This window comes from Gobius niger (genome assembly GCF_951799975.1).
Source record: "Gobius niger genome assembly, chromosome: 18".
In the NCBI taxonomy this organism is placed as follows: Eukaryota; Metazoa; Chordata; class Actinopteri; order Gobiiformes; family Gobiidae; genus Gobius; species Gobius niger.
The window spans coordinates 19,042,237-19,302,522 of record NC_136869.1 but is presented as its reverse complement, the minus strand read 5'-3'; the positions used below and the strand labels follow the sequence as shown (position 1 = coordinate 19,302,522).

The 260,286-nt window shown below is 42.1% G+C and overlaps 16 protein-coding genes and 1 long non-coding RNA gene across 28 annotated transcripts; 10 read left to right on the top strand and 7 right to left on the bottom strand.

Annotated features, from left to right (window-relative positions):
• The first annotated feature begins 4,470 nt into the window (after positions 1-4,470).
• On the top strand, positions 4,471-22,309 carry LOC306977663. Its single transcript, XR_013793855.1, has 3 exons — positions 4,471-4,592; positions 16,923-17,040; positions 22,252-22,309. It is a non-coding gene; the product is annotated as an uncharacterized lncRNA (long non-coding RNA).
• Positions 22,310-30,295: 7,986 nt separating this feature from the next.
• adcyap1a (adenylate cyclase activating polypeptide 1a) lies at positions 30,296-34,588 on the bottom strand. 3 transcript variants are annotated; one of them, XM_079576612.1, is made up of 7 exons: positions 34,228-34,580; positions 33,947-34,051; positions 33,515-33,640; positions 32,987-33,091; positions 32,451-32,585; positions 31,892-32,012; positions 30,298-30,764 (listed from the first exon to the last, which is right to left on the bottom strand). In XM_079576612.1, exons 2-7 carry the CDS (start codon positions 34,042-34,044, stop codon positions 30,756-30,758), a joined length of 594 nt encoding a protein of 197 aa, XP_079432738.1. In that variant the 5' UTR covers positions 34,045-34,051; positions 34,228-34,580; the 3' UTR covers positions 30,298-30,755. The 3 variants fall into 3 exon arrangements, with proteins under 3 accessions (XP_079432737.1, XP_079432739.1, XP_079432738.1); XM_079576611.1 differs by having other exon boundaries at positions 30,296-32,012; positions 34,228-34,571; XM_079576613.1 differs by lacking the exon at positions 32,987-33,091 and having other exon boundaries at positions 30,296-32,012; positions 34,228-34,588.
• A 5,123-nt stretch (positions 34,589-39,711) lies between these two features.
• LOC306978031 (tyrosine-protein kinase yes-like) lies at positions 39,712-54,013 on the top strand. Its single transcript, XM_079576488.1, has 12 exons — positions 39,712-40,113; positions 46,032-46,329; positions 48,195-48,294; positions 48,692-48,790; positions 49,204-49,307; positions 49,409-49,558; positions 49,839-49,994; positions 50,846-51,025; positions 51,650-51,726; positions 51,853-52,006; positions 52,627-52,758; positions 53,438-54,013. The coding sequence occupies exons 2-12, from the start codon at positions 46,041-46,043 to the stop codon at positions 53,644-53,646; spliced, it is 1,650 nt and encodes a 549-aa protein (XP_079432614.1). The 5' UTR covers positions 39,712-40,113; positions 46,032-46,040; the 3' UTR covers positions 53,647-54,013.
• A 647-nt stretch (positions 54,014-54,660) lies between these two features.
• enosf1 (enolase superfamily member 1) lies at positions 54,661-57,433 on the top strand. Of its 3 annotated transcripts, XM_079576525.1 has the most exons (15): positions 54,667-54,765; positions 54,867-54,969; positions 55,238-55,353; positions 55,436-55,522; positions 55,603-55,629; positions 55,707-55,779; positions 55,863-55,901; positions 56,061-56,143; positions 56,212-56,334; positions 56,400-56,534; positions 56,599-56,640; positions 56,710-56,839; positions 56,914-57,013; positions 57,079-57,160; positions 57,226-57,433. In XM_079576525.1, exons 1-15 carry the CDS (start codon positions 54,685-54,687, stop codon positions 57,319-57,321), a joined length of 1,317 nt encoding a protein of 438 aa, XP_079432651.1. In that variant the 5' UTR covers positions 54,667-54,684; the 3' UTR covers positions 57,322-57,433. The 3 variants fall into 3 exon arrangements, with proteins under 3 accessions (XP_079432653.1, XP_079432652.1, XP_079432651.1); XM_079576527.1 differs by lacking the exon at positions 54,867-54,969 and having other exon boundaries at positions 54,661-54,765; positions 55,440-55,522; XM_079576526.1 differs by lacking the exon at positions 54,867-54,969 and having other exon boundaries at positions 54,661-54,765.
• Positions 57,322-59,150, bottom strand: tyms (thymidylate synthetase). The gene is made up of 7 exons (XM_079576528.1): positions 58,883-59,150; positions 58,554-58,627; positions 58,305-58,479; positions 58,074-58,175; positions 57,819-57,994; positions 57,674-57,745; positions 57,322-57,589 (listed from the first exon to the last, which is right to left on the bottom strand). Exons 1-7 carry the CDS (start codon positions 59,109-59,111, stop codon positions 57,452-57,454), a joined length of 966 nt encoding a protein of 321 aa, XP_079432654.1. The 5' UTR covers positions 59,112-59,150; the 3' UTR covers positions 57,322-57,451.
• A 1,225-nt stretch (positions 59,151-60,375) lies between these two features.
• Positions 60,376-82,356, top strand: LOC306978044 (collectin-12-like). The gene is made up of 10 exons (XM_079576503.1): positions 60,376-60,592; positions 61,393-61,443; positions 77,144-77,266; positions 79,159-79,245; positions 79,542-80,585; positions 80,673-81,170; positions 81,234-81,370; positions 81,439-81,548; positions 81,705-81,850; positions 81,927-82,356. Exons 1-10 carry the CDS (start codon positions 60,586-60,588, stop codon positions 81,947-81,949), a joined length of 2,226 nt encoding a protein of 741 aa, XP_079432629.1. The 5' UTR covers positions 60,376-60,585; the 3' UTR covers positions 81,950-82,356.
• Positions 82,357-82,689: 333 nt separating this feature from the next.
• hacd1 (3-hydroxyacyl-CoA dehydratase 1) lies at positions 82,690-88,552 on the bottom strand. The gene is made up of 7 exons (XM_079576479.1): positions 88,289-88,552; positions 86,962-87,079; positions 86,858-86,876; positions 86,698-86,786; positions 86,417-86,538; positions 85,110-85,288; positions 82,690-83,920 (listed from the first exon to the last, which is right to left on the bottom strand). Exons 1-7 carry the CDS (start codon positions 88,405-88,407, stop codon positions 83,838-83,840), a joined length of 729 nt encoding a protein of 242 aa, XP_079432605.1. The 5' UTR covers positions 88,408-88,552; the 3' UTR covers positions 82,690-83,837.
• Positions 88,553-89,299: 747 nt separating this feature from the next.
• Positions 89,300-103,201, top strand: LOC306977402 (macrophage mannose receptor 1-like; the record flags this gene model as incomplete). Its single annotated transcript, XM_079575703.1, is given in 34 exon segments — positions 89,300-89,571; positions 89,959-90,031; positions 90,503-90,626; positions 91,162-91,694; positions 94,763-94,765; positions 94,768-95,164; positions 95,628-95,801; positions 96,268-96,423; positions 96,510-96,623; positions 96,699-96,839; positions 96,913-97,095; positions 97,217-97,374; positions 97,452-97,568; positions 97,649-97,764; positions 97,871-98,019; positions 98,104-98,303; positions 98,374-98,489; positions 98,566-98,635; positions 98,719-98,863; positions 98,940-98,978; positions 99,062-99,225; positions 99,319-99,383; positions 99,450-99,550; positions 100,126-100,265; positions 100,348-100,456; positions 100,526-100,698; positions 100,768-100,870; positions 100,990-101,222; positions 101,365-101,530; positions 101,592-101,741; positions 101,812-101,928; positions 102,136-102,294; positions 102,667-102,699; positions 102,781-103,201. Coding segments are annotated over 34 exon segments (5,229 nt in total). The 3' UTR covers positions 103,017-103,201.
• A 628-nt stretch (positions 103,202-103,829) lies between these two features.
• On the top strand, positions 103,830-110,269 carry LOC306977745 (zinc transporter ZIP12-like). 2 transcript variants are annotated; one of them, XM_079576179.1, is made up of 13 exons: positions 103,830-104,079; positions 104,705-104,974; positions 106,160-106,465; positions 106,530-106,737; positions 106,950-107,101; positions 107,186-107,357; positions 108,129-108,301; positions 108,384-108,542; positions 108,640-108,714; positions 109,031-109,103; positions 109,367-109,525; positions 109,796-109,983; positions 110,059-110,269. In XM_079576179.1, the coding sequence occupies exons 1-13, from the start codon at positions 103,858-103,860 to the stop codon at positions 110,185-110,187; spliced, it is 2,286 nt and encodes a 761-aa protein (XP_079432305.1). In that variant the 5' UTR covers positions 103,830-103,857; the 3' UTR covers positions 110,188-110,269. The 2 variants fall into 2 exon arrangements, with proteins under 2 accessions (XP_079432305.1, XP_079432306.1); XM_079576180.1 differs by having other exon boundaries at positions 103,949-104,079; positions 104,506-104,974.
• A 1,627-nt stretch (positions 110,270-111,896) lies between these two features.
• On the top strand, positions 111,897-156,082 carry cacnb2a (calcium channel, voltage-dependent, beta 2a). 5 transcript variants are annotated; one of them, XM_079576197.1, is made up of 14 exons: positions 111,897-112,044; positions 112,913-113,005; positions 140,364-140,483; positions 146,932-147,054; positions 147,131-147,261; positions 147,360-147,436; positions 148,119-148,138; positions 149,703-149,783; positions 149,863-149,921; positions 150,939-151,048; positions 151,324-151,475; positions 151,860-151,955; positions 152,579-152,761; positions 153,448-156,082. In XM_079576197.1, the coding sequence occupies exons 1-14, from the start codon at positions 112,015-112,017 to the stop codon at positions 154,231-154,233; spliced, it is 2,061 nt and encodes a 686-aa protein (XP_079432323.1). In that variant the 5' UTR covers positions 111,897-112,014; the 3' UTR covers positions 154,234-156,082. The 5 variants fall into 5 exon arrangements, with proteins under 5 accessions (XP_079432323.1, XP_079432327.1, XP_079432325.1 ...); XM_079576201.1 differs by lacking the exons at positions 111,897-112,044; positions 112,913-113,005 and adding an exon at positions 118,449-118,642; XM_079576199.1 differs by lacking the exons at positions 111,897-112,044; positions 112,913-113,005 and adding an exon at positions 118,675-118,832.
• A 78-nt stretch (positions 156,083-156,160) lies between these two features.
• Positions 156,161-160,282, bottom strand: nsun6 (NOP2/Sun RNA methyltransferase 6). 2 transcript variants are annotated; one of them, XM_079576204.1, is made up of 11 exons: positions 160,188-160,282; positions 159,923-160,078; positions 159,742-159,836; positions 159,558-159,664; positions 159,338-159,491; positions 159,111-159,192; positions 158,592-158,711; positions 158,296-158,446; positions 157,425-157,570; positions 156,568-156,693; positions 156,161-156,490 (listed from the first exon to the last, which is right to left on the bottom strand). In XM_079576204.1, exons 1-11 carry the CDS (start codon positions 160,260-160,262, stop codon positions 156,311-156,313), a joined length of 1,392 nt encoding a protein of 463 aa, XP_079432330.1. In that variant the 5' UTR covers positions 160,263-160,282; the 3' UTR covers positions 156,161-156,310. The 2 variants fall into 2 exon arrangements, with proteins under 2 accessions (XP_079432330.1, XP_079432331.1); XM_079576205.1 differs by having other exon boundaries at positions 159,742-159,833.
• A 349-nt stretch (positions 160,283-160,631) lies between these two features.
• Positions 160,632-164,638, top strand: LOC306978087 (ADP-ribosylation factor-like protein 5B). Its single transcript, XM_079576549.1, has 6 exons — positions 160,632-161,049; positions 162,143-162,203; positions 162,288-162,435; positions 163,272-163,355; positions 163,538-163,689; positions 164,527-164,638. Exons 1-6 carry the CDS (start codon positions 161,004-161,006, stop codon positions 164,573-164,575), a joined length of 540 nt encoding a protein of 179 aa, XP_079432675.1. The 5' UTR covers positions 160,632-161,003; the 3' UTR covers positions 164,576-164,638.
• A 1,995-nt stretch (positions 164,639-166,633) lies between these two features.
• maf1b (MAF1 homolog, negative regulator of RNA polymerase III b) lies at positions 166,634-171,123 on the bottom strand. The gene is made up of 8 exons (XM_079575877.1): positions 170,611-171,123; positions 170,149-170,240; positions 168,426-168,557; positions 168,182-168,344; positions 167,987-168,108; positions 167,790-167,909; positions 167,614-167,706; positions 166,634-167,540 (listed from the first exon to the last, which is right to left on the bottom strand). Exons 2-8 carry the CDS (start codon positions 170,229-170,231, stop codon positions 167,516-167,518), a joined length of 738 nt encoding a protein of 245 aa, XP_079432003.1. The 5' UTR covers positions 170,232-170,240; positions 170,611-171,123; the 3' UTR covers positions 166,634-167,515.
• A 519-nt stretch (positions 171,124-171,642) lies between these two features.
• Positions 171,643-174,700, bottom strand: zfand1 (zinc finger, AN1-type domain 1). The gene is made up of 8 exons (XM_079576478.1): positions 174,566-174,700; positions 174,300-174,342; positions 173,783-173,822; positions 173,585-173,715; positions 173,413-173,504; positions 173,173-173,291; positions 172,934-173,089; positions 171,643-171,826 (listed from the first exon to the last, which is right to left on the bottom strand). Exons 1-8 carry the CDS (start codon positions 174,618-174,620, stop codon positions 171,650-171,652), a joined length of 813 nt encoding a protein of 270 aa, XP_079432604.1. The 5' UTR covers positions 174,621-174,700; the 3' UTR covers positions 171,643-171,649.
• Positions 174,701-175,101: 401 nt separating this feature from the next.
• chmp4c (charged multivesicular body protein 4C) lies at positions 175,102-176,714 on the top strand. The gene is made up of 5 exons (XM_079576417.1): positions 175,102-175,357; positions 175,721-175,898; positions 175,978-176,086; positions 176,179-176,296; positions 176,589-176,714. The coding sequence occupies exons 1-5, from the start codon at positions 175,129-175,131 to the stop codon at positions 176,648-176,650; spliced, it is 696 nt and encodes a 231-aa protein (XP_079432543.1). The 5' UTR covers positions 175,102-175,128; the 3' UTR covers positions 176,651-176,714.
• Positions 176,715-179,482: 2,768 nt separating this feature from the next.
• gimap4 (GTPase IMAP family member 4) lies at positions 179,483-180,734 on the top strand (the record flags this gene model as incomplete). The annotated part of the gene is made up of 2 exons (XM_079576394.1): positions 179,483-179,628; positions 179,947-180,734. Exons 1-2 carry the CDS (start codon positions 179,598-179,600, stop codon positions 180,732-180,734), a joined length of 819 nt encoding a protein of 272 aa, XP_079432520.1. The 5' UTR covers positions 179,483-179,597.
• A 3,667-nt stretch (positions 180,735-184,401) lies between these two features.
• Positions 184,402-256,749, bottom strand: plxdc2b (plexin domain containing 2b). Of its 2 annotated transcripts, none has more exons than XM_079576444.1 (14): positions 256,362-256,749; positions 223,095-223,318; positions 216,859-217,005; positions 214,446-214,515; positions 208,105-208,227; positions 202,519-202,637; positions 201,765-201,864; positions 196,115-196,210; positions 195,841-195,922; positions 192,847-192,907; positions 192,237-192,372; positions 188,954-188,992; positions 187,129-187,295; positions 184,402-185,586 (listed from the first exon to the last, which is right to left on the bottom strand). In XM_079576444.1, the coding sequence occupies exons 1-14, from the start codon at positions 256,453-256,455 to the stop codon at positions 185,467-185,469; spliced, it is 1,578 nt and encodes a 525-aa protein (XP_079432570.1). In that variant the 5' UTR covers positions 256,456-256,749; the 3' UTR covers positions 184,402-185,466. The 2 variants fall into 2 exon arrangements, with proteins under 2 accessions (XP_079432570.1, XP_079432571.1); XM_079576445.1 differs by having other exon boundaries at positions 187,129-187,292.
• Between the last annotated feature and the right edge of the window lie 3,537 nt (positions 256,750-260,286).

Here is a 260,286-nt window from a genome sequence, read left to right as displayed (position 1 = left end):
AGTCAAGTTTTCACCAAATGTTTAAGTCAAGACTCACAAGAAGATGAGGAAACTTTTGATTTAGTTTTTGATGTAATTTTACTCAAAAATGTAGTGACAACGGTTCTTACATTTTACACACAAGTACCGAAAACAGTTGATCTTCCGAGCACAACCAGACCTAGAACAAGATCAAATCAGGACTTAACGGGTCTAAAAAAGGTTATCGCCATAGATGAAGGTGTGCTCACTAAGTATTAATAAGGATCTTTTTAGGGTGAGGGAATGAATAAGCATATAATCATGGCCTATTAGCATGGTAGTTATTAACAATATAATTGTCAGTCTATTAATATCTTCATGAGCATATTATTAATGGCCTACTAGCATGTTAACCTCTTAACCCCCGCCTTAACCAAGAGCATTTTCCATATTTGAGCTTTACCCAAATCCATATGGTCACAGCCTATAGGCCAGAGTAACACCTCATTTGAGGCCAACAAAACTCATCTAAATGGATCATTTTCCTCGCATTATTCAATCACTTTATGGTTGGGCTTTCATCACATCTTTGCCACATTTTTATTGCTTTTCTGTCGCTGTTTGTCACTTTTCTGTTGCTCTTTTGTTGCATATTCATCCTTCTCATTTTTGACGCTATTTTGACACTTTTTTTCAAGAAGCTTTGAGATTTGGGCAAAGCCAAACTGGAGAAAATGTGTTTCGGTTCAGGTGGGGGTTAAGAGTTTAACAGATGAACGTATAATAAGCAGCTCATTAATAATTCACAAGCATATTATTAATGCTTATAAATACTTAACAAGCACACTTAAAACAAAACCAAAAAAATAATTGGAATAAATTGAGTCTAAACTAGGTGAAATCATGCCCAAAAACGTAAAACAATGTGATGCGTGACTGAATGATTGAAGACTTTTGTCTATGTTGTTCCTTGGATGTTGAATTTGCAGAGTCTGGGACATGAAAAGGAATACATCACATTTAAACAGTTTCATTGGGAGTCAGAATCTAGTCCTTTTCAGCTCACTCACATTTTAATTAAGTTTTTATTAGTAGATTTACTCATGGTTAGTCTCTTTATTACTTTCAATTTAGTTTTTTTTTTTTGTGTTGATGATGATGGAATATATTGGTCAACGGCGCTGGCTATCACAGGCTTGCTGACAATTAGTTTGATGTTTTATCTCCTGCTTGAGGTTTATTAAAACGCTCCGCCGTGACAGGCCAATAATCCAGACATAATAATTGAATTTTGACGGCTCACGGCGACTGCAGTGTGGTAAAGAGTAGAGGAGATGAAACGGCAGCTATTATACCTGTTTGCTTGGCAGTAAAACCCAATAAAGAGATAGGGATTCATTCACAATGTTTGTACCCGTGTTTACCGCCTTATTAAGTAATGGTACATGTCAATAAAGTCACTCTGAGATAGGACGTAATGTCGACTGCTGTCTGAAGTTCGTTGTGTAAGATTTTGACAACTTTTGATTTCGCTCCAGTCTCGGTCTCTGTGAAAACGTGTGGGTGTTTTGTTAGAATCTTTTGTTTGCCAACGAAAATATCTGTAGATTTATTCCGTTTTAGTCCACGTTAATTCCTTTTAGTGTTCATCTCTGTTCGTTTAATGTATTAGTCTATGGAATGCACAGTGCTGTAAGAGATAACATGCACCAGATAGACTGAACCGATAATATGCTGCATCTGTGTAGAAAGAGCAAACGCAATAAATGGAGGAATAGTGTGGGACTGATGACCTACTTCAGATGATTTAATGAACAATGGGTTTGAGCGTAATGTAAGAGAGCAGAAAACCTCTTGTGATCGTGTCCAATCAGGAACATGAGAACAATGACCTGAACAATGAACAAAATTATACATGTCTTCAATAATAAAATCAGCATGAAAGTATTTTTAGCTGGTGGAAACTGATAGGACCGATGTGAAGCTTTCCTCTTTCCCCAATACGTTATAATGAATAGTTTTCTTGAGCTATAAACTTTGTTCTGATGTTGTATCCTCTTCAAAAAAAACAAAAACCTGGTGCATATGCAAGCTAATGTTGTATCTCCACCATGTTTTTAAAGTACACCTTTGCCTGGCTCTTTTTGGTAACTTTTCTTAAAGCTGCTCCCCCCACTCCAAAACCAGTGCAGCCCTTGCGCCCTCTGCAGGCATTCTTATGTGAACCTTTCAGCGACTAAAGCCTGGAGGTGTTTCCTGGGCATGCATTGTTTTAATAAGTTGTGCATTTTGGAAAATACCCATGAATAATGCATTGTAAATGGAGATACGTGCACTTTTTTCCCCTCATATTCTTGTCAGTGAGATGAGGTGAGGAGTTCAGCTCTGTGAAAGGCGCGGGTCCTGCCATCTGCTGTGATTTCCACTCACACAGCATTAACAGCTCAGCAGCCATAACAAACTATGACAAGCTGATAAGACGGTCCCAGGACACCGTGCATCCTCCTGTGAGCCCCTGAGAAGGCGCAGTACTGAAAAATACATTGTAAAGAGCCAGGGGGAAAATGTCCATAATAAGCTTCTTGTGAAAATTGTAATTGTGCTGGTTGTTTGGGAAAACCCTCCCAGACACAGGACAACATGCGAGAGGCCAGTACACTACCCACACACTATGCATAGAATAGTCATCATTATGAGGATAAACTGCAATTCAATCTACATTTTTTACATTTACAATTCCCATTTTTGTAGCTCACCAATGGGCTCAGCCATCTTCATATATTTATTTAGTGACATTGTATTAGACGCTAGATTCTTCACAGCGACCCTCACTGCCTGAAGTGTGTCTTCTGTTTGACTAAGTTGTTAAAAGAATTTCTCACCAACAAATGCGCTCAGAGTGTAGACATTCCTATCGAAAGACCATTTACGTGTGTCCTTGATGTTGTAGAGAACATTACGCTTCTCTTCATAGAAACTAGATTGTGAAGACTACATGGTTTGCCAAACAGAATGTAAAGCTGTATTCAACGGTGCACAATCGGTTTTGAATGCTATTTCTATTATGTAAGAGAAAGGACAAATCCTTGAATCTCTGCTTGACTAAATATTGCTGATAATAACAGATCATTGCAGCAGGTCTTCGGTTGAAGGACGCAGCAAAGAAAGGCCCAGTTTCTTTCTATTCGAGTCTTGTTTGTGACAGCGTGTGGGTTTTGACATTGTATAACGGAAAGTAAGAAAAATGTTTTGTCTTGAATCAATAATATAGGTTTACAGAGGAAAAACATGACTCATCATACAGTGTATATAAGCAGTTTGAACAATGACGATGTTGAATAACTTTGCAAACTTAGTAAATGACTGCAAAATGTAATGTTAGCCCCAGTACCTGTCAAAAGTTTGGACACTTTTTTATGTCTTGGTTTTTCCTTTATGTCAAGACTGTTTATACGCTAGATTCTCATTCATTTATGAATGAACAGTATATGAAATTATGTTTAAACAAAAAAAGTTTTGCTTTGATTACTGCTTTGCACACTTTTGGCATTTTGAGTTATTTTACCTTTTTTTGTTTCCTCCATAATCCCATGTGTCCAAAAGCTGATACATTGAAAGTGTTTCCATCTTTCTGCACTGGTATTGTACGTTTTAGAAGAGCTCTTGATGCACATTCTGTTCAATGAAGGGCTGAAACAACTAATCGATTAAGTCAACAACTATTTTAGTAATCTATTAATTGTTTTCTAGTAAACACAGACTCAAATAGAGAAAATGACATGAAAACTGTGCATTTTTGTGAAAACCTATTTTTTTTTAAAGTTAGGGTCTGTAGTGTTTTGTACATTGAGAATTTCATAAATATCTGTCTGTGTCTCATCCAATCAGAAGCAGAATTTGTGGTTAGAGTCTCCAACAAACGTTCAAGTTTACACCATGAACATGTCCTAGAGCAATGCCACTTTAGTGTCATGTGTTAAAAAAGAATAAAAACTAAAATATTATTTTCATACACCACATTTACAGCCAAGAGATTAATTGATTAATCAATTAATCGTGAAAATAATTGTTAGATAAATCGATTACCAAATAATCATTTGTTGCAGCTCTAGTTCAATATCTTTGATAAATATATAGGTTGCCTAATCGATAGATTATCAATTAACTCTTAACCAGTGTCTGTATCTCATTGTACAATACATTTTACATAAATGAGAGCAAATGAGCCATAATCAAAAAGTAGAACGATTAAGTCAAGACAAATTTTAGACTTGTATATTTGAGGAAACCGATGCTTGATTTTATGTGTATTTGCCTTTACTTCTTAGATCTCAGATGGTACTTTATCTTCTTTCTTTGATTTAGTATTTTGCATACTTGTCCCTGGGAATGATTAGCAAACTCCATGGAGGCCTCTTAGTATGAAAATGAAGGGCGAGTCTTCTTACTTGTGCTTGTTTCTTTGTGGGGATGTTACTTACCTGCATTGACCTTTGTTTGTCCCGGCAGGTGTCCGGACGCAGAGCTGCAGGGCTGGGGAGTGATCAGACCGGGCGATGCCTCTGCTGTCATCCGCATCAAACAGGAGAGTGTAGGTAGACACAGCAGGACGCTAACAGCTAACAGAGCTGGTGAGTGGCATAAAACCGATCTCCTTCCCTCTTCTGCTTCTGTTCTTCCTCTGTTAAAAGTATAAAATCTTGAATGAAAAAGTAGCTTTGCCATTCATAGTTCAATCCACACTAAACACTGTTAGATCTTTTCCAAAATTGTGCTGAAATGTTAGAGACAAAAATACTCTATATTCTCACATTTTGAATATCTCTTCGCAAGTCAGTCATGGAGCATCTTGTAAATTCCAGCGACTTGCTTTGCTTTCGGTTAAAGAGACTCATATCCTGTTCTGAAATGAGTCCTAGCTCGGCGTGAACTGTATTAACGCTTCACTGACCCCAGTCCATTTTCTTTTCGAGTCATTCCACTGATGAAAGTCCGACCGGTGTCTCTTAAGGGTTGAGCATATCTGAAACAAACCTCTCAAATGCTAATAGAAACTCCACTGACGCTTTTCACCGTCATTTGCAAAGATATTGAAAAATTAGGCAAATAATATGTGTACAGTGCCTGGAGTGCAGTCGCCTTGTTTCCCTCCACACTCTCCAAAAGTCCTTCTGTATTTTTATTGCTTTCAGTCTCACATAAAGACCTATGGGCTCATTGTGTTCCGTGGGTGCGCTTGCAGACAGTGTCACAGTGTGAGACCAACAGATTATTTTGCATGGAGGTGTGAGCATCAGCTACCAGCAGCGAGTGTGAAGCCATCGGAACATCTGCTGTAGGACTTTGTGAAGGTTGAGGCACAAGGGAACAGTTCTTAAGTGCCGGACTGGGAGTTGTGACCTGTTTCCCAATTCCATTTCCTGTACTCGTGACTCAACTCGAACGTCAATGAGGACAAAGGACTCGACTGGGACGTGAGTTTCTGAAGGGCAAAGTTAGGTGTCTATATGATGAACAATAGTATTAGTAAAAGTGGTCTCCATGATTAGAAAAAAAAAAAGTGAGTAAGTTATTTTTATTGGACTGTAAGAAAACAAACACAATGCAAACCAATATGTATATTATTCCAAAGCAACTTTTTTCAATTTGAATTGTCCTGGACTGACTGATGAGGTATTTATGGGTAAAGGTAATGAATGACGTGGAGTGGGAGTGTCATTTGCCTCCCAATAACTCGTGCTCTGTTTACACAAAGGCCTGGCCGCCGCTCTCTCCGGGGAGAGACGGCACATTGATTCTCCATTACAAAGACAGAGAAGCCAGTGTGACATGATGCTGTGATTCATTGGCTCTAAACTACTCTCACTAACAATATCTAAATGAAATGTTTCACTTTCCATCAATATCAAAGTGGGTCATGTGTTGGAGAGAGTGGCTGTTTTTCACTTTGATTATGTGATTGTGGTCGGCTATTGAAACGTAGCATAAAAGTGAGACTTTTTTTTGCACATATGAATTGTGTATAATTCTGGAGAGATTCAAATTGAGAAAAAAGCCTTTCTGACAATCATTTTTCTGTCGTTGATTAGTTGACTCGAGCAATACAAGGCTGAGGTTTTAAAAGTTATTCTGTCAATGTTGCTCTGTCATTATCACATCTTTCTTTCCACCGAGTGTCATTTTTATATTGGGTGAAATACATCTCTGGACCATTTTCAGCTCATACCTCCAGTCCTGCCCCTCAGTCTTCTTCGCAGATCTACACTGTCTGTCTATCAAACCATAGAAAGAATTATTCAGTGCATGAATGGGAAATAAGTACTTGAGGACTTTTGTATGGAGCATGACTGATTCGTTCCATCAGCAGCATCCATGACCATGAGGCTCCTCTGATAGCTCTTATTGCAACACAAGCTGAGAACCCACACGTCCATGCCAACAAAGTACATGGCTCCTCCTACTGTTAAAATATCTGTGCAAATACATTTCATTTCAGGAACCAGAAACTAACCTGTGGAAATATTACATGAGATTTCTTATGGTATTTTTTGAGATTTTAAAGGGAGATTTTTTCCTCATTTCCTTGTTATCCAGAGTGTTGTTGATTTCTGGAGATATATATGTATATATATTTTTAATTCATGCAGTCCTTATATTTGAAGAGTTTAGTGGTGCTAGGCTTGTGCTAGGCTAGTGCATGTCTATGGTAACTAGTAGCCTGCATTAAAAACAGTCTGACCCAAGCACAGTGCACCTGAGGGAAATCACTTATAATACCAGACTACATATAAATGTCTGTGTTGACTGAATAATGTTTTGAATGTTTAAATGTCTCACATAAAAACCCATAGGAACTGTGTTCCGTGGGTGCGCTTGCAGACAGTGTCACAGTATGAGACCAACAGATTATTTTGCATGGAGGTGTGAGCATCAGTTACCAGCAGCGAGTGTGAAGCCATCGGAACATCTTATATTTGAAGAGTTTAGTGGTGCTAGGCTTGTGCTAGGCTAGTGCATGTCTATGGTAACTAGCAGCCTGCATTAAAAACAGTCTGACCAAAGCACAGTGCACCTGAGGGAAATCACTTATAACACCAGACTACCCATATAAATGTTTATATGGGTATAAATTTTGCATTGCATTTATTTTTGAGCAGCATCAGCTTCCTGGTTATAAGCTATGCAGTGGCGGAGTGATCTGTTGGTTACCAGATCTACAGTAGTTGGTTTTCCTGCGGCCGGCATTACTACACATGGAATTCACAAAGGAGCTTTCTACAAATCAGATTATGGCAAGGTTTGGAGGACTCCCCCGTGATTTTAAAGAGGTTTTTAATGCAGGCTACTAGTTACCATAGACATGTACAAGCCTAGCACCACTAAAGTCTCCAAATATAAAGACCCCATGAATTAAAAATATATATATATATCTCCAGAAATCAACAACATTCTGGATAACGAGGCCCTATGTCAAAAATCCTGAAACATACTTTTAACCATGTTTGTTGTAGCAGCATTGCTGCTGGGCAACACAGTGGCGCAGCGGTTATCGCCTGATCCCCAGGTCAGACGAGGCTCTTCATATCATTTCTACTACTGCCTGCTGAGGGTGCTCCTGGCCAATACATTATTTCATACATCGTTTTTTAATCGTGATATCTTTGAATATGTATTTATTTTTGTATTTGAGGTTTGAACACAGACGTCAGCGTGCGTGTTAAGGTCCTCTGTGGAATTCTTTGCAAAACTGGGATAAATAAGTCAGAACTTTCCCTAATGGTAGCAGTTGACTTGTTACACTGGGGCTGTCATTCATTTTATTAATAGTCCTACTCTTGTGAAAACACCCACCTGTCAATGCAGAGGATACCTGGCTCCTGTAGTCCAGACACTGGGGAGGTAATTAGATCTCTGGCACCTGCACGTCCTCCGTCCCGTCAAGACGAGCTTCATTAGAGAATTACTCTTGTTTGTGGGAAGAGACAAAAGTGAATTAATCGACAGTGGAAATGTGCCGCTAATTAGTATTTCTGGCTAAAATGTTTTAAAGGTCCGCTGAGACTGTTGAATCATTGAAAACATTTTAATTTGAGCTCGTTAGTTGCTTAAAACAGCAGCTTAACGGACCATGCGACTGCTGTTATTGCGTTAATCAGGCGATCTTAGGAGTGTGGTGCTCCAGGACAAGGTCTTTTTTGTGTACTGTTACCATTATTTGGCAGTGTGATACTCTCATGCAAGTAAATATATAAATTGTACATTTATTAAAGCTGACGGTTTTTCATGATGATCCACATACTGTTGATGTGGTAGCTCAAAGATGAGATGGGAATTCTATGGCATTTCAGTACAGCATTGAAATCAGCACTTTTAACTTTTCTATGGTTGACCTTTTTGAACTATGGAATGCAGTACAATAGACTAAAGAATCTGAAATAGCTTTAATGAATAGATGAGATGACTGTGGGTGATGCCTGCGCTCTATTGAAGTACATGACATGCTGACTGACACAAAGAAAGTTAATTTTCCTCCACGTACTGTATATACGAATACTTTCTTTAGCTCGCACTACGTTTGATCACGTCCATAAAACAACACAAACGTCTTTCCCATTATTTTAGTTTCTTTAGTTTCTTTCTTCTTTTTCCACCTTGCTGGAAACATATGCACTATCACTGTAAATTACACAATTGCACAGTTGCACCGCAAGATGCACAATTGGAGAGAGAAACGGAACAGGATTTTTTACATATCGAGAAAATGCATGTACTGTACATCTAATTCCTCTGTTCCTGGAGCACTTTGGTTGAAGTTAGTGTTCATAGGATTTTTTACAACATTTTATCAACATGTCCTATAGCTGTGTCTCCAGATGTGAGGTCAACATGTTCAGATCAAATATTGGTTTGACTGACAGCAATTTATCCTGAAAAGTTTTATTGAACGTGAATCATGATTTGGGCCCGGACCCCGGCGGAAGATTGCGGTAATGATATGGAATACATGTTTTTGATGGACGATCGTCAGAATCTTACCTGGAGCCCGGACACTGGTGGTGGTAGGACGAAACTCGGGATGGCCAGTTTACGATGGCAAGCAGAGCCGAGCAGAGGCCAGGCAGGGGCGGAGGAGGGTCGCAGCACGGCTGGGAAACGACTGATTGATTGACCGGGGAGCTTAAGAAGGGGATCCTGGGCAATGAGTGGCTGAAGCAGCGATGATTGGCTGACGCAAAGGAGCGGCTTGAGCTGGGGCCATGATTATGTTTGGTAAAGGTTGCTGTCGATTAGGCGATGAATGAACGCTGTAGGTAATTTTGATTTATTCACCATTCCAAAATATTTTTTACAAGAAAGTTATGTTTGTGTTTAGTTAGGTTTTTGTTTAGTTTTGAGGTTTTTTTTGTTCTTAATCGGATTATTCTATTATAAAGCAGAATGAATGTGTTGCCAGATCCTAAGGTTAATCCCATCCATGCTGTAAACCTGTAAGGACTCTCTTTGTTTGCTACCACAATCCTTGAACCTGTCCCTAATCAAGTCCATATTAGTTGTTCAGGCCTCCATCGTGACTTAATTTTCGAGATTCTGTGATCAACAATCTCTTTTTGAGGAATCCTGGCCCTGTTGTTTATATCTTTAATGGTAGGAGAAACTGCTGTGTGGCATGAGTGCTAAACGCTGCCCCACCGTGCTGCCCAAAGAGGAGAGGACCACAGTGTATGAATGCAGGTGGAAGCAGAGGGAGGGAGAGCTGGACCTGACCTGTAGACTCAGAAGTCTCCTCCCTGAAGGCAATACACTGCCTTTAAATTACAAAAATAATAATACAAATGTAATGGTGTGAAAATTCAACCACAGTCATCAATAGCGGTCACTTGACCCTCAGTCGGGAGCTCCAGAATTGGCAAATAGCATGGCTGACAATCCACTGCTGACAGACGACAACAAGAGTCTTGTGGTTTTGCCAGATTTGTCATGTGCATCACAGGCTCCCAATAAATCCACTGTTTGTTTGTTCATAAGCCCAGAGTGCAGCAGAAACAGATGCTGTGGACGCGTACACAGACTCGAGACATGCTCCTGGAAATTGTTTGAAAGTTCTGATATTAGATTGTTTGGACAACTTTAAAGCCTTTAATATCATAGGTTCAGTCATCATGTCTGTCATTTTAAAGTAAATAGAGTTGAACAATACATATAGTCATTGCTGTTTATCTAATTGGCCATATGTCACCGATTGTGTTGGTCCATATGGAGTTTACTTACTGTTCATTGAATTTTAATTGGTTGCGATTTATCTTTCCACATACGTACATTCCAAAATGGTTACACTTCTTGAATATACTGCCTGAATTGAAACTTGCACTTTTGTGTAAACAGTCTCGGGTGCTAGAGTACAGATGGCTGAGGTTTGCGCTCGCCAAACTATAATCAACCAATACAACACTTAGCCAACGATAATGAAGCTTCTGACTTGAAACTTTTCCAGTCAATAAGACAAACTGTTTCATGGATATCCATTGAAAACATTGTAATCTTTCATTTTAAATGCATCGCAGGTTTTAGGAAAAGCACCAACATTCAAACTCAATTCAGATGAGAAAGTGCCGTATTCATTATTACTGTAAATTTAAACATAAGCTGTTGTCACTGATAGCTACTAAGTAATGCACAAAGATCACAAAGTCAGTGAGAGTGAGGGTAATAGTTTAAGTGGTGATGCAATAATGTGATAAGAGCTACTCAACCTCTCAAGCACTAAACCAGCTGTCTCCCTCCTTTCATCTTCAACTTCAGGTGGGAAGCAAAAGAAGACACTTAGAATGCCAACAAAATGAGAAAGGAGCCCTGTCTCCTTTCTCATTTTGTGAAACTATATAGAATAATAGAATAAGATAGAAAATCCTTGGGTGCTTGTTTTTAGTATCAACACTGAATTACAATTACTGAGATAAATTTGTGCATTGCAATTGCTAAGGAGGGTTGAAAATATCCATAAATGAAATATACAAAAAAAGTTGTTTATTATATTTGGATTTCATTTCCTGTTAAAGGGGCTAGATGCAAGTTGGCCATTTTATACTCACTACTGCCACCTCAGGTCATATGTGTAGCTGCACCTTCTATATTAAGCTCGTGCATGACGGCACTTCGGACCCGAAGCAACAACTTTTGCAGGATTTTAGAGGCAGTTGTGGTGAATAGGTCTTGGCTCATTCTACACATTAGGACATGGCTGGAACATGCATGGGGAGGAAAATACACAATTTTAACATTTTTAAACTCTGTATAGTCCCTTTAAAGGGACTAGATGGAAGTTTTATTACTCGTCACTGCCACCTCAGGTCTTACGCGTAACTGCAGTCTCTATGTTAAAGACAGAATTAGAGAAGATTTTTCCCAGACTAAGCCCACTATACGAAGTCGATTGACTACTAGTTTGTCAATCAAACATTTTGGCAAGGCTTCTTGTGTTTGTTCGAAGTTGAGCAGCAAAGGTGGAAAAAAACCTGTACAACCTAGCTGTAAAAGGAAGGTTTTTGAGGTAGCTGAACGAAAGTGAGAAAGTGGAAGAGAACGGAGCCTATCCACATTGTTTAATTTTGTGTAACTATACTTTATCATGTGACACTTCACGTAGCCATATTTAAATAGGGAAAACGTGGTAGCTTCTATGTATCTTCGCCTTGTTGGGAGCTACAGTGAAGAGGAGGAGAGGCTAAATGCTAACGCCGTCTGTGCTGTGTTTATGTGACTGAAAGCACACGTGAAGACCAGACAGGTACAAAAGAACTCGTCTAACCTAAGAATCTCAGGCCGGACGGGGCCTTTCTGAGTGGAATTTGTGATGATGCTGCGGTTTCCCCTTCCTCCACACACGCTGGTCAGGTTGGCCCGAAGTCACAGCTGCTCAGGGCTAACCCTTCACCTGATCAACACAGTTTTGTTGTACAGTTGTACAATGACAAATACATTTAATTAGATCATCTAGAAACCATCTAGATTCCCACCAGGACGGGGCCTTTTGCATGTTCTCCCCATGTCTGTGTAGGTTTCCTCCGGGCACTCTGGTTTCCCCTACCACTAAAAACATGTGCAATAGGTGACTCCTCCAGCCAGGTGATTCTGACCATCAGCCTGGCTCCACATCATGGAGATGGGTCCCTGGGCGCGGCACTGCCATTGACCACTGCTCCTTACGGGTTGCCCCAGTGGCATCGAAGGATGGGTTAAATGCAGAGGACAAATTTCCCTACCTATGAGGATATTAACGTATAAAAACAAATATACAAACAAGCAAACCATAAAAATAAGTCGAATAGCAAATGTTACTCTCACTCACAGTCCACCAGCTTGTACCGGACACAATCATCCATCTCTGCTGGAGCTGCCATGTTTGTAACGAGATATGAGGCAAGAAATACAACAGACCTAATTGTTGTCATGCAGCTATAGGAAATTGTTAGATATTGTGTTAGGACTGGGGTTCTCTAACTTTTAGGGACCGGCGACCCCCGACTGATCCGCAAAAGACCCCCAACCATTCTCTGCACTCAAATCAAAATGACAAAACAGTCACTTTGTGCAGAGTGATCTTACATAGATGTTTCCATCAACAGGTTTAAGATCAGATCATTACAAAATCTGTGATCTGTGAATCTCAGCTGCCTGTTTGAGAACATAATAAAGTATGTTCCATATAGCAAACCAGGGACAGTTGTTGACTCGTATTGTAGACCAAAAAAACAAAACCAAGACCAATGACACTTGGTAATTAATGGCATTTTTCCCTTACATTTTTAGCACAGTGTTTCCTCTATAAATTAAAAATTATGAGAATCCCCTTTCCAGATACAACTAAAGTACAATGTGTTCTTCATATTATATTCCCACTGATCTTGTTAGCACACGGCCATTATGAATCACTGTTGTCTATTACAAATGATGCCCACTACAAATTAACTATTCATTCCTTTTAATAACAAAGTCCCCTCTCTATCTGGCATCCTTTTAGTTCTTGTCATCACAAAGGAAATTGCTTTTTCCTGGAGAGACCCATGTGGACAATGGAGTGGCGTGCTCCCACATACAAACTGTGGGATTATAACATTTTGCCGTATTTGTGGAGAGGCTGTGAGGGGTATGACATGTCCTCCGCACGCGTCTCCTGAGCTCGCGTGAATGGACACTCGTGAATGGGTGCGTTTCATTGTGAAGCTGTCTGACAAGGAGCTCCCATTGCAACAGTGCCGTGGAGTGCAGCACAAGGGGACCTCCCTATTCCCACAGTGTCTTGCACAGCCATATGTTCAGGAGGCCACCGTGTGCTTGCGCTTGCAGATGGAATGGACGGCTATAGGGTTTGTTTAATGGGCTTTGAGCTTCTGGCACTTGTACCTCAAACACACACCTGGAGTTGGAGTAGATTTTTTTTTTTTTCAACCTTGCTTCTTCCCTTTCTTTTTCCATTTCCATCTTTCTTTTTCTTCTTCCTGGTCTGCTTTCAACTTACTGGCTAGATCTTTTGTTAGATAGATATTTCTTCTAATACAGCGCCTTTCCCATAGAGTTGCAATGGCCAGATGTTTTCCAAGACTTTTTTCTGATCATGGCAGTGCTCAACTTACCTAAGCTATGACTTAAGTTAGTACAAAGTTCTCAACCACCTTCCACCTCAACATAAATTGATTAATTGACTTCAAATCATAACAATGCCGCCCAAGAAGTGACTTCCTGTTTCGATCCAGCACACCAAAATAAAAGCACATTGATTAGTTCAGCATGTCCTTACAAGAATATAATTAAATACACACATTTGAAGTGTTTTGTCTGTTAATAGTTAGGCAGAAAGAAAGTTGAACTAATGAAGTGCTGAACTAATGAATAAGATGATGCTTTTATTTTGTTGTGCTGGATCGAAACAGGAAGTCACTTCGTGGGCGGCGTTGTAATGATTTAAAGTTATGCACAGAGTTAATTTCTAGACTCATTAGAATGCTATATCTCCAGAATGCACATTGAAAACTTTATTTGGTCACTTTCGCCTTCAATGTTTTTTGTTATCGTAATTTTTATATGCTATCAACATCGAAACTTTGTCCTCGAGGTATTTCCTATATCACACAATGAGAATTGCCAAGTATGATATTACAATCACTCCCCAGACAGTGCCCTGTGCTCGGGAGTGAGTAGGTCTCCCTGGTGTAAGGTCACTTTGCTCTGTGACAGCCTGTGCTCAGACTAGAGCTCGCCTTCTTATCCTTTGGCCCCGATGTGTCTCTGGCTTCAGCAACACGTCACTAATCAATGGCAGGACTGACACATCAGACACACACCAGCAAACAGCGAGTCTCATAGAGGACGAACACCAAGGTAAATGTGTGCTGTGGGACTCAACCTAAAGCTTTAAACTTCGTCACACACATCTGACCTTAAGATACAGTAGGTGTGAAGGCAGTTTTGCAATAAATTGTGCAAGTTATAGGCTATTTTATGGGCGTGGGTGGGTGGATAGACTTGGATAGTCTTTGTCATCTACAAGGGGAGGCTGTTTGGTTCACAGTAGCTCAAACGTACAGAATATGAAAATAATGAAGGGAGGGCAGTTAATGAATAAACAAAACAATTGCTGATGGTAAGCAAATGTGTTAAAAATGCTTAAAAGTATGTTACCCTGGCATTTACCTAAAGTTCACCCATTGATAAACGAGTGGAAAAATGAAATATGTGTTAGTAGAGTTGTGCATGAGCGTTTGAATAGAAATAGACATGTCACTCTGGATGACAGATGAATTACTGTTTATGTCGTCACGTCTTACTCTACCTTTTCATTTGCAACCCCGTGCAGGTCCCGATCCCACGAATCAATGATGGCTTTTGAAATGGAAATGAGATTGCTAATTTGGTTGTATGTTTTACTCCAGAGAGAGAGAGAGACGATACCCTCTACATGACTACCGGGTGGTCACGGAGAGGGAGATGAAATATTCAGTAAACATTGACATTTCTCCCCGTACAGCTCTTTCATCTGTCTGAAATACCAGAGGCAAAAACTGACAGGACAGACTTCTGTTTTTATATTTGGTGCAAGCTATATTTGGACTCATCATGTGCCAGAGGTTGAGATAAACATTTCTGAAAAGTGACTTTCAACTGAGCTGTTTGATTGACGCCAAGAGCCTAATCTCCTCACATGCTTCCTGCCATTCCACTTTCACAAGAGACATTTGTAAAAAGTCCGCTTCCACTGCCTCCAGGTCTTCATGAAGAGGAATAACTATGTGCAAATACTCATCTAAGTCAATACTATCAAAGTAGGGCTGCACATTAAACTTATGAATTGAAATTTGAGTTGGATGTGGACGCACAACCATGACAAAGCTATTCACTGAAAAGACTGTATGAAGCCGTTAATGGAAATGTTTTTTTCTTTTTCAAGGCACACTGGCCTGTTCAGCAGCAGTTATAAACACATGCGTAATCACAAAAGATAATGTATTAACCATGAATGTCCTGTCCTCGTGAATGCCCATGGTACAAGTGTGTATAGTTAAATTGCTACAGCATCCTCGTATCCGTACTGACAAGCTGAACATCTTTTTATTCACACGCTGCCTGTCTGATTACTGTAGGTCACTGTGGGTTCAATGACACGTATTCACTTAAGTCTTTTGCAAACAGCGACTGCGCCTCCATGGTGTAGTGCAGCCCGACAACAATCGATAGTATCGCCCTACACTTCCTGCGGCGGTTAGACACTGACCACTGCATCAAGCTGCTGATCGACTGATGAGTGTCTTTAGGCGTGAGATTACCGGCTGCCAACTCCGCAAAGTGCCCCTAAGAGACGGGGTCGTAGTAGTCCAAACATGTACTTTTTGTTGATGTCATGCAACTAATGTCTGACATGAAATATTCAGAGCCATTTAGCCGAGTTGTGGGCAACAAAGGATGCAGCTTATGATCGTGCCCTGTGGCAAAAAACAATAGGGTCGTCAGCCAGAGAGCGTTAGGTCTTATAAGCGACTAATATTATACTGTACTGACAACTCAGTATCTTGACACACATGGGCAATGGGTTGGGAAAGTTCATACTATATACCAGGGGTAGGCAACGTCGGGCCAAATCCGGCCCTTCAGCACAGCACCTCTGGCCCTTAAGATGATTTTGAGAAATATTAGAGTAGAATGGGAGGAAAAAAAGGTAGAAATACTGTCAATATACCTAATTAGGTCATATATTATGTACAACACTGGCATTTGAAGGAACTGGAAAAAGCATAATCGTTTTAAGGAAGAAATGACATAAATCTACTTGAATTAAGAGATTAAATCTAAGGTTTCAGTAGATTTGTTTTGGTCTTAGATGAGATAAAACCTTTAGTAGTAGTTATTCTCTTAATTCAGACAATTTTGTGTCATTTCAACTGAAAAACAATTATTTGTCTGATTTCAAGTGGGTTTTATTCTCATTGGCGCTAGCATTTGTGTCTTAGTTCAAACCAACATTCAACATAGAAGAACTTTTATTCAAGCAATTTTAAGTCATTTATCTCATTTAAGATGGTCATGTTTCCAGTGTTGTGCTTTACTTTGGGCTAATAATCATCGGCTTTGGCCCTCTGTCTCTTTACAATAAAGAAAATCGTCCCTCCACCAAGAAAACTTGCCTACTCCTGCTATATACTATATACTGATACTGAAAATATACTATTCTAGGGTAATTATTGCACATTTTTACCGATGGAAAAGAATTGCAGGGCTATTTCATTTTTATATCAGAAGACTCAAAGTGAAAGTAAATGAAAGAAGTCGTATTACATTCAAAACCCAGTGTAATTAGGAGCAAAGAGCTATAAAATACCACACAATGACTTTTCTCTGTGTTAGAAGAAAACACCACAAAAGCAAAGTGCCACAGAAAGCAATGAAAGGTCCATTACATCTTGTTCCCACAGATGCCTATTAGAAAAGTGGGGGATCTCGCTCGAGAAGGACACGGCCGACTCCTACTGCCTCTGAGTGGGGTCTGCAAATCCTCCCTGTGCTTCAGCGGACACCTTTTTTCATTAGCAGGTGAGCTACTGTAAGGAATTTGAGTGTAAACGCTCAAAATTTAGCATCGAAAGAAAAACCTACTCTGCCCCTTCTGAAGAAACTTTTCCCCAAATGATTAGTGTGTGCTGCAGCCGTCGGGCCCCGGTTTTCCCTCTCCGCGACAGGTGTGACAGTCAAAGTTCAGGGTGTAGCCGACAGTGACGCGAGCTTTGACGCGGGAGAACGTGCTGCGGAGCGCCGAGATTAAACCAGCAGTCGAATCGATAGGGAGCTCCTCTCATGAATAATGCAACCTGGACCCACTCCCAGCCACGAGTCTTCAAAGCCGCTACAAGGAGGCTCTAATAGGCTTCACTTATTCCGTCTGAGGTCAGATCTCAGCGCTTTGGTCAGCGTTTGCAGGAAGTCACAGATTAACACGGGGCGGAGATTAGGCACACTGTTCAAATGATGTTTGAATAATTAATAATGTCTAATTAGTTCTGAAGGTCGCGCTGTTTGCTAAACATTCTTTAAACATGTTACACTGCTGTTCCCTCGTGCAGAATGAAGTCAGAAATCCTGCTGCGTTAGGCCAGGGATGTGTGGTGAAAAACAAAAAACAAAAGAGATAGAACATGTGAGCTCTAGCTAATGAGTAAGAAGGTTTTTCTGATCTGCCAAAAGCCAAAAGACACCTAATCTAAGCGTTATGTTTTCCATAATGAATAATAATGATAATAATAATAACAGGTCCTTTGATATTCATTTCCATAAAAGCAGAATTTGTACTTAATAAGAACAGAAACATTTGTCTAATATCGCGCTGAATATCGGATCAACAAAGCCAGATAACCATAGCAATTTTTTTCAAAAAGTAGTCACCTGACAGTGTCCGGGCAGCATGGCAGCACAGTGGTTAGTGTGCTTCACAGCTAGAAGGTCCCGGGTTCGATTCCCAGAAGGGATGGGGCCTTTCTGTGTGGAGTTTGCATGTTTTCCCCATGTCTGCATAGATTTCCTCCAGATATCCGGTTTCCACTACCACTAAAAACATATACAATAGGCCAGGAGAGTGCACATGTTAGCACAAGGCTGCAATCTGTGTTTCATAGTTTTGCTGCTTTTATATGTTTGCTTTTATGATTCTTGGGCAATCCTTTGAAATGACCCAACTAATGATATAGGATCATTGCACTTTGTTTTGATACTGAGCTGTAACAGTTCGGAATTAACTAATGACCAGAGGAATATCCAAATACACTTTGTTTTTAGTTTAGAAAAGTTTCCAAATTGGAAACGTTTTACACTTCATATAAAAGCAATACTAGATAGCTTCAACAGTCCTATTTAAAATAATAAAAAGAGCTATACTTTAAAAAATAAATAATAACAATTTAAGTGATCATAACAAAATTCATAAAAGCAATAAGAAAAGACAACATGGACAACGGTACAGCTTGTGCTCAAACTTTGTAAGGATTCCTGCGGATCTGGTGCTGTTAAATGATAAACAACTTATTCTCTTGAGAACTTGAGCCTCGTTTGTTCATCTAAATGGATATAGTTTGCTATTGTATGGTATTTGTGTACGATAAAGGGCACAGGCAGGTCAGAGTTACTATAGAAACTTGTCACTATAGTTGCTGATGATGACGCGTGGGGATAATTCTCTCTGTGTAAATTAACACCTTCCTCAATTATGACACTTTGACACTGCTTTATTTGTGTCAATGGCGTGGGTAGATTCACGCATATACTGTAGCTGTTTGTTGTCCATTACTGAAGTTAGTTAATTCACTTATTTCTAGCACCAGTTATTGCATATGCTGTGCTAAGCTAAGACAATTCAATGTATTTTACTAAGGATATTGTCTGTACCAGAGCAACATGTTTCCCCAATTTTGTTTAGCCTCCTGACCATTGCTGTGAACTTTATGGCAATGAGTCTATAGTCTATTTGCTGCTTTCTTAAAATAAAATAATTTCTTCTAATCATAGTTTACTAATGCATTAATTTGATAGTGTATAGAGCTCAACGGTCGCCAGTGCTGGATGTAAAAATCCCATTCACACTATAGATTATAGACGAAAAAGTCAAATGTTAAGTTTAAATGCACAACAGAGAAGAAGAAGAAGATTTTTATATTTTACAGCACCTTTCACAGACATAGTCACAAAACGCCTATCATAGATCAGACGTTTCATTGCGCAGCGATGAATTCTTGTGTCTACATTTTCTCTTGAACATACCACAATGTACAACACAGTCAAGACCACAATGCTGTTCGGTCACAAGGACAAACAAAGCCTGATAGAAATCATCAAAGACTGCGTGGAAAAGCACTCTGGAGGTGAGTCCATGGTGGAGGCGCTGCTGAGGCCACGACCTTGTGTCCTTCAGAGACACTTGCAGCTGACACCGTGGAGCTAAAGCTTGTGTAGTGAAAGGTATTGTCTGGCCGTCTTTGTACGGAACACAGTGGACACAATAAGCTTTTTGTAACTGACCACCAGAGACCATGAAGAAGGTAAAATAACCTCAAATACTGGACAAAGCATTTATGTTGAAGTCTGAATGTGTATTGATAACATTTCCAGACAGATTTGTAGATACCCAAATAATAATTTTCTCACTTATCTCAGCATCACCTCAGGAAAGGAAAATTTGGGCTTCTCGCTTAACTGAAATTTGTCATATAATGAAACTGCACTGCTTTTAATCTCACAAGTTGCTCATAGTTGTGTGTGAATGGGAAACATCCAGCACTGAACCTCTGTGCCCTGTTTGCTGTGACGGATGAGAACAGCCCGACCTCCTGCATTCACTCGGTCCATTGTATTGGCCTTGTTTCTTCTTTAGTTTGTCGAAGCTGCGATTGTGATGAATAGTGGAGTCATAAAGCTCCGATCGATGCCGTGGCTGAATGCTGTGCGTGGGTTTGGCCATTAGCCACAACTTCATTGACAGTGGTGCGTCTTCTGATGGAAATCATTGTTCTTCATTTCAGCTAATTGTTTGTTCTATTCTCTCTTCTCAGACCAAGATTATAGACTCAATATTATCAGGATTATGCAGTGTGCAGCCCTCTTTGGTCAGAGTTATTAGAATTAGAATGGACAGGTTGTAGCTTGTCTCTTAACACTAACCAAAAAGCAATGAATAATATCCACTGTGGGACTATTTTGCTCTTTCCATCTCTGAAAATGTAGACGTCAATATCGCAGAGACTCGAGGCTTGATGAAATTGTGCGAGTGATGCAACCTCTCTCAAGTAAAAAGCACTTTCTCAGTTTTATTGGTGCGTTCTGTGATGAAATCAGGCTACGTTGAATGAAATGATATGTTTTTCAGGTTAGAGGCTTACAATTTGATGAATAAAATATATACAGTAACGCACATTGGCCTGCTCAGCGTCGCCACTTTCTCTTTGTCATGACTATATTGTTGCTGTAAATGTTATGCGCTGTTTCCCCCGTGCGATGGAGAAAGAGAGCGTTTAGCGAGATGAAGGTCGTCGCACACACGACTCAGCGAGAGGCTTGTTGCTCTGTGGGACGTCCGGCTGCCACTGTGTCTCCGTAAATGTCAGCAAGTCACAGCACAACTCAACAGAACTCTCATCTGAGTACTTATTTATCTTTTTATTATGTTTATTATGACCTTTTCTTTTACACAACAGTGGTAGTAACACAAAAAACTTATCATATTTCAAAAACAGCTTAAATTTAATATAATATTTTAATATAGCTACTCACCCAGATGTGCCACAGTTTACCACATACAGTACAAGGCAAAACAAACAAATGAAGTAAGTCAGAAAGAGTCCCTGAATGCATGGGTTTCCACAAATGAACGTGTTCTGAGGCAATAACCTGCAGTCAAAGCTCAGGGTTAAATGTGTGAGGCCAGTTAAAGACACAATATGCTAAATGCCAAAGAGCAATTAGCCTCCTGCATCAGGCCCTGCGGGATGTCCCACCAGCAGCGCCTTTATTCTAATCAAGCTCTCTGGTCTTCAGCATGACAGTCCAATGGCTCACTTGGATGAAGCAGACACCAGCATACTAGAGCAAAGACGGCGTATGAAACTTTAGACTTTTCTGATATGAAATATTAGTGTCTTGTCATTCCACTTTATATTTCAAATCTTATCAAATCTTTACAATTCTACTTTATCTTATTACCATCCATCCATCCATTTTCTTCTGCTTTATCCGGGGCCGGGTCGTGGAGGCAACAGTCTCAGCAGAGATGCCCAGACTTCCCGATCCACGCACACCTCCTCCAGCTGTTCTGGGGGGACCCCGAGGCGACACCAGGCCACCTCGGAGACATAGTCCCACCAGTGTGTCCTGGGCCTTCCACGAGGCCGCCTCGTCCCAGAGGACATGCCTGGAACACCTCCTTAGAGAGGCGGCCAGGAGGCATCCAGAACAGAGGCCCGAGCCACCTCAGCTGCTCCTTTCGACGTGAAGGAGCAGCGACTCTACTTCGAGCTCCTCCCGGGTAACTGAGCTCTTCACCCGATCTCAAAGGGTGCGCCCAGCCACCCTGCAAAGGAAACTCATTTTGGCCACTCACGATCACATCCTTTCGGTTTTATCATAATACTCTCTTACAAAATGAAAAAAAGATTAAGTCTTCCATTTAACCCCATGACAAATCCATGCCGTAGTTGTTTTTGTGCTTCGTGTGCCTCTAATTGTCAGTAATAGATGAATGAGATTCAGTGTACGATGCTGATGAGCCCTCATATACATCACTAGGTGCATAGACAGAGTGTGATGGAGCATTCTCTCTTTACAAGGCTCGCTCACAAAGCTGCCATGATGTGGGCTCTGATTGGGGCCCCATCATTGACATGATTGACAGAATAAACCAGAGAGCAGCTCTTCGCCGCTGCTCAAACTTAAATGATGGTAATGAATGGACATGAGCAAATTACCCGGCGGCAGCGCTCACTGTCATGGTCCTCGTCACATCAGGCCGATCCGCCTGCTCCACAGCGGCTGAGGGAAATTTAGCGTGACTGTCTAACACGCTCTGGACACCTGATCCTCCAGATATAGTTACATCGTCATGTACAATGTTTATTTAGACATTAACACTACTTTAGTGTAATATTGCATGACTCTTGCTTGTAATTGCATAAAACAATTGATTTATTTCATTGGATTTAATCTGTTGTACAAGAGAATCATGACCCCAGCGACAACCACATTGTAAATATTTTTTTGTGGTAGTAGAAATTGGAGCCCTCTGCGGAAACCTGCCAACACAAGGAGGACACACAAACTCCTTATGAAACTTGTCCCGGAGTCAAACCCAGGACCTTCTGTGAGGTTGGTGGGTTGTCCATTGTACCACTGCCACATTTTAGGTGGTAAATACTACTGTATATTGTGTCCCTGAAGTCACAAGAGACAGGCTAATGAGCTTTTTACTAAATGTGTTCTGTGTGTGTTCTGTCCATCACAATTACAAATGACAACGATACAAACACACTCAAAATTAAGCATCAAAAAATCTTGCAAACCATAGCAAATTGGATAAAGGTCGATCGATTACAAATACAGGAGCCATTTTAAGTCAGTGATAGTTAAAAATGGAGAGTCAAGCACATTTTCCTCCCATTGGGACCACAGTTCCAAACACCACCTGGACCCTGTAAACAACATTACAGGGTTTACTTTTGCTTTCATTTTTTCATTATTTTTTTTTGCTGTTTTTCAGATCCTGCCTGAGTTTTGTTTTTTCCGGATATGCATCTGTTTAATTATTTTAACAAAGCAGCAAGTATAAATTGCATATACTAAATTAAAGTGGCTGTATTAAAGCACTGAAATACTAAAAGTGGCTTGCATTGTGTTTGCAGCATATTGTTCTTTTTATATCATAAAATGATGAATGTTACTGGGTCACTCTGCTCCCTGAAAACATATTTCTCTCTAATGTGGTACAACACATTAGAGAGAAATATGTATGGTTCATATGTTCATCAAATATTCACAGCCAAACAGCCTGTACATTCAGATAAGCAGACATGCACTGTTCAAACATATGAGAGTCGTGCTTTATTGTGACCCGAGCTGCAGGGGATCGACACTCATGCAGCTAACAGTGAACCGAGACAGCTGCAATTATTCCCCATAAAGCCACGCAGCCTGGGCTCACTGTAAATTACACAGAGTGCTTCCACCAATTACTTGTTGTAATGGGGAGACAAATCTCATTTGACACTATAACACCCATGCATTGAATGGACCAATAATGAGTAAGTCCTTGTTGAGAGTGGAGCTAAGGAGAAAGGAGCCTCTCAGTTAGAGCACACATAGTTTCTTCAATGTTTTTTAGTTTTTTTTATCAGTTTTATCATTTTGCAGTCTGATACAAAAAAGTGATGAATTCTGCATTGATAACCTGTAATACATTTAAGTATGAAAAACCATAATAAAGAAAAGTATAGCCTCTATATAAGCCTAAGTGTAAATTTAAAAATCCTTCAGTATCACACTTTAACATAATAACACAGGGGTCTGAATACTTCCTGAACCTGGTGCTACAAGGCCTTTCAGAAACTGCCAGGCTTTTAATGCGATTTCCCTCCAAACTTTTCACAATGCGTCATCAGTTACACTCGAGGTCAAAGTGACAGCCTGTGGCAAATGCATCCTCTCTGCCCCGGTAGAATCATTTTGACCCCATACCGCTGGGACGAAAGGAAAAACGGGGTTTTCCTGGGATTCACTGTCAAGACAGGGCCTCGCTCAGCACAAAACCAACACTATTAATAACACATGAGCGCTTCAGATCATGTGACTTCACCTGCGGGTCACATCCATCTGAGAGAGGCACCTATATGTGATAATTATTTGTTCAAATGTAGAAATTACAGTTCAGCTGCCCTTAATGGAGCCAACCTCAATGTTTAATTGGATTGACACTGTCAGTTAACCTCCCCTCGCAAATCTTTTATTCAGGCCAAATGTATTTTTTATCATGTTCCCGATGCCAAAGGAGCAGAGACAGAGCCAATGATGTGGGACGCTTTCTGCCTTGACACCACAGAAATATCACCATGTCCTTTTCATTTGTAAGTTACGTTTCTAATGCATTACCTTAAGACCAAACATCAACCATTCACGTTTAGTTAAAACTATGAATTGGTGCTTTTATGTGCATGAATTGTTTTATAATAGGTATATTGTGCAATTCTCCGTCCAACTTTGCAAACAGAAATTACTGTCCTCATTTGCACCTGTATATGAAAGGGCCTATACCATTTTTTTCATACTCGTAGTAGTGTGAACTCCACTTTACCCCCTTGCAGTACGATTTCACAGACTTTCATGGAAAATAGGACTGCTGCACAGCATCTGCAGCCTTTTATCAGTAAGTTGCACCAATGCTTTCAATGAATTAGCAGGAGGAGCCTAACAGTGGCTACATTTACACAGAGACCAAAAATGTGATCATAATCTGATTTCTGGAGTTCTCAGATTATTGAAGAGACATGTTAACAGCATAATCTGATAAACAGTATCTGATATGCAGATAATCTTATATAGCACACATGCTTAAACTAACCAGGAAAGAACAGCAAAAAGGCCAAAATCATGGCCTGATTGAAGAGAGGAGTGGCAACACTCCAGTTGCTCTAAAATCCAAATCTGCACTGGCTCATGTAGAACCTGGAGTTTTGGATTCTCCAATTTCTGAAGAGAATGTAAACGCATCAGATCTGATTATTGGGTAATCTGATTATCCAGTAATCGGATGTTTCGAACCATGTAAATGTAGCCAGTGTTAACATTATCGGGTCACTGCTCCCTGAATGGAGTGAAAGGGAGCAAAAAATCTGGATGTTATAGTTTAGAAATCTTGAGAATACGTTTGAAACTATTTAAAATGAACTTCCACTTTTTTAGGTTGAAAACGGGAGTCACAGGACCTTTAATATGGTTCTGTAACTGTTGTGTAATTATAATCTTATAGTGCTCTGTTGCCAAGACTCCATTAGCAATAGCTCATTGACTGTTTGTTACCTTGAACATTGTATGCCGATGATAAGCTTCATCTTGCCTGCCTCGTGGTTATAAGCAGATATTTGCAGAACTAATTAAGTCTGCTCAACATTGGCACATCCTTCTATTTTAACAAGCTCTATTGCATTCAAGAGAAAATGTTTATGAAAAATTTAAATGAGACCTCTCCAAATCTACAAGGTTGCAATAAGCATCAAGTTAATGGGAAATACATACAGTGCTGCCAACCACTTTGTCTTTTTGATAAGAGCTACCTGGTCTTTACGGCAAACCTCAAAAGCGCTGACACTAAAGTGATTCACTGCGACCACATGCACAAGCGGAAATGCTCGTTGTTGTCTATTTTTAGCCTTTGAGCGCCATTTATATTTCAAAGAATGAAAGAAAGAAAAGTGTGTGATGTCACTCGTTTGAACAGTGGATTTCAAGTTCATCAACACTTGCACCGATGGGATTCTGAAGGGACTTTTATTTCTGGAGCAGTCACTGTCTGAGAAGATGAAGTGTGACCGGCTAAAGATAGGCGCTCTATTTTGGTCACGGGGATATTAAAGAAACATAAGAAACAGTCAGTGATGAATGAAGACGCACTCATTCAGATCTTCCAAAGGTTCTGTGCAGCCAGAGCGCAGCTGTGATCGAGCTTCTGTAATGGACAAATAAGCCTAGCATGGGCCAACCTGCAACTTCCACCTCACTCACGTAATCCACACATGCATGGCACATCTTACTGACATTAAAACATTCATGTCCTCTACTATAGAGGCCCAAAAAGTTTCAATTAGGGATGCATACTGTGCTACAAAGGCCCAATTTGATTAAATATTTAAACAAAAAGCAAAACAACATTGAGACTAAAGCATTTTGTTAGGTCCTCAGTGTTTTGCTAACTATAACTATTGATTCACCAAATGAACCCAATATTAAATCTAATATTCCACTCATTATAGTATAATATAGCAGAATTTATGTAAGAGGTTTACATCAACACCGCTGTCAGTCGATAAATAATATTTTAAGCCCTCGAAGGGATTCATTTCCCTAACCAGATCATAGCCAGAACAAGCTGTCTAATCATGTATGACAGCAAATTAATTCCTCATATTGTAATGGTCCTGACCCAGCCTGAGTCATAACTCATTAGGGGGCTTATTCATCACCTGTTTATGTGTATGTCATTACAGCGAGCCGTCTCACAGGGGTTAAAAGAATCCATGAAACCTCTCCGAGGCTGACGCTCATGCTGAAGCTCCGCAGGATGGATGAGAGCGCCAGAGACACTATAAAGACAAATTTTCGCATCCTTTTCTCAAATGCCAAACAGACAGAGGTGAATTAATGGGGGTTTTGGAGAGGCCGAGCCCCCAAAAAGTTAAAGTTAAACTTTTTCATCTACAATGCAAAGCTACTGTGTCTATTCCATGAAGGCAATGTTATGAAGAATGTAACTATAATTAAGCTTTTGCTTTATAGACTGTATGCTTAAAAGTTACAGAATGACAGCAGGCATGCTCGTTTGAGATGATGACTTTTTACATCAGAAAGTTTAGAGGGGCTACAACAAACCATTCTTATCATCCAGAGTGTTTTATCGAGCATCTTCCGCGGGGCTACAATAAAAATAATTCACACAATTTGAAAGAATGTAATCATTTTCATGTAATTGTGCATAATATAATTATAAAGACTGAAGGCTGAATACCAAGTTAAAGTTGTGAAAATGCAAACGCTCAAACTTAGACCCAGACAATTCCTCCCAGGGGGTCCCGAAGCTGCTTCGGACACCACTGAGCTAATCGATTATATTATTTACCTGTTGAACTTTAACTGGATGGTAATTTGAGATCTTCTCTCAGCAAATGTCATGTTTTAGAGCAGGAGAAGGCAACGTCAGGCCCAGGGGCCAAATTCGGCCCTCCAGCACAGAACCTCTGCCCCTCAAGATGAATTTGAGAAATATTGTTTTGCAAATCAGAGATCAAACACCTGTTAAAGTACAAATGCAGGAATAGTATAAATGATATTATTGACGTCAACTCTCAGGCAAAACAATGGCAGTAAACCTTTGTTCTAAAAGTGCATCATCACATCCTAAAATACCACACAAGCTGCAATAAACATAATAAACTAATGTAACTCAATTTGCTTCAGTTAAAAATATATGTTTTACAAAGAAAAAATAGAGGGGAAATGCTAATAAATGTACAGACGATAAATATTGAGCCCAAAAAATATCTTTTATCTGTTATTTATTGAATGATAATTCGATATAGTAATTATCGTGACAGCCCTAGAAACAGCATAAAACACACTGGAGTCTGTTAAGATTAATGTTATTGGGTTGTTTTGGTCTCTAAAAACTTGTGTGGGAAAATACAATATTCTATAAGATATGACAAATGGCAAGTGTTTTATTTGGGTCATCCGAGAGTAATGGTGGGTCCCCGAAACCAAACCACTTGAGAACCACTAATGTAAAACATTGGCATTTGCAGAAAAAAGTTCTTTACTTAAGGCCACAATGGTGAGGTTCAGCCCTTGGTGTTTTGGCCATGATGAAAATTGTCCCTTCATGATGCAAAAACTTGCCTCCCCATGTGTTAGAGTCTGGCTTCTGTCTCTGTAATAATCCCTGATTCTGTCTCTGACACAGTTATCCCAAAATGACCCAAAGGCCCGACGCACATGAGTAACAGCCAGTGGTTTTAATAAGTGAAAGGCCTGTTCTGGTAACATACTGTATGATTTATCTGCTGTGGTGGCTGCGTGGCTGCAGCAACAACAGCTGACAGGTGTATCCACATAAGCAAAAGTGAGATAAATTAAGGCTGGCGCCGTTTTGATCACGACTTAGATCTGATTTATAACTGCCATTTCTCTGTTGTCATATGAATAATGGACCCAAACAACTTATTTTTGTTTTGTTTTACGTAAAAGGAACTAATGCAGTCATTTTCCCGTCCTTGCTTTGGCAAAGTGGCGTTCCAAATTAATTATTTCAACATGGATGGATCGGAATAGTGTGATGTCAGCAGATGCAGGGGCGTGTCCAGAGTTTTATGACTGGGGTGGCTCAATGGGGAGCACTCGGTTGATGCTGAGATGGCACCAAAAACAAAGGCTGATGCTACGTAAAAATCAGTGCAATGCCAATTTTACAAAGATGTTTTCATAAAAGGTTGGAATTCCTATATTGTGAAACATTTGTAACATTGGAATTCCAACCATGAGGATAGAACTAGGACTTTTATGTTCAGTATAGTTGTACAGCAGCCATTACATACTCCTTCAACAACAAAGTGTAATTTTTTTTTCTTTTCTAATCGAAACCAAAATCTATAAATTGGTTAAATATGTTGATGTTCACTAACCTGGCTCTAGCATTAGCTTGCTCTTGTTTTCAAAAGAAAGTTTCCTCCTTTCAAAAGCCTTTATTATTAGTACTGGTGTCATGCTGTGCACACCTTCTGCCTTGATGTCTTCTAACTTTCTGAGCTAATGTTCAAAGTGAAAAATAGCCCTCGTTCACAGTATGTCCAGCCAGATCACAAATCCCTGTTCGGATAAAACTGGCCTGGCATTATCGAAAGGACACACCTGACCGTTATAGATGCGTCCTTCATTGTTGGGTAACGACTGAACTTTTGCTCTGTGTCGCAGTGAGTCGAGAGGGACCCAGGGGGCGCTGTGATGAAAGGACTTCCTGTGGATTCCCCCTCCAGTAAGCTGCCAGTCACATGGACCCCAGAGGAGCTGCTGTGTTGGGTTCAAGATGTGTAAACCACCTTTTGTCGTCAGCTTTCACATCGTTTATACATTACAGAACAACTTTAAATAGACCGTTATGATGCTTAATTATGTTCATCTCTTGTGTAACCTGAAACTTCTGACCATTCGAAGTATTATAACACATTTTTTTTTTTTTTGGTTCAATTGATGACATCACCAAATCCCACTAGCTGCTTTTGACAGTAGTGAAATACCTCCATCGCGATCCTTTGGGTGCCCTGCGAGGCCACGGCCACCCCGCCCACTCGTGACACATCCTGCTGGGAGCTGTTGCTTGGTAACTCTCGCTGATTGGGTTAGCAGGGTTAAGAAAGGGTCTAGCCCGGGCCGGAGCAATCAGATCACTCCCATTGATCATGTTCCGTGTGCGGCTCCTCCAAGAGCTAAGGCCACAGCCACCAAATCAAGCCTGTCTGAGAGGGGCCCATTACGCACACAGGGGAGGCAGAGAATAAGTACGGCAGCAGCTTTGTGTGCACCCCTGACAGAGCACCCCTCTCACAGCTATAAATGACGTCACTGTAACGCAGCTGCAGGAGTTTTTCAAAGGAGGAAAGTTGCAGGGATTGGGTTCAGTCATTGATTAAAGGGGTCTTGTGTGTCTCATGTTGATGAAGAAATCAATTTTGTTATTTTTACACGGATAATTAACAACAAGATACACCACCTTTTTCAGTATAAACGAATATTTTGCACCCTCTTAATATTATGATGTTCAAGTCATGTAAAAGCACATGCCTCTGTCTTCCTCCATGCTTGCTTTTTGATCACGTGGCTGTCAATATAATGTAGGAGCTGAGAGTGTCTGTGATCTTATGTGAGGGCCCTCTTCACTGTAATGTAGTTTAAAAGCTAGCATGCGTGCCCACTTTCATGAGAAAACCCACATTGTCTCTGGCATGAGACGAGTACAGCAGTGTTGAGAGGGGCCAACTGTTCTCCCAGTCTCCGGGCCGTCAGTCCCGTCGAGGTGTAAAGTGCAGAGAGGCAGTGTGGCGCAGGATGGGTGATCCCTCCCACGGCCCTGTACTCATGCTGTCCCACGGGGAGGTAGACACTGAGCCAAATGGTGCCACTGTTCCCTCGCCAACACTGAGTCACAAACTTCAAGCACAGGCGAGGCATTTGTCTGATCCTGCTACTCGGTCTAAGCATTTTATTGTTTTATATTCACATTGCAGAATCATTGTCAAATGTGTCAGCGCTCACCAAACATGTGGCTTTATGCTGTGGTGATACAAAGCTAGGTTCAACAGTTATTTGCCTTTCTAATGCCCGTAAATCTGTTGACTTTCTGTCCGTGCGTATAGTCTATTAGAGTTGATGAATGTGGCCTGTGTTCACCCAGGAAAAGCAATTAATTAAATGTCTCATTTGCATGTGTTTCCATCCTTGTATGTGTTTTATTACTTATAATCACATTGGCTTCAAAGAGTACACGAATGTGTGAGTTGTTTACAAAAATTTATTCATACAAATCTTACAGCACTCTTTTCAAACATTTATCTAGTGAACCCTTGCAGATTGCCATTGGTGTTAAACTAAGACTTTCAACACTGAAACCATATGTATATATATATATCTTTATGGATTAGTCGGACTTGTAAGGCTATTGGCATCTTAAACACAGAGGTCACTCTGAATCTGATCCTCAGATCTCTGTTTTTTTCCACATGGATCTATCTTTAAAACAAGGTGCAAATGAAAGCATGCAACACAGACGCTTCGGGTCAAAGCTTGGTGGCACTAGAGATTCTACCAGACATCTGTGCGACACAAAAAGCAAAGTGAACAACAACAAAAAGTGAAATGTAAGCTGATGATGTGCAGCATTGTAGGGCCACTAAATAGCCATCTGTGATTCAGGGCGATTAAGAGTCGATGCAAGGCACCACAGCCGCAAACTGCTTCCTGCGTCACAAAGCCTAGAGGAGAATGCAAAACGAAAAGATTGATACAAACACAAACTCAAAATGCAGCTCGCTTTATGGCAAAGCAGAGCCTGGTGTACAAGAACAGTCCACACCAGGAGTCTACTGAAACATCAAAGCAGTTACTTTTTTCAGCGCAACTCGCTTGGAAAAAAACAGTTTTGCCTTTCCAAATTTGTGCGTGAATGTTTTTAATTTTTTGTCACTTGCATCATCTGAATCGCAGTGTCAAGTACATATAAGTTACATGTAAAATTAAATCCAACGACAGGTTTTCTTCCCAAAGCAACGAGTTGTAAACAGACATTCAGGTTTCAACAATTCATGTCCATCTTAAATGGCAATGTAACAAATCATGAACAGAAGCAATGACATGTTTGTTGGCAGTAGTCAGAACATCAACAGAACCACCTCGTTGGCAGGACATGAAGCGGTGGCTAGTGCAAATACTTGAATCATGCAGTCTAGTAATGATTTTACATCTGTTCACATGACAGGAGGAAGCACAGTAAAGGTTGAAACACATGTTCAAACTACTCACTGCGTCAGAATGAAAGAGCAGATGGATATATCGCCATGTAACAAGTATCAGAGTTTGTCATTTGCTCAATGTTTGTGATACTTATTAAATGGCCGTGAGAAAATCAACATGTTCTGAAGAAAAGGATTCACTAAGACCAAAACACCATCAGTTGATAGGACTACAATGATTGGCACTTTACAGAAATCAAAGCTGTAAGAAGTGCACAAACAAAAGTATGAAAAACCTCAGAGGTTCTCTGGTCTCCGGTGTATTTCACATTTTAATAGTACTGTATGGACAGCACTTCTAACAAGATAATAAGATAATAAGTTCAAATGTTCAAAACTTACTGAGATTTTTGAGTCATCCCTGAACACAGAAATGGGAAATACTGTTGACCACATTGTGCCAGAACACAGTGTAACAGGTGGAAAATGTGAGACTTGAGACGAGAGCACGCCTGAGGTGGAAGAGGACTGGTTCAGTGTTTGTAGGAAGATCACGAGGTTGAGATTTAAAGGCGAGGGGGGAAAGAGAGGAGCTGACACCCCTTTTGCAGGACACAAGGTGAAGGAGAGAGGCGCCCAGCGGGACTCACCGGAAACATGGGAGAAAACTGTTTGAGCCAGTCTCCCAAAATAGCCTCAAACTCTTCCCCGTCCGGGAGGGCATCAAAGTTAATGTCTTGTAGGAAATGGTGAAAACCTATGTCGTCAAGGCTGTTGTGAATAGAGACAACTGTACTCTTAATGTCACATTACATAAAGCAGCATTCAAAACATTGATTGTCTTTTAAACTATTTATTTTGCTCAAGTGTTTGACTAAACGTTTAAAAGACAGGCAAACAATAATATCCCCTCAGCGCTATTTCAATCAATACATAAATAAAGCCTATTTTGAAACAAAAACTGGTCCACAAAGTAGATATGAGCCACCCTTAAGTGCTTACATACAAAATAAAAAACATATTATTATCAAAATATTCTTTTTAATAGCTTGCTTCATACATAAATACATGTTGGAGTTGGAAAACACAAAGCAATCCAGCGATTGGTTTCAGAATGATTGGATGTGGGGCGTCACACTCTGTGGATATTTGGGGGGATGCTACAAATAAGCCAGTCTGCGTCCTTTGTTTCTAATTCTCTGTCTGTACCTTTTCCCGAGGACAGCGGCCAGGTATTTCTTGACGGCCATTTGTTTTCTGTAGCGGCTGTAACTGTCTGTGAAGATGCCGTCCGAGTGGCGCTTAGACAGAGGCTCCACGCTGTCTTCGAATGTTTTACCCCCACTGTGTGAGAGAGAGAGGGAGAGACATATAGAGGGCAGGCTGCAGCACTTCGCACATTATCACATGTTACTACCACTGATAGTAATCCATCTCACACACTGACTCAATCTGATCATTTTGTGGTCATTGTTTTAACTTTGCACGCCCAAAATTGTGCCATCACCAAATCCTCAATTTTGCTGTGAAGGATTTTGGCTTAAACACTTTTGATTTTAGAAGGGAAAAAAATGGCAAATTGAGTCTTCCCTGCGCCTGGACTGAAACTGCTATGAGTGATGGGACAGACTTGCACAGTACAACATGGACACAGTATGAAAATTGTTTAAACTAAAAGTTATATAATGAAAAATAAAATAAATGGCACACAAGACAGAAAAGATCATCATCAGAGGTGCTCTTACCCTACACGTTTTGCCACCAGAGAATGTAGATATTTCCTTGCTGATAACTGACCCAGCGCTTTCCTGTAGGCTTTATTAAACATGCCGTCTGCATGCCTTTCCGTTCTGCATGACAGACAGCCACACAGTAAGACCACATCACCACACAGTCTGCGCAAGAGGCTGCAGAAACTATCTAAGAAAATCATTTTAGGACAATCCATGTCATAAATCATGTTGTGATTAAATAAATTTGCTCTCAGATTTCTGGAGTTTGTTCTCATAAAGATCCTCCAAACGCTCAGTTCCCAAAAAAGCTCATTTAAACAGGCTACGCCTTCCTTTGGGAAAGCACTTACAGAACACAGAACGGCTCTCTTATGAACACATGATTCAAAAAACAAAAGAAGCAACTCAAATCACATATTTTCAGACTGGAAGTTTTAACTAAATACATTTATATTGAACAAAAAAACACGGTTTACAAGGACAGAATATAGTAATGAAGATGTTCATGTGCACACACTATAAATGGAGTGTCTGTCTTACCTTTCCTCTGGATAAAACATAGAGAACATGTCGTCTACTGGAGCGCTCCTCACGTCCACCTCCTCTCGCTCAAACTCCACCGGAGATAAGGGATTCCCATCTTCATCATAAAGCTCACTGTCAAATCTAACACACAAACACAGTCTTTTTCAAACATATTTGCACTATTTTTTTTTTTTTTTTTACTGTCAAATGCGTAATATGAACCTTAATCTATGAGATGATTGGCATTGATAAATTAGGAAACTAACTAGAATGCAGCCTAAATGTCATTATGGTCCCTGCCCAATAGTCAATAATCCCTGTCAGCACAATAGATTCACTGTCTACCTTGTTATCCACTCAGGTTTTGTGTTTTATGCCCTTGCAATCGTGGCCACACGCTTTTAAGAGCTCATAATACAAAATTCTTTCTCTATAAAGAAATATTACCTAAAGCTGGGAAAGCTGAGCCCCACAGGTGAGCAGTAAACGCTGTAATGCATTAAGATTCCATAGATAAGTAAAGCCAAAGTCGCCTTTCTAGACATTGTCCTGCTGCAAAGAAGAAGAAAAAACATTTTATTTACTGCTCCATTGCTTTCGTTTCCAAAACTTCTCAAAAGCTCATCATACAAACACATTTCTTTTTTCTCTTTTCTTTTTAAATACTACATTAAGCAAAGTTGAGGAAGACGAGATCCCACAAGTGCTCGTTCCTCCTGTGCACTTACCGATTGCCAGACGCTTGGCGCGCTCCGGTGTGCAGCCTGAAGAGAGTGAGATAGAAAGTCTATCTCAGTCCCTCTCTCACTTTTCCGATGCTTCTGAACAGATTTGTATCTTTTTCTTGAATTTCAGTCAGTGAGTGCTCCCCTCTTGCGCCCCGCGGCTCACTTTTTCCCCTTTCACTTTTCGCTCTAAGGGACTCGCTTCACTCCTTGTCCCTCTCTGTCATGAAACCCAAGTACAGCGCCAAACATTTGCTTTTTTATCGGCCAACCCCGAAGCCGTGTCTCATTCACTTGTCACGTAGGTGGTGGTCGGGGAGGGTGGGGAGATGGGTGTGTGCGTGAGGGGTGCTGCTGGCGTCATCACCCCACCTCCACCCCATCCCATTAGAGCGCACCCATCTCCCGCGTCAATGAAAGACCCAGGGACTCAAGTTATGTATTAAAGAGAGTATAGGCGTCAGGCGCAATCATTAATTAAACACTGGCTGCCACGGTGTCAGGGTTTCGACGTCGTGACGTAGCGGCTGAAGACCTTGAGGGAGCTGTCCTGTCCTGAACGCGGCGCAGGAGCTGTCCAGTGCTGAACCTGGGCCGGCGTGCGCGCTCACGGTTACAACTTATTTAGGTTCAAATCTTTCAAAAAAAAAAGAGAAAAGGATAATAATTTAGTCCAACCTTTTTAAGTTAAATTAACTTTCAAGGATATGTTTCTTTACCAGCTTGAGTCACGACGATAGAAAGCACCCTATAGAAAACAAGGCAACATCCATCAACAACCAATGTGTGATGTGTAGGCCTATAACTACAAGTTTCACAAAGTCTTCGTCACGCTGAGACAACGCAGGCGGACAGGTGAAGGCCATGAGCGGAATGATTAATGGGTGATTCACGTCGGTCGATGCTCAACCGGCCTCGACGTCACACTACAGCTTACTTCACGCAAAGAAAAGAGGGGGGAAAACCGCAGAAGCACACTTTTCTTAGATGTTAAGGGGAAGAAATGGTAAAGTTTCATCCAGTTGGTCCGTTGGCCTACTGCACCCAAGTGGCCACAGGGAAAAATGCAATGATTAAATACATCTATGGCCTGTTTCTTTTTTGGGGGACAGGTTTTTATCTTTTTATAAATATGATTTAGTTTGATGATGTTTGTGGAAGTAGCTAGTTTAGCATGGCCATGTTCTTGTGAGAATGTTGTCTGATGTGGCATGTGCTTTAATATCAATAAATGCAGCCCTAATGAAAAAAAAGAAAGAAAGAAAAGAAAATACTGAAAGTATAGTCTGATTGGCCTGTGTGGATAATATGGATAAGAGAGGGGAATGAAAAATTTGCGTCATGTCATTTGGTGATCATATTGACAATAAATATTGACACAGATTTGCTCATATGTCAAACACAGCTGTGCCGAGATAATGCAATATGTTCTTGCGGAGGACATAAAATAGATTAAATTATTACAACCCAAAGCACCTGATGCCCTGCCGCAGTTTCCCCTTCCTGTCACAGTCACAGTGGAATATCCCCACAGCCAATAACGCGAATCATATCAGCTTCTGGAAGTCGTACATTTTGCGGCGTTCACTGAGATAAGTTGGGACAGAAATAGGCCTGACCCATGAGAGCGGGCAGATGGTGGTTTTGGACTCTCCTTACAGTAGATCACCAGAACTGGCACAATACACAGGGAAAAAAATGGAACATGTTTCAACTTGGACTCATGACTCTGCCCTAAATATTCTTCCCTGCCTTGTACCTGTGTGTGCTATGTTTGGCTTGTAGCACAACCGACCGCACAGGAAAACCAACATACGGCTGGAGCTAATTTTAGTGCTCTTATCTTTTTATAGCTCTCCAAGTCACGTTCACGAGGGCTTATTGAAGTTTCCAAGTGGTTTTAATTTTGTCTGTTGGGTGTGGGCCTGAAAGTTGATGGTAAAAAGTCATTCATATTTCATTTACAACAATTCATGTCATACAAATTACAGAATAGAGCAACTTAATGTTTAATCTAAACACTTAACGTTTGCATTCATCATTTACAGTGGTAAGAAAAAGTACGTACACCGTTTGGAATTTGTCACATTTCTGCCTAAACTGGTCATAAAATGATCTGATCTTTTTTTTAAATCATAAGAATGAGTAAACAGTGTCTGCTTAAACTAATACCACCCAAACATTTACATTTTATCATATTTTTGTTGGCCATAACATGTTAACATTCACAGGAGAGAAAGGAATAAGTAATTACACCCTCTGTATCTTGCTGAACTGCAGCAGTTTTGTAAATAATAATAATAATAATAATAATAATAATATAATAATAATAATAATAATAATAATAATAATAATAATAATAATAATAATAATAATAATAATTATTATTATTATTATTATTATTATATTATTATTATTATTATTATCGGTTTTATATAGCACTTTTCTGGACACTCAAAGACGCTTTAAATTGCATTATTCATTCACTCCATACTTGGTGATGATAAGCTACTATTGTAGCCACAGCTGCCCTGGGGTAGACTGACGGAAGCGAAGAAACCTTAGCCAGGCTTCCAGGTGTTTCCAAACGGTCTCCCATCCAAGTACCGACCAGGCCCTTCCCTGCTTAGTTCCAAGGACGGGATCAGGCAGAGCAAAGGTGGTACGGCCTAAAGAGGAATGGTCCAAGATTTATCCTTTCTTTTTCTTCCCACTGTCACAAGCACCAAGCATCTTTTCACTCATTTACTCATTATTCACACATGCAAAATCTGAAGAAAATGTATAGTAAGTTTCTGATATCTGACGCAAAGCACACTCATAACACTCATATAGGTAATTATGTGTATTTATCTCAATGAAATAAACTTCAAATGAATTTAAAGCAAATGACTAAACATATTGAGTGATGCAGTATATACATAGTATTAGTATTCATACTGAAGTGTGAAGTTCCAGTGCAGCAGTCATTGATGAAGGAGTTGGCGCTTGTTGTAAATTACATCGTGTATAGCAGTAAATGCTTCAGATGACTTGCTGTAATTGCACTGAGCACACATAGAGACGATGTGATCCTGTAACTTACTGTCACACACCAGAACACACTCATCCGGCGTTCGGTGTGACAACATTTACGAGCAACCCGTAAAACAAGTTAATGAAGCGAGGACAAGCAACATTTCCTCCTCCATGTCTTTGCAGGTACAAAACTTACCCCACAAAACACATTGTCTCTGCAGTCAGAGTATATGGCAGGTTGCAGGAGGGGCATTTCCTGTAGCTGCTCTTTGGTGATTAAATCAAACAGATGATTTACTGAAACAGCAATAACCAGTTACAGTATGTACATTGGAGGTGAGCAGTTACATGATATAAAATTTAATGATATTTAATTTTTTACTTTAAATTTGGACTGTTATGTCATTACTCAGCCCACACTGAAATTCAGACACACGCTATTTGTAAACTTTTCCCCACCAGCTTCTTCTGTTGATTATCTCTGAGTGTGGGACAGTTGGATTTAACCAGTCCAAATGCAATGTGAACTGTCAGAAGAAGCAGAAAGTTTTAATTACCTGACAAAGGCTATGAAAAACTACAAAAACACTAACTCTGTATGAGACTCATGAACGTGATAAACTGTTTCAGACATTTGCACTGCTCTATTGCACTAAGTGGTTTGTCCACACTTAGATCTTAGATCACTTAATGCACCTGCACCTCTGTAAACACACTCACGCTGATGCTCTGTGTCAAACTGTTGTTGTCTTTATCATATTTTAAATTTAATCTTCTTATGCATTCCCTTATAGTCTTATGGTTCTAAGTTTTTATAGTTTGTTATTTATCTAACACTTTATTTTATTGTAGCCAACTATTTAATACAATGTAATGTGCTATGTAACAATGAGTAATAACGTGTACCTATGCAGTACATACATAATGGCATAATGTGTTTTAGGTACATAATGTAATAAGACGTAAGACCCTTAGGGCTTACGGTTACAGTTTGGGTTTTATGTCTTATTATATTATGTACCTCCAAAGTATTAATACACATTATTCCATTGTGTATGTTACCTATAGGTACAAGTTATTATAGCACATTACATTGTACTTAATGTGGCAGGTACAATGTATCAAGGGTAGTGTAAAAAAAAGTGTTACCTTAGTTATATGTTGTATGTTCTTTTTTCGTGATGCACGATTGAACTGAAAAAAAAAAAGAATCCTAGTTGTGAACCTGTTCTCTAACAATGGCCAATAAAACAATTATGATTATGTGCAAGAATCGTCCCTCCTGGAACCGCCACCTTAACGTGGTGGAGGGGTTTGAGAACCTGAATGATCCTGGGAGCTCTGTTGTCTGGTCTTCGTGTCCCTGGTAGGGTCTCCCATGGCAAACAGGTCCTAGGTGACGGGTCAGACAAAGAACAGTTCAGAAGCTCCATATGAGAGACCAACAGGCCCGGTCAATTGTGAGGCTGTCCTTCCGTGGACCCACCACCTGCAGGAGGAGCCATAAAGGGCTGGTGCAAAGTGATTTGGGCAGCTCCAACAGCTGCCCCCACGACCCGGCAACGGACAACTGGAAGAGGATGGATGGATGGATGGATGGATGCAAGAATCGTAAAAATATAGCCTCTAACAAAATTCATTATTCTGGGTTCATAAATTGACATAAATTGACTCCAAAATGTAGACATGTCATAGCCAATTGGTTTTGAAAGCTCAGAATCTCTAGAACTCAGTCACCAAGCATTAACTGCCAGACACTTGCACAAGCTTTGGTCATTACTTGGTTGGTGAGGGGTTTTGGGATTTGGGAAGCAAGAGAAACAATTCTTTTAGGTTTAGCGTGAATTTGTTCTAGCCAAAGCACTAGCTCTATCTGGCAACCTAGAGAGAGCATTTTAATGTATTTGCAGTTGTCACTAAATCAACAAAAGAAATTCGTAAACTTACTATTTTCTTGGACATGCATAATGTTCTCAGGACAGACTAGCAGTAACATAGTAAGGCCACTAGATGGAGGCAGACATCCATGTTAGGACTGGAACACGTTGGAAATCGCTTGACCTGTATCCCTCTGTCTGGGGGACACATACAGGGAACGTCTGGGACTGCAATAGACCTACTTTACATTTTCTCCACTCATTTTACCTTCCCCGTCTCATCTCCTCGGCGCGCACGGGTCTGGATGCCCCGGCCTGGACCCGAATCTCACTCCAGCTGTGTCCAGTAGTTGGTACAGTCCCACAGGCAGGAGCGGCCGCGAAAAATATCTTTCCTAGGATAGTTGGTATATGAACCAATCACAAGTAATGAGAGTGAACCATATCGACCAATCAGCTTAACCCTGACCCTGCCCTGGCCACTAACCTTCAGGATAGTGGGGCGGGTGCCTAATCTTTATACAGCTCTGATTGGATGATGAATGCGCACTGTGTACCAACTATCCTAGGAAAAATATGTTCGTGGAGCGACCATGTTGGCGGTGTGGGGGTAGGTGCAAGTAGTAGTAGTGGTGGGAGGAAGTAGCGGCACAAAAGACATGGGATACTTTGGGCCGTCACTGATCGCAGCGTTCATCATGTCACGTCTGGACTATCGTTGCCTTTGAGTAACAAAATGTCTGCCTCGTTTGTCGCCTTTTGCATCCCTTAGGACGGAAACACGAGGCTGCGATTGAACTTGGGCTAAAAAAAATCTGTGCACACTTGCCCTGCTCCTGGATGGATCAGATGGGGATGGAGGCGGATCGGTCCCGCTTGGAAATATAACTCGTGATTTCTTTGGCTTCTTGGGCCTGGTTTGGCAAAAGGGGGGAAAAAAAACAAACAAACAAACAAACAGGCATCACGTAAAACGGGACGCAGAATTATACAGGTAAATGTCTTTCTGTTGCACGAACGCCTTTATTTACGCACTTGAAATGTGGAGCAGATTAAAATGGGCCGATACGCTGCTGCTGCTGCTGCTGCTGCTGCTGCTCGTCTGCCTGGCTCTGACCTGTCACCAACAAAGGAATGATTAAAATCCACGTGAATTCTACCCCAGGCCACCGCTGCCTGCAATTTTCTCCTTGAAATAGCACCGTACTCCTCTCATAAATGCTTAATACTGTAGTGAGTACGCAGGCATGCTGTGGCAATCCCCAGAGGAGTATTAGAGCCTCCCTATCTGCAATCAGATCCAAAAAAAAAAAAAAAAGTAGGGCAAGGTCAGCAGCCATAATTTGGATTAAATACAACAAGATTTTACCAACAGAATTGGGCATTGTAAGAAGATATGAGGTGATATTGCATTGAGCGTGCGTTCTGCCATGGGAAATGTCATTTGGTTCTTCTACTGTGGGTTCAGGGAGTCCACAGACCGGATTTAATTATGTCTATTACATTATGTAGTAGGCTGATACCATTATCATTGCATGTGTTTACTATTGATGACAAATATGCACTGATTGTCCAGGAACTACAAAAGAAATATATATATATATAGAACTGTTTGAAAATAATGAATTACAGAAAGCATTCAGACAACAACTGTGTCTCTCTCAACCATTATTGTGCTGTTTTCAGAAGGCTGTGACAAAGTTATTATTATCCAGTTATTGCCTTTGATACAGAAAGATACAGAGTGTGTGTTTTGTAGCTAAATTTGTGAAATGTTCAGTATGAGACAGTATACAAAGGAATATCCATTGGGGCTATATGACTCACTGCTGATTCAGATGGTGATAACTCTTAAAAGCAGGAAGTCACGTTTCTGCTCTGAAACCCTTACTAACTAGTCAAAGGCTGAGTCAGACCTTTTTCCTTGGCTCTGTTGCTTTCCTCGTCTCCTTGTGCTTCCCTTCGGTGTGTGTGGATGACTGTGGAGTTATGGCTGCTACACGTGGACTGTGTGCCAGGCAGTGTTTGAAGTCTCCCTGCTCCCACCACGGGCTGAATGTGATAAATGAACGGTGCGGTGACAGAGGGGAGCTCCACAGAGATACACTGCACTACACAACCCATCCCTATTTTAGGTTCTTTAGTTTAGCCATGTTTCGACACGTATATGTTTTTTATAGCTTCATGAACGGTTCATAGCTCTGGACAAAATGAATGGAGCCCGGATACTGGTTATAAAGAATTGACTCATTATTCATCCAAGCAGTTAATTACAATGTGGACATTAACATTAATATCTTATTCATTTACTTGCCTGTGCCATGTGCAGTTGCATGTTACTCAAAATACTACTGAAACCTGGAACGGTAAACTTGCTTTGATACAGTTTTATTCCATCCTTTTCTGCAGCCCTGTCTGGAGTCTTTTTTTTTAATGTCAGACAGTTCATTCTAGTAACACTTCTCAAAATAACATCACCACACAGACAGAGCTTTCAGGTATTCCCAGGAGACAGCGCTCTTCCCGAAACTACGTCTATTCTCTGACAGCACCAAACCGCCCCCCAGCAAAATTGCCCTCAGTGTAGTAGTAATGCGATTGTGTCAAGTTCAAAAGTACACCCTTGTCACAGCGCTCACAAATCTCCCACAGATTTTTGTCTCGGATCATCTTACTGTCGACCACAATGGCATAAATCACGTCTTGAGATTTTTATTGACGCCTAGTGTCCCGGCTCTGCGGCTTCACATCAGTGCGATCTTGTGACATTTCCGCGGGTCCCACTTTTAACCCCCTTTGGCATGGCAGGAATGTGTAGCAGGAGGAGATGGCGCGCCGGCAGCATCTGTGGGCGGGTTCTGGGGCCAGTCAAAAGCCGCGGGGTCCGGGGGCTCTCATCGCGCGGCAGCTGACGGGGAGGGTTTCACTCGCTGACTCCTGATTGATGGAGAGAGTCCACCAGCTCAACAGCTCAGCCACACAACTGCCAACTTCATCACAGGGAAGTCTAAGGGAGGGCTGAATGAGAGAGAGATGCGGCGGATAAATACAGGATTGATTGCAGGTGTTATGTGAAGAAATCGTTAGAGTTGTCACAATACTATTTTAAATACTACGTACTTTGCAGGATTAGCCTATCATGCATGCTATAGGACGAGGGAAGTCAAAGCACCTTGTTGAAACTTTCAGAATCCACTCTTGAAGATCCCTCTGACACCCACCTCAATGCTTCGTTTTCACAAACTATTCACATTTGAAATAGGCTATAATGGAAAGACTGGCCCACCCAGCAAGTCATTTTGTGTGAATCTGGCCTGAAGCTTTGAACCACTTCCACTGTGTTAGCTGAGCAGTTTGGCCTTGGCAGAAGTCGTTTATATTCTGCCCTATAGCCTTCCTCAGCACCTTCATGTAAAGCTGAAGCACTTTTGGAGTTATGACGGAGCGGAAACAGAGTCAGTCTTATCAGCAGTTTTGTGAAGCCTGTGTGGATTTCTCAGTCTGTGGTCAGGACCCACAGATGGGAAGTGTGGGCTCTGCGAGGTGATAAGAAAACACATTTGTGACTTAATTAGGTGATTCGAGAAAGCTTGGCAAGCCGTCTAAACTGCTTCAGGTTCTGTGGCTGCGATTGAGCTTAGTGCAAACTCGGTAAACTAGAACAAGAGGTCAGGGGTCAGCCATATATACAGGTTGTCTCTCAACATGTCTCATCTACAGCCTCATACACCATATTTAAGAGTATTTACAATTCATTCACCCTGTTTCTGTTTAACAAGATAATTCTAAAAAGCTGAGGAAAACACTAACCTTTACTATCCTCTTAAGTGTAAGTCTTAAATATAAGATTTTGAAGACAATGCTTTTTGGTGTCAACTGTCACCACTGCAACATAAAGTAACACACAAGTGATGCTACGTTTAGTATGTTGCTGTTGAAGTTTAGTAGAGTCAATCCTGTATTTATTTATACCATAGCAATTGTAATCTCGACCTGTGATGGTGATGAGTGTTTTCCCCTGAGCTCCAGGTGCTCCAGTGAGAAGTTCAGACAGGTGTTAGTAAGTGCCTGGCCTAGACTGTAGACTCCTCCTTGTGCAGCTCATCTCTGGTTAGTTCTGCTGTAGCTACCAGGGCACGCTCCCGTTGTACTCACACTATAGCAGGGAAGTAAGCCTTTGGTGAGGCTTGAATTATTCACTGAAAAGAAAAGCAGTTTTCTGTGATGTAAAGTTGTGCACTTAGAAGTAAAGCACCTAAAACAACGTGCACAGTTTTTTGTTTAATAGAGAGGCCCCGTTTGTAAATGTCATACAGAGACAATAGTGCCACTCCCCTCTCATCAGACAGAAGAACAGAGCCACTGGCTGATGTACGTTGTTATACGCACCTGTAAATGCCATATCAACCCTCTCACATTGTTTACTTGCTCTCATGTCTAGTGTACCCATTGACCAGGAGAGCTCTCATGTTTGCATGCTAAGTTGTAGGTCACGGTTTCTTCCCAGAGGCTCTGGGATGTTGTCAGCAATTACTTGCTATAATTAGCATCAAAGCAGATTTTCCTGTGTGGCTTCAGTGGCTCTGCTTTTCAGGAACGAGCCCGTGTTGAAACGCACTTCATTGAATCCCTTGATAACAGGAAGTCACGACTGATGCCTGTTCTTCGAATTTCTTTCTTTCTAAGCATTCGATTTTACATTAGCAAACATTGTGGCAGTGCATACAGTTCAGACAGAACAGAACATATGAACGTTATTTCTTATGTCCTGTTAGGGCTGTGAGCTTATAGGGTGATCACAGTCTTATTGTCATCATTTATTATTATTATCATCCTCTTTGGCAAAACCATGGACACTAATCCTTCAATTGGTCCAAGATGTTGACATTAGACTAATCATGCTCATCAAGTATTTAGGATTTAGAAAATTTAGGATTAATTATCTGCTTTATAAATATATTCTGACCTACTGGTCTTTTCTGTCTTCTTGCGCTTTTGTAATTGTAAAGCATGCAATTATATGAAATGAAAATGACTTTATTTCTCATCATGAATATCAAAAATAGATTTATCCTTGTGATCTAGTCATATTGTCACACAGACACAATGCAAACCAATTAGTGCCTGTTTTGCGCAGCGGCAACATCCTAAACAGCACAACAGGTGAAAAAAGAAGATTATTGAACTATATTATTCACATGTCAGAGGTACAAATCTGGAGAGAGTTTTAATAAAAAGCCAGAAGATTTTGACAGTGAAAAATGTAAATCTCACTCCTTCCAAGCTAAAAACTGTCTAAGAAAAGAAAGGCATCAGTGTATTTGTTGGGTCAGCAGTAAACTTTCCACTTTTTTTCCCCAGCTGTCTGTGGAATAGTGTGGTTTGGTAATTTATACAGGAACAGATTTTAAGTGTAGATAATATACAATATATACAACCACTGTTGAAAAATCGTCACATCACATTTTGATACTATTTATTCCAGCCACACAGCTAAATTTTGTGATCCATTAGTCATAATACCACACTAAGCCTCCAGTAGGTCCATAAACCTTAAAGAACCCCTTAATGCTGTATAATCTAAGATGACACATTACAGTAAGGCCTGGTCAATTCACAAATTCTCATAATTTCAAAAACAATAAACAGAAAAATCATAGCTGCGTTAGCCCTGTGAGATCTCTTTGATTTAGTCTGCTGCTGCCCACTCTTGAAGTCCTTGTGCAGAACTTGTAACTTGTAATTACCAGTTTCATTGCAGACGTGCGTTCTGAATCTTTGGTCTCTCCGCCGGCCCGTTTTGCTGATTTCTTTGGCAGAGATTCTGTCAAGAACCCGATGACCTTTGCATGACAGCTCTGCCTCCACCTCTCCTCCATATCACACGGCTCCACAATCACAGAAACATTTCTTACTTCTGCACCACTTTTATTAAGCATCACGTGATTGCTGCTCCGTAATCTAGTCAAGCCCCCTATAAAGCTGCTTCGTTCAAATCATTTTCATGCTGTAAGCTTCTCAACTAACCCCCTATTTCATCTTTGTAAAGCATATAATGTGGCCTATCTCCGTCCATTTAACACAGACAGTCTCCTCGCAGTGACGTTTTGGCAAAATGAAACACTTCTAACTCAGCGGAGCGCCCGGGTCTTTACGAGCGTGTCTGATTGAGCCCACATTTTCCGGTGCTTTGCTTCACTAAAGAGTCCCTCACTGTGACGAGAGCCGAATGATGTTTGGAGGAGGAATGACAGTCACGCCAAACGGGAGACGGGATTGTTTTTTAGGCAGACCTCGAAAGACAGTTGCTTTACCACAAAAGTTAAACATTGTGGTATAATTGGATAGAAGCAATTAGACAGCAGCACAAGTTTTCCAATGAAAGTTTATTTTGTGTTATGTAAGCCAATGGACGATTATTAAAAAATGTCAAACCTTATTTCATGTTTTCCTAATTCAGTGCAGTCATGATTCAGAGCAGATTTGGAACTGATCCACATGTCCTCATTATTACAAGGCTTATGGTGTTAGCATGTGCGCAACATTTTTCATTTCATAGCCTGCATTCCTGGCCATGTGTTGCAATCTGTGTCCCGAACTCCAGCGGGAAAATACATCATTTCATACTTACAGCGGCTGCAGAAAGTTTTCAGACTCCTTTTACATTTTTTATATTGATCACCCTACAATTATACATGGACATTGATGCTATGAACACATAGAAACTAAAAGGTCATAGTAACATTCATAAGTGTTCAGGCACACAACAACAACTGCAGATCCATTGTGGTGTTACAGGAAGGTACAGCCTCCATATGAGCTCAAGTGTAGATTTCATAATTATAACAACATAGGAGTAAGTGGAGTACTGTGGATGCCTCCTGGACTCAGTGTGAATCCTACTGTCTTCAGGACGAGACTATGGGCTGTGTAAAGAGCAAAGAGGACAAAGGCCCCGCCATGAAGTACCGTCCAGAGAACTCCACTGGTCCCGACCCGAACCCGGCAGCGCCTCCTCACACGGGCCACTATGGACCGGACCCCACCCAGCAGCAGCAGCAGGGCCAGCCCCCCTCCTCGTCCAGCACAGCGCCGGTCAACTTCAACCACAACATCACTCCTTTCGGCGGCTCCTCGGCGGCCATCACTCCCTTCGGCGGGGCGTCCTTCTCCGGGCCCGTGTCCAACTCGTTCTCAGGAGCTGTATCAGGTGAACTAACTCAGCTTTGTTTGTAAATTAGTTTAATTGCGCTGGGCTTGAAGAAAAATGAATCTTCACTGTTGTACATGGTCAGTGCTCAGCAATAATGTATATCATTTTGACCTTTAGGAATTTTTTTGCGATGTTGCTTTTTTGGTGTGGTAGTTTCTTTATGCCACAACAAGACTTTATAATATGTCAAATGTTGCATAAAAACAAATTAACTTTGGCTTGGACACAAGTCATAGTTTTCAAAATAAATCGGGGCTGAACTTATGTTGATTTCATATCTGCACTGCAAAAAGCCATGAAGAAATATTTGCAGTTTTCTTGAAATATGAAATCTAGAAATCTGACCATGGGTCAAGTTTTTACTCTTAAATTAGAAAAAATATCTAATTGCTCTCAAAATGTGTCTTTATTTACTTGAAATAAGATGTTGTTGGTGCTTTGAGAATAAAAATGTCTCTCACAGATTTCTTGAAATAAGCTCCTCAAACCAAAGATACAGAGTTTTTTAGTGTAGTTTATTTACATTCATTTTCTACAGAAATCACATCATCACACAGTAATGAAAGGGCAAAAGGACTAGGCTGAAGCTAAAAAGCTTTTGTGTGCCTATGCCATATTCAATACTTTCCATACAAGTGCATTTCACATATGTACAGTATTCCCATTGGGAACACAACTGAAAACAGCTGCATCTCACAATTTACATGACAGTGAAATAGATTATTCCTGAGTTTACCAGTTTCAATGAAAATATACAAAGCTCAAGTATTCCATTTTCATATCCAGTCATAAGCGTGTACCTGTTTATAAGTTAAATATTCCTACTACAATAACATTACATACACCATATAATCAGTAACAAAGACCTTACAATTTGCAGCATTTGACATGGGAAGAGTGACAGAAAACAAACTTGACCGATGCACGTTTTTCCAACAGTGTCATAATGGTTTGGCATAAAAGATTAGGAATTATTACTGCAAGGATTCTGTATCATCTGCTATAAGCTTATTAGAAAAGAAGTATTACTGTAATTCGTACACAGTATATTGTTTTTGGCTTGAAGATCTAACATGAGTTCGTGGTGAAAGAATGATGAGACACCGCATTGACAAAGGCCATTATGGTCAAAGCACTACCTTCACTTCCTCATCAAACACAGCAGGAGGTTTTTTTTCAAATCCACTGTATTAGATCCACTTGTTTTCCGTCTTACGGCTCAGGTGTGATCGCTGATATGTTTCATCAGCTTAGGGTGATAGGCCCAGCGACAAGGTGCAAGCCTGCTGTTTAGGCGGGATTAAGTTTGTAATCTGCAGTGCGTGGGATTATCTGCTCATAAAGGGGTGGCGGTGGTATCATCTCGCCTCTGCATTTGCTTTATGGCAGAGATAATGGGATTAGTCTTCTTGACACAATTGCTGTCAGCGGTGGGCACACATGAATGTCATCTGTCTGCATTGTTGACTTACCCGACGCAGGATCCGACGAGTATTTAATTTGTGATCATGTAATTAAATTGGCTTGATGGGATTTCCATTATGGCTTTTATCAGTCTGATTTATTGACTTTCCCCTCAGCGCTGTTGTGTCTGGGTGTTTCTTGTATACAGAATAATTGGCGTCATATTTTCTGCGCACACAAGCAGAACAAATCAATGGAGAGTGAGCGTCCAGATCTCCGGCTAATAAATGAGCATATTGAGCGGGATCTCTAGCTCTTTTCGGCTGTCATGAAGCCAAAACATGCACAATAGGCCAGGGAGGCACAATGAATCGCCATTGACTGTAATTATTTAGGTACTACAATATATCCTTCCTAACTGTATGTAACTATGGGATTTCCCCATGTTTTTTTTTAAGGTGGTGTTACGTTCTTTGTGGCCTTGTACGACTATGAAGCCAGAACCTCTGATGATCTGTCATTTAAGAAAGGAGACCGGTTTCAGATCATCAACAATACGTGAGTATGACCAACTTGTTAGAGCAGGCTTTGAATACAAGTTCTCGCATTGTTTTTCATTTTTCTCACACAATTTAAAATCTCCACTCAATCTCTCAAGCTGTGCAAGACAATGGGACAATTCTACTATTATCTGCCATGGCCACTTTATATTTGCGGAAAAGATTATAAAAGCAGTCAAGCGTTGTTATAAGGATTATTAATTAATGTTGAAAAGTAATACTATGAGCAAATGCATTCACTTAAGGTCTGTCATCTCCAAGACATTAACTTATCCGGCAAATTCTGTCCCACTGAACCAGGTCTGCCAGTGTAAGCAATAGCCCTCCCTGCATCAGTCTTCCCAAGGTGACTGTTAAACGCTCTAAGTCCTCTCTCCCTCCCGTGTCCCCCACAGAGAAGGAGACTGGTGGGAGGCGCGCTCCATCAACTCCGGGAAGAAAGGCTACATCCCCAGCAATTACGTGGCCCCCGCTGACTCCATCCAGGCCGAAGAGTAAGGCTTTGTACCCGGCTTTCATAACCAATATAGTTCCCCTCTAGACCCGCAGCACAAGGAGAGGAGTGACACTAGTATGAGACTGCAGATTGCATCAAGACATAATCTGGCTATAAATGAATAGGCTGGGCTCAAGATGATCGACAATTTTTCATGATATCAGATGGAGAGCCTGATATTTCTTTGGGTGATTTACTTTTTTTTGAAAGAAATAGCTGAAAAGAAAGCAGAAAAGCCTAATGATGTTGAATCTGATCATGTTTGCTACAGTTTGGGTCAAGTAGTTTTGCAATTAACCCATAAAGTCCTTAAACTTGTGAATGCAACCCATACGAGGGCTTCATATGATTGGATTTCGAATTGAAATGACCTCTGACCTGAGTCTGAACTGGTAATCTGTCTGTGCACAGGTGGTACTTTGGTAAAATGGGACGGAAAGACGCGGAGAGGTTGCTTTTGCTCCCCGGGAATCACAGAGGAACTTTTCTGGTGCGAGAAAGTGAAACCACTAAAGGTGATTTCTCTCCAAGACACACATTTTTGTCTCGTAGTTAATCAACAATCATGTTTTTTATGTAATGTTTGGTTACTGACTTTTTCTTTATGCTCTACCAGGCGCTTACTCTCTCTCCATACGAGACTGGGATGAAGCCAAAGGAGATAACGTGAAGCACTACAAGATCCGTAAGCTGGACAGCGGCGGATACTACATCACCACTCGGGCGCAGTTCGACACGTTACAGAAGCTCGTCAAGCATTACTCAGGTCCGTACACGGAACAGCCCCAGCGCTCGCGTACTCTCTGTGTCATCATCTCTCTCTCTCTTTTCATCTGACTTTGACACAACTACCACTTTACGACCACTTCTCCTCATTCATTTTTCATCACAGTCACTAAGAGAGTATCTAAATGCGACCGCACCAAATTGCGATGAAACAGAGCTTGAAAGAGCGTCTGCCTTCGGAGACTGTGGCGGCGCAGCTGGGGTTTGTTAGTGTGTCGCCTTTTCATCTTGGTTGTTTTTTCTTTTTTCTTTTTTTACAGAGCATGCGGACGGGCTGTGCCACAAGCTGACCACAGTTTGCCCCACGGTGAAGCCTCAGACGCAGGGACTGGCCAAGGACGCCTGGGAGATTCCCCGCGAGTCCTTACGGCTGGAGCTCAAACTGGGGCAAGGCTGCTTCGGAGAGGTCTGGATGGGTAAGGGACGAGCCACTTTATAGACTCAACACAAGAAATGCGAGACAACTGCCATATTTTCTGGACTATAAGTCGCACTTTTTTCATAGTTTGGCTGGGGGTGCGACTTATGCTAAGGTGCGACTTATATATCACAATATATAATATAACATCTTGGTTATTTTCACACTGACAGCCGCTAGAGGGCGCTCTCTCACCAGCATCTGCTAATCCTGTACCACTGAAATTTGAAAAAACAGTTTAAAAGAAAAAGTTTGGAGTGAGCGAGACACTTGTGAGGGACTGGCGAAAAGCGGAGGTCACTCATGCTGCAATGAAGGAAAAAAAAAGAAAGAATCAGGGGCTAAAAGCTAGATGGCCACAGCTAGAGGAACAAGTTCGCAAATACTGCTTGAACAACGTGATGCCGGGAGAGGCTTGTCAACGGTATAGTTGTGCCTTCATGTCAAGGTAGTTGCCAAGGCTGGTGCGACTTATACCCCGGGGCGACTTATAGTCCGGAAAATACGGTAGCTCCATTGAACTATATTCAGTCTATTTTAGTCCGCGTTTGGGAATGCTCCACTTCCTGCAGTTGCTTCCTCTGTTTATCAGCAAAGATCATATCACTCAATGGGACATCTCTCGCCAAATATCTTTCCAAAAATAATACCCCACTTTTCTTCCGCTCATCCTCACCCCAGCTCCACATTTCTTAATAAGGGGATATTTTGCGACGCGCATGACGGCACTTGCCTCCAATTACAAGCCCTAATTAAATATATCGTCCTTTTCTCCCAGGTCATTAACGGCGCTGATTACCCCGGCCGCCTATGGGCATTCACTCACTCTCAGCCTTGTCTTCTTAACAGGGACGTGGAACGGCACCACAAAGGTAGCCATAAAGACGCTGAAACCGGGAACGATGTCTCCGGAGGCCTTCCTCCAGGAAGCGCAGATCATGAAGAAACTACGACACGACAAACTCGTACCTCTTTACGCAGTGGTGTCGGAGGAGCCCATCTACATAGTCACGGAGTACATGGCTAAAGGTACAGTGACAGCACGCTCCAATACTGAAGCTTCAGACTTACAGTATACTATAGAGGCTGTATCTGTCTGTTTATTAGCAATGATGTTGACTGAGCGAGCAGTAAACTAATTTCCTTAACCAGTTTATAAGGATCAGATGTTGCTTGTTAACACAGAGAAGAGGTTTATTTTTAAAGAAAACTCTGCGCTTGAGGCAGGACTCTTTGTGGTAGAAGTATCGCAATGAAGTTGATGGCCTTGGCTTTTTAGCGTTGTCAGACATGCACACATGGATTTCCTGCTGTAAAAAACCTCAGCAAATCCCCAGTTAGTGCATTGCTAAACCACCGGTGACTTTAAAGTGTAAAATACTTGACTTAGCGTTTACACTGAAGTATTCTGTTGCTACTGTGTGTTACCGACCACAGTTCCTTTCACTGGCCATCTTCTCCGACCAGAATCCTTGTCATAAAATCATGTTTCGCGGTGAAGCTTGTATTAATATTCATTTCTCATAACCAGATCTAGGAAAAGCTTAGTTTAAATATTTACAGAGCAGAGGTCATTGGTATGCAGCTGCTCCGTTAGCCTCACCTACAGTATATCATATCCGTGTGGCATTTACAGTCTTGTTGCTTTTATAGGGAGCTTACTGGACTTCCTGAAAGAGGGTGATGGAAAGTTCCTCAAACTCCCTTTACTGGTGGACATGGCCGCGCAGGTGAGACACCGTTTGTGAGCTGATGAGTTGCTAAGAATATATATAAGTGTAGCCTCCTTTCCTCTGACTTGCTTTCGTGCTTTCTTTGCTCATATTGCTGTGCCCGGTATTGTCATTTGTGCTCAGATTGCAGACGGCATGGCTTTTATCGAGAGGATGAACTACATTCACAGGGACCTACGCGCCGCCAACATCCTCGTGGGTGAAAATCTGGTGTGCAAGATCGCAGACTTCGGCCTGGCCAGGTTGATAGAGGACAATGAGTACACAGCCAGGCAGGGTAAGCATACAAATGCACTAATGACTGCTGCGGGGATAAGTGAGCCAGCAAACGGAGGACTCTGTAGCCTCCTTTCATGGTGCGCTGAATTATTAGTGGAAAGCCAGATGCCATTGATTTTACAGATTTCCTACGGTGCATACGCTCTGGAAACAGTCTTTAAGTGTGACCTTACTCAGAGTCTGTGTACTACTGCTTATATTGTAACAGCACTGAAGTAAAAGTAAGAAATATTGAAGCAGAACTGATTGTAGTGTAAGGCTCACAATTTATCACAATCAAATCAAAGTTGCAGTTTGAATGGTTGCCATCTGCAAATCGTAAACGGCTGTAATAACAGTACAACGGTCATATAAATGTATTTATTTATTTATAGGGATTTATTGTGTTTAAAACCTGCTAACCCTTTACTTACCACCTCTACAGATGCGTTCAGAAAAGCACATGATTCTTGTATGTGACGGTTCATTGTTAAGTGTGCACTCTAAACAAAAAGGTTTGCAAATATAATCACAAGCCCAATCAGGCCATCCTGCAGGACATGGAGTTCTACACAAAAGCAGACACGTGCCCTCTAGTGGATCCTTTTATACATACATCCTTTTCTCTTCTCTCTCCAGGGGCTAAATTCCCCATTAAATGGACGGCTCCGGAGGCCGCCCTGTACGGCCGCTTCACCATTAAATCTGACGGCTGGTCCTTCGGCATCTTACTCACCGAGCTCGTCACAAAAGGCAGAGTGCCCTACCCAGGTAAGAGACGGGCGCCCAACACTGGAGCTGAATGAAGCGTCGTCCGAGGGGGTGATTTATGGACGGTCTTATCAGTTCTTGGCCGGCCATTAGACGTCCCGCTGGCGTGCTTGTTAATGTCGGAGGATGAAGTGGAGCGGTCCCGCGCGGCCTGCACTGGTTGTTGATGCCTCTGCAGGGGTGAGGGGCGCACACATGAGCCCCTCCCTCACACGCACGGGAGAGAGATTAGATTGGACCATCTGTCGGGGCACGATCGGGAGATTGAGCACCACCGTTGTTTATTGCCATCTGCCCGACTGATACCGTCTCGGGAATGGGACGCACGCCTCGAGCTCAGCTGCCACCACAAATATTTTGACTTTTAATAAATCGGCTATGCACTCATTAGGGATGTAATTAGAAGTGGTGTTTTTCTTCTTAAATTAAATATCCTCTTTCGAACTTCAATTGAATTAAGGCTGTGTTTATGCTTGCATTTTATTACCACTAGCAATAATCGTTTTCCCTATACTTGTTTTTAGTAGCAGGGTCCGTAAATTTTCAATTACATCCAAAGACGCCGATTAATGGCTTTTGTCTCTGTGGATAATTTAAAAAAAAATCCCTTTACGTTGTTTGTGTTCCTTGGAAATGAAAAGGATTTGCCTGTGACACTCGTGTATGTGATGCGCTTCAGGCATGGTGAATCGGGAGGTGCTGGAGCAGGTGGAGAGGGGCTACCGCATGCCGTGTCCCCAGGGCTGTCCGGAGTCTCTGCATGAGTTGATGAAGCTCTGCTGGAAGAAAGAGCCAGACGAAAGGCCAACCTTCGAGTACATCCAGTCCTTCCTGGAGGACTACTTCACAGCCACGGAGCCCCAGTACCAGCCCGGGGAGAACCTATAGCCCACCAACTCTGAACTTGTACTGTCTATTACACTTTACATATGACTGAAAATAGCATAGAGTTAACGACCACTACCTGATGTATCTCCTGTGTCCAGTGTCCGCAGACATTTCATTTTTGTATGTTCGCTTTATTTATGGTACGACGTCACAAATCATATCTAAGCGTGTTTGAGCAAGACTTGTTTTGAATGTTGTTGGCTTTTTATGGTCGGGATTTGCAGTATGTGAACTAAGCTGTGACAGTGTCTTGACTACAATTATAATTAGTAAATTATACAATAGATCAAACATAGAACCGACAAAAAGTTAAATTATTGGCAAAACATTTATATCACCGCTCATATTTAATGGTCTATGATTATTTAATGGCTAATCTCACATATTGTGCACAAATATGTTATATGTTCTAGTGCAATTTTTCTAAGGAAGTCCACATTTTAAGTGTCTTCCTCATGTTCTTTGATCAGGTTTATTCCTCATCTTTTTTTGTTTTTGTTTTTGCTGTCCTTACGGTCATCACTGCCCAGACTGATGGATACGTAAAACTGAAGTGGATAATGTTGGAGAGAGACTGTGTGATGGTGAAAAAACCTTCTGGGCTGAAGTCATGACCAACTATTTAAGAGTTTTCTCCTTTTTACAAACCTTAATGTGTCGACCGACTCATGGGACCTATTCGTGTATTCCATGTTAGACATACATTTCCAATCTCTCCTTTCTAGACTGCAGTATTATGTTCATATTTAAATGAATGGGTGATCGTGTGGCTTTGTATATTACAAAGTCCCCTTTTTATAGCAACATCACATCATAGCCAACTTCATTTGAGGGGAACACTGGGAACGTGTTGGGGGAATCGCTTTGGCAGTTTTTCAAATAAAAAAAGTCATTTTACTATTTTCCTGTGGTGGTTTTGTCTCTTTAAATGTGACTGTTTTGTGAACCAATGGCAGCCGGAGATGGGCGGGACTAAAACTAGGAGCAACAACAGTAGCCTTGCTCCGTAATTGTTACTCCAGCGCTTTGAATGACAAAATGTTGCACAAAATAATCACTTTGACAGTCAGAGATGTGCGATTCCCCACGTCTTCGGAGCAACATGGCTCAGATGCAATGGTGAGCCATTTTCAGCGCGTCATGTGACTGACAGTGAGCCAAGCATTTGTTGTAAAAGCTTAATACGCGTATTAACTCATTCCATTGTTTTTCCTTTACAGCACACTGATCCGGATTACTCCGCTGCATATGTTGTTATTGACACGGATACTAATATGAAGGGATTTGGCCTCACATTCACTTTGGGCAAAGGCACAGACATTGGTAGGACTTTGGACTGATCCTGAATGCTGCACTAAATCCTGATTTTCTAATGAACTTAAACTCCACTTACTCACAAGCCTTAAGGGGTTCATAGAAAATAGTTCCCAGAAAGAGAAAAATCAACTGCATGTTTTAAGTCAAGTGTTAAGAAGTGAATATTTGTAGCTTACTGCCACCTGCTGGTGACACAGGGGAGTAGCCTTGGAGTAATTACTGTGTCACTACCACAGATTTCAGCACAACATTTTGATGTGGCTTTCTTGTGCAGTGGTTTGTGCTGTGAAGGCTCTGTCAGACCTGGTCGTTGGAAAATCCTTGCAAGAAATTGTAGGAGACTTTCGAGGGTTTTACCGCCTCCTCAGCAGTGACAGCCAGATGAGATGGGTAACGTCACATTTCTGTATTATAACTTTTTTTTAAAAACAAAAGAAAGTATGGCTTGATGTGCACATCTTTATGAAAACAGTTAGGCCCTGAGAAAGGGGTCATTCATCTGGCAACAGCAGCCATCCTCAATGCTGTGTGGGACTTGTGGGCACGAGCTGAAGGAAAGGTATAAACCGCTATGGTAAAGAAATTAATAAACTGTATATTTTACGCAGATCAGTTTATTATCTCTATTTTCCACTATAGCCTCTATGGAAGCTACTTGTTGACATGGTGAGTAACAGGAGATTAACTGTACATATGAGCTGGATTTTACTCTAAAGAATAACCTTTCGTTTTTGTTCATTCAGGACCCAAAGCAGATTGTGTCATGCATCGACTTCAGATACATCACTGATGCGCTGACGGAGGACGAGGCTTTAGGTGAGGCTGATTTGTAACTCCCGAGACGTTACTAAAAAGAGCTGCTCTCTCATTTTCTTTTGCCTTTTGGCTTTCACATTCAGACATCCTGATGAAAGCTCAAGAGGGCAAACGGCAGAGAGGTGAGCCGTCTTTAAAGGCCACTTTGCAGAATTTAAAAGCCTCTTTAGCACTAACTCGAGTGCTTAACCCTTCATAATGGATTCCCGTGCTCCATGGCCACTCTATTAAGACACACTAATCATTCTCATCACCTGTGTGCACCTCATTTTGCCTTCCAGAGGAGCAGATGCTAAAAGATGGCTATCCAGCTTACACCACGTCCTGTGCCTGGCTCGGATACCCAGACGAGCAGCTCAGGCAGGTTTGTTTCTAAGATGTTTCAGGCCATACACCACTTGCCTTTCACTGAATCATGTCAATGCTCTTAAGCTTTGCACAGATGCTCTACAAAGTGGCTGGACCAAGTTTAAAGTGAAGGTGGGTGCTGATCTGGAGGATGATCTCCGCCGCTGCCGTCTCATCAGGAACATGATTGGACCAAAAAACACATTGGTAAGACGCTGTAAAAAGCAAATTAGGAGGATATTTTTCCTGTTAATGTCTGTTTTGTCTTGTAGATGATCGATGCCAACCAGAGGTGGGATGTGTCTGAGGCTATCAGCTGGGTGTCCAAACTGGCCGAGTTTAGACCTTTGTGGATTGAGGAGCCCACATCACCAGACGACATCTTGGGACATGCTGCCATCTCTAAAGTAAGATCTGTTCATTTTTTGTTTTAATACTATGGTTTAAACTGAATTTGATTTGTTGTTACAGGCTTTGGCTCCATTGGGAATCGGAGTGGCCACAGGGGAGCAGGTCAGATTGAAAACTATACAAATACCTAATGCAGCCATACACCTCACTAACACATTCGTTTCTCTCAAGTGTCAAAACAGAGTCATGTTTAAGCAGTTCCTTCAAGCCTCAGCTTTGCAGTTTGTCCAAATAGACAGCTGTCGACTGGGCAGCGTCAATGAAAACCTCGCGGTGATGCTGATGGCGCACAAATTTAAGGGTACAACACTTGCACTGCATTTTCAAACAGGTTTTCAACAGGGCTACAGCTAAACAATGAACATGATTTCCCAGTGCCCGTTTGCCCACACGCCGGAGGAGTTGGTCTGTGTGAACTTGTCCAGCACCTAATTCTGTTCGACTACATCAGTGTGTCTGCAGATCTCAACAACAGGTACAGTATAAAGCCAGACATACTCTCACATATGAACACTTGTTTTAATCATTTACTTCTCAAAGGATGTGTGAATATGTGGACCACCTTCATGAACACTTCACATCCCCAGTAATTATTCAGGAAGCACACTACATGCCACCAAAGGTAACGTAAAACACATTATGATTAAGAACCATTTAGCATTTATATTTTGTAAATTCTATTTTCAGAATCCGGGTTATTCTTGTGAAATGGTGGAGTCATCAGTACTGAAACATCAATACCCAGAAGGAGAGGTGTGGAAGACAAAATCTTTATTTGTATAAAATCTGAACACAACAGTTTAACACTAAGTACGCCTTTAAGAATTTACAAAATGATAAATAAAACCAACATTAATCTGTAAAATATTTATAAAAATTAATTACACAATGCTTTTAAAATTAGTCCTAGTTTTTAAACAGCCATCTGCATTTTGATGATAGGATGAGGGTTGTAGTCACAGATTTCAAAGTCTTCAGCACGGAAATCATCTATACTCTCCACCTTTCGAAGAATCTTTAGTTTGGGGAAGGGGCGGATTTCTCTCTGGAGCTGCAAATGGGTGTATTTAAAGTTGTTAATAGGCAAAAGAGAAATAAAATTGATTGAAATATATTTTTCTCTTCCAAAACTCACCTGTATTTTCAGAGGCTCGATGTGATTGACATAAACGTGAGCATCTCCCAAAGTGTGCACAAAATCCCCAGGCTGAAGGGATAAACAATATGTGAACGTAATACACTGCATTCATAAATATGAGACATACTAGAATTGCCCTTACCTTTAGTCCTGTGATGTGGGCGATCATGTATGTTAGAAGTGCGTAGCTAGCTATATTGAAAGGCACTCCCAGGCCCATGTCACCTGAACGCTGGTAAAGCTGACACGACAGCTCCCCATCGCACACGTAGAACTGACAAAGGGCGTGGCAGGGAGGCAGAGCCATGTGCGGCAAATCTGCAACAACAGAACGGTGTCATATTGATAAACAACCTTGTATAAAATTAACACATTTCCTACTTAGTTTGGTTTGTACCTTTCGGGTTCCAGGCGCACATGATGATCCGTCTGTCCTCTGGATTACTTTTGATGGTGTCAATTACTTTCTGCAACTGGTCAACGCCTTGTCCTGTGTAATCTGGGTAATTTAAAACACAATTTCATCCACACGTAGCTTTAAATGAAGTCTCAAAGGCAAATCAACAGCTCCAGACATTTGACAGACATGACTGTGTTAGCGGTTACGCGAGTAGGAAGCATAGCATACCTGCATGCATGTTTGTGTACTCCGCCCCAAAGTGTCTCCACTGGAAGCCATAAACAGGCCCTAGATCTCCCTCTTCTCGGTCAGTGAACCCGCTCTTGTCCAGGAAGTCTCGAGAACCATTAGCGTCCCAAATCTTAACTCCTTTCATTGACAGCTCTTTGGCATTGGTTGATCCCTGTAAACATGACCAACGTTCAGATATAAAAAGGAACAATAACAAATCAATAAAGATAGCAGTCCAAACCTCACTTTAATGAACCAAAGGAGCTCTTCAAGGATGCCTTTCCAAAACACTTTCTTGGTGGTCAACAAGGGAAATTGATCTGTAAGAATAGTAGAAGTGAGTTTGTATTCAGTGCATTAACAGCTGCAATACAGAGACGCCAACAGGGGGCAGTATATCAATATCTATTTCACCAAATTAGTTCACCAAATACTACATCCAATAATCAAGCATTTTACATTTTAATAGTTTTGGTCAGAAATTAAAATAAACTAGAAAAGTGTTACGATTCAGAATCCTGCAAGGAAACATTAAATATGTAAATACCACTGTAGGCTTATACTGTTACACTCACCTCTGAGGCTGTATCTCGCCTGTGCACCGAACATGGAGATGACCCCAGTCCCAGTTCTGTCGCCCTTTGTGCGTCCCTGTTGCAGAATGTACCGAATGAGATCCAGATATCCTCGTTCATCACAAAACACGCCGAAACTGCTCTTTGTTTCCGCAGCTTGAGTCGCCTCTTCTTCCACCTGGCCCTCTTTGAAGCGCTGCTGTGTGTGGATGTCTGCCGTAGCGGGCATTTTGGCGCAATATCAATGAAATGCAATGCAAACTAGTGCTACACTGAAGTGTGCGCTGCAAAATAAACTTTCCCGGGTAATTTCATTGCTTTGTACTGCAGAGAAGACCCACCTCTCAGTCTGGAGCAGCCAATAAGAGGACCGAGCCGTATCAATGAGCCAATGAGCCACGGCGCTTTACGTTCTCCGCCACCTCTTCCGTCCCTGTTTCACGCGGCTCGCGGCAAAACTAAAAAAGAAGCGCGTCTTGTTGTCATCGGTCTGAGAAGTATTTCCTAAAGACTTTCTGAGTTATGGCAGCTCGCAGTGGGTTGTAGAAGTGAAGCCTTTGGATGGTGGTTAGATACTGAGATACTGCGGCTGACCTGCGTAGTCTGCAGTCTGGTCTGGTCTCACGGTTCACGGAGATCTACTTATATGTTGCTGTTGAATCTGCAGCGGTAATCGACCGCCCATATGTTCAGTTTTCATCACATGTGGGGGTTGAAGGGAATGAGGTACCTGACAAGCTGGCAAAAAGTGCCCTTGCAGGGGATATTTCGATTTCTGTCAGTTTAGGGAAATAGAAGCTAATCATTCATCATAGTATAAAGGCACCCAGTGGTGGGAAAATGAACTGGAACAGTTAAAAAAAACTGTCCGGAGAGCTTTTTTTTTTTTTTATGTGAATCTGGATTGATATCCATAATAGATTAACATTCTCAAACGCATAGAGTAACACGATTTGTGGCGGCATGCGCCTTACTTTGTCTAGCAGTCTGCCATTAAGCCGAAAGAAGAAGACAGAGTCTGAGCTGTTTTCATTCATTCAACAGGTTTAATGTTCAATACTTGATCTGTACCATTGACAGTCCATTGAACTGCAGTAGCAATGATTTGACTCGTCCTACCCTGGCCTGGCTCACTTAAATGGATGTGTGTCCTAAAGACACAGAGCAAATCAACGAAGAACCTTTTTGTTGTGTGGGTTACAATAGAAACAATATGTAAAGTTACATTATATTGATCTAGGCTACAAATTAAAGACCTGCTAAAAATGAGGGAGAAGTTATTGATGCCTGGAGGAGGATCATTTAAGTGTATTTCAAAGATCCTCGGTATGAGTTGCATAGGCCAGACCAAAGTAAAGCAGTGTTCCACATCAGTTCATTTTCCCACCACTGGGTGGAGCTACCACCCCTTCCCACGCCTCTACGTTTGGCCCTCATACAGCTGTGAGCAGCCAGCCCTCCTCCTTCAGTTCAACACCGCTGGACAAGGCTCCAGTCCGATCACATCCTCAGAACCCTCCACAGACCCACGGCCACCGGAGAACTCACACGGTAGGATTTAAGGACGAAAGATTAGGAGGACATAGTGAAATGCTTGCAATTTTCACTTGGGACATAAGTTTACAACTTTCTTTCAATGCTGAGATGTGCAGAAAGTGACAGTGGTCATCTTTGCTCATACTACCCACAAGTTATACAACGCCATGAAAGGTAAGTGGTATATGAGATGTTGATGCACACTCAGTTAACCACTGCTTCTAATAATCTGACCCTGGATTCTGTCTCTACAAGTGCCATAAGTATTTCAAGTAGCCTGTTTTCTTCTGTGGCATTAATTTCAGTTATAGTAGACACCTGTCTTTTGGATCTCGATTCTGGCAGCATTTTAAATAACTTATTCTTCTGCTCTGCAGTCTCTGCACAAATAACTTTTGAAATGCATGGCTTCATTCACGTTAGTCATGGCATGGACTATCACTAACCCTCCATTTAGACAAGCTCATCCCTCCTTGTCTCATCCCTCTTATCTGTTCTCCTACTGTCCCGGCCCCACCACTCTCCATGCCCCATCTGTTCACTATTACCCCGATGTTCTCCTTGTCCTGCTCTCTAGTCCACAGTATAGCCTAGTGTGTGTAGCAGAGGGTAATTAGGGTTTACTGTCAACAACCCAGAGGAACCGCAGCCTGTAGCCCTCCAATCTCCACACACAGACTGGAGCTCACATTCACTCTGATCCTCTTGTGAAACCCTGCTTTCTAGACAAATTACCCTTGTGAATTTGTTATGTTGTGCATGTTATGATAGAGGAAGAACCACAAGCCGGTAATTGAGAAAAGTTCTGTTCAACAAACGTAAATGAACAAAACACAAAAATTATATAACGCCTGATTGTCCACTACTGTATAACACACTATTATTATTATAATTCACATCTCTGTTTCTCTCCATAAACTTGGTTAATTTGCAGACCTATGTTAATATCATATGCCTCTGATTATGTCATACAGACGACTTTGCAGACGAGGAGGAAGTACAATCCTTTGGTTACAAGAGATTCGGTGAGTAAAAGACACAATTTAACACATATAGCACAGTTGTGACATAGTCTATACTTGAATGTTACACTCAGCTTATTCCCCTATGTCCGAATATTCCCCGTGTGCAGGATAAAACTGAGGTGAACTTGAATATGGTTGGCGTTTTGTGGGGTCCAGCGCACTTCTCATTCTACTTACCCACTTGAATCGTGTTAGTTCAACATACTGACTCACAAAAGCGTACCCTGGACCTCAAAAATGTGTCTTGACCCGAGTTGTAATCTCAGAGAAATGTGCGTTTGTGTTGTGGTGTGGGAGTAGCGTGCTGTAGATGACACATGGCTGTTTACAGTTGAATGTATGGGTATCTGCTTGTGTGGTATGAGACGTGTTTAGATATTTTTCCTGTAGACTTGCACCGCAGTGAACCGGGCAAGACCAAATGATAAGGAAAATTGCAAAATGGAAAGATCTGGAGGTGCTTTTGGGAATGCCTCGCCTTGGCTAGGGGAGATATCAGTGTGGTTTGGCTTTACACGCACTGTAATGCCCATCGCCACCTTTTACATGGTGCCATAAAATCAGCTCAATTTGATGGCTGTCTGAGGAAGAGCATCAAATTGCATTTTAAGTGTTTTCTACTTTGGCAACTTGCAAAACATTCAGCTGACAATAATTCAACACAGTTCTACAAAGTATGAGAATGTTTAAGCCAACGGTCCTATTAGTTTAGGTTGTTTTGCAATTTTCTTTACAACAAGGAAAAGGCATTTTTGTGTGTGGCTTCTGTCCTGTCAAGAAGAATACGGCCAATCCATATCACAGATGGTTGGAGCTCTTTCCAAAGCAGGATTTGACTTCAATGGATGAGCCCCGTGTCGGAGGAGGGTTGTTTACAAAGCCGTGGTGGGTAGCATGTCCTTTATATACAGATCCACAATGCCTGAATTACTAAGAACTTTTTGCTTACCAGGGGAATTATGAAAGGATGGACAATTCATAAACCAAATCTATATCAGAAGGCATATGATTTGCAGTTTTCTCATAATAACTTGATTGATCGCAAATCTAATCACTGTTGCAATTAATACAGAAAGTCATGCAGCCCTATCGGTTTATCCGTAAGGCAAAAGCTATAGAGAAAAAGAACATGTGGTCATGGAGTTTGGCAATGAGTCTCATTTGGCTTGAATTTAAAAATAGCTCCGAATGGCATCAGCTAGTTACACCCTCAAACACTTTATTATTATTATTTTTAGTGCTCTCCTAGGAGACGGCCGCTCGCTGTTACTCTACATTGATCTGGGACTGTGCGCTGTGTTGGCCCGTGGCTGCAGAATGACTCTCTGGCTCACAGTCGGGTTCGGTCCGTGGAGGTGGATGAGACGCACTCACACTGTGTCAGGAAACAGTCTCTTTCATGCGGGTCATCCGAGAGGGGCCATCCTGTTTGTCTTACTCCGCGGGCGCGTGCAAAAACTCTTCATAAAACACAGGGACGACAGCCCGGTCCAATGCACTTTTAACTCCGCACAGATGAACTTTTGACATTTTGATTTTGTTGGGGGAGGTAAAAGAACTGACTCATGCACTGCAGTTGTTTACAGGGACCACTTCTTTTACTATACACAGAGTTTTTTCACGATTAGCCCCGTAATGTTTTGGCTCAGGGGACACAAACAATTATGTCCTCTGTGTGTTTTGCTTTCTTTCTTTCTTTCTTTTTCAGTTGTCCCATGTGACACGTGGGTAGTTCTTAGCGGTGATGGGGAAATCTGTGAACAATTTCGGGCATCAGTCACAGAGCTTAATAAAGACGCTAAGCTTTAAAGTGAATACACTCGGGCATAAACACAGCAATAGTCGTAAAATTGAACACTGCTATCGGCTGCAGGCTATAAAGGCGTTAACATGGCATAAAACAAATGCTTTAAACACCCAACAGTAATCAGGTGGAATATCACTGGACTAGAATGTGCCAAAACATCTCAACACAGCGCCACCCTTTTGCCTGCTCTCTATATTGTAAAAGTGTCCAATACAGCTGCATGCATGTGCTGAGCTGGTTCATATGGTAATCCCATCTCGGTCCTCGCCAAGTTGAAACCAAGCCGGAATGACTTCCACAGCGTTCAAGGTTAACATATTTATTTTTCTGGGGGGGTTGAAATATCTGATTCAAAAATAAATCTACCTTTGCTTTGGCCCGGCTCTTTGACAGCCGTTAAACACTATTGTCAAAACAGGCAGAAAGAGCCGAAGTTGGACAAAATACTACAAGCACATCAAGCCCTTTGTTAGTTCAGTGAAATACTTTTAGAGCTTAAACTCCTTAGATGTTGTGAACTCGGGGCCACACTCTAAGCCAACAGCAACAAAGCTAATACATTCGCTGTAAGATATGAGCACATATTTGTGGAAATGCTGTTCTGCGTTTCACAATGCTGCAGCATCCATGAAACAGCACCAAATCTTATGGTTCAGGCACTAGGTCACGGTCGTCCAAATGTTTAGCTTTTCTCAAGTAATAGCAAGGGCTTCAGTGGGTCATTAAATCTACAAACAATAACATTTAAACATGTTTTCGTCTACTCTAAACTGTCAGGAGTGTACACCTTATAAGAAACTGGATTTGTCTTTCCTTCCAAGCTATTATGTGTTGCATAGTCTTATGTTAAAATTGGGCAATCAACTAGTGGCTACACGGGGCGCTTATTGATTTGACAAAATGAGAATGCGTGGTGGTGGTAGAAGTGTCGAAGTGTGTCTGTGTTTCAGATTTCTCATGAGCATCTGCACATTTTGATGTTGAACAGTGTTAATTTTGACAACATATTTTAATTTAGTTTTAGTCTTAGTCTTTTGACGAAAATGTAATTCGATTTTAGTCTAGTTTTAGTCAGAAAAAAATCTTCAATTTTAGTCTAGTTTTAGTCGACTAAAATTGCAAGTAAATTTAGTCGACTAAATTTAAGACGAATTTAGTCGACTTTGCTTTGATAATATTCATTATAATCATATTTAATCGTGTTCCTCTGCTTCATGGAGCTGCTCCACATGAACAAAGCTCAGAGCTGATCCTTTGGCAGAGAATTTACATGATCTGAGGCTCTTTCAGACGGACAATAGAAGTTTGGATGATTTTAGTCTCTCCCTTTCATTTTTATTTAGTCTTATTTTAGTCGACAAAAATATCTGGACATTTAAGTCATAGTTTTAGTCTCATGAAAAACCTTTAATTTATTAATTTTAGTCGTCAAAAATATCACTTTGACTAAAATTAAGACTAAATATTTTAGTCAACGAAATGAACACTGATGTTGAAATGTTTGAAGAGTTACAGTGACAGTTTGTGGATGAATCCTGTGAGACTTGTATGTGCACATGTGGGTCGTTAGAATTAAAAATATAACAATATTGTGAGCACCATACGGAGCTAATAAGAGCTTGGTCGGTAAGAAGAGTTTGCATGGGAGGATTTCCAGTCCGATCTTTTGTGGGGGGAGCTGTGTGGGACTCTGGGATCCTTTGAAATGGAAGTAATTCACGTTGGTTCCAGGTTGGAGACAGGGCCAGCCATGAAATAACAGGCCCTGATTGCAGCGGAGAGTGGGATGTTTTGGGGCCAGTCCTGGTGTCTGGAGTGGCCCTCCGGTTCCCACATGTGGATCAGAGACTTGTGGCTGCGGAGGAACCAGAGTGCGCTAATATATTTCCTGCACTTGTTATGCTTTCTCCATCGCAGCCGAGAACATTCCTGGATCAGAGCTCACTGTTGGAGCGTACGGAGCCAGCTGTGTCAGCAGGGCGGCTCGGCTCGGTTTGGTCCAGGAGTCTCTGAAAGAGCTGCAGCAGCACCTTCTGCTCCAAGTGTAATGAGACATCAGCTCGCACTTCATCCATCCTCATTACCGGCAATACTGCGAACATGAGCACCGTCATGTGAGATTAGTCAGGGCAGTTGACTTGTACTTTGAGGATTTGTTGCTTTTTTTTCTTAGCATTTTTATAAATCTCATTGTATAAGGTCAGTACTCATGTGAATAGATTGTACATGATCTAATAAGTGCTTTGAGGGAGCTTGGAAATGTAATATTATGACGTGTACCTTGATCAAACAAGAAAAACAAAACAAAACTACCATCATAGCCACATCCGATGAGCTTGATACAATTTGTACCAATGTACTCAATGTGATGTTTTAAATGGTTTAGCTGGAATCCTTTCAGCAGAAAACCTGTCTTGGGAGAAAGTTGAAAAAACGCTGATCAAATAGCATTTGATATCTGAGCATGTTCTGCTCATCATTGGCAAACTACTTTATTATGCTTTTGGCTTTAAAGGAATATTTCCCTGCATTGGGCTTTCCAATTCAGTCCTTATTAATGTTTGCTAGTTTCAAACCCTTGATGCTAAATGTTCAAATGAAACCAGCTGGGGGCTTCTGATGTCAGGACTAAAAAGGCCCAGGCCGGTGCATTTAAGTTCTGGAAGCGGTTGCTGCATTGCACACAGGGATCTGCAGCGTAAACCTGACCTGAATGTGCAGTAGGTCACACACCTGTTGGTCGGAGCAGACAGAGATGGGAAAGCACTTAGGAAGTCACCTGTTTTATGGAAGCACCCAGCTGTAGCGCACTGCCCCCCGCCCCTCACTCCTAAGTCCAAAACGCTCCACTTTGTTTCATTCATTTATTTAACAGCTGTCTTTGATCCCCGTATTTTGACAATTTTACAAGAGAAACCTGAAAATGCTTTTTGACTGTTTTATGAGTGACTGGGAAAGGTTCACTGGAGGTGTTTGAATGGGATTGATATTTTGTTCCATCTATCATCACTTTTAAGTTAGATTGTTTTCACTATATTCCTCTAAGACATCGTTTCTTGCTTGCTCAGCGGTTTCCTTACGACTAGCAACCTGACCAACCCTGTGTAGACAGTCTTGCACTGCTTCATGGGCGTTGGATTTCTCATTTGGCTAGACCAGTTGCTCTGCGGAGGAAAGACGCGCATCAAATCCAGTGACTGAATTATATAAACAAAAAAATGAAATTAGTGGCCATTGCAAATTGCTTTTTGTGACTTGGCTTTTGAACTAGCAATTGGCTGCCCTTGAAAATTGTCTTCTTCCTCCATAGCTGCTGGATTTGGAAGCACTGTGCTGTCTCCTCAAGAAAATGAACAGATACACAAACTCTAGTCTGCGCCTGTCAATCCCACCTTGATTTTGTGCTCAGTGGGAGCTGTGTCAGACTCTGGATACATGGAGTAAGTCGGGCGGTCAGCCAAGATAGCTTAAGGGAGTCTTAGAAATCACCCCCCGAACGCATGTTTGACAGTAGGGAAGAAATTAATGTGCCTGAGGGAATGGGGAGTACAGTATGAATGGAGAATTTATACTGTATAGTAAATAACAGAGCCATGTTTGTGTTATAGTATTTTGTTTTTTAGCACAATTATTCATGTTCTGGGGCTTCTTTGAGTTAGTTCACCTAAAGATGACAAGTTTAGCTAAATGTATTCCTGTTTATGTCCAGTTTTAACCCTTAGTTAGTCTTGAAAATTCTTTATCATGATCCTGAGAGCACTTTCAAAGGCGAAAGTATTTTCTGAGGCATTTGCACTTGTTAGGAAGCATGCTTACTACAGTTTTTTTTATGTTAACACTGCTGTTTGGAACAGGTCGTCTTATCTGGTTAGGGAGACTCTTACACTCATAGACAGACAGACAGGAGACAGATAACACTGAAAAGATGGCTGAGTGATGGGAGCAAAAGGCTGTGGTTTCCCTGGAGACGAGAGGGGAGTGTGTGGAGGAAGTGAAACAAGGTGTAAGGGAAAAATATGAAAGCATTGGAAAAGCATCCATCTGGTACTATTTACACTCAAATCAACTATACCTTTGCGCCGCTATTCATCACTGTAAAGGCGCATTAGTCCTGCTATTTGTCAAAAGTTCTCATTTCTCTTATTGTCACACATGTGCTGAGGTTTTAATTTGAAAATGCTGTTAAAATGAAGACCTTGTCTGTAGGAGAAATATCATCAAGTTATGCTTCTACCATAAAGTTGAAACTCAAATCTTTTGTTTGTTTTACCTAGAACAGTTTTAATCTGAATGAATTGTTGCAATGACGCGCATAGATGTTGGACAGCACCTCCCTCCTGTTTGAATTCTATTATATTAAAGATTATTTGCATCTCGAGGCCAGGTCAGTACATCATGATCAGCAGTGGATCTTAAGTTATACGTTGAGGTTACTGTTAGAGGTACCATGCCATTAAAAACACTTCTTTGTCACTTTATTTATAGACATCTCGGTCTATGTATGAGGTACTCAAACACGTGCACAGCTAGCTATTGTCAGTTGTTTTGTTTTTTTATTTGATTTGATTTTTGAAAAGCTTTTGCAAGTGTAACTCCTGCCTTCTCCTCTACTGTATGTCTGCGCTACACCTTCATTAAAAGCATAATAGAATGAAGAATGTGCCTCATAATGTAAAAAGCAGACATCTTTTTTTTATTTGAGGAAAGCCAGAAAAACACATGTGGCGGTAGTGAGCATTAGTCTGTCAGGGTTTGTGAAAGGAAACGCATCAAAGCCCGTTTTCCACTCGTCAGTGTTATAAGTCATGTTTTTCTTGTGACCTACAAGTCCATGACAAATCATAGTCTTATTCTGAAAAAATCTCTCAATCTAGACTTCACAATTGTGTTGTTGTCACTTGTCAGGGGCCTTTTTTATGCCTAAGTCACTCTCAAGTATTCGGGAACGAGTCCAAGTCAAGTCATCAGTTCATACAGAGGAAGCCTTGAGTCCAAGTCTTCAATATCTTTAAAGCAGAACTAAGTAACTTGTTTACCATAATAAATCCTTTGCGTAGTCCCTCTGGGGATAATACAAGTGTTGATGGGATGATTGGGGGGGTCTTTCATCTCCCCCTGGTGTCTCTGGCCAGAAAAACACCCTTTTAACTTTCCCTGCTCCGGGTCGGAGGCGCAGTACACACTAATGATATCACAAAGAAGAAGCTAACAGCGGGCTAGCGCCACTTTAGCAGTATTTACAGCCAAGTTTGAGTGAAAAAAATGAACTCCATTGTGTAATTGGGTTGTGGCACAATATACAATATCCCTGTTTCCCTTTATCTTTTCTGTCGGCGTTGTATTTACTCAATTAAATTAGTGAGTAAAAAAAAAAACGATACATGCTACGAAACCTGCAGTGGCCTCTACGAGATACTTAGTTCTGCTTTAAGAACTATTTACTCTTTTCATGTGTCAATGTTTGCTCAAGTTGGGGGTTTGTTGGTTGGGTTAAAGAAAATACCATAGAAAGAAATTCTTTAACTTTACCCACAAGATATTGGATTTAATGGTAGAAATGACATTTGCGTTTTAGCACTGTATATCTTTCACACAAATGGCTCCTGTATTGCCATAGCGGTTTGCAGCCTTGACAGCTCTCATTCGTGGAACACTCAATTCTACCACTGTAATGGCCGGAGTAGCCTCCACCATAGCTGTGGGTGCAAACGCAACAATCCGAGGTCTAGGCACACACACACTCTGCATTTAGTAATCGGATCATAAACCTCACAAGGCAAAGCCGAGCTGTTCCAAAACACCTGCGTGCTTTTCACATAACACGCACTACATCACAAGTCTCCAGCGGACACACACTTCGAACTTAATCCAACACAACCTCCGCAAGTCGGACACACAAGCTCCTTTTAACAACCGAAGTGGGGATTCTAAGTTACTCCGCTTTACGGTCTGCAATATAACTTTAAAAAAACTGCTATTCATGCTTTGGAAGATGTTAATGAAAAAGTTGGAGGGAAAAAAAAAAAACATTCAAGCACATTGCCAAGATCAACCCACTGCTTCCTGGTTTCGCGAAATAGTGGGAGTCTAGGCATAGCAGGTCCAAAGGCCTGTCAGTTGCGTAATGGCCAGCACATTTTCCGTGTGTGGTTAGGAGAGCAGACAGAGGGAATTCGCTCTTCTTTGGGTTCTCTCTGGCACCTTTTGAAGCCCGTCATGCTCGCACTGTCGTCAATTAGACATGTTGTGGAGAAGGATCATTCGAGTTCATGTGTGTTGTCGTTCCAAAAGATCCCACAGTTGATTGGGTTTCAGACATGCATAGCTGACTTTTCTTTCCAGGGACGCCATATGTTCACTGTTTCCGCGCTCGAGTGGTAACAAACTGTTTGGCAAAAAAGAGTTCGAAACGGGGCAATAGTTCGGCTTCGTTGTGCGCGTGACCTTTGCTTTGTGAAAGTTTGCAACAAAAGAGTGGAAGATCCAGACCCTTCCAGGGATTTCTCCAACAAAAACAAACCCAATACAGTTTCAGTAGTCCTGCATATTTAGTCCCTGTCCCTCTCACTCTTCTCTCAAAACACCTGCCCAGACTCTGTTATACGTCATACTGACTCATCCATGAGGTATTTTATAGACACATGCAATATTGTAAGTTATAAATTCCAAGGTTAAAGTGAAAAGGAAGTGCGTTCAGTCATATTTACCCTATAGGTGTCTGTCACTTAACATTATCCAGAAATCATTAAGAAAAATGACCGTCTTCTCTACTGACCTTCCAAAGCAGATTAGAAAATGGCAGTGTTCGTGTTCCTCATTAAAAGCAACAGTGTTAATTACGGTTGTGAGTAAGTGTTTACTGTCTCCCGGCCCACGTGTCTGTCTGGTTTTAGAGATGCTTCCTGTGGCGCACACGCACGCAGAGCCGCCTCTGTAGCCAACGCGCCACCCAGGAGGAAGCCCGGCCGCCGTGCTTCATTTGTGTTTCCATTGTCAGAGCCCAAAAATCAGCCCATCACTCACTGCTCAGCTCTCAACTGGCTTGACGGATCAACACTACCATGACACGGATGTTTCCACAGTAGATTCTTGTGCACCTGAACTTTAATCAAGAGGAGGAGAGCTTTTTCATTCTGGACTGAAAAGGTTCACTCTGTCACCGAGTCTGCACCTTTGCACATTGTGTACTTCACATAGCCACGCACGTAACTCTGCCCTTTGGTTTTTCACCACCTGACTCCTCAGACCACGGGCAAACTTCCAGGCACTGCATGTTCTCCCAAAGCTACTGTTAATGATAATGCTGGGAACCCGAAGATCACAGAGCGGCTCGCTGAGGATCACCATAATGTTTTAGGAACGTTACCCACACGTCAACCACCTGAGCACAGAAGCCATCAAGTCTGACTGACCATCACATCTTTCTGTACTGCTGTAATTTACAGTACTGACTGTGGCCGATATATGTTCAATTCAGGATTATTTTTTTCATCTCTTAACCTGATGCAAGATTTAAGAAATAATCTAACTTTTAAATATTCATTTTTAAGATGGCATGTATACATTTTAAAGAACCCGGGGGCCTGATTCACAACAATGAACACGTGTCTATATCTCTTTCCCATTTTTATTGTGTTTTGCCCTCCATCTGAGATCACATCCCCTGCAGTGGGGCCCAGAGCATTTCTGGCTGGAGGGTCAGGTCATATAAGATATACAGTATTATTTGGGCAAATTAAATGGCAAAAAACATCACACATGACTGGAAAGGACTTAAACACTCAAACAACATATACGCAGGTATAAGGGGGGGCCTGTAGCAAAGCATGTTGGAACCACAGATTCATAGTACAGTTTATTGTTGCAGCTGCTCCTAAAAGGGAACATGCACATCTTTATTTGAGGTGATTTCTGAGCAGTGACGTTCGGATGTTTGCTTTTGTTTGAAGAACAGGCCAGTCCTGTGATGCTGGGGGTCAGTGCGTTTATGCTTATGCAGCACCTGAAGCAGACTGTGGGTCTTTGTGCTCTGTCTGCTGGGACCATTCTAATGATCTAACTAAATCATTGACGAATAATAAGCTATGGGATGTATTGACATTTTTGTGATAGAAAAAAAAAAGTACTTTCTTCATTTTTGCTTCACTAAATCAGAGCAAATGGTCATGGTTTTTAATTTGCAGGAGCTTACAGACATATTGGAAATTATATTTGTTAGATTTAGCTTGTAAACTGAACTCTTAAGTTAGTAAATGGCAGTCAAAAATATCAAACGAATCAGGCTTAACACTAAATTAGTGATATACATTTTTTTCATCCTTGTTTCCAAAGTTTTTCTCTTGACCTAGTCCAGCACTTTGATCCTTTTTGCTTTGGGTGTAGACTTACCTCATAGCCTATCGAGTTCTGGATGCTAATGTGCCTGTCATTCGCAATAGCAGGCCACACACTGTAATGGAGGTCTGATGTTTTGCTTTGTAACTAGACCCAAAGTAGTTTTGTGGGCCCCCGAATCCCATCCCCGCACTATTGTTGATGTAGTTTTCTGGAAAGACGAGCTGTTTGTGTAAGTACAGCCAGTGGTGAGGCTGAGCAGAGCCGCCCTGGGCCTCACTGTGGGCTCCGGGGGAGGGGTGAGATGGGGCGGTGGGGCATTGGCCGGGATGGGACTGTGTTACCCACAATTCTGCATTTATTATCATTTCACTGTGTTCTCTGTTTTAGTCTGGAGTAGCGAAACATTACTTCATCTTTCACCAATAACCTTGAAACTTAGTGTTGTTGGGCTCCGCCTAGATCAATATTGCCTTTGGTTTATCCAGAAAGTATCAGACGACTGGATCCGGCAAAACTCTCACCGCTAATTTCACTGGACCATATCACTCTGTCATCTTGTTGGTGTTGCAGTATTTCATGGCTCGTTTGACAGCTCTCACTTCATCCATGTTTTTCCTCTTCCTGGCGTGTTGTCACTCCTTCTCTCACTTGTACCTCGTTTAGTCCGACCGCAGCCATTGTGCCCACGTACGTCATGCAAAGCAGACATGTGTTTCCAATCTGCTGTAATAATAAAAATCTATGTAAATCCGACCACACACTGTGCAGGATCTCAGCTCCTCAACTCGTACTTTCCCCCATGACTTTATTAATTGGCAAATGTTTACTTAAATACAGCTACACAGTCGTGAGCAAAGTACTTAATTTCACTACTTGAGCAAATGTACAGATGTCCTGATCAGCTATTGATCCAATTCAAGTAAAAGTCGATGGGCTAAGTAGTGACGTCAAAGCAGCTATTTACGTACAGTGTTAAAGTAAATTGAATTACTACAATTTTGCCACACCATATACAGTATCTTGTACTTGAGTAAACTTACTTCTTCTCCTCCTCCTCTTCCCTCTTCTCCCCCTCCTTCTCCCTCTTTTCCTCCACCCTCTACCTTCTTCTCCTCCTTCTTCTTCTCCTTCTTCTCCTTCTCCTCCTTCTTCTCCTCCTTCTCCTCCTTCTTCTTCTCCTTCTTCTCCTTCTTCTTCTTTTCCTCCTTCTCCTCTTTCCTCTTCTCCCCCTCCTTCTCCCTCTTTTCCTCCACCCTCTACCTTCTCCTCCTTCTTCTCCTTCTCCTTCTTCTCCCTCTTTTCCTCCACCCTCTACCTACTTCTCCTTCATCTTCTCCTTCTTCTCCTTACTTACTCCAGCGCATTTTTCTGGGTCAACTCCATGATTTTATAATAACTTCACTGGCTTGTGTAATGCGACAAAGCATTACAGAGTTTCCCACCAAAATCTGGCACATAGTTGTCTTCTGTCCTGGGATAATCACGCCTGGAGCTGAGAGTGAGCCAAACCATTGAGAAAGGCCAATCTGAGTCATTCATTCAGTTATTATTATCCTCCTCCTGACTGTAAACATGTATGCCCACCATATTACACTGTCGCAGGGTTTTATAAAATCCCATTTTGTTTGAGTAATGAAAGACAGATGGCACCACGGTAAATATGCCCAAACTTTTAAATTGTTGTTTCAAAATGATTAAGTTCTAAGATTAAATAAGATTGCTTACTTCTCAAGAACAAGGAGGAGGGGTTTTTATTAAAGCAACTACCACAATACTCATCAGAATTTTAACTCTGAACTCTTTCTCCAACTGTCCATTAGTTTCTATCATTTTAGGCAGTAAGATAAACCTTTGAGAGCCCTGAGATCTTCGGGTGCCAGTTTTTACATTAGCCTGTCTTTGCCGTCGGCTGTAATTCACTCCGTTTGTGACACAAATCTGCACTTCCTGGAAAAGTGTGCAGTGATTTCAAAGCACGGTCCAGGTCCAGATCCAGATCCAAATTACCATGACCTCAACCAAAGCAACAGTGTTTTTCATGTTACTATGGCTATCCAAGCACTATTTACTACAAACTAACATTGTATTAATTGAGCTGAGATTTCAGATGAGCTGCTGTATTGAGAACAAGAGGAGGATGTAGTCAGGTTTTGGCAAAGATCGCTGCAACAGTATAAGTATCACTGTCCGGCTAAAACAACGCTCTTTTCTTTTGGACGGACTCCTTGTTTGCTTTGGATCATTTTGGTTTTGCTAAGGGCAGTAAAAGTGTTATTGTCTGCGTGTGGTGGCTAAATCTGTTTTTGGATGAATCAGTAACAATTTTAATCTGAGTGGTGCTGTTGTGGAAAAAAAACATGTTTTAACGGCCAACAGCTTCAGCGTTTGCCATCCCAAACCAGTGGCTTGTTCAAACCTCAGTGAAATTCTTCTCTTGAAATAATAAAATGAGGCTTATCAGTACGGGTTTGGGGAGTAGGGTTAGTTCAGACACCTCCGCAACAACTCTATAGAAGCTTTCAATTTTATATTTATCTTAAGTTCATTTCATGATCTTCACCAACAACAGCAGCTAAGTCCCTGAATAATGAATGGGGAAAGCAGTGGTGATTGACACAAATATAACATACGCTTATTTTCCCAGAGGTTCCCCCAGCAGCCCCTGTCCAGCCCCTGTCTCTTCTCTGTGCGTGTGCCGCTCATGCGGGACGTCCCGGTGAGAGGTGAAGAGCCGGAGGTCACGGCCCCTGGCGCTCTGCCCAGTGGTGTGTCGACACTCAGCCCGACACATTACAGCTGCTCTTGGCCAGTCTGTCTGATGGAGACACAGGACTCAGGTTGCTGTCGTGACGCTCTAGGATTTGATGTCATAATTTCAGATGAAGCGCAGGGGGCGATATAACTCCACGGATTATTTTGTCAATAAATCCACATGTTGAACCTTATTATTATTTGCCTTCATGGCAAGGTGAGAGTCCTAACCATTGCTCCTTGATGCTTTGTGCTGAAAAAGAAGACAGGTCTGTAATTGCACAGACAATATTAGCCTGGCCAAGTGTCTGTAAGTCAGAGTTAAATTAAGGGCTTTTTAAATATGATTATGTCACATGAGCACAAACTACTGCTTTATACCTCACCATGTCTGACTATGACTGTGTTGAAATGGAAAATCCCTCTGTCTGCCCCGGCTTCACTTTGGAGCTGCATACTGTATTTACAAACACGTGTCAGTTTGTTTGTGTTGGAGCCGCACTTTCAGATGAACTAGCTGCTGTCGAGGCGCATGAGCTGACACTTCAAACACTCACTGGTTATGAATGATTTGCAAACGAAGTCATTTACTGTGGCCGGCTTCCCACAATCCTCTTCTTCTTCTCTGCCTCTGCACATAGAGAGGAGAGACTTGAGTACCTTGCACAGCTGTGATACCCCTCCGTCCTCTGATGTTTTATTTGTGGTGAGCGTGTATAGCACCACATGCAGAGTTTTTAATGGCATGTATATCTTGCGGGCATGGGCACTTGTAAAGTCAATATATATTTTGGCGGGAGAAAGAGACTCATTTGAGAATGCCAAACATATGTAATTAAGAGTAAAGTCATCCGTTTTGGAACGATGTAGCTGCTGGTGTTTTCCTCCCTCTGCTGTTGGGCAGCCAAGGGATGAAGGCTGCCAAACATCTACGTAGGACCAGTGATAAGTTAGGACAGATTCACACAGTTTTTTATCACTTTGACTTTTTGAAAATGTGAATTTTTGCAGGAATATGAATCTTAGGTATACTGGAAAAGATCCATCCAACTGTATTTATATCCCCCAAAATACTACTTTTTGTAACTTTGGTGCCGTAATAATCGGAAAAACGATATATTCCCAAAAATATTTAAAGTTTGATTTTTCTAAACAATTTCAACACTTAATTGCCCCTCCTGTTGTCATGTTGGTTGTCTCTCTTACTAATGAGACCACCTTTCCTGCTGAATACATCACAAATCATTAAAAATTCCCTTTGTCTAAGTCAGACAATTAACGCTTGCATCTAAACCTCCCCTCGACTTTTCTTATTCATTTATACCAGCCTTACATCATCACCGCCGTCCATCTGAACTATGAGTGGGGCAACACTTGGCACCCGAGGCATCCTGTGTTATCCTTTTAATACAATTTCCCTCAGATCTCCCATCCAGACGTGTTTTATTCCAGGTGCGTGAAAAAAGTAGGCCCACCCCCCTCAAAAAAACACAACCCCTCGAACCTTTCCATACGCACACTTCCTGAATCTCAAATGAAACGCAGCTGTGTTCCCGTCAGCTCTGCCCAACGCCGCTCATCTGTCAGCGATGATATGGAAAATATTGGCGAAAAAGACAAATGTCCCACCAGTGGACGGAATAATAACTTGATAGTGATTACGTTTAGAAGAGAAACGCACCGTAGATTTAGTGTGTGTTTCCATGATTCCTGTTGCTTCCACAGCTTGCTCGGATTGGTCAGGTATATTATAGCCCAGGGGTTGGGGCTCCAGCACACATGTTGGACACTTTGCACAGGTTGGGGCCCTTTGTGAGCCTTTATAAGCCTAAATATCACTTACTCACTTATTACTTACTGTTATGGCCTATATTTTATTGGTGAGCTTTCAAACTCTGGGGCCCCAAATCAAAACTTGTTTCATATTCAAGGTTTTTTCTTTAATCCTTTCAAAACTTAGCTGCTTGTATCATCACTGTTATCCTTTCTCGTACCTCCACTCTTTATTAATTTAGTGTGAAAGTAACAATTATCACTTGATTTCTGTATTTTGTTGCATTAGTAGGTCGATGAAGTACGCTCCTCTGTGTATTTGTTGCACCTTAAAAACTATACTTGCATTAAAAATCCGTCTTGTGTGTGTGCTCGTGACAGTAACCAGACACCGAGTGAGGAGTGAGTCGGGGAAATCAGCCTGTCGCTAAGTGTAAACAAACCAGCGGGGGGCTTGTTTTCGTGTCCCCTGGCCCTTCATCGCCCGGGCCTGGGGGGGGGGATCCGCTGAACCCTTTCATGTCCACTCGGGGACTGTTTATCCAGATGTGGGACACCAAAATGCTGCCTGCGCATTACACCCCCGGAATCTTCTAAGACAAATAGTGTGCTGTGACTTGCGCTATGTGCCTTACTTGCATAATGTCAAGATGTCAACATGCGGCGAGACCTACACAGGCATGTACAAGTGAGGGGCAAGGACGTTCATTGGGGGGCTCCAACCTCAGCATCATGGGTTCAATTGTTGTTGTTCAGTTGTTTTTGTTTTGCATGGGGCAGTGACAAGTAAAAAAAAAAGCCTTCAGTGGAGTTTCTCAATAGGTAAAGTAGTAGTAAAACAGGTAAAGTATTCCACTCTGTGATTAAGGGAGAGAAATAGTCAGATTTGCTGCTGCGGTGGGAATAGATGTCCTGCTTCTTTATGGTTTCAACTAACCAAAATGAAATACCAAATGCAAATTGTTGTTGTTTTTTCCCCCCATTCTCTCCATATAAATCTATCTGAAATGTGTGTTTGTTTGTTTTTTGTAGGGATCCAGGAGGGCTCCCAGTGCACAAAGTGTAAGAATGAATGGGCACTGAAGACCTCCATTGCGCTGCTCTACGTTCTCTGCCTGCTCCTCACTATTGCTGTGGCTGTGCTCGGATACAAAGGTAAGACTCCTTTTGTACACCTCCAATATTTTTTCTGTGTAAATTAGAGATTCTCAAATGTTAAATAGATTTAGAAAGAAAGTAGGGAGCACATAGGTCAGGGAATCATATTAGCTGAGGTCAAATGGCTAACCACGCTGCCACCTGTAGGCATCTCTCGTCATTTTAATAATGATTCATGGAAAATGTCGATTGTATGATTCCACCTGCATATCTAGAATCTCTAAGAGAAGTCATGAATCAAATATAAAGGGTATGGTTTTGTCACTCGCGGTAAAGTCCACATTGCTGCGTAATTGAGATGTATTGCCCTTTTAGTTCTAACATCTGTCAATCCCCCCCATTTTCTGTAAATGAGCTGATCTGGGGCTTCCTTTAACCTCGCCGTGGGTTTATTTTAGCAACACATCCGCAGCTCACACCTGTGGCTAAAGCCCCCATCCTCCGTGAACTTCCTGGTCAGGCAAATTGACTTGAATTGAACTCCGAATGGTCCCTCCACCATCTCACTAACCACTGCCACATGCCGCCGGCCTGTGTCCTTTTCGGATTTTCTTTTGTGGAAATGGCATGAAGTGAACATATCCAGGGGTTATCCGTGATCCCAGAGTGTATTAGCGGAGACGTCTGCTTTCTCTCTTTGTCCAGTACACTTCCATGCAGGCCTAATGGGTTTCAGATGGGGTGAAGTCAAAGCAGCTGTGGCCATTGCAGTTTGTTGTAAACCTGCTTGGTGCTAATACAGTACAGAAGCATTGATTTGTGTGGATGCAGCTGGTGCAAGAGAGTTACACATTGTATGAAGTCATTCTGGGGAGCCATAAACATCTCCAGTCAGGAATGGTGACTCGACAAATTCAGCTATGACTAACTAGTGAAGCAAGTTTGGATAGAAATTAATGTTTACAACAATTCATTCATGTTTTGTTTAGCAACATATTACATTGGTTTATGTTAGTGCATCTGTCTGAACTGCAGCTGAAAATGAACTCTAGACCTTTGCATCTCGGGAACGCCTGATCTGACTATGGTTTGCCTCCACACGTGTAAAAAATGCCGATTGTATGAAGTAACGACTAACAATTGCACGAAAAATGTAATGTTTCACTCATTCTCCTGTTAGATGTGTGAATGTCTCCAAAATCTTTTCAAATTATGTTTTTTTTCAGCTCGCTTCCTTTTACCATAAGTTTGGTTTGTATGTGCAGGTGTGGTATATTTTTAATGCATGGTGAAGACTCTCTGCATAATGATACAAGGTCGTATTTTAGACAGGTGAGGGGGATGAGAATGTGAGTTTTGTTCGTAATGTATTTGCCTGTTTAGGGGGGCTAGTGAATGATGTATGAGTAGGAGCACCAAACACAGCCTCCCAACATGATGCCCATATGGGCTCACTCGTGGATCGTGTCCCCTAGCCAGCCTGCTGGTACTGTGGGCTGAGTCCCTGGAATCCCAGACACATTCCAGAGGAAATGAACCCCAGTGTCGCCTTTGGGGGCGTGAAGAGCCTCCCTGCCACACTGTCTGTCTCCTGATGGGCTCCTCTTTTGATGGGGCAGTTTACTAAAGACCCCCCAGTCTCTTCCTGTCCCCCAGGGCCACACTGACCACACAGCCCCTCTTCTGCTCCACTGCTGCTCTTTTTTTCATAACTTTCTCAATGACAAAATGAAAATGAAGCAAATATCCAGGTGATCCAGGTGATTACATCGAGCTGCTCCAACATTATTGGACATTATTGGCATGCCACATGCAGACCCATCTATTAGTATTTCCACTGCTTATCCCTGTGATATACCATGTCTGTGGTTGCAGGCAGTGCTCACTCACTTATTAAAGAATTGAGCCTGAGATGACACTAACCTTTGTCCTACTTGTTTTGGTTGCAGTGGTTCAGAGAGTGGACAGTGTGTCTGAGGGCATTGAAAACTATGAAGGGAAGATTATTGCTGTTGAGACTGACCTAAAGAAGTTGGGTAAGTTTGTCCTGGTTTACAGTCGTTCATTATACCAGAGTTGCCCCTGTTTCTAAATAAACATGAGGCAAGTCAAGATTTATAGTCAAACTTTAACACCAAAATTATACCATTATAATTTTGGTGATTAACAAAACACAACTAACTAGAATGACTCAATATCCATCAAAAGGTTTGTCTTCTTCTTTGATTAGTTAATTGGCCTTCACAAAAACACTTGTCATGATTTATTTTTTACACATGCACTAGGATTATGGTATGAAGTTATATCCATGTTGGTATGTGTCTGTTTTTAGATGATCAAACGGGGGAAAAGTCAGACAATACCTCAACTGAGATCCAGGCTTTTAAGAGCAGTGTGTGGAGTGTGCAGAGGCAGCTGTCTGTGGTGCAGGAGCACCTTCACAGTGAGCAGGCCCAGCTGAGGCTGCTGCAGAGCGTTAGTGAGGAGCTGCGGAGCAGCCAGGGCTCTCTGCAGGGGGCTGTGGACAGGAACAGTGCCAGTGTGCGCTGGGTCAATGGCACTCTGCAGTCATACAGCAGCCTGATGGAAGGACTTCAGGGAGACACGGCCCAGCTGCAGACTGAGCTGCAGCTACGGGTCAGGCAGCAGAACGAGGACGTGCTGCGCATCAGCACTCTCAACATCACCCAGGCCCAGCAGAGGGCGCTGATTTCTGCTCTGCAGCGCTCCGTGGACGACACCAGCCAGGCCATTCACAAAATGCGCAGTGATTTCCAGATACTGGAGCAGATTGCACGACAGACGCGCTCTGATGCAGAGTGGCTGCGCAGCAAAGTAGAAAACCTGCAGGTGGTTGCCAATAATGCTTCGACTCAGTCGAAAGCCAATCAGGACGGCCTGGAGGAGCTGGGCTCCACAATCACATACATGAGCAACCAGCTGCAGAACACCAGCTCTCAAGCTGAGGCTCATGACCAGTCTCTGAGAGAGCTCTTAGACCAGCACAGAGACTTTGGAAACTTTTCTTCTCAGAAATTTGACCGACTGGAGGCCAGGCTGGACCAGTCTGAGCAGAGCATGGACAGAGTTACTGGAAACATCAGCTTCACCACACAGCTGCTGGGCTCCATTAACCTCAACCTGAATGATCTGCGCACATGCTCTGAGACTGTGAACCGCCACACAGACTTCCTTCTCAACCTCAACAGCAGTGTGACAGACATGAGGACAGACAGCACCGGCCTGAAGTCACAGCAGGAGGAGCTGGCAGCACGTTTGGACAAAGAGGTCACCAGTCTGTCAATTGTCATGGAGGAGATGAAACTAGTGGACAGCAAGCACTCACAGCTCATCACTAACTTCACCATTCTACAGGGTGAGAAATGCCAGCCTACTCTTTCTAAGTCTATGAATCTACCAAAAAAAAGATACTATTTCCTGTTGTCTACTTGTTTTCCACTAGGCCCCCCTGGTCCGAGAGGGTCTAGGGGCGACAAAGGAGCCACAGGACCTGCTGGTCAGCCGGGGCAGAAAGGCGAACGAGGTGAAAAGGGTGTTGCAGGATTACGAGGCCCCAGAGGAGAGCAGGGTATTCCAGGTCCTCCAGGTCTGCCGGGGCCAAAGGGACTTCTGGGTGTTCCAGGCAGTCCAGGATCTAAGGGGTCACGGGGGTCTGGGGGTAGAGCAGGTCCCCCTGGCTCAAAAGGAGAACCAGGATCGGCTGGTCTACCGGGGAGAGATGGGCAGCCTGGTCCTCAGGGCGCTCAAGGCCCACCTGGGATCAGAGGTGCTACTGGGCCCCCTGGAGAGCAAGGCTCTCGGGGCTTACCTGGACCTGTGGGACCTCCGGGACCAGTGGGACCACCTGGACCTCCAGGACTCCCTTTCAGAGGTCCAGTTGTATCTACAGGCCCAGTGTCACAACAGGATGAGGCTGTAGCTCCTTCACTGTCGGCTCCAGGTAAACTACAATGATTATGGGATTTACATCATTACATCTCACTCATATGGATGTACTTTGCAGGATGTCCAGACGAGTGGGTGAACCACAAGAACAAGTGTTACTTTTTCTCTAAAGACCTGCACACTTTTGATGATGCAAAGTCCAGCTGTGAATTCAAGTCTGCATCCTTGTTAATGATCCGAGACACTGAAGAACAGGTCAGTAACAATATAATATCTTTGATACATTAAAAAAACAGAGTCTGAAAAATGTTGTGTGTCTTTAGAAATGGCTAAAGGACCAGATACTTGGAAAGGGCTATTTCTGGATGGGCTTCACTGACAGAGAAGTGGAGGGCGTCTGGCAGTGGCTGGATGGGACTGAGCCATCATTCAGGTCAGTAATAAAACAAACATGCGTTCAACAACTGTTTTTTAATTGTTTCTCTACATAAGAATGTCAAACCTAAGATGTTTTAAAGTTACTCAACTATCAGTGTTGATTCTTGGCTGTGACCATGGTGAATGACCGCCCCCTACTGTTTTCCTACAGGTCATGGAAGCCCGGGCAGCCTGACAACTGGGGCCATGGACATGAAATGGGTGAAGACTGTGCTGGCCTCATACATGATGCACTGTGGAATGATTTCTTCTGTGAAGACCTCATAAGCTATATTTGTGAGAAAGAAATGGAAGTCTGTAAGTGTCTAACACCGCCTCCAATGTTTGTGTTGTTTTTGTTTGACAATAATCTTATTGACTGCATTTCTTTCAGCAGCTAGTTCCTCTGGAAGATAGTGCTGAGGTGCTGCTGCTTACAGGAAGCAGATGAACTTCCCACATGTGGCACTGGACCACAGGCACAGCGCAGGGACAGTCCGTATGGAGAGAGAAGAGGGACACATTTAACAAGAGCCTTATTGCTGCAGCAGCGAGTGTCCCTCAAGTCTGAGACAAGTCTCATGCCTTATTTCCTCCAAGGTGCAAGTCCATGCAAATCCTTCTCCAGAGGGTCAACAAAGGACAGATGAGATTCTGTCATTCTATTAAGACAGTTGATTTTATAAAGTCTTTACACATTTTATATCTGTATTTTACATAGGTCTCAATATTTGAATGTATTTTTTTGTTTTTAAATCTTTTGGAGAATCAATATTTCATCCAACAAACACATTGCTGTGTATTACATTTCTGTGTAAATTTAGTAAAAATAGGTGCTAAAAAAAAACAGTTAGTGATAATGACTTCATAAAAGAAAATGATATATCTAAATGATCTATTTACAACAAAATTACAAACTGTCTACAAATACAAACCATTTTACAAACATTATGTTTGTCTTTGATTCACTGATGAGATTTGTGCCTGGATAAACATTTGGGGTATTATTTTGCATTTCTGGTCAGGTTTGAACAAAATACTTAAGTAACTTTAAGCTACCATTAGAAATAAGCATTCATTTCACATTCATATGAGCCACGTGATATTTCCACATGACACATCAGAATGAAGTTCATCACAAACTCAGTATTGTAGAATTTTGTTTATTGACTTTTAACAGTTTTTTTTCACATTTCTGCTGAAATTATCCAGTGATATTTTAAACTTGAACTTGCTTTTTGTGCTCTTAAAGTCACGTTTTCTGGTGGTGATCTCAGATGACCATGGGCTATGCAACAGAGTGGTAAAAACTTGCTTAGGTCAGAGCATTTCCCCTCAATCTTTTCACGTGCTGTTTCCCTGCATCAGGTCAACTCCAATCACAGTCACTCATTCAGCTGCACAGATGAGATGATCTTAAAATAGCACCTTTAATAGAAGTGAATCTAACTAGCATAACATCCAGACTAAAGACAAACAAAAAGTCACTGAAGACCGTCAGTGCTGACTCTTCTAAAGACAAAGATATTGGGTGTTGTCAGGACTCTGGCCTTTTTAAGATGCACTCTTGCAAAATAATTTGACATCGTAAACATCGAAGCAAAATCAACAAATGCAAGAGCTGAGCCATGCAGACACAATGTTAAGTTGTGACAGTGTGTGAATAAATAAATCTTTAAGTAATCTAATACTTAACCGCTCACTTCACATAACATTTACACTTAACAAACATACACGAAAGAAGCAGCATATTGTCTAGATGTAGATTTATTTTTGAGGTATGATGGATCTATTAGATAAAATTTCTTGTTTTGTACAACCACACAATTTTAGTATAAAATTACTGTGGTGGATTTCATTATAAACAATAAAAGTGCCAATTGTGTTCGGGACAACGTATAATATTAACTTACAATAACCACTTTTCCTCAAAGCCTTTTGTTTTCCTCACTCATTGGTGGGTGCAGCTTTGTCGCTGCAATGATATACGTTTTCATCATGAGAATGTTATGCGTCAGTGCAACAAAGTGGTGAGATCAGAGAAGCCATGCTGTAAAACTCCAGGCTTCTGTCTCAAGCTCCAGTAAAACTTGGATTGTAAACATGATTCCAATATGATTCAAACAGGAAGTATTCCCAAAACCCAACACTGATAAATCCCATGGTGGTCACTGGATACTGGTGTCTTGCTCTCTGGTCGCGTGTACATCTCCCTGTCCCGGGTGGCGAGATTCAGCTGAAATTGGTAGGAGGCCAATGTGATGTGGAGGCATGCGGCTCAAACAAGGGCACAGGAGGGGCTTCTCTAGTCGTCCTTTTCCACAATGACCTCCCCATGAAGCACCCTCCTTCTCTGCCGCAGCATGTGGAAGTAGAGCTGAGGAAACACTGTGAGGGACAAAAAAAAAGAATTTATACAGTATATCTAATAATGTAACGTCTTTTCACAACCAGCCACCAGCTTTTTACAAAACTGTCAACATGGAAGAGTGACCAATGTTTTACTGCCCCCTTGTGACTGAAGTACGTTTTTCTTGGCAACAATGTGCTCAATCCTTGGAAATGTATACAATATGAAAACATTTTTTTTGTTATAACTGCCTTGAATATTTCAACAATGGTATTACTGTGATATTTTCAGATGTCATTTAATCACAAACAAAAACACAACAAACACTGTATCTTAATATGCAGTGATTTTTCATCAAATTGTGCTGAAACAAAACATGGGTAAACTTGAAACGAATTAGAAGAATCATGACTAAAACTGCACATCATTTTCAAATGACCAATCATTTCTTTTAAAGCTGCGTTTGCAAATATGTGTAAACAATAATAATAATAATAATAATAATAATAATAATAATAATGATGATGATGATAATGCATTCATCTTATTAAGCACTTTCCAGATGCTCAACGTTGGTTTACAATTTTGTGAATTATTCATTCACACCATACTCGGTGATAGTAAGTTACATATGTAGCCACAGCTGCCTTAGGGTAGACTTGGCATCTTGCAATATAGGCCATATATTGTACAGTGTTTCTCTACTGTAAATCCACAGCGTTTTGACTGATTGATGATTATAAGTTTCCATGAGGCCATAATCCCTTTGCTCTGCCCGATCCTGTCAGATCTCAGAAGCTAAGCAGGGTGGAGCCTGGTTGGTGCTTGAATGTGAGTCCGTTTGGGAACACCAGGAAGCCTGTGTTAATGTAGTGCGTGAATTATTGGTGGTGGCGCAGATTGGCGTCTCGCTTCAGTCAGTCTACCCCAGGGCAGCTGTGGCTACAATAGTAGTTCACCACCACCAAGTATGGAGTGAATGAGTAATGTTCTTTTGAGTGTCCAGCAAAGCGCTATATATAAAACCAATACATTATTATTATTTATTTTTTGAGGCAGATATTGGGGGATCTAATAGAAATACTAACATTTTGGGTTTAGTGTCTGATGAAAAATCTGATGCACATTGTAAATTCCTTCACTGACAGACTTTCTTGAGTATACGCTCAATGTTAAGTGTATTGTAGCACCTGTTGCTTTAAGATGCTACAGGTTAGTGCTTCTTACGTGGGATGTAGGACAGCATGACGATGATGAGGCAGTAGTAGTAGTCGAAGGACACATTGTACTTGTTGGGAAGTCTCATGGAGAACATGCCAGTTCTACGCACAACTGGCAGCGCTGCATAAATGGTGAGCAGCTCACCGATGACTCCCAGTGGGTACAGGATGATGAAGAGGTTGTACCTAGGAAGTCAGAATATCGCATTAGAGACATTCTGCAAACAGGCCTTCACTATTCTTAGTGATGCATGCAATACAATAGTGACACTTTTTTTGCGCAAATTTGTAATGTAAACAAAGATTGTGGTGCTTTTTCTTTTCTCACGTTTGTGTATCATTATGTGTATGAACAATTATAATTATCCTCTTCTTCTTTCAGTCAGTCACTGTGTCTGTGACACAGTAGGCCTCTTTCTGTGGAGCCAGTCGCTCTTTCTAGTACAATGGAAGTGGTGACTCAGGGCTATGGGGTCCTGTTGAAGCGCAGGCTCAAGGGAGCGTCTCAGCGGATGTGAGGGAAATGTTGGAGAACATTCCATGACCAAAACAGATGGGTCTTAAAAACAGGAGCAGCTGAACATGAGCCCTCCTTAGGGGCCTGGCGTCTCCACTGTTGCTTAAAGAAATACGTTGAGTGGGCTGGAGGCTTGGCCCTATGCACTGCCGTACAGTCAAAGACCATTTGCATTAAGCAAGTAGAGCCTGTGAAGTAAAAATATGTGGCATTTTACAGTTTTCTAACTAAATGATGCAATGTATTTCTTTTACATTAAAGCGTTTTACAGGTGTGAACAAGGTGATGTAATATGCAAATGTGAATAATCTGACAGTGAGTTCTCTCTGTGCAGTTGGACAGCAATCGTAGAGTACAGCTGACGACTCCAATTTCATATGGGCCACTGTAGCAGAGATATGCAAGGACAGACTGCTACGTCATAGGCACTAAGTACATGGTCAAAGAATGGTGTCATAGTGACGTGTAAGAACTATAATTATAATTAAAAAATAATGTTTACTATTGTTTTCATTAAAACGCACAAAATAAACCACATATTAAAAATGCATCATCGAGTTAATATATTTGGTTAATGCAAACGTGATAAAACAAGCAGCATACCCTGATAATAGCTAAGAGGTGCTAATCTAAACAAGCACATGCTGCTCCTCTGGACTCAGCTATAACAGCTCCTGGTTTAACATCAACTTTAGGCACAAAAATATTGATATGTCAAAACAACAAGCTCAAACAATTAGTCCAAACACAAAAAAGTCCATTCTTTCTCAGAGCAGCCACACTTAAGGTTGCTCCACCTGGCCCATTTGACGAAGTACGGCAGGTGGTGCAGCAGCTTGAATGTGTAGTATGAATATCTGGTAATCTCTGTCAATGTCCACACAACCAAGAAAAGGATTACGCTCTCTTCGTTCTGGATCTTCATTCAGGTCACAGGAAAAGCAGACATAGTTTACACAGGACACATTCTTAAGATAAGTTTGACCAAATATGTTGATAAATTACAAAACTGTTGCAAATGTGGAGGTAAAAATGCTAATTCAGATTCATATAAAATGGTTTAGATAAAAGCGATCACCTGTCTGATGCTGTTGGTTATAAACCAAACCATGAAAATCCTTGAGCACACTTGAACTCCAGTTACAATCACAGAAGTCCTGACAATTCCTACAAACACAGTATTACAATAAATATCTCTGCTTTGATAAGCAAACCAGTTATAAATAACCTGTACTTACCAATTGCACAGTGACCGACCTGTGATAAAAGGTGACACAAATCACACTCTATTACATCCCATCTTTATCAGCAGTGAAATGAGTCAAGAGAGACAAAATCTTACCTCAACTAATGCAAAGGTCTGGAAAAACTTGATTGTCCTTGCTATACTTCTGTAGAGCCCCTTGTGTGTACCTTTCTGGATGTAAAAGCGAGCCATTGCCATTGCCAGAACAAGCCAACTGTAGACACACATTTCATAAATGATGAAGATTATACAATGTTAACAGTATTTCCCATGAAAAGTAAGGACTACGGTGGCCCCAAATAGTTCAATGATGAACAGTAAAATGGCTCACCAAATTCAAATTCTTGCTTCATGTAACATATAAATGTGTCTATGAAATTAAACAGAAGAGGATCTTAGGGATTACTTAGAGCGACATTTGCTCAAAATGTATTAAATAAAAATGGCCTCAGTCATTATATCAGAAATCTGATTCAAGCCTTGGTTTATTATTCAGTATCATATGGCCCTATAGAGTAACAGGCTGAGAATTCACCCTAACAGCAATTTGTTCACACACAGTGTGTTAAAATCATTTTTAATAGTCTATATTTACTCCCAAATGACTAGCACTGTTTTCCAGTTGATGTATTTTACACTGAACTGCATGCACAGGTCACTGATCGGCTCTGAACAGGCTGCACGTGAGTACATTCATTTTATCCTCATTATTCTGTCTTTTCATAGCCACACTATGTTCAAGTGGTCATAATGTTAAAAGTGTCTCCGTTTTAAACCTGTGTAATTAATGAGTAATGATGTAATGTTTTGAAAGCCAATTATAAACACAAACTTTTGGCTCGTGCTCGGCTACTTTGAGCCTCCTGATTTGCGGCGCTCATGATAATCACTGCGCTCAGACATAAACTTATTAATGACTTTCCTCGGGTCCTGAACTCTCACTGTAATCCGTAAAAGCAGCGGAGGCGCGCCTTATTTTCATGCTGAAGTTTAAAGAAAGTGCCTACTGAGCATTTCACAGCTGAACACTGGGCTCTTGTGGCTCTAGTGTCAGCGGTGTCTGTCTAAACTTATCACTGCGCTTGTGAGGAGCGCACTGGGCCTTGACGCGAACACCACGCTGTCAGCCCTATTTGGCCACAGCGACAGCGCGAGCCTGCTACTTTATCCTCATGCCAGTCATTCATTATCCAGCCTGCTAATGAAAACCGCCAAATCCCTCGATTGAAACGTGTACAAACTCATCTGCCAAGGAGGCTATCCAACTCGGACAGTGCGTCGCTAAAGCGCGCTAGCTGAGCGCGCACTCCGAGCTCGTCATGCACTCCGTACTATAAACAGCACACGCTCACAGTTTTTGAGAGCGGCTAACTTATGGACATTTGTATTAATAGTCGAGGCAGGGGCGGATTATGGCACGTACCCGGCGGTCATGGCGATGTTGTAGAAGGTGAGCCATGCTGTAACGATGGCGCTTTTAGTTTTCTTCTTGTTGTTGTTTTCCTTCTCGTCTACCGCGCCGTCCTCCTCGCCGGACGCCATGGTACGCCAGGGTGGGGAAGTCAGGAAAGGAGCAGACAGCTGGAACTGCTTGGGAGGGGAGCAGCAGGGTCATCCATCCATCTATCCGCCCCCGAGTTGCTCTCTCTCGCGGGACCAATGCTGCAGCAAGTGTGTGGCCTGCTGGTGCTGCCCTGTAAAAAAGACATCAAACAATAAGCATCACTTCGCAAAACATCTCACATAGTGCCCTTTTTCTGTATGGCCACGCACTTCAACTTTCTTTTATTTCTATGAGAAGGAGATAGATCATCAAAGAAGCATGCTGGCAGCAACTACACTACTGCTTGTGAGAATCAATGCCCAAAAGTAATTAAAAAAAAAAAAAGTCTGTAACCGACTGCAGACACTGCAGAAGAGTCAACTTCAGACAGAGGTGCAGCTACTTCATAAAGAAACATAAAAGGAATTTGTTTGAACAATGGGTTGAAGATGCAAGATATAGTTGCATGATTCAATAAGTGAAGTGAATGATCACTGTTAAATTAGACAGGTGAAATAGGCTACTTGACTTGCTTTCATTATTCCACTAGATGGCGCTAGTGAGACATGGCCCTTAATATGAGAGAACTACAAGGGCTCAACTTCTTCTCAGCACTGAGGACATTACTATGGATCTATGGATCTGTAATTACCAACTTTTGCATTGAAGAAGCTTTCTTTTCAAACTTCCGGCTGGTTACCACAGCGTTAGGCGGCAAAGACAACTACAGTATGTTTGTGCCCTGAATCCTGACCTACACAAAGGCTCCTGCTGTGTAAGCAGTAGAGAGTGCAGGCAGGTGTGTGGTGTGTGGAAAGTGCTGGTGGAATCCAGGCACAGAGCTCCACAGCAGAGGCACAGAGCTGGGCCTGTCCCGGACAGTGGCACAGGATGAGGATGGGGAAGATGCTAAAGTTTGCTGTGTGTGAGGTGCTTCAGTTTGTGGGGTTGTGTGTGCCGCTCTTCATTGTTATGCAGAGGTTTGCAGTCATCGTGGCCAAAGTCAAAGACCTGGCACAGCCTCCCGGTGACAGCCGCACAGCCTACTGGTTAATAGTGGCAGTCTCTGTGGCCTATGTCACCTCCATAGCACTTCTCATCTGGCTCCCTCTCAAGTACATGGTCTTTCAGAAGAAGACGTTTCTCATTGGGAGGAAGAAGTGGTGAGTGTGTTTTGGAGCCATAGCTTTGATCAAAGCCATACTGCCTTTGCTCTGCCCGATCCTGTCAGATTTCGAAAGATAAGCAGCGAAAGACCTGGTTGGTACTTGGATGGGAGACCGTTTGGGAACACCAGGAAGTCTGGGTGAATGTAGTGTGTGTGTGCGTGAGTGGTTCTTGGTTGGCGGAGGGGGTGATGGCGCAGACTGGTAGCCTTGCTTCCGTCAGACTACCCCAGGGCTGCTGTGGCTACATACGTAGCTTACCATCACCGAGTATGGAGTGAATGAATAATGCAATGGATGAATGGAAAAGCGTTATATTTATTATTATTATTCGCTCCACATTAAGTTCACTCTAACCGTTCACTCTGTGTGTCTTTGTGTCAGGAGGCCTGTGGCACTCGTCTATGTGATCCTCTCCACATTACCATGCTTCGCCTTTCTCATTGCCAGCTCAGAGGTATTTATTGTTGCATCACAATATATTTCCGGACCCAACAAAAATGTTCAAATCATATGGTTGACTGTGTAAGCAGAAGATTGAAGGCTGTAGCTCTCAAGGGATTGATATCTAAAGCATGAATAAGGAGCTCCTGATAAGCAGCTGAGTTCCTGTTCCTGTCCAAACTGGCCTTGTCAAATCATCTGTCCATGAGGCACTTTTCACTTCCTGCTGCACTCTGGGCTGCACCTCTGTTGTTTTCTGTGGTCATTTCTAAAGAGCACACTGACCCTGAGACCTCGGTGTCTTTTACGTGAAAGCTTACTTTGCTTTGTTGTGTCCTGTTGGATAGATGTAACTTAGGACTATCATAATTTAGTGACTGCTTCACTTTAGTGAAGCTTAAAGATTTTCAAGTATGAACAGGCTGATATCATTTGTGGTAACGTGATCAGCATTTGACGATTAACACGTGTGTTTCATCTATAGGTTCAAATTAATAACAACATCAAACATGACATGTTCATGGAGGTGCCTGTGTCTCTGGTCCTCTTCTCGCTCATCTGCATGGATATGGTGGAGCGGATAAGGTACTGCAGACTGACAGGACGGGGTAAGCACTGCTGTCCTCTGGTCACACTTACCACACACTCTCAATGTTTGTGGGTCACTTGGAAAATGGGCAGGAAATTCAGTTGCAGAGCACATTTCTCATCACAGTGCTGAATTGCCAGAAGTCTGTTTTTTTTTCTGAGAAAAACAATGTCCATGGCTTAACTAAATTGCAGGTTACTTGGAGGCATACAGTTTTGATTATTTTTTGTGGATATTCTTCATATGATATTTTGCTGAGCAGAGCAGACATGAGATCTAAACTAAAATCTGCGGCTCTGTGGTTAGAGATGCCTAAGCCTTCATTGGAATCTTAATCTCAAATCAAATCAATATTGTGGAAAAGAACCCTTATTTACGTCCTTCCAATTCAATCTGATTCAAATCTGATTGTATATTTCAGGGATGAATCTATAACTTAAAAACACATATATAGAGAATTATCTCACCTGTCCACAATCATCCAAACTGTATGTGAACCTGACTGAAAAGTACTGTTATTCGCTGTCAGTAAAAACCTCTCTTTATTTTTGTAGCTCATGACCGGGATAGAGAGTCAGAGATCCCCTCTACCATCCTCACGCACATGGAGCCAGTCACTCCTATGTCACCTCTGAATCCACTTGTTCCAGGAGCAGCAGTGCCCGGGGCTGCAGTGCCTACATCTGTCCCATCTGCGGCTGGTCAACACAACATCCGCACCCCAAACGGAGTGGGTGTCAGGCAGGAGCCCAACGGGACAGTCCCGCTGGTCTCTGGTCTTCCAGGGAACTCTCAGAGGCCTTTCAGTATCTCTGCACTCAGCTCCCATTCTGACAGCATTGCGGCCTACCACATGCCGCCTTACACGTACACGGGGCCGCTGCGCTTTCTGTGCGCCACTGATGCCAGAGCCGACGTGCTGGTGGACAGTTTCATGTTTTGGATGGACACAGTCGAGATGGTGCGATGCGCGGGGCACCCTCTGGTTTTCTACTCTGGCTGGGTGTTCCCCATCTACATTTTCAGCTACCTGTCCTGCCTGAGAGTGGTGGTCATGCCCCACAGCCCACTGCTCTCTTCGCTAGGGGTGGCCCTGCAGGACTTGCCGTTCTTCTTTGTGCGTGCAGGACTTATTGCATTCTTTGGTTTTGTTTCCCCTGTTCTTTACATGATGAAAAACTTGTTAATCTGCTTGGCATTTATTTATTTTAACTTCATGACCAAGTTGAGGATCTTTAACACAGAGAGAATGGTCCTTTGAAAAGCTGACCTTTGGTATCACTGGAACCAAATAAGAATTAGTAGCTACTAATTTAAAGTAGGTCACACTTTCAGACCAAATCAAGACATTTAGTCAAAGACAATTTTAAAAAGAGGAAGGGTAAAGACTGTCTCCCCCAAAGGACTTTGAGGCCATGCCTTTTTGCAAAGAACATTCCTATGTATAACCTGAATGTTTAATACTCTTCTTTGATTTTGAACAACTAAGCAATGCACTTTAGACCTTTACATGTCATATGTTGTTTTCTACCCTTTTTACCTTTTACAGTAATACTACTCAACTGTGCGATACGTTACGTTCATGCGCCTATGTGTGGGAGTGAAACTATGTATATATTTTGCTAAACTCTGTGAAAACAGTATTGTACTTACTGTAATGCTGAGTTGGTTAAATTGTGAACTACAGTTATTTCACTAAAATGTAGAACATTTTGTAACAATCTTCCCTCAAGAGAATGAGTTTCCTGGCATTATTCTACAAAACAGGCTCATCGTTGTTCCCGACAGTCTCCACTTGACATGGTACATGCTGTAACTGGACAAATGAGGCTAGTTTTACTGCATCTGTACAGTGGTATCAGCAAAATTAAAGTTCAGCATTTAAACTCTATTACACTCGACTTCATGACCAGACAAGTCTCCACAAATGTATTCATTTTCGTATTTTCTAAATTCTTTTAGCCAACAACATTCCTATAACATATATTTTTACATTTATAATATAATATAATTATTCACAAGTAGTGACAAGAGTTGTTAAGTATTGTTAAGTATATGTCAAGTGTCCAGTGAAGAGGAAACAGGATTTCCCTGTCCACTTTCTTGTCTCATGCTCCTATGGACTTTATTCCCATCGACACATGGCCACACTAGCCTCTATTTCTTTAACCCAGATTATTGCTCTGCATGGTCAGTTACTACAAAAGACTGGGTTTTTTAAAGGTTGCTTCATAAGGAATGTATTGAATATTTTCAAACAACTTTACCACATAACATCTAAACTAAACTTCACTTCACCTCCAGATAGTTAAAAAAACATTTTAAACGACTCTTCCCATCCGTCACATCACCTGTTTCAGCTCCTGCCATCGAGAAGACGTTATCGGAGTATATTAGTGTTTATATTGTAAAGCTATACAGCTACTGAATCATTTGTTTATTCTTTTTTGTGCAGTAGTATACACAGTTTTTAGTGCTTTATTATTAATGCGTCTAGTTTTCTCTTCTAACCGTTATTATCTTTTTTTTGGTTTTTTTTGTTTCTAATTTCAAAAATATACATTTCTTTATTAATTACGCAAAAATACAATAAAGCAAACAAGTGTTAAAATACAAATTTGGATTCCGTGGCCATAAGACCGTTGGAAGAGTTAAAAAATTAAAAATCCTAGCAAAATGGAAAATTCACAAACTGTTCGTTTCTGAAATTGCTTATCAGGTACCCCTTAAATTCCCCCATAGACCCATGCTGAGTGACATAGCCATAGTCCAGGATGTTAAGCATTTGTACAGCCAGAACAAAACACGACCTCCGCACTGCCCCCGCCTCAGGCAGTGTCCCATCAGGCAACACATAGTTTGGTCTGCGTACATTGTAAGGTAGAACCTTTTGTGCGGGACGGTATTGGTCCAAAGCTTTGGGTGAAAGCCCATGATACATTTTATATGCAAAACATGACAGTGCAAAGTTACGTCTTGTTTGCAGTGTGATCAGACCTAGCCTTCTGTAATGCTCAGGTGCTATTTCTGCACGGTATGGCAGCTGGAGAATTACGTATGCGCATACATCTCCGCTGTAGGCTTTCTAGACAGTTCACCAATGTTTTTCCAATACCACATAGCAGCACTGAGCAGTCCTCCAATCGAGATCTGATGTAGGCCTTGTATATGCGCAGCAGTAGTTCAGTACTTCTCGGTGGCAGCTTTGTCTTAAGAAGTCTCAGAACAAAAATTTCCTTACAAGCTGCTTTGCAAGTCTCCTCGATGTGACGCTTAAATTTGAGGTCACTCGTAAGGATGATCCCCAGATGTTTTGTCTCATTTGAGAAAGGAATGGTGTGACCCTCAAACACAACCAGGTTGTGTTTGAGGGTCACACCATTACGAGTCTGTGCCTTTGTTGCATTTTTAATGGCAATAAATGAAACTAACTAACTCGTCAAAAACATCGACCTCCACTAAGGCACTATCTTGCAACTATTAGATCCAGTGCCCAGAACTTGACATAAAAGCAATGTTACCAACAAGTAAAATCCTGCACCCACACAATAGTACTAACCTTAAACATTACCTTAACATGACCTTAAGCATTTATATGGAATAAATTAGCTGAGACTGGCTTGTAGAACAGCTTGTGCAAAGTAGTGAAAGCAGCCAAAAAAGCAAAATAAAGTCCGAGGCACTCGAGTCATGTAGCAATAATATAAAGTCCTTTATTAACAAATGGACCAGCCTACGCGTTTATACTTTAAACATCATCCATTACTGCTTATGAGCAACTTTCATGAACAAAATCAGAAAAAAAAGCTTTCCTAGCACAATCTTACCCCTTTCCTTGGAAATTGCTGCGGTGTGTCGCCCCCCATGTGACAGGATATCCATTTGAGTGATTAGAGGAGAAAGCACTATGTCCGTGTGTCACTGCTGCTCCACACCTAGGCACAGTCCACATGCCTTCACTGCTCCAAACCTCTGGCTGACTCCAGGATAATGCTCACCAAAGCCACTGCAGTGCTTTGTCTGCTGCAAGTCCTCTGCATCACCGCCGACATAGGTAAGAACTGGGCTCTACTTTGATCCTCGCGCCATAATATTTAAATTATCTCAAATATATTAATCTCACAGCACTGACATTCATGGTCTATTCTTTTGCAGACAGCGGCTCCTTTCTGATCTATAATGAGAACCACAACAAGTGCATTCGAGTGGAGAGTGCTACCTCCATCACGGTCGGCCAGTGCAACCCTCACGCCAAAGAGCAGCAGTTCCGCTGGGCCTCGGAGTCCCGCGTCCTCAGCCTGTCCCTCAAGCTCTGCCTGGCAGCCACCGAAATCAAAGACTGGGTGAAGGTGGTTCTGTTTGAGTGCGATGAGAAGAACGACCTGCAGCACTGGGAGTGCAAGAACGACACTCTGTTCGGCCTCAAGGACCAGGACCTGCACTTGAACTGGGGCAACCGCCAGGAGAGGAACATGATGGTGTACAAGGGCGCGGGCCTGTGGAGCCGCTGGAGGATCTACGGCACGCGGGGCGACCTCTGCTCAAAGGGCTTCCAGGGTAGGGTTAAGAAATATACGTGCCTGTTTATCTGTGCCTATTGCCCCTTTGTCCACCACCAAAGACTAATTCACTCACCACATACCACTATACACAGCCGTTAGGCAATTTGGGTGTAGTGTATTGCCATAGCACAACAGTAGGCTGATTATGAAGCCGATCTTTGCACTTGTGTCTCTTGTCAACATAACTGGTCACCAACTAGCAGCTTATCTTACCTCAGTTCAAGAGGCTTATGTATTTTGGAAATCTTGGGACTATATACCCTAAAAAGCAAGCCCAAAAAAACAACAACAGCGTAATAAAGTCAATTTTTCAAATCTCCACTCAAAATCTATACATTCACTGAGGGCGGCTTTTCCATTAATACTGTATACACTGCGGACCCCAGCAGTTTTTGTATTCAGTCTCTTCAATTCTTGTTATACACTATGTCTGATTATGCCCTCTTTGTTCTCCTCAGAGATCTTCACTCTAGGGGGCAATGCGTTTGGAGTGCCATGTCAGTTCCCATTCAAGTTTAGATCGCAGTGGTATGCCGAGTGCACCAAGGAGGGCCGCAATGACGGACATCTGTGGTGTTCAACGGAGAGGGACTATGACAAGGATCAAAAGTGGGGCTTTTGTCCAACCAAAGGTAAACACTCCAAGTTTTATATTGTGATAATAATAATACAAGTTCACCAAATAGACTGTGTGGAAGCAGTGATTATGATGATGTAGGTCATCTCTGTAGGTCAGTTGTTCGAGATTGGCTTTTATTGAGGAGGTCAGTGCTGACTGGTCTGCTCCCTGACCCCGCAGATGCCCCCAACAGAACAACACTGCTGCTTCCTCCCATGAGTAGGCTTCCCACAAATGTGCACATTTCCCTCCTTCTCACATCGCTATGCCCTGACACTGCTCAATTCACCAGGACAGGAAAAGGACGAAGATAAAAAGAGCATTCACTTTTACAGCTTTCTGTTGACACACGCTGCACTCCGGACCAAGGCGGAATGGTCTGGAGTATATTTTAGTATGGACTGTACTGAACTGTATAGACAGTTTGATGTGTTTTGCGAAGCATGTTGTGCGCGGTGATTAATTGTGATGTTGTGCAGCCTCATCGGGCTGGGACACTGACCCAGTGACCGGAGTGCAGTATCAGAGGAATACTCAGGCCGTGCTGACCTGGCACCAGGCCAGGAAGAGCTGCCAACAGCAGGGGGCCGAGCTGCTCAGCATCGTGGAGCTGCACGAGCAGTCCTTCATCTCCGGTACTACATAAGTTACATAAGTGATAACTAGAGTTTCAACTGTATAACTAATGCTGACAATGGTCGTGTTGTGTCTGTCGAGGCAGGGTTGTCAACTATTTTAGGAACATCTCTGTGGATTGGACTTCACAGCTTGGATTTTGACAGCGGCTGGCAGTGGAGCAATGGGAACCCATTCAGATACTTAAACTGGGCACCAGGTAAGTAATACTTAGTAGTATAATATATGATATGTAAGACCAAATCTAATGCTATTTTTACAATGTGTCCAACAGGCCACCCCTCATCAGAACCAGGGAATAACTGCGCTGCCCTGAATGCAGGAAAAGCCTCCAGGTGGGAGAGCAGCTCCTGCAACAAGAAACTTGGTTACATTTGCCGAAAAGGAAACTCCACTGCTCTCCCACTACCTCTAAGTAAGATGACAATGAATGGTTTTAAGAAGTCATATTGTTTGAGTGAAGCAACTTATGACTTTGACTGCAACAGGCAAGGACCAGCCGAGCTTCTGCCCAAACCACTGGGTCCCATACGCGGGGAACTGTTACTCCCTCGAAAGGAGTAAAACGATGTGGAAGGATGCTTTGAGTGCCTGTCACAAAGAGGGAGCAGATCTGGCCAGCATAGCAAACGTAGAAGAGCAGAGCTTCATCATCTCTCAAATGGGATATGGTAAGTGTTTGATGTATTCTGAACAGGACATTTTGTGGCAAAAATCTTTATGTTCATGCTGGGGTTGCTGAGAAAATCAGTCTCATTCTAGACAATTATAATGACATGTTTGACCTCTCAGTACCAACAGATGTGATGTGGATTGGCTTGAATGACCAGAGAAATCAGATGCTGTTCGAATGGTCAGATCGCTCCCCTGTCACCTACACAAACTGGCTGAGTGACGAGCCCTCGCATGCCACAAACCTACAAGAAGACTGTGTGCTCATCAAAGGGAAGGTACCAGTCAAAACAGAACAACTAAATTAATCAACTAAATCAAAACAAACAGAAAACGTTTGCTTTTGTCTGAATAGGATGGAAAATGGGGCGACCACATGTGTGAGAAATTGTTTGGATATATCTGTAAGAAGAAAGCATCCACTAAACCAGCCGAGGGCACGCATGAAGAGACTAACCCAGGATGCCCGCTTGTGAGTGTCTTGATAATAGATCCATGAAACACAGTATTTCTAGTATGTTCTGTTCTAGTAATTCACATATCGTATCTCAGGGATCTTTTAGGTATGGTCCGTACTGTTACAAGATCGGAGCAGAGGCCAAGACGTTTGAAGATGCAAAAACAACATGTCTGCACGAAAGATCCAATCTGGTGGATGTGCCTGACAGGTAAGGTTGTGCAGATTTTAATAATGAAATGTCTCTAATTATTACTTTCCATATCTTAGAACAGAATAGAGGCAATACAACAATACATAATTATTTGTACTTGCAGGTATGAGAGTGCCTTCTTGGTCAGTTTGGTGGGTTTAAGACCAGAGAAGTATTTCTGGACAGGGCTTTCCAATATGGAGGATAAACACATTTTCAAGTGGACCACTGGACGGAGGGTGACATTCAGTAACTTCAACGTCGGCATGCCAGGTACTCCCCCCCCCCCGACAGACCCATTAACGACAGCGATGATGCGCCGTATTCTTCCTCTAAGCTTTTTGTGCTCAACAAAAGACAGAAAACAGGGATGCGTTGCTATGACGACCGGAGTGTTTGCCGGATTATGGGATGTCGTCAGCTGTGACAACAAGGAGAAGTACATCTGTAAAAAGAAAGCGGAGGGCGTGCCACCGACCACTGTGCCACCCACCACTCCCTCTCTGACCTGCGCCTCCGGGTGGGAGCCCATCCCCAAAAGAAACTTCTGCTTCAAAGTGAGACAGTCGGACTCACAGTTTTCGTACGTTTGTTTCACATGTGAACTAAAATGCCTTCTTTTTACAGGTGTTTAAGAAGGAAAAGGAAAAGAGAAAGACTTGGCAAGAAGCGCATGATTTTTGTAAAGCCATTGGTGGCAGTTTGATGAGCGTTCACACTGACGACGATCTTGACAGTGCTGGGTAACAGACATAATCCATGCAGCAATTTCATTCATATTTCTATATACACAATTACTATAGTAGAATGTCTGAACAGATTCACAAAGCCGGTTTGGATAGGCCTCCGTCTGCAAGGAACTACTTTTAAATGGGCAGATGAATCTCCGGTGAGTCACACAAGCTTCATAATTTACCCATTGCGGACAAAAAAAGCTTCTCTTAACATTTCCCTTCCAAACCGGTGCTTTAGTTTGAATATGAAAATTGGGGTTACGGAGAGCCAAACAACCACAATGACGCCGAGCACTGCACTGAGGTCCGGGCCAGCTACAGCCGCCCCTGGAACGACATGCACTGTGATACCTACAATGACTGGATCTGCCAAATGCGCAAAGGTACAGCACTATTAAAAAATGATCCACAAAATACTTATTTGGAAGAACGCTTTTAACGCCTTCCTGAATATTCAAGGGCTACTGCCGAAACCAGAGCCTGCGGATATCGTTCTAGGTAACGTCAACTGTCTCCTAAAACCTTAAATTTGATGTATCTGAATCTACATGTAACAAAGTGCTAAAGTCTCCTCTGTACAGTTTACAACAAAACCGAAGATGGCTGGTTCATATACAACGACACGCAGTATTTCATCAACAAAGAGCTGAAGCCGATGGAATTTGCAAGGGCTTTCTGCAAAAAGAACTTCGCTGATCTTGCCGTGATCACAGGAGAGAGTGAGAGAAAGTTCCTCTGGAAACTGGTGCGACGCTTAAGACAGTAATATGCGCTAAAGCAGCAAAATCAAGGCAGTGTATTAAAAGTATGACTCCCCTCTGCTCAACGTTATGCTCAGGTTGCGAAGGGCTCGGAGTCACAGTACTACATCGGCATGACAGTGAATTTGGACAAGTCCTTTAGGTAAGTCAAGCCTCAATCTGAATGGTAAAGTTTCACATAAACACTCCTAATGTGATGATGTTGCAGCTGGGTGGATGATTCTCCTGTAACTTACACCGCATGGGAAAAGAACGAGCCCAACTTTGCAAACAATGATGAAAATTGTGTGACTTTATACAAAAGTATGGGTGAGTACAGTCAATGAAAGTACAATCACTTTTCCTGGTCTTTAATGCAACAATCTGGATGAACACATTTCAAATCGTGCTATAATAAAGTGTCCTACATAGTTTCTGTAAGAGATAGCAGGACTTTCTGGCAGGTTTTAGCCTCTTAACCCCCACCTAAACAGAGCACATTTTCTCCAGTTTGGCAATACCCAAATTTAGAAGCTTCTTAATAAAACATGCATCTAAATAACAAAAAAAGTGAAGAAAAAATGACAAAAAAGTGATGAAAAAATGACAATAATGTGATGAGAAAAGCAACAAAAAAGCGCTGCATATTTTTTTGATAAGTGATAGCAACAATGACGAAAAAGATTTGTTTAGCTCAGTTTTGTAGGTCTTAGCTTTCAAATGAGTCGTTACACTGGTCTGTAGGCTCCAGTCGAGAAAATGTGCTTGGTTAGAGATTAAAAATATACTTCTCAACTGAAACATCACCAGTTCGTAATCGTACACTGTTGTAAGATGGGAGAAGTGTCTTATAATTGTAATACTCAACAGAGAATAGCTATTATACAAATAGTCCCATCTTACAGGATACTGGAATGATATAAACTGTGGCTTGGAGCTTCCATCTATCTGCAAAAGAAGTGCTACCTTCACAAATACAACAGTCGCTCCCACTGAAATTCCCAAAGGAGGCTGTGCTCCAGAGTGGACAGCGTTTCAGGGGAAGGTAACTAAACTATACACTTGCTGTTATACTTATTCTACTTTCAGCACATCCCTCCCTGCATGTGACTTTTCCTTTATTTTAGTGCTACAAATTCATAACGGGAACTGACAAAAAGGACTGGCAAGAATCAAGGGACTACTGCAAGAGCCAGGGTGGTAATCTTGTGTCTATCCTCAACAATAAAGAGCAAGGTCAGCAACACAAGCGCTATTAAACATACTGGTAAAACCAAACACTGATGTTTTTGCAATCCTTACTAGCGTTCCTAATAACCCAGATGACCAAATACACTGAAGACCTCTGGATCGGCATGAACGATGTCAACTGGGAGATGCACTTTGTTTGGACGGATGGAAAAGGCATTGGGTACACGAACTGGGCTAAAGGACACCCCGCCTCGGTCCCGGATGGACGCTACTCATTCTCCACCGAGGTTATTTTTATTTGGGGATAAATATTGCAGTTGTAAAAAGTGACTGAACAAATGTTTTCTTTCATGTAGTATGACTGTGTGGTGATGTTGGGCAGGTCTGTGAAACAAACTGGTTTATGGAAAGTGGACGATTGCGAGTCAAAAAAGGGCTTCATCTGTAAACGAAACGTTGGTGAGTCGACAGTCGAAACAACAGTCTCGAAACCTGTGTGCCATAGTGTTAAAAGTCTAAAAGAATGGTGGAAGTCTTATCTTGTTCTTCACCGGGTTTCTATTCCATACGTCGCACAGATTCACAGATTGCAGTCGGGCCCACTACTGTCCAACCAAAGTCTTTTTACAAACTTGGCAACGACTCGTTCAAACTTGTTACTCAGAAGATGAAATGGGATGAGGCGCGGAGGCAGTGCCAGGCCGATGATGCGGACTTGGCTAGTATTTTGAACCCCATGACCCAAGCGTACCTCACCCTGCAGATGTCCATGCACAACGAGCCGGTGTGGATCGGCCTCAACAAAAATATGGTACACTTTCTCGCTTGCACGCAAAACATTTCACCATAGCTCATTTTGCTGAGAGAGAAGATGCTGAGCTTTGTGATTTTGACAGTTCCACCACAGCCTTCTTGCCAACTTACAGTCCATAATGTTGTTGTTTCTTACACAGACTGGTGGACGGTTCAAGTGGATTGATGGTTGGTTCATGTCTTACACTAAGTGGGGCGTGGATGAACCCAAACGCAACTATGGCTGCGTGTACATGGATATCGACAAGACATGGAAGACCGCACCATGCACCAACTCTTACCAGTCTCTCTGCAAGAGGTCTACAGGTAAGAAGACACCGCTACTCATCCTAAATTTTCCTAATCTTATTTATGTGTTTTCTAATAGATGTAGTTCCAACACAACCCCCACAACTTGTGGGAAACTGCCCTGAACCAAAAAGGAGACAGACTTGGCTTCCCTTCAGGGGCCACTGCTACTTGTTCAGCTTAGTGGTCGACAACTGGGCTCAAGCCTCGGTTGCGTGTCTGAAGTCAGGTATGTAGCAGCGCTCTGGTACTCACCGAAGGCCAACAGGGGTGTGACGGGATGCTGCTGTGCCTCTCAGGTGGAGCTCTCATCAGTATTGAAGACCCACAGGAGAATCTGTTCATCCAGCAAAACCTGGAGCTTCTGCATGACGAAGCCAAGTCGTTCTGGACGGGTCTCTACAAGAGTCATGAGGGTAAAAAGCTAAACATTACAGAATAATCTATACACATCGCTGACCGGATTAATTTAAAGACAGGACTTCATGATTACAAAAATATTGTTATACTAATCAAGAAAGAAAGAACATTTCAAAAACTTTTACCTAACCCTATATCCTTAGTTCTTGGGAGCAGTTCAAGGACCCTCTGTAGAGTTTTTAAACATACCTGTGTCTGTGCAGGTAAGTGGATGTGGATAGACAGCAGTGTGATGGACTACACAAACTGGAAGCCTGGGATGCCTGAAAAGGAGTCGTGTGTGTCAATCACCTCGGAAACTGGGCAGTGGAGCACAAGCAGCTGCGGCCGATACAAGTCCTACATCTGCAAAACACCCAAAAGTAAGAAAAGAGATTTTCTGACACTAGACATTTACTTTACAGCACAATAATAGCATGGGGATAGGATGAACATGGCATGGCAGCTAAAGGTTTTACATTATGGTGTGGTAATTACTAATGGAAAGGGGCCCATGTCATTTAATTAATGTGTAACATGATGAAAGCATCCCTAACCATGTATGAATGCTGTAAATGATCAATTACTGTTGTCTAATGTTAATATAACTAATGTCACTTTTTTCTTGGTGATGATATGGAAAACAGCTGCAAATTGCTTTTTCCCCTTTATCTTAGTAATGCCTTTTCCAATGTTTTAATATGTCATTACTAGACTGTTACTCTGTAACTAATGCTACTTTTGTGCTTTTACAGCTATCGCTCCTACAGAGAAACCTCCAGCTGTCGGTAAGTCCTGCCATGTGATGTCACTTGTATGTTCATGTACGTCATCAGTCAATGTGCTAATACTTTGGTTGTTCTTCTTAGCTCATGTGGTAAAAGAACCGGCAAAGAGCTCAGCTGGCGTCACGGTGGCCGTGGTCCTGGTTGTGTTGGCCGTGGCGGGGCTTGGAGCCTTTCTTCTCTTCCGGAGGAAAATACCCATGCCGGCCATTCTGACAGAGAGCAACTTCGACAACAAGTTGTACTTCAACAATCCCATTCGCGCTCCAGTGGACACTAAGGGCCTGGTGGCTAATATAGAGCACAATGAGAATGCATAGTTAAACAGCAAAACCCTTGTTTGGTTGTTGCAGCCAGAGAATATTTAATGTAAATCCAGCAGCTTAAGATGAAGTGAATTCATGAAGTAATCGTCACAAAGAATAATTTGATGTGCTAATCATGAGTGTGATTGGTTAAATGTGTACAGCCTATTTTTCATGACTTCAACATTTTACAAATCAAGAACCACAGAAATACATCTATTTTTGCCTTTTTGTAAATAATAGTTTAATAAAAGTGTTTTTCAAACAATAATTGTGTGTGAAAATGACATGAAAAAAAGGACAGAATAGGGTTTGAGAAAATCAGTGTTACTATGGAGATCCGCCATGTTTGTAGCAAACATTTTCCATAGACTAACATTAGCTAAAAACAATATTAAAAGTGGATTTAAAAGCCGTGGAACAACTTTGCAAGCTGTTGAGTCACTGCTGGTAAATGCATGTGACTTACTGTAGTCCAAATGTCTTAAGGGGACTATGCAGCATTTAAAAATGTTAAAATTAAGTATTTTCCTCCCACCTACATGTTCCAGCCATGTCCTAATGTGTAGAATGGGCTCAGACCTGTTCACCACAACTGCCTCTAAAATCCTGCACTGTCACTCAAAAAGTTGTTAATTCGGGTCCGAAGTGCCGTCATGCACAAGCTCTCCATTAGTTTATTATAGCTGCAAATCCCATGATGCTTAGCGATATGACATCACGATCCTGAACTCTAACTGTAAATGCTGTCTATACTAAAAGCATTAGTCATTCCCCATAAACTTTGAATGAATCCTATAAAGATTAGAACTTGCATAACATTTTCACAGTAAGAACAAGTCACCTCCACCAGTGGATGCCCCCCGCCTCTCATCCGCTCATTTCTGAAAATGAGGCAGAATTCTCCATGGTAACGCAGCCCTCTGAGGCTGTCGCTGCTAATCCTCCACGAGCTTACTCAGTTCTAACTTCCCAGGAGAGGGTTTTAACCAATAGCATAGAATTCTGCCCAAAACAACTCCTACACCTGTCCGTGTGTCCAGCCGGAGCGGAGCGACCACAGGAGACAATAGAGCAGGTAGATATGATTCTATAGACACATAGGCCCACTCTCAGGCATGAGCACAGTGCTGAGCATTTAAACATGTTTGTGCAGCTATGATGTATCGGCTGCTTTGACCTGCAGAGGCTAACTATTGTATGTGGGCGGATGAGAGGAATTTGCTTTGTGCATCTGATCTTTGATGACTCACTATTAAAAACATGTTTTAGCCACAAATGTCTATGGATGTATATACAAGTCTGAGGCTGTGGAAATATGAAGCTTGTTGTTTCATTTTCTTTTTGAAAATGGTTCATATGTGCCATATACGGTATAATATCAATCCACTGTAGCACGTCTGGTTCTATTGTAGTTACAGTACAGCATAGTTCAATTATAATTATTTTCATTCCCCATCATGCCCTCATCTCCCTGCACACCCCTACCCTCTCCACTTTGCAGCACTAATCCTTTTGTTGTGGACTGAGGGGCCCAGGCTTGGGCTGACCATTCGGCACGTTAAGGGTTGTTTGAGCTGAAGGGCGCCTGCTGAGCCCCTGGTCCTGCTCCGAACCAGGCCAGACCAATTCCTGCCTCCTTCATCAAGAGAGCACATCTGTGCTGTTGCCTCCTTCATTTCTTTTTCTTTTTTCATCTCAAGCTAGCCTCAAGGAGTAAAAGGGCATTGATAAAAAACATGGACTGGAGGTACAGCTCTCCCCTGTTGCTGCTGCTGCTTCTAATGAGAGCCTTGGAGACACGAGGGCATGAGCAGAAGCATCTTCAGGATGTGCTGAGGGCTTTGGATATACAGGGCACTGACGACCAGCCCAAACTCCAGCGACACCACATCGGAGTCCTGATTGACAGAGTCCTCCAGGCGGTGCACTGTGCAGAGCAGTTTGACTCTGCACAAGGTATCTGTGAAAAGGTGAGGACCAGCTATAATGTTTTGTTCACTGCTTTGTTTTAAATTTCAACGTAGCATAATATGATATCACAATATAGCATTTACAACGCTAGGTGCCCAAACATACAGGGACAAACACCATAGGCACAATATCAACAATATAAAAATAGAGAGTAATTTGTATTTGAATCAAACGGCAGTGCAATCAAATGCGTTTTGAGAGCAGCTTTAAAAGTTTCTAATGTTGGAGCATCTCTATTGTTTTGGGTGAGGCTGTTTCAGAGTTTGGGAGCCGCCACACTAAAAGCACTCCTCACGTCTTTGAATGGGATCTGGGCAAGTTCAAGAGCAGCTGATCAGCCAACCTCCTGATCTGACTGATGCATAAACAGACCAGACCTCAGAGAGATACTCAGGGGCAAGTGCATTAAGGCATTTGAATACAAGCATCAAAATCTTAAAATCACTCCTGTAGCTGACAGGGAGCCAATGGAGGGAGGCCAGCGCAGGGGTGATATACTGCCGCTGCCTTGTCCCTGTCAGTAAGCGCACAGCAGCGTTCTGTACTTGTTGTAGGCGGTTGAGTGTGGATTTGTCCAGCCCACAATAGAGCGAGTTACAATAGTCAATGCGAGAGGATATGAACATAACTCATTGTGCGGAAGATAAGCTTTCACTTCACTTAGAATTCTAAGCTGAAAGAAACTAGCTTCAATCACAGAATTTATTGAAATGAAAACACAACAACAACATTTATGTGTCATGAACCTTGTACGCCATGGTCTGCTTATTCCAGAAATCGTGCTTGTTATGGCAGGAATGTGAGCAAACGTGAAGGCTTAAGTTCTTGACCTCCATGGAGCATTCATGCTGAGTAGCTTTAGGCATCTACCCTGCACACTGGAGTTTAGCTCTACTCTCCAGAACAGCGTGGCGTAGGCGCAGGTGGTGGAACAATGGGATTACTCTGTTTATTTACAGCAAAACTTTCCACTTATTGTCCAGGCTCTCTATACATCAACATGGAGGAGTGCCCTCTGGATTACAGTGTGTGGGTCTAGTCAGTGACGCAACTAGGCCTCTCTCTGATATCCAATGTCCAGGAACTAAATGTACCTATTATTAGTTATAAAATAAATGCTTGATTTTGATTGTATTTGCTGAGTGATATCTTGATGTCTTTTCCTTTGCATTCTTTGATTGTAGTGCCTGACTCCAGACACAGCCCTCTCAGTGTTAGACAACAACAGAAGCCCTCACCTGACTGAAGGGGACTACCAGAAGATCTCCACTGTGCTGCTTTACTACATCATCAACTTGCAGGACTTATGCGTTCCAAACTCAGCCTCTTCGCTCAAATCCTCCTCTTCCTCATCCTCTGGGAATTACCAGTTTTACCTCTTGGCCCTGACCAACCTGCACCCAGCGGAGGACAGCCTCTTTTTATCCTCCAATGAAACCAGGAGCATACTGCAGCTAATCAACAAACACTACCATCCCTCCCAGCATGAGGTAAGTCTACACAGCACGTTGGAACAAAATGCTGCCTGTTGCTTACCCGTGTGTGTTTCTGTAGTGCGTTGATGCAGCTCATCTTCTCAGGGAAGTTGAAGTTCAGGAAAGTCCAGGAGCTGACATGTCCGCGGTGCCGAAGCTGTCTGCGGCCATCGTCACTCACTTATTGCTGGGACACTGTTTCAAACAAAGGAATCTCCCGGCTCCAGCTTTCTTCACCGACTACATCTTTCAGTCCTTAAACTGCACGAGCGATTTGCAGATAGTCGGTGAGTTTGACAGCCTGCAACAGCAAAAGGGATTACATATGTACAATTGGAAAATATCTTTCATTTTTACCCACACTGGTCCCCAATATTGGTTGAGCTTATTGTCACAAACTACACTACTTGATTCTACAGTACATTGATATTAGTGTGAAATTATTTTTTTTTATTTTGTTTGCTACATGTTTCCTTACTGTTTTGTTTGTTGTGTTAAGATTTAGAAGAGTTGCTTCACCAGTTGGGAGTTGGACGTGAGGACACAGTGCACCACCACAGCAGAAAGAGGCGAAGCATCACTACAAAAGAAAAAGAGCAGAAATTAGAAGGCGGCGCTCTTAACCAGGAAATGAGCAGTGACTGGGCCCAAGTGAGAGCCTTCAGCCTAATATCTTTAAACTTTATGTTACTGCATCCCCGACAACCTATGACTTCTTTTGTTGTTCTTTCTCAGGTTTGTTACTCTGCCAATCAGTTAGTGGATATTTTTGCTCTGGAGCCTCATTCGCCAATTTCCAAGGACCACTTCAGACAAATCTGTCCTGCCATCATTCAGCAGTTGCTAGGCAATGCTTGTGAGACCGCAGAGTTGAACACGAGAGGACCGCAGCCCACGGCTTTTGAGAGTGAGACAATTTAATTCATTGTGATGCTCCGAAACTTTATCCATGTAGTTGTTTACCCAATATTCTATAATTCAACAATTTCACACCAACACAAACTCAGTATTTCAAAAAGACACCATTAAACATAAATGCAGTCCCTGCATGTGTTGTATAATACTACGTAACACAGATGGAAATTAAGGCAGGTTTACATGTCAACCTCCAGTAAATTAATGAGCACGGTTAGGATATAAGATATTTTTCCAAGATCTGGAGTTGGGTTCCACTGCTCTTGACTGATGGCCCCAGTAGCACTGAGCGGGGGATCAAATGCAGGGGACAACAAGGTACAACAACCACTTTTACTTTAAAGGGACACTGCATAACATTTTGGACTACACTGTTGCCATTAGTGCAAAAAAAAACGCTCATATTGACCAGCTCGACACAGAAAAATACTATTACTGCATGGAATAATCAAAGAATGGATTTGTATGAGGACCTAACCTATTCTCCTAAAAGGTCCAGTTGAAATATTTAATTTTTGAAGGACCTAACCTATTTTAATCTGAAATTATACTGACAATAGTCATATCTCCATGGAGACGAGCTGGAGACGTACCCACTCCTGGTAAAGATACAGTTATGTCTTAGGAGATCTGAGCCACTCACAGTAATAACACATGTTTGTTTGTACATTTCTGGGGTATTTTCCCAATGATGAAATTATCTATGATAAAATAAATGCTTGTATTTCAATTTGATTATTTTATGGGATTTCCTCCTGTGCAGAGTACGGCTACAGCACAGTCGCGGTCCTGCTCATCACCCTGGGCTCTATGCTTGGCACATGCCTCATCTTCTTCCACTCGTGCCAGGAGACGTACACCCTGATCCTGCAGCTGTTTGTGGGCCTGGCAGTGGGCACACTGTCTGGCGACGCGCTACTCCACCTCATCCCGCAGGTGATTGCCATCAGGAGTCTTTGTGTTCATGAAGCTTCTAAAAAAGCTGTAATGGATGTTCAACTGTAATGCTACTGTCCAGATCCTGGGTCTTCACGATGCGACCCACGTTCATGGTGACGACGAGCACTTTGCTGAAGGAAAGGATCATCTCTGGAAGATTCTGGGCATAATAGCTGGGATCTATGCTTTTTTTCTACTTGAAAAGATATTTACATTTGTGGTGCCCTCACATCCACATGTAAGTTAACACTTTCATTTGAATTACAACCCGTTATTATGTGGAAATGCTTTGTCTTGATTTCCTCCCATTTCATGTGTGTCCTTTATGGATGCAGAGCCACGGACTTCCTCTGGAGCTCAGCTGCAATGGTCAGTCTCAAAGGGGAAAGTCCATCTCCACTATACAGTTGGTGAGCCTCCCCAAGATGTTACCCAAGAACACAAAATACAACTAAACAGTATGATACAAGATATACTTACTTAAGAGTGAAATAAGGTTGCATTAATTTCTTATATAACAGAAATGATCAATGGTGTAGGAGGCAGCACAGAACAGGGTATGTAGGATGTTGGAAAAGTACTGCATCATTCAGAAAGAGCTCTTTGCTCGCAGCTAACTATGCTGGCACTTGAACATGTTTTGTACGTAATCGCAAAGGTGAGACCGTACATATTATGTTGTTTTGTATGACACAGACAGTGTATGCTCATGATTTTGTTTTGCAGGGCCCTGTGGATGAAGTAGAGTGTGCAGAAATGTCTCCAGAACACACAAACGCAAGGAGAAATTCAAAACAGAGTGAGTTGAGTGGTTCTCAAAATGTGATGTTGTGGTCAGACTCAATCGTGGTACAATCTACTTCTGGTAGAACTTTTACATTTCAAGATTGGATTCATTGAATTTATTCCCTAAAGTGATGTTGACTGACACATAGAAGAACTGTAGTATCCGACCCTACACCAGTACTTTTGATCGCCTGTGGGTCTTACTAATTAGTGGCGGGCATAACAGAACTCTGGCCACAGTCTGGGCTCAAACACAGCCTCCCTTTGTGTTCCCAGGACAAGGCGTTCCTCTGCTGGCTGTGATGGTAATTGTGGGAGACAGTCTTCATAACTTTGCTGACGGGCTCGCGATTGGTGCAGCCTTCTCTTTGTCGTCCGAGACAGGCGTGGCGACCACAGTGGCTATCCTGTGCCATGAGATACCACACGAGATGGGTGAGAAGTCGTTATCAAGGACAGGTGGAAGTGAAACTCCAAAATATTAATCATTATGTTGGAAAATCCACACTGTCTGCTAACTATGGCTGCATAAGAAATCTCTTTTGTACCAACAAGTTATATTTGGGTCAAATGATGAAATGCCAACAACTTGTGAAAAACTATCAGTGACGCATCCTTGAAAATGAACCTTTTGGTACCTTTATCTCACCGCTTATTGGACACAGAACAAGTCTGGGGTTTATTCTGTGTGTTTTATATTTCCAGGAGACTTTGCGGTGCTGCTGAACTCAGGCCTCCAAGTAAAGACTGCTGTGCTCATGAACTTCCTGAGTGCTCTCACTGCCTTCATGGGCCTCTACATCGGGCTGTTTGTGTCCGCAGAGACAGAGGTGCAGCAGTGGATCTTCAGTGCGACAGCTGGGATCTTCCTTTACCTCTCGCTGGTCGAAATGGTAAGTAAGGTCTATATATATACTGTTATTTGCATGGTGCAGGTCATGGTGATTTGTATCCTGGGTTTTGTCCAGCTCCCGGAGATGAGTCGTGTGAAGACCACTCGGCCGTGCCTCCTGTTTGTTCTGCAGAACCTTGGACTCCTGATGGGCTGGGCCTGCCTTTTACTACTGGCCCTCTTTGAGCATAAACTCACTCTGTAAACCATACATTCTTATTTATCACAGAGCTGCAAGTCAATGTATGTAAGAGTGTAAACATTATTTTTTAAATACTCATATTTTAGAAATCACATTGTGTGCATCTTTTCTTTTTATATATTGTATTTTTTATATGCCCGATATTAAGGTGAAACATTCTTACATAAGATTTATGTAAGAATATGTAATATGAAAGACAATCACTGAGTAGTGTTCTCTAAAATTATATTAGTAGTAAAAACGATTATAATATTTGTTAACGTGGAAAAAAGACAAATATGTTTTTACAAAATGGACACAAATCACGATGAATGAAGTTTGTAATTTAAGCCATGGAATAATTGGAAGCTCTCTTGGATGCAGAAAACACTGCTTTGTTAAGAATAAGCTGCTTACAATGTTTTTGTTAAATGCTACTTACTTCTTTTGCAGTTTCTCACCTCTGAGCCATTGTTATTTGTTTTGGCGCTCTGTGTGATCTAATAAGAGAGCACTTCCACCCACCTGGGCTACTTGTTGTGTTCATCCACCAACCTGGATGACTAATGCTCGCTGTTACTGAACCTCAGGAGCCCCAGCCTACACAGCGCACACGCTCTCTGCTGGCCAGAGCGGCCCACTGACGGAAAGAGAACACAAGCAACAATGAACACGGACCGTTTCTCCATTTATTCCATTGCTGTCATTAAATGAAATGAAAAACATAATTTACTGTAACTGAGCTAAGTAAGAACACTCGCATGTTATCTGTATCAAAACAGGGGATTTTTGCAATCATATCTAAAAGCTGACACATTTATTTCAACCTCTAGGGAAATGTTCAGACAATAGCAGGAAGTCCCTGCGTTTTCTCTTATTCCAGCACATTTGCCTGTCATTGTCACAATGCCTGACAATGACAGGCATTTGAAAATTAGCTCTGATTTGCCTGTATCTACTTTTTCACACCTGACATTTTATATCAAATACATGTTGGCATGTGTACAACTTCTAAAGTTTCCTTCAGAGCTGAGGAAGAAAGAGCATCGTATTTGACCAGGGCTGCATGTGTGGAAAAAGCCCAGGGTAGTCAAAAATTACGTATACTTTGTATTTATTTTTGATTTAAAAACTAATTTGAAGTGTTTTTTTCCTTAAGAGTGCAAAACTTAAAATGCAGATATTTGTGCTTATTTGGTGATCTCCAACACCATGTAATTTTAAAAGCAACCACACGATGGCAGTCATGCAACAACATAAAATGTGCTTGGAAAGAATCTGAGGATGAAGTTCGCAAAAGTTATATTTTCACCTTTAAACCAAATAATACAGAGCCACAAATGTCTATGTCCATAAGACTTCTTGAACACTATATATATCACTCAAAGTTAGTAGTGAAAGCTTTAGGCCTAATAGATCTTTAATAGGAAGATCACTACATCCAACTTTACTTAACTAATATTGTGTAACAGTGCAGAAACTGTACCTAGTTAATAGTTGAGTGAGCGCGTGTTGGCGTTTGCTGAGGGCGCGCTGCAGCGTGGGCAGGAGGGCAGAGCCTGGCTACTGATGCTCTGCCTGATATTATAGTCTGCACTTCAGTTTTCATACCTCAACTCACCAGAGAAGAGAGAGATCCCTTTACGCGCAGGCTCCTCCTCGTCTCCAAAGTCCCACACTGGAAGAAGTTTGGCGCGATCAGCTGAGAGGACGGTCCCCTGTCGCTGACCGCACAGATTTTCACTTTAATGAGAGCAGGTGATGAGGATGAGGATACACGTGTTCGCTTCCATCAGACGGTGTAATGGTCGTGCTTAACACTTGGGCCGCACATCTGGACAAAAACACACCATGGACTCTCTGGACCAGGCGCTGCTCCACGTAAGTCCGCTTTAACTTATATAAACTTTAATGACATGCAAAGGCAGCAGACTTTACTCACATCTGTCAAAGTTAGCTTGGAGCATCTCAATGAGCATGCTAGCCCACCTGCTCCATGCTGCCTGCTGATTGGCTGAACCAGGTTTTAGCCCAATTAATGCAAACTTTAATCAACTAAAGGTAGAAATTAGCATTTTTCGATGTTTCACTATATTTTGTGTAATTGAGTGTCACCATTATTATTACACATTTAAAGCTGCATTGTGCAACTTTTTATAAGATTTTTTTTTGTGTGTGTGTGTGTGTGTGTGTGTGTGTGTGTGTGATTTTTTGTGTGTGTATTTGACCTTGTAGTGACCAAGTGGCTGTATGACTGGTTAGTATAGTGCCTCTACTTTCGATCACAGTGGTCTCTCCAACGCTCCAAGATCAATTGTTTTGTAGGTTTTCCTGCGAGAGGGTCCGTCAGTTGGGAAAACCTTCCAAACAATTCATCCTGGAGCGTCCTAGAGACCACTGTGATGCAAAGTAAAGGCACCGTGCGAACCAGCCATACTGCCACTTGATCACTGCAAGGTCAAATACACACTAATGTCAACTTTTTGTTTCACTTAAAAAGTTGTATAGTGCCCCTTTAATAAGCATTTGATACACATACTTTTTACTGTATTGTCATAGATCTTAAAGTTTTCTACGTGTGCTTCCATCAATCAACAAAGATGCTAAGATTTCACCATAGCCAACATACAGAAATTGGCTCCAGTCTAAACCCACCCTTGCCCATACAGTGAAATCACATTATTCATATTTTTCACATCACATTAAACCGTTTGCACGTTTTCACTTTTTATCACACTTTCCATTACAGACTCAAGGCAACCGAGCTCGAAGAAAGGGACGATTTAAAGGTTCAGATGGCAGCACTTCCTCAGACACAACCACCAACAGTCTTGTTCGACAGGTAAGGACTTCTTTCAAACCCCGAGCTAAAGGAAAGACAGAAACCCTTCCTTGGCTGCGCACTCAGGCTGGACCATATGGCTAGAAATGCATTCACAAATAATGATCGATCTCCACGTCTGATTTAATTGTTCTTACTAAAACTAAAATGATGGCTATTGTTCAAATCATTCTTGAGCGCAGGGATTAAAACAGACCCTCACCAGCAAAAAATCAACTGCCCACCAGCTACTGCACATTTAGGTGTGTGACGCTGCGTTTGTATATTACCGTCGCTAAAAGCAAACTGGCATACGAGTTGCGCCGTAGTCATCATCATCCATCAGGGAGGAGATTGTAAACAGCGGCGGGGACAGAATGTGAAAGCCTTTCGGTCGGAGCGGAGGCTAGACTTGCGGCGTCTGGTCTTTGTTAAACCAACCTGCGGAAGGATCCTCAACCTTTGCGAAATGTTTCTGCCTTTTTAGGAGGAGGCACACGGCGCGTCTTTGGCACAGGGGAGCTTGTGCTGGAGTAGATCAGAGCATCTCCTGATCTGCTGTGTGTCCTCTCAAGGCCATATCGCTAACTTTTTTTGCCTGTTAAGATCGTTCAAAACAGCATGAATTTACTGCTGCGTGCCGAGAGCTGCCGGGGCCAGACTGCCTTCCCACAGCCCGGCCCGGCAACGTTAAGTTTCTAACTAAACGCTGGAGCTTTGAGTACAAATTGCATGTTTAAACAGCTTCAGAAGCATTTACACTTGAGAAAAGCCTGAAATTTGAGCTGCTCACAAGTCAAAACTACAGGGTTAGTAAGTTTACTCATAATAACTCTTGGCCAGGGAAAAGAAAAAACAGTCTTAGTGATGCCTTGAGAGCAGATGTGTGTTTCTTTCCAGTAACTTCTCTGTTTGTATAATATTATTAATACTGTTTACACTTGTATTATCACATTTATTTAGGCTGCCGTTTCCCAATATGCTAGTCATAGACCCTGTAATCTCCCGTAAGCGCAGGGTTTTTAAATAGCTGAGGTGAAAGAAAGCCGGGAAACTATGATGCAGGACTGACCTCTCACTGCCTGCCCATTAGTTTTAATCTCATTCGTCACGATGTGACTTCTGCCGGACACTTTTAAGATGCAGTAAAATACACGTATGCTTGCATCCCTTTTTGCGTGTCCTCCATGTACTGACCTTTGTTTCATGCGCCCGCTCTCAGCTCCCCCAAAAGTTTTAGATCCAACGCTTCTTTTATAGGCATGAATATCTTTCTATCTAACTGCCGGAAGATGAGTGTGGCTCTGAGGAGGAGAAGGCAAAGGGCAGACTGTGTGTAGGCTGGCATGTTACTGGGAGCTGTGGCCAGAGGTCTGAGAAAATATGGGGGAGGATTAACTGTTCTGCTTAGCCATGGGAGCGCTGCAGCTTGTTTTACTGTTAGAAGTGAAAAACAGGTGAATCATTTGCTTGTTACATCATTTTTTTTTTACTTTTACTTGTCGTTTGTGCCCGAGTGCCTCGACATAATCATAACTTAGGCCCCTCAGTGTCTCACCCAGGAATACAATGACAGAATATGATCACGCTTTGATCTTGCTGCTGACCTTTACATTTTCAGATGAGCAAGTGCTGCTGCAATGATATCACATTTTGAATATTTTTTGTACAATTAGAATACGTTTGTCTGGGTAAATTTGTCTCTACTTATCTCAACTGAACAGTACAGAGAAAAAAAGTATTGCAATTTATGAAAGCAAATAAGGAAAATGCCAAATATCTTATCTACATTTTTACAACGGATCCACATAATTGCAATATGAGACATTATTATTTTTTACTTTGCTTTAGAAGACATTGAATTCTTCAGAAATGATCGATCCTTATGCCATTAGCTAAGTGTAAGTATTTCTCCATTAAATTACCTCCTGCCCATATCTCAGCTGTCTGTGTTTTTTAGACTAAAACTGTGACATTTTAAACCTTCCCTTGACCAACAGCTGTAGCCTCCTGCTTTGGTTTTGAATGCATTGATGATACGCCTCTTCCCGCGTGTGTAAAAATGAGTGATAGTCCGTCCTTTTTAGACTCCAGGCTGCGCCCCGGAGTCTGTCTTCTGTCTGGTGCATCCTGGGAAACCATCCAAGCCCCCATTGCCTTGTATAATAATAAACTTCTTAATATAGTGCTTTGCTATAAACGGAATTAACAAAGCGAGTTATAGTGAGTGAGTGGAACAGAGGGCAAACATATGAGGAGAGCGAGTCTTTTAAGGCCTGTTTCAAACAAGAACAATTCGCCATTCTTCTTAGGAGGTAAACTTGATTATAAAAACAATCCTACCTACACTTCTGAATTTGGGCCAAAGCAACACTTAGAAATACAAAACCAGAATATAGTATCATTTTTACCACATCTTTCTTAGCTAGTAATAATATAGTTTTAAGTCATATAGGAAAGTTTTTTTCTACTTTCCTGATGATTACTTCATCTGCAGAAAACTTGTAGGTTAGTTGTTTTATCTCTGAATACATAGGAGAATTATTTTGACTTGATGATAATTCTTATGACCACACTTTGGCCCTTGTTCTTTACTGCCTCCTACATTGGTATTTTAAATGTAAATGATTGCAACAGGCCTCCCACGTGTTCGCTGCATTGTCTCCTTCTCCCTGTTTAAATTATCCTCTATCTGGCCTTTGTTTTATGTAACAAGTCTAGCTCTTATCCTGCATTGACTTGATAAAAATGGCCGCTCTGATTGAAGTCCAGGAGGGCGTGGTGAATGGAAGGAAACTGAGTCTAATTTCCACTTGATTGCGGGCATTTTTCCTCCCTCTCATGATCCCTGCGATTATTTTTTTTTCTCTTTGGTTAACGGACGCACGGAGCTCATTACGGTTATCAGATCTGGCCACGTATCTGATGTAACTCGGACCAGTCAGTGACTTGCTGAGGGCTGCCACTGGGTTCAGGCCCCAGTAAATCTGAAGCATTTACCCATAAGACCTCTGTGTGAACTCCCAGAAATGTATGCCATGATTTTCCAGTGGGACATAATTCAGGTTTGAGCAGACAACAAAGTCTGTAAAACTGTACACTGCATATGAGGTTTCAATAGGCTCCACAGGCTTTCCAGGCAACACGACTCTGCCATCTAGTGGCTCATTTTACACACTCATAACTGTGGGTTATGGTTTTTATTTGTTTCCTACAATGAGATAAGTATTCAAAAGATACAGTTAGGGCTGGCTGCTATTGACAAAAAACAAAAAAAATCATATAGTGATATTTTTGCAAGCCATCAGAAATATGCAAAAATGTGGAAATATCTATATTCAGATTGCGCTTTGTCTTGAACAAATGACAAAAGTGCAGGAAAAACAGTTAACAAAAACATGAAGTACATTTCATTTTTATTTTTGCAGCAGTTTGTTTAACTTTTTTTGTTGGTTTCTTGACATTGAGATACAGTTAACTTGATTTTGTACATCGTGTGTCTTCCAAACAGCAATTTTAACGATATATTGCCTCTCTAACTACAGTCCAGTAATGTACAAGATGACAAGTTGCTACATAAAAAGTCAAACAAATGTCCTGTGCTGTAATGTTATGGAAGCAATATCAGCCTATGACAGTGCTGCATTACAGGATAGTGCTCCATCACTGATTACGATCCTGACCCCTTGGTTTTTGACTCTGAGAGGAGTGAGAAGTCTTCTGTCCCATAGATGTTTGAGTGAGCTGTTTCAGATGCTGCTGAAGGCTGGTCTGACAGTCAGTGAGCGGCTGGCGTCCTTCCTGCAGTGTTCCTTATGAGGCTGAGTAATGGTTAATCCTGAAGGGGCTTGTGATGGATAGAAGCAGATATAGCTGTATAATAGGACTGTTCTCTGTAAGGTGCACAGCTCTGTGCTTCTAATGATGTCGTTCCATCAATAGGGGCGCATGTCTGCCTGCCTCAGGACAGGAAGCTTTAGCACTGACAAAGTGTAGCTCTGCAGTTTTGTGTGCTTCTGTCAGAACTAGAAAAATCACATAGATAGATGGGAAAAGCCAGGAGCTGGCCACACAGACTAGCGAGTTGTTGATAGACACTGTTGTGCAGAGGTTGTGTGCAGATGCTCACCCTGAATGTTTTGCGTTGTTTTTTTTTTATGTACAGAGCAACATTGAACATTGTATTAGATCATGTCAACATCCTATTTAATTGAAACAGTATTTAGAGGTTAATATATGGTTTACGAATAACCAATAAAGAGGAGAAGATGGCAGAGTGCTCACTGGGTTGCCACAGTAGCAAAGTGATTGCTAGTGAGGTAGCAAGTGAACTTACAGACCAGCTCTTCAGACTCGTGGGCCAGGTAACTTTTAGAAGAGGAAGAGAGGGAGCCGAGGCACTCTGGATTAAACAGCATGTTCTATTACAGCGTCACCACCAACACGTTTCACTTTCCCTGATGAAGACTCCTACGAGTCGAAATACGTTGGTGGTGACTCTGTAATAAAATATGCTGTTTTGCCTCAGCTCCCTCTCTTCCTCTAACCAATAAAGAGTTTGCTCTTTTACACTGCCTGCCCCCTAAAAAGTCACCACAGAATATTTTTTGGACCACAAATAGCTTTGATTACAGCACCATGCGCTGTGGCATTGTTTCAATAAGCTGCTGCAATGTCCAGATCCAGTACTGCATTTTTCACCAAGATTTTGTAAAGATGATGGGAGAGTGTGACCACTGTGCAAAGTCTTCTCCAGCACATCCCAAAGATTCTCAATGGGGTTAGGATCAGGACTCTGTGGCGGCCAATCCATGTGTGAAAATGCTCCCTGAACCACTCTTTCACAATGTGATCTTGGAATATCAGGGAAGAACAAATCCATTGATTGAATAACCTGGTCATTCAGGAAGTTCAGGTCGTCAGATGATTTCATTCTTTGTGTACATATTGTTGCTGAGTCTAGACCTGACCAACTTCAGCAACCTCAGGTCATAAGGCTGACAGTTTATATTTAGATATGGTGGTATACTATTTATTTACCATGATATTTTTGTCACACTTGAAATTGCCTACACACTATCACTTGTGCACATTTTGGGATGGTGAAAAGAGCACTCTGTGTGACTGAACTGAGATACTGTATGCCCCCTCTGCACCAAATGCACACATTAAGTACAGCGCGGTCTCATCTATAACCATTAGAGTGTTGAAAATGGGGGGAAAGCATGAATAAATAAAAAGCAAAAGAAAGAAGGAAGAAGCCCACAGAGAGGACATCCAAGCTAAATAAAGAAAAAAGTCCAGGAGAGAGCCTCTCATCCGGACGAGGAGAGGGGACGCCTGAAGCCGTGGCACTCTTCATTAGGGAGTCATGGACAGCGGTCAATAAAGGACACTCCACTCCACATCCCCCCCCACACACACACCCCTCCCACCACCATGCAGAGGAACAACTTCTGTGTACGAGTGACTATAGCCCAGACAGTGAGGCTGTGGCTGGACCCTCCCGAAAAGCAGCACTGCAGAGGATTTGGCAGCCCCACGCCAATGAGGGCTGCCTCAGATTACTGCAAAAGGAGGGAGAACCAGCCAGCAAAGACTCCTGCTACATCCATTTTCTTTTAACAGCACCGGCATGGGCAGAAGACGCAGAGCAAAGTACGTATATGTGTCAGGAGAGTGATTTTTCTTTTGGAATTGGTGACCAAGTTGGTGCATTTTTGGGGGAGAGATTGAAGAGTGGGCAGGTATGGATAGAGGCTGAGTGGATGCAACCGCTGCTGCCTCCCGGGTCCCCTTCATGCCGTGCTGTGGGCTGGGCCATCGCCGAAGAGCACAGCTTCCATATGTGAGTACTGCTTCTCCACAGAGCCAAAGGTGCAAGATGTCACCAGTAATTATCTATCTAATGGGATCTGTTTATATCAAGCCTTTACCCATTCATGTCTTTTTGCCCATAACTACACTCAATTTGTCACTAAAGCTTTTAGACTAGACTTCTTCTTCTCCCCCTCGTCTGAGAGATATTTCACTTGTGCCGCCCTGTCAGTTTTCTGCACGCCGCTAGACACAATAAATCTTTGATGGCATATTCATTCCGCACTTTGGACACACACAGAGAGAGAGAAAGAGAGAATAGAGAGAGAGAGTACAGTTAGTGTATTAACCTTGTAGCCAGATGTGTAGCTGCATTTTACATACATGTTGGATATATTTTGTATACATGATATATTTGTGATTTGGCTGAAACTTGATGAAGGTAGATAGTGTAAAATCAAGCGATGCTGAAACTAATGCTGAAACTAAGCTGAAAAAAGTGTGCTAGGCCATTGCAGTGGGCTCTTTAAATTGCTGATGTTACCACTAGATGGCCACCTAGACTTGGCTTGTGTTCAGGCCAGTTACTATATGTCCCTGCACTGTCACTTTATGATTATTCTCACATGGAGAGAAAAGCAGAAGCAAAATCTTTACCTGGAAGTTAAATGATCTTGGGCATCATCATTAATTTGGCCCTGAGCTGAAAAAGTTATTATGAGATAGATGCTGTTTAGGGATGCAGTGTTGGAATTATAATGCAAGACAGGTACTGTATGTAAAGGAAGCTGACGTTTGGAATCTCTAAATTGCAGTTCTCTAATGGTGTTATTACAATATGCAACACTACTAATGTGTTGTTTGTGTCCCACCTCTGAAAATGTGGGGATCACAGAGCCCAGTGCCACAGCTGGGACTCCACCTTTGTCCTTGAGGCTCAGGAGTCACTTCTGCTCCTCACACTCAGGGTGCCAGATCACTATTCAGTTTACAAGCAAGTAAGCTTTAATTTAACTGATGAGTGGATTAGTGCAGGACCAGCTGTTGGTACCACAGACTGGACTATACATAAGCCCTTTTGCATAAGGTGTTTTGATAAGAACCGGACCAGCTCAGGTTACACAGGCAGATTTTAATTGCAGTGAGATGAATGTTTTAAGCCACTCAGCACCACAGACCTCCAGAGGACCCCTACTGCCGTGCCATGCCACTCTTTATGTCACTCTGATCTCACATGTTTCCAATACAGAGCTCAAACCACTGTTTTACGTCTGAAATGGGCCAGAACACAACTGGGCTTTGGATGGTATGTGGAGCACGGCAACTCTTCCGGACGGGAGTCTGTGTGACAAACTCGAGTAGTCAGGCCAAGACACTCCTCATGGAAATGTTCTAATTGGACACAGAAGGTCCTGCCGTGGTCCCGCTCTGGTCGTCTGGCTCACCATTTGGCAGTGCCATGACACAGCAGCAGCCAGCGCTGACACTGGAATCTGAAGAAGCTCATTAGTACTGAATCTTCTAGACACAAATCTGATGCATGTGTGGACTAGAGCGTGTTTACCAACCAGGTACCCCCGGGGGTACTTGAGCACTTAGTGTGGGTTAAGGTACAATGAAATTTATCCCCTGTGGGTACTTGAAAGAAACAAAACAAAAAAGTGAAAGTAGAATTTCTTCTTTCTGTCAAAGAGAAGTTTGTATTTGGGAGTATTTTAGTTTTGCTTTGATTATAACACTCTAATAAATACTGAATTATGTGAGTTTAGTTGATGACTTTGTTAAAATAATGACAGGATCCTTGAAAAAGGGTGTACTGGGGTGTAATGAACGACTTCTCCACTACTGGTGCTTCTAAAACCAAGACCTTTCTGCAGTTGATGGAAATGTGCCAACTTGGCCACTGTCTGGAAATATCGCAGCAGAAAGCCTACGTTAATATCTTTATTTTCCTTTCTCCTATTCTCAATTTCCACAAAGCAAAAAAATGAAATAATGGCTCAGACCAAATAGCATAATGATTCCCAGAAATCACTCGGTTTTGTGTGAGCTCATCTGACTTAAGTGACTCCTTGGAATTCCCAGTTTTCCAGGCTTTGGGAATCCCGCCCAGGGAGGAATGTCTGGCCCGGGCAGCGCACACAGGAGCTGGGTTTCCTTTGGCAGCGTGTCCCCCTGTCTGGTCCTGAGAGGATAGAAATGTCCGGAAAGCAAGGAGCTAATTGGCCTCTGGGGAACGTCTTGGATATTTCGCTGGATTTTTACAGCTTTTTACATAATCTATCATCTTCGCGGTGAGCCTGGAAAGTGTGATGTATATGTGTGGGGGTCCGGCCAGAGTATAGCCTGGAAACATTGATGTCAGAGATGCTGCGGTCGGTCGGCTGATCCTGGTTCAGTTTTGGACGAAGAGAAAGAAGAGAGAAGGTGTGATCACGATATCTATTGCGATGACGAGCATCAGCTCCTCTTCGGCCTGTCAGTGCTGAGAAATGCAGAGAAATGCTAATTGTAAAGTTCTTTCATCGAGTCCATACTTTTTACACACACTATATACATTTATACTATTCATAATCACACCACAGAGGCCATTATACCAGCTCTCCACAAAGGGCCAAGTGGGGCATCTCTTAAAACAGGAGCAGATGTTTTTTGAGGCCAATTAACGGAGGAGTCAGACAACCTTGCACGCCAGAGGAGGGCCGCCTGCCCATATGGATACAGCACACAATTAATTATGACAAGTTAAAAATGGAGCAGCACGGAAACAGATATAGAGTAAAAGACAAGGATGCTTGACTTGTTTTTTTATAGTCTGTACCCAACCTTCAATATTTTATCTACCTCATTACATCTATAAATAAATGCTTTCAAGCTGTATTTTCACCAAACACTTTTTTACTCTCACCTAGTATTGTGTATGTCTACTTCTTGAGTAAATGAGTAAAACATGAGTTCTCGTATCTGCTATGGGGGAAACATTGATAATGAAGTTACTCAGCTGAGCATTTCGTAGCCCCAGCTGTTATTTGGAGCATCCCTTCTCTGTTAGTGAAGTGGTGCCATGACGACAGGTGGAGGCGCGCTGATGACCCCAGAGACAAACACAGGGTGAGGCTGCTGCTGCTGCCAAGTTTAAAGCCAGAAAGTCCAAACAGATTTGTTTTTTGTTTTTTTTTAGTTCAGGCTAAAATCACTCAAAGCATTATTTTCCAGGACGTGCCTCCTCCTCTCCCCCAGAGCCTCCGTATGTTCAGGCCGTCCTGCCGCTATAAGCTCACCCACGGGAGCAGCCGGCCACCAGGATCCTGCGCCGTGATTGGGCGCCCGGTGCGGCTCATCAAGGCGGGGTTAAACCTGCTTGGATGCTTCATATTCATAACACATAATCACTCTTGCAGGTCAGTGTCTGTTGGAGGAGAAGGACTTTGAGATTTTAAAGATTTTTTTAAAGAAACTTGGATTTTTTTTAAAATTTAATTTAATTTTTTTGATTTCGGGGCAACTTTTTAACTCTACCCCACGCCGCTTCTTATTATTATGACGCTCCGGTCCGATTGACAGATGCGGGGTTGCGTAAGAGCAGTTTGGCGGCAGGTTCGGAGCCAACATGCCCTATGGATGATGAGCTCGCCCCTCGCCGCGGACACACATGCAACAGGCAGAGCGCGTAGGAACGACTGAGGACAGGGCTCTCTGCCCATGCCACAGGCTCCAGCGCCGCCATGAACAGACAGTCCAAGAATAAAAATGTCTCCTGGGTAAGTTCAGTGATGCGCAAGTGTGACAAGTGTCAACAATTTCACGGCAATCTGGGAACGCTAACTATCTGCAGTCCTAAGCCTCGATAAATGGAGAGGAGAGTTCATATTAAGAAAGGCAATGATTCAAATGAAGGGCTTGGGAAAATGTGCAGGTGCGATTTTCTGGCAAATGTTTTGTAGACATGTTTGCAGAGGTCTAAACTACCACAGCAACTGAGTTTATGCAGAGTAGTATCTCATAAAAATGTTTTGTTTTTAAAAACAAAATAAAAAGAGTTTGTTTAAAGACCTCAATAAATGCAGCCTTTGCGATTTGCTAATTAAGACGTGAAGACAGATTCTTTGCAAGGTAAATGCCAATTGTTTCTTTCAATACAGCAATACCTCCTAACTTTGGTGGCAGCAAGCCATTAGTACAGTCTAATATCTGTTGCTCTTGTGCCCAGTGGCTACTCTAAAAAAGAGATTAGCATTATATAACCATAGCGACTACAAACCCACTTTTTATGGAAATCAAACTTGAATCAGGCAGTAAACTATGAGCACATCGGGGAAACAGTGGCCAGATGTTGATTTATAAATTTTAAGAGTTAAGTGGAGCGGAAATAGAAAGTCCAGCAGCAGCTCCCATATGTCGGTTTTGAATGTGTATGGTTTTGATATGTGATTCTTTGCCAGTGCAGACGGATCAGGGGGATTAGAGCGAGAGTGGCTTTGCGAGGATGAAATCAGCTACTTGGGAAAATGGGGGTGGGGCTGGAGTTGCAGGTTACTACAAAAGTCTTGTTTTCCTGCTGTCTTTATGGCGACTGTTAAACATGCTTGTTTCCTATAGCGAGGCAATCTCGGCCAGGGCAAACTTGGATAAGCAATGTAGCGGGTCATAGATTACTTTTGGTCAGTGTAATACATGCAAAGCAAATTCATGAAGTCAAACTATGGATTAAAGTTCAGATATTAAAATGGTCCAGATTAAAAGCTTGAGCCATTGGACTTGAATTTCTTCCTTTTCAATCAAAGAGGCCCACACTGCCAAACTTAACATCCCAGGAACAAGTCTGGTCCTTCGTATATTTGCCAAAACTTTGCTCGGAGCTGGAGCACTGAACCTTTTTTGCATGTTTTGGGTTGATGGGGGGATAATGGGGCATCTGGAGTGAGTAACCCACCCAGACATGAGGGGAACATGCAAACTCCACTTAGAAAGAAAGACCCACACAGTGTTGGAATCAAACCTACTCAGCTGAACCATACAGATTTAGTTGTAAAACTGTAAAACTAAAATAAAGTCCAATAGACAAAGCGTATATTTAAATACGAATTTGTTGTACATTGACCTCTTACTCCCCGCCTTAACCGAATGCATTTTCTCAGTTTGGCTTTACCCAAATCTAAAAGCTTCTCGACTGGAGAGCAACAGTGTAACACTTCATTTGAAAGCTAAGACCTACAAAGGTGATTGTAACTTTTTTTCTCTTTGTTGCATTTTTAGCACGTTTTTGCGTCACTTTTTCATTGCCACGTTTTTGTGTAACTTTATTGTTTGCTTTTGGTGCATTTTCTACACATTTTTGTTGCTTTTCTACACGTTTTTCGTCACTATTTTTCAACAACCTTATATATTTGGATAAAGCCAAGCTGGAGAAAATGTGCCCGGTTCAGGTGGAGGTTTAGAGGTTAACAACTTAGCACCGATTCTGTCAAAACTTTGGATATGGGTAAAGTCAGAGAAAGTCATTCTCTGCCTTTGTCCACTGACACTGCAACTTTGGCCCTTTGTCCGATGTAGTTGGACGTGTGTGCAGAAGGAGAGCTCTTCCTCACTGCACCTGCCTCCAGAAGGAAGTACTGCTCTACTTTCACCCATTCCAACCATATGGTGCATATTTGATCTTTGCTCCACATGGCAAGAGTTGAGTTACACACTTACTTAAAGCTGATTCTTATTTGTGTAATGTCAAATAAGGTGATGCTGCTTAACATTTCAGCAAATTAATAGAAAAAAATACAAGCATTTGTAGTAATATATCATCTGGAATGTCAGTGTGGCTTTAAATTGCAGTTTTTTTTATGACCATTCAAATTATAATCTGATTTTTATTGTGATGACTATGCGTCTCTAGTCCGAACCCTGTGACGCGTGCCTTCTCCCAGGTAAGCGCTCCGCTCATCTGTCCAATAAGCCTAATGACAGCGCAGTGGTAATGATGGTTGTGGGCAGCGGCAGAGGCAGGAGGATTAGGACTCCAGATGGTGCTGTTCCTGCCCGCGCTGTCTCTGTCTGCCTGTGTGGATGTAAAGCCGCCCGAGGTCACATGTTTAATATAGCGGTCAACTCTGTCTCTTTTGCTATACCATTGTCGCGCAACAGATGTCACACGATCAAATTAAAGCCTAAGAAAGCGGAAGAGAGCTAACCATGACACCACGGGGCTTAACCACTGTGCATCGTAGTGTCTACTCCACCAGATAGTTGATACTTTATAGCGTTTTCTCTAATCGTCATGCGTTTGTGCTGAGCGTACTCAACGTCACTCACTCTTGTCATGACTTAGACGTCCACTAATGCTGCCTCTGCGCCCGGCGTCAGCTGCTTGCACCCCTGGGTCACTGCACTCTGAACAGAAACCTGGGGATTTGCATAATTCATTACAGTCGCTGCGAAACGGAGAGGCGGCACAGGTGTCTCAGGCAGTTTCGGCAGCACGAGCATGTCCAAGAAGGCCAAGGTAAAACTCGCACTGTTGTTCCTGCCCGCTCTGCCTGTCAAATTCTCTATTTGGTGCTTGTACATAGTTTTTGGATTAATGGATTGTTCTGTGTAAGCTTCTCCCAATCCATCTTTGCGCAGCTAGCGGGAGTACGGCTGCCTTTGACCTCTCCGTGTTTGGCCTTGTGTATTGTCCATTGAACTTCTGATCTATTTTGTGATTGTTTGTGGCTTTATAGGTGACAATCGACAGGGTTATCGTTCGCATTAATGGTTAAAGCACACAACGCGCTTGCAATGTAATCCCTTGTTGACATACATTTGCTATTATGATTTTTATTACTCTCTTTTATCCTTCTTTGTTCATGAGTCTTGCGCGGCTTGGTCCACCTGCTCCATTGGTCTAAATGCTCCCAAAGTGTTTATAGCCTCTGTAATCTCTTGACTTTATGGGACGGTTGCGATAAAGGTTACATTTGACAGCCGCCCCCCCCCATGTCAATTTAAATGACTTACAATAAAATATTTTTGCAACTATATAAATCCTGGATTGTGAAAGGCTAAAGCTCGTTTAAATCTCCTTACACAGAGAAGCAATCATTACAAAGTGAGAGTGGGGATCAGCTGTCCCTATGGCCGTTATTGTGTCCAGTGTGCCGCGCAGTCAGTGTATAGAAGGGAAGATGACACGTAGCTGGATCACACTCAGAGTAACTTAAATGCAAATGCAGTTGGAAAAGACCTTTGGTGCATAATATATAGGTTTTGGCAGACTTTGATTTGTATCTAAACTAACAAATCATGAAGTGGATGTTTATATTAAGTTTATATTAAGTTTATGTTTTGTTCTTGATCCGCTCTAGGTTTCTTTCTTGGTCTATGACAGGTCTTTCATTTTGAATAATCTCCTATAACCTCGTGTCCAGTCAGCAGTGGCTCAAACACGTCATCGGCAGTGGCGTGTGCGTTACCCAAAACCTCATCAGTAAATGACCACATCACATGGCCGCAGCGTCCTGATCTCCCGCTGGAACCTGATACTCCTGATAGTTTGATCTCTGTTGTAACTTACGTGCTCGCACATGTGGGCACAGATATTGAACTGGCAGAATGAATGGCGACTTGCTGGTACGTCCTTCTATGACGCCGGGCGGGACAGCTGATGTAGTGATTTGTCCAGTGAGCGTGAAGTGCTCATGTCTATGTCAGAGCTGCTCCACTCACGCCGTACCCAGGAGCTGCCTGCTACTACCGCATTCATGATTTTTATTCCTTTAGGCGTGCTTGACAAGCATCCTTTATCTCCAAGGGCTTTACACCTCGCAGTATGGGTAAGCTGTGTCCGACTTTGAGTGTGTCATCCTTAACCTGCATGCTAATAGCCAAATCGGCCACATGGTACTGTCAACATTTGCTGCTTTGTTATTGTGGTTTGACTAGTTCTGAACAAAAAGACTAATTTGGGCTTTTTGTCAATCAATGTTTCAAAAAAGTCAGATTAAAGTTGACCATGAATCAAGTCGAACACAAAATGACTGACCTGAATCTAATGAATACATGTTGAAAACTGTATTGTTTTTTTTTGGGTGGAGATTTGCGCTCTCCAAGTTCCTCTCTTGACACGTTCATACAAACTCTTTGGTTCGGATAATATTATTCTTTTGATAGCCTCATTGCCATGTTTTAGATATTGTTCCATTAGATCCTATGTGAGATCGTAGTAGTTATTGCTGTATTGAAGCCCTGGAGCTGGGTAAAGCCAATCAGCTGTGTTCCATGTCACCTACTGTACATCCATCTTTCATCCCTCCTCCTCTTCCTCACTCGCTCCCTCGCTCTGGTCCGGGTCGGTGTAATTAGAGCTGGTCCCGGGGCATGTAGCTGTAGCTAGGTAACCTCCGTCAGATGCTGGCTCGGGCCCCCGGGCTTTCATTAGGTGAGAATCAGAGCCACAAGGGCCCAGTGTGGATCCTCCAGATCCGTCTGCACTCCTTGGATTTACCGTACCTCTCAGGACCTGCAAAGTCCCTCTTCAGGCGGAATTATTCACTCATAGTCTCATAGCCAATACGTAAAGTGCGCCTATTTTCCAGGGAATTAAGAGATTTATCCAGTAGAAGTTGAAGTCTTGTTGGAGAGTTTCATTTGGTTAATGGCATTCTTGGCAAAGCGAAAGGCCTTGAGAGGTACCTTTTCGTCAGACCTCCACTGATCTAATTGTGCTCTGTTCTGAACCATTACTGGCCTTCTTAAGTTGACTAACCACTCATAACAATTTTTTATGTTGTGATAACAACTACTGACAGAAATAAAACATGGCGTCGTTATCCAATCATGAGGCCATCTATGGACACATATTTGTCCAGCGAGTTTGTATTATGTCCTCACACCGTTCAAACTCGATACTGCTCTGACGACGGTAAACCCCTCAGAGAATGTTAAAGATTGTATGTTTAATAAAAAGCCATTTGCTTCACTACCAGTCACTTCCCTCTGCACAAGGTGACTTTATGGTTTCTATCTAATGAAAGATCTAGTGTTGCCAATGTCATCCCCTCTGTAACACACACAGTGTCGTATTGATCCCTGCAATTACTGTATGCTGGTTTTGTAAGCCGTGCCTGTTGGCCTTTGTGCGTCTGTCAGTGTGAATGGCCGCTGACGTCACTGTGTGCACGGACTGATCGATAAGCCAAAGGCAATACAGCCACCCGTTTCCCAGAGCTGGCAGAAACTAGACACTCTGATCTGTCAAATCTGAGTCCAAGTCCTTTCATTGTGGTCAGCACTTTTCACCATTACATTAAGACTCATCTGCTCCAAACACTTTCATTCCACATATTGTGTTGTGTGGCTCAACACATTTCATAATGAAGTTTTATGTCAGAAAGATTTTCTTAATCAACTAACATATATATCCACAAATTAATTATCTGAGGAGGTTCATCATCAACCATATGCTCTGTCCATTTTTTATATTTTTACATTTTTTCCATATCACCCTCGTGTGAGATTTACACTGTTGATTTGTTAATGCACAAAAGGTGGCTTGATCTGATCTAATTGGGATAATATATTCACCACCAGTAGGTCCCAGTGTTAAACTTGAGTTAACAGGATGTAACTTTTTCCTTACACACTGCTTGTTGGTGTAAAATAGTCATTCGCTGTGGTACACACTTGATGAGCTTGTGACTGCGCTGCTGCACATTAGCTTTACTGTCACCCGTGACGCAACAGGAACATCACACGAGGCACATTGCAGCTTGTTTCTAATAAAGTGATGCTCATGTCTTTGATTTAACCACTTCTTTCTCCAGACAGTGCAGCTGGGGACCACTTGCATTGCTTTGACAAGTCTGAGACATCTGTCAGTTGATTACTTTTATATGGCTTTAATTTTACAGCTGTGTAGTGTTTTTGTGCTACTTCCTTTTGCCTGTGCCTGATGTGCATCGTTGTGTTTGGTTTGTCCAGTAGATCATCAAAGCAAATATGTCTTCAAGCTGACGTTTTGCAGCTGATTGCTTCCTGCCGTCTGGCGCTCAAAAGCATGTGTGCAGTAGAGTAGGTTAAGTCGTATAGCCTCGCTGCAGAAACACATGTAAAGTGGCACATCACACACTGCACAGGCATTAAAAACCTCTGCATCTGCTTTTGGTGCTTTCTGGAATTTTTAGGCCTGCCCTGTTGGCCAGGAACTCTACTTCCTTCAGGAGTGTGTGAGAGCGGAGTGTACATGTGTGTGTGTGGGAGGGGAGAGGGCCAGGGGCAGGGGGGCAGGGGGGCTTGTTTTTGGAGCTAGAGGACGGTTGCGCGTTGTGAGTCTTCTCCCAGCGTGGGAAAGACGTCCGCCTTTTCTCTGCCTCTCAGACTACAGCGGGCCACAGGCGACTGAGGAACTTCTCTCTAACTTTGAGCGCTGGGACACGGTCTGAGACAGAGTCCGGGACAGCGTGTGAGACACAGGCGGACACAGGGATTTGTAAGGGGAAGTGTTGCGGCTGGAGGGAGTTCCTGTGCTGCTGTAGAGATGGGCAGCAGCTGAGGAGGGTCTGAGCCGGCCTCGACACGGCACAATGTACCACTCCGCCAGTGAGGACTCCGATCTGGTGAGTCCTGCACACATTTCCTCATCTGCGCGAACAAAGAGGAAGTCTGCAGGAGACTGGAGCTTATTACTGCAGATTATAAAGGGGCATGTACACACACACTTCTACTTTTGTTTTACTTTGTCGTAGTCTGCACTTTTGCACTTCACGTGAGGGTGAGGGAAAGCTTAAGGGGTTGGTAAAGTCAGTCTGGCAACGACCACTACAAGTTACGCTAACTCTGGAGCTCAGACCGCTTAGACAGTACCCATATGACTTGCACACTGTTAAATGTTTGGCTTCGCGCACAAGCAAAGCACCGCAGTTAATCTTAGTCATAAAACCAAACAAAGGGGCCCACTTAAATGCATTTAACTCCACACTCATTTTTAGAGCAGAAGTGTTCAGCAGTACATGACTCATTTATTGGTGTGGAGCTGTGTTTGTCGGAGATCTATAGCCCATTTTTGCATCTTTCAAATCACCAATTCCTGATCTCTGACCATTGCCTCCTTTGTACCCAGTGTTGCACACTCACAGGAACACTTGTTTGATGACATAAGCAGCTTGTAACTGAGAGTATGTGAGTGTCTTCAGCCAACACCTACTGTATCTGCTGTGACGGCCTGAAGTGTGCCTTTGACATTTGTGGAGTGGACTACGGAGAACAGCAGGAGACATGATCAGGCCTAGTTTGGACAAGTTACAATCTAGCGACCGCTTTATATGCAGTGTACTAGACACTTCACATAGTAAGTCCATAGATACGTCTTGTGTTAGAAGAACAGTCACATCCACGGCCGTTTTACTTTTATTTAGCATTTCTCCTTCTTGTCATCAATACACAGTTCACAGATTTGACTTTGACCTTTATATGAAGGAGAAAGTGGTTTATTTATGTATTTTGTTTACAGTTCTGGTCAAAGGTTAGCTAAGAGTTTCTTACAGTGCCGTGTGTTGCTCCATATTGTAAGTTATTAAATCAGAATACCATTTAATATTAGTATTATGTAGTTTCTAATAAAACATTGTATCATGGGTCAGGCGATGGTGTTAATAACTTTAGTAACCTGTATTGATGATGTTATTTCCCCAAAACTGTGCTGAAAGTTGATTTATTCTTTTAAAGTGGCAGGCAGCTACTAATATTGTGCTTCTGTGCCGAACTCATCGTTGACCACATGCTCTCCATGAGATAAAACAAATGCTTCTGGTTCAGCCCAATCCCATTTGTAAGAGGCGATGTCTTGCTTCAGTGGAGCTGGTTAGTGGCTCACTCTCCCCTCTTGGCCAATCGTCATCAATCATCCACATTCTGCTCCATACGCTGCAAACTGCCACAGATTTTGATGACGCAAGCAGAACCCAGGAGGGAGCAAGCAGCCTCTATTACTGTATCCACATGACGAGCCATCATCCCGTACGCAGCGCAGGGACGCCTGAGGAGGAGCAGAGCAAGTCAAGTCCCCCGATTCTGCCTTTTCCACATACATATAGTTCATGGTTCGCCCTCAGTTTCGGTATTTGTTCCTACAGATGCATTGTGGGATATGGACATGTGATTGACAGCCGGGGAAAGTTCCCCCCTTCTTTGAGATGATGCATTTGTCTAATGCACTGGCACATGGAATGCTGGGTAAACACTTTTTTCACTGGCCTGTCAGTGTCACCTTGACGACGATGCGGCCAATCTCTCTGCTGTGCCCCGCCCCCCGTTATCCCACCCCCTGCGCTCTACACGCTCTTAGTTCTGTAGTTTGTTTTCTCAATAAGGTCAATATCTGCTGCTGCTCTTACGGCTCAGTCCTGGCTGTCACGTCCTCCTCCACCGTCTCCACTTGATGAAAGAGACACTTTGCAGAGCGCTGATTTAATTGACTTTATGTTGCGCAAATGATGTGGCAGTGACGGGCAGATGGCTGCAAAACTAGAGGCTGCGGGTTGAGCCAAGAGTGAATCACCAAAGCCAAAATGTGGAACCTGGGCCTATTATCAGCTGCTACAGTCAGCTCTCATGGATCACACTGGATATTAGCATTCGCTCTTTCTTCATTTTCACTCGTGTGTGTGTGAGCTGACCACACTGTCACACCACTCTCAGCACAGACTTTCGTACCTTTTATTTTTGTTTACGTGTGGGCAGTGACTAAAACCAAAAAAACACACGTGTATTTGTCGCCTGTATCAATCAGTTTTACTCATAACCTAAAACAAAATGGCTAAACTATTAGACATAAGATTAAAATCCAAGTTACAAAGCTCTGAAATGAAGTGAAGGAATCGCAGGGTACTTCACGATTCAATACGAAACACCAGGCTGGCGCTGGCGGTAGGCACTTCATTGTTATTTGTGTTGACATGTCAAATAAGAGACATGAATTAAGCTCATACTCCAATTAAATACGTTATCAGAACTGCACTGTGCTGAAATGAACTCACACAATAAACTAAATGAATTAGTATCTGTTGTCATATAGTGATGGCCAGTGGCGTCCCGTGGGGTTTCAGTCAAGGCCTTCTTTAGCATCCTGGGTTAACTCACTCAAACGTGTATAAATGGAACAACAACACATTAGAAAGGCCTATGAAAAAATGCTTAAAGGATGTTTTAACAACACAAAACAAGGCAGTGGTGTTTTCGCCCCCAAACCAAACCTTTCGGGAACACTTGTAATTTACGGAAACACAAGACAATTGACATGCGGAGACGAGCACATTATAACATGGAAACCGCCGGCTATTTTTTTATGAGATGTTTTGTTCAGTGAGCAAGGCAACCAAACGGCAACCCGAGCACAAAATCCAAAGCAAAATAATAAAAAGATACTACTTACAATTTGGTGCTGTGTGAGATGCCTCTTTGCGCTCGTAGTCGTGTACCTGTTCCAATCTCTGGCCGAGTCCCAGCACAGCTGACACAGGCAATTTACAATCTGTTACAGTGCAAGAGAAGCAATGCCCTGTTTGTAAACACAGTTTTATCCTATAACAGAACTATTATTTAAAACATAAAATCGCTGGTATGGGGAAAACCCTTCTCCTGTCCGGGGCAAACCCTGCTCCTGTCCGGGGCAAACCCTTCTCCTGTCCGGGGGAGCCAAGCGTCTACGCCCCGGTGTCATTTTTGCTGCTTTTTTATCAAAACTCTTCTTGAGAAAGGGGAGCTGAATATCTGTGATTAATAAATGTGCTTAATTTCGCCTCGTTCGGACCTTTCATAAGAGAAATAAAGTGTATATTTGGTTCTACGGTTTAGTTTAGGCTGCACTTCTGATTGGCTGAAAATTTGCCCATGCGCTATTATATTAGCAGTTTTCCCTGGCGAGTGAAGACAGAAGGTGTAGCTGCTGATACACTGAAAGGCCTGGGGGATGCACTACCATTGTACGTTAAATTTTGATTTTGATTTAAAAAAAAAAAACAGTACAGTAGAACTGTGAATAAGTTTCTTTTCATACAGGAATCCACAATATCTATATGATATGGATATTGATATACTAGATTATCAATTTCTTTCCACACATACTTTCCACAATGTTTTGCTTCGCTGATTAAATATAGTCATATTATGCTGCTTTGGTCCAACTAGCTCCCATTCATTCTTGGTTGATAATTTTATCTGGATAAAGTAAGTAAGTTTTGACCATTAGCAGCACCAATCTACAAACGGGTTCAAAAGGGTTCAGTGGGAGCTGTATGTGACAGACAGCACAGACTGAATATAAACTGCAGGGCTGCTGAGATGTTGATGAAACTAGCTGAGGGCTACACCTTTGCCCTGTTATTTTGTCCCCTATAAAACTCATTTAGCATGTCCTCTCAGTACCAACATGGCTACTGAAACCACTGTCTGCACTAACGACTCCTTCTTATAATCAGTAATCATTCTACAGTTGAAAATAAAAGTGCAATTCTCTGCCAAGCAAAAGCGTCCAGGTACAAAAAAGGCCACTCCCCGCAGAGAAGGTGTAAGGTTTGGTCAGCGGCTAAGGTTGATAACTGTCAAAGTGTGATTCAAGCTACCTCAAACAGAACAAATCAAGAGGATGCACAAGTTTTTACTCATCTCTACCTCACTGTGGCAGCTAAAACAGCCAATAAAACCATGTTCGTCACATTCCCACTGATAGCAGTGGTGTCCTTTATGACAGAAGTAATGTCCGTAGTCATTTGTAATGTCTTAATGTAATGACTCCTGAGGGAGGTCACCGCGGAGACCCCTGTCCACAATATTCAATGAATCAATGGTAGAAGCAGAGAGTGCAAATGCCTCACTGATGTCTTCCTCTGGCTGGTCAAAGCCTTATATAAAGCAGATTATTTGTAAAATACTTTGGAAAATGTGTATATGCTAATTTTGTACAGGCATGAGTTGCTCCACTTTGCTCAAAGTCCAATACCATTTTGCTGGAGGAGAGGCTTGAGGAACAGCAAATTGATCATCACTATTGTGTTTTATGTTGCTGTTGTTATGCTCCTGTCAGCCGCGAAATACCCTGTCAAAGAGGTTTTGAGGGGGCTTGTCTATACTTGTAGACAGGATGCATTTAGCTTGTCAGGTTCTTTGCAAAGTCTGAAGTAACATAAAAAGAAAAAGCTGCGGTTTTTTGTATTATTATAATCTGTTATTGTAAGACAGTTACTAAGCCTTTCTACAGTACTTTTTGTCAGGGTTTAACGCTAAGACAAACTAAGGGGTGGGGCAAGAAAGGGCAATGAGATAAGCTGAGGATTAGGATGAAACACAATGACATAACATCCAAAATCTCAGAGTAAATATTCCTAGTTCACGTGTGCTGTGGTGTCATATTTGCGTAGTCTTCTGGGTAGTGCAGTGACAGGAACGTGAGTCGGAGGTGGTGCGTGGCGCCATTGGCTCGGGGGCCTGCTCTGTCTCTCTGTCAGTGTCGCTTCTCCTCACTGCTCCACTGGGCTCCACCCGCCTCCCCGTTTCGAGCATCTGTGCCCTGCCCTGCGAACACCGTGGGCCATGGTCAGACCGCGCCGTACAACCATATGTGACCCATACGTGTGAGGCTAAAAACAGCCAGTGCGAGAAAAAAAAAAAAAAAAACGCTCCAAAGATAAGACTAGTGACCTGACAATGGATTCAGAATGGAGAGTAGTTTTTTTCTGTCACAATGTTTTGCACTATAGCCACGTTTCTAAAACCAAACAACAGTTGAAATTGTATTTATTTACTTCATTATGTGCTTTTCTCCGTTGGACCTGTGCCGCCGCAGCAGTCACCAAGCACCAATTTACTTGAGTCAAATTGATACAGCAATCTCATCTCAGTCTTGTATTATTAGTATTGATTCTGGCTCTTGTTCATCAATATCTGTATAAATGATACACTGGCGTGGCTTGCATCTCACTGCTCGAAAATTTGCGGACAGCCTGAGATTATAAGATAACATGTTCCTCTTCCTCTGCCTGCAACATCATCAGCTGAACGAGCAGACTCTCCATTGTCCATCTGTGCACAGAGCATAATCAAGCTCAGGTAATCACTGTGCGCTCCGTGGGCTAATTGATCTTAATGAGCCGAAATCACATTATAGTGCAGCCGTCCTTCCTTTTATGTAGGATGTGTCATTTTTAGTCGCACGCTCCTTGGACTGAGAGGGGGCGTGTCATCGATTGGATTTGATAACTAGCGCTGATTAAAGGTGCAGTGCCTTGATGTACAGTTAGTGCTCCTCTGGGAGTGACCGTTGGCTGTTTGTAACCACCCGCCCCACTTTCCCGCTGCCCTTTGACCCACCGCAGCCGCAGGATGGGCAAGACTGGCCGTCATGCGTCAGCAAAGCACTGTGCAGTATGTACGCTCCTGACCAAAAAAAAACAAAAGTCGCCACCTGGATTTAACTGTTCTGATCTGCAGCTCTGCATGGCAACACTGTGCGCCCAAAGAATGAGATCAGCTGACGACCTGACCAACCTGAATGACCATTTTTCCATCAATGGATTTCTTCTTCCCTGATGGCACGGGCATATTCCAAGATGACAGTGCCAGGATTCATCAGGCTCACATTGTGAAAGAGTGGTTCAGGGAGCATGAGATATAATTTTTGGTCTTACATCTAAAGGTCAGCACACACTACACGATTTTTTATTATTATAGATTCTCAGTCGCGTGGCTAGTTGGAGTCATGTCTGGTGTAGTGGGGGGGTCACGACTGGGCTGGCGTTCGAATCGCGTAGTGTTGGCGGCAGAAAGACACGACTAGACTCTAGTTGCAGGATTTTTAGGCCTGATTTTAGATGCACAGGAGAAGTGTGAGTGATTATAGTGTCCCCAAAGCGAACACACAGAATGCAGCGGCCAATGAGTGAAATACAGACAGAAAAGCACTTTTTCTGTCATAACAGCAGCACAAACGGGGAACTGCACAACATTATATCACCAAAAGTTCACGAGAAACACCGTTTCTAGCTACATTTAGACCGGAAACAGAGTTTAGAGGCGGCACTTGCTGACTTTGGAGGCAGACTATTCAGCTACTTCTGTCCACGAGCCTCTCTCCACTATCTCTACTGTCTCCTCTGGCTCTGGGCTGATGCTCATCTCCTTCTCTTATTAAATCCACTGAAATTTGTGCCGCTTCTTCATGTCGCTGATTTTTATTTCCATTTCACAGAACTATAGACATGTTGAAGGCTCGTACCTGCAGCACTGAACAGTGTGTTGTTGTGACCACATGACACTGTTGACCAATCCAGACACACATGTGTTTTCCACCCTCACAAACAGAGGCCTATGTTTGCTGATCTGTGGTCAGTTTTTGAATCCGGAGGAGAAATGAAGCCGGAGAGAGGACACGGACGCACCGCTGTGTTATAATGCCGCAGCATCAGCTGTTTGACAGACTTGTGTGGTGTGTCCACTCTTACGGTTCGTTAGTGTGAACCCCCAGTTATTCTATAATCGCACTAAATCCAGTGTAGTGTGGACCCCCCATTCTTTATAAAATCTTTTAAGACTGAAAAATCGTGTAGTCAGTGCTGAGCTTTAACCCCATTGAGAATCTTTCTCACAGTGGTCACACTCCCATCATTCATACAAGATCTTGGTAGAAAATTAATGCAACACTGGATCTTTTGGAGAAGCTTATTGAAACAATGCCACAGCTATGTGCTGTCATCAAAGATAAAGGCAGTCCAACAAAATATTAGAGCGTGTGACATTTTTGTGCCAACTCTTTTTTTTAGGTCAGGCAGTGTATTTTATAGATATGGTACATTATTATATCATGCTGCTTCAGATGTGTGTTGAATTTTGTGTGAGTGGCATTGTTTTTGATGAAAATGGGTGGGAAAACTGTCTTGAACCGTCTGAATATTGTATATTAACAACATAATTGCAATATTTAACCTTACGATTTCAACACTGCAAGTTTATTGATTTGAAACAAAAAATTCAAATGACAAATTACAGCAAAACAAGACTTAAAAATGCTAAACCAGCCGCTAAACATGGCTAAAATTATCATAAAATAATCATTCAATCATAAAATGAAACATATGCACATTTTGCCAATTTGCCATGTGTTTTGTTGCACGCTGCTGGGCAAAGAAATATGTAAATCTCAGTCAGATGGAAGACCTCAGTGATGTTTCGATGTATTGTGGCTTCCAGCAATATGCATAATTTGTCATTTGATATGGTGATAACTATCATTTTGCAATATGTTGTGCAGCCCTAAACTCGACCAGCTCTTGTTTTGACGCATGCCTGCTCTTTATGCATGAATGAAAGAGCACACAGGCTCTGCCACTGTCCAATAGTGATCACTGCAAAGGCGCAATAAGCAGATGGAGAGTGTGTGAGGAACAACATTGAAACAGCGAGGGAGCGACGGGAGGAGGAGGGGGAGAGGGGTGGACAGAGAGGCAGCGGAGACTGAAGCAGCGCCTGCATCAGAGGAGCACACACGCTCATCCGGACGGGAGCGTACAACTGTTGGAGCACGTCGCTGCTGAAGAGAGAGAGACATGAGAGGGATGGGGGACCGCACCACCATCTGACTCTCAGAGAGGAGAAACCTGCAGGGGGACAAGACGCAGAGGGGCTGTGTACGGGAGACTGGCTGAGATTATGCGCGGGGCAGAGAGCTCATGTGGAGTCCCCATCTTTCGCAGTAGCAGCAGCAGGAGCAGAAGCGGGAGGGTCGGCAGCAGTAGCAGAGGAGCTAGCTGTAACTGCAAAACAAGGAGCCCAAACTCCGGCGTCGGCGTGGGAGCAGTGACGCGCCGCAGCCGTGGACGTAGCAGCTCTGTCGGATGCACCTGTAGCTGGAGCGCAGCCTGGAGCCCCCCCAGCGAGGGCGCCCACAGTGTCCGCAGGTGATTGACCAGTGTGGCTGATGAAGGCCACCTGGATCCGCCTGCTGAAACGAGCCAAGGGAGGTCACGTCAAGAACTCCGATGCCTGTGTAAGCCGCGCTCTCTCTGCTTCCGCCCGCTCAAAGTTACTGCGTTCTGTGCTTGCGTGTGTGTGTGTGTGTGTGTGTGTGTGTGTGTGGGCATCCGTCAGGCGCAGGTGGGGTCGGGCTGGTTATTGGACAGTTATTACGAGACACCGGCCGTTGTTATCAGCGATCTGTCACATTCTCGGCGCCGCTCCACATCACCTCCTCCTGACCTGTGTGCTCCTCCTCACACCTCAGCTTTTGCAACAAACACACCGGCATAATCTCTTCACCCGCACTTTTACGCGGCTTTGGTCATTCACTCCCGCTCCGAGGCGCCTCACCACTTTGCTCCACACAGCCTCACGTCGAACACAAAACCCACAATGACATCTCCAGCCTGTTTACAAACTACAAACCAGAATTCTCAACAGGGCGAAATGAGTTATTCATGCAAAGGCAGAGAGTAGGGAGACTGGGATGCAGGCACGTGATGATTGATCTGCTGCATGTTCGTATTGACACTAACAGGAATAACCTTGCATTATGCAACATTACTGTATGGGGGACATTTGTGTACATCGGCGGAGGGGAGGCAGAGGTACCATCCGTCTTTGCGCGCGACGCTTTGGTAATTCTAATCAGGAGCGAGTGAAGGAGGCTATTTTTAACTCAGACGCCACTGTTATGGTGCAGTGAGATGAATGGAAGCGCTTGTGTGGGTGGCGTAGTAGCGTGCAGGTGAGGATAGACAGCATGGTGTAACTCCGCTGGGTTAACAAAAGATTTGGATGGGTGCTGTTTTGATCTAACGTTGTCATCATGCATCTTTAAATAGCCCCCCCACCACCACGCATCCACAAGCTTTACTTTGTGCTGTGCAATTATTTATGATGTATCTTTATATGGCAGAATGCATGATAAGGGCAAAGGACTTTTTCTAGCTTGTATGTGAGTTTCCATTTATAAGCATGCATATTTGGACACGGTGTTCTTGAACGTGTCCTCCACTAGGCTGTTTGTCATAAAAGGATCAAAACAGATCTGCAGGCTCATAGATACACTAAGGATAGACAAGGAGCTGACGGTAATTCCAGCAAGGACACTTTATGTTCTTTGGCGCGCTTCTCCACACAGAGGAAGTGTCCACAACTTTAGTGGTAACAAGCTCCAATATGAAATACAACACAGAGGACGGGAGGGCTTCACTGCATCAAAAAGTGTAGGAGGGATCTGTAATGTGTGTGGAGGATTCAAAGATATAAATACTCCCCTTGCTAAAGAGATGGGCTATTGACAAAAACGTTGAGGCACACTTACAAGAAGTTGTGAAAGGTCGTAACCTGGTAACCCCTTCCTTAACCGAGCAGACTTTCTCCTGTTTGGCTCTACCCAAATTGAAAAGCCTCTTGACAAAAAAGACACAAAAGAGGAACAAAAATGTGACAAAAACGCAAACAGAAACACAATGAAAAAAAATGGCAAAGAAGTGACAACAATGCCAGGAAAAATGTTTGTTTAGATGAGTTTTGTAGGTCAAGTGAGGCGTTGCAGTGGCCTATAGGCTGTGACCTTATGGATTTGGGTAAAGCTGAATTGGAGAACATGCACTCGGTTAAAGCGGGGGTTAAGAGGTTAATATACTTTTGCCAAAGCATTTCAACCAGTGCGTTTTTTTCTCGGGGCTTTCATCATAATTTAACACGAGTAAAACCCATGAATAGTATCCTGTATCTGTACCTGTATCCAGACAATCCATCTCCTCACTGACCCTTTGCTCCTCGAAGGTGTGCACTTACATCACTTTGATTCTAAAGCCTCCACATAATGTCAAACTATCATCTCTCAGTGTTGACCCTCAACTCTATATAGATACAGAGATACTTATCAACAACCTGACTGAAACCAACCAGTGCCGGGGACGTCATACTGTACCTTCCTTGACAAGGGTTTTTTGTGACTTATTGTTTGTATTGTCTTCTCACCATTGACTTTCCACCTATTCCTGTTGTTGTGAAAATAAGTCTGATTATTCTGGCACTTAACCCTATCAGTGAATTGCTTTGATCAGAGCCCAGCACTTTCAGAGCGTTTGTTTTCTCCACACAGCTAAAAAAAAATAAGGCTAATGAACTAATTACTACTCATTTGCATTCGGCAGATAAGAGACCACTGTTATCAGTTGTTGTAGTTTTGTGCCTTACATTTGTTGTTGAATGGGATTAGACTTAAGCCTATAGAAGATATGCAAAAATGAGAAGTTGTTGTTTGTGTTTTTAGTAACATTTAATAATTGAATTTTCACTGCCAATTGCTCTGTCTGTTAAAATGTCTAAACACTATAGGCTTGGTTACAGTTTGTAAAGAAGCTCTGACATTACTCACGTGAACATTCATAGTTGACTAATGCAATCTCCTCCTCTGAAAATGCATTTGGGTTCATGTTTGCTCCAGGACCTACCTTTAGAATCCAGATGTCCTGTTTAAAAACACCGGAAGAGTCTGGGGGAACGATCAATAACTAAAGTGAAAAACTATTGAATATGGATATGTCACTGAAGTGGTTGTGAATGTGTGTTGCAGGGTTCGGCCGACTCGTACACCAGCCGTCCCTCCGACTCCGATGTGTCCCTGGAAGAGGATAAGGAGGCAGTGCGCAGAGAGGCAGAGCGGCAGGCCCAGGCACAGCTCGACAAGGCCAAGGTTTGTACCGACTCCCCGCAGAGCTCAGGACGCTTCCAAACACAGCAGGCTGTCAGTGAGGCTGCGAGCGAGAGGCGTGACTCATGAGGTCGGGCTTTGAGAGAGAGAGACTGATCAGGAATAACTATTAACTCACTTACAGCAATTCTTCCTTATTGTATTTAAGTTCTGTTATTGTATCCAGCCCAAATGTTGTCCTAGCCTTAGAAAAAAAATATTGTTGATCCATTGATTCTCTGATCTAAAGCTCTTGACATTTTGACATGGACATCCAGGAACTGTGGTTAAAGTTTGTTGATGTGAGAGGTTAGGGGCCACTGGGGGCTCCTCTTTGTTTAACGGAGCTAAGCCTGGCCCGTGCTGCTTCGCTCTGGGCCACAATTAGCATCACATAAACAAGATACACACACACACACATACACAACAAGACCAGAATAGCAATTAATGCTTTCCAACCAAATCCCAGTTCAGATTTATGCCTTTGATGTGCGAGTCGATGCTCTGGTTTGAATGCACTGCGCTCCTTCCCGCCTCAATAGGCAGCTCGTGAAGCTCTCTCTAAGAAAGTGTCTCAGATTGGTTTACTGGGTGTTTAGTGTCTGTAACACCTAGTTCGCTGACTCCACTCTCAGCTCAAAGGCAGTCGTTCTTTCTTTCTTTTTTTTATTCTGTGCGGTATGTCTTATAAAGCTCAAGCGACGTTTTGCCCTCAAGAAAAACATGCCAAGACTTTCGGTTTGTGTCATTCATGCACGCTGTTGGATCTTTTCACTCCCCTCGTACTATACAGACTATTTCACCTTGTTTCCTATACATTTGTTTTCAAAAACATGCTGTACCAGTGCTAAGGAGTTTAAAATGTGAATCTCTAAAACTTATTGATATAACATGAGGACAGAGGATACCTGACAATGTGTCCATGGCAATTGTAGAGTAGAGTGAGACAAAATTATTCTGGCACTTACAGTATGCTAGTGCTATGCTGCTGATGTTGGGATTTGTGACTTTGGTGTCGGGTTGGAATGTCCCCTCCGGACCGGGACATGACAGATGACTGGTTAAGTGTTGCCTTGCTGTGTGGTCACAGGAGAGAGCATCCCGAGGTCAAAGGAAGTGCAGTCTTTTTACGAGCACTGTTTCTATACGACTTCAACAGCAGCGTGCCGCTCATATTTGTAACTCCCAGGCCCTAATAAGTCCTGTCCCTCTTAATCCCTATTCCAAATCGACATTCCATCACCCACGGCTTGTAACGTCAGCGCTGTGGTAATAAAGACGATAGGAGAGTCACTGTTTGGGGGTGTTCTGTTTTGAATTCAATTAGCAAGTTTGTAACTGCAATTAGATCTGCGATTTATTTGTTAAAATCAAGATTCCTTTCACATTGAACATTTTAAACACATTCAGGAGCTCTGATATTTGAGAGGAGACTGAAATATAAACTGCTGAACACATTTGTAGGTCTAAACTGTTGGGAAAGCCAAACGTAGACTTAGATGTTGTCGAGAAAATGAATACCCAAACAATTGCAGCCATTGCTTCAATGAGTATTGTGGTCTACTTCTGTCAGTAAGAGTTGGTAATTTAGTAGGACGTATCAGACAGCTTTCGTTTGCTGACAAATGGGTTTGTGAGCTCCCGCTAAGGGGTCTACGGCTGAACATCAGCATGTGATGGACGGCTTCTCTTAGAAATCACATTAGTATGAATGGAAAACTAATCGCATTTTTCACATTGATTTATTCATCTTGACATATATACAGTATATCTGGAGAATATTGTCCAACAGTGTTCTTGCCTTGACAAAATATAGATCTGGTCAAATGTAACACTATGAGAATTAAAGGGGGGATTCTATGTAAAAAATGTTTGTGAATATTTCATAAACAGGCTCCTCTGTAATCGCAGGTGTGAGGAAAGCTCAAATCAAATATTGGTTTTACTGATAACAATTGTAATATTTGACTTGACATTTTTTTGTTTTGTTTTTTGAGCCAATTATCCAATTAGGAAGAGAAACGAGCCCCACTTTCAGCTTCCTATAAAGCGCTGTTATTGTGACATTTATGATGAATGCTCCTCTGTTTTCCTGATATCAGCCGGGCCCCGCCGTACACAAATATAATGGCATAAATAAACATGTGCACTGAGCGCTGGTTGAGGTAATGAAGTGCTACATCTGTAATTGATGCGGCGTGTGCTTTCTCTGAAACACTGGCTCTCACGTTTCAGTCTGTCACCTCAGCGCCTCACACGGTCGCACACACCGACACAAACTACTGCTCTAATTAACACCCCATACAGCGGTGGGTTACATGTACACACGAGGGTTTCAGAACTCTTTTACTTATTTCTGTTTTGTTATGTCCTGAACTGATATGGAAATCTGCACGATGAAAAACTAGCAATAGAGTTGTGCGATAATGATATTATTGTGATATTTTACTGAAGCATTTCAACACAGCAGATTCCATTAAATTTAAACTAAAATCTTTAGCAATTAGTTTTTCTTTCTTTGTCTCTAAAATTGTCTCAAAAGCAATCCTATATCATGGCCAAAACAAGGCTAAAATCATGACTAAAACTGAACTTTTGCTTGTTATATTTAGATTATCATTAACCTATAATTACACATGAATAAATAAAAAAGGTTAGAAAAATTATGATAAAACTTTATGTTGACATAAGATTCTGCACACCAGTGACGGTGGACACACTACCATCAATAATAATAGAATTAATCTCATAATAAATTAATAAAGCAAAGCTATGGCTGTATTCTCACCACATTAAATGAATTTGACATGCTTCCCTCCCTCCGCAGCTCGCGGCGCACACAAACCGCTGCACAGAATTCATTTCCGATCGATCTCCAGCATCCAAGGAGAAACAATGTGGGAATGTTGATTTATAGCGCGAGTGCTGCTAATGGAGGGGCAGAGGCATGTAAGGTGGCAAATCAACAGCCGCAAGGCCACCATATCAGTCAGAGCCTGCACAAAGAGGGCACCGATGTATTGACCAATAAAATATTCATCGAGAGATGTGATATGGCTGCGCCGTGTTAATTGGCCGTGGTCCATCGCTCTGTGTCCTGGGGGTCCCAGTAACAGATAAGGCTTCTCCAGGGCACACTCTTCTCTTCCACTTTTTACATGTTTTCATTCTCCTGCCATGATTATACTTCAAAGGCTAAAAAATCGAACTGCCAGTTTGATTGCAATAGAGCTTCAGAATGAGTGGTTAAGTAGGCCTACAAGAATGGGACACAATCCATAAACTAAATTTATCTACGCTATTTATCTGCACCGTTTTATATTATTTATGTGCTTGTGACTAGATTTTACTAGATCACAGAGCACATTTTAAACACAGGAGCAATAACATTTAAACTGTTAAACCAACTCATGAACCACATTCATTTCAGAACATAAATGTCTAAACTACAGGGATAGCAGGTTTTATGCACAAGACCCCATATCTGTTGGGTGCACAGGAACCTTTATACCCCAATTACATCAGCTTTTGTAGCCACCCTAACTTCATATTCAACCTCTATGTTCCCTGCATCCTGCCTCCAATGTCTCTTTCCCCTTCGGTACAGCCCTTATGGCATCCATAATGAAGGCAGATGTTACATAAGAAGCCACCTAGAACCAAGGTGGTTTTTACATATTCATCTTCCTTTATGTAAACTCTGACCGCAGCTGGGTGGGACTGCCTTAAAAAAAAAAATCGCAATTAGGCCATGTATGCGATGTGACAGGACACAGGGGTGAGAATTACATTGACTACACGCACTAATGGTCTCCTGTAGTACCTTCTGCACCCGTGTGACTCGCAGCAGGCAGCACCAAGGTCGCCCCGTCCTCTGCGCCTCTGTCTTGAGAGATGTCACTAACAAGCAGCTTACGCCAGGCACTGAATATTTACTCGCCGGGGGAGGGCTTTCTCTCATAAATTACGGCCATAATCCCAGCTAGTTTATCTCACCTGTTGTAATTCAGCCAGCTGCGGCGGACAGCGAAGGCCGTGAAAGGCAGACACTTGTCCCCTGTAAAGGCGAACCTGATTAATGACTGTGTGTGCACATTTCCCCTCAGCCCCGCAGCTTGCTCTTAAAACCCGCAAGAGATCGATCCTAACAAATCTAGTCACTGCCTATATCTGCGGAGGAGAAGTACATGGAAAATATCTGTAGTAATGCTGGGGGTTACTTAGTGCAGTGGGTCGTCTTCTTCAGTGGTTCCCAACCTTTTGCATCTGCCGGACCCCTTCTATTGATCCTGTGGCTACCCCTTACCTCAAGGTGTTGCTGATTTACAAATCAATCGTGAGGTTGAGTGGGTCGTCCTATAGCCGAGAGGTTGGCAGTTTGGATCACGGCTCCCGCAGGTGCACGCTGTCGTCATGTCCTTGGGTAAGACACTTTGCCTCCAGTGTCTTCTTAAATTGGCGTAAGAATGCGACTGTGAAGGGGTGAGTGGTTCCTTCATATACAGCACTTTAAGTACCTTACGCAGGTGGAAAAGTGCTATATAAATGTAGGACCTGAAAAGAGTCACAGAAACAGAGTGGCGTTAGGAGAGTTTTAGTGGACATGAATCGTGATTGGGGCTCAGACCCCAGCGGAAGATTGAATTAACGATATGAAATACAGACCCCCCCCTCGGAGTCTGGGTACTGGTGGTGGTAGAGGATGAGACCTGGGGCGGCCAAGGAGAGGGAAACGGGGATCAATGGATGGGAAAGCTTAATAAGGGGATCCTGAATGGCGGTGAATGGCTGAAGCAGGAATGTGCGGCTGATGTGATTGGTTGTCGCGAAGTTGCGGCCTGAGATGGGGCTATAATTGGATGATTGGCTGATTGGTGAGGCGATGCTGGCGATGAGGCAATAAATGAGTGCTGCAGGTGGGTTTTCTAGTTTGAAGCTTCATTTAACTCCAAATCCTATCCTCAAGTAAAATATGATTTCGAAAAAACTTGCTTAAACTGATAATCAAAAGTATCCTTTACGATGTGCATATATATCCCCAGGGGTTGGGAGACATTTTTGTACTTTCACACTTAAAAAACTCAAGTGATTAAAATTCTAAATTGTAATCCAATCTCTCTGTAAGCCTCATTCAACATAGCATGGCTAGAAATAAAATGGCTCTAGCCAGTGCAATATAAAAACCCCAACATTAAGGCAATTTCCTTTATGTATGTGTTTTAGTTTAGACATGGTTTACACCCTGTTTGGATCTGCTTTAGTCCCATTTTACACCTAGTTCAGTCCTTATTTGACCTTGATATAGGCCTGGTGGTACTTGGTATGAAAAGTGTGAGAACCACAATGTCACTCCATGCTGTAGCCTGTTTTTTGTAACACACAGCTTTGTAAGTGATATTTTCAACATTGTAGATCTCCTGAATAGTATTTGTCTGTTTTTTGACTTGGTGTTTGCTGCAGCATCAAAGCACAGATGCCAATGCCAGTTTAGCACCACACCAAACATCGCACCTCCTCCTATAAAGGTCTCTCTCTCCTGCGCCTCTGTCATGTGCAGGTAAATATTGAGCGTGCAAATCTATGGCGGGAGATTACTTTGTGTATTGGTTTTGGCTCTCGGTCGCCTCCTGTCAGCCTCCGCGCGCTCTCAAAGGCCCACCGAATGTAATCTGGTTGTGGGCATGTCCAAGCATCGCTGCCAGCGCTGCCAGGCTGCCTCCACGATTATGTCCCAAAGCATTTTATGTAATTCTGAAGGCATGTGTGTCTTACAGGGGTAAAACATTCAGTCTTGTAAAACCTGCCCAGATAGATTTGAGGGTTTAAACGCGAATGACATTACAACTGATCTGTCTGTTCTAAATCGATTTGTGTGTATTTTTGTCCCAAATAAATTGCATTGCAGAGATTTACTCATAAATATATCTCTGTAAAAACGTGTGATTATAATAAAAGCCCTGAGAGCATTAGGGGTTTTTGGCTTTTTACTGGGATCTCAATCTTTTGGAATCTGTTTATTGTAGAGCCATTCAGATATGAATTTCAAAGGGTACCACTGAAATAGTAAAGTAAATAAAAAAGGTTTGTGGCCTAAAGACTAAACGGCTATATACAAAATCATTTTAGTGCAAAAACAATTCACCTATGTGCCTGCTCTGCTCTACTCTTTTTTCAATAAATTAGATCTTTTCAAACCGTTCATGTTAAAAGATTGGTCTCAGTCAGATATGAGGAGTGTGGCAGAAGCAGCACAGGAAACACTTTACTGCCTCAATAAGCCTCCAGAGGAAGGTTGCAAAATGACTTAGCTGCTGATTTATCCACCTTTCACACCATTGCGGTAGGGCTTTGCTATAAGAGGTAAACAGACCAGGACTGAAGCGAGGATTTGTCAATAGTATGAATGTAAGACTTCTTGGTTAATGCAACCTCCTTGTCCCATATCTTTCAGACCAAACCAGTTGCTTTCGCCGTCCGCACAAATGTCAGCTACAGCCCCAGTCTGGATGATGATGTCCCGGTTCCAGGCATGGCCGTCTCCTTTGAGGCTAAAGACTTCCTGCATGTCAAAGAGGTGCACTTTGATCTAACATCGTCATATTCAAACCTATTCTACGCGTTTGCTCACCGCCCTTAATTCTCCCGCGCAGAAATTCAACAACGACTGGTGGATCGGGCGTCTGGTAAAGGAAGGCTGCGAAATCGGTTTCATCCCCAGTCCAGTGAAGCTTGAAAACACCCGTCTCCTCCAGGAGCAGCGAGCCAAGCAGGGCAAGTTCAGGTACAAACGCCGACTACTATCACCCACTTGGCAGCCGCATAAAGATTTCATCATCCTCTGACTCTCGCTCTCTCTCGACACGTTTCTTTCCGTTTCAGTAAATTGGGAGCAAATTCCTCCTCTAGTTTAGGTGAAGTGGTTTCAAACTCAAGAAAATCTACTCCTCCGTCGTCTGGTAAGTCAGTGAAAAAGGATGTTTGATTACACTTGTATCCAGGTAAGATAGCGCTTGTATATCTTAGTTTAAAAGCTTTTATCATCCTTTGCAGTGGGTTCAGCAAGTATAGAGCACATATCTCAATGCATTGCTATGTTAATATGTTTGTGGAGGCCCTCAGCAGAAGAACCCATTTGAACCCACTGTGCACACTTGATTGAAAGCCTTTATAGCCATGTTTAAAGTGAAATCTCTGAGATGTAATGAAAGATGTGGCGAAACAAAAGCTTCACTGTCATTGATTTTCATGTGTGTAGTGTTTGTAAATCCAAGTGTCCGGACGTGTCGTATTCCTGCCCGGTGTAACGGCGCTCTTGTGTGTCTGTGTGCGTAGCCATTGACATAGACGCCACAGGCTTAGACCCAGAGGACAATGAGCTCCCAGCCAACCTGCGCTCTCCCAAAGCCAGTCCAAACACTGTCACGCCCCTAGCAAAAGAGAAACGAATGCCTTTCTTTAAGAAGGTAAACGCGACAGCCCTGCGCCCCTGTCTGTCGTTCCGCACGGCTCTCGCTGAAACGCCCATGGCTGCCCTCTCTCTCTCTCTCTCTCACTCTCTCTGTTCTGCCCGTAACACCGTCCTCTGCCGTTAACGTGCATGCCTGTTCTTAACCTCTCTCTCTTTCCTCTGCACCGCAGCTAAGCAGAAGCAGAAGTCGGTAAGTCGTAGGGAACACTGCGCACTCAGCAGGGTCACTCACTCTGTAGCATCCCTCTGTCCTGACCTCTCTTACCCCTGACCTTTTCACTGACCCTGAGAACTGTGCTGTGATTGTGTTGTACCTGTGTCGGTGAGACATCAGTTTACGGAACCAAAAATAAATATATACAGCCAAATATATAGCCATTACAGAGAAAATGCATGAATTAAAAAAGAGTATGAGAGATTTTTTATGAACATGGGCCATGTCCACAGTGCCTATAATTATGCCCGTAGCAAATACGCAGACATTTAAAGTTAATTACAAATAAAGAGCAATGCAAGTATAAAAATAGGTAATACTGCAAACTGAAAACCTATTGCATGCTTTAGGTTCTAAATCAACACTATAAAGGGGATGCGAGCGGGTCACAGCATAGCAACACAATTAGTCGAAAGTCTACATTGTTATTGATTGGTTTGTCACTCAGTCTGGGATGTTGAAGGTTCTATTTCGGATGAAAATTATGTTAGCCTCTGAAAAGAACAACAGAAAAGTGATGAGAAAGTGACAAAAATGTGTGATGAAAACGCATCAAAAAAGCCAATAAAGAGCAACAGAAAAGTGACAAAATGTGACAAAAGAGCAAAAAAAAGTGACGACAATGCAAGGAAAAAGATCCATTTCGATTACTTTTGTAAGTCTTAGCTTCCAAATGAAGCATTACTCTGGCCTATAGGTGATGACCTTAAGGGTTTGGGTAAAGCTGAACTGTAGAAAATGCATTCGGTTAGGGTGTGGGTTAAGAGGTGTAAGCCAGGTTTTGTTTTAGTTTTGGTACTGAAAAAAACTCATACATCCAACTCATACATCCAACCCTAGCGGTCACAGAGTTTCCCATGCGCAGACACGTATTGAACCACGCTATGATCAGTCGTCTTTCTCAACAGCTGTCCATGTAGGCTTTCGTGCTAGTCAGCCAGAGTGCGCATCAGTTCCCACAACCTCCCTGGAGGAGGCCTGATGACGGCAGCAAACATGAGACAAAAACAAATACAACTGAAGAAAGAGACTAGGAAGTGCAATCGCGTTTAATGTCTGAAGCTGCGTGAACTGCCAAAGAGTTTAAAAAGTTGCATTTTAAAATTTCTTTTATCCTACAATTAAAACTGATGTCTCGCTGTTTCCCTTAAGCTAAAGACCTTCCTTTATGTCCCGTAGTTGTCCAGCTAACACTTTCCCATTATGGATCTCCCTCCTACTCACTTCTGAACCATGACATGGCACTTACTTTACTCCTTGCAGTTTTTTTTGCAGGACTTTTCATAGTTTACTGCAACCTAATTTCAACAATACTGTGTTGACATTGCGAGAAAACATCCAAGTCTGTCCTAAATCAAATCTGGCCCCGGTGTTTGTGGACGGGCCTAGAGCAACATGCCATGGTTCAGCGTGTTTTTCTAAGCGTCTCGTCTGTGTCTAGTTGTTGCCCTAACCCCTCTGGTGATTTGTGATGGCGGCGGCGCACTCCGTCTCCGTAAGTGTGTTCCAATGTTTCTCCTCTTCTCCATCGTGTCTTCAGACGGAGCACATTCCTCCCTACGACGTCGTGCCTTCCATGCGGCCCGTGGTTCTGGTTGGACCATCACTGAAGGGCTACGAGGTGCTTTCACAGCTTATCTGGATCAGGTTTTTTTTTTTCCATCATGCGTCTCCTAATCTGTTTCTTTTTGCGTTTGCAGGTGACAGACATGATGCAAAAAGCGCTATTCGACTTTTTAAAACACAGATTCGAGGGAAGGTGAGTTCGGTTTGACCTTGTAAACTCGTGCTTCCTTCCTCATTCCTCGACTCCTTCCAGCTCTATAGGCTGGTATTTATGTGTCCCTGGAGGTTCGCCGAGGGAGTGTGTAACAAGTTTGTTTGGCCCAGAGATGTGCACTGCTGCTTTAAATAGGCCCTCTACATGTCCTTAATAGGCCATAATGGGCTCTAGAGCAGATTCTCCTTCAACAATGTTGGGTCCTTTACTTTGTCGTCCTGCTGTCTGACCAGAACAGGAGAGACATAAAGTTACACAACTCTCTGAAAGTGCCCCTACAGTATAATCAACTGCAAAGGGACAGACTACTGCAGACAGAACTATGAATGATTTTTCTTCTACTTCTGAAATCTTGACCATTTTTGTAATAGATAGTTAAAGCTGCACTACCCGTTTTGATTGAGTAGTTGAGCGTAGACTGTTAGCCGCTTCCCACGCATGCATGCCGGCCTGTCGTTGATGCAAATGCGCATTTTGGAGCGTGTGTAAAGTTTAGTCACGGGAGGTCGATGTGGAAATAAATTGCACATAAATTTGCTATACTAATGTTTTTTTCCCCCACAAATTGCCGTGGGTACTTCTATGGTGGCACAAGAACTCTGCCCATCTTTAACTAATTAATATGTCAGACCCAAAGCCAAAAGCTGCAAATAATCGTAAAATGTCTTTGTTTAAAGTGTGAATTACAGCCTAGTTTTCACTGGTTTGGCTTTTTTGTGTTGTTTGTTATCTGTCCTATACTTGGAATGTGAAACCTTCCTTTGTTCTCTGTCACTTTTGTATTTAAAATTGCCACTTGACTGGTGCAAGACCTGCCATATGCCCATTGAAGTCATAATGATGTGTTATTTATGTAGCAGTTCATTCGGTGTCCCGGCTATTTTGGAAGTGGAATTGTATATACTGTAGCTCGCTCGTAGCTACACACAGCACTGTCCCACTAAACAAAGTGCGTGTTTCTGTTAACGTGCTATTTTCTCCCGTCTCTTGTGGCAGAATATCAATCACCCGTGTCACCGCAGACATTTCTCTTGCCAAACGCTCGGTCCTCAACAACCCCAGCAAGCACGCCATCATCGAACGCTCCAACACGCGCTCCAACCTGGGTATGTTTGCCTTGAAATTACTGCGATGCCTGGGAACATCTGGTGTTTTGATTTGGTAATGTTTTCAAGGAGACCCGGCTCATGTGGAAAAGGAAGGAAGCGATTAAAGAAACTTTTGACGATGCTAACGATAAGTTCACGACTTGCCTTGAGAAGCATTGGCCTGTTTGTTTGGTTGGGTTGGGAATGAAAGATAGTTTATATGCACGAAAAAGCAGTTACAGTTCGTCTTAATCACTATTTTGATTCACTGACACGACTTTCTTTCCTCGCAGCCGAAGTCCAGAGTGAGATCGAGCGCATTTTCGAACTGGCACGGACGTTACAGCTCGTGGTTCTAGACGCCGATACCATCAACCACCCGTCACAACTGGGGAAGACCTCTCTAGCCCCCATTATAGTCTATGTGAAGATCACTTCCCCCAAGGTAAAACTTTACCAGGATGCAAAAAGGGCATGTGAGGATTCGGGAGAGAGAAAAAGATAAAAGTTAAAAAAAGAGACGGGGCTAAGAGAAGGTGACATAAAAAGTGAGATCTAAATCAAAGAGGTGTCAGTGTGAATCTCACTTGGCCGAGAATAAATGACTATACCACCTGTTCTATCTCCCTGCTTCTGCCTCTTCCACAAGAAGTCTCATGAGCTGGATTTAACACACAGCTCATTTGGCTGTTGTAAACGTCAAGCCAATGCACATAAGTTACAAACCTGCACTCTGACATTACGCACTTTGCATTGACGGAGACTGTGAAATATGCATGTATAATCAGGCATTTCTCTCACGCTTTTATGCACGGTTGTATACTTTTAGGTGCTGCAGCGTCTCATCAAATCCAGAGGCAAGTCCCAGGCCAAGCACCTAAACGTGCAGATGGTGGCGGCCGACAAGCTGGCCCAGTGCCCTCCTGTGAGTCCTCAGCCCAAATAGTCTCTGACTTCAACTCGGTTTTGACCTCAGGAGCCTTGAGCTTAGTGCATATCTGATAAGTCACATTTTTAGAAGCTTTGTCAGTCCTGCCAGTTCAATTTCACTTCCATTTCTGTAAGCTGCTTAGTGATATTTTTCAAACACAAGAATGAGGGTGAATGAGGGAAAGTACCCCTGGGCGGACGACTTATGTGATTCAAATTTTGGTTTTAAGCTTTGCTAGTAAATCATCTCCTTGTATAGTGTCCAGAGTACCATTTTGTTTGCATCGTGAAATTTAAACAATGGGGGTCAAGGGAACAATGATACCTTTTGAGGTTAACGGTAATGTGTAGATTTACACTCTCTAAATGCTATTTCAATACATTCCAATTACTATAATAGGTTGCGATTGGCTGTGTGTGTCACATATACATCCATTAACCTGATTCATAATGTTGACTTTTGCTGCATTTCCTGGTATGAATGTTGGTGTACTTGTGCTCTATTCCCTCAGCTTGAATATAAATGAAATGCTTCCAAACGAGAGCAGTTCAGTCTTTTTTCCCCCTGACCCGGTTTCCTCTTTTCTGAGACTCTGACTGGCTGTTTCTGTATCTCAGGAAATGTTTGACATCATTCTGGATGAAAACCAGCTGGAGGATGCTTGTGAGCACATGGCTGATTACCTGGAGGCCTACTGGAAAAGCACTCACCCCAGTAGCTTTAGCCCTCCTGACCCCCTTCTGACGGAGGTGACCACAGCCCCCCTGCCGTCCAGCCCAGCCCCTCTCCCGGCTCTACAGGTACTAGACAGAGGATAGATGGTAGATAGCAAGTTCAAGACAAAACGATACTGTGTGTTTTACATCAGATAACGTATGAGAGCCTTTGTTATGGATAAACGTTTGATCATAGACACCAAAACTATTGAAGATACAACATATTCTTTCACAGCCACATTGATAGTTCTGTTTGCTACATTGTACATTCTCCATTCAATGCTAACTCAAATGGAATTGTAAGGCTTTCACTGAAGCAATTGCAGCGCTATCAGAAGAGGAGGATTGATCTTAACTTGCAACACTCATTTATGTGGTGAGTGTGTGATATTGTGTGAAGTGAAATGTAAAGGCTGAAGTGTTTTAATAGTGTTTATGTACGCCTTCTGGTACAGTAGGATTTTTTGGGAGCATGTGTTTTTGTTTGTGTGAGCTTGTGCTTTTGTAATTTAGACTTGCCGTGGTGTGGTTCTCTACTCATATCTGAAAGCATTTAATCTGAACCCCGCGTGAGCCATTTTTGGTAACATTTAGGAAATGCCAGAGGTTTATGAATACAAAATAAAAATATATTTTACATAACTAAACGCAGCAGTTACATTTTTAAAAATGTCATTGCCTTTGCCTCCAGCGCCTGCCTCTCTCCTGTTTGCGATTGCAGTGAGTGCACTACCTTTTCACTGTACTAACTGATCTTTTCCTGGCCACAGGGGGGCGTCACTGAGCAGAGGAGTGACAAAGCCGTGGTGGAGAGAAAGGGCTCCAGAGAAGACAACCAGCACCACCACCATCATCACCACCACCATCACCAGAGCCAGGACCATCCCAACAACAACGCTGATGCGGAGGACGAACCCGAGGAGGAGCGCCCCCTACGGACCGAGCCCTCGTCCCGCAGGCCTCAGCACGTTCACCACAGGTCTTCCACCAGGACTGAGCACCACAATCACCATCACCACCACCATCACAGCGGCCGTGCCAGGGGACTGTCCCGGCAGGAGACGCTGGACTCAGAGACGCCCGAGAGCAGGGAGAGCCGAGAGAGCAAAGAGTCTGCTTATATGGAGCAGCGGACACAGCTCCTCCGCCGGGAAGAGGAGGAGGAGGAGGAGGAGGAGGACGAGGAAGAGGAGGAAGAAGAAGAGGAGGAGGATTATGGAGAGGGGCATCCTCAGCAGCAACAGCGATACGAGCCAGTGCCGCACCGGGACCACAACCACCATCATCACCATCACCATCACCGAGGGCCGGAGGAGCCAGGGCACGCTCCAGGACACACAGGACACCACAGGTCCAAAGAGCGCGAGCAGGACCATAATGAACGCAACAAACAGCGCTCGCACCATCACCACCGGCCCGCCCGGGACCACCACCACCACTACTATGACCGCGACAGAGACAGGGACCGAGAGGGGGAGGTGGCCCCTAAAAAGAGGGGGGATGCAGGGGAATGGGCCAGAGACTCCTACATCCACCCTAACAGACAAAAACCCTGAGTCAACACCACACACACTAAGGATGGGCTCCTCAGAGGGACCATTTTGTCGTCCAATTGTGCTGCTACACCCTGAAACCACAGCATCCTATTTATGTACACCTTTGTAAATGCAGTTTTCATGACAGGAGTTTTGAGTACATAGATACAAATATAAATATAAATATATGTATGTGTATCTATGCATAGACAATGTTTATGTGTGGATATGCATGAATCCTCCCAAATATGCATCTTAAACCTGTGTTTGAAGGCATGACACAAAGGCACTAGCTGTGCAGTCTGTGATTAGCATTGTTTTGCTTGCTTCCACTTGAATCATTTGTTCCTCCAGACTACTAGGGGCTGTTTCATTTGACGCAGTATTTTCGGGATCATTTTACTGCAAGTGCAGTTACATGTTATTTTAAATTTATATTGTGCATCAACAGACAGATATCTGCCTCCTTTGAGGTGCACCTTAGTCTTTCCTACAAGACAATACAAGCTCAACAATAATGTCCTTTTTACATGTGCTGTTTTGGGGCCTGGGACTCTTTATAAAGTTGATTCTGCACTTTTACTTATTCCCAGTGTCAACAGGCACGATTTGATACAAAGTCACAGGTTACTGCTGATCCACTCCAAAATCTGGTTAATCTTTTATTAAGTCTCATCCTGTTTCTAATAAATGTTGTTCAAGTCCCATTCTCTTTTAATCCCAAGTGATTCAGTGAACAATATTCATTTCTTGGAATCCTCCTCAGTACTTTCTCCCAAAAACTTGAAGATGCATTTGAAACGGTAATTCAAAAGTCTTGACTTCAAAAAGGTTTCTAATTGAATTGAGAAGGTTAGGTTAAGACTAGTCTTGACAGGTCTGAATAATCACAGGTTTGGCTGCACTTGGTTCATCTGTTTACATTACAAATCACTAACAAAATTTGTTTTTGTTTTATCAGACATTTGCACTTAGAATCCTGACCTATGTCTATGCTATATTGGTAGCATTACAGATTTTGAACATTGTACATGTACATTAGTATGTACATAAAATGTCACATAAATAAAGTTGGCAGCAATACAATGGAGACAATGTGATGTGTCAGAAGTCTCATCCTCAGAACAACCGTGTCTATAAATAGTACTTTTAAACTCGGCTGAAAATATTAGGTACTTCACCGGTCTTCCTCTTGGTTGTCATGACAACATTGACATGAACTGAGGAGAAGAGTCTAAAACAGGAAGCAGTTTCTTCTGCTTCTGTACACATGAATGTTTCCAAGTAAATCCACAGAGGAGTTCCAGTAGATTCCTCCAACAAGAAACACCCAGTTCCATCTGATTCATTCTTGAGCTCTACAAAGAGGAGCTATTTCAATATAAGGTGCACAGCTGCCAAGAGCTGCTTTTTCTCAGATATGCAGTCATTAAAAACTAATGTTACTTTCAGTAAACGCACAACATTTATGAGTCAGTGGAATTAACCAAATGTTTTAATAGTGTGAATGTAAAAATCACAAAATTTAAAATTTCCGTTCTATTACAGCAAGTAAACCACCATTATGATACAATATTTGTATTTATAAAATAAGTTAAAAGTTTACAGGAATTTAGTTTTGAAAAACAGATGTACTGTGGCATTATTCTATTTGATACATCAGCTGAAGTGTCAATTAGAGATCCCACTTGTCCCACAACTAAAAGGCATTAAATGTTTAATACGTCTGGCGCATCACTTCCTCATCTCACATATCCACCGAATCTTCCGTCGTCATGGCAGCCGTGTCGTCACTGTTGTTATGGCGACGCTGGCCTTGCTGCATTTGCCAATGAGCTTGTAGTCGGCTGCGTCCCCACGTGTCTGCCCCTCCCTCCCTCCCGTCCCATCAGCCCCTCTCTGCTGCTCTGACTGTTTAGAAAGCTTATCCCTATATGTCCCGCAGTCTCTCAGAGCAGCTGTTCACAAGCAGATGCTGCAAACTCTGCTGCAAGCATCTTTGTCAACACTATCCTCAAAGCTGTGTTTTTATTAAAACACCATTGTTTGTGTCAGCAGTCTGTGTGAGGGCCCCACTCCAGTTGCACCACCTCACTTATCAGGATTTCAGGAACTTTGCAATAAAAAATCCAATGGTGTCTGTGCTGGCCCTGTCAGGGAGCGGAGTATTAGCTTGAGTTTGCTCCCAGCTCAACTCGGGACTGAACCTCTGGAGAAGCCGCAGCTGCTCCGGCGACAAACCCGCTCCCGGCATGCCCTCTGCGCCAATGTGGGGCTCCTGAGAACGAGCACTGCGGTAAGACATCTTCACAACTGAATGCATACACTTTCTAAATAGTTGTTTTGATCATTTACCTGAGGTTGAAGTGTTAGGCATGGGAAGGTTTTGAGCGCCCAGGCTACTTGTTCCTCATTCTCCGCTAGAGTCACTGTACAAGTACTGTACACCAACACTCCTCCTTTCTTCAGTAAGCTCACTGCCTGCAATTACAAACAGAAATTACTATGGGAAATACTGTGTTCATTGTTGTTACTACAAGTTTGTGCAGTTTTATAAAAGCAATTAAAATGTTCTTTCTTCAAACCATTTGCATTCAGAACAACCTTGAGGGGGTCATGGTAGACACTAATGGAGTACTGTGTGTCACAAGCATGGTTAATGTGCTCTGCCTACACTACTGCCAGCCACAGAATAGGAATACTAGAGGCAAATGGCATTCATCTTTTTAACAATTGTCATATTAAGGGATGTAATTTTAATCTATTCAGACTATAAAGCAATGTTTCACATTTCCATTCACATTCCGTGTTTACAAAGGAGAAAGCACACTCTATAGCAGGGGTGTTGTAATTTGAATTTGGTAAATTGATTCAGTCTATATGGTGTTTTTCCAACTTCAATGCGTTAATTTGACTTTCTCTTTGACACTTTATTTGCCCCTGAACCGGTTTATCATTAAATGTACATACCAGATAGTACAGGATTACTATTCAAATTATATTATTCTACTCAAGATCGCAGAAACAGAATAAAAGTTGGGGCCCTCAGTCCACCAAGTGCCCATAATGGAAAAAGTAAGCGGTCACTTGCTTGTAACTCACTTGTTTGCACTGCCATCTAGTGACTAAAACATGTTATGGCATTAGACTAATAGACCGGGTTACTTATTGATGAGGCTTTATGTAAATAATGGTATTTGAGTGAAACCTACTGCTTGAAATAACTTGCGTTGAAGTGGTTGATATGAGCAGATCTCCTTCAGGCTCCAAGTGTTGGCCATGTTTGGCCTTTGTCCAAGCCCACTACATGGAGCATCCAGTAAAACTCGGTCAAAGCTCTCAGGAGGGAACGGAGGGCCTGCCACAGGAACAAACAATGTTAACAATGACCATATGATTCAGGTTTTTTTTTTATCCCACTATGCATACTTCCTCATGGTAAAAAATAAATAAATATTGTGTTTAAATAATTGAGATTTATTTTTATTTTTTAAATCAGTGAAACAATAGTGATTTAGTTAAGAATTATTGAGACACAAAATAAAATGGGAAATAGAGCTGGCTCCCTCCACACACCCTTTTCTGACTAGAAGAAATAATTAAACAAATACTGAATAAAAACAACAACACTGATTTTACTCCATACCTTTAGCCTGGCTTCGCTAGATTTCTCTGTCTATTCTACACAGAGAAGTAGTCTGACACGCAGCCTTTTGAAAGGGCGGTCATAAAAGGCACAGATTGTCAGTGAATTAAGTCAATCAGCAACGCGACAATAGAGGTGTAGCAAGCAGAGCGCTGTAATCCAACTGTGTTGCTCTCCGGCGTAGCGCACAAGTCTACATTAATGCTGCCTAGGAGCTTATCAGCAAGCAGCTGCAGAGACGGCCAACGCAAAGATTTCCACCGTTGCTGGCTCTTTCCCTTGGTTTGTTTTGGACTAAAAATGTTCTGTGACTACAACAACACTGCGCTGCGGTGATTGGTTCAGCTATGCCACAGCCAGATCAGAAACCTGTCATCCATATTTGTCCAGACCCACTGTTATTCGTGCAGAAAGGAAGGCTTGCCAGGCTACCCTACCTTCAGTTTCCTTTAGCTTCTCTGTGTCACTGCTCACAGCCTTTACACCGTCAAAGCAAAACACTTTAATTGACTGTAGCTGCAACATCTGGGCATTTTGACGAACACGATCGATCTTGTTTCGAATTTTATCAAGTGCCACAACCTCACCCTGTGTAAGAGACAAGAAGACACAGCATATCTATCAATGAACAATGGGTCATTAGTATCATCGATGTGTTATCAGCAGGCACCAGGCAGAACTGAATTTAATTCTGAAAGATATATATTAATACAATATTTTTAACTGACAATACCTGATCCTTCATGAGAGAGGCGATGTGGCAGGTCTTTCCCCCGGGAGCTGCACATATATCCAGCACACGTTCACCAAGACATGGCCCAAGGACATGGCCCACCACCACAGAGGGGAGATTCTGTCATATAATGTAGTTATTGAACATTTACATAGTTAATAGGTCTGGGACGATCCACTTTCACTGCAATACAATATGTATCGCGATACTTAGTCACCGATATGACATGTATTGCGATAAAGTAAGTATTGTGAAACTTTTGAAAAAGAAAACAGAGATGTGTTCAAAAGTTATAACCAAATGCCACTTGACATTTTTTGAAGCGTTAAGACTGTCAAGTGCATGACCACAGCAAAATGTCAGTTTAACAAAGTGCTGTGAAACTGTTCCTGAAGAAAAATTGCATTCAAAAAGTATTGAAAGTATCAATACTTGGTATTGCGACAAAGGCATATTGCAAAACAATATATTGTCCCAGCTCTATCAGTTATAGATATGAATACAGAGCTTAAACTGTACCTGTAGAAATGCCAGGTTGGGCAGAACACCATCAAATGAAGGACTTTGGTAAAGTGGCTCTGTCATACGAACCCCCACACCCCTGCAAAATAAAAAATAATTTATTGCATAAAGTCAAGTTTAGTTTTTTTCTATCTTCCTTACAATATTAAAACCACTATTTTTTTTTTAACAAGAGTATTGTTAAATCTTTCATAGAGAATGCTGTAAATATAAAAACAACTTACTTGGGGGCTTCTTTAGTACAAAAGATTGCAGCGCGATCCATTTCAGCAACACCATTTCCCACAAATACTTTATGTCCTTGGAAGCCAGTGGCTCCTCTGGTGCACCTTCCATCAGTATCAGAAAATACAGAAACTACATCTCCCGCCTTCATGACTGAAAAAGACAAATCATCTATAATGTATGTTTATATCTTCTTTTTTACATTATATATCATCTTACACTTGGGACTGGCAACAATTCCAGGGGCATAAACATGAGCTCCTCTTAGAACAGCACTGCCGCACAGAGCACCAACCACCACCTCAGACTGGCACTGCTGCACAGGTCTACAAACACAGGAATTGTGGTATGCACATTATATAGACCTATTGTTATGAATGTTGTTCTGGCATTCCTTGCATACCTTGGCCCATGCACAGGAAGAAGCAGAACATCTGGAATGCATGGGTGTGGAACGATCTCCACAGGGACCTCTGCTGATGAGCCACACAGCTGCTGCTTGTAAAGAGAGACCATAGATTCATTCATTCATCACTCAGATTGGGTCATTTAAACATCAAATATCCTTATGCTGTTCTTCTGACCTTCTTCAGTTCTTCTCTTAGCCTTTGTCTGATCTCATCCACGGGGGCCAGGTGTGTACTAGCCCGTACACACGTGTGTGAAGGAGGATGTGAGAGACATGAGAGCAGCCTCTCAAAACGCTGCTCCGCCTCTTGGTGCCCAACAGCAGCCAACAACTGTGACAGAGTAGAGTACACCATTAACTCCGAAAAAGTATGATATGGTTAAACAAACACAAGCTGTGACAGCAAATTACAGCAGCAGCAGTAAGATCCATTTGTGTACCTCTTTGTTTAGGAACACACGCTTTAAGTATTCTCTGACTTCAGGTTTCAGAGAAATAATTGGAAACACTGGCATCTTCTGATTATCCTGAAAGCAATAGAGTTTTTATTTATAATATGCTCTATATTGTCAATAAAACTACCTGAACTGCTCAGTGACAAGCCACGTTATGCTTCTGGGTGGTTGTTTATCGTCGGTTTTGAGAGGAGCATACTTCCGCATACATCACTGATCACGTGATTAAAGTTTATCTGCTTTCCAAACATAACTACAATAAAGCCCTGCAACTTAAACGGGGACAGGTGCTTCGGAGATTTGGTTTTGAGCTCACAAAACACCATTATTTATCATTGTTTGGGGAAATAGTGAAACGTTTCGCTTGTTTGGCACTTTTGGCACGTTCGGTCTCTGAAAAGCATCACACGTCATCACGTAACCGGAAGACGGTTCGGTGGAGCTGAAGAGCTTTTTTCACCAAAGCACCAACACCTAACGGACTACAGCAGCGGAGATAGAGCCGATCACTTTTCCCTTTGTGTTGATGAGGATTGTTAGGGGCTTTAATCTTAGACGAGACGCGAAACAACACATTCACAGCCACGTGTTGCCGCAAGCGCATCGTTTTTCACTGTAACTCTAGTTTGCAATTGTTGTGCCGCATGGAGTCGGTTTTGAAAAGGTCGGAGAGGTGTTTCGTAGGCAAGAGCTCATCCAGCTAATGCTGCTAGTCGTGTAGCCTGGGAGTGTTGTGTGGACTGGGGGAAGAGAAGCTGCTGCTGCTGCAACAGAGAGATAACCGGAGGCGAAACCAATATAATGGGTCTTATATTCGCCAAACTGTGGAGCTTCTTCTGCAATCAAGGTGAGTGTATAACAATTGGTCAAAAAGCTCAGGGTTGGATAGCTTAGCCCTTTGATGATGGAGTGAGCCTGTAATGCCTGTAGCGATGTGGACTCGACAGCAGCAGGTTAATGCTGCCTTATTTTACTGATCATGTGCGGGCTTTGCCTTTAAAACGCGGCGATGTCTCGCTGTTGAACATTATTGAGGGGAGTATGGTATAGCTAAGCTACCACAATGGCAGGATGGTAAGCTGTTTATCGCTATGTAATAACTTAATTACCTTAATCACTAAAGCCTAAAAGCGCGTATTCAGCGTGTCTTTGTTAATATTGTCACTATCAATGCGTGAATGTGATCATTTATACAAGATTTACATATTTCTATGGTTTCCATTTTTGACAGAAAAGAAATGGGCAAGACAAGTTTATTTGTAGAGCACAGTTCACACTTAACACTATGTTCTGTGTCCTAAAGGGAGAGTTGGTGAATGATTTCCACCTCTCTAGTTCAAGATTACATGGCTGTCTGTGTCAAATTTCACTTACTTAATGAGATTACAGTCGTGCCCCAAAAGGGCTGCAGGCATAAATCCACACTGTTTGTGTAGTGTAACACGGCCACAGGTTACTGCAATGGCATCCTCATGATGTGGTTGTGGTTAAAGCAGAGTGTGGTTCTGCTTCATATTGTGTGGACATAGATCTGCTAACCTTCCACAGAAATCAAACCAACACAAGAAAAATAGTGCTGCTTTTAGACGTGCCCATGATCTTCCAGCATTTCCAATACAGTGATCTGAATTGTGGACCTTTTGACTGCACTTCCTTCCCTGTATGCAGTTGGAGCAGTCAGGAGAGTGAAGAGTCAAAGCAGTGGAGTGGGAGATTTTGATGTGTACTTGTTAGCTCACACTCTGCTCAGAGCCCATAGCTGCCCTCGAAGCTTACAGTAGTAACTGTGATTCATAAGGGTTTAGCTTGTCGTTCTGGTTTTGTGTCGTTGAATAACCAAAACAAGCCTGTTTTTTTTGGAGCGTGATCACAATTCTTTGTCCTGTTTTTTCTAGTATGTCAAATATCAAATATATATATTTTTTCGTTTGTTTTTGCAGAGCATAAAGTCATTATTGTTGGACTTGACAATGCTGGAAAAACTACCATCCTTTACCAGTTGTAAGTTGATTCCCATGGTTCAGTTTCCTATTATTCTGTCATTTACTTAACTCATGCACTGACATTATTTATTGAATCATTTAGCTTAATGAACGAAGTTGTCCATACATCTCCCACCATCGGAAGCAACGTGGAGGAAATAGTTGTGAAAAACACCCACTTCTTGATGTGGGACATAGGGGGTCAAGAATCACTCCGGTCGTCCTGGAACACCTACTACTCCAACACAGAGGTGAGCGCTTCAATGATGTTATACTGGGACAGCTGCAGGTTGTGTCCGGCAGCCTGTGTCCGCCAGTTTGGCAGCTGGCGTGTTTGTTCAGAGCACAGACGGCAGCAGGGGCCGCCCGAGTCAAGAGGTCAAGCTTTCACAAAGGCCTGTCTTAGAACAACAAGAGGTTCAGCTGCATCTGTTTCGAAATAGAACAATCTGTATTCTAATAGCTACTAGATTGTGGTGATTCAGTCATTGTTGGTTGAAGCTTTGTGTCTGGGTCCTTTTATGTGAGTGTTAAATGTTACAAAAAGTAAAGAAATGGCATCCTAGTGTGTATTATTTTGTTTTGTCTTGAAATAGTACACCCTAGAAATTTGATAGAATGTATGTGCTGGAATGTTTAAGTACTGATAATAGTTATCACATTCAAGAAAGCCAACCAAATATCACAACTTCTTCTCATATGCAGCCCTACACTGCAGTGAACAACTCTTAAATGCTGTTACAAAGTCAAGGGCTAACAGGCATCTTAACTGTAATGTGCGAGGCCAAAGTCATGCTGGTAAACCGTTTTAGCCATTCATGTGTATAGAAGCTCGGCTCTTCCCAGGTCATTGCATGCCTTTAATTGCTGTCCCCTGCATCTCCTCAGAATCAGCCTTTGGTCCTTTTGTCATACAAGGTCACACACTCACTCAACTCATAAGGGCTGATTAGCATAGCCGTTCGCAGCAGCAGCAGCAGCCTTTGTAGAAGCCGGGGTCCGGATATGCCCACCCACTGTGATGCATTTCTTTACCACAAAAGATGGGTTTGTAAAAGATGGCTAAACTGTTTCCTTTGCTTTACAGTTCATAATTTTGGTGGTGGACAGCACAGACAGAGAGAGGCTGGCTATTTCAAAAGAGGAGCTCTACAGGATGTTGGCTCATGAGGTAAATGCTTGTATTTTCTATGGACTGGAGGAAGTAGACTATACAATACTGGCCTGTTTTTGTTTTTTTCCTTTGAGACTAGCCTTGACCACTTCATCCTTTGTGTAATGCCTGTGGTCCAAGGATATGGCCTTATTGTTCCTTATTGTTCCATCTATTTGATTCTTTTTGCCTCATCTCAGGATCTACGGAAAGCAGCTGTGTTGATATTTGCCAACAAGCAGGATATGAAGAACTGTATGTCTGCGGCGGAGATTTCTAAATACCTCACCCTGAGCTCCATCAAAGACCACCCCTGGCACATACAGTCATGCTGTGCACTTACTGGAGAGGGGTAAGAATTAAGCTGGCTGCAGCCTTTTATTACCCGTCAATGTGGCCTGACCAGCCACATCCAACAAGTGCCTTTTGTCCCTACAGTCAATTGCCACCACACCTTCACACCCTCGAGGGTTGAATTTTACCACCACTTATTAACACGACTCTAAAGTGAATACCCACCGTGGTTCATTTGTGCCGACAAAGGAGGTGCTACTTTTTGGTTTCAGTTTTGGATCAGATATCTACTGAGATAGTAACCATAAATTAACAAGGCAAACGCCACAATCCAATTACTTTGTTATGTGGACCTGCCTTAACCTTGAAAACGGTCTTGTATAGTTTGTGTTTTTGCTCTGGTTCACTTCATTGAACCTTTATTGCACAGAAAAGTATTTTAACTGTCCTTGCCATGTGCAATTTATGAATACTTTGCGAATGCATTAAAAATTGACAGCATTTACTTTTTCAAGACTTGCTTAACTTGGCCATTTCAATGCTTGCAATTAGGAAAGTGCAAAAAGTGCTGTTATTTAGCTCTGCGGTTCTCAAGCTTTTGACACCACAAAATATTTGATCTTCCAAGTACCACCAGTCCTAGATCAAGATCAAAGCAGGACAAAGACCACTTCCAAAATAGATCTACAGTATGTCAAAAAAAAATGAGTATTAGTATTTCTGATTGGGAACTTAATCTTGATTTTAAAACATGAATCCAAAAAAAAACTCCAATTGACTCTGTGCATAGCTTCAAATCATAACAACAGAGCTCAAGAAGTGACTTTGCTGTTTGAAACATGACACTTTTTATGTGGTTGTATTAAGTTTAGTTTTTTCTTCTTCTTGATTTTAGTTTATGCCAAGGCCTGGAGTGGATGACCTCGAGGGCGGGATTAAGATAGCATCTCTCTTACCCATCGCCTGACTACCCGCACCACTCACAAGACGGCGTCACAGCTCGTCTTGGCGGCTGTTTTCCTTTTTATGTTTTTTTACGGACAGCGTTGGGACCCTGGTCTCTTGGGACGACGCAGGACAAAAACCTCGACAGAGTTTACCTGTTACAATGAGACGACAATGAGGTCAATGGGGTTAGCCTGTTACAACGAGCAGCCAATTTTTTACTGTAAAGGAGATTTTCAACTGCAACTGACACGGACCTTTACCACCTCAGACATATCTTTATCATATCAGTGTACGTCACTCATTTTGTGCGGCTTTTTATGCTTTTATTTTGCCTTCATCTCGGTGTGTTCACATTCAGGTAAACATGGAAAGGGATTATGATTTGGAGCAGTATTTTTTTTTTTTACACTAATTTTGCTACACTACTTTGTTTTTGTTTTGTTTTTTTATTCAAAGTTCTCATACTTTTAAAGGTTCTACTACATGACACAGTTTCATAAGCTACACTTGAGTTTGACAAAAAAAATAAATGTAAAAGGATAATGGTAAAACAATAATGGAACAATGTAAGGATGAAATTCCCCCCTTTACTCGGAGCCTGTAAATGATTGAGCCATGTGGTTTGCATTTAAATGTTTTGGTATCTCCCTAATGCAAATGGAATTTACTTTAACAAAGCATGATCTGGCTGCAACTCGCTAATATTAATACAATGCCTGTGTAATGTTTTTACTTAATTGTACTATTTGTTTTTATTTTTTGTTTTGTTCTATAAGCTGTCCGGGCAGTCCTGGTGCTGACTGGTTTAGTATTGCAAGATTTTGGTGCTTTTGTAAGTGGCTATGTCCCAATGCATTTCATCCATTTGACTGTAGCGCAGGGGTGTCCAAGCTTTTTTCATCACGGGCCAGATAATGGAAAATATTTGAAGTGGAGTACATCACCTTTTGTTGCAAAGTCCTTCTTTTTGAGGCATTTAAGAGAGGTTTTATTATGGGTCCTGCTACCAGCACATTTATTCAGATTATATGATGTTATACTTGCAAACAATGGGAATTGTTGGACATGCAGGCAGATTAACTAAAGGCCCGATCAACTTGTGTGAGCCAGTCAAAACCACCTGTTTGGTTGTCAAAGTCTGCAATTAAATCCACAAAACCAGTCTTAGCAATGAATCCTGAGTCCACAGTTCAGCTTCAGTTTGGACACTCCTGCTATAGTGATTGGAACCTTATGGATATTATGTTTTTCAGGGATCATATAGATTCCTTATTTTGGTGCACAACTTAAGCTGCTCTTGTATGACGTGCGGGCGGTTAACATGTGCCACGTAAAGGAAAGACGTTTCTCTGGCCGCTCAGTGGTCATAATGTTGATTCTCAGCCTTAACCAAGCTGTTGCGCATGTCTGGGGTAAGTGATTATCTGCCCATGAATTCTTTACTACAGGTGTACGCACAGGTCACTTTGAAACCTTGCTTTCTTTCTGCAATCTCATTTTGCATGGAAAGACCGCACAGGGTTCATCTGATCGTGAACAAATACAAATATTTAATGAAGTGGTGTCCATCTTGTATGGAAATGCTTGTGGGTCAATAGTTTAATATTCTGGAAATATTTTTGACAATACTGAGCTCTAAAATGGGGTTTTGGCTATGCTTTAACCTTCAGTTTAAAGGGGCTGGAAGCAAGTTCGCCATTTTATACTCACTACTGCCGCCTCAGGCCATATGTGTAACTGCACCTTCTATATTAAGCTCGTGCATGACGGCAATTCGGGCCGAAGTGACACATTTTTGAGTGACCGTATAGGATTTTAGAGGAAGTTGTGGTGAACAGGTCTGAGCTCATTCTACACATTAGGACATGGCTGGAACATGTAGGGGGAGGAAAATACTTAATTTTAACATTTTTAAACTCCTTATAGTCCCTTTAAGGAATCATACATTGAGTGCATTTAAAAGTCTGGATCATGTGCTGAGTTTTTATTAAAATGTAAAACCAAGCTTGTGTGTTGTGAATTCCAATCCAAGTTCCCAGATGAAGTTTGAAACATCAGTTTAATCACATTGATAACGTACTGGCCACTCAATGCACAGAGTGGTAAAAACTCACATTCCTGTTAACTGGAAATAAAGGGGTAAAATGAACAGATCTTTCGAGCAAGAATACGTTTTTGTCTAGTACACATTCACTGAAGCTACTGCACTTACTCGCGCAACTATTCAAACAGGCAAGACTCGACAACTTTTGAGATTAAAAGGTTTGGATTAACAAAACAAAACAAATGCTGACAAACATAAAAGTGAACTAAATATCGGGACATCTGGGAATAGCCGATATGTAACAAGCTGCGGTTTAGGAGCTTCCTGAACAAACAAATATAGGGAAGCATCCAAAGTACTGATGTTCTTAAATGCTAAATAAAACTCACAGTAACATCAATGTCACACTTAAAAAGCAACGCACAGAAATTGCAGTAAACATTGAACAAACAGGTGCAGTTCACTAATTTAGGGCAGTTTACTATGGACCCAGCACAGCCACGTCGCAGGCTGCGATAGCGCAAATCTTTCAAGTTCGCCATGTCTCATCAATGCTGGTGTAGAGCGAACTCCAATCTTTGCTGATTATAGTCTTTGTTTGCGCTTTCCCCTGAACAAAAACCTTTTCCCGCTTGTTGGAAGAGATACCCCATTGTGCGGTCGCTGGGATTCAAGGCAAAAAAACAACAAAAAAATGACAGTGAAGATTATAGTGAACAAAAACTGCCACCAACGCTACACAACTGGAGCCAAAAAGAGTGGAAAGCTTCAGGCATGCGTAAAGTCTTAGGTGTGACGATGGCTTTGGATGATGCAGCAAATCATAAAACAAGACTGGATGAGTAGGAGATGGAGTGCATTTATCCCTTGACCAAGGTGCATCTTGGGAAGTCTAAACACACAGGGCTCTGGGGAACCTGCGGCAGAAATCAAAGTTAGCCATAGACGCCTTTTACAATTAGGCTGTGACAAAATACTAGTCATCCTCACCTGTCCTCAGTGAATCCATCCAACTCCTCTTCATCATCAAGCTCCATGTCCAGCTCATTATCCAGAGAGCCACGGCCGTAACCACTCAGGACACTGTAGACGCAGGATTTTAGATTTGAAATACAACTCCTTGTAAAAGATCAGTGTGTAGGTATTTATTTTGAAGTGGTCCTAACCTGACGGAGCGGCAGGTGAAGAACACAATCCTCTTCAGTTTTTTATTATAGAAAAAGTAGTTGAACGACCAGAGGCTTCCTTCTTCACCAAATGGGTCACAGTCCAAATCAGGATTGTAGCTAAAAAAGAAAAAACTCCCATCACTTTTCGGCTCCTCATTTAGTAAGTAGTAGAGTAAAATATAATGAAAACCCACCTGTAAATGTCACAGCTCTGCAGATTGATTTCTTGATCCATGGAGTTCCACAGCTCCGGTCCGAGAGAGTTGAACTCTTCTCCCACAGCGGAGAACAAGCTGCTGTTGACGGCGTTCACCACCTGAAAACAAAGTCATGACATTATAGATTGCCATGGCGGTTGTAATTTTCAAGAGACACAGCGATCTACTGACCCAGTTGAGACTGGGCTCGCGACTGAACTCATGAGCCCGCGCGGCGCTGAAGTCATAGTCCGGTCTGAAGGACTCGTTGAGCGTGGTGATGAGGTAGAATATAGTCTTCCTGCAACACTTGTCACTCAGAGGGTTCTCCCCATCCTCACTGCTCTTGCCGTACCTACAGATAGTACCACAAATCATTGGAATTACTGTGAATGAAATGATAAGGCAGGATTAGCAAGTTTATCCTGGCACTTACTGGCTGGGGCTGATAGTGCTGGTGGACTGAGGGGGGGACAGGGCCTCCAGGACATGGGGCTCTCCCTCCTGGCAGAACTGCTTGAACATGTGCTTATCGTCCCCTGCCATCTTGCAAGAATAGCTCTCCATTCTGTGGGCAAAAAAAACAAAAGTGAAACAAGCAGAAATATATTTTACTTTTTGCACTTTTGCTTTCATTCTCTGGCAATAATAGTTTCACCCTGGCAATCCCCTGAGGTCCCTTCCAGTCTGGTTTTCCCCCTGACATGATGACCTGACCAGTCAAAGCTGGATAAAAATATGCTGGGAACATGTAGTTACAGTCCACCATACAGTATATACACAGCACATCCACAGTACTCCGTGTCCTTGGCATTCATGACCTCACAACTGCCAGTCGGGGATCAGGTTTCAACCACACACTGCTTCGCATTTCTGGGTCAGACACCACTGATATGTCTGTTACGTGTGGATGTTTATTTTGCTCCAGCCCACCAGAGAGGTTATGCAAGTGCAAAGGTTGTGCAACTTCACACTAGTGGCCGAGGAACCTCTCATTGGCCTCTCCAAATCTATATATAGGCTCCTCTGGCTGGACATCACAGTGGAAATAATTGACCCCCTTTTACACCCACAACACAGTGCTCTTTCTAAAAAGAACACAGTCTTAGCACAAGTGTAGTAATCTTGTGAAAGTAGAAAATTAATCGCTAGCAAAATAGAGTAGAGCTTAGGATTGTGCTGTCAAACCCACAAAGTACTCCAGATTGTTATAGAGCATTCCATAATGATGAGCCAATGGAAAGTTGAAAATGTAAAATATTGTAGTTATCATTTACTTAAGAGTATTTGGATAGTGTTGGATTGGATTGATATATTCACTAGTAAACACAAGGCTGCTGAACAAGTAGTTTCACTTTTTTTTCACACCATTTACTTGTACACATGACATTGCTGCCTAAACCTACGGCTTCGCACCAAATAAACTACCTAACCATCAGTCGTCATGCCAACCCCTGCAGCACTACATTGTTTAACATAGCTACAGGATACACTTCACAGCTGCCTTTACATGGCCACAGGGAGACGTGACGGCACAGTGTGTTCTAATCTGCACCACAGCAGGTCAACACCAGAACACAGGCTCAGTGTCAGTGCCCACACTCTTAACCCAACACTTAAGAGGCTGCACAGCTCAGCTCCCCAACCCACTCCGCTTTATGCAACAACTACAACACTGTAACCGTGATATTTACAACCTTACATAAGTCAAGGGCACTAAACCAGTCAGTCAAGGTAAAGGAGTTAGTCATTAAGCTCCGCAACAAGCACTGAGCAGAGGTTTACTTTGTTCCCTTCTTATCACAATATTGCACAACACACTGACGTCTGCTCTACTGGCCTTAATTGGGGAACTGTTCTGGGCCACACCTCTTGTACTGGCTTACACTTTTTCCATTGCTCCACTCTGGTTCTCCTGCGTGCTCCTCGGCTTTAGTTTACTATTTCCATAACCTTGAACCCGTTTCTCAAGCTAAGCCTATGCCGCCAAAAGAAGCACTGCAAAGTAGCGACAACTGACTTCAAGATCGTCTCGATATGCAACACCTGGGGGCACGGGTTTGACTCTTGCATGGAAATAGCAGCGCACACGCCCCCCACACCACAGCAGATATGCGACTGCAGCGTGATCAGCTGTTGCTCCAAAACAAGACCCTCACCTGCCAAGGATGCGGGAGTCCCCCGTTTCCACGCACAGTCTGGAGCTCAAGGCCTCGAAGCTGGAGTTTTCCAAAAGCTTCATGATTATGACCTGCAAGGGACAAAAAAAACAATATTATAATAAAATGTGGAATGTAAATGTTAGGCATATAAACAACAACATAAGCACACTTCTCTGTTGCTGGTGATGGAGGACTGTTGTGACCAATTTAGCATCGACGCAGCAAGTTTGTGTAATGAGTCCACGCTACAAATACCTCTGAATGTGAACCTTTATTTTGTTTTAACCATTTTGTTTTAATTAATATCGAAATAAAGAGACTGAGAGCGACGCTGGGGGGCGCTTCACGACCACAAACAGCATTTCCGCTCAGTGTAATCAACCACCCCTCCCCCACTCTTCTGGGTAAATACATTTGTCTTCCTGGTTTAGAAAAAAAATCCCATTGCACAACACTTACCGATTTCAGCTGCGCCGTCCAAAACACGTAGATTAATCCCGTAAAGCGGTTAAAATGTCCTCTTGGTCCAATTCTTTGTTGATAAAAAATATAATATCCCCGCTTTGTCGCTTTGCTAAGATTAGCCGTTAGCTGGTCAAACTGATCTTTACTTCAACGGCAGAGCGTTTAACAGGAACTTAAGCATCTTACAAAGGCACTCGGTCGAGCATGGTGCTTACTGAAACCCTTTAAGACTATGCAAAAACTGCTCTGTCCGATTAAATGTGATGAAATGACATCCAAAGACTGAGTGCGAACGTCGGAGTCTATCTGCAGCGGCATCCCTTTCGACCTGATTTTACAAAGACCTCTGGATTAGTAGGATCAAGCCGCTTTTCCTCAGCGACTCGATCAAAAAGCAGCAAAAATGCTACCTATGCTAAACCGTAAAAGAGAAAAATAACAGCAATTCGTCGACAGATTCACCAAAGCATCAAACCAGTCCAAAACAACAGAATCGTCTGACGAAGACCAGCCCCTTTTGCTATATATACAGCAACGGGCCGACACGCCCACCGTTGGGTCTAATCTTCCTCGTGATTGGCTAGTAGAGCTGTCAATGTAACTTTAGACAGATATCATTGGTTCAAATTTCAATAGACCATCCCCTTTTGAAAAGTATGTCAAATGGCTTTGATGAGAACATGGAAACCACAAAACAATCGGGATGTTGTTAGAGCTTGTTCGTTTAGCATTTTAATGTTTTGCCATACATAATCTAATCCATGCTCGATTTCTGAAAGAATTTCTTTGTAAAACGAATAATAAAAACAATAAAAACACTGCCAAAGTTTGATCTGCATGTACGTGGGCTACGTGAGCTTCACGCAGAAAATTGGCATAGCCTACAGCCAATACACAGTGAATAAGGGAAACAAAAGGATGGGTAGATAACAACATTATGTGTGATCTTAGTATTTCACTGACAGTAAACATAACTGGGAAGATTGTAAAAAAGAAATGTACAACTCTCAATGGCGCTATAAACTTTATCTTTTTATGCAAGGTTGATATATTGAGAAACATCATCTAAACTTGTACAATCATTTTCCAAATACTCCAAAATCACATTTCCTCCATTGTAAAGAGGTTTTTCAGAAAGAGTCAATAAAGATTGGAGGGTATCATCCATCCGGAAGGTTTCTCCAGTCAATGGATGGCATAGCCGCAGTTTCTGCAAACAAGACAAGCAACCACATGTAAAGATTAGTCAAACACAGCAAGTTTACACATTTTTTAAAAACAAGGCAATACAACTACCTAATAAATACATAAATAAATACAAGTACTCAAAATACTCTACTTTCAGTTTTGAAATGACAGCATTACAGCGGGAAAACATTGTGGAAAATACCCACAATATCAGATCACATAGTGTCCCTGCTTGGTTGATAAAAAGAATGTTTCAGTGCACTATTTTTCCCCGTTTCAATAAAAAATGATTAGTTTTCAAATATAGACAAGGGGGTAATAGGTGGAAATATTTATTTTACTCCTGTGTTTATGGTAGCTTTTAATATATTGTCCTATCATATTTTGGATCTACAGCACAAGTTTGTATTTTCTCTCTTTTTTAAATTAATTCTTTGGCCCATAACTTTTGTAAATCACAATAGAGAAGAAAATAGAGCCACTGACCTTGAGGCATGAGTCTTCAGAGCGGGGGATTGTAGATTTTAGTATCACCTGAACCTCATTGTGCAATATTGTGGCTTTAATGTGTAATATATCAGGGTGTACTGTGAATGTTTCCATTGCTAAAATTATGCAGAAAGGGACAGTCAGCATCTGTTATCCTTCTGTAAAGTAACATGCGCAATATCCCCTTTGCAAAACTATGTGCAATAACCTCTGAATCTACGTCACTTTATCAACCACTTGCACTATGCCTGTAGTGACCCCCTTGGACATGTAGGGGGATGAAAATACTGAATTTTAACATTTTTAAACTCAGTATAGTCCCTTTAAAGTTTTGGTAGTCCTTGTATATAAGACACCTCTATTTACAATTTAATTGTTTGCACATTTCCTGTCTATTCTGCACACCCTGTGTTTCAGAAAGCTGAATGTCACAAGTGAATTTCTCCCATTATGAGATCAATAAAGGCTATCTTCTCTTATCTTGTCTTTCTGTACTTTGTATTTTATGTCCTGTATGGTAATAGCTGCTGCAAGTGTTTGTCTGTGAAATGCATTCTTAACTCACGTGGTACATTTGTCTTACTACTTTCTGAGACTAAACCTAAGATGCCATACATTTTGCGCAGTAGCACTTACGTACCTTAGCTGACAGAACATTATTGTTATTCTTTAAGCCAGCGAGAGAGGCTGCATAATCCACCACCTTGCCAACACTCCATTTAGAACAGAAGAACAAGGGTTTGGAGGAATCTTTTGAATCTTTAGGGAGATAAACTTGAAAGTAGGTTCTCTCCGTCTAGAAATCAAGGTTATCATAGCAACATTTAAATCTTAACAACAACTGTTACTTTTAAACAATAGTGAATTTTAAGTGTGTACCTGTGGTAGTCCCTTGTCTCCTGCAGCTTGTTGTTTTAATTTCATTAAGGCGACCTTGGCTGCAGTCTCACTGTTCTTTGCTCCTCTGCGTCCTTTAGGTTTCTGTCCTTCCTTTGACTCTGTTAAATATTATACTGTTATTATGACAGTGGCATTTGTACAACACATGCAGTTAGCTACAACAGGATTTGTTGATGACTCCACCTGATAAACTCATGTAACAGCAAACCGTGAACTCACCTACAATCTTTTGTACCAGTTCTTTAGTGGCCGCCATTCGCTGTTTAGGAGCCTCTAACTTCTCACATTGATGATCACTCTGATGACGATGTCTAAAGCAAAAGATTATGTTCAGTAATTTCTTAAAAGGTTTAGGTTGATCACATTGGACTGAGGTCTGAAAAAAACTTACAGCAAACAGAAATGTTTTTCACACTGTGGACATATAACAGGCAACAACTCCTTCCCTCTGCAGTCCTGAAAGGAGCACGGGTAACTTTTACTGCCACTTGGCGCCTGGGTCTCTCTTTTCACGGGCTCCACCTGAACGAGAAATTGTCAGTAGAAAGTGCAGACCAAAGAAATGTTTTATATAAGGACTAATGCATACCTCCTTGCATGTGTGAGAGTCTTTGGTTCTGTGTTCCAGACTGAAAAATGGAAACAAAAATAACTTAGCACAAAGAGTTCATGCCTCAGTCACTTGTGAACTGATAATGACAGTGTTCTTACAGACAGTGTGACATTAAAGGCCCTGATTATTTTCATTTCGAACAATGAAAGAGGAAGCCACTAAATTGAAATGTTGGTGGTGGTATAAACTCATCCCTAAGCTTCCTAACATATTTGTAGCATCCCAATTCTTAACAGGGACATGTTTATAGGCACATTTCACAACTTGCAGGGTCACTTTTCAGGGTAGGCTAGAAAACTCGCCTCCAAGTTCATGAAATTGATACAAATGCTTTATAATCAGATCAACAGTGTTTTCCCCACACATGTCTCAGTTTACAATACATTTAAGGAAGACAAAACAAGTGTCATTCCATAACTAGAAAAGAAATCAGGCATTGCTCCTTTAACTATAACAGAGTAAATACTTCATTATTCATTGTCGTAATACATACCAGAAAACGCCATCGCAGAATTCACACACAAAAGGGAGAAAGTCTGTAACAAAAAATGCAATATTCTGCTTTGAAAAATATTGTCAATTAACTACAACGTTTTACAATCAGCAAGAAAGGTGCATTGAGTTCCCCGTACCTTAATTACTCAGTAATTACGGGGAAACTCATAATAATATTAGCCTAGATTAGCAAACCTGGTACCAACACATGCATCGCTTACAGCTAACTATGCCGGCAAACAGAGACACTGAAAAGACACGCACCTTTCAGATTACAAGATTCGAATTGACAGTGTTTCCCGACATCTAATGCAGCCATGATGAAGCATTAGACAGGTTAAAATAAAAAGGAAACAGTATTGCGCTTCGCTGTTCCGCAGCCAAAAGCGATGTTGACAAACTTTGACCACCGGAAGTGAAATGTCAGATGCGCCGCTGCTACTACAAAATAAAAGGACTATCTTTAATAATCGTTTGGGTGATGCTTTTCGTATATATGGGCATAGCTTTAATAACTACATTAAATTCTGCCTGTAATTTTTATTTTGTTGATGGCTCTTTTATGTAAAGTTGGCTTGTGGGCATTTTGAATAAATCTCGGTGCGGGAGGGCAGGGGCAGTTTCAGGTGTCTACGTCATTGAGGTGACAGAGGAAAGGTGTGTTTCACTGGTTGGTTTAAACTGAATGATAAAGCCCGTCGAGCTGGAAAGTCTACTGACAACACACCCGCTGTAGACCCAGGTGAGGACAGCAGTTCATACCTGACACGGCTGGTGCCACAGCGCTTTTACTTGCTCTGTAACGCAGGCCCGGAGACGCAGCCAAAATGAGCAAGATTTCCAAACTATTCAAGGGGAGCTCGAGTTCAAGCTCGCATTCGTCGAGCTCTTCCAGGTCCAAACATCATCGGTCAAAGGGAGCGCCTTCTCCCCAGGAAGCCATTCACAAACTCAGGGAAACGGAGGAAATGCTGACCAAGAAGCAAGCCTTCTTGGAGGGGAAGATAGAGCAGGAACTCGCCACAGCAAAGAAACATGGCACCAGAAACAAGAGAGGTAAGTGCACCTGTTGACAGTGCACCTGTTTCAAGTAAAAGAAAATCTGCTTAAAGAGTAAATAACACACACTTTCTGCATGTAATTTAATAACCAATGTAATGTAGGTAAAGATAAGGGCCTGAAATGAACCTACTGCTGGCTATTTAAAACTCATTTTGACATTATTCAAGCACCGAGACCTAGTATAAATAAACATGGAAACATGTCCAGGTAGTGAATCATGTGAGTGTAAAAATAAAAACCTGTTTTGGGAGGGCCCATTGTTTGGAAATGCCTAACCCTTGTAGCAGTGATAGGCATACATCCAGGACAAGATTGAAATGGTGAAAATGGCTTAAACATTTGTTTTTCTGCTCTTAGTTGCACTGCAGGCTCTGAAAAGGAAGAAGAGGTATGAAGAGCAGCTCAAGCAGATTGATGGGACCTTATCCACCATTGAGTTCCAGAGGGAAGCCCTGGAGAACTCGCACACCAACACTGAAGTCCTCAAGAATATGGGTTACGCTGCCAAGGCTATGAAGAAAGTCCACGAGAGCTTGTAAGATAACGGCACAAGAGCTATTAATCCTGATAAAGCTTTGTATTTGTGATATTATTATTATTGTTCTTGTTGTTAGGGACGTCAACAATATTGAGGACTTAATGTTGGATATTGGAGAGCAACAGGACATTGCCAGGGAGATCACCGATGCTATATCTGGACCTATTGGTGAAACATATGATGAGGTCTGTGTTTTTACAACTTTTTGTGAACAAATTCCGTTTTTATGGTGCCTGTTGCACTAAAGCACTAAACATGTGAACTTGACTGGTTTTAGGATGAGCTGATGGCAGAGTTGGCTGAATTGGAACAGGAGGAACTTGAGGACACTATGGGTGAACTACCCAGTGTGCCCTCATCCAAACTACCTTCTGCCCGGCATGGCCAACGTTCATGTAAGTATATGGAAAAAAAAAAAAAAACAGACTATTTACCAACACACAGTAAAAGTACAAGAAGAAGAAGATAAGATAAGATGATACTTTATTGATCTCACAGATGGAGAAATTGCATGAAGCAAGTTATGCCGCATTTATAGATGTTTATATATTTGTTCTACTATGACCACAATAATTTGATTAGATACTAGTCCGTACTGAATGAGTAAAGGACAAATACAAACACAAGAGGATGTTTTTTTTCTGGTTTGTGAACATTTTTTGTGAATTGATTGTTTTTGTATTGTAGCAGCCAGAAGAAAGGTTGATGAAGACAATGACATGCGTATGCTGGCTTCATGGGGAACCTAAATGAAACCGAGGACAAACCTTTTTCACTACTATTTTATAAACTTGGAAGCAGTAATAAGTGAAGGAATTGTATATACATGTTTTCCTATAGTATGACCCCCCCCCCCCCCCACACACACACTATATCAGAAGGTACAATTATGCTTTGAAGTTTTTGGTATATTGTAAATAATTTGGCAATTGCATTGTATGTACAGAGATTAATTATGTTTTAATCATAACTGGAAATATGATTTTATTGTAATAAAGTTGTAGCGCTGAGGTTTGGGTCTGTATCTGTAAACTATAAGAAAAACACCAGAGTTATTCATGACGTGCTCAGTTCGCTTCTCTTCATGCTTTAATCAACAGCTGATGCATCCGGGCCTCAAACCCAATGTTATAAATGTTATAAATACATCCAGGCCTTAAACGCTGTTTCATAAAATAACCATAATCTGTTTCAGCAGGGGTGGACAATTAAATTTGACAAGGGGCCACATGAGTAACCTGAAGTCAGAGCTCAACTTTCTCCCATTGCAAAATGTACTTGATTGTAATTATGTTATTAATATTGTAAAAAGAGACAAAATAACAAAGTGATTGTGAAGGTAAAGGGACAGAGATCCCTGCTCCTTTTCATTCAAACTTTTAGCAGTTTTGCTGCATAGCCTATATTTTAATCTCACTTTTTAATTAAATAAATACCAGTGTTAATTTTGACAACATATTTTCTTCTGATGAAAATGTAATTCAATTTTAGTCGAGATTTAGTCAAAAAATATCTTATATCTAAAACTGCAAGTAAATTTAGTCGACTTTGCATTAATAATATTCATTCTAATCATATTTAATCAAGGTCCTGCTTCATGGAGCTGCTCCACATGAACAAAGCTCAGCTGCTCCTTTGGCAGTGAAGTCTCTTTGACTGTCAATAGAAGTTTGGATGATTTTAGTTTCTCCTTTTCATTTTTATGTAGTTTTATTTTAGTCGACTAAAATATCTGGACATTTTAGTCATAGTTTTAGTCTCATGAAAACTTGTAGTTTAGTTTTAGTCCAATTTTAGTCGTTGAAAACATCACTTTGACTAAAATTAAGGCTAAATATTTTTAGTTGACGAAATTAACACTGATAAATACAATGAAAATGAAAACTATAGGCAGGGATTGTTCATAGTGCCTCTGTCTGAAACACTGCAACGCAATTCAGCGTGAAAAATGCCAAAAAGAGACAAGAGAGACAAAGTTTGCCCACAGTTTGCCCATCCCTGTATTACAGTGTTACAGTGCAAGTGAAGCAGTGTCCTGTTTGTGAACATTGCGTTTGCCGATTATAGAACTACTAGCTGAGACCCGGCCTTTGGCCGGGCCTCGCTAGTCTCCACATTTGATATTCAGAGATTATGAGTTATTACAAAGAAATGTCCAGTATAGTCCCTATAACCCGTCACTCAGTACAGCTGTAGACCCGCAGTAAGCAGACCAGTGGTTCCCAACCCATTCCTAAAACTATGGCCACTCCAAATGTTTAAAATAATGAATGCAAAAAATAATTTCAAACAAACTGCAATTGGAGTGTTTGCACCCGTACTCCTTTCTTATAAACTACATCAACAATATGTTGCAAAACTCAGGGAATAGAATTCAAGGAACAGTGGAATATTTATGGAGAAATATGAGCAGTTCAGCTCTAACGGTTCGGTTCACGGTGCAGGACCCAGTGGTTTGGTGCAATCTAAAAAATAAGTTGTTTTTGATTAGACAGTATTTATATCCTTATAATACAATTGGCAATGCTTTCAAAGCCGATTTATAGAATGTAAAGAAGAAATAGAGAAGAAATGGTACAGCAGCAAAGTAAAAAAAAACATAAAAAAAGCAACAGTGCAGGCCATGCGCTCGTTAAGTGGTTTCACTTTCGCTTTCCGCACACGGAGGCTGAAGCTCTCGGAGCAACGCGTTTCATTTGAAGCTCGTGTTTCTGCGTGTACTTTTGTTCGGAGACAAAACTTTGGAGACGGAATATGAGCAGGATTGGATCTTACGCATGTGTCTGAGCTTCTGACATGACAGCAGTGGATCTGTAATGAACCACAGCCTCGGTCACTGCAGGAGAGCCTTAAACAAAGACGCGTAGATGTGTTTTGGAGGATGTAACTGTACCTGCGGAGCGTCTGCAGCTGCAGTTTAGGGTGAGTGACGATGACACACATCGCCCTGTTAGGATGCGCGCACGCACACATACACACACACACGCACGGCAGTCAGATCTCGTGCACTCGCGTTGTTGTGACGGCGGGTTGTCCTCGGCCAGCAGCACCGCGGTCCATATGGACCCGTGACCAATGCCCGCGGCCGGTGGGACGGTGACGTGGGGCCGACCGCGGATTGTTGGGAAATGAACATGGCAAGTCTTATTTAGCGCTTTTCCAGACGCTCGTCGGTGTACAATTTGTTGCAGTATTCATTCAGTCCACTGCGCACATCAGCCCCCACCACCAACCACGCACACACTCACTACTGTCGCCAGGTTCCCAAACGGTCTCCCATCCCAGACCTAACCAGGCCCGTCCCTGCTTAGCTTCAAAGTCGGTATGGGAAATAAAAATGGCGGCGCCCAGGCGGCGGCCATTGAGATAGCGTTTTCTATAATAGATAATAATTTATTTAAAACATTACATGGTAAATGGACTCCACTTATACAGAGCTTTTCTACCATCGCCAACCACGGCCCACAGACATCACGATCGCTCCTATTTTCTTTTTTAGTCTCTTTTACTTTTAGACTGGCTTTGTCTGAACTTTATTTTGAAAACTCAACCGGAAGTCATGTACTTGTTAGCGAGACGCATCTCTCCAGCAAGTACAGGAAGTTCAAGAAGAGGGAAACTTTTACCCGTCCAAGGCGTAGACTGTATACGGATCATCTCTTGAAACTAAGTCCAACAATTTCGATTAACCTGGTCATGGATCCTAACAGCGCGTCTGAGACGAAAGGTGAGTGACTCCGAGCTTCTTATATGCACAGAGTTCTATTAACGCCATGAACGCTGGTCACTTGTCCCAAACCGGGATGTGAGATGTGTTCACACACGTAGTACATTATGATGAAATAATACAATGGTAGAAAGGCTTAAATAGTTATTCTTCCTGCGGCCATATAGAAATAACATATAAACATAACAGTATAAAGGTATACTTCAGTGTTTGCTTAAATGTACTACTGTCTTTGTTATAGCATGGTGTTCATTGAAAGTGTAATGCCATCAAATGATTGTATTGTTGTTTTGTGTTGCATTATTATGTTTTCTTCAGATGTTTCCCCAGCAGCTACAGAGGAGACCAACAAGGACCCAGAAGCAGCAGCAGCCGCACCAGCACCTGTGCCCCCCCTGGCTGAGATCCGGCTGGTGGTTTTGGGCTGGAGGTGGCCTGGGAAGAGCCTGACAGGAAACACCATCCTGGGGCGTGAGGAGTTTCGCCTGGAGCGAGCCGCAGAGTTCTGTGTGAAAAGACAGGCTGAGGTGACGGGGCGCCAGGTCACCGTAGTGGACACGCCGGGCTGGTTCTCTGCACAGGACACACCTCCCTCCTACAAACAAGAACTGGTAAAAGGGGCGACTCTCTGCCCCCCTGGTCCGCATGCCTTCCTCCTGGTCATCCCCGTGGGCATGTTCACAGATGTAGACCGCGCTCGCATAGAGGAGCATGTCAGTCTTTTTGGGGAAAATATTTGGAAACACACAATCGTGGTGTTCACTTGGGCCGAAGTCCTGCGGAAAATCTCTATAGAGCGCTACATTCGGAGAGAGGGCCAAGACCTTAAGTGGGTGTTGGAGAAGTGCAAGCGGAGGTATTTTGTCATAAATAACTGCATATATGGGGAGCATCCTCAGGTGGGACGCTTAATGGAGAGGGTGGAAAAGCTGGTGGCTGAAGAGGGGGGCCACTTTGTTCCACAAGAGAAAGAGGAGGACAAGAAGCCTAAAGATGACGATCAGAACCCAGAAAGAGATGTCAGGGAGCTCGGGGCACGGCCCAAACAGAGCTCAGCCCTGTCTCTATCCAAGGCTATGGAGGTTGAACCACTTTCAAGTAAGTAGAACACATTTATGTTCCCTTTGCCAGCACAAAACAACCTCTATTAATAATGAACGTGCCTGTTTTGGTTTCAGATTAACCTGACACTGGCTGACAGTTCCGTCTCTGTACAAATAAGAAGCTCTAATTGTCTCCCAGTCTTCGATGGGGAAGCTGCTTATTTGTCCAAAAGGGTAATTCATTGGGAAATGTAAAAGAATGTACAATACAAAGCTCAGTGACTATTTATTTTTTTAATCAAACATTTGTAATTGGTAATACATGTGCGCTTTAAATTGCTGTTTGGGAAAATGTAGATACTTCATATCCCTGACTATATGAATTATAACACTTATTTTAAGAAAGCACAGCTGTTACATAGATAAGCATGGCCATACATGGCAGAGCACTCCAATGAGGCAAAAACGCACTATTACCTTGTTGCTGCAGACATTTTTTTCCACTTCCACTTTATTGACCAAATTTTGCTTTTTGGAATGTTTTTTTGTCTATACAAATGCTGGTCCATAAATAGAATGTACTCATGTTGTTTTTAATGTTCTTTGGCGTATAATAAATTAGTGGCACAGATTACAGTTTCTGCCTCTCACTTTCAAACAGGTCTCCCAATGTGTGCCTTTTATAAATTGTTGTACAGCTACAAAGTTACTTCCAAATAGATTTTTTTTCTAATTTCCCTTAAGTTATACCTGAACAACACGCAACATATCAAATAGTTTTGTTACTCGTATGTGACACATACAATGTGTTGATTTGTTTGATTGATGTAGATTGTTTTGTACTGTATGTTCGAAAGATGTATTCGTTTTCTTAACAAGTGTCTTCCTTCAGAGACACTGCACTGTCAGTGTCCTGTCAGCTGTTGTGAACAGAGACTTGCTCTTTGTCCCACTTGAGTGCTTTGTTTGTGTTGCCCCTTCAAAGAGGAACTGGTCTGTCATTCTCGCTGTACTAGGTACAGGTGAACTAAATGTACAATATATTCTGTGTGTACTAAGATATTAGTTTTTTCTCCTTTAAACTGAACATACATGCTGATTCTCAGAACATACCTTTTATTTGGAAAAAAAAGTGTTAAGAACAAAGCTGGCACTTCTCATTGCCATTATTTGACCTTTATCCAGTTTCAGCTCCTACTACAAACAGTTGCCTGACTGAACCTTTCATTAATCTGAATGTCATGAAGCCACTAATGCTAAACTTTCAATAAACGTCATAATGTAAAACATGTCGTCATATGTTTTACTTTTGTAATCAGTTAAAGAAATACAGAGGGTAAAAGTCAAGGAAGTGAACGGCCACTGGAAAAAGGGTGTGACACAAACACTATGACGTTTTCATTGTGTTGTGCAGTGTTTCTCCACTAGATGGCAGTGAAAGACCATGTTCATAACTGAACTTTTTACTCCCTTACACACTTTAATAATATGAATTACTTTGATCTAAGAGAGCTTCATGCTACGATCACAAATAGCCTAATTTGGACACATTGACATGTCCAAAGATGTTTTCCTGTGGCGAAATTTTATTGTTAATAGACTTGTGACATTGGCAAACACCATTTTTCTCTATCAGGCACTTACTAAGATGGATGATTGAAATCTGTGATTGTGTCCACAACCCACCAACTACAACTCTCTCAATTATAGAACATATTTATTTGCAAAGTAATCAAAACAATTACACAAATTACAGACACGTGATTTAGTGATTTGGACTCCTGCGTTGTGCTCTGGGGAAATGTAATCAAGAATCAAGGTCAAAACCTAAAAATATGAATAAAGCATAGGACCTTTGTTTTCCAGTCAGTTAAACTCGTGAATGACTTCACACTGTCAAGTCCTATGGCTGAATAATACTGAGCTTTTCATGTTTGTCACTTTACCTCATTAGTGGTTCTGAAAACACTTGCAGTTTCAGGTGGCAATGCACATTACATATAGGATTATTCATTTATTTTGTATTCAAAGATAGATAAAGGAACATCTCTTTTTCTCAAAGAAGTGAGGTTTTATTAAGTGAAACTTACAAACTTCAATAAGAGTTCATGTTTGGTCTCAAACATGGGACTGGATGTGGGCTGTAATGTAATCCATGACGCCTTACTAACTCCTTTCTGTTTGGGGTTTTTAGGTGTTAAGTGTTTGTTATTGTGTGCATTATTCTGCAGCTACTAACTGATGCGGTGACATGTAGTTGAGGTACACAATATTTCAGTAATACCAGGCTAAAATACTAAGTATTCTTTGGTCTTGAGATGAATATGACAAGCCAATAGGATAACAGTGAAGTATCAAACAAATGGTTTCGAGAGGAAAAGTGATTGGGAATCTTATTGCAAACTTTTACCTGTAATGTTGACTAGGGCAAAATGATAAAGTTCCTTTCTGTAGAAATATTGAAACTAAGGCTGCAACGACGCGTCGACGTCGTCGACGTCGTCGATTACGTAAATACGTCGACGCCGTTTTTGTGCGTCGACGCGTCGCTTGTTTACATTTCACTTCCAGCGTGACTGCGCGTAATGCAAACGCTGCGACCGAGGGGGGAAAAGCATGGCAAAAGTCGTCAAAAGTGTGGGAGTATTTCTAGAAACAGCCTAATAATGTTGTTGTTTGCACACTGTGTCGAGCGGAAATGTCGTATCACAGCAGCACAACTAACCTGGCTAACGCCAAACTGCTGTGTGCGCTCCAATCATTTCGAACTTGTGATTTTAGTCTGGCGTTACAGCACAACGGCTATGAACGAACATGTGAAACGAAAACACCCGCGGCTGCAAGGGCCCCGCATCTCAGTCAAACTACGGTGTTGTTTCACTGATTAATCAACGCGTTGTTACCGGTACAGGCTCTGACAGCGCGCACTCACTCTCCGCCTACTTTGCCGCATATAAAACCAAAACGGAGCAGTCTGCTGAAGTGAAAGAGCAGGAGAGACCGACCGTCTCTCCCAACACGCGAGTAGGCTACTTCTCCGCTCGTGCCCCGCACGGCTGTCTGTCTCCCGGTTCTCGCTTCGCCTCATGCTGCCCTCATGCGCGGCTGCATCCCGTCCCCGTGTCCCGGGCGCTGTTCTCATGTTTTCTTTGCGCGGACTCGGGGCATCGGCCACACACTCATTTAAACTCTCTTGTTGTTGTGTCTAGCGGAGAATCAGGACAGTAGTTTGATGGATAGACGAGAGTAAAGCCGTGTCCGTGGCCGTTTTGTCTTAAAGAGGAGTTGAATCCACATGGTTCTCACGAGCACAGTAACTTACAGTAACTCTGGTTCTCTGAATGTGCACAGTCTATAACGGGTTGGGCGACTCACAGGCTAATTCTCAGTGGTCAGACAGAAATAACCGTCAGGTGCAGGTTTAAGTTAGTTTTAAATCAGCGGTTCCCAAACTGTGGGTCAGGGCCAGAAGTGAGAGAATGGGCCCATTTGCCATTTACTATTTTAAAAAGTGAGGAAAATAGACTAGTAGTAAATAAATATATAAAAGCCATGCCATTTGGACACATCAATGTTTTTTTCTTCATTTTAAATGAAAAAATAATCGGTAACATGAAAAATAATCGCTAGATTAATCGAAAAAATAATCGATAGATTAATCGATTAATCGAAAAAATAATCGATAGATTAATCGATAGAAAAATAATCGTTAGTTGCAGCCTTAATTGAAACAGTGTAACCATAGTAAAACAATTCACATTCAAGTAAAAATGTAGCAAAAGTAAGGCCACTCATAACATAAATCTATTGCAGTAAACCGAAATAACAGATGTTTGCCACGAGTTACCTGAATCTGCAAATGTTTTGGCCTCGGTATGTACAGGACAAACTTGTGATGAGCCACATGCTAAACATAGAAAAATAAATCAATGAAAATTCATACTGTCTTCCACTCTAGAGTAAACCAAAGCCGACCAGTGTCTAAGGAATCGCCTGCAGAGCCAGCTCAAAGAAAAGCACCTATGAAGACACCCAGTCACCACTGCCACCTCCCACACACGCCATGTTTACTTGAGAAAATATAATCCGCATTCACTCACAAGCGCCTGTCTTGTAAATTTGCATTAGTACCATGTGTCAAACAAAAATAAAAATGTGCATGGAAAAATTCTTGTGCAAACCGAGGGAGAAAATGGCACAGTAGTTATGTAAAAGTAGATAGTGTGCCCATCACCCAAAGCAATGGAAAAAAACAAATCCTACTTTTTATTTTTGTATAAAATAAATCTCATCAACAAAGTGACAGATGGGCTCCACGTCATGTGCCATTGCTGTCAGTGGAAAAGTCAATTGGAAAGGTCAGCACTGAAAAGCATCAGCCGCTGATCTATACAGAAACATGTGCCAACCATAGAAATAAAAATACCATTGACATATACAAAGGCCTATACCGTGTAACCCCACCAACAGTTAAGTGAGAATCTCTGTTCACAAATTATTTCTGAAAATATATGTTGTAAAACTGCCCCTGCTCCCCCAGATAGAGGGCATCCGGGCTGTCCAATAGGAGCTGCTGACGTCAGTGGTGTCGACGCCTCCTCTAGTCCGACCAACAATGGGCTTCTCTCACTTCCCTGCGCGGCGTATCGTCCACTGCGTCCAATGTCCCAAATGTCACGTGTGTAATCAGAGTGCAACACGTCAATGAGGACGATCAGACCAGGTCCAGGAGGGTTCAGAGTGAGTTGAGGGGAGCGGGTGAAGACGTTTTTTGGGGGTTTTGCCTAAATGTCTCTCAGCACTGCTCGGACTCGATGAACCCCTCTTTCTCCTGGCCCACAGGCTCCACCTCTGCGTACGCTGGGTGCCCCGAGCCACGGCGGAACTTCATGGCGGGCCACTTGCTTGGACGTCTCTGTCAAAACAAATGACAGAGTATTATAGTAAAAGACTTACTGTCAATGATTGAACTTAAGTCTGTACAACGTATTGTTTTCTCTTCTTGTGCAGCCATAGTTGTATCAGCGGCAACTCTAAACTCAAAGTATTAACACTGAGACTCTTTTCTAATAACTTCAGCTCCTTTGATGATTTCAGAGGGGAGCCAGAAGGTTGACTGAGATAGACAGCTTCCTGTAGATCCTATTGATCGAGAATTGCACTGATGTCATTACAGAAAGTCGAACCACTGTCTCAGGCCTGCGGGACTGACAGCAAGGACAGCCGTATAATGCACTTACAGGCAGGGGGAATGCTGGACAATGTACGCGTATCAAATCAAATTACTACCATATACAAGTATAAGAGTCCCTGAAGTGGGCAGTTTAGTTTGCCGATACACATAGGATAAATTAACACCCAGCAAGCGTAAAAGATTTAAAATTGCGATCTGAGTTTTTATGTTCACTGTATGTAAGATACCTCTAGTTATTAATATTACTTGATTGCACATTTTCTTGTCTATTTTCACCCCTCTGTTGTGTCCTTGTTCTCGAGAGCTGATGTAAACAAGTTCATTTCTCCATTGTGAGATCAATAAAGCACGATCTTAGCTTATCTCTTAAACTGTTGTGAAGCCCAAAACATAATCAGTGATACCAAAACATGCTCCTTATGATCAGCAAGAGAGTTATTTCTAAAATGTAGTACACATAGAAATCAACAGTATTATGATGATTCAGATTTGTATGACTGTTTCAATTCTGACCCACCATTTGGGAGCCACTGTGCCAGCTTTGCCTTTATTCTGCCTTAAATATGCAAATGTCCCTCAGGCTATTTATTCTCACTGTAATGGCCTTGCTCGCATAAAACTTTTAATATTCCCAGGCAGCGGCGGTAAAGTGTAAACAATATGGCGCACTCTCGTTTAGTTCAGCGCGCGGCGTACCAAGAGGATGATGAAGCAGACCTTCGCCCCCCCTTTGACCTTGTAAACCATCGCTTCTCCCCCGTATTTAAAACATGTTTACTTCTCCTTTTGCACAATGCTTCACACAGCCCCTGCTCTTCCTTGGGGGATTTCACAGTCATTCATTACCGAGCGCAGGGCTGCAGTTTCATCATCCCTGAGTGAAAATCATAATGCATATTTATGAGGCGGAAAGTGAAGGATAAAATGCGCCGAGGTTTGTCCAGAGACACAACTCTTTACAGACGGTTTGTTTTTGCACAGCGGCCGATGTAACTGTTCCTGTGTGATGCTTGCTACAGAGGGAGGAGGTCTGGGGCTGCTTTAGTTTTGAAAATGTCTCGTTAGACAAGATTTGTTTGCACTGGCAGGTGGGATTTTGCTGATAGTATAGTATGTATTTGCATTTTGCCAGGGGCCAAGCTCATAATGCAGTAAACTAGCATATTTGAGGATTGACAGCAGCAATGTAGACATTATTAAGCCTTCCCTTCCCCTCGTACCTTTCCCATATGCATGCATGTGAGTAACTACAGCAGTACAGACCTCGATGAGGAAGAGGCTGGCCGCGGACGTGGGGTGATGGTAGATGTACACAGTAACCAGCACTCCCACCACCATGATGAGAGACACCAGCAGGATGCCCAGGATCAGCCCTGTGTGCTGGGGGTGTGTGCCGAGGCTCCGGTCCACTGTGTTCTCTGCTGGAACTGCTGCAAAACAACAACAAAGCAACACACACTTTCATTTCCATGCTATACCTGTTTTTTTTAAAGTCCCTTTAAGCCTTTTATCATGGCCAATGCCCGTTCTTTATGAAACCCCCCCTCCCCCTCCCCCTCACATTTTCTTCATACCATTTGCTCTCTATTGTGTCATTTGTTTTCCAATGTTGTTGTAATGCCTTCACTCGCCAACAGGAGGAGCTCATTGTTCATCACTATGAGCAGCTTTAATTTAGGATTCATTTCATTCAGCAATGGAATAAACTATTTGAAGTGCACAACCTGTTACACAGAAAATGATTTTATTGACTTTTTATTTTTAGGACCGAGATAGAGGCACTTTCAATGAACACAAGCAAAAGATCTAATGAGGGAATAGTAGCGTAGGTACAAATGGCCTTGATACTGTACTGTGTAGAGTTAAAGCTAACAAGTGTGTCCTTCAGGTACCTGGCTCCGATGTCTTTGAAGAGACTCATCGTGAAACAGCAGGTGTTCAGAGAAGTCTTTGAAGAGATATCAGGGAGATATGAGTGTCCTTAACCAGGCACGAGCCCTGCATTTCTACTGATGCTGTTTGCTGACATCACAGACTGCCACCCACAATTTGTCATCTGCCAGAAACGTATCTAACACTCTTTTTTTGCTTTGATTTAAAGGTTGCGTCGCAGTTCAATGATTGAAAGCTGACAGAATCTTTGATAATCCAGCCCAAAATAGGGGAACGAGGCTGACGAGCAGTGTAATAGCAATTTAATGCCTGGTAATCTTCTCCTTTGAAATATTAACCAGCCTCTTTTGTCATAGATAGGCATGGATTTGGGAACTTCCACAAAGGTTGCCGCCCGTAACCCATAATGGACAGGGCCACTATTGAACGATGATAAAAAGCCGCGGACCTCTTTGAGTCGCTCAGTTCGTGATACGCATTAGTGACATGGCCATTACGAATGACCGCAGCACGTCTCTCACAGGACTAATGGAAGGTGCTTTCTACTGACTATTGACCAAAAAAAAAATAGTAAGCTGGAGATTGATTGAAAGAAGCAGGAGGCTGTTTTTACCTTTGCTATCACTGCTGCAACCTTGAAGGAGTGAAAATCAAGTCTACTAATAAGACTGGAGAAAAGTCTGGATTCATAACATTATCATCAGTTAACCTTGTGCGCTTGGAATCTGATGATGTGATAAATATGCGACTCAAAGTTTGATAGAGGAGGAGGATTCTCTAGTATGAGATACATTTGGATTGTCGCTTAATGAAAGACAAACAGTTGAAAGTAGGATTTACAAGTGTTTATAAATAGCAAACATTACGAAGGGAAGAAAATACTGGATTCTTTTAGCTGCTTCTTTCCTATTGTTTTTAGTGACAGCTGAGGGCAAGTGTGTGACAACTGTTTTGATCAGCTGTTGATGAAAAGACAAGCACTTCCAGTTGTCAGGGATTTTCTTAATCCAGATAAGGTGTGCCCTGTGCAGTCAATATCACAACTACTGCTTATAAATCGATATATTCATATTTTAATAACATTAGACCCAAGTTAAGACTATTTTCGTAAGCTCTGATAATCATGTGCACTAAACATATCATATTAATTGCAGTACATTTATTGTCATGCATCGTGTAGCTACTGGCTTCTTACCTTGGTTGTCTCTCAGATGCAGGGCAATCTTGGTATCATCTATAAAAGAAAAATAATAAAATCTCAATATTTCACTTAAGTATGTATCTAAGGGCATTAAGCTAATTTCAGTGGCTGAATATCTTGCTCTCAATGTGAATTTGCTACTGTTTACAGAATTAAAAATACATGTAAGGGGATATAATACATAATTTATCACAAAAGAGCAGTCTAGGGGTTAACCCCAGACTGGAAATGCACTATGACCCACTTCTTCGACAGACGTTTTACACACACCATACGCTACACATTATGCAAATGGTGTGCAGACCCTTGAAGAAATATTGCGTTGAAAATTCCATTTGGAGTTTTGTCGTGAAAGCTGCCGCATTTGCGCGCCTGAAAAGCAACGTTAAATGGGATATGGTACAGTAAGCATCGGCTGGGATTTTCGAGTCCCATAACAGCACTGTGGTTATGAATATGGATAATAATGGCTGCTTGGGGAAAAGAGGTAGCAATGTATAGCGCACTGTCAGTTCAGAGAGTACTCACAGCCCTCTTGTTATTCCTATTTTATTACAGCATTCTGATACTGTTAGTGTCCACATTACCACTTTTATCTTTCAAATTTTTCTTTTCTTTTCTTCTTCTTTACCCAAATCATGACCAACCAATAGAGGATCAAAGATACTGTGGCTCCATAGAAAAGTCTGTGATGATTTAACTTTTCAAATAAAGATGTACATTTCTATGAATATAAATCATTTTGCCATAAATGGTACATGGTCTCAACTTACAGTATATAGCGCTTTTCTACCTTCATTAGGCTCAAAGCGCTTTACAGCAAGGAACCAGTCACCCATTCACACTCTCATTCATACACCAATGTGCGCAGACACTGGAGGCGAAGTGGGTGGTGTCTTGCCTAAGGGCACAACGACAGTGTGCATCTTCAGGAGCTGGAATTCGAACCTCCGATCTTCCGATCATGAGACGACCAACTGCGTCTTTATCGCATAAGATCTGGCAAACCAAAATGTGGGGCTCTTCCGTTTTTTTGATTGGACACTTTCTTGGGAACCAAAATAAAAAAGCAATTATAAACTTATCTTGAACACAGAAAGGTCATTTTTATGATTTTTTTGTGAAAAAAAAAAAAGCTTACATAAAGATTTTTACTTAAAGGTGCATCTCTACAATTCTCCAGGATCTATTGTTTTGTAGGTTTTCTCGTGAGAGGGTCATCAGCAGTGAAAACCTTCAACAATTGATCCTGGAGCGTCCTCGAGACCACTGTGATGAAAAGTAAAGGTGCCATGTTAACCACCCATACAGCCGCTGGGTCAAATACTCACTGATATCAACTTTTTTTTAGCATAAAAAGTTGCATATTGCCCCTTTAAGGGAAACCATAATGTCTCTCTACCACACATACATTAGCACGGCATCCTGTGTCGCCCAGCTGCACATTTGCGATTCCCATACGCCCCCCCCCCTCGCCCATACACACTTTGCACTTCACCCTGACTTTTGACCCCTGCAGCTGAACAGACAGTGAGACCAATCCGCAGTGCGTGCCAGAACGTTCCAAGTTTTGAGTGTCAATTTCACAACAAATACCGCCACGTGACCTATTGACACCGGTGATGCGAACACACACATTCTATTTGTTATTCCTGTCGCCGCGCCCCGGTTTGATCTAAGGGGTTAGTAGCGGGTGAGTTTTGCGTCGCGGCTGGTGCGCTTTGACACTCCCTGAACTTACTGCATCCGTCTTTATCTCAGCGGACGATCGGGACCCCCTGACAGGGACAAAGGGAACATTCAAACTTTAAGGAGAAGTGGTCTGTAAGCGCCTAAGTATATCATAAACAGGCTTCTAAGGAAAGAAAACAACAGGGAAAAATATAGCTTTTTCCAGGGTAATGCAGGCTAATAAAGAACCCACGCTACAGCGCTCTCTCTGATGAAAAACATACCTGTGAGTGTATGCCTATTCTAATTTCCGCTGTCAATGCCAGGACCATAATTTCACACGTGGCCCTAAAAGCCTGCGGTAAATTAATCGAAAACGAGGTTATGTTTGAGCGTCCGTGGCGTGCTGTATGTTTTCATGTCAAAGCAAATTGAGTTAGCTACCGGCGTTAACCGGAGAGCAGCGGCTGACTGGGATGATTGGTTGTCCATTAGCGCACTGCATTCATCTTTTCCACAGTCAACACGCGAAAGATGACATGTATTAGATGAACACACATGGAGCCTATTAAGGGGAGGAACCTCTTTATATTTGTCGTAAACATCACAGATTAGCTAAAGCTGGTGGAGTAAAAGAAAACGAGTCGTTGGTAACAAATATATGCAAGGAGTAAACAAACTTTGGAGGACACCTTGAGCGCTCCCCTCATCAGCAGAAAGTCAGTCTGCTTCTTGCACACTGGATTTGCATTAGATGTGAGATTACGCTGCTGTATCGTCTGCCTTAGCCTCCCGCTGCTGGAGCTTAGGATCACGCACTCAATACTGTAATTTCGACGGCAATATCGAGAACGGAACAACCCAGAGGACCTTGGGGTGGTGAGGCGGTAATGGGAAAGAGAAAAAACTTTGTCTTAGCACATGGAAAAATAATAAAAGTCTCAAGGAACGGAGCACGGTCATGGTTTTGATTTCCTGCTTGAACAAAAATAAAGTAATGCGTTAATGCAGTCGTACTTCAAAACTTGTCTTTCTCAGATCGTATGCAAACGTTTAAGCGTAATTCAATTTAAAGTGCATCAGATTTCCTTGGATAAAACTACAACCATCTAACCAGACCCTGGCAAGTAACGTGATACTTCCCAAAGACCAGGATGTGGGTAATAACGGTAAGATGTTTTTAGAAAATATCTGGGTCTGCCTTTTCCCTACAAACATAATGCATTTTTTTACTCACTCAAGCTATTTGTTGAGTTATTTACTTATTGTACTTTGTGGTGCTACCAGCATTTCCTTTTTAAAAGTTCGCCGCAACAATTAATTTTTCTAGCTTTATCGAAAAAAGAGATTGTGTGCATCTTTATTGGACTTCGCACAGTCTCCATTCAATCTCCGTCGCTTTAATCAAGTAAAGAAATTGCTGCCTTGACCTGCCAGGGAATGTTCTTTATGTTTATGCAGATGCCAAAGCGTCTTGTATAAAAAGGTGCTCATCAATACTTGTAAAGGGTGTTTCCAGTAAACGCATTTCATTACAGGCATCCATCATTGTTTAATAAGGAGCCGTGCAAAGCGATGGGCAGCGTGGCCTCGCTCGGGCTGTTACCTTCGGTCGGGACGCTCGTGGGCGGGTAGGAGGTGGTGTTCCCTGTCCCGTCTTTGCTTCGGGATGTTTTGGAGACTGATGTAGTGAAGGGGTACAGGCTTGTGGTGTCCATGAGGTCGCACAGCTTGTCCTTGGTCTGAAAGATGGAATATAATGACTGACCCTATTCCCTTGCCAAGAAACATGTGCAGCATTTATTTTTGGGGGGTAAAAGAAACTGGGCTGCGAAATACATACATTATCAATCTCTTTATCCCTAACTAGTAAGCTCTTTCCATTGAATCACTGTGCTGCAAAGTAAAATCCAAAGTAGTCATGCAAATATTTCCTCAAGTAAAAGTAGAAAAGTATATGGTAAAAAATACTATTAGAGTATTGAGGTCCAGCCACAGACGAGACATGAAAGAGTGTGGAAAAATGTGATATTTTGTACACCATAAAAAGGGCCAAGATTAAATATAAGTAATATAAACTTTTGGTTTTCTTGAAGCTTTAGTCACAAATGGATTTACTAAGGGGATAGAGGAATCCGACTCAAGTGCATGTAGTTAATTGCGTACTCTCTCAGTAGTTAGGATTTCTACCGAACCCATGTAAATGTATGTCTGACCTCATCTGGACAGCTGTTGTCCACCCAGTCCTGCCGGTGTCGGTCAAAGCCACTGGAACACCTGACAAAGAGACAAGTATGTTCATAACTTTCACATTGTAACTCTCATTAGCATTGTAAGCTGTACAGATGACAGCTAATAAGGCATATTCTTAATATAAGCTGCTTAAATGCATTAGCAAAAATATGTCAAGAGAATTTAATATGTAAAGCTTATGGAAGTGGGAGCCAAACCAAGCTGCTTTGGGTACAAGTAACCGCAAGAATGAATCACCTCTAATTACAATTCACACATTTATTCATGCATTTCTTATGTTGTAGCTGAAGTACCTAAACCCGTAGCAACATATGGAGAACCTGCATAAAACACATTACGGACAAGGTTTGGAAATGAATTGCCTGCCTCTTGAAGCTCTTCAAGTGGCTGCAGCCCCAATTAGTTTTAATCAAGCAATAAACACAATCAAGCACCCTTGTCTGCGTGAGATGTACCCTGCAGACATTTCCAAAGCTTTGTTGCAAATCATTTCCCTATTGTTACTATGGCTACGCTTATGGCTGCCACACTGAAGATGAAGCCAGGCTAGAGGTGAGCGACATGGCCAAAAACACACCTAATTTCTTTTGTGTTAAGTGAAGAATTTAATGTTTAGCTAATGGCGCAATAACAAGTCAACGGCACAGCATGAGCGCCGAACTGCTCAGAACAGGTCCAAAGAATTTTATGAGCTTTAAAAATGCAGAGCAAAATCCAGGATATACAACTGTAGAAGAAGAAACAACCAAAGTAAACAGGATTGCTCAACCTGTGTGAAGCAAAACACAGGTTGCAAGTTTATTTTGCATATGTCCCTTGGTATGTTTATCTAAAATGGTAAATGATGATGTACTAAACCCAAAGTCCAGACAGCAATCAGTCTGGTAGGTGCTGAGTGTCTGCTTTTAAGGGGAAAATATAACTTTGTGAACACGCCACCATAACAGTAAACAGCCACACCTGGGCTATTTCAACAAGTCCGAGCAGCTGATGATGTAACATACCCATCAGCAGAACCCACAAGTCTACTGTATTTCTCCAACATATTGTTATGGTAATGTATAGCTTTGTATAACGGCCATAATCATCCCCTTCCTTTTATTTTCTGTAAAATACTGCAGCCTCATCTGTTCAATCAGGCGAGACAGATTCCCCGGCTTAATCTGCCATCTTCCCTTTTCCAATCGCCGTCGCTCAGCCCAGGAGAAATGCGAGGCAGAATGAGACGCCATTTCACATCAGGTCTATTCGAACATGTCCCTATGGAGAGCTTTGTCTTTTTTGTTGTTTTTCTCATGCCTTCCCTTTTGTAAAGCAGTGAGCCTCAGTATGTTTTAATGAGAAATGGGATGAAGTTTGTCATTTTAGGCACTAATTACTTTTACAAAGGAGTTGTACATTGCAATTACTGATTGGATTATCAGAGCACAACATTAAACAGACACATCTGAATTTAGGAATGTTTATTCAGTTTCAATACAATTGTGACATGTTGGTTAAAGCTAGAATTTCTCCCAACAAATGGTGCAATCAGCCCAAAAATATATGTATAATATTTTCCATACACTTTCTATACAATTTTGTTTTAAAGAGGTTTTTTGAGAGGAAGCTAATAGCACTACTTGATCTGAAAGTTTACTCTTAACTGTGATTGGTTAAATCAGTGCTTCATTCCCCAATGCCCTAAGGTGTAGAATGAGCCCAGACCTGTTCACCACAACAGCCTCGAAAATCCTGCTCTGTCACTCAAAAAGGTGTTACTTCTGTCTGAATTGCCTTCATGCACAAGCTTAATATAGAAGGTGCAGTTACACGTATGGCCTGAGGTGGCAGTAGTGAGTATAAAATGGCGAACTTGCATCTAGCCCCTTTAAAGCAGTACTAAGTAACTTGTTAACCTTAATAAATCATTTTCGTAGTCTCTCTGGGCGTCATAGTCAAGCGCTAATGGGCTTATTGGGGGGTCTTTCATCTCCCCCTTGTGTCTCTGGCCAAAAAACCACAATTGCAACTTCGCTGCCATTTATCACCAAAATGTACAGTTTGAGTAAAAAAAACGCACCATGCTACGATACCTGCAGTGGTGCTTATGGCCTCTAGTTACTTAGTACTGCTTTAAGTACCTCAGAAGCAGTGATAAGATATGTTAATTGAGTATTAGCATTCAGTTTTGAATTGATGCGTGAAGACAGCAACCAAAACAACCAAACAACCAAACATTAGCGTAAAAAAATCATCCCTTTCAGATACATAACCATCACACAGTTCATCCATTTGTGTGATACTGAGAGCAACATATTTTACTCCTCCTAGGGCAACGGCATATGACCCCAGACAGCTATTGAATATTGTTATTTTCCGTCTACTCAACAACTTCTTCATATTTTTCCCAAAACACATTCATGAAACTGGTGGTTTGTATTTATAGCGGGATACACAATGTCACGTTTTATTAACCAGAACACATTAACCCTGGATTAAGTCGATAATTTCAGTGTGAGAAAGCCGTGCCCCCCCCTCACCCTCTCATCACTCTACAGTCAGGGGAAGTTCACTGGGGCTGTTCTCTTAAAATGTCAGCCGCCCCTTCATTAACCCTGGAGCCAACGGGCCACCGCAGTTTTTAATTAGTGAGCGTTAAACGTGCTTTTTTTTTTGGTTTTTTGTTCAAAGAGTGGCTGAAGTCGGAGAGTGAGGCAGAACAGTCAGATATTAACGCAGTCAGGAGTCCAATTAAAATGTAGCCTAATGAGACGTCTGCAGCGCGCACCCAGAACAGGCAGAGAAGTGCCATGGAGGAAAGCTAGCTCTTCATAAAGTCTTTGTCGAGGAAGGCAGAGTCAGGGGATATCTTAAATGGCTTTGAAGATGATTGGAAAACAAAATCTTAAGCAACAATATAAACTGTGCTAATAGTGAGGAACAAACTTGTATGTTAGGAAGTGATCATGACCAACCTGTTGAGTCTGTGGCACCAGCTACAGTTGAAGTTGATTTGCGAGGAGATGCACGAGCTACAGCTGGTGAACTGGAGACACGCTGCAAAAAAAAAAGAAAAAAGGAGAAAGGTCGCAGAAGGTCAGATGGACAATTTATGCCCCGGCCGGTCTATCTGACAAACAGCCCAGTTCCTTCGCAGCTTAAGAGGCTCTTCACGCCACATAACCATTAGGACTGCATTGCATACCGGCGGACGGACTTATGACTGGGGGAAATCTTGTAAAATCTTACTGGGCAGAGGCAGGATTTCCACAGCTGTTGAATTTGTGATCCTGGTCTTGGTCAGTTCCACTCGATGGTACTCGTAAATGGTCCGCCGCCTCACATCTATATTTTGAAGATAGAGAAGAGGTTTGTGAATGTCCCCCCCCTTTTCGACTGAAGTACTGCAGATATCTATGTCTAGTTTCCCACTGAGGTGCACAAACTAGAGCAAGAAGTCCTTGAAGAAATTGGCAGATCCAGGTCAAATGGACACTTCGGCTGCACTTTATTTCTCCCTTTGTCTCAATGTGCAGCGTCAGTTTGTAACTTGGCAGCGGACAGTCGCTATTTCCCCGGGGAGACATTATCAATCAGTGCAAGAAAGGCCTCTATAAGTCATCTGTAACATCAAGTCATCTGTCGGACAAAGATGGAGCGACTGATTGGGCACATCATCGACCCTCATTGCATTGTTGTCTTATAATTCACCCGGGTCAGTGCGAAATGGGCTGCTGGCTTATCCGGGCCATGCATCTTTGCCAGCGTCAGTGGCATTGGCATTAGGGAGGGGTGCAATGGATCTCTTGTGAAATGTAAACAGATAAGACTGTTTATTCTCAGTGGCTAGCATTAAAGCTAACTGGATTTTTATGTGCGGTATTTCTCTTTTCAAATTGATAGGATAGATAGAAATGTTACGAGGATACAGATCAAGGCAAGACACATACAAAGCCCAATCTACTCTGCCTGACCAAATGAAAGTCGGCCCCTGTATTTAACTAACTGTTATGATCTGGGGTTTGCTGCAGTTGGTCCAAAGAATGAGATCAGCTGACAACCTGAACATCCTGAATGACCAGGTATTTTTTCTTCCCTGATGATGCGGGCATATTCCACGATGGCAATGCCAGGATTCATCAGGCTCGCATTGTGAAAGAGTGGTTCAGGGAGCATAAGACATGATTTTCACACATGGATCAGCCACTGCAGTCCAGATCTTAACCCCACTGAGCATCATTTGGATGAGCTGGAGAAGGCTTTGTCTCAGATAAATGATATTGAAAATGAAATACTGTCCTTTCTATCGTGACTTGAAGAGGCAATTATTCTGCAAATTGCCTGATATAGCTGTACATTTGCTTGCATCATCTGATGAGGACATGCTCAAGTGTTTGTTCAGGTAAAAACCATCTTATTTGGCTCAGTTTGTGCTTGGCTTCGACAGAAGAGGACACACTTTGTTTAATGTATTTGGATGTCTGCCTGCAGTTTATTTTTGTGTCTCATAAGCCCACGTGGACGGGGCACCTCTAATGGTACATGAAAGTAAATAAGTAAATAAACTAAAATAGACTTAACATTATCAATACAAGATCTTGGTGAAAAATGTATGCAACTCTGGATCACTTTGACATTGCCAAAACCTATTGAAACCATGCCACAGCAAATACGTGCCATAATCAAAGCTAAAGGCAGCCCAACAAAATATTAGAGTGTGGCGACATTAGCTTTGGTCAGGCGGTGGGTTATAAAACACTATGGCTGAATCCAACAAGGCTCACAGTCCCAAGGTTCAGGAAAACAGTTGAGATGTAACTCAATAAACTGACAGCCACTAACAGCTATAAAAATGTGACATAACCTTTGTAGAATAAATAAAAGAAATTCAACAACAATGAGGCGCACTGATAAGGATGTACAGTATGTCCTTGCCCTGCACTTCACAATGATTTTCCCAACGCTGCTATAACTGTATTACTATGTTGCACTGATGAGCTAAATGTTTACACTGCATCCATGATTTCGTGACAATGACAATAAATCTTGAATCTGAAGGATCCCATGAAACCTGACTCATTTTCTATAAGGAGCAGCATTCAGGTATTCCAGAACTCGAGGACCCATCTCCAGATCTTGTCATAGGATCTTGGTCAGAACTTCATACTCCTGATCAAGTCTCTAAATAAAGACACAAATGAAGAGCTACAGCTGGTGCGTATTAGTTTGGCTTTAACCACAGTAGCAAACTGACCTCTACATTTCTGTACACTCGCATGCAAAGTCAACGTTACTGTTCCTGGCTGAGGCTCTGTGGCTGCCAACTAAGTGCTTCCTGGTCGGATGTTGTCCCCCTGCAGCTCAGCTTGGGTTCATTATCGAGTGATCAAAGGTAGCTCAGAGTTTAACAGCAGCTTCCTCTCTCCCTTCTGAGCGCCCCCTGGTGACCCACTTCCTCTCGCCTCCAGTGCACGAATGATCAGGTGCCTAATGACACGCTGGGAGTTCAGGGGAGGGTCACATCCACCACAATACAAGACTTAGGAGACAAGCACAAACGGGCAAACTGCAGCTGGATTAAAGGTGGAAGATGGTGGACCAGAATGACAATAGAATACACACACAGAGGTGGAAGAAGAACTCAAAGTATACTACAGTAGAGCAACTCTTGATGCTACTATGGGTATTCCTCATGAGTTTCTGCTCCTCGTTCTGTGTTTTCAGGTCCAAATGGCTTCACCAAGACTTTTTCTGATCATCTTTAGGCTACGAATCTACCAAAATCATAATTACTTGTGTTTCAGTGTTACTGTTGTTAAACCAATCCCCATTAAATGACATAGATTTCCATTAACTACATCATCAGTTAACACATAATTTTTCATCTCCGCTGTGGAGAAAGGAAATGCCCTTTCCTCCGGGGCTCTGCTTTAATCCACTCAGGCGGACGAGCTGTAATGACACAGTGGTGATATCGAATAACTACCTGTGACTGATGGCGTATAATGTCCGATGAAGCTCAGTTTAATCCTGGGCCACTTCCTGATCTGTTAATTACTCGCTGGGCCACGGGACAGCCCCAAATCCCTCTTCTGTCCTCCTGAAAAGTCTTAATCCCAAGTCGATGTGAGTTAAAATGCCTCTCGTTGCCATGGTTGCTTCACACAGCGCTTGACCAAGCTTTGGGGCCAGACAGCATCGAGGCAAGATATAATCGGCTCGGGATATAACAATGTGTATTCACTGCTCTAAGTCAACTGGTCCAAGGCAGCAAGAGCTAAGGAGTCAGGGGCAGGAGGATTCAATCTTGGAATTGCATTTGCCTTAGCTTTTCACTCAACTTCAACTGGATAGGAAATAAGCTTTCTTTGTAAACCTTGTGACTCGACTTTATCAGTGCAAAAGAAACATGGGGCCCATTCACAAATCCACAGCTATTTGGGAAAAGCAATTCTGCAGCCCTCAGAAATCACTGGAGAACTGAAGAGGAGCAGCATCTGACTGTCATTTTGCTGCTCCACAAAAGGAAAAATCGGTGTGTGTAAAATGGGCATGGAATTTCTTGATTTTCCTTCTTGATTCGTGAATTTTCAGTTGCATCTTTTGCTGAATGGCAGCCCAGTTTACATCAGAAAACTCGGGAAAGACTCACGAATATAAAGCACTAGAAACAAAACAGCTTGGTGTCATTCATAGTTCATCAAGTTCTAGCACTTTAAAAACAAGACCAATATTTAATCTCTTTGGTCTGACATGATAAATGTTACAGAGTCAGCCCGTAAAATGTAAATTATAGATGTGAAGAAAATCATATTGGGATCCCACAGTAACTGGCTCTATGGAGAAATAAGCTGCTATACCACGCTATACATCCTCCACAAACCGCTGATCCGGCTCTTTCTAAAGGTTAGCGCTCATCTTCCTACCATTAGTCCCCCATTATGGTGCACTCGCTCGCCGTTTGCATCACTATATGAACCGCCGCGGTGATGAGACCTCTGATATTTTGCTCCCCAGTTAGAAACCTCCATTGTTCCTGTCCATGAATCAGCTTGGGAAATGACAGGTGCATGATGTAAATTCTGCCCTTTCCCTGCAGACGTGGACGAGCCTTTGTGCACTTGGCAAATATCGAGGACCTCCGCGCCGGGCTCGTTTGTTTGTGATTGTGTAACAGTTTGGATTTTGTTTACGACGGTGGAAGGAGGGCTAATTGCTGTCCTTCCCTGTGAGTGCTTTGTCTGGTAAGATTCTTCTACTCACTGATGTAACAGGTATGTAGGAACTGTGTAGCGATGAAATGAGGTATGGACTGTCCACATACATTGTGTTTGCGTCAGAGACCGTTCATTTCCTTAGAGACACTTGAAACTCGAGGAGAGAAAAGAGCGCGTTTCGTATTTCAGATGATTACGATGTGAAGTTTTTCTAACAGAGAAAAGGGAGCGCAGAATCTCTAAAAACATCATTCAACTTTGACATTCCCAATATGTTCCCATTCAGGATTTCATCATCCCACGAGCAGCAGAGCGGGACACGCTGATTTCATCACACTGTGTCACCGGCATCAAAGAACTGCTCATAAAGTTTTAGAAGAGGTGCACAAGAACACGTCTGCTAACAAGACACGTTTATATGGAAGGAGTGCTGCAAAAATATGATAAGAATACAGCACTTAAAATTCTCTATATTTTGATTGAAGCTCATGGTTTCTGCTTTCTACAGTTTGGGGTGACTTGAGACTAACCCAGGAAATGGATTTTTCTAAGATTGTGAGTCACCTTGCTCAGTAAATGAACTTCTTTACTGAAAAAAAAGACTAAAACAACCTTTCCCCAACTTCTCACATGTATCCTATATCAAATTTGACAAATAAATGCTATCCCATGTTTAATACGCGCTACCCAAATTAGTGAATGAATCATTTCTGACACCTCATTACCGTAGCAGGGCACCGGGAAAAGAGCATGAGTGAGGAGTGTCTAAGTAGCTCGCATTTGCTTTTAATTTAATGGGCTGAAATTGCAGCCATTGTTAGTCTGACGTGAGCGGGACGGGGAGAGTTTCTGGAGGGGTGCCCACAGCTCTGCCCACTCTGCCCGGGGAGAGGTGCGGCGGTGTGGGAGAGGAGGTGCTGACAGGCTGGGGCTAAAGCAAAACAGATGAGGCTCACGCAGATCTCTGGCATGCACAGGAAAAGTGCCAGGATGTAGAGACAACGAGGGGTAGTCATTGAGGAGTAAAAAGCAGCACAGACTGGTTTATAGTAGCAAAACTGGACTATTTCTTAGCTAAGTTAGAGCAAAGTTGGTACACAACAGTGGCACAGTGGATGAATCTCAGGTTCAGTTCCTGGACCATGTGGGCCTCGCTGTCTGGAACTTTCGTGTTCTATCCATGTCTGGGTTGACTTCCTCTGGGGGCTTTGGTTTTCAAATCATCAATTAAACATCCACAACAGGCGAAACTTCCGACTACACACCTCAAGAAGACCTGGAGATGGGCACATCACTGTGATTAAAGAAGATTTAATTAAAGATAGACCTGCCCTTGATATATAGTATAGTATAGTAAAACAAAATCCCCTTTCTCAGCCAAATACTGACTGCTTTTCTGGAAATCTGTAAAAATTCCCCTTTTACTTTTACTACTTGTAATGTTTTGCCAACACTGTAACTACCAAACGGCAGAACAGCAGCGGTGGCAAATAAATTGGATGAGGGAGAAACTTGGTACCTTATCAAAACATATTATTCTACCATTTTGAAGACTGTGAAAGAAAAAAACATCAGTCTGAACTTACACATCTGTGCATGATGAGCCTTGAGATCTGTGTTTACAAAAGCTTACTTAAGAGCTACTGTATCTTTACAATTCTGCGGCGAGCCGACACACTTACTTGGAATCTGCTGTATCTTGTGCACCACCACGAAGGCGTCGGACAGGCCCACCTTCACCGGGTGATTGACAGAGCTGATCTGAGACACCTCGATGGGAATCTGAAATAGCGATGTGCAAAAAAAACCCAATTACCATGACCACAGCCGCGCAGCTCTGAGGTGGGAAACGGGGGCGGCCTAACAGTACTGACAATCCAACCAATTTATAACTGTTTTCTATAGGAGCTGGCCAGACTACTGTGCAATATCAATATGGGCAATGAATAGTGTTTGGAAAAACAACATGAGGCTTCCAGATGATGGAAATAGTGGTTCTGAATAAAGTGATGTAATGCAAGTTTTTACTTTTAAACATCATTTCTTGGAGCCTTTTACACTTTTAACATTCAAAACAGATGCTTGAACGATCATAAGTGATTTTCTTTTGATCAAAATGGAACTTACAATCACTAGTCTGAGCTTTCATCAGTAGCAGCAGCACAATCACGTTTAATTTCGCTCTCATTTGAAAAGAGCACAGGATGATGAAGACTCCGACAATAGGCTTTAGGACTATCAAAGAAGTCTTGATTATAACAGTCTGGGAGGCCACAGCCGACCAGGTTTTATTTCCATCTGAACTCGAGGGAAGTGTTATTCCATCGACTTTTAAGTAGGACATAACAGAGCTATAACCGCGGCGCGAGTCGGCGTGACGATTATGAAAAGCCCACAGACGTCAGGAGCAAAAATAAGGTTGAGATAAAACGATACCTCTTTATATGCAAATATGATGCGGCCCGTGTTGTGCAGCGTGGCCTGAAAAGTGAAGCTGCCCAGGTGGTAGTTGTCCTGCAAATGAACGTGATCCCACTGCACCACGAGAGAAGTACCTGAAAGGAAAACATTAATGTAAATATCATAAAGAGGCGATCATTATTCTACGGATTTTCGACGACTGTGATTAAAAACCTGAAATGCACCTTGATTTCCACTCACTTATAGCAACCTATTTCGCAACTGTTTTCATAATTCAGTGTTTCATGGATGGGAGATCATATCAGTACAAAAACACATTTATTTCTAGCGGGTGTGAAGTGACTGACAGTAAACAGCGTGAGAACAGACATGGAAACACTTCACCAGAGCTGGAGATAAAAGATGACACTGAATGTGACAAAAACAAATGAAGCTGCGAGAGCTGGTTCGAGACATGTAAGTGTTTGGAAAGTTTGAAGTGTCAAATAGAGCTGAGAAAAAAAGCTAATTATAAAACAAAAGTGTGATTTTCTGGGACCTGGAAAGTTTTTTAATGGTGACAAATGGACATGGTAAAATAATAAGGGTAAACTTTCCCGTAATTTCTTAAGTTTATTATCTTCTGGTGAAATTTTAGCTGAAAATTTTGTTTCATATCAATAAAAAAAAAAAGTCCAATGTTTTGATTGGACTTTTATTTTGAAGACAATGTTTGAATAGATTAGAGCGATCAAACAAAATTCAACATTGAACAACATTTTTGTCCTTTTAATCCATATCTCATAACAAAGAGAAGAACAATTACTTTTTCATGTCTTTTAGGAAATATCTGATCTGTGAAGAAGATAGAGTTCGGGAACATTCTCTGTTACCATGGAGATCCGCCATGTTTGTAGGTAGTAGCAAACATTTTCCATAGACTAACATTACTTAAAAGCATCAAACAAAAAAAGTGGGTTTAACCTCTTACCCTCTGCCTTAACCGAGCACATTTTCTCCAGTCTGCCTCCTCACATTGATCTGATTTACTGTGAACTTGAGGGAATTGAACCCCCCGCCCCCCGCGTGCCCCTCAGAGCTACAGTAATTTGGCCGTGATCCAGAGTAATAAAGGTTTGTTAACACAACTAATCCATCCCTCTGTCCCACAGCCCTGACTCTTCCGCCCCGAGCTGTGACGAGATTTAACGGCTGTCTTGCCTGTTCGGGGCGTGCGGGCGTCTGTTTGTTCAGGATATCCCGCAATAAATCGCAGGTGCGGCTCCACGCACTCCTGCTGCTGAATATTGACCGTGCATTTTTAACAGCGATGATGTGGTACCATGTGAAAAGTGTCGGTGAATCTTGCTGGTGAAGTCAATTGTAAAATGAAATGAAAGACGATGACGTTGCTGCGCTGTGCAATAACGAGGGAAGATTGGGTGAGCGGTAAATTGTAGCTACTTTATTGCGACGCTCCATTAAAGTGGACACATCATGCATATTTGTGGCTTCTAAACCTTGGGGCACTTCAGCATTAACACTATTTTACACATAGTTAGGTTAAGGGAGACTAGAGAGAATTAAACATGCTAAAAACATTGAGACTCCATTTTTAGTCAACTGCATACTAGTGATCGCAGTTGGAGAGCAGAACTTCTCAGAACGACTCCGGTGATGGTTTATAAACTTTAAACATGCGGAGGAAACTTTGAGACTCTATTACTTATCAGGAAATACAGATCAAACCCCAGTACAAACAACCAATGTAATCACAATGACCCGCAGGAATGAAGGAGGGAGCAATGTTATAACATGGTTAACCTCTTCACCCCCTCCTTAACTGACTTTTCTCCAGTTCAGCTTTATCCAAATCTAAAAGCTTCATGACAGGGGCTTACAGCCTATTAGCTAATGCCAGACTAAATATCACTTGTGATTTCAGTCTGGGGACCACAAATTCCTTTTCTCATAGGACAGGTGTGGTTTACGATCGTGCATAGCCGTTTATTGGGTGCTACAAATGTCTATCATATGTGTCTGCAGTAGCCCTAGCCAATCGTATCCTTGTATCCGATGACGTACAGTGCCTCTCGTTAGTATTCATACACCTTGAACTTTTGCACATTTTGTCATGTTTACAACCCTAAACATAAAGATTTTATTTTTATTTTTTTACTGAACGTTCACACACAAGTAACAGACAACTGTGAAGTGAAAGTGAAATGATACATGATTCTGTTATTTTTTTTAAAATAGAAAAGTGAAAAGTGGGACTTGCATAAGTATTCATACAGCATGAATGAATACTTTGTGGAACCCCCTTTTGCTGCAATAACAGCAGAAAGTCTCTTGGGGTATGACTGTACAAGATTTGCACATCTAGAAACTGAAATTTTAGCCCATTCCTCTATACAAAACAACTCAAGCTCTGTCAGATTAGAAGGAGAGCGTTTGTGAACAGCAGTTTTCAATTCTTTCCACAGATTTTCAATAGGATTTAGGTCAGGACTTGACTGGGCCAGTCTAACACATTAATATGTTTGTCTTTAAACCATTCCATTGTAGATTTAGCTTTGTGTTTAGGGTCATTGTCCTGCTGAAGGTGAATCTCCGCCCCCAGCCTCAGTTCTCTTGCTGACTCCAGCAGGTTTTCCTCCAAAATGTCTCTATATTTGGCTCCATCCATGTTCCCAACTATTCTCACAATCTCCCCAGTCCCCGCTGAGGAAAAGCAGCCCCACAGCATGATGCTCCCCCCACCATATTTGACACTGGGGTTGGTGCACTCAGGACGATGAGAAGTGTTAGGTTTGCGCCATACATAACGTTTTGCATTTGGGCCAAAAAGTTCAATTTTTGTCTCATCTGACCAAAGCACCTTCTTCCACATGGAGCTGTGTCCTCCATATGACTTCTAGCAAACTTCAAACGGGATTTTTTATGGCCTCCTTTCAATTCTTGCCACTCGTCCATGAAGGCCAGATTTGTGAAGAATACGACTTATAGTTGTCCCATGTACAGATTCCCCCAGCTCAGCGGCAGGACTTCACAGCTCCTCCAGAGTTATCATGGGGCACTTGGTTGCCTTTCTGACCAGTGTTCTCCTTGTTCGCTCTGATATTTTAGGTGGAGGACCACGCCTTGGTAAGTTGGCAGTGGTGCTATACTCTTTCCATTTCCGAATGATGGATTGAACAGTGCTCCGGGAGATGTTCAAATCTTGGGAAATCTTTGTATAACTTAAGGCTGCTTTAAACTTCTCCACAACTTTATCCCTGACCTCTCTGGTGAGCTCCTTGACCTTCATTATGCTGTTCAGTGACCAACACACTCCGACCACAGCTCTGAGGGCCTGAAAGAACAGCTGAAATTATACTGAGAGTAGATTACACACAGGTGGCCTCTATTTAACCGTTAGGCCAAGGTGTGAACATTCTGGAGTCATTAGAAATGTTTTAAAGGCAATTTAATGCACTCAGAAAATGCTGTATGAATACTTATGCAAGCCCCACTTTTCACTTTTCTATTTTTTGAAAATTAACAGAATCATGTATCATTTTGCTTTCACTTCACAGTTTTCTGTTACTTGTGTGTGAACGTTCAGTAAAAAATCAAAATAAAATCTTTATGTTTAGGGTTGTAAACATGACAAAATGTGCAAAAGTTCAAGGTGTATGAATACTAACGAGAGGCACTGTACTTGATGTAAACTTTCGAGCTAAACTATTTAACACGGTCATTGTCTTGCCGCCCTCCTCGTTCTGTGATTGGTCAAATACGAAGATTTCGGCCATGGTCCCCAGGCTGTTGTGAAGTTACAGCTAACAGCCTATTGGCCAGTGTGACGCTTCATTTGAAAGCTAAGAAAGCTAAGAAAACTGATTTTGTTGCGTTGTTGTCTCATTTATGTCACATTTTTGACGCATTTTGGTTGTGTTTTTGTCTCTTTTTTGTAGTTTTTTTTTGTCTTGTTTTCATAGATTTTTAGTCATGTTTTTGTCGTTTTCTTGTTGCTTTCTTCATTGCTTTTTTCTTTTTGTTTTTGCCACTTTTTTAATCGTGTTTTTGTTACGTTTTTATAACTTTTAAGTCATGTTTTTCTCGCTTTTTATTGTGCCATTGCTGCTTTTCTGGCACGATTTTGTCGCTTTTTTGTGTCTCTTTTTTTGTTTTTCATCACTTTTTAACTGCGTTTTTGTTGCTCTTTTGTTTCTTTTTTTTGTGGCTTTTCTTGTTCTATTTTCGTCGCAGTTTTGACGCTTTGTTCGATTTGGGAATCTGGAGAAAACGTGCTCGGTTCAGGTGGGGGTTAAGAGGTTAAAAGGGGAACTGCCACTGTTGAGCTATCTGGGGGTTTCACTGAGACACGCTGACTTGTGTCTAATTTCCACTTACGAGCTTACGTGGTATCGGCGCTGAAAATAAACAAGAGGAAACCGGCAGACCACCCTTCAAGCCGCTCGCAGTCACAGCGCTGGATTCATTTTCACATGGATTATTGTATTTTCACACAAAACACATGGAAACATACGGCACATATCTATAATTCAGGGCTTTACTGTATGTGGGCATATTTGGTTACAGCAGAACTTTACATTATGATAAAAAAAAAGTGTTTAACTTGATATAGAGCCAGTGAGTTTTAGCATAGAGCTCTGCCACATACTGTAGCTAAACATGGAAAATGTAATGGGAATATGTCAGCTATCAATTTCATAAGGTGAGCGCACATTCAGTTGTTTTAATATTTAGAATCAGCCAGTATACGCTTCACATCCCCTGTTCTGTCAATGCACAGAGGCGTGATTGTGAGACTCGCATTATCTCCAGAAACAATGTACCCTTTTATGATGCATACAAAGGCCCCTGTCCCCAGCACCAAACCTATAGAAGAGACGTGTGCAGTTGCTCGGCGTATTGGCAGGACAGTGACAGATGGACAGAGCACAGGGGAACGGGCTGCAGTGAATCGAATGCTGTCAGTCTGTGAGCCCCACGGAACAGGGTTAGTCTGTAGGTCTCTCTGGAATAAGACGCGCGACACATGATGGATAATAAACCTTGGAGATTGTTTAGAGAACAGACAATGCTGCTGGGGAGGGACTGCAGTTAGCATTTAGCATTGTTTCTATGGTAACGTACAGTCTCCCATACACAGAGAAATGTAAATTATTTAACCTATTGTTCCCCTTCTCTTTGTTTTTTAGACTTTATATTGTTTTTAAGTCATGACAGTCTATTGCCAATGTTTGGTAGTTCCCCCTAACATGGCAGATGTCTATGGTCGTGTTCAATGTATAACTTTCCTTCCCATCCTTGGTGGTTTCAGAAAATAATGACATTGCTTAAAAGCAGATCTGGCTGGCGAGGCAATAGTCTGGGAGATTATGTTATTTAGCAGTGGTCTCTTTTGCTGTGAGTCAGCATTGTGCTAAATATAATGAGTATTTTGCAGCTAAAGCGAAAATTGAGCATAATCATTGTTGTGCATGCTTGAGCAGTGACGTGTCAACCTATAATCTGAAATACTGCAGTTTTTGAGCGCATATCCTTTTCTAATAAGGCGCCAACGACAGTCTTAGCGATTGTGTGCCTTGCTTGATAACAAACACGCGTTACCATTGTCGAAGTAGATGACTGTCGAGTTCCTGGAGACACTGGGGTCAAAGTTGGCCATGAGAGGGGCGATGTACTGTGTGGCAGTGAGCATCCGGTGCACAACGTCCCCCGTGTAGATGAAACCTGCGGGACAAACACAAAACCATTTTTTCACAAGGAGCTGACGTCTCTCTTCTATTCATGCACTTTCTGTCCTGCAACAATAGCTTTTTCATGTGAAATCTCCTGCAGCTGACAACAAGCCTGCCCCGTGGACCCAAGTTAAAAGTGGCTCATTAAAGAACAGCCATCACTGGTCTTTGTGCCTCAACGCTGCAGGAGGCGTCTCAGAGCTATTAATTAGTGCCATAATCGACGATCAGAAACAGAGCGCAACCTGAGGCGGCAGACGGCGCCGAGTGAGCAGGCAGGGCTACCAGTCCCAACATCAGACACCGGCCTCTTGTGTGGTTATTAGAAGTCTTTCTTATTCTGAGGGTAGATTTGGGAAAGCATTTTGGGAATCCTACTGTATAGTATATCTAGGCTTTATGGTTTCATATTGTATCATCCACACTAATAAGTAAATCTGCATCGTAATTTCCTCCAAGACATAAAAGACTGTTACAGTATGCAACACTTTTTACAGCATTTTTCTTGTTCTGCTTCTGCACACGCTGAAATTACATTTATTTGCTTCAGAGTCTTGCCTGAAGGTAAAATTCTTCACAGTACTTTCTCCACACACTGACTGACACCTGAAAGTACTCGCTGCGTTTTACGGCAAAAGATGCAGCCTCAGGGAAACTGGAAAAGACATGCAAAAGAAACACCTTCTTGTGCAAGAATTATGAAGCTACAAAGGCCATGTGTCTGTCTGCTCCCACCACAGGAGGCTGCATCACATCGATCGCAGTGTAAACCAGGGGCAACAAAACATGATGAGAATCAATCTGTAGCTGCACCACCCAAGCACAGATGTACACTGACAGCGCTGCGTTGTTATGCAACACAAGAGGCAGAGGAGAGTAAGGTCAGAACAATCCTAAGGAAGAGAGAACATTGCATACAAAAGTGAGTGCACGACTACTAAATTATTGTCTGGTAAAATGAAAAAATGTGCAGCCCAAAGAAGGTCAGTGCAATAGTATTTTATGGGCAAACATGTGTGCAAACAGAACCAGTCAGTTATAAACTAATATTCTAACACGAGGTGCCCTTGCTTGGAGGTAAACAAAATGAACTTGAGAAAATGAACCCCGGCTTCACAGAAGCACACCTGTTCTGTTGACACCAATGTAAGAAGATACCACAAAGAAATAATGTTTATAATGCTCTTTGATTTACTGTATCATCTATTAGGGCTCATGTTCAATCTGTTTCTGTCATGAGTTATTATGGCCGTTTCACATATAAAAAGAAGATATCTGTCAGGAGCTTCAAGCTGTTAGTCTTGATTGGTTAAAATAACAGCATTTAGATCGCAAAACCTTTATATGCAGGAAATAGTTGTGAAAAATACTTTCCAAGTAAAAGTGGAGGCCGTTAAATATATGTATACATAATAATGTATGTATGTATGTAATGTATGTATGTATGTGAATGCTTTGGAATTTCTCCCATTTCTGCCTGAATTGGTCATGAAATGTGGTCTGATCTTCATCAAAATCATAAGTATGAATAAACAGTGTCTGCTTAAACTAACAACATTTACATACAGCTGGCTGGTCCTTCTTTTGTAGTAATAAATACTTTCCTGTAGTTGCAGATAAGACGCTCACAACGATCAGGATGAATCTTGGACCTTTCTAAAACTGTTGCAGTTCAGCGAAATTCCTGGGTTCACTCACTTTTTCCTCCCTACATGTTATCGAATATGATAACATCTAATTGTTTGTGGTATTAGTTTAAAGGGGCTAGATGCAAGTTAGTCATTTTATACTCACTACTGCCACCTCAGGTCATACCTGTAACTGCACCTTCTATATTAAGCTCATGCATGGTGGCAATTTGGACCCGAAGTAACACCTTTTTGAATGACAGTGCAGGATTTTAGGGGCAGTTGTGGTGAATATGTCTGGGCTCATTCTACACATTAGGACATTGGAACATTTAGGGTGAGGAAAATACCTTTATTTAAACATTTTTAAACTCTGTATAGTCCCTTTAAGCAGACACTGTTCATGGAAATGTACAATACCTGACCAGATTCTTTCCAATAGTAATAAGGAGCCCATACTTCTATTCTAAAGTGGCATCACTGTGGCCATAAAATGCCACTCCAAAAAACAGTATCATCTTTATATATTTCTTTCACTAAGATTCAAATATACACCTGAAAGTCAATAATAACATAGACATCTGTGCAGATATTGGAAATGGCTCCACTCTATGTCTATATCAGTGCACCAGTCTGGACTCATGAATGCAAATACAGACATTCTGCATCTTATCTATAGGACGTATTATCTGATTCGGACACATATGACTTCCTCTAAATGAGCCACTATCGGCCACATTCCATCTTTTTCACTAAAATGTTTTCGCCATGAGGTGGGACGATCCAGGAATCACAACACGAGCAGGAATCAGCCGCCCTTTAGGCTAAATCTTCACTTTATTGGACGCTGTGTTTGGACAAGCTCTTTGTTTCTGTGTTTAATTTACAGGACATTTTCTGTTGATCGCAGCTGTTCTGGAGCCAGGAAAAGGCCAGGCGCAGCTTATAAAGGGAAACACGCACAGGCATTTATGTAGTCTTTTGTCTTTTAAACACTGTATAAAAACCCACCAGCTCCTTATCTAAATTAAATCAGAGCTTTTCCTGATGCTTTTTGCCGATTGCTTCAAGAAAACCTGAGACGTCACCTGAAAGTTACAATTCAATTCATCTAAAATCCCTCAGAAATAGGTCATAATCAGCCTGGAGTTGGAACCTCGAGTTAACGATTGCGCAACCAGGAGTATTAATATTTATCACCGCATGTCCTTCACGAAGCATAACTAAAACTGCTGATGTAAACCTTCAATGAGAATCCGGCCTCGACAGAAACTGTGCTGAGAAACGGCCAAGCTTGTTGCAATTGACAGTCAGTGGGTCTAGTTAGGCTGATGAAAAGGTCAGGCGCAAATATGAGTGGCTGGGCACAGTAGTGAGAGTGTCGGGACTAAAATTACAGTGCCGTTTGACATCTCGAGATCCCTGGCATGCCAAATAGCTTAGCCCACAATAAAAAACATAGAAGAACTTGCCAAGGCCAGGACCAGCAGCATCTGTTCTGAGACTGAGCCGATTTGCACTTTACTACACTTAAATGCGCTGTGCCCAATTAAAAGTATGCCCAAAGTGAGAATATTTCGGAAGGAATAGCAGATGCCACCAATTAACCAAAATGTAAAATTCAACCTGGCCTGCCGTGAACTTAACAATTCTTGCAGTGGATATTATTTTGACCACAAAACATTATAAAAGTCAGCTACTGTAAAGTCTAGAATATCCTTTAAAGACTGAATGCCAGATATCTTTAGTACTTGGTGTGAGAAATGTTTCTTCTAAAGGCTCTAAAGGGAATGGACTTCCTCATGCTGACCATAAACAAGCCGTCACATGACCATAAACCCCACAAAATATAGAGTTATCAAAGCCGGTGTCAGTCTTCCCGGGCTGCTGAAATATCTTATCACATCCCTTTAATTATTACGTCTGAGCTAAAATGGCCAGATTAATTCTCACAGTCTTAAATCTTCTGCTGAAAAAGCCACAGGACGTATCAATCATGCGGGAATCTCATGTTCGCACTTGAAACAGACAAAACAATCAACTCCCCACAACAGCAAAGCCAACCCTCAGGCTTAACTTGCCTCTCATAATGTCGGCCGATTAGAGACTAATCTCTAATTGACTGCATGCAGAAACCATAAAAGTGCACCGAACCTCAGATATTTCACTTGGCCGCGCTCCCAATCAGCTTTGTGTGTGCATTGTTTGAAGGCTGCGCTTTAGAAGAAACTCACTTCAAAGACATAAAAACAAGCATTTCTACAGAGCTACAATACCAGAACTGACTTGCTTACAAAGAGGATTTTTAGGATCATTTCGAAAACTTCAAAGGTGCATTGTTTAAAGGTTTATGCAGCTACAACAAAGTAGGGCAAGTGTCTGTTTAAATAGGCGCAAAAAAATACTTTTTTTCCACGGAAATCATTGGGGTTTTGGAGTTGCTGGAGAAGACCGGAGAAACATGTTATTTGGTGGGATATTGCAATTTTGATTAGTTTTGCCGTCTATTTTTAAAGCAGCATTTAGTAACTTGTTTACCATAATAAATCCTTTCCGTAGTCCCTCTGGGGGTAATACAAGTGTTAATGGGATGATTGGGGGGTCTTTCATCTCCCCCTGGTGTCTCTGGCCAGAAAACCACAATTGCAACTTTACTGCCTCCGGGTTGGAGTCACCAATACACACTAATGGAATCATGAGGAAGACGCTAACGGGCTAACGGGCAAAGCTAACTGCAGGCTAGCGCCCCTTACACAGTATTTTTAATATTTTATATTATATATATATACTTTTTATTATACATTATTACATTATTTTAAAAATGATCTCCATTGTGTAATTCTCTCCCTTTGTCTTTTCTGTCAGCGTAGTATTTACTCACGGACAATTAATGAGTAAAAAAACGCAACATGCTACGACGCCTGCAGTGGTGCTTATGGCTTCTAGAGGCATGTTACTTAGTACTTTAAAATCAAGAATCACAATATTGCACTCTCTAGTGCAGTGGTTCTCAACTGATGGGTCGGGACCTAAAAGTGGGCCGTAGTAAACATTTCTTTAAATGTACGGGTAGGTGCTGAAAATGCTATTTTGTTTAAATGACTGTTTTGATCATAATTCAGCTTTAAAAGCTTATCTAATAGTTGGAATGCTTTGGGGGGGGTCATGCCTCATCATCCTGGGTTAATGGGTCCTGACGACATCCCAGTTGAGAACCACATGATATCAACGACACTTAGCGCAATACTCATTTTATGATATTATCCAACTGATTCACTCCGGAGCCCTGCATAAAGAATAGTACACCTTATAATATAATATATACTCACTACTGCCACCTCAGGTCATACGTGTAGCTGCACCTTCTATATTAAGCTCGTGCATGACGGCACTTTGGACTCGAAGTAACAACTTTTTGAGTGACAGTGCAGGATTTTAGAGGCAGTTGTGGCAAATAGATCTGGGCTCATTCTACACATAAGGACATTGCTGGAATATGTACATTAACATTTTTAAACGTATAGTCCCTTTAAAGTAGCATTAACTGCAAAAAATAATTTTAAAAAAGTGCATGCACCAAATGAATTTATGACGAGAATTGGCAGCACACACTTAGTAAATGTAACTTCCTAAAGCGTGCAGACAAATGGCACTGAGGACAGTTCTGTGGATATGGCTGAACATTGTGGGGAAAGGAAGTCTAGTCTGGATGGGAGGACAGTCAGACTGATAGCCCCTAAAGCGAAGGCAAATGAAGAGAAACGTCCCGCAGACAAAAGCCCCAGAGGTCTGTGAGCCGCAGATAGCTTTCCCCCCCACACTCATTCCTCCATCTCTGTCTCGGATGCAAATTCCGTTATCTCCCCACTTCTTTCTGCAAGTCACTTTTCCCACCCATTGACGCCAACTTGTGCATTTGGTGAGTCTGGAATTACACTAACTACGCTGAATAATGCGGCTGTATTATCAACTTCGTAGCAGCATCTTTGAAATAGTTGGCTAAGAAGTGCTCTTTGGTCTTTTGATGCGATAATGGCTGGTTGGGGTGTTGTGGTTTCGCTGTCAAGGCTCGAGTGGAAAATTGCCTTGTAGTCTCTGGCAAACACGCCCGCCGGATCACGTGTTGCAGCCGCACATAAAGCATCTAGTATCCCAGCCCTTATCCGAGCCGGGTCTATCAGGGCGTGCTTGGCCACATGGCACGGTCGCTCCTCTTTCCAGCGCAGGCCATCAGTCTACGGCGCTGACTCCCGGGAGTGGTTTGTTTTTCTAGGCTCTGTCTCGCCGACTACAACCCAGCGAGGTGTAAATGCTTGTCTAGGACTCCTTGGCTGGTCCAGTGCACTTGGTGGTTTGCACAATTACTTTTTGCTATTCAACCATAGATCTCGTGATTTAGTATGAAATTTCCACGCTCCAAAAAAAAATGGCCAAAGACATTTTTCAACATTCAGAACCATTTATTTTCCCCGAGCTTTGCAATAAGAAATGTCTGCGGACTGACTAATCTGTCAAGCACAAAAGCTATTTCCAATAATAATACTAATAGCTGCTTCAGAGTCTGAAAGCTGTGTTCACTTACCACCCGTCGCCACGGTGATTTCACGCAGGAAATGGCCATAAAATGGGAAATCGAAAGACAGGTTGACTCTCTGTGAGGGGAAAAACAGACAGACAACCCAGTAAGTTGAATGTGGATGAAAAAATATAGCAATGGATTAATGGGGGAAATGCACAACGCAGGGGAAAAGACTGCAAGACAGAATACATATTCATTTAGGCAGTTTTGTGGATGAAAAGTTTTTTGGAAATTTGTCCAAGTGAAGTGAAGTTGCCTAAGTAGTACTTAAAGGCTGAACACACTGGCTCAAATGGTAGAGCGAGTTGTAATCTGAAGGTCGAATCATTTGAATCCAGGCTTCTGCTCATGCAGACAGTCGTAACCTAGTAATGTTTAATCAATTAATTTAATCAGTAATTTTAATCAATTGTTAACATTTCAATGAGAGCATTGCTGCTTGAAAGTTCTGACATATGCTTTTTAACTCATCCCTGTGAAGAACAGGGATTTTAGAAATTAATTAGGAAACTTAGGACTGAGCTTTGACAGTACCTAACAATCAAAAATGTGCACCTCCTCTTTCAAAGCTTGTAAACCAGGTATAGAGCCTTTAACATTTCATCGAAAACATTAACTTCAAATCATCATACTCATATAATCCGTAACATTATGCCATGTCATGTCAAGGAAACATTAGAAGTTTGACATGTTGGAACTGACTTACATTTCCCTAGACTACATTAACCACAATATAATCAAAGAAAATGGATTTTAGTCCAAAAGAAACTCAACTTTCAAACAGAAGACAAACTATGACAAGTTAAAACTTAAAAAGAAAATTGGTGGTAATAAATGTAATATACAGGGCAATTATTCTACACTGTGGGGCAGGACCAACTTTGCCTGCATACAGTGGGTTCATATAATTGACTGTAAAAAAGGTACCAGTCTTAGCTTTCCCCATTTATTAGTTTAACATCGTCCAACTGGCTTTTAAAAGTGAAGGGTTATAAAATACCCAGGTTCAAATTAGCAGCACACTCCCCACTTTGTGTAAAATGTTATAGACCAGGCCTGAATTCAGAGCCATGGAGCATTATGAAGATGGACAGTTTACAGTAAACATGGAGCTTAATGCATGTTCCCAAATCAGACTAAGGGGAGTAATCCTGCGGCCGACCACACCAGCCTCACACACACCATTCACAACTTTCCTTCTCTCCGACGCTCAGACGGAGCTGACCCTGCACTTGTGTTTTGTTTTACAACCTCATCGACTAATTTTCTCTCCGAGGCCAGGCCAGAGGGCTGGCAGCAGCAGTGCCACCGCCGAGCAGCGGCTCTGTTTTAGCGCTTTGAGGTTTGCGCTGTTTTTCGCTGGACTGAAACCCTCACAATAAAAAATACATTTGGTTAATGCCGTCTGACGCACTGGATCAAGCTTGGCAAAGTTTCACGTCTAATGCGCAGCAATCGCATCATTCACATGCCCATATCAGTTTGCATTTCCAAAAGATTTTATAAGGCAGTGGTTCTGAATGAGTGGATCAGGACTTGAAAGTGGGTCGCAGGATCATTTTCAGATAAATGTCAAAACAGCAGCAAGCGCCACTGTTCCTGCACTGTCTGAAACACTTTTTACTCAAGTCTGGGCTTAATAACTTCAAATCCACATAGCCAACCCTAGTTAGCGCCTGTCATTTAGTCACATTGACCTTTCATATTATGAAAACAAAGGAATGTGAGACAGAGCCTTGTATAAATCACAGACAGACAGAATTGTAGTTTATTCCATATTGGATTTTTTTTCTGGAGTTATGTCAAAAACTGGCTGCTAGAAGTTGTGTAGCTACTGTTTACAGTTACCTTAAACCTACTGACCATCTAATGATTGTTGACGGATCAGATGTAGACAGAACCTTAAAACCTTTCATTTGGATTGCATTGATGACAGTTGAGAACCACCAATATATGGCAATGTCAGAGTAACCGTCCACAGGAGAGTTCCTGTGCTACTGAGAATGGCCCGACCTGCCTTTTGTGCAGCTTGAAAGAATAGCTTTCCTCTAAAAGGCACCCTTCGATCCATCATTACGTGACTGAAGGTATACAGGCAGAATTTACAATGTGGGGCTCTATTCTCTCTATCTCAGAGGCCATTGTTTGCGCTGACTGCTTCTGCCGCTCCAGTCTCTTGTGTGGACCCATCTGTATGCACCTCACGCTATAGTCACCTGCCCCGTGCTCAGTGGAAGTCACTGCTAAACTCACAGACCTTTCACCCTGGAGCTTTTAAAAGTTTAAACAAGGGCTTTGTTTACTTTTGCTACCCCTAAATCACATAAATACAGAGAGAGCACTTTGGTTTCCATCCAGACTTTTATATATTGAGACAGTTTTCCATGTCCAAACTGAACTGCGCGGTGGGACTTACCGCTGCTTGCCGATGCGTGTTGGACAGGATGCCGTGGATTTTCACTTTTTCCTTGTCCATCTGGTCAACATTTACCCACATGTCTTTGCTCATGGGGTCTGAAGGGCCGTATGTTTTGGATGTGTAGTAATTATGGAATGTATCCTCCTAAAAAACAAAGAACAGAAAACATGTAAGACACAGGGAGAAGTTGAGTTTATAGTTTTGACAGCAGTATCGGTAAGAAAAAGCATTGAATGTAAAAACAAAAGCCCTTAAAACAGTCATTTCTTTACCATAATAATCTTTCCCAAGCCAGAAAACTACATACGACCCAACACTGATCAAAAGCATATGCTTCAATGAAGTTCTCATCAAATTTGCAACTCCAGATTTCAAGCTGTTGCATCATGCTTCCTTTACTGACTCAGCTTTCACTTCTCTCTACACTCTGATCTTCATAAAACACAAGTAGATGTAATCTTTGTAATGAAATTAACAAAGCAGCAAGTTAATTAAAGTGCATTTGTTCCACGATGAAAAAGTCCAGAGCAGACTGCAGAGTACGGATTGTTTTTATAGGAGACGTTTATAGGTCGCACGGGAGCGGCCTGTCTGCCTTTTATTGTTTCCTGAACATAGTTAGGAAGGATGCTTGTGTTGCTTTACATTGGGGTCAAAGGTTGGACCCTGTAGCTACAGGAGTAGATTCTGTGCTCAGAAACATCAACATCAGCAACTATAACTGCTTGTTAATGCTGAATGAGAATAGAAATCCAAACGAAGAGCTCCTGCTAACTAAACTATAAAGTTGTTATTATGCACAGGAGTGAGCACATGGTAACAGTTAAACTTTGTCAACAACAATGTCACCTGTTTTCTCCTGCCTAACAGTTTGGTGCAAAGATAACGTCAGGATTCTGGAGGTCTAACCGCCTGTGTAATTTATCTGATTAATTTGTGCAAACAGTGCCAGGAACCCCTCATCTTACATTCATCTGCAGCGACACTGTCCCCTCCACGCTGCTGCCTTACTCAGCATTTTGTTGAACAATACAAAACAAGACACTTGTGGAAGGATGCATGCAAATGTGGCTGTAAAGATTCCTGCTAATCAGCACAAGAGGATATGAGGCTTTTTATATGGACAAGCAGCTGGCTGTTTACAGAAAGTGGCTGTATGTTTATATGTTTATAAGGGCATAGTGGTTAGCGCACGTGCTTCACAGCTAGAAGGGCCCAGGTTCAGTTCCCGGACAGGCTCTTTCTGTGTGGAGTTTGAATGTTCCTCAGGCACTCCGGTTTCCCCAACCACTAAAAACATGTACAATAGGCCAGGATGAATTACATGCATGAGACCCATGTGTGTGTAAATACACCATTGGACCAAAGATATTTGTTTTTAAACATAGTACAAGCTTATGCCAAATACAGAGTCTGGCCTCAAACTGGAATGCATAACTATGCACTTCTTATGAGTCATCATTGTCACACACTGCCTTTGTCTCCCGAGGAGCTTTCCTGGATCCACCTGGAATCTAGATTATCTCCAAATGAATTATTTTATTTGTACCAGATGCAAGTGAACAAATATGCACAGGTTTAGAGACATCATGTTACAGAAATCTTGGACTAATCAGTTTCAGGAAAAAACTTGTAACAATAAAACATTGGCTGAGAGGATGATTGCACATGTGGTGAACAGGCAGCAGGCCGGTCAAATATTCTTTACTCTGTGTCTAAAATTACCAACAAAACTGATGGCAAATGCTTAAAAATGTGCCATATTTAAATCATCTATCTTCTCTTTATAAGGTTATTTCTTCGAGTGCATAACATATCAGATTTCACTCCAGCCGAGGTTGTTAACTTCTACTCTGCTTTACAATGCATGCTACAATATCCAGTTGGCCTGTAAATGATTGCTCCTATATGTTGAAATCATGGCACGTGTCAGCCATCTTTCTTCATCCATTCCACATTTACGTGTATAGCTACATTTAGATACGCCCACAGCCAAGTAAACATCAGCTCTGAAGCCCGTTTGAAAGGGCATTAAGAGGCTGCCCGTGCTCATGCGTGGACCACTTCATCAGCTGATAACATCTCTGATCCATTATTCATTGGACGTGCCCCGTCTCCTGCCGCTTGTAGCTGCTAGAAGGTATTTTTCATGTATGTGTGAAGAAACCCAACGATATAGAGCCACTGAAGAGACGGGCACTACGAAGGGAGAGATGCATTTTCCAATTCAAAAGTGTGTTCAAAAGTGATGCCCTTTAGGGAGAATGCATAAAGAGAGTTTGAGAGAATACCCTCCCCTCAACGCAGAACAGAACAAGCCAGAACAGAGATGAAGCAATGTAAATATGGGTTCATCTAAAGAGCAGTTCTTGAGAAAAAGAGAAATAGGCAATACCAGGTCACCTCTACTGCACATGTGACATGGAAGAGCTGGGAAAAAGATATAGACGAAGCAAGCAAGATAGTTGGCAAACGGCCCAGAGTCAACCACACCTTGGTATTGTATCATGTCTATAAAACTGACCTGCTGATAGTCTAAAGATGAGTTGCTTCACTTTTATTTTATATGAGTTTAAGAATAAATAAATGAACTTTTACAACATGTTTTCAACCAGAAATACCTAAACTGTGAACTGGTTGCTGTTTGCACAACCTTATACATTTCTGCCTTTCTAAAATAAAACACTGCAATAATATAGAAGGTTCTATTTTGCCGGGCACTGAATCAGATAGGCCTGCGACACTAATGAGCTCACAGCAGTTTTCGATCTTGCGGTGGAGAATGTTCTCCTCTAAGTGAGACACAAACAAGTCAATGCACCGAAGCATTTTAAGCCCAAAGCGATCGCAGCGGGAAACTGTCAGCAGCCAGGCTTTTAGTGAGAACTCAGCGCACCAATATGGCTGCACTTTAGAGACGGCTAAGAAAATAACACCACCAACAAGAGGCATGAACCCGCCCTCAAGCCAATAAAAATGTGGGTTTGGAAATCTACAAGAGGACTGGTGAGAAGACTAGTGTTTTCGATGGAAATAAAATACTTAACACGAGTTGTGGAGATATTCGCAGTAGTGTTGAAACACAAGTAACATTTTGCTTTTGCTCCTTCAAAGGCAGCAGTGAAAATGATGCCACCTGACAGCTGTAGAACGGCGCACTTAAAGACAAGTTCATAAACATTGGGGTCAGGACCTTGTGTTTGCTTAGTTCTGCAGGTGATCTGTGTCCAGCTGAGTCGCAGTGCTGTCTGGTAAGGTTCAAACTACTAAAACAACCTACCACCTACATGTTTTGTTTTATGCAGTGGACGCCAAAGTACTTGAATTCATTACGCTACTTGAGATACTACAGGTCAAATATTACTCAAATTGAAGTAAAAGTTGCTTAGTAAGTATTAAAGGATTTGTATCATGCTATTTTAGCCATTCCTAAGTAAAGTATAGGCATTTATATGATATGCTGTACTCACTTTTGTGAGAAATATAAGTATTTTCTGGAGGTATTTTTCAAACCCGGAAGACAAGACGATTGGATTCAGTTAACTCCGCCCCAGCCGATGCAACTTTAGGAGTAGTAGAAATATAATATCACAGCAAAAAGTTATGTTACTTCACAATGCAGTTATAAGGAGTTGACATCTGCACCACAGCTTCATAAATGGCTAACACACACACACAAGCTAACACACGCTTTCATTGACTGACAACCGCTCTGGCCGCTCCATCGTCGCTGGTTATAAGAGTTTAATCCACTTTGGTTATGGCCAAGGTTCACCAAGCATCCACCAGTGACAGTCACAGACAAACACTATTTTGCCTGATAGTTGCTGAATCCCGGAAAGAAATTCCAACTTCTGGTGAGTGTCCTCCTCTGTAGGGTTGAATAAAGTCCTGTACCTTTCGTAGCTAAACGTGCATTTTCGCCACATTATTGTTAGGTAAGAAAAAGAACAGGTGCCCAGAGTATCCAGTTTTATGAAAAAATAGAAGCAACACACACCAGAAGTACTCTCAGAGGTGCAGATGTTGAGGAAAATCATAAATCAATAAAACAGCACACTCAAGGATCAGGATGATTACGTTTCGGCATAGCCTTCATCAGAACATTCTTTTTTCATCTTAGGTTCTAAGATGAAAAAGTGTTTTTTTTATTTATAAATTAATTTTTACTACAGGAGCCTTTATAGAAATGCAGTTGAATAGTAGCAAGTTCTCAACAAGTGCAGAAAGTCAAAAACTCTGCTTCAGTACAGTACATAAGTAAATTGCTACATCTGTGATGTCATGTGACAGTTTATAAACAAAAGTGGAACAAATCTTTCAGCCACAGCATCAACTATAGAAGTAAATCAACTCAGTCGTAAAAGTATCACATTGTGTACATTCGGCCTTGAACCTAAACAGCCCATTTTCTTTACAAAATGGGAGTTAGATAGAGCTAAAGCCTTGCACTGAGCACATTTCTTTAACAACAGGCCCAGTGGCATGCAGAAATATATGTAGCTTGTTAAAAGGAACTGTTTGGCTTGTGTTGGCTGAATATATTCTCACAGTTTGGAGCTTAATCCCACTTCAGCTGCCCACCGAGTGGAGCACACCTTTTGTAAGAGAGGCCTGTTTCATGTGGGGTAATGATGCAGAAAGGTGATCTAGAGTTATAGGCTCTCCATCGTCAGAGTGTCTGTGCTCAGACGAACATACCACTCGCACAGTTCAGGAGAGATTCATCTAAATGGCTTTGTTTCCACCAGACACTGATCTCAATACTGCAGATCATAAATTTACAAGTTTCCAAGAGCAAGAGCAAAACCAATCCTTATTTGCAAAACAACAAGAAAAAGACACAGGGATACAGAAGGATGTGCAGAACTCATATTGATTCCCTTTTTAAATAGATTTCTCTACCTGCATCCCCACTCTGAAAGCTCCTTCGTGTCACGTATAATGTTGTCAGGTGCAGATTCTCCATGTGCGCAACATAAAAACAGCCAAAATGACAGGATGTGTGCGGCCACTTTTCTTAAAACAACAGAAAATGGCGGGGGAGGATGCATTCACGGACATCTCCCGCGGTTTGTGTTCGACTGTTTACAGCTGACGATCAAAGCCCTGTTCCCCTCAAAGCTTTGAGACAGAATGCTCTGAACATAAGAATGATTAGAAGCCGTGGGGGAACTAACAAGCTGTCTATACCCAGAAAACCACCATCATTATAGCGCCATGGCGGTGCATTAAGCTTATAGGTGTCAAAACTTGGGGAACGAATGATGCCTTATATTTACATAGACAAACCAGGCGTCAACAACAGCACAATGCGGGATTCTGTGGTTCAAATATGAGAGAGGCCAGTCACACACGGGCATGGCTGAATGTGATATTAAACCTTAGGGGCCTTATTTTTCATTACCGCTGTTCTCCCAGAGACTTATAATGCCCCCAAGGAATGGAGAAAGTATTACAGCAACAACTTACGAGTGCCTCATCTTTTTGGGCAGACAAGCTTTTTTTTAATATATATATAAGACAGAAAGTTTTATTTCTTAATTACACTATCCTATTTTATGCATCTGATTTAGGCCTTTGTTCAGTGGTTTTATTATGTGATTAAAACTTTGAAACTAACTCACGAAAAGAAGACCATTAACTGAGGCTTTACCTTGAGTGAAAAGCAGTGAAGTCTGAACACGTAACTTCTCAACTTTGACAAAGTGCAGCACTAGTTACAAACTTTTACCGACCGTGCCTTTACATGAAGAAGGTCAAAGTACTTCTGATGTAAGAGCGTGTAGAGCTACAAGTTAAGCTGAGTAATGAATGGAGTGCAAACATGAACAACATTTACAATAAGATGAAATATTTAAAAAGTCTTAAATACACTGATTTAAAGTTTACATCTTGTGGCTAAATGGAAGATCTAGTACAAAGCATAGCATGGGGTAATGTAAAATGGATTGGTTAAATTACTAGCCTGCCTTACATACATTTTCTTTTCTTCTCATGCATATAACTGAAAGTATTTTATCTACACTCTTGCCTCTTACTGTAATTGATTAATTCTATGTTGATGTTTTATTGATTGTATTTGTTTTCTTATATTTATGCAACTGTGAAGCACTTTGAATTGCCTTGTGTATGAATTGTGCTCTACAAATAAACTTGCCTTGCCTTGCCTTGCCTTGCCTTCTCATAAATTATTCCCCCTTCATTAGCTGGTGTGTGTGTGTTTTTGCTACCTCTATCTGTGAGCTGTTGTCCGTCTCCTCCGTAGACAGCACTCCTGGGAAGCCCCCGGGCTCCTCCGGCTCTGCATCCTGATCCTGCTCTGGACTCGCCCTGTTACTGTCCATGTCTCTGGGTTTGGGAGGGAGCCATCTCCTCCACCGGTGACTGTAGAGCCGCACATCCACTGCTGCGTCCTCATCTCCAGACTCCATCGGCAAATACGAGTAAGAATCCCCTGAAGACACAAAGAGACGCTTGTGAATACCAGAACAAACACCACATTTAAATGAAAAGGGCAAGTATTAGAGAACGCTGCGGTAGTGGTTGGAACAATCAGTGTTGGAATAAAAGATTTTTAAACCTTAAACAGTGTCACTGGATATCTTTATGGACGTGTAAAACAAACATTGAAAACATACATACGTTACAAGGTACAACTACGGACTGGTTATCGTTAGTTTAAGTAACATCATCAGACATTCAGTATACTATATATGTTCCAGGACACATAATTGTATGCAACGTTACTTCTCGCACCATCAGAAACAGATTCACATTAGTGAGTCTCCAGTCAATCACACAGACCAATGAGCCACAGGCAAACCCAATCATCCCATAACCAGTCGTAAGAGCCTCCAGTGACTGTCGAGGTTTAATTGTCGGTCAGAAAAACAGCTCATTGAATATAGAAGACCTGCAGTCGATGTAACGTCCTGTATAGATTTAGGGGAATTCAGACAGAAGATACTCAAATAAATATAATACAAACATTGTTATTTGAGTTAAGACTATCTCTACAGAAAAGATGCTCTGTGGGACATTTTTCCATCAAGTCCTGAATTCTGAATATCATTTTAAATTATTATATTATGATGTGTGAGAAAAGTTCTGCCTTTGTGAACAAAACGTATTAGGTATGTGATCCAGAACTGCTCTTACTGGCCCATTGCACCAGCTCGACTTGTTTAGAAACAGGAAAACTCTTAAGAGGGCACATAGGAGCTTACTTAATCTAAAGCATGAGCAGGAAGACTTGCACAGTCCTTGTGTTTACAAGTTTTTACCTTGAATGAGTCTGGACATAAGGCTTGTGTGTGTCTGCCATGCACTGGCTTCTCTTTCCTTCAGGCTAATGCTCTCCATGCTCGGATAAGCTCCTGCTCCCACCGACCCAAACGGGATTAAGGCGTTTAAGACAATTAGTAATCAACTTTCTCCTGCAAAGTTTACACAACGCTTTGAAGAATGCAGATTGACTTGGCATTTGGGAACTTTTCGTTTTTTTCTCACATAATGTTGTCTTTTAGAGGATGAAGGTCACTGGGTTTAGTATGTCTGTTCCCTGCTGGCGAGACTCTTTCTTAACCTCAGTGCTTTTTTAAAAGGAGAGGAGGAGAGACGCACTGAGATGCAAATAAGCTGACTAATTCAGTTTATAATGGGCAAGAAACATGAGACCAATTTGCTTTTGGTGGGTGGGAGCTGGTGTTCAGGAATTAAAATACAGGCTGCAAGAGGGAAGAGGATAAGCGGCCGTCTGTCTTGAAGCGAGATAAGGAAGCGACAACTTCCACACTCAAACGTCACCAATTGCAAAGATAAATCGACACTCGTTATCGCTTGTGTATAAGCCTGTCCTACAAAGTTACTTGTGTAGATTTGAGGAACAGCCCCCATGGTTGAGAAAACTGGATTTAGGTGGAGCAAAACTTTCTCTAATAGTCACCATTAATCAAGTGGGAATAAATCTCAGCACAACCCAAGAAAGATTCACATAAGAAAAATAAAGTGTTTTAGGAGAGAGTCAGCCAAAGAAGACTTCATACAAGTTTATTATGTGTTAGTTTATAGACTGGCATTAATATAAAGTACGAAGTGACTGCATCAATAGAAGCAACAAACTAGCATTAAGAAGGGTCAAACACCAGGGAAGATTGCTGGTACTATTAATAAAAGTAAAATCAGGCCAGTGGAGTCTATTACATAAACTGCATCCAAAAAGAGTAGACGGTGTTTATGGTGAGATAAATAGAGAGCGTTGCATCAGGAAGGGCGTCTGGTGTAAAACCAATGCAAAATTTATAAGAAAGCCTGCAGTGAGGCTGTGATGGCAACTTCAGAAGAGATATTGCTCCAACATGAAAGAAAACAGAAAAGACAAATTTATGTTACTGGGGCTGCACAATATGAGAAAAAAAAGATATTTGATAACTGTCTTGATAGGTATATGGAGCGACACGGTTAGCTAGAAGGTCCCGGGTTCGATTCCCACCTGGATGGGGCCTTTCCCCTACCACTAAAAACATGTACAATAGGCCAGGATGAACAATGTGTGTGTGCATGAATGCATGGTGGTGGTCAGAGGGACAGTTGGCACAGATGTGAGCAGTCGTGACAGCGCTTCTGTCAGTCTCCCCAGAGGAAACTGAACACCACAGAGTATGAGGTGAATGTAAAATTGTCTCATGTAAAGCGCTTTGTGACTATGTCTATGAGAGATGCTATATAAATAAAGTTCTTCTTCTTGAGATACTGTTATTGCGATAATATACAATTTCAACACAGTATGTTCCATTAAATTGAACAATTTGCAAAAAGTAATTTTACAAGAAATTGTGTAAAAACAAGGAGGAAAACAAGGTCTGCATCAATTACTAATCTAGAATAAATAAAGCAGAAAGATAATGCTCTTGAGTTTCACTAAAGGCTATTTCTTGGAGCAAAACAAGTGGCTAATGTCCATTTACTTGCGCTGGGACTGGGTCCACTCACTGTTCCCTGACTCCTTCCTGCACTAATTCTTCTTGACAACCTCTGACTATCTCTAATAGTCGTTAGTCACTTCTTTGAGGACTAAATAGTCCGTCATGGCAAACTTCCTGTCAGCGTTATTTACACAGTGATCCAGGGGGCACTTGGGCACCGAGCTCCACTTCCACACAAACATCTATCTCCATCCTCTAAAGCGTCTCTGTCACTTCACCCCGATATATGCCCAAAATCTGGCAAACAGGATGGCATTCAAACACGCCATGACCACAGCACAGAGGCCTTTAGGACAAATGACTGCTCTTTTTCCCAGAATGCCTTTCAAGGCGCCCCTAAGATGAGTCACTATTTACCGGAGAACTTGCACCTGCATCACATCTTAAAGCCAGAGAGGAGGCTTTATTATCCAGGGAGCACTGAGATCTTTTGTCAAGCGTTTGAGAGGGCGTTAGGCCAGACCCCCGCGGGACGCCCAAAATAACCACCCAGCAGGACGGGCCCACTCCTTATAGTGCCATACTGTTCCCCAGCTTTTAGTCTGAAAGGAAACCGTCTCCTTTCAGTGGTTTCTGAAAGCTCCGACATACCTTCGCCCTGACCGTGGAGTCCCGGACGTGTTGGCTGGTCTCGCGCCTGTCAGCACCTCTGACTCACAGACGTTGGAGCGACTGTTATTTGGTTCAGCCGAAACAATTTCAAGGACATTGACGAGGTCGTAAAAGCACAGAATAAAGGTGTGGATGGACCTTTGTCGTTCATGCAGTAGCTTTTGTTTTAAGCTTCTTTTACATCTACGTATATAAGCGACAACATTTGGAAAGAATGTAGCTTTATTTCTTTTCCATTGTGTTGTATGTACAGTATCGAGTATTGAGTTTTAACTTGTGAGAGCACTAAATAAAGGACAATCTCCAGTCTTCGAACACAGAGTACACCCAGCATGACTTCGACTGGCGCTGAGGCAGTGTGAAATGAGAGCAATCTATAACCGTCTCCTGCCGCTCCTCACGTGTCATTTTGCAGATGTCCCGGTCATAATGTGTGGTAATCAGTGACAAACACTGTGATATTGGGCCTAACAGAACAGACCATCATTTCCACGTCGTAAAAAAAGAGAGAAAATTGCATCCTATCTCCCATTCAGCGCATGTGCTGGCCATAAAAAGGGAATTCATCAAGAACAAAACGGCAAAGAACTAGAACTGCTCATTCTACAGAGGCAAAAGCTACAAACATGCAGCGATGACACTTCACAGAAACTTAAAATTGCGATGGTTATAGTATCATGAACTATCACACAATTTAGACTCGGATATCGGATATCGGAGCCGATACTGGAAAAAATACGATATCGGGTATCGGCTAAAAATATACCAGTTTTGGCTCTCAGTGCCTTAATAACACTACTTTTACCACCTAATCTAAGTGAATGTGGGCATGCTGTATGTCCCTGTAAAGCTAAGAACCTGGAGAATTCAAACTCCGAGTTAGTTTTAAGATGTATTTTTTTATCGCTGCGCAAAGTTCTGCAGTTAGCAATAGCATACTAAAGCTAGCAGGAGCATAATGCTAATCAATCATTTAATCAAGGCTGGGCCAGAACTTATATAGAAATGTATAAATTAGCTGACCTAACATACAGTATTTGTAATGATCAGATCACTTAATGTGGGTTGTGTATATTAATGCAACCTAAACCAATACCCAATATTTATTGTAGAAAAATCATCCTTGTTAAATGTTTATCAAAGAGTTTATCCATAGATATAATTGATCTGTAATATGACAATAAAATATGACTTTTCTTACAACGGGGGAGAGATAAATCACACTTTTCACTCAGAGAAAGCCACTTTTAAGAATGTCTCTTGGTATCGGTAAATATCAGATATCGGCACATACTCAAACCCCAGGATTGGTATCGGTATAGGTAGCAAAAAAGCTGAACAGTGCATCTCTAACTCGAACCACGGATCTTTTTTTTTAAGAGTATATGTTCATCAAAGCCGTCATAGAAGCTTGAGCATTCGTGCTGATAAAGTTGGAGGTTTCTCAAAATATCATCAGGATTTGGCCATAAATGTTCGGAGATAAGTTCCTGGGACAACAAAAAATGTGCACCTCCGTATAACTTGGTACAAAGTTTATTGTAAACTTCTCCATGATCTCTTTGGGCTTGGGACTAGCAAAAAACTCCCTTATGCACGTTTATCATCCACTGTGGCGGTATCCTTCATCTTTCATTATTTTTTACAAACCAAGATGTGATTAATTTCTCCAAAGACACTAATTTAATGGCACCGTCATTACTGTAAAATGAAGAGTAGGTTCTCCAAAATTACATTAACAGACCGCTTTCATGAGGTTACACAAAGTAAGAAATAAAGTCTCCTCTGCGCTAAGTTACAATAACGACAGTGACCTAGAAAGAGGGGAGGCTTTAAAAAACATTATGAATTTAATAAGGTGTAAGGTCATCCCACCCCAGCTGTACTAACACGAATTCCAGAAATGTCTTGGAAACATATAAAGAAAAAACACTAAATGACTGTCAGGAGCCTTTTCTGTCTGAGATTAAATTAGAATTAAAAAAAGACAGGGGGCCAATAAGCCACGGCGTGTGACGTGATGGATGAGTTAATAAAGTGAGCGTAATAAGAAATGGTTTGATGTTGGCAGAGCTGACGAAACAGGGATGTCTAATCTGTGCTGATAGATTATAGTTTCCATGTGGCTAATAAAAAGTGACAGGCAGAACATGCAATGAGATATTAAATACTATGGAACCAGTCAGGCATAACATTAGGACTACTGACAGGTAAAGTCACCACACATTCACTATACAATAATGCATTTTAAACAATACAATGGAGATACATTGGATATATTGGATTTTTTTTATACCTCAAATTTTACTTTACAACATGTTAAGAGGATGGAAATAGCGTAGTTACTCGGGGTTATGCTTTCTGCAACCCAGTCTCTATATTATTAGTAAGGGCTCGTTCACACTTGGTCCACTTAAGGTGAACTCTGGTGCACGTCCAGGGAAAAATAGCTTCTTTTGTGCAGCCTGGTACATGCTCCTGTGTGTGCATCTTTTCAATGTTTTAACGCCTGTTCAATCAGTGATTTTTGTGTGTGAATTTGCTTCCATTACTTCTAAAGACGGTCCTTAAGCTTTGGTGCAAACCGAGGCCAGGTGGGCCACACAAAAGAAGCACGTTTTCCCTGCCAGTGCACCAGAGTTCACTTCAAGTGGACCAAGTGTGACCGTGCTCCAGGAAACCCCAACACTACCATTACCATGCTCTTACTTTGCCGTGAAGCAAAGTGGAAAAAGGAAACATGAAGTATTTGAGCGACCCTGATATTAGCGAAATTTGAATGGCTACACTACTCGGTGAGAGCAGCTCTTATGGGGAGTTCTTCATCCGCAGCGGTCGATGTCTATGATGTCTGAGTAGAACAACAGCATAACAAAGCATGCTGTCAAAACAAAAACTGGCTGAAAAAAGTCATGCTAATATAAACATGTAACGATGCAAAGCGTTCTGTTCGTCTGAAGCTGCATATTTGGACCACACATCAGGTCAGCAGGTGTTCATCATATTAATATGGATGACCAGTACGTATCGCCTCAGGCACAGACCCGTGCAAACACATAGCAAAGAGCGAGCCGCCTTGCAGATACCAGACATGCAGTTATTGTAAAGTGTGATTCGAACCCCCTTTTACAAATTCCCTTTAAGACACACAGAGCCTGTCATTAAGGCAGCACGTAAAGATGTCAGTAAGAGAGAGTTGCACCTGTGAAGTCAAAGGCCATAAAGGGATCCAGTTTCAAATAGCGCTCGTAAGGCATGTAGTGATTACGGAAAGGCATTGAAGATTAGATACGAGACGCATACAAATCACCACATAATCACCGTATCAGCGAAGACAGATTAAAGGGGAGTTTGTATAAGAGAGATATCACGCTCTCTCAAAGTGCTAAACTCAATGCTCACCAGACAGAAGGGAATCAAGGAAACAATGAGCTAATCAGTGCTCCATTACACCAGAGATGTATTAGCCTCATCACAAAGTTCACAAATCACAAAAATAAGTTGGGAGGGATAAAGTCAAAGTGTATGATTATATTGCACATAAACTGCCAGGGTCCAGAAACCAAACTGTTTTTGCATTGGACCTGCCACATGCACATAATAACCAATGCAATGCAATAGTATTAAAACAGGACTAAGTAACTCATGCCCCTAGAGGCCATAAACGGCACTGCATGTGTCGGAGCATGTTTTTTTTACTTATTAATTGACCGTGAGAGTAAATACTACTTGACAGAAAAGACAAAGGGAGAGAGGGATATTGTACATCCAATTACACGATGGAGATATTTTTTTTTTTTCACTCAAACTTGGCTATAAATACTGCTAAAGTGACGTTAGCCCGCAGTTAGCTTTGCCCGTTAGCCTGTTAGCTTCTTCTTCGTGATTCCATTAGTGTGTATTGGTGACTCCAACCCGGTGGCAGCGAACCCCCCCAATCGTCCCATTGACACTTGTATTACCCCCAGAGGGACTACGAAAAGGCTTTATTAAACAAGTTACTTAGTACTGCTTTAAATGGCAAGTCTCATTACATTGGACCTTAGGAAATGATTGCACACTGACTGAATGTAGAAAAACTTACAAAGAAACTTCATCAGTCAATAGCCAAAACCTATGATCCCGCAACAGCATCGACCCTGCCAGCCAAGTCTGCTGTGATAATAAACAGGTGAGAAACAGGCGACGAATAAAAGTCAATTTGCACAGAGTCCCTAAGTGTTAATTAGAATTGGCCAAAAAGGACAAATCGAAGAAGCCAAAAAAGTCATTTCCAATCAACACTTTATCCCACACAGGCACCTTCCGATCCATCTTTGTCGGAAATGGCTCACTTCAGTAAAGACGCTGGACAAATGGGAGCGGGCTAAAAGCCACAGAGCAGCCCATAATATGCCCGAGCACACAGTATACAAACCTCAAAGTACAGGGTTGGGAGCTGCTGGAGTAAACCATGGAGGGCGCGCTGTCACCGCTGCGGCTTCCTACGTGTAATTGGCGGTTGTCTTGGCTCTAGTATCGGTCAGAACAGGAAGTGTACACAGAAATGTTTTGACACTGACACATTTGGAGAAAATAAGCCGGCTGCAGTGGGTGCTCGAGAGATTACGAAGAGAAAAGAGCTGACATAGACCGTGAGGAATTCAGAGGATTTTCCGTCTTGTGTTTCATTGAGCGATGGACTGAGGGACTGTGAAACACCCCGCTGCTATTCCACTTCTCAAGCCCGCCTCTGACTCCTTCACCACTGTACCATACGAGGCTGGGATGGCAGGTAATGTATCACAAGAAGTGCTTCCTCCTGCGCACACCATTACCTGTGCTAATAATAGTGGATTCTTACAGGGCTTCTAGGGGGAAAAATCAAATTCAACATGAGAATAGAGATATGGAATATGGAATAGTATATGAGTAGTCGGAGTGAAAACAGTAGTATCTAAACTATACTAATAAACCAAGTAAAGAGTGATTTGTGAAAAGTAAGCCTATGCGAGTCCATAGCAGTTTATCAGTCAAGTTTATTCTAAGGATTCACTGGTATTTGTGCCAAAGTGGCCACAAAAGTGCTGATTCACTTCTGCAATGCATTTGAGCCAATTCTATATTTCACCTGGAGGAACAAATCATAGAAGCGACATCGACAGGCTTTGGCCCCTCAGTCCTGTTGTTTGCAATCTCACACAAATCTGCACAGTGTCTCCACACAGTATATAACCATTTGCATATTTTCACTCAGGCAGAGTAGACACAAACAAAGACAAACAACGCCATATTGGTTATTTAATATTGAAGACTTTTCATACAGTGTTGAAGAATGTGCGAGCTCCAGATTCCACCCACAAAAACAAATGCTGCCAACTTTAGGACTTACACAATCAAATAAATGCCAACGATATCTGGAATGATTGCTTTCGCAGAAGAGGTATTGTTGAACTGCAGTAAGAAGAAACACAGCATGATCTTTAGTTCTGAGGAATGTTTTGTCTATGCTTCTATATCGTTTTGACTGTGCAAGAGCCTATTAATAACCATACAACACATTATAAGATGATATATGCTGTGCTGAGTATATTGGGGAATTTGGCCCTTTGCTATGTTTGTGTCTCTTTTTAAAGATTAAGAAGAGATTGATTGACTTACTGAAGTGCATTAACAGTTCTTATCCCCTCTTTCTGTGGGTGCTGTCTGTGTCGGGGGCCAAACGGAGCCCATGGGTCGGTCCCCTAATCCATCGGCTGCATCTTTGCCAAACCTCCATCCTCTGCTTTCACTTGAGCACTTCGTAAACAAACAGGGACAGGTCCAAGTCGCAGCTATTCCCACACTTCAGTGCAGACATTCCAACTGTCTGGGCAGCGCGGCTCAAGGAGATCAAGAACATCAGTCCTAATACCATGAATTCATCACAATATAGAAATCAATGAAGAATGCGTGGTATAGATTAGCGGTTGTTATTGTGTCTGCTATATTTGAAGAACATTATGGTTCACTTTATCTGGCAATGTCATCACTTTGTCTTGTTCTGTTTTCATACTTATAGATTCCATATTAATGCATTTCTGTATCTTCCCATAATTATTCAGACTCAATATCCAAAATGATGTGGCTAAACCCACAGCACGTATAGCGGTTGATGAGTCTCCGGCTTTGAGGGCGACACAGAAATCCACAAGTTGAGCCCTTCTAATCTTGCAAATAGTCTTAACCATAAAATATTTAATATGGGAGGATGCACTCAAATAAAAAGACATGCACTGAACTTGTTTGTAACCGAGTTGTAACATAACCAATATATCAGCAAAATGAAACTATAAATCTGAAGCTGGTTCTATCCATTTTCAATATTTGGTCCTCGAAAATATAATACACTTTATCACTTTTTTAAATTGATCTGAATATATAAAATGACCGAAACATTGCTGTACATTTACATTTTTTCTCAGTAATCTGCGGGAAATGTATCAATTGTATATATATATATATATGTTAATATATAGGGATAGATATATATACTCAGCTGCAATGTCTCGCCTTAAAATGTGAGGATGTGAGGGGTAGTTTTCTTAGTTTTTCTCTATGAGCGCTTTAGCAATAAAAAAGAAAACACCAAAGTGAATAGAATTATTTTAATATGGTTAAAAAGCTAAAAAAAAAGTAAACGTTTTGTATGTTGTGAATATAAATAGACTTACTATAGCCTTCTGTATATAACACAATGAATGACTGTGAGTCCATAATTGCATCTTTCCATTCAGCAGCATGAGCCATTCACTTGAAATCAATATGATAACATTGTTCACAACACAGTATAAGCGACTGTGAGACCTTGGGCTCAAAAAGAAGACTGAATGCCCCCAATAATCCCATTATGAGAAAATAGTGCAAGTACAGTCTGTTGCGGCTTATGCACAGCCACTGAAGCACAGGGTCAGAAAACAAATCAGCGCCTTAATGGCTGTGATACAAACTTGTCAAGGTAAGCAAAAGGTTTTACTCAACAGTAAAGGTTAAAGCCACACTGCGGAACATTTCAGATTATGATTATTATACAAGAGCAACTTTTGTAAAATCCTGACACATTAATAGACATGCCAGACAGCAAGAATGCAATTTTTCACAATGTATCATCAAAATAAACCTTTTTGATGAAGACCTAATGTAGAACGCTCAATGCTTGGCCACCTGTAAAAAGCAAAAACTCCCATTATTAAATTAAATTAAAATTAAAATTAAATTAAAATTAGCTACTGTGCTCTGTCATATTTACATTGATGCTCTTTGCTGACATGTTGATTAATATGTACTGTCCTAACTTAAATAAATAAATAATTTAATGCCTGAAAAACACAAAACCAGTACTATTTTAGTTATGGTTCCAACAAGAAACAAACCAGCGAAGGAGAAAGTATGACTTCCTTCTAAAATGTCCTTGACCAAAGCTTTGGCTAATGAAGTTTGACTGCCTTTCTGGAGTTTACTTTTAGGAAAATGAAAGCACTAAAAGGGCTGTGGACTGTAATGTCTTATTGGGAGTTAGGAAATACAGCCAGTGCAGGTCATGTTGGTTCAAACACTTAAAGAACAGGTTTTAGCCGATGCGTGAAATAACAAGCGACCCAAGGTGAGTAATGAACTTTGGCGCCGACCACTGCTGTCTGAGGTTTTATATGAGAGGCTGTTTGGGGACATTTCAGAATTTCAGTCTGGGGCTATTTGAATAATGGTCTCAAACGCCTTGATTGTTGCCTCTGGATCCCTGCGGGCACATCCATCACCGCGTTTATTATCACTGCAGCCATTAGCAGGCTGCTCTGTGTTGTCCGGACATGCCTCGCCAGTGGTCACTGCAAATGAAGGGTGAAATTGGCAGCGCACGTGTTGCTGCCTCTGCTTGTGGTTTGGGCCCATTGATCCGTGCCTATATTGACTAATCCACACACATATATGCGACCAAAGCAGCGGACACGAGAGCGATTGTACTTCAGGGGTGATAGCCGCATTCATCTTGCACAGTCGAGGGAAGCAGAACAAAGAACATAAAAGCAATAGACAGGGTTCGATGGATGACACACCTTTTTTTCTTATTTGTCCCATGTTGGGTGTAGGACTAAGTGCATTGCTCCAGAGTTGATTGTAAAATTGAAGTTCTGTTGCTATTTTGGAGCTGCCAAACTGCACTCTGATGAGTGCAATTTGGCAGATGCACAGCGCACACTGACTGATCTTTCCCATGGGAAGGATTAGTAACAGCGCATTCATTACCAGTTTGTTGTAAGTGGCTCAATATATCATCGAGAACCTAACATACACATACTGTTCCAGACTTGCTTGACAAACAGGAAAATGTTCATAATGCTGGCCAGTGTTAGTGGACTAAGAACAAGGCACACCAGTTGGCATCAGTATATTTCAAGTGTATCAAAGCTGGGTGTTGGCAACCAGTGTAAGGAGCTACAAGATCCCAAGTTTGTGTGTTTGTCCACAGATAGTGGTTTGAATCCACTATCTGTCGTTTACCACCACCAAGTTTGGGGCGAAAAGAATGATGTCTATAACGTAGTGCTTTGAGATGCCTGTCCAGCTCATGAAGCACAATACAAATGCAAGCCATTATTATCATTATATCATTTTGCCAAAATATGTAAATATGAATAGAGCTGTTGTTTGTGTAGCGGGTACATACACAACTAAAGATAAAGCCTAAACCTAAAAAGTAGTTGTATCAGAATCCGCTTTTGAGATACAAGAATTTAACAATGATAATACTGATGTTTCAACAAGCATTGCCATAGTAATTTATTTCAACCATGAAAAGTTGAAAAGTTAAGTCTAAACGTAAACTAACAAAAACTGCATTCCATTATTGCACAGCAAATAAGTGTGAGTTGGGGAAACAGGAGGAAGTGACTGTGTGTTTCTTAAAATAATCCAGTGAAACACCTGTTCTTATGACTACAGGGAACTATTTTTAAGTTGTCCGACACACTGCAGCGCGACTTAGCAGACTCAACAAACACCGACTCCTGAATGAGAAAGCAAATATCTATATGCTGATGCTCTTTGGAAAACTCCCTTCTGCTGAGCATTATGAAGTGGAGTGTTTCTCTCTCCATATGTGAGGTTCTCCCGGGCGCGCTGCCATCAGCCCTGGCCCCCTCTGTATGGCTCTGTAGAACCCATTGATCAAACTTAGGGCCCCCGAGCACCGAAGTGTCTTGGCTTTACTTCTCTAAAGATCCAGGGCAAAGGGAAAGAGAGATCATTTACAAAAGAGTACCTGAAATACATGTATGCGCTCCACAGGGGGATGCTAAGAAACAAATAGAAAGCCGGAAATGGTGGCACATGAATAAAACATGGCCGTTCCCCTACAGCGATAACTACCTTTGACAGATGAAATGTATGTAGGCAGCAGGGAGGAAGACGGTTGCTATTTCTGCATTGTAGACTTGTGAAAATCTAAGAAAGGTATGTTCAAATGGGCTGCCACAGACCACGCAGGCGCATGGTTCGGGTTATGGGGAGTAGAGTGCGTTTAAAAGCTGTCACGGGTGCAGAGGGGCGAGAGTGGAGAGCCCTGAGGGGACCGGGTCGATCTGTTCTTGACAAACGCAAGACACTGGCAGCACACGCCTGTCTCTGTGGACAATAACAGGAGACACAGCGCCGCGAGGTCTACTAGCTCAGGAGCACAATGCTACTGTGGTTTGGAGACGGGCTGTCTGAAATAAGAAGATATCATACTAGAAATTAGGAATTATATTTGCTGTGTAACAATCATAAGCTTAAGACAGAGCCCCACCTCCATTAAAATGATATAAGACTATTCTATCATTGAATAATTGGTTTGGCAAACGTTCTGGACTTTTAAGAGCGAAAAATATGTACTTCTTATATGATGCTTATAGATCATAAGCCAATCTGAAATTTTGACAGCTCAACTTCTGTTACCCTGAGCCCGTCTGTTTTTTATTGCCCATTTTTAAAGCTGTGTACTGGTTCCGTGGTAGTTTTTTTCAGGTCAGTTTATCTCAAAAATAGGTTGTGACATTTATAGCTGCTCCCAGTGCATTGCAGACCTCAAAACAAACTTGGACGAGCAGCAGGAGGCAACCCCAATTTGATACAGAAAATAAGTATATCCTTAAAACATTAATGGATATGATGAGGCTTTACTTTTTGCGCAGACGAGTCATAGTCAGAAAGTTGTACTGGATGCTCAGCTCTCCTTATAAATTTGATGAATGTATCACTCAGTTAAGTTTGATGAATTGCCCTTTCGGATCAATAAACTTTTCTGAACTGAATTGAACTGATGTACAGCAGTAAATAAATCGGGAGATAGCAGCATAATAAAGCACTTAATATCACTGAGACAATGTAGTTCCTTTGAATCAAATACAATTGTAGCTACTGTTTGGCACTGGGCAGACAAAAGAGCTATGGTTTGACAATAATACAAGCAAACACTATCATGCTAGTGCTTGCCATGTAGTTATCATGACACTAAAATGTCAGATTAGGTGATATGCATAATACATGCAGGTGTTTGATCTCATGTCTGAAAGAAGCGCACCATAGCAGACGCAGACCATCAGTATATTCTATTTCTCTTGGGACATTAGTAGTATGAATAAAGTTTGAAGTTTGTCCTGTGAGAGCGTAAAAAGGATGTAGCCTGGACTATTAAAACTTGAAAATGTTCAATAAAAAAAATGTTCAAAAAAAAAAAAAGGATGTAGCCTAAACACTGAATGAAATACATGAGACATGATGTGAAGGGCCACAGGCGAGCTCTTTTTTCTAAGCGGCACCCTCTCCACTGGTCATAGACACTGACGCAGCAGGTAATAATAATCATAATGCATCGGTTTTATTAAGTGCTTTCACTCAAAGACGCTTTACATTGCATTATTCATTCACTCCATACTTAGTGGTGGCAAGCTACTATTGTAGCCACAGCTGTCCTGGGGTAGACTAACGGAAGTGAAACAACCAGTCTGCGCCACGGGCCACTCCGACCACCACCAACCACTCGCTTCCTGGTGTTCCCAAACGGTCTCCGATCTAAGTACCGACCAGGTCCTTCCCTGCTTAGCTTCCCAGGTCTGACGGGATCAGGCAGAGCAAAGGCGGTATAGCCAGGTGTGTGTATGCCACATGACTTGTTTGGACCAACATTGTTGCACCAGGCAGACGAAAAGGCCCTACACCTTGTCATTTTTCTTGCTTTCTTGCTACTTCAGGTGAAGTTCATTTCAAGACCACTAACTATCTAAGAAAGTCAAATTAGAAAGTCAACTATCACAGATGGTCTAATTTAGAAAAGACAGAAAATAAGGAATACCTTCAAGTCATTTAGATAATACTTTTGACATTGATTAATTTTAAAATTAAATTCTGATTAAATCTAGTAACCGCAGTTATCAGCACGGAGCCTTTTAATTTTGGGGTAGTAACACTTCTTTGTCTGGAGTGTAGTTGGAACTTTGAGGATAATTTATCCATTTTAAATGATCCAAAAAGAAAAATACGTGTTTTTCTCATATGGCCCCGCCTAATAGTTCTGAGAATCACCATAATATTGCAATAATATATGATGGTATTGCTCAAGCCTGTTCTCATGTACAGTGCAGGAGCTGGTAGGTTCTGTAGGGGCTTGTTCTGGAGGGTCACATGACCTGTGTTGCTTAACATAATGAAGGCTCTGGCTCCTTCACAGACTCCATAAAGACACTACTCTTCGTCAGTCCCCCTTTGCCTCTAATCTATTCAGTTCAGCGTGTGTTTACAACTGTCAGGCGCACAAGTGGGTCACCACCCACCACAGACCTGCCTCAGCACGTCCCGATAGTCGAACTCTGTCTCCAAATTTGATCAAGGTAGACATGTGACCTTGACAATATGCACACAAACACAATGATATATTGCAGCTTGTATTGTTTTACAATGCTATAAATTATAGTGTACAATAGATCCAGTATGTAAATAAGACTAAGTGACAATGTTGCTTCACATGCGTAATAAAACCCAACAGCTCTGGTGGCCTCCGCGCTCTCCATGTAATTGCGAACACAAACAAGACACACACTGACCTTGGCTTTCAACTAATTTGCTACCAGCAAGTCAATAGTCAAGTGCTGAACAAGCCACAATCCCAGATGCAAGAGGCCTATTTGGAAAACTGTGTCTCTGCTTCACGCCAGAATGCTGCCTTCATTACTGGGCCTGCACTACTCAGAAACATGAAGGCTTCACACAGGGGGTTTGTGACATATTTAGATTTTTGCAAATTCAATAGTCGACAACATACAAAAACTACTGCTAATTTGTTACTTACAGTCATTTAGTCCTGGAACAAGTTTAATTTTATTGCTAGAAAGAGATGTCACAAATATCAAGACATTTCTGATGAAACTGTTGCCCCACAAAAGTAAGGTCTTTTATCTTTTTTTCATCGTGGATCAGACAGGCAGCCGCCCGACAGTGCTGTTTGGTTTATGATAGAGCGATCTTTCTGGTCGATAGTCACAACCCAGCCCTGATTAATCAAGCTGCATATCGAGTACACAAAAACATGTTTAGGGGCTTGTCATACCTCAAGTCAAAGCTCAGATTAGAATGTGATGAGCATTAACTAGTGGAGGCTACTATAGTGGCACTATAGTGAGTGGACTTGCTTGGTCTGCTGATCATTTTAGATATTGATATTTCAAATGTGCATTATAGGACATTAATGTATTTGAATATGTCTATATAACACATGAAAGATGTATAAAATATGAAAAACCACCTCTGCTGGTGTGCAGAGCCATTCTTTTAGAACATTTCAGACAGGGTTATCTATAATGAAACACCCACATTTTGTTTTCCTATTCTATAAAATATGAATGAAGATATTCCCAGGATGGAAGCACTCCTGATGCTGTCCAGACTCTGATAAAGCCTGTGGGACCGAGAACCCCTTCACACGCGCCGAAGCGGAAAATCTGGCGGAAGTGTGGAAAAACAACTCCGGAGGCGAACAAAATCTATGCAGCATTTTATAAGGACCAACAGAGTCGAGAGGAGAGAGCGGAGCGTGGGCTATGTTTGTCTGTATATTCTGTGTGTGTTGTGGTGTTTAGGAAAAGCAAGCGCTCATCAGGTATGGACGGGAGGCAGTGGGATGGATATTGCTGACACGTGAGAAATGCTAACAAGCTGGGACCAGGTCTGAACTACTTGTAAGCATCAGCATCTCCCTGAAACAGCCATACTCTCTCTCTGCATCTGTTCTCCCCCCGGTGCCAGTCCAGCTGTTCGAACAGGCAAGGACTTCAGAGAGTTGTACTTCCTGCCCTCAAATTCCCTCCAAGACCCTTCTCCGTGTCCTTCACTAGTGTTCATTGTCCTCCTTCACAAGGCCAGACCTGTTTTTTCCCACTTTCGTTCAGACAGATGTACAGTCCCTTGTGGAAAGCCCATAGCAGTTTCCCTCACAGCTTGTTCAGGGACGATGCCAAAAGCTGGACAGAGGAGCTAAGATGGAGAAATCACACACGAAAAAAAGACTTTCAAGACTTGTGTCCGGCTGGTTCTGACATTGGCTGGAAGGTGTATTTTAACAATTTGTTTTAGGTTGTTTTAGATGGAAGATTTCAGTGGTTTTGCAGTACGATGTGGCTTCTCATAGGGATATTGTGTCACGTAATATTACAATGATAATTTAGTGATATAATGTGCAGCTGTACACCTTTATCTGCAGTATCTTAGCAATTGCACACTGTTTAAACTCTTTCTTTTATGTGTTTTTTTATTCAGTCATCTGAGTTTTCATTCATTCGTGAACCCACTTCGGGATTACCTGCCTATGTCTAAAACACAGAAACAGAAGCATTGACTTTGCATTTCATATTTCTGTTGTGGCTACAAGACATACCCACCCAAATATAATAAATAATGGATACCAGAAAGTGTCGTCTTGTATCTCGAAAAGTGCCAAGAAAATCCAATGACCCATTTTCACAGCATACTGTATTACTGCTAAAAGCTTGTACTTACTCTACACATTAAAAGACGTCCTTGTGAAGCCGCTGTAATTCCAAAGTGAGATAAAAACATTCCCTTTTTCGTCATTTAGTTTCCGCAGCTTGCCACAGATTGCAATGGCACAGTGACAGACAGGGTCAAATCTTCTCTGTCCATCATGCTTAAGCAGTCCCTGAGCTGGACGGCCATGATGGAAAGGTTACAGAGGCCTTTCATAGCCGGCCTGTCACCGTGATTGTGCCTCATATCAGACTGGAGGTGTCACCTGCCATGTAACGTATGGGCTTGTCATTGCAAATCTGCCACAGGACACTAATACCCAGGGCGAAGCGCCCAAACTCCAGGTGTCAGCTCCGGTTCAGCGTGTGATTGATCGATGATCCGAGGGGATTTAACCACAAACACAAAAACACCTTATTAAAACCTAAACAAACAGAAGTCGTTCTGACTATATTGGACTGGATAAAGGAAACTCCTGCCGGATTGAGAAAATGAGTGGAGGAAATACTGCTGTATCCGAGAGGAGACACTAAGTACCGAGGCTACATAATATTTACGCAAAATATTATAGTCAAAACTACATGGAGGTGTTAAGTATGAAATTGAATGATGAAAAGCTCTGGCTTAATCCAGCCCGTTTACTGTAGACTCCACCATGTTGCGTGGCTGTAATTTACAGAAAAATCCCAGAGGAGTTTGGCCGTTCTCCCATCTTCATCCTGGAGATGTGCTCTTGGCAATAACAACCCAAGGGATGCCCCTGAGCAACGCTTCTAAAACATGCATAACATAAAATAATCGTGAGATTCCCCACATACGCAAACATTTAGATGACAGTGGGTTTGGATTTCGCTTCGCTATAATGTGCTCAGGCAATAAAAGCTGAGAACTACATCTACAGTATAGGCCAGCATCTTTTTACTATTCGCAAAACCACATCCACGTTTTATTGACATTTATAAAAGTTATGCCCCAAAACGTCATTGTTTACTGTAAAAATACAAGCTTCAGGATTATCAATTTACCAACAACCAACAAGTTACATAACACGTATAAAAAGTCCTCTGTGCTAATTTCTACAAGTCTATAATTAACCCTGGGATAATAATAGAAGCAGTTCCCATAGGATTTTACAACACTGTTATGTGGTCCTCTCTCCCAGCCCTGACAGAAGAGCTTCAGCGAGGCTTAGCTGCAGTGCGAAATGGGCTCTGGTCTGAACTTTAAGTATAAAAGCTTGTGTGCCCGTTCTGCTGTCTATTTGCCTATTGATTAGCCTCTCCTCCGGCCTGCGTGCTGCATCAGAGGTGCTTCACTTGGCCACAGTCCGACAGTGCACCGCGAATGTGTTTCCTCCCCGCTGCCCAGATGCTACTTTTGGGTTTCGCACTTAGAGAGGGGTTTCCTCCCTGCGCAGGAGAGGTCAGAGAGAGGGCGGTGTTATGATGGGGACTGTTTACACTGCTCTTGGCTGAAGTTTAGGACTTGCCGTCTAACGCTGCACATCTATTATTCAGTACGTAGCGGGTTTGCAAGTTCAGTGATTCCTAAAAAGCGGTGGTTTTCTAACTTTTTTACCAACTCATGCAATATCTGACCTTCCAAGTAACACCGAGCCTACATCGAGATCAAACGTGGACTGAAAAATGGGCTGTAATTGACCAAATGAACAGTTATGAGAAAAATAGATTGAATAGGCTGAACTGTGAAAACTTTACCGGACTAGCCAGCTTTGTAACTGTCCGCATACGTAAAGATCGAACACCGTTTCTCCTCTTTATACCCATGTCTGAACCAATATCCATCCATCCTCGTGTGACCTTGCCTTTAAGAGTCTCAGCAGTGTAAACCTGACTTGACCGTGTTGCCTGTAAATGTTTTATAATGCCAACTATATCACAGGTTAAAGCCTCTAAAAAAGTCTGGGGCGCGGCTCCACAGAACCACCTAATAGCAACACTGGCTGACCTCATTGTCTAACTATAAATCCCTCCAACAAGGTTTCAAAACATTGTGCCAGAAAATATGAATCACACACGACCAGCTCATTCACCGCTCCCAACACTGAATTTGTGCTGGGGGGGTTTTAATTATTGCAACAGCACGCGATTGAGACTTTGGCAATTTTATTATGATGATGATTCATTCTGTTACTCTTTGGGTGATATTTCATGGTATTGATTTCTGGGCTCTTCGACTCTGCAGCTTGGCAGTGTGAAGGACGCGCAACACAAAAAGTGATGGATGGCTGACTCCTAAAATGGTCCAAAAGCAAATACATCTCAGAGCAAAGTCAAATGTCAAGCCAAGTGGGTTAGGGAGTGGAGTCAGGACACAGCGAAGAAAGATGGTCAGTGTTTGAGTCTCTGGATCTGAAGCACACTGAACTTAAAGTGTATCATATAAGGAGTAGGAGACGAGCATGTTTTGCCTATATCTATCAAATCAGCTAAATACTTTACTGGAAGATATGTAAAAAAGGTCTCTTTGAGTTTTCTGCTTTAGACAGTACTAAAATATGTTCTGCAAATATGAGCAGTAAATATCAGTATAAACCTAATGACTTTGTGATACAATGTGGCTTCTTGTGATATGTTTAATGGGTCACCTAATTTTACAACAATAATTTAGCAATATGTCTGTGTAAGCTTTCAGTCAGTACAGGAGTTGTTCATCACTTGAGTCAACTCCTGTACTCTGTAGGTGAAGTTGAAAATTTGGCAATATATTGTTCAGCACTAGAGAGAAGACAGGAATGTGAACTGATAGAGTTAGGGTCTTATGTACCTATTATGTACCTCCAAACTACAAATGCGTCATTCCTTTGTGTATGTAACCCATAGGTTATTACACATTGTTACAGAGCACTTTACATTGTACTAAATCTGGCTGGGACACTGTATCAGGGGTAATGCAAAACATGGTGTAAAACAGGATTGTGCACTTAAGAGGCGCATGGTTAGCAGATTTTTTAAACAATGGCAATAAAAACTGCAAGCCTTTCAAAAAATCTCAGATTCAGATTCAGAAAACTTTATTGATCCCTCAAGGGCAATTGATTTGCTGCAACCTCAGACAGATATTGCACAAACACATCACAACACTCACTGTGTGTCACTTCCAACAATACAGAAAATGGATGACTAAAAAAAAGGACACATATCAAAAAGGTCAGGGTCACTTGGTAAACACACTCCCTTCATGGAAACGACGTCCAGAAGGCATGAGCGAAAACTCAGAGAACAGAGCATGGACAGGCCGACCCAAGATACATTTAGCCTTCTTTAGCGCCTGCTCCACAGGGTTGATAAAGAATGAATTATTTGTTTTCAAGGACATTATTGTTAAATCATTGCATCCTATGAGATGCAAGTTGCAGCCGTTCAATTTGAGATTTTCATTTGATCACAATTAATATTACACCCTGACAATCTTAACCTCCTTTTCTAAAATGCATTTGCTCCATAAACAGCTATATTTGGTCTTGATTGCAAACACAGTGCGTCTGTTGTTTGCATAATATTGGCTCTGAAAAGGTGCTCCGCAACGCAAAGAAAAACAGTCCTACAATCCTCCGCATGTGGCCCACACAAAATGACTTACTGTAACTGCTGAATGTCAGATCCTATAGCAAAATACTTAAGACGACCATAACAAAATCATCCAGGATCGTGTAAATGCTTGGGTTAAGAGCTGCCATGCTTTTATGCTTGCTACAACACTCATCTCATGTAGCCACATTTTATGAACGGTTATTTAGACAATAAGGAAGTAGTGGACAAATACTGAACTCCCTTCTCCCCATCTGTTGCCCTCTGCTGTATACATATTAAGAATGCTCTGTACATAGAGACGCGCTTGATTCTGTGTATGCTTTACAGCTAATCTTGACAATAAGCTAACAGAACTGAGCTGAACTACTGGTTCATTAGTCTCCCTCTCTTGCTGACATTCAAAATCAGAAAAGTGATGAAAAGCTCACAGTTGTTGATCATTTAAGTGATATAACAATGAAACTGCGAGTTGTCTCCCAGTGTTGTGTCACTGTGTGCCACTTTAGTAGACAGGAGTAAGTATATCCAATCCAAACACGGGTAATTATATCACTGGCACTTCAGATCTGACCCTTCTCCAATACGAGATTAAAGTGGGTCTTTTGTTTCTAAGACAAAAGCAACAAAAGGATTTACAGCCACAGATGTCAAATTAGACTCCCTCAAATCCTGATTTACGGCTGAAATAAAAGTGCCTGGACGTAGTGCTCTGGCAGCTCAGACTCTGATTGTACAGTCCATTGGCACCTTTACCACCTCCTGCTGATCTCCCACAAGCCTCTGGGGCAGGCCGCTCGACGTTTAATCAATAACTGGACCATCTCCCTCAAACACACGTCGGCTTGTGTGGTTGCCGTGAGCAACCGTTACAATGATACACCTCTGGATGCTTCCTGTGGGCCCTGGCACAATAGCAGCAGATTGACTCTGGTGGAGGTTGTGGCCAAATGACATTTCTGGCCCTTTTCCTTATTGACACTGCAGGCGAACAGCAGCTCCACATCCCCCTCCATCACACGCTCCTACTGCACCTGCAAAGAGCCGTTTCATCAGCTCAGTGCGGCGCCATGACCAGCATCTTCATAATCAACATGTTCCCTAATCTATCTCATTTCAAGCACAGCAGGCGATGTTATTTAATTGAGACTAAATTAAAAACTTCAAACATCCCATTGTGCAATCTGTTTTTGTTGGGACTAAACAGGACTGAGGTTAAACCAGGACTTGAGAGACATTTGCAGCGTTCACGTGGACACAGGTGCTCGACATCACATTGTTCCGGTTTGCTTTTATCACAGAAAATGCAGATTTTGATGTTTTTACTGAATTTTACTTTTTACAGAATTTAACAGAGCTAACAGTTAAGATTTTGTGTCAGCCTTTTCAATAACTAAATATAGACCTGTTGGTTTAATAGAATCAGATATAATTTCATCTTTAGCTAGCTTTACAGCACAGTTCTTTAGGATTAATGAATCAACGTTAATGTTGCGCACACCTCTTGCAATTATGTTTCACACAATAAACTCCAAAAAGCTCATATTTGAAGGACTCACAAAATAAAACTATAATTGTTCTTATAAGACCTGAACAGAGAAGTGTCAGGTACAAGAGAAACTGCTTATATGGACGGTGGCACAGCAGTAAACGCTCGTGCCTCACAGTTCGAAGGTTCTAGGTTCGATTTCCACCTGGACGGGGCCTTCTGTGTGGAGTTTGCATGTTCTCCCCGTGTCTGCGTAGGTTAGTGGTAAAAACATGTGCAATAGGTGAATCCTGCGACCACCAGCCTGACTCCACATCATGGAGATGGGTCCCCGAGCGCCAGCCCATGCTGGCAGCTCACTGCTGGCAGCTCACTGCTCCTACAGGTCGCCCAGTGACATTGAGGATGGGTCAAATGCAGATAACTAATTTGTCTACAGAGATTTCTCTACAGAGATGAATAAAGTATAACTTTATAGTGCTCTCTAGTGTGTCTGTCTCTTTTACATATTTTTAAGGACCTCTTGAGTCTGAAAAAAAGATTGGTTGATTGACAAATCAGAGGATTTTCCCAATTAGGTGGCGATATCAGCCACAAAAAATATATTTCCTATGATAAATGAATAATCTAATTCTTATTTTTATATTTATGCTGCATGATAGTAATACAAACCACGAAAGGTATTTTTCTGATACACACTACTTGCCTTGCCCACTCTATGTATAAGATATTATTGAGCTGAGTTTACCCTTGCCTCAGACACAAGGTTATTTGCAGAAAGAACTTGATCAGCCGCAAGGAGACAAAGTGAAATATTTCATGCAAATAACACCACATTGAATTCAAAGGACGCGCTTCGACGGAACTACCTGTTGCTAATTGATATGCAGCAAACGTCTTCACAGGCCAATTTTCCAGTCAGAACACAAACAGCATCCTTGAAGAATGTTGCCCATTAAACAGACATGCTGTTGCCTTGTGCATCATAACGTTTAAACTTTACCACACCCTGACGTCTACCGATACGTAACGCTAGCTGATCCCGAGGAGATGGCAAGTTCAGAGTTGAAAATCTGGGCAGAGCATTAGAAAGCACCAGCCTTTGCCAGTCTGCTGTTCCCCAGCACACAAAGGCAGCTGTTATACCTCCACAGTTCATCGCCAAAACCACTCAATACGCGTCTTTGTTCTATGCTGGGAGTCCCACAGCAGACTGGTGAAACCTGAACACCTGGCACAATCTGCAGCTCGCTTACCAGAATCACTTGTTGACTTTTGGCTCGGTCGCCTTCTTCAAGCACAGGCAAGTAAAGCATGGGAAAAGTGCTGTTGACATCCTGACTGTCTCATCTTTTCTTATGGGAATGGGGCTGACCTGATCTCACTCTGATACTGTATGAAACACTGGGGCTAAAGGTTTTGGTTGGAGCACATATGGCTGGTTCTTATCTTGACACATCTTCTTTTTTTTTTACTGGTTTGTGAGATGATGACAATATGTATGTATTCATTTGTTCAATAGCCTAGGAATGCAATATGTCTTTCCTGCCTAAAGTAGCTATACTAGTGCACCATCCTTGTTTGGATAAATGAATAACCTAAACTAAACTGAGTAGTTGCTCATGGTCAGCGTGGATTTTGCAATTTGCCATCTCTACATTTGTATTTGAAAAACTGGACTGTAGTTACAGACTTATAAGATGATGCAAGACGCCCCTGTCCAGCAGCATGCAGCTCAGATCAGAGCCAATGAAGAGAACATTACCATCTGCTTGAAATTCAGACTAAACATCTCTCTGGAATCAACAGTTATTGGACGAATGACTTTCTCCTTCACAACATTAGCCACTGAAACATACTTCAGACCTGTACCCACTTTCACAACATAAACTCCACTTTGTGCAATGTTTGCTTTACGTTTCATAAAGCGTTAACAGCTTGTATTCAAATGGTCTGTTTGTATCAGTGTCGTACAAAGTGCTTCTGAAAGCAGCGCAGCGTAGTTTAAAGTTGTTTTCTGAAGGGTCAGCCCTTATGAAAAGCCTGCACTGAAGCTGCAATGAATCATCATGACTCAGTGAAGAAGCTACAAGCAGCCCTGTAGTACATTGGCAACTTATTATATTGTGCCAGTAACAAAGAAGTGTATAGCAAATATGTGTGCCCATTTAACAGCGTAAACATGCGGATTTGAAAAGAATTTTCAGGAGATGTATGTTATGGACCTGGCCATCTCTTCCAATTGGGCCCAAGAGGTTTTCTATTCTATATCTTTTACATACACTTGATTAGTCGATACATAGATTTAGGTAAATGTAGTGGAAGAGGTAATAAAAGTAACTTCTCTTAATTGTGTTAAGTATCATTTTAGCAAACTAGTAAAGTAATTTGCCTAATTCCCATAGTTTCTCAAAGCATAAGTGGCTCTCTACAGTTTGTGCTCTGTAAAGATTGGAGTCTCCTGCTTTAAGGTATAAGGTAATGTATATTAAATTGGCACAGTAGGGAAATGACTCCTTTGTGACAGCTGTGCAGGACCCATCTCCAAATCTTGAAGTGCATTGTCAGGAGCAGTGTCCGGAGGATTGGCATATTGTGCATATTTGGGGTTGAAAGTGGAAACCTACACACCCGGAGGAATTCCACCTGGACACGTGGAGAACATGCAAACATAGTCGAGAAGCTAAACCTGAGACCTTTTAGCTGTCAGACAAGAGCAGTGCATTGCTCTAAACACATACAGAATCTTTAAATGGACATTTCTGTGTTTGTACACGCACTTTTGTCAACAGTAGTGCAACAAGTAGCATTTGACTTTACAAAACATCATTTTTTTTGTGAAGAGGATTATTGCTAACAAGGATTGCTTTCACACAAATCTTATGTCAATAGTTTACTCATTTTTCCACAGTCCTTTGTGTTTACTCCCTACCCCTCAACTGCAGTCTGTCATAAGACCACACTCCTCACACATCCCTTGCTGTGGGGCATACTTGCTTTTGTCAAGATGATTTCAGTGTGTGCTGGACTGAGATGTTCAAGTGCAGACTAACAAAGGCAGCACTGTTGGACCAGCGGCTCATCACTGTCTGCAGGAGTTCGCTTGGCAGTGCTCTGTTTGAACAAACGTGTGCAGCATTAGTGGCTAATCATCGCAAAAGCCTGTCTCCGGAGAGCGTTAGCGCAGGGGGAGGAGGTAAAACCACATGTTATAAAAAAGGGTAATTGATGGCTTTGGCTATCAATGTGATGAACAGCTCAATAAACACAACAACAAGGCTAGACATAGGGCCAAGAGGTCAATGGGATTTCACTCACACAAATGAATTAAAGTGCACTGGTCTGTGATCAAAATGCAGATGCAGTTACCTATTGCTTTTCATAACTTACTTTTATCATCGATCTCCCAAAAAGATAAGTGCCACCTTTGTGTTTGGTGAATGTCTAAGCTCGGATAAGCATGACACAGGATATTTATTTCACACAAAGCATTACAGGACCTGTCTGCCCAGTTACTGTTGCCAGGCCGTGGTCGTACAATCAAAGTATGTGAGGAGGAAGGGGATTGTGAGTTCAAAGACCTCAGCCAAATACAATACATTTGGCACCAGCGCCAAACCAAACTCAAATCGCATCAAACTCGTCAAATGCTCATTTTCTTCTAGTAAATGTTTCATTTCAGAATCAGAAGACACAATGAAGTTCTGAGACTGCGCTGCTCAACAGCTGAGGTTCTGAATCCCTGCCAATGACGTCCTGACTGCATTACGATGCTGTGTGTACTTATTTATATGACTTGCTGTAAAAGTATGGACACTGATCTGCAGAGAACAGTGGAGAGCAGACTTTCACACACGGTTGCGTATCGGCAAAGGCATGTAGCAGCATGCTGTAAGCCTGTGAGTGACACCAGCCTTTGTGGGACAGGGTGAGTTTGGCGGTCCCGCTGGGCTGAGGATATGAAGACTGTAGCAGAGTGGGGGACACCTTATCTGCTTAGAGCAAACCCGGAGGACGCAGCACCACCAGCCTGTCTGGGCTTTCTTTAGCTTATAACATTATTCCCATTGGAACACTGCTTCTTTCAACTTTCTAATCTGTCGCTGGTGCAGCCGCTGTGTCAAACGAATGGTCCATATTCTCACCTACTGTGGATAAACACATTATGATGGAAAACACGACTCTATCTGAACTCTTTGGGCTTTTATGCAACATGACCAGGGCCGCAAAGGTTGGACTAGAAATGTCTGAATGTTGTTGTGTTTTTTGTATGGAAATTATAGCAGTATTATATATAGTATGGAAGACAAGTAAGGAGGGATGATACAACAATTGACGATTATACCAGTAAATCAACACACACCAATGACATATATTTACAAAAAACACATCACTTTTTGTTAAAGGAATAGGCCACCGTTTTTACATACTAAAATATGTTCTTACCTCACTTTAGACGTGTTAATATAACCCCGTCTGGTCTTTGTCCGTGCGCTCTGTCACGCAAACGGAGCACATACGCAGCCTCTCCCACATGTCACATAGCTCCGAAAAAGCTCACGATAGAAGCTACCAAGCTCTTCCACGTGTTCCCTATTTAAATAAAGTTACGTGAAGTGTTTTCATGCGAAGTATATTTACACAGAAATGTAACATGTCGATTTTATAAGCAAATAAAAAGGGGGACTATATTGTGAGGCGTAATGATACGAGGAGTAAAACGTCCGCGCAGTAACTCCTAAAGACTTCCCCCCGCTCACTTCCGTCAATAACCTTTAGGAGTTACTGCGCGGACGTTTTGCTCCTCGTATCATTACGCCTCACAATATAGTCCCCCTTGTTATTTGCTTATAAAATCGACATGTTACATTTCTGTGTAAATATACTTCGCATGAAAACACTTCACGTAACTTTATTTAAATAGGGAACACGTGGAAGAGCTTGGTAGCTTCTATCGTGAGCTTTTTCGGAGCTATGTGACATGTGGGAGAGGCTGCGTATGTGCTCCGTTTGCGTGACAGAGCGCACGGACAAAGACCAGACGGGGATATATTAACACGTCTAAAGTGAGGTAAGAACATATTTTAGTATGTAAAAACGGTGGCCTATTCCTTTAATGACAGTCCATGGATTCAGTTATCTTTACAACATGTATAACAATATTTATTCCTTAAATTTCATACACCTTAAGCAGAAACTGTGTTGGGAAGACGCATGACTGTCTCACTCCTCAGTCTTAAATTTCTGAAAGTTACTGTACTAGGACAGAAATTGGCATCCTTTCAGATAAAGATTCTAGTCATTACAAGGTTTTTAAATACGACTGGAATTCAATCTTGTAATAAAATGTTCAACAAGTCTCCATTGTGAAAGTATGAAATCACTGCATCTGGGTTTCACATTATTATCACTGCTATTACTTCTGCTGGCCATGATTTTACAGGTTTGGCTCAGCTGGGAGCATATACTCCGACCACACAAGTAAGTGCCAGTCAAAATTACGGTATGATAAAATTTTACACACTGTTCGCTCCAAATGTATTTCAGTGGAAAGGTTGACAGACTTTAACAAGAGACAAGAGAAAGGTCTGTTTAGATAAATGTTTCATTGGTCATCTGTCTGCTCTGTTGTGGGATGTTTTTATTGTTATCAAGAGCACATGTTGAACGCTCGCCTTTTCTCCTCTTGACTAGGACGTCATCCATGAAGAATGAATGGATTATGATTGTTGAAAAGCAACAGCTAACTATATTTGGAAGGGATTATTTAGTCAAACCAAATCTCCAAAATGATAACTTAGTTTACCAGAAGATGATCTTCTCTTAGGTCATGGCTTTGGTGAGGTTGTGATTGTTTACTTTACAGCACAGTAATGTCATGTCAACAGGATGGAAACAGCAATGGTGACTAGGGATAAAAGAGAAAATATGTTATAGCCTGTTTCTAAAATACTTGTAGTTTATTGTCTTTATGCTGGGTTAGCGTTTTTACTGTGAAATAAATGAGGTGTGTCCTGTTTCAACGTAATAACTATAATAAATACCATGTTATTACACATTTAGGTACCATGCTATTTCCCTGCTACCATTTCTATTATCACTGCTTTAAAGTAGAGCTACCAAATTTCACCAACACATTTGGATGAAACTGTCTTTTCAGCAATAAAACCAACAAATGACGCAAAGAAATAACAACATAATGTCTAACAATTTATCCTTGTTAGACGTTTAACATCAAGCCGGTCCCCCTGTCTCGGACGTGTGCCTCTCAGAGCTGATAACAGCCTGTCTGTGGACAGGCTGCGGTCTGCTGCTCGCATCACAATCATCCATTGAGGAGCGATGTTTATCGTCAATGTAAAAGGTCCGTCATCTTTCGCTGCACAAATTACACTTCGATTCGGAAGCGAGGCCACATTAACAATGAACAATTAAACCGCTTTCCTGTTGGACTTTATCTGAATGATGAGATGGATAATCTCTCTACTCAAATTGTAGACTAATGTGTACTTTTTCATATTCCTGTCTTCCGTACATGGCTGTCCTCGCTGCTTTCATTCAATTTCATTCATATTTCACCCATCCTTTAAAGGAATAGGCCACCGTTTTTATATACTAAGATATGTTCTTACCTAACCTTAGTTTAGTTAATATATCCCCGTCTGGTCTTTGTCCGTGCGCTCTGTCACGCAAACGGAGCACATACGCAGCCTCTCCCACATGTCATATAGCTCCAAAAAAGCTCACGATAGAAGCTACCAAACTCTTCCACGTGTTCCCTATTTAAATAAAGTTACGTGAAGGGTTTTCATGCAAAGTATATTTACATAGAAATGTAATATGTCGATTTTATAAGCAGATAAAAAGGGGCACTATAAAAAGAGGCGTAATGATACGAGGAGCACAACGTCCGCGCAGTAACTCCTAAAGACTTCCCCCGCTCACTTCCGTCAATAGAAGCTGCGTGACTTGTAGAGAGCTAGCAGAGAACAGCTGAAGAAGCGTCGATAACTTGTGAACAATGCCTTTTACGTGCATCGTACCGGGCTGTGATAACAAGCAGAAAGTATATAGTGTAGTAATGTTTCACAGATTTCCAACTCACCCCGGACGACGACACAGGACTCAGGACCTCGACCATGAGGTAGGAATGCGAGAGCACTTTCCGAAAATATATTTTCTGCTTGTTGTAAAAGGCTCAGTACAAGTCACGCAGCTTCTATTGACGGAAGTGAGCGGGGGAAGTCTTTAGGAGTTACTGCGCGGATGTTTTGCTCCTCGTATCATTACGCCTCACAATATAGTCCCCCTTTTTATCTGCTTATAAAATCCACATGTTACATTTCTGTGTAAATATACTTCGCATGAAAACACTTCACGTAACTTTATTTAAATAGGGAACACGAGGAAGAGCTTGGTAGCTTCTATCGTGAGCTTTTTTGGAGCTATATGACATGTGGGAGAGGCTGCGTATGTGCTCCGTTTGCGTGACAGAGCGCACGGACAAAGACCAGACGGGGATATATTAACTCGACTAAGGTTAGGTAAGAACATATCTTAGTATGTAAAAACGGTGGCCTATTCCTTTAAGTATTGAGTGGGGTTTGGTTGGAATTACTGAGAGGGTTGCCTATTTTTGCCTGTTTCCTACAATATTATATCTTCAATTAAGCTGAGCTGTGTACATGAAAACTCAGTATTAAGTATTTTATCTGCACTCTTCGCTTTTAGTTTTTATTATATTTCTAAAGTAAGTGTAATTTTATGTAGTTGAGTGGACCAATATAACAAACATATGCGCGCCCTCTTTAACTGTTATGCTGACTTTGGGGAATAATTGTAAAAAAGCCTTTTTATCATTTGCACAAATCCCCTAGTAAGATCTGATGATATGACAGAAGAGTGGTTAAAAAGTTCCACAGAGAGGAAAAAAACAACTTGGCGCTGGTCACAATCTTAGAAGTCCTCCATTGCACTGCGACAATGGAAAGTGTAGGAGCCACATGAAAGACAATGGCGGAAAATCTCAAAAGGAGCTTAAGTGCGCCGGGTTTCATTAACTAGTGGCCTCTTCGCTTTTTGTCCCGGCGCCTATTGAACCATTGGGGTCTGCCCTGTCCCACTGACTATAAGGAGGAGAGGGGTGGGGGCTCGGCGACAGGGGCGTGACTAATGCTCAGAGACTGGTGCTGCGGTTGCACGCTGGTTACGGGACAACCCCATCTCGCTCCCTGTCGCGCGGATGTGTGGCGCAAACTGCTTTGGAGGCGAACGGGGCGACACAAAACACCCGCTTTTCCCCCACCCCCGTCTATCCATTCAGGAACGGGCTTTTCAGCGGGTCATTTAGAGGACCAATAAATGGGCTGGCTCACACAGATCCTTCAGAAATGTGCAATGTCAGAGGGTGACACAGAGAGAGAGAGAGAGGAGGCAGGGTCTGGATTCCAAAAAGGCTTAGACAGTCTCCACCCGAGTATAAGCCGGACCTCCCATTCCGTGCGAAGAACTTCCAAAATGATGCCAAGATTTGTCTTTGAATATTGAAAGAGTCGGCAGAATGTATCTGAAAGGAGAGGTCGAACTGTTTGCTTTGAGAGACGTACAGATTGTCAACATGTTACTGGGCATCACTCAGCCTATATATGTGTGTGTGAGTGTAGAAGCGGCTCCTGGCAGTTTGATGGATGAAGTGTGGTGCACTGGAGCTGGAGAGGTAGACCACTGCTTCTATGAGCCGCCGTTTAATCAATGGCGTACAACTGAGGGGTCTTTGGAGGCTCACTCACAATGCCATGTGATACATACAATACAGTATGAGTGAAACAGCACCGTATCATAATCATTTATAGATTTTTACCTGAATTTTGAGCTACAATGTAAATGTAGCAAGCCCTAGAACAACCACTGTATAAACGCCATTGATTTAAATTGTTATATATGGTGTCCATCCAGTGCTTGGAACATATCTTTCTCTGTGAAGTTACGGCATTACTGTCTGAAGAGTCAAACCCTGAGCTATGTCATTCCACACAAAACTGTAATCTTAGCACATTAACAGCCCTCTGCGCACACACTTCAGTCAGACCGCACCATTAAACATCTCTAGACTTTTTCTCTCACGCTCCCTCTTTTTTGTGCCCCTTTTATTCCTATCGCACATGCAGACGCACTCCAGACTCCAGTGGAACGTCTCTTTTTCCAGTCGTTGAAGAGCCCAGAGTGCAAATTAACTCCCCCCCCCCCCAAACCGGACTGTTCTGAGTGCGAGTGCTCCTCAGCTTCAGTCTCGCTAGGCGAACATCTCTCAGCCACACGGCGCAAACTTTGAGCCCGCAGGATGTTGTGTAATTTTGCCCAGATGTGCTAATCTAACTAATAAATTCAAGCACCGAAATGAGGGCTTCAGCAAGATTTATAGGGAGCTTTCTGCTTCAAACTCACGTTCAGACAGTTTGAGAGCTTTCAAGGCGGTGAATGTTGCATTATATGGTATATCGTCCCAGTGGACCTAAAGTGAGTAAAAGAGTCCACCTGTGCTCTTTTAATAAAAGCCAATGCAGTGCATTGGGCTAGTCCTAACAGCCACAGAGATGAAGTCAGTCTACAACCAGGAAGAACCTCACCTACACAGCTAAAAATACCGTCCTACATACTGCGAAAGAGTCTTGCTCCAGTGAAGGATACAGGTAAATCCAAACAGCAGTCACACAGTCCCAGATAGAGCAATTCATAAAAAATAAAAAAAAAATACAGAAACCTCTTAAATTAAATCTTATTCTGGAAAGTGCATCAATACTGGTGTTATTTTAACTCTGAGACACAGAATAGCGTCTCAAGAGTTAAAAGCAGGCAGCTGGTTTCCACATATGAGTCAATAAACCCCTAAGCCCAGCAAAGCATATCAGATTGATTGAATCTGTAAGTGAAGCAGAGTAGTCCTAGAAAAACCATAAAAGTGCATGTGCACGTGCCGCTGAGACACAGCGATACCATCTCAATCCCAAAACAAAGCTATACATTCCACACACACTCACACTGGGTTTTAATTTACAGTGACTGTCAGCAGCACAGCATTTCTCTAACCACTGTCTGATACGTGATGAAAATGCACTGCTGGCTATAAAAGCCATGGGAAACAAGAGATGGCCTGTGAGGATACAGCCGCTGGTATGAACTTATTCCACTGTCTCAGAGCGCAAGGCTCCAGGAGAGATTAGGAGGACTTTAGCACGCACATGCCCCGGCCCAGCAGCATACATTTACAGTAGGAATGATCTCCTCATGCAAACAAACAGCCTCTTTAGTTATGCCCCAAAGACAGCACCTGCTATGTCCCACGAACAATTACTGAGGTACTATGAAGCTGCAAAAGCATGACACAACCGGGTTACACATGATAAAGAGCTGAGGTGGAGAATCAGCTCCCTGCTTTAAGAAACATAGAGAAAAGGCATTCCACATGGCTTCAATAATCTCACCATACTGTATCTGATTAATGACATCCTGCTCCACAGAGGCAATCAAAGCTGCTATAAATATGCTAATCAGCATCAAATACAAATCCTAAGATAAAACAATGGATCTGAGTCAACAGGAATAAATAGAATAAAAAAATATGATTACAATATTTTTTTGTATATTTTCACAGATTAATCTCATCTGAGACTTTTGCAAGATGGAATACATACATATAAAATAGACTGGCGCCCAATAGATTTGCATAATATACATAACAAAAGTTGTTTCCAAATGTTGATGATGTGTAGTCCACCCGCACGTGTCTAAGAGTAATAAGATCTGTCATATTAGAGCTAAGGTGCTTCTTACCGTTGAGGGCTGCGGTCTCTGCTTGGACAATCCCCACATAATGTATGAATAAAACCACTCCAACGAGCCTCTCGAGCGTCTTCACCTTCGCCATATCCAAGTTGATTCCTCTGTAAAGCCAAGCGTGTTTTAACTCATGAGCTGTGCTCCCCCCTGTTCACACTCCGGGCTCTCTCTGCTCCTCCTGCCTCCGCTGCACTGAGCTGTTTTTGTTCCGCCGTGCGTTTATACGGGGCGATCCCTGCGCGCTTCAGGACTGGTGTGGGAATGTGCACTCAGTTGAACAGGTTGCAGCTTACTACGGAGAAAAGGAGAAAGAAAAGTTGAATGCAGACAGCACATCTCCGTCCTCACTCCTGGCCACCACTTATTCCACTGAAGTGAGACGCACGGTGCAAGGAGAGGGAAGACCGTGCGCGCGCGGCGTCATCACCCCCTCAGAGCCAATGGCACCCACCCCAGCCCTTTTGCTTTGCAGTTTATTAAACACACCTAAATGAGGGGGAAACCGACTCTAGACACAAGAAACAAGAAAGCCACACGTTACATTTGAACTTTAAACCAGACCTGAATGCACTGAAGAAAGAAGTGCTTTGAATTTGATGGAGGTGTTTCTATGGGTTCCGCTTTCTAAGAAGACGAGATGCATCCCTAAAGTTAAAACGCATACTTTAGCTTTTCAGGCCACGTGTTTGCGTCATGCTAGTCATCATCATTCCTGTTTGTGGTTGACAATGCGCCAGATTCAGTTGCTGCATTAATAGTCTTGTGTCCACTCACGTGCATCGTCTTTGCATTCATCTTTAAAACAGATTGAGACACAAATACAGTTCGTGCCCTTTTCTCACATCAGTCAGGTGTCTCACTACGGAGCGCGCCCTCTTCTGGAGCACTTCCCACACAGTGATGGACGGCAGCCTACTCCAAAAGACAAAATTAAATCAAGCGTGACCGCACAGACAGTGTTTGTATTCAGCCACTATTTCAAAGCACAAATCATCCTTCAGTCCTTTTGCTCCAGAGGAAATGTGCCAGACACCGAGAGCGGGGCCGGGCCGAGACGTCGGAAAGCATGAGACAGTGCGAGGGAACGTTTCTGTCGGCGCGCGGGTCGGACCGGCGGCACTTGGCGCGCTTGGCACAGGAAGGATAACTTTTACCACAAGCTTGTACTAATTAAGACGCCCGCTGTGGGAATTCAGAAGCTGCACTGGTGGAAAACAGTAATAGGGGAAAGTCTGGCAATAAAAGCTTCCTCTGCAATCTCAGTTAAGTAGTCAGACAGTTAGTAGCCGAGTAGAAGGAATTACTGGGCCATCTTTGCAAATTGGTGACTGTATGAATGTCATGGATAATGGTTGGAGGGGACCAGTGGCTACAGTAGCTTGTAAAGAGCAATACTAGATCTTTAAGACAAACACATACTACTACAGCCTAATTTATGAGTTTAGTTTATAGTTTAATTCAACAGGGACGATGTGCACCAGATTCAGCTTGAACTTCATTCCATCTGCAGTGCCTGAGCAGGTGAGTTACAATATTAAACTTGGAAGTTCCATGTCTATTGCCATTTATTCTTTTGAACTGAAATACATCAGTGTCAGCGGCAGTGTGGTCCAATTTTTACAGTAAACCCAATAGATGCTTGGAGATTTCAGGAACCATAAGTGAATACACAGCCAAAATCACTCCCATTTGAGGAAACATGAAACCACACCGCCTTTTGGCCTCTTTTAAAACACGGTCGTTATGATCATAAGACGTGGTGCTGACAGCTGCTGTATGTGATCAGGTCACTGTGAGTTTCCCACATAAATCTGCATCAGCTCCCCACACCTCCCCAAAACCGCAAGGTCTGTATCGACTGTCTGTTCAGCAAATGGACAAAGCCACAGCAAAAGTGCAGTCTCCAGTGATATGTGTTGTTCGTGTAAAAACAACTTTGTCATTGTGGGTTTTTGACGGCTGCCAGGAGTTCCTTCTGCTGAAGTCCTCTCACACCGGCGACTTCTTTGCCTTTCCAGAGTTTAATCATCAGCATTTGATACAGTGCAGCCGCAGCGCGCAGCAGTCTGCTCCTCCAATCACCTTGTTCCATAACAGGAGCCACAGGACGCCAACCAAGCCCCCTGAAAACCAAACGTTCCACCAATTTCTACCTTCCCAACCACAGCTTCTTCAAGTGGAGGTACTTTATGATTACATTGCCTAAAACATTTATCTGGTGTACGTTTGGAAACTGAATATTTAAGCCATGTGTATTTCACTACAGTAAAATATTCTGGTTTCTTTGCACTCCTCAACAGCTTTGTTCCTTTTTTTTTAACTTCTGCAACACTCCTGGAGGTCTGAGAGAGGGGCTTACACAAACAAATTTAAAACAAAATCTGGTGTGTGGTGGGTTGGTCGGATTAGCAGATATATTGCTTTGACACAATCATCTAAATCTGAATAAGTGCATGTTTTGTAGGAGCCTATTACAGTGTTTAGGAGATTTGGAGTACTTCCACGTTTGCCTTTCTCTGTACTCATGTCCCTGTGTAGATTCGATTTGATTGTCAGTTTTGCTTGGTGAAGCACCCACACCACACTCTACACGCAGGGGCCGGGCCATCTTTAAGCGCATCAAAAGGCCTGAAGAAAGCTATGAATTTGAATAGGATACGCTTGGTTTGAGGGTGGTGGTGGTGGTGGTGCGTATTTTCCATTTGCTTTTTGGCACCGTCCCACTTGTTGAGTTGTAAGGTGCTGTTTATGGCCAGGCCACTCCAGACTGCGAAACATGCAACACAAGCTCCCCTGTGTTTTGTTTTCCAGGGAGTGTTGTTGGACATCACTTCATTTTCCACAGCTCCGAATATACATAAAGCTTTGGAGCTAAATATAGAAACATGGAGTTTTGTGATGGATATTATTTACCGATGTGTTTTAAAGCTGCCTACTTTGGAGAGAAAAACTATAATAATAGATATAGCAATTCAGATTGAGTTGCACATTTGTAATAACTATAAGCAGTAACATTTGAGAGAAGAATAAAATCTGAATCCAGATTTACAGGCTTTTCAGATCACGGTTTTACTGTGTACATACAATCTCAATAGTCCAAGATTATTTTAATGTAACATCTGTATGCGTGTCTGTTTTACTGACCTTCATTTAACCAGGAAAGAGATTCTGGTCCTGGCCAAGACGAGTATTGTGCATGATTTTGGTAGTAATCTGAGCACCTGGAGGAAACCAGCACAGACATCAGGAACATGCAAACTTCAAACTCCAAACACAACCCACCGCGCCTCCGTGTTACCAAGGTTACTGGTATATGCATGAGCACGCCAAGGGCAAAAATACCATGCGCATGTAAAGAGATCATATGTAAAGAGATTTATGAATACATTTCCTCAGGATATGTTAAGGTCTACCTGGATTACACAATGCTCAGTTGAAATCATCTATACCATTGCGAGTGAGGGTTAGCGCCTTGGGAGAGGTTTTGTGCTTCCACTTCCCGGAGAGATTTCATAATCCTTGATCCAAATATTTATTATAAAGCATAACTTTATACAACATAGCAGTACAGTGTCATAGTGAGGCGATGGTGCAGAAGACGGCTCAGTTCCGATGAGCGTGAGCAGGTGGTAGTCGATGGAACAATTTGCGCAAAGCACTTTTCATGATCACTTTAAAGTCCTAATGAATATTTACTGTGCAACAGACAGGAAGGAATAAGCCGAGATAAAACGGTTTCACAGCTCAAAACACAAATCTCAAAGTTCAGAAGTGGTGAGGCGAAACTTGAATCTTCAATGAGAGATCAAACTGGGCTTCATACTGTGCGTGCAGGTGCCATCCGGCAAGACGACCGAGCTGAAAGAAGCATCTGCAAATAGCTCCAAAGACAGAGCAAAGAAGGGTTTAAAGCTGCGGC

Excerpts from the sequence above, each read along its gene's own strand:
- cacnb2a (XM_079576197.1), top strand. The coding sequence starts at position 112,015 with ATGGACTCTCTGGACCAGGCGCTGCTCCAC. Across the intron at positions 140,484-146,931 it reads CACAGCTCGACAAGGCCAAG|ACCAAACCAGTTGCTTTCGC; the intron begins GTTTGTACCGAC and ends CATATCTTTCAG. Across the intron at positions 152,762-153,447 it reads CCCCTCTCCCGGCTCTACAG|GGGGGCGTCACTGAGCAGAG; the intron begins GTACTAGACAGA and ends TCCTGGCCACAG.
- maf1b (XM_079575877.1), bottom strand. The coding sequence starts at position 170,231 with ATGAAGCTTTTGGAAAACTCCAGCTTCGAGGCCTTGAGCTCCAGACTG. Across the intron at positions 168,345-168,425 it reads AGCACTATCAGCCCCAGCCA|GTACGGCAAGAGCAGTGAGG; the intron begins GTAAGTGCCAGG and ends TACTATCTGTAG. Across the intron at positions 167,541-167,613 it reads GATGGATTCACTGAGGACAG|GTTCCCCAGAGCCCTGTGTG; the intron begins GTGAGGATGACT and ends TTTCTGCCGCAG.
- adcyap1a (XM_079576611.1), bottom strand. The coding sequence starts at position 34,044 with ATGTCTAGAAAGGCGACTTTGGCTTTACTTATCTATGGAATCTTAATG. Across the intron at positions 32,586-32,986 it reads CTGGTGGCAAAACGTGTAGG|TGGGGGTAAAACATTCGAAG; the intron begins GTAAGAGCACCT and ends TCTCTCACACAG. Across the intron at positions 32,013-32,450 it reads GCCGCTGTCCTCGGGAAAAG|CCTTGACGACATAGGTTTTC; the intron begins GTACAGACAGAG and ends TATTCACAACAG.
- LOC306978087 (XM_079576549.1), top strand. The coding sequence starts at position 161,004 with ATGGGTCTTATATTCGCCAAACTGTGGAGCTTCTTCTGCAATCAAG. Across the intron at positions 163,356-163,537 it reads ACAGGATGTTGGCTCATGAG|GATCTACGGAAAGCAGCTGT; the intron begins GTAAATGCTTGT and ends GCCTCATCTCAG. Across the intron at positions 163,690-164,526 it reads TGTGCACTTACTGGAGAGGG|TTTATGCCAAGGCCTGGAGT; the intron begins GTAAGAATTAAG and ends TCTTGATTTTAG.
- zfand1 (XM_079576478.1), bottom strand. The coding sequence starts at position 174,620 with ATGGCTGCATTAGATGTCGGGAAACACTGTCAATTCGAATCTTGTAAT. Across the intron at positions 173,823-174,299 it reads TTCTGCGATGGCGTTTTCTG|TCTGGAACACAGAACCAAAG; the intron begins GTATGTATTACG and ends TCCATTTTTCAG. Across the intron at positions 173,090-173,172 it reads GAGACAAGGGACTACCACAG|ACGGAGAGAACCTACTTTCA; the intron begins GTACACACTTAA and ends CTTGATTTCTAG.
- nsun6 (XM_079576204.1), bottom strand. The coding sequence starts at position 160,262 with ATGCCAGTGTTTCCAATTATTTCTCTGAAACCTGAAGTCAGAGAATAC. Across the intron at positions 158,447-158,591 it reads CCTCTCTCATGAAGGATCAG|GGTGAGGTTGTGGCACTTGA; the intron begins GTATTGTCAGTT and ends TCTCTTACACAG. Across the intron at positions 156,491-156,567 it reads GCCTAACACTTCAACCTCAG|GAGCCCCACATTGGCGCAGA; the intron begins GTAAATGATCAA and ends GCTCGTTCTCAG.
- tyms (XM_079576528.1), bottom strand. The coding sequence starts at position 59,111 with ATGCCCGCTACGGCAGACATCCACACACAGCAGCGCTTCAAAGAGGGC. Across the intron at positions 58,176-58,304 it reads GTACACAAACATGCATGCAG|ATTACACAGGACAAGGCGTT; the intron begins GTATGCTATGCT and ends TAAATTACCCAG. Across the intron at positions 57,746-57,818 it reads CCCACATCACAGGACTAAAG|CCTGGGGATTTTGTGCACAC; the intron begins GTAAGGGCAATT and ends TTATCCCTTCAG.
- enosf1 (XM_079576525.1), top strand. The coding sequence starts at position 54,685 with ATGTTGCACAAAATAATCACTTTGACAGTCAGAGATGTGCGATTCCCC. Across the intron at positions 56,535-56,598 it reads GACATGCTGCCATCTCTAAA|GCTTTGGCTCCATTGGGAAT; the intron begins GTAAGATCTGTT and ends TTGTTGTTACAG. Across the intron at positions 56,840-56,913 it reads GATGGCGCACAAATTTAAGG|TGCCCGTTTGCCCACACGCC; the intron begins GTACAACACTTG and ends ATGATTTCCCAG.
- LOC306978031 (XM_079576488.1), top strand. The coding sequence starts at position 46,041 with ATGGGCTGTGTAAAGAGCAAAGAGGACAAAGGCCCCGCCATGAAGTAC. Across the intron at positions 49,559-49,838 it reads GCTCGTCAAGCATTACTCAG|AGCATGCGGACGGGCTGTGC; the intron begins GTCCGTACACGG and ends CTTTTTTTACAG. Across the intron at positions 49,995-50,845 it reads CTTCGGAGAGGTCTGGATGG|GGACGTGGAACGGCACCACA; the intron begins GTAAGGGACGAG and ends TCTTCTTAACAG.
- plxdc2b (XM_079576444.1), bottom strand. The coding sequence starts at position 256,455 with ATGGCGAAGGTGAAGACGCTCGAGAGGCTCGTTGGAGTGGTTTTATTC. Across the intron at positions 202,638-208,104 it reads AGTCATCTACTTCGACAATG|GTACTTCTCTCGTGGTGCAG; the intron begins GTAACGCGTGTT and ends TTTTCCTTTCAG. Across the intron at positions 196,211-201,764 it reads CAAGATACAGCAGATTCCAA|ATGTGAGGCGGCGGACCATT; the intron begins GTAAGTGTGTCG and ends TTCAAAATATAG.
- chmp4c (XM_079576417.1), top strand. The coding sequence starts at position 175,129 with ATGAGCAAGATTTCCAAACTATTCAAGGGGAGCTCGAGTTCAAGCTCG. Across the intron at positions 175,358-175,720 it reads TGGCACCAGAAACAAGAGAG|TTGCACTGCAGGCTCTGAAA; the intron begins GTAAGTGCACCT and ends TTCTGCTCTTAG. Across the intron at positions 176,087-176,178 it reads TTGGTGAAACATATGATGAG|GATGAGCTGATGGCAGAGTT; the intron begins GTCTGTGTTTTT and ends GACTGGTTTTAG.
- LOC306978044 (XM_079576503.1), top strand. Across the intron at positions 77,267-79,158 it reads GGCTGTGCTCGGATACAAAG|TGGTTCAGAGAGTGGACAGT; the intron begins GTAAGACTCCTT and ends TTTTGGTTGCAG. Across the intron at positions 79,246-79,541 it reads GACTGACCTAAAGAAGTTGG|ATGATCAAACGGGGGAAAAG; the intron begins GTAAGTTTGTCC and ends GTCTGTTTTTAG.
- LOC306977745 (XM_079576179.1), top strand. The coding sequence starts at position 103,858 with ATGCCCCCCGCCTCTCATCCGCTCATTTCTGAAAATGAGGCAGAATTC. Across the intron at positions 108,543-108,639 it reads TGGTGCCCTCACATCCACAT|AGCCACGGACTTCCTCTGGA; the intron begins GTAAGTTAACAC and ends TTATGGATGCAG. Across the intron at positions 109,526-109,795 it reads TGAGATACCACACGAGATGG|GAGACTTTGCGGTGCTGCTG; the intron begins GTGAGAAGTCGT and ends TTATATTTCCAG.
- hacd1 (XM_079576479.1), bottom strand. The coding sequence starts at position 88,407 with ATGGCGTCCGGCGAGGAGGACGGCGCGGTAGACGAGAAGGAAAACAAC. Across the intron at positions 87,080-88,288 it reads AACATCGCCATGACCGCCGG|TTGGCTTGTTCTGGCAATGG; the intron begins GTACGTGCCATA and ends GTGTGTCTACAG. Across the intron at positions 83,921-85,109 it reads CATGCTGTCCTACATCCCAC|TGTTTCCTCAGCTCTACTTC; the intron begins GTAAGAAGCACT and ends TGTCCCTCACAG.